The 288,358-nt window shown below is 35.7% G+C and overlaps 1 protein-coding gene across 1 annotated transcript; it reads left to right on the top strand.

Annotated features, from left to right (window-relative positions):
* Nucleotides 1-97,064: 97,064 nt before the first annotated feature.
* Nucleotides 97,065-272,417, top strand: FAT4 (FAT atypical cadherin 4). Its single transcript, XM_043568869.1, has 17 exons — nucleotides 97,065-103,076; nucleotides 173,529-173,660; nucleotides 187,866-188,127; nucleotides 189,658-190,008; nucleotides 196,561-197,483; nucleotides 198,558-198,732; nucleotides 218,097-218,277; nucleotides 229,322-229,572; nucleotides 231,552-235,901; nucleotides 246,911-247,015; nucleotides 251,154-251,461; nucleotides 255,723-255,808; nucleotides 256,681-256,860; nucleotides 259,786-259,910; nucleotides 261,773-261,990; nucleotides 266,312-266,573; nucleotides 269,359-272,417. The coding sequence occupies exons 1-17, from the start codon at nucleotides 97,902-97,904 to the stop codon at nucleotides 271,221-271,223; spliced, it is 14,949 nt and encodes a 4,982-aa protein (XP_043424804.1). The 5' UTR covers nucleotides 97,065-97,901; the 3' UTR covers nucleotides 271,224-272,417.
* The last annotated feature ends 15,941 nt before the right edge of the window (nucleotides 272,418-288,358 follow it).

The raw sequence follows: 288,358 nt of genomic DNA, 5'->3' as shown, positions 1-288,358 counted from the left end.
TGAGACACATTTCCAATTGCTATTTATTTACTTAATGCCTATTTGCAACAAGTAGTTTCTGAAAAACTATTGTCACTTTCACATTTAGTAACAGAGTGTCCTAGTTATCTATTTTTTTTGTAATAAATCACCTCAAATGTAGAAGTATACAGAGCAATTTATTATTGTCTTTCAAGTTTGGAGGGTTGGCTGGGCTCAGCTGGCTGGTGCTCACAGGAAGGTCGCTCATGGCCTTACATGCAGGTGGAGGGTGTGGCTGGAGCTCTTTGAAGGTTGTGGTTCACTAAACATCTAAGTTGTCTTCTTCACTCAAATATCTAGATCAGAGCTGGGATAGCTGGAAGAATTGAGGGCTGGCCGGGTATTCTCTTTCTAAGTGACATCTCCAGATAGCCAACATGATCTTCTTCATGGCATGACAGTTTCAGAATGGTAAGGATTATTCCATGTCATCAGCTAAACTCTCCCAAAGGGAGTGTTCTAAGAAACCGAGGCAGAAGATTCACGGTTTCTTGTGTCTTGGCCTCGAAAATCACACAGTATCATTTTCCCCCTATTGTTTTGGTTAAAAACAAAAATGTTACATAGTCAACCCAGACCTAAGTTAGTAGGGGAGAGCACACAAGGGAATACACACCAGAAAAGTATGGCCCATCTCTGAAGATTAGCTGCTATATAGAATATGAATAAAACTAAAATCTGACCCTTAAGATCTATGAAGAAACTCAAAATATCTTAATTACTTTCATAACGCCCAATTTGGCTCATTTAAAAGAAACATTACTTATTCCTATTTGGTCAATGAAAAATTGTGCAAAAGAAAATGAGGTGATTCACTGAAAGCAAGGAAGAACTCAGTTTCAAATCCTATCTGAAGGATTTAGTTGGACTCCATTTAAAAAAATAAATGGTGCATTTTTTAAACTTTTAAATTTAAAAAGTTGGCTAAATAATAATTTTAATTTAGTTAATGTGTTGATGTGTCTACACACACTGTTTATTTTACAAGAATGCTTTAGGTTTACTTTAGTGATCATGAACTTTATCTCACTGTTAGAGTAGGCAGCTGCTAAGTTCAATCATGTGTTACTTAGCACAACAAAAGATAGATATGTTAACACAGATCTTCTCTTCCCAGGATTTCTGGACTAACAACTGACTTTCTTAGAAAAAACTAAACTCACTTCAGATTAAATTGTTTTTCTCTGTTGATCAGATGAGACAAAAATGCAAGACTGCCAAACAATGGGACAATCCCTCCGAGTTGGCTATTCTCTTTTCTAAAATGAGAAAACAATGTTTTCACATAATCAAAATGTGTTGAACAGAAAATGTTGACTGGCTCACTAGACACATTAATCATTGTGAAGTAAGAATATCAACTTAAAGTTTGGAGTACCAGATTAAATGGTAGAATTAGTCCTTTAAAAATCTTCCCCATCAGGAAATCAAAAGTTATCAAAGAGACTTAAATGATAAGCAAGTCAACCTCAATTCATATGTTAGTTATAAAAGGTAGAAAATTTGGAGATTGGAGGGTGCCTGGGTGGATCAGTTAAGCGTCTGACTTCAGCTCAGGTCATGATCTTGTGGTTCCTGAGTTTGATCCCCCCATCAGGCTCTGTGCTGACAGCTCAGAGCCTGGAGCCTGCTTCAGATTCTAGGTCCATTCCTCACTCTCTGCCCCTTCCTTGCTCACATGATCTCTCTCTCTCTCTCTCTCTCTCTCTCTCTCAAAAATAAATAAACATTAAAAATATTCAAAAACAATAAACATTAAAAAAGTTTAAAAAAGAAAAAAAAAGAAAAGTTGGAGATTGGAGACTGTATCTACATCCTCTTGATCCTTGGATATGGACTGTTATGGTAGGGAGTGATGAGCCCTACAACTGAACACCATGGAAGTCCACCAAGAAAAATGGAAAAATTCAGTCATTATGTTCCCTGGATATTTGCTTGATGTAGTGGCTTGCCTCAAAGATTAAAAGGGAAAATACTATGAGATTTTATGGCATCATAGAACTCTATTTGCCTGATTCAAATCCAGAAGGTTTTTAATTTTTTTTCAATTTTAATTTTTTAACGTTTATTTATCTTTGAGAGAGATGTAGAAACAGAGCATGAATGGGGAAGGGGCAGAAAGAGAGGGAGACACAGAATTTGAAGCAGGCTTCAGGTTCTGAGCTGTCAGCATAGAGCCTGATGCAGGGCTCAAGCTCAGGAACTTGAGATCATGACCTGAGCCAAAGTTGGATGCTCAACCGACTGAGCCACCCAGGTGCTCCTCAAATCCAGAAGGCTTAATTTAACTTTTCTAAGTTTTAATTTATGTTTTCATTAAATGGAGATAGAAACAATACTAGTTAATGGCATAGAGTATCTAAAAGACCTTCATGCAGTGACTAGAAGAGAATTTATACTATATAATTGGTTGCAGTGGTTTTAGGAGTAATTAGTTAGTTCTGAAAAAGACTGTGTTCCTAAAAAATATCTATTTTAAAAACCTATGTGTTGAAGATCCATCAAACACCCTCTAATGTAGACCAGAGGAAACAAATTCATTTTTAAAAAGTTTTTTTTTAATCTATCTAGTATTTATTGCATGATTTCTTTGTGCCGAGCAGTGTGCTCAGTAAATTAAACAAACTCCCTTCTCTTTCGGAACTTCCCATTCCATCAGGAACAAGACAATAAGTAACCAACATATCAGTTATAAATGCCTAAATGCTATGAAGTACATAGATTTCCCTGAAAGAATAATAGAAGGAAGTCATTTTTACTAAGATTGATCAAGGAAGATCAAAGGTGATATTTCACTTTTGTCCAGTTATTTGACAGTTCTTTAACAATAGTTAATCAAAATGGAAGCTTTATGAGAGCACAACCTATATTTTTCAAATGCTCTAACAAGAGAAATAGCACATTTTAAGAAGCAAACAATGTCAAGGTAGGTGGAATGTGGAAAGAGGGAACATGATATGAGACTGAGCAAGTTAAGATGAGGGAGACAATTTAGGGTCCTGTATGCCAATATTAGAAATTCAGATTTCCTCTAAATGAAAACAAGAAGCCATTGAGGGGCCCCTGGGTGGCTCTGTCGATTAACCATCTAACTCAATCTCCACTCAGGTCATGATCTCATAGCTCGTGAGACTGAGCCTCATGTCAGGCTCTGTGCTGAGTGTGCTGAGCTTGCTTGGGATTCTCTCTCTCCCTCTCTCTCTGCCCCTCCCTCGCTCTCTCTCTCAAAACTAAAAAATAAACTTTATTTATTTATTTATTTATTTATTTATTTATTTATTTTTTTAACGTTTCATTTTCTTGAAGCTATTTTTTTTTAATGTTTATTTTTATTTTTGACAGAGAGAGAGGGAGGGAGAGAGCAGAGCATGAGCAGGGGAGGGGCAGAGAGAGAGGGAGACACAGAATCCGAAGCAGGCTCCAGGCTCTGAGCTGTCAGCACAGAGCCCGATGCGGGGCTTGCACTCACACTGTGAGATCATGACCTGAGCTGAGGTCCGACGCTCAACCAACTGAGCCACCCAGGTGCCCCAAATGTTTATTTTTGAGATAGAGACAGAGCACGAGTTGGAGAGGAGCAGAGAGAAAGGGAGACACAGAATCTGAAGCAGGATCCAGGCTCTGAGTTGTCAGCAGAGCCCCATGTGGGGATTGAACTCACAAGTTGTGAGGTCATGACCTGAGCCCAAGCCAGGTGTTTAACCAACTGAACCACCCAGGCACCCCTAAATAAATAAACTTAAAAAAAAAAGAAGCCATTGAGAAATTGTACTAGGATGCCATATGGTCCAATTTATTATTTTTTTTTAAATATTATTCCATAATTGTTTGGAATGGAGTTGAATGAAAGTGATAGAGGAAGAATGTAGAGACACGAAGAGGTTACCAGGGGCATGTGGGGAAAGACAGAAAGAAGGGTGCAGATGTGAGATATACTTTGGAGGGAGAATTGACAGAACTTAATGGATTGTGTATGGGGATCAAAGTTAAAACAAATAAAAAAGAATTTTTAGATTTTGGAACTGATTGAATGGTAGCACCATTTGCTAAAATACAGTAGATGAGACTTTAAGGGTAAAAGCAGAAATTTAGCTTTTGAATTTTAATATCAAGACTCTAGCTGATATCCAAGGAAATTTTCAAGTGTATAATTATCTGATTCTGGGCTACAGATATAAATTTGGGAACCATCAAAGTACAGATGGTCGGTCTCTAAAACCAAGAATTAAGAGAAGGAATATGGAGGCAGAGAAGAGACCTAGTACTGATCTTGAGGGACCACTGGAGAAAGGAAAGTGCTCAAAGAGAGGCCAGAGTTGGGGGAAAAAAAACAAAACAAAAAAAAACCTAGGAGAAAATGGTATTATTGGAAGTGAGAGAGAACAGTGTTCCAGAAGGAGCGTGGAGTGACCCTGCCAAATTCTGTCAGGAGATCAAGAAATATGAGGGCAGAAAGAGAAACAAACCACTGAATTTGGCAACAGGCAAATCAGTGGTGATGTGTTCAAGTCATAGAGGACTCCAGAGGACTCCCATGTGGTTTAGGCTCATTTTAGTGATCCAATTAAAAACACAATTGAGTTAACAATAATACCTGATTAAAAATCTTGAAGTGTATTTATATAAAAATATTAAAGGATGTCCAATTCATAATCTAAAATGAAAGTTCTTATAATCCCATTTTCTCTCTGTTTGTACTCTCTCACACATCGAACTTTCTCACATCCTCAAAATCTTTGCCTAGGCTGCTCACTTGCAGATCCTCTCTGTCTTGGTTCTTTTTTTACTTTAATAGATAAAATTAACAATTTCTGGGTTTTTGTTGGCTTTTTTGTTGTTGTTTGGTTTCATTATGTTCTCTATTCTTTTGAAGGAATAAAACTTTACTTTCTCTTTTCTTTGATTTCTATTCCCATTTTCAGCAGTTAAGATGGCCTGGGAAATATTCCAACAAATAACACTACTATAGTCTTTTCAACTCTTTCTTTGATCTATCTTTTCATGCTTACATTTTCTACTTTCTGTCACCAAAGCTTGGAACATAGGCTGGCAAGAACAGACTTTCTCTTAGGGAAAAATGGGTGGGTAGTAGAGTGAAGAGCCAAAGGTGGAAAGACAAAATTCACATTAGTATATATGAGGAAAAGCTCTGGATTTGTGTAATAAGTTCATACATATAATCCCTTTTCACATAACCATCATGGAGATTTACCACTCTCAGGTGACCCAGCTAACACGAAGCATCAAAGTCAAACTTGCTCCAAAGAGCCAACCTGTTGCCAAATTCAAGGGGAGAGGAGAGACATATGATCTTTCCTTATAACTCACTCCAATATAGTACAAATAATACCTTATTACAAGAACACTTGTACAGTTAATGGCCGTAAGCCTGAGCGAAGCCGTAAGTTATTTAACAAGAAACACAACAGCAGTGTGGCAAGCGATTTGTTGTTAGGAAATATAGCATAAAAGTAAAAGGAGTATATTTAGAGGGTGTTGCTTTGACTCAAAAATTAGAAATACAGCATTTGAAATATATTTGAAAACTAAAAGCATCCTGGGATTCAGTTTTGGTTTTAGGTGTGTGTTCAAGAATGCAGAAATTCTCAGAGCAATGAAAAGCTACATTCACTTGGAATGTGGTCCGCCACCATAAAAATGAAATTTACCCATAGGACTCTATACCACTAACCACTGGATACCAACTAACAATCAAAAATAGTATCATATTCAAAGTTATCAAGTAGAGTAAGCTGTGGGTGGTATCATATATCCCATTTTGACACATCATTAGAAATAACATACCCTCTAAGCCAAAGACCTAAAATGTTATAGTTTGACTGTTTTTTTCATTTCACAGAGAAGGAAGCTAAGACATTTTAAAGATCAGTGACTTGAGTAAGAAAGCAAATTTGTAAACAGGAACAATGTTTAAAATATTCAGTATTTAAAATGATTAATGAAAAAGAAGACGAGAGAGAAACTTATTGATTATTGCATCCTTATAAATGGGAAGGATGAGAACTGAGAAGTATGGGAGGTCTGGATTTATGATCTTCTACACAAATGTTAATTACATTTTTGTAGTTAACAAGCTAACTCATTAATAATGTTCCCATATATGTAATAACTTTTGTTATAAGATCCTTCCTAAGTGTCTACTATTTTATTATCCTAGAGGAGTCTGAAAAATGAGAATCTTAATTTTATATCTATAAATCTCCTCATGATTAGAGTTTTGAAGTTCCTTCTATCCTGATTTTCTTCAGAAGTTTTAATTTTTGTTTAATGTTTATTTATTTTTGAGAGAGAGAGTACGAGCAGGGGAGGGGCAGAGAGAGAGGAAGACACAGAATCCAAAGCAGGGTCCAGGCTCTGAGCTATCAGCATAGAGCCCAATGCGGGGCTCAAACTCATGAACTCCAAAATCATGACTCGAATCAAAGTTAGACACCTAACTGACTGAGCCACCCAGGCGCCCCAGAAGTTTTAAAAAGCAAAATGACTCTAACATCGACAGAGTTATGGATTTTGTACATTGTAATTGTGAGTTTATTCATTTAACTCAGTGAACTTTTTATGATTTTTAGCCTATCTTTTTCATGTACAAGAAAGATAGAGACAGAGGCTTGACAACAAAAAGAGCTATTTTAGGAAATAAATTGCAATGTCATCTGAAGCTCTATAGTTCTTGTATTCTTAACAAAAATTTGTGGAAAGGAGAATACCCAGGAAAAAATGGCTGATAATTAAAAGAAAAAAAATAGAAGCGTTCCAGGAGTAATCCAGATATTGGATTTAACAATTTGACTAAAACCATGTTCCAGCAAGAATGTGGAACTAAAACTATCCCATTGCTGGTATGACCATAAAAATAATGTATGTGCTACTTTGTCTTTTTTCTCTCCTAGAGTTAAAGTACATCCATCTTATGAGTTAGCGATTTTATTTCTGAGCATATATCAATGAAAAATGATGAAATATGTTTACAAAAGGATATGTATATAAAGGTGGTCAATTATAACAGACAGCCTGAAAGTTCATCAACAAAATAATGGATAAAAATTGAGGTATATCTATACAATGGAAGAGTATACAGCAATTACAAAGAATGAACTACTGACGAATACAATAGCTACTCTTGTGTGTATGTGTGTGTGTGTTCATGAGTGTATGTGTGTGTGTATGTACATGTGTGTTTGTGTGTATAAAATCAAGGTGAAAACCTAAGATCATAGTATTTCATGCACCATTATGTATTTTATCGTTCAATAAAAAATACAATAGCACAATGTCCTGTGAAATTAACTTATGCAGCAATAAAATAAATGGCAATAACATCAAAAAGGACAAGAGACAATGCATGAAATTAAATCATGTCAGATGTCTTACATTTTACGGAGAATGGTGAAAATATTTACATAAGGTAGATGTAAAAGAATAATATAAAAGAATAATATAAAAGAATAATATAAAAATTGATTATTAAAAGACTAATTCAAGGGAAATAATAGACTAAAAATACTGATTAATCCAAAATAAGTCAAGACAGGTGAAATAAAGAAACAAGGAACAAAGTGAAAACAAATTGTAAGGTGAAAGACGTGAATTATTACGTTATTATATTGAATGTAAAGGAACTAAACAATCCAATTAATATTGAATACTTTCAAATGAGTAGAAAATGAAAAATTAAAACTGAGATATAAACACATAACAGGAAAACTACTCATGGCAAAAATAGAATATTATTATCATCATTACAAAGTGGAAGACTAGGGCATTATTTTAGTGGTTTAGCAGGATAAGTTAAACAGTATTCTCTTAGACAACAAACACATAATTAAAACAAGAAGACATTAGAGTTTTCCTTCCAAAGGATCATTGAAGTGGAAATCAAATTAAAGTGCTGTAAAATGGTAAGTGTAGCTAGGCATCACTTATAGTTTCATTTCTTAAAATACTTTTAAATACCAGCTTCAGCTTTCACAATTATTTCCACTGGCGTAAATTTTGCAATATTGTTTTCTCAAGAATTAAATCTTATTAGGAATACAAAAAACATTACCCTCCACCCCATTCCATATGTCTCTCTTGGATGGATATTACATTCATCGTAAATTGTTTTGACATCGCAAATGGAGCAGGGCTCCATCCCTTGGCTATAGGGTAAGGTCTACCCTGAAGAGGATTATTCTTAATGTCAAGCAACTGATGTCAGATGTTATGATAGGATATTGAAACATCCAATTCAGGTTTTATCCACGTCGTGAAGGGACCTTCTTTCTCTTCCTGAGACTGTTTCTCTTGTCTCTAGACTTTGAGGAAATGGCTAGGTTCTAAATGTCTGCTAAGACTTTTTACTATTCAAGGGTAACTAGCTGAGCAGAAGGGTGAGCTGAGCAGAATGGCATTTTATAGGAGAAGCCAAGTTTATGGAGCCCCTAGGTGGCTCAGTCGGTTGAGCATCGAACTTTGGCTCAGGTCGTGATCTTGCAGTCCATGAGTTCTAGCCCAGTGTGGGGCTCTGTACTGACAGCATGGAGCCTATAGCCTGCTTTGATTCTGTGTCTCCCTTTCTCTCTGCCCCTCCCCTGCTTGTGCTCTCTCTCTCTCCAAAATAAATAAACACTAAAAAAAGAAAAAGTTTAAGGTCATAAAGCTTTATATTTAAGCGAATAATCTAATTATATGTTGTTTTCTATGTTCATTTTTTGGGTAGGTAACCCTACTACCCATTAGTCTTGTATCATTTATGTCTCTGATCGTACTGGAGGGAAGCACTAGGGTGGCGGTAGCCACATGGAGGCTAGGCTTTGACAATTAAGAGCTGGACCTAGAAGTTTCAGATTACTCTCCTGACATGAAAATTCTCTACTCATCACCAACCACCAAGGAAGAGGATGTAATTTCATGTAGAAGTATACTCTTTCGCTTTCTGGGTTTTTTTGGTTATTGTTATTGCTTCCACAATAGAAAAAAGAGATTCTAATTAAAGAGTTACTCTTTGATGAATGATTCCATTTAGCCCAAGTTGAAAATCATATTCTTGAAGGAAATAACTCTCTTCCCCTGAGTCATCGAATGATCTATAAAATTGTCATTAATATAAGAAAACAGAGAATCAAAAACAAGATATGGGGTATCTGAGAGCATTAAGATTTGGTTTCTAACACATCCAGGAAACAGCAGGCACTGATGTCGAATGGAAGAAAGCAGGCTATGTAAACTGATTGAATTGTAATGTGACCAGGACTGACATCCATGCTGTGTGAAAGTTAGTGTTATATGTTGTAACATTCACTTAGCTTTTGCTGAGGTGAGTGGAAATAATTTCACCATAAAAATTAAACATTCCTGAAGTGCATAGGTGGCTCAGTCGGTGAAGAGGTCAGGATCTCCTGGTTCATAAGATAGAGCTCTGCATTGGGGTCTTTGCTGACATTGCAGAATCTGCTTGGGATTCTTTTCCTCTCCTTCTCTCTGCCCCTTCTCCACTCTCATTCTCACACAAAATAAATAAATAAAATTAAAAAAAAATAGACGTGCTCTATGATCACACTTTCATGCCAAAAAAATCTGTGTACTCTGTAAAATCCAAAAGATAAATTTACTGACCACATGTGTCTTTCTCTACTCCTTTTCCCCCTAAATAAACAGATATAGTTTATCGAGAGTGCTTTTGTTGCCATATACAAAAATGTGTCAGCTACAAAAGTTAAGTGTATTTTACGATTTCATAAATGCAAGATTTTACTCAAAATACACTTTAAATTATGTGAAATCATTTATTTTCAAAATGAAGAGTATAAGGTCATTATAAGGATAAGGGGATGACTTCTAGAATAAGAGATAGGTTCCCATAAAACATTATAATACTTCATTTTAAAATAAGGGACCTAAGATCTAAATAAGCTGCATGATTTGTGAAAGATCAGAAACTAAATAAACTGTAACATACATCTTCCAAGTCCCAAACCTGTGTTTTTTTAAAACAAATAGTATATTGTGTTAATATGGAAAATCATTGTATCAGAATGATGTCAAAAATAAGCTAAGTCCTGGGGTGCCTGGGTGGCTCAGTTGGTTACGTGTCCAACTTCAACTCAGGTCATGATCTTGTGGTTCGTGAGTTCGAGCCCCGTGTCGGGCTCTGTGCTGACAGCTCAGAGCCTGGAACCTGCTTCAGATTCTGTGTCTCCCTCTCTCTCTATCCCTCCCCTCTCCCCCATCTTTCTCTTTTTCAAAAAATAAATAAACGTTAAAAAATGTTTTTAAAAACATGCTAAGTCCCTGGACAATTCCTGTCTATTCCTCCTCATGGTCCTTAAAGCCTACCTATTCCTCCTAAATATGCTCAGGCCTGCCTATAATATCTCTCAGTAATCCTTCCTACACTCCCAACTGATTTCATCCCAGTTTGCTTTAGCCCATTCTTCCTTTCCCCAAATCTGGACTTTAAATCCTAAATGTATTTGTCTTTAATCTCCTTTTTAGATGATTTTCTCGTGACACACCTGTTGGCATTTTGATGTCATCGTTCTCCCACGTTTCTTTGACCCACAGCCTAACTCTAGCAATGTCGGCTGTCTTGGTTTCGAACTCTGGAGTTCGAACTACTAAGCCCCGTGAACTCCTAATAAACCTCCAAATCTTGGAATAAGAATGTTAATGATAGCTGCAAGTGACTGTTTAATGATTTAACATGGTTCCATGCTACCTTGATAAGGCAGGAATTTCTTTTCGATAACTTGTCTTCCACTTCAGTGGGCTCTCTTCTGTGTTTTTTGCTGTTTTATCCTCAGTTTTTAGAACAGGCCCTCGCACAGAGTAAGTATTTAACAAGAAATTAGTTGATGTAAATCTTCAGATGTTATTACCTTCACTTTGCACTTACGAGTCATAGAGAAGTAACATAACTCGCAGTATTTGGACTACAAAGCTGTGCTCTCCAGATCATTTATGGAGCAGCTACTACATCCTTCCAGAGATGTCCTTCTAGTTCTAGAGACTAGCATACAATGGGGAATGAGACAAAGGTTTTGTCCTGTGGACTTGCATAAGGCAGATCAATTTGTCATGTGTTAAACCAGGGATAGACAATAACAGAATAAAGGATGTGTCATTATAAATAGGGTGGCCAGGGAAGTGATAGACTTGGTAGTATATATCTGTCCCTAAAATGCCCAATTGGCAGTGATTGGCAACCCATGTCAACCATTTAATAACTTTTAAACATTTTTTGTAACTGAGTCCAAAATATAAGGATTTAGTTTAAGTGCTTCATCCTACCTTAAGGCATATGCTAAAATAACTTGATTTCAGTTAATCTCATGGACAAAAATCTACATGTACATGAATAAAAGTTAGAAGTAGTGATTATGGAAATTTATCAAAAAATACTATTCATGTTTTCAAAGGATTGATTTATACAGCATTTTAATTTAAATTAGCGGTGAGTTCGCAACAATTATATACGTGTAGGAATCACTATGTTGTGAAAGGAAAGTAGTAACTTTTCACATATTTAGTTTGCATGATAAAAAATTACCTACTAAGAGTAAGCTTCGCAAAATGATGGGTAATTAACATAAAAGTAATGACCGTACCGTTAAAAAAGACTTCGAAAGATCAGTTATCTTTTTGTTGTGAAAGTCTGAAAGATTTAGTCACGTGTTTGAAGTGATAGTTAATCAGTTGGGATCATTAAAAAGAGAGTTTCCTCTCTTTTATTACAGGGTCCTACAACTTGGGTAGTTCAATGCCAACTGTATCAATTAGCAGAAAATTTTAGAGAGATATAATGCAAATTACTGCAAAAAGTTAAGGAAGATGCACCTCTAATGGCTTTTGTTTTTCCTGTTGCTGTTGTGCTGTGAACACTTTGTACTTTTTATTTTTGGTTGAATGATTATAAGAAATCCTATTTCTTCCTTTGTTCAAGGACATAATGTTCAGGTGGTGCTTGCTTTAGATTCACATCCTTTCTTCCTCCCTCACATTGTTCAAATTCAATTCAGCATCTTTTCATGCTTAAGCAGCCTACTTATCAAAATAGTTCAGTGCTTTACTGAAAAAATGCTAATGCACATTACTCATGATGAAAAAATATTTTTATTGTTTTTAGGAATCACACTGATCTTTGAAAAAATAGGATTCTAGTTTTTACTAAAAAAAATAGGAATTAAAATGAAGTTAGACCATAATCTTGGGTTTTACGATGTTTCCATGGACATTTTATTATGTTTACATGTGAATTTTCCCAAACAAAAATATTGTTTTTGTTTTGTGAAACTAACATATACAAACGCAGAAAAACCTTCACTTATTTATGGGTCAGATATTATTTATGAAAATGTATAGAATCTCCTAGGGTGGTTGTTAAATGAATACTAAAACAAAATCAAACCAAACCCAGTGTTTCTCTGGCAGAGTATTTACACACTTTGTGGAGCATTTCCCTTCCAACTACTTTTACTGAAAGCTCAGGGATCCATTTTCCATCTCTGAGCGGAGTCAGCTCTGTGCTGTGCCAGCGGGTAGACAGAGGAGGGGTTCAGATGGGATGGCTGAACAAGCAGCCTCTGCCCCTTCCCCTGCTTCCATCTCTGAGTGTCACATGTCAGCGTCTTGAACAAATAATGCACCATTGTGCACACTCACAAAGCTGATGGTCTGGCCTTGTGAAGTGGCAGGGCATTAGAGCCTAGGATATTGTGATCACACACACCAGCACCCTATTCAGTGCTTCTCTGATGAGCTTCAGGGAGGGCACCGGGAACACAGGTCAAAACCCCTCCTGAAGGTGCAGGCTTGAGTTTGTGTTGTTGCTTTCTTTGCTGTTTGGCATAGTAATACAAAGTATTTAAGATCATGGAAGGCAGCTAATAAACATCTTTCTATAATTACTTTGATTTAAACAATTTTCCACGTTTGTAATTTAACAAGCACTATCTTTAGGATTGATCCTAACTAACTGCTTTCTTCATTCTACTTTTTTATATAGCTCAGTGTTTCACACACACTCCCCACCAAATGGATAGCTGGAGGACTGCAACGTCTATCCCTTTAAGAGTGCAATGTTAGCTGTTGATAATCTAGCAAACAGACCTTATCAATTTGACCTAAAAGTATCTGTAACTATATGATGGGAACTCCTGCCGACTGACTCTATGGTTTTAGAAGCATGTGCTACAATAATTTCTTTTGTTTTCAGAAGCTCATGCAAAATTTGATATTCACAGCTGCTAGGCATCAACTTGGTTGAGAAACAATCTCACCACAAAAAAAACACAAAAGTGACTGATTCCAGATTATTGCCAGATCATGCATTGTAGTGCTGGAGAGGATTCAAGCTTAAGTGCTACAAAAGTAGCTATGACCCAGGTGGGCTCTAAGGTTTCAGCAAACCAAGCCAGACTCCTGTCTGCTGATGCCGCTTGATAGCATCTAGGAATTTCTGGTAGTCGAATAAGTATGGTAGCTATAATTTTTTTTTTTTCTTTTCAGAATGACTATGCTGAAACAGACAACTGATAGAGGAATTACAAGATTGAAACTAATACATGTTTGCTTGCTAAGAAACTCAATCAATATTCCTGTTCACAACATAAATAAGATCGAGACTGTGCATTACAACATGAAACCTATATAATAAGCATGGTTTTTATAAACTGATCTGGAATAAGTTAGAAAGCCATATATAAAAGGGACCTGGATACAATGCAAGACCATTTTTTAATGTAACTTTTTACCATAACTTTAGTGGCATCCCTTTATTTTTTTAGTGTTTATTTATTTTTGAGAGAGAGAGCATGAGCAGGAAAGGAGCAGACTCCACATTGAAGTGGACTCCGCACTGTCAGTGCAAAACCCGACATAGGGTTCGAACCCATGAACCATGAGATCATGACCTGAGCCGAAGTCGGACACTCAACTGACTGAGGCCCCCAGGAGCCCCTAATGCATCCCTTTAAGTATCACTCTTTCAATATTAGTAAAACTTTTGAAAAAGGAACAATTATATGAGACATATAATCCTAGCCACATAAAAAGATGAAAAGTCATGATAAACAAGAAAAAGGAAGAAGAAAGTATTTACTGCACTCTTGTAGTCTAGTAGGAATTCTTGTGAATAATTTTTCAAGAATTAGGTTAGTGTTGAGGACTGCTCATCTCTGTCCACCTGTATGTATATGTGATATGTGTGTTGTACTAAAGATTTATTGTTATAAAATACATTAAACATGCTTAAAATAATCAATAGAACTTAAAACATCACATCTTTTGAAATGTTTAAATAACCATGAATTTAAATGAAAACATTGCTGAAAAGATTTCTGCATACATATGGCTTTGCTTTTGTTCAATATGTGCCCTGTGCTCTTAAGGGAAGAGATCTGCAGCTCCCTTCTCTGTCCTTCTTTTGTTACACAGAGATTTCCATGCCATTATCATTACCATTTCCACACACGTATGGACATTACTTACATGCTTTCCTTGTGCTTTCACTCCACACCCCCATTCTAGACATGCCTGGTGCTAATTATATACCAATATTAGCTGATACCTGTGCACCTTCACCTCTCCAAGCAAGTTTTCCACTTTAGCTAAATGAGTATTTTCTAATTATGCAGACTTTCTTCAACTATCTACCTACCAGATACAAGTACAGTAAGAATATGCAGAATAAGAATTATTCACAAACCTCACTGAATCTAGACTCCCAAACTTTACTATTCTGGGAGCCCCTTGCTTTAAAGGCAAAGTAATTTTTTTTTTTTCCAAGAGTAAAAAAAATTTTTTTTTATATGGTTGGATTTAGAGGAACAAAGAATCAGGAGCCTAAATTGCTTCGGCTGAGCCGAAATTAGCCACTTAACTGACTGAGCCACCCAGTTGTTTATCTCTCTAGAATTTTTCCTGTCTTTATCTGTTAGTTACTCTTCTATTATTTCTTGTATTTTTCTTTCATTCAATATTCATGTTAAAATTTCTAATTATCTTACCCAAGAATTTCAGTAGGAGAATTACTATTTTATTTACATGTGTGCCCAATACTATACCTGTTTCCTTGAGGAACAAATTGTCCCATAATTTATTACACCTTCAGTTATCTAGTACTTTTGTTAGGGAAAAATCGGTTATATGATGGCCAACAGGACTGATAAGGGAATTTCAGTCCCTGCCTGAAGACTTCCCTTCTGGGTTCTTATTCCCACCCTGCTTGCCTCAGGCGCCAAATTTACTACTATGAGGAATGCGAAAGTATCAGCCTATAAATTGTCCCCTCTGTTGATACTCTGGACTCAGATCTCTGGGTCCCACCAGTATAAAATATACCTCCTTCTTTCCAGGATTTCTCAGTGTCGCTTGGTTCTTCAGCTGGGTGATCCAGACCAGTTTCTGTAACATTTGGTTCCCTGACCTGGAAACCCAACCGCACTGGCCCATTGTTGCCACTGGTTTGGGAAAATGGTGAGATGGTGAGGGAACAAGGAATCACAATGGAGAAGGTGCGCCCTGCCTGGATTTTGGCAGTCTCCTGCTTGGTCACCTTGGGCCAGCCCTGCTCCGCCGTTTTCCCACCAGACTCGGAGGAGACTTGGCAATGGAAGATTTGGACATGACATCAGATATCGGTAAGGCCTGGGAAATAATTCTGTCCTGTCCTGCCCACCCGTAGTGGTGGAAGGGTGACCTGATCACTCCCTGGAGACCTCAGTGGTCCCACTGACAGGAAATCTGTTACGGTGCCCCATCAGCCTACCTGTAGTGGTGGAAGGGGGACCTGATCACTCCCCGGAGACCTTAGTGGTCTCATCTGTAGACATTCTGTGGGAGGGAATGTAATAACTTCTGATGTGTATGTGAGTGTGAATGTGCAACTCGGTCTGGCTTGCCTGTCGAGTTCAATTCTGTGGCTCCATGGGCGGGCACCCTTAAGGTCCCCAAAAGCTCACAGAGTCTCAGTGGGCCCGACTGCGATTCCATGGTGAATGACATACAGTCTATGGTGGCATCAGAATAGTTTCCAATTGTAAGGCACAAAGCTGAGACCACTACAGCTAAGCGTCACCTAAATTCCTTCAGGACATGGCCGGACAGGCATCTGACTGGTCTCTTTAGAGGGGGCACCCCATCCCTCTGTCTGTCTTTGCCACTCCGCCTCACAGGAACATTATGGAGTCGGGACAAAGCAAAGAAGGGGTTTTTGGGAGACTATGGAATTAAGATAACCCCTGGCAAGTTAAGGACCCTATGTGAGTTAGAATGACCCACTTTTGGTGTAGGAGGGCTCTCAGAGGCAACCTTAGATGTTCCAATGGTCCGCTGCATCTGGTATGTTGTCGCCAGAGACCCAGGTTACCCTGATCAGTTCCTGTATAAGTCCCAACCTCCACAAATTCTCACCGGTGAACTGGAGGAAGAACCAATATTTCCCTGCTGTATGAACCTCCCAGTTCCTGGTACTCTGCCACCTCTGGTCTTGGCAGATTCTCGGGGCTTGGTAGATTCTCTCTCCCCTGGACCAGTGGCCAGATTGCGCCCTCCACACCAGGTGCAGGTGCTCTCCAAATGCTGGTCCACAGCCACCGGTACCAAGAGGCTCTCCTCTTGGGGTATTTGAGCAGGGGCAAAGAAGGCCATGAATATGCCCAGTCCAAGGGGAATCCCCCAGGGATTATTATGAGAAACTATGCGAGGCTTACACACTGCTTGACCACGAGGCAAAAGAGAGCCACAACAAAAGGATGGGGAAGTTCCAGCCCCCCAAAAGGGGGAGGCCCAAAACCTCCTAGCAAAAAAAACAATGTGCCTGATGCAAAGAGAAAAGACATTAAAGCAGGAATAGATTCAGATTGAGGGGGACCAGGCTCACTTCTTCTTGGCCCCCATGAGCCCACAGTCAAAATAAAAGTAGGGGGCCAAACTATGACTTTTATGTGAATTCGGAGGCCACTGGTATGGCATGAATTCCTCTACCTACCTGAGTGCCCTATCCCTCTACTTGGCCCAAATATACTCTCAAAGCTGGGGGCCCAAATAACCTTTGAGCCAAGGGGGTGCACCAATCTCTGATCAGATCCAAATGGAGGCTATTCTGTCCCCAGGCCCAACCAAGCAGCCTGCCCCAATTCAGGACTGCCTTCCCCACTGTATGGGCTGAGGACAACCCGCCCCTCCCCAGACTTGCCCACAACCTGTCATTGTAAAGTTAATCCCAGGGGTTCAACCGCAGGCAGAAATGCCCCCTCCCACAAGAGGCAAGGGCAAGCATCCAAGAAATCAGGCATTCTTGTTGAATGCCAGTCACCCTGTAACACCCTGCTCTTGCCAGTCAGGAAGCCAGGAGGACAGTACCAACCAATTCAAGCCTGGCACTCAGTGGTCCTGAACCCGTACACCCTCCTCAGCTAGAACCTCAGCTAGGTTGATGGGGGGCTTACTTCTTTTGGATTCCAAGTGATAAAGTTGATGTATCACTGTGCATCCTTGAGGGTCCCTTCCAGCAAATTTTGGCTGGCCACAGACTGTTTCACTGTGGAATCTCTTTGTGCATGAGAAGAAACTTTCCTGCCTCTCCAACTCTCAGCTAGCACAATACCAGGGGCTCCTCTGTAAGAATCCACTGGTCACTCTTAAAGCAGTGCAAATGCTGAACCCTGCAACTTTCCTACCTTCTGAGGAAGGGAAACCAGATCATGACTGTTATAAGGTGACTGATAAAGCATTTGCAAGTTGCCCAGATCTGTGTGACCAGTCTGGACAGAACTTAGACCTCACCTTGTTCAGTGATGGTAGCAGTTTCATCACAGAGGGCATTTGAAAGGCAGGGTATGTAGTGACATGCCTTAATCTGAGCCCTCACCATTCGCAAGGACAAGCAAGCCAACCGACTCCCAGTACACCTTTGCTACTGTACAAGTATATGGGGGCAATCTACAAAGAGAGGGACCTCACCACAGCAGGGAAGAAAGCTCCTCGAGGCTGTCTGGCTTACAATCCTACAGCATGAGAAAATCGTCTAGCTGACAAAGCAGCCAAGATAGCAGCTAATAAAGGGGTGCTGGGCATGATGATTAGGGCTGGAGTCACAGTGCTGGTCACAGCCGTATTCATCCTCCTGCGAGTATGCAGACTAAGACTGAGTACAGAAAACTCCAGGCCCAGATGGCCCCAGGCATTGAAGATCCCGTGCATCCAGAAAGAGGCACCAACACTACAATGGAAGGAGCCCCTGCCCACGGTGCTTGAAGCTGACTTGATGAGGATGACCTTGGTAACTCCCACCTGCCCTCCAAGGTGCTCTACATGCTCAAGAATGTCCGGGTACTGGGCCATTTCAAGAAGCTGCTCTTCCTGGAGCTCTGCCGACACATGGTCTTCCAGCAGCTCAGCCAGGTTGACTGTCTTCTGGCCAGGCCAGCCAGATGCCAGTATCTGTGTGGTGCAGGATGGGCTGCTGGAGCTCTCTCTGCCAGGATCTGAGGGGAAGAAATGTGTGGTGAAGGAAGTGGTCCTTGGGAACAGTGTCAACAGCCTCCTGAGTATCTTGGACATCATCACCGGCCACCAGCACCCCCAGGAGCACTGTGTCTGCCTGGGTGGCCCAAGACTCCACAGTGCTGCAGCTGCCAGTGGAGGCCTTCTCGACCATGTTCACCAAGTACCCCGAGAGCTTGGTACGGGTGGTGAAGATCATCATGGTGAGGCTGCAGTGAGACCATCAGCCATGAGATCCAGCCCCTGGGCTTCTTCCCTGGCCCTGGCCTCCTGGGCCACACCAGCCCCGTGTGTGGCTCCAAGTGGGTGGTCAGCGCCTCAGCTATCGAGGAGCCAAGGGAGACTCTTGGCCAACAACCTGACCTCACTGGGGCCCCACTACCTGGACCTGCAGGGGAACCAGTGACCACTCCCTCCTGAACCACCAGGTCTTGCCCCATCGTGCCAAAACTGGCACCATCATCACCCGCCAAGGAGACCAGGTTGTAAGCCTGCACTTTGTGCTGTGGGGCTGCCTGCACGTCTATATCCCCTCTCACCAGGGGACTTGTTCAAGATCAAAGACTGGAAAAAGACCCTCTCAAACCACAGTGGACAGGGCCTCATACAGGTCTCATTCCATGGGTCCACCACTCCAGAGTCAAGAGGGCCAAGCCTGAGGAGCCCCAGACTTGGAAGGCTGACCCAAGTCGGATCTTTAGCCCTGCTCCAGCCACACCCTGGAAGCAGGCTGGTCTACACATGGCAGAAGCTTAAGGAATTGCCAGTCTGATAAAATAAATAGACTGTCTTTACTCATTGTCATCAGGTTGGCAGAGGCTGCCCCAGAAAGCTGGGGAAATAGTGAGAGGTTCCTGTTAACACTCACCTTCCTCTTATGGATACGACATTTTGTTGGTATTGATTTCCTCCAATCTGGGCCCCCTTTGTAAGTGTGGGGCACTTTAAGTGGAAGACTCTGGGGGGTTTAAAAGCATAAATGTGTTGTAACCTCTTTTGGTCTGCTAGTTTGCTTGCCAGTAAGGAGGCTGCCAGGGCCATTTTGGGGAAGGGTTTACACTTATATGTGTGCCTCAGGAAAAGGAGCTTAAATAATTCTCACGATAAAAGTTGATGCTTAGAATAACCTTCAGCCTTAAGGCCTAGGCTAAATGAGCAGTGTTACTACCCGTTCGCCTGGGGCAGGAATAGCCATGGGGAAAAGACTGGCCTAGGAGACATAGGCTCTTCTGTGGGACTAACAACTGGCTGACTCCCTAGTGTGCTTACAGAGCCAAATAAGTTCCCTGGCAGGAGTTGCCCTCTAGAACAGATGGGCACTTGAACTCGTCACGGCCCAGAAAGGGGGCACCTGCATCTTCCTTGAAAAATGCTGTTGTTACTTTGTAAACCAGTCAGGAATAGTCACAACCAAAGTCAGGGAACTAAGAAAAATAACCAGCCCATAACAAATGAAGATGATGCCCTCTAATACAGAGTAGGTCTGTTTAAAGGAGCATCAAAGGGGGGAATGTTAGGGAAAAATCTGTTATATGATTGCCACAGGACTGATAAGGGAATTTCAGTCCCTGCCTGAAGACTTCCCTTCTGGGTTCTTGTTCCCACCCTGCTTGCCTCAGGCGCCCAATTACCACTAATGAGGAATGCAGAAGTAACAGACTATAAATTGTCCCCTCTGTTGATACTCTGGGCTCAAATCTCTGGGCCCCACCAGTGTAAAATACACCTCCTTCTTTCCAAGATCTCCCAGTGCCACTTGGTTCTTCTGCTGGGTGATCCAGACCAGTTTCCATAACACTTTCTTATTCTATTAAGTATTATACCTCACAAATGCATTTGATTTGTTCAGCAACTCAACTTATTCTTGATCCAAATCATGAAATTACTCATATAGTTTTTACTTCTATTTCCTTGTGATTTATTTCCAACAGTTATAATCTTTGGCTCCTATCATCCTATATTGCTATTTCCTCCCTGTGTAACTGTCATCTATGTTCTCATCTTCCTTTGAAATGAGGCGACTATTTGACTCTGATCATCTGCATATATGGTCACATTTTTCAAGTTAACATTTTGGACTATCCTTGTTACATATGTTGTGTTTTAAGAAAATAGACAAGCAAAATGTACATGAACATTCCCCATGGCTTATGTACTGATGTTATTGGACAGAGAGTCAGTTCTGAACTCAGGTTCGGCTCTTAGAAGCTCGAAAATGAGTACTTGAGACACAAGCAATGGTGGGAAAGGAAGTTTGCTTTATTCAGGAAACCAGCGACCCGGGAAGGTGGTGGACTAATCTTCCAAAGACCATCTTCCCCTTCCAGGCGAAGCCAGAGGGTTTTAAAGGGGAAAATAGGGGCGAGGGGGAGAAGGCTTATGTGCAGGAGAAGCTGGTGCCCAGACAGTTCGTGGAATGTCAACATAACCCTGAACAGACTTGCTGGCATCAGCAGCAGCTGTTTTCCAATGTAGTCAGGACTTATCTTATGTGAAAGTCTGGTCCTTCGTTCCTCAAAGCTAGTGGTCTGCAAATCTCAAGGAAAGGAGGTGAATTCAGCTAAAGATCAAGGGGCTTAGGCCAGCAAGGAAGGAGTGAATAAGCTTGAAGAAGTTAACTCTTAAGACTGGTTGGAGTGTAATTACACTGAGGAGAATGCTCTTGTCCATCAAAGACCTTTCTTTGGTGGGTAGCACATAATTTAGAAGCATTGTTGTAGTCTCTTATCTTAGAAATTCCTTAAAATTGTTTATAAGAAAGACAGGATGATCTAAGGTATATACTGCTATAATAACCTAGAAATCATGTCGAATGTTAGGACCTGTATCCTTCTGAGAACGATAATAAAATTCACTAAAATGTATTAGTATGTTTCTAAAGCATAGCTAATTGATACAAGTCAAGTTTGGGATAAAGTAACCACTTATTGAATTATTAGAAATTATTGTATAGTATATACACATTTACTTTTAATTAAACACATTTTATTAACTCCTCCTGTCTTCCAGATGCTACACAAAGCTCTGAAGTTCAACGGGTAAGCAGGACAGATGAGGTCTCTGTCCTCATGACACTTCAGTTGGCGAGCTTAAGCTAAAATATTGTGATTGGTCTAATTCATAAGCTAAAATGTTGTGATTAATTTGCGAACTACAGCTCACATTCCAAGTACAACCTGTTAACTGGTTTTTGGTAAATAACTAAATTGTTGAAACACAGCCATGCCCATATTATCTCTGACAGTTTATGTGCTACAGTGGCAGAGCTGACTACTTGGGATAGAAATCTTTTGACCCACGAAGCTGAAAATGGTTGCTTTCTAGTCCTTACAGAAAAAGCTTGCTGACATCCAGTCTATGTGTTCATATCAGTAATTGAATAACAGTAACTGCTTGTTTTAGTCAGCTGTTTAAAATACCATCTGCACGGGGGAGCTGGGGTGGCTTAGTCGGTTGAGGGTTCAACTTCGGCTCAGATCATGATCTCGAGGTTCATGAGTTTGAGCTCTGCGTCGGGCTCTGTGCTGACAGCTCAGAGCCTGGAGGCTGCTTCGGATTCTGTGTCCCCCTCTCTCTCCACCCCACCCCTTCTTATGCTCTCTCTCTGTCTTTCAAAAATGAATAAACATTAAAAAATTTTTTAAAAAATAAAACAAAATACAATCTGCATGTGTGAAAGCAAAAGGAATTCACAGGTTTTGTTAACTGAAATTTTGTTAATTGAACCAGTTTGTTCAAGAGCCTTTATTCAATGCAATTATTGCTGCATTAAATTGCTTGTAATTCTCTCCCAAATACACCACCATGTCATCAATCCTACATAAATCTGTGATATATCTTCACCAATTTTATAATTCTTCCATTCAGGTACAGACACAAACCATTACTGACATGATAACTCCTACCTATTATAATCATTGTACAATTTTCTCCATGATATCCATAAGTAGAGCATTCCTATGAAACCTTTTATTAGCCAAATGGCTTAAAGCAAAGAAGGAATTACCATTAATTTACATGGAAAATATTTTGAGTGTTCCCAGATCCCAAAAATAACCTATCAGGCTTTTCTGATACCTTAAGATACATCCTGCTAATGGTGGCACAAATCACTTGAGATAAAGCACAGACACAGGGCAAAGCAATGGCGGCTTGAAGCTGGGATACTGAGTAGTTCTTAGGGAAGGAGCTTGGTGGCGCCACTCTTGCTGGTCCAGGTTTGTGCTGCCTCTCTATAATAGCTCACTGCAAAACAAATGCTGAGTTCTTATTTTCGCTTCTTACCATTTTTCATAAAAGTAAAAATCTTCTAGATTTGTCTTAGTTAGCAAAAACAGGTACTACATAAGTGGTGTAACTCAAACTTTTGAAAAATGGGGCATATCTGTATTAAGTGTGCTAGAGAAATATTCAATAAGGTTAGTGTATCAGTAGAACACCTTAGAAGGATTCATTTCTCTTAAAACTCACAATGGTGGGGTGCCTGGGTGGTTCAGTTAAGTGCCCAACACTTGGTTTCGACTTAGGTCATGATCTCAGGGGTTTGTGAGTTTGAGCCCCGAATGGGGCTCCATGCTGACCTTGTGTAATGAATAAATACTTAACAAAAATAAATAAATAAATAAACTCCCAATGGCTTTGAGGTGTCTTACCTATAAAGATAAAAAAAATACTTGAGGATGTATTCAAATACTTTTGGTTGAATACATTTGCTCATGTTAATTGGACCCTATAGATTCTAGTTGTAAAATATGATTGTCAGGAAATAGCCCTTTTATGAACTACACTCAAAATCTCCTCACATTCCCAGGAAGTCTATCAAGTAAAGTAAATTCTTCTTCCTTCTCCTAGTAATTAGCTATTTGCATAGCACTGATAAAACCTCCCGGGTGTTCCATCAACTTCCTATTCAATTTTAAAGTAACGTTTTTTGATAAAAAGTATACAAGGAAAAATAAATCCCCCCTTTGTTTTCAAATGAATGTACATGTCTAGCATTATTTAATCTTATTTCCTATCGGTATGCAATTGACAAAAAACTTCATGGAACTAAAATAATTATACTTTCATAATCATTAAGTAGTAAGTGAAAAATCCGTGCCTGAAAAATAATAGGTCTACAGTTGACCCTCTGTTCTTTCAAAGAAAAATATCTGGTGATATATTTTTGAATTATGTTTACTAACAAAAATAAATTAGCTTTTCACAAATATTTTAGAATAACTTAATATGGTTATATTTATTTCTTTCATCACTTAGAGTACTGCTATTAATTGTATTACTTAAGGGTCTATGTGCTCTCTGTGCAGAAGATAGTGTATAAGAATGCTATTTAATTATACTGGGCTATAAAGGCATAGCAATTGATATAGGGGGATAGCAAAAAAAACAAAAATGTAGGTCTCATGGACTGATTTCTAGGCTGACTTCTAGGTTCTTAACCAGTGTTGTTTCATGTGATGAAGACAATTTTATCTGTCATACACCTTCACTCTGACATTTTAAGAATGAGAGAAATTTAGAGAATTGAGATTCAGAAAGAATAAATAACAATATTTTTGGTTAGCGAATGGCACAGCTAATGTTACAACTTGTCTAATTCTAAAAGCCATATTCTTTTTTCCATAGCATGGTGTTACTCTAATTAAAAATTTTCAAATGGGGTGCCTGGGCGGCTCAGTCGGTTAAGCGTCCAACTTCAGCTCAGGTCATGATCTCACAATTCATGAGTTCAAGCCCTGTGTAGGTCTCTGTGCTGACAGCTCAGAGCCTGGAGCCTGTTTCAGATTCTGTCTTTCTCTCTCTCTGCCCCCCACCCCTCATGCTCTGTCTGTCTCTCTGTCTCTCTCAAGAATAAAAAAATATTGGGGCGCCTGGATGGCTCTGTCGGTTAAGCAGCCAACTTCGGCTCAGGTCATGATCTCGCGGTCCGTGAGTTCAAGCCCCGCGTCGGGCTCTGTGCTTACCGCTCAGAGCCTGGAGCCTGTTTCAGATTCTGTGTCTCCCTCTCTCTGACCCTCCCCCGTTCATGCTCTGTCTCTCTCTGTCTCAAAAATAAACGTTAAAAAAATTATTAAAAAAAAAGAATAAAAAATATTATTATTGTTATTATTATTTTTTTTAATTTCAAATGAGTGGGGCATCTCGGTGGCTCAGTTAGTTAAGTGTCCGTTTCTTGATTTTGACTCAGGTCATGATCTCACGGCTTATGGAATCGAGCCCCATGTGGGTCTCTGTGATAACAGTGCAGAGCCTGCTTGGGATATACTCTCTCTCTCTCCCTCTCTCTCTCTCTCTCTTTCTCTCTGCCCCTCCCCGCACTGTCTCTTTCTCTCTCTTTTAAAATAAATAAATTGTTACGGAAACTGGTCTGTATCACCCAGCAGAAGAACCAAGTGGCACTTGGGGATCTTGGAAAGCACTGGTGGGCTCAGAGAATATCATTCTCCAGAGGTTTGAGTTCTGAGCATAAGGAGAGGGGACAATTTATGATCTGTTACTCACGCATTTCTCATTAGTAGTAACTTGATGGAGCAGCAAGCCGGGTGGGAATAAGAGCCCAGAAGGTGAATCTTCAGACAGGGACTGGAATTACCCTGTCAGTCCTGTTGGCCATCTTATAACAGATTTTTCCCTACCAAATTAAACTTCAAGAAATGTTTAAAAACATTTCAAATGAGCAAGTATCAGTCTACTTGTATTATATGAAAAATAAATTTGGGTGCATATATCTGAGTCAGTATATAGACCATGTTCATGCAAAGGGTGGACAGCTACCTCATAAGTGTATTTGCAGGTACATCTTCCTCTCTGAATGATGGGACAAGTGAAATAGCACATTTTCAAGGCTCCCGCCAATTATGAAATTCTATAGTTTCTCAAAAAATCAAGTTTGAAAGTTGACATTCAATAATTCAAGAAGTATAATATTGGAATTTTGATTAAAACTACAAACTCTTTCTTTGGACAAGTGTGTATTGATAAAATTTTCATAATAAAGAAAATATTCTCTTTACCAATATGTGTTATATTTGAAATTTGAAATTAGATCCTAGCATACATTCTCACTAGAAAGAATGATAAATTAGTATGGATTTAGATATTGTATGTATGTTATCAATTCCAATGTTAAGTTACCACAATCCAAAATTTATTTTTTAATTATAGTCTGACTTTTGCATTTAGAGGACACTTAGAAATCCATTTGTGATGTCAGTTTTTTTATTCTGTGATTTTCAGTAAAGAATGATGTTATAAATACTAAAGCAGAATATAAGAAAGGGTAATGTATAAAACATTCTTTCTTTTAAAAATTATTATAATGATTTCAAGTTATTTTATATTGAAAAACACTTTTTAAAGTATTGAGAATAAAGTTGTTTTAATAAAATGTTGCTCAATTTCAACAAATGGATAGTTACAAAAATTATAGATATTTTACAAAATAAAAGTTCTGGCTGTCGATATCCACATAATCAAGAGTTGGTAAATGCAGTTTGTCTTTGATACATGGTATTTGATATAATGTTAAAAAATATCATTACTTTCTCATATATTAGACTTTTAAAAAGACTACCACAGCCTTAAGTAATTATATCAAATACAATTTGTGTTTTCAGGGTATGAACATGTTTTCATACAGCAATATTATCTATACAAAGTAAGGATTGAATAAGTGTTTAATGAATGAATGAGAATGTAACAGGACAGAATGGGGGGGGGGGAGAATAAGATGGAACTGCCCAGAGAAATTAATACAAACTACAAGAAAGGGACAAAAATGCAATTGAGGGCAATAGATTTGTCTTTGTCTTGCTAGTACAATGCTACATTACATATATCACCCATTCCTCTGTCCTTTGAAAATCATGGAGTGAGCCACACACAGAGAAAGCATAAGATAAGTAAGACAAGATAAGATTAGATAAGATGAGATATGATGATGGCCGTTTGGAGAGGAAATCAGCCATGGGTCTTTGCATGTTCTCATTGGATAGTCTAAGAATTCAAAACTCTGATAGCTCTTCACCTGAGCAGTTTCTCAAGGTTGTGACTGAAGTGAGCAACCCTGAGAGATGAGTTAGCATCTCTCTCTGGACAGGGAGCAAGCTTTTTCTTGCTATAAAATCAGCAAATCCCCAAGTCAAGTGACCCTCTGCTGTAATACAATCTACTACATGTGCAGGCATCTTTGAGATCTGGAAGCCATAGGTGAACAGGCATAAATATGAAGCTCTGGCTACTGTTTTAGTTGTGAGTAATCAAGTCCTTTGTCTCCGACCTAGGAGTTTTGTGTTTTCTGTCAGCGTCTATAAAACAGTAATAGGCTAATTTTCTAGTAAGTAGAGAAAAATCTCAGACAGGGCATGGCTCTAAACAATGGCATCACTATCAAAATTGTAAGTGTGTGCATGTGCGTGTGCATGTATATATACAGATGTAATGCATAATTTTATAGATATAACTTCACATAGATTCACACACACACGTACATCTATATTCCATATCTACTTTTCTGTTTGGTAGTCCTTACAACATACTGTTCATAGCATACAATCTTGGGCCATTTTTTAAAATTCTCTGTCCCCTAGTTTCCTCAACTATACTTTGAGCATAGCATTGGTAGAGAACTCACAAGACTGTTATAAGAATTAACTGGTGTAATGAACATAACATTCTTAGGATAATGTTTGGCACTCAATAACTTTAGCCATTCTACTTTACCTTTGATTTCTATTAGTGTCTTTTATGACACTATGATTTTACAAATGATTTTACAAAGACATTTCACTGAAAGTAGGTTTCTGATGCTTCTATAACCACCGAGGAACACAGAATGTGGGGCAAATACATGCCATATGAGAAGTAACATCTATATTTACATATAACATGTATACTTAAATATAAATGAAGTGATTCGATTTTTAAATGAAATTTCACATTTTGCTTTGAAAGTATGGAAAATCTTTTCTTTTTAATATTTCAAGTAGGCTGACTGCACAAAAGATAATACAAGTTTTCTTCTCTTTCTAAAATTGATAGCTTTTGAAATTATTCAGACATACTACTTCAAGGCTTCGAGTTATGAAATATATCGAAAAGGCAACAGTGGCCTCTAGTGACGCAGACACTAAAATAACGGGATGGAAATCAAAGCCATTCAAAGGAAAATAAATTTAAATGATTTACTGAAATGTTTCATCTAATTGATGAAGGATTAATACAGTTCACAGAAAGTCCTCTCCCTCCAAAAACGCCTCTGTACACGCTGATAAAGCGGCATACAAACTTTCTAACTGGAATAGAAACTGGCCTCTTCACTTCTACTGTTTATAAGGTATTGTAGATTCATAGGCAAATCATACATAATCACAGGAATACTAATTTATTTATCAAACACATTTGAAAAGCAGTGATTTAAAACTTGCTTGTAATTATTAGTATCACACTAGGATTTGGAAACTCACCTAAACTCCAATCTGTTATACTTGTTCAAAAAAAGAACGATGTCCTGGAGATCCAATCATTAACTAAATTAAATGTTTAAATAGATTTTAGAATAAAAAAAAATTGTTATGATTTTATCATAGGTGTTTATACATACATGCATTATGCATGTATACAAATAAGAATCAAATGTTTACATACTGTATACTGTATAAGTATTGACATATATCATATGTATACATAACCCCACATGGATACAACGATTTCATGATCTCTATAAATTGTCTTGTGACAGTTAGAAAAAAACTTCCAGGTTTTTGAAGAATTATCCTATAAAATAGCTGAAGTCAACATCCAGTCCTTCAGCTGGAGAGTTTCTAAATGAAAAAAATAAATCAAACCTTATAGAAGAGAATAAATATTTGACGTATACCTACTCAATAACTACCAAAACAATAATTAGATTAAACAATAAATCAGTATTATAAATTAATTTTTTTTATTATCTTTTCCTAAATTGAATTTCCATTCATTGTTTCAAAAACCAATTCTTCCATTTTGTTGGTTAATTCTTCACTTTCTGTCTTCATATATTTCTATTTGTGGTTGTATCCAATATTAATTAAAATTCTCATGAATAGGTCATTTCATGTTTTTAACTTTTATGAATGTTTTTGTCTTTAAACCTTCTATTTTCTTCCCTCATCCCTATACTGAGTTAGCAAATCAAAGTTCTTATTCTTAGCTATCAGATACGTGAATTCTGACTTTCAAACATTTAATCCAATTGTTTTGTGGCCTTAATTTATCAAAAAATTTGAAGCAAGATGGGAATCTGTTTAATCTTCAGAATTAAAAACAAAAAAAAGTCTAATTTACTATTTGGAGAGGGAAATCAATTCTTACCTAAGAAGGAAATTGGACTTTTTAACTTAAAGAAATCAAAACTGCCAATGCAGTAATGAAAAGCTAAATAATTTTCTATGAATAAGTACAAATAACCATCACAGAATGTTACCCTAAAAAGTAATATGAATTACTAGACAGGAACTCTATGAAATTCAAGGTTAAAGTTGAAGGATACTGTAATCTTTGAATAGTCAGAGAAATTTTTATGGAATAGAAAGGATTTCTGGAGATATAACAATCATCATATAGCTTTAAAAAAAAAAAGGCAATATAAGCAAAGTGATTAGTACTAACTGGGAGACGGACTCTGAACCCAGACTGTCTGATTTTGAGTCATTGCTCTAGCAGGTGATAGTTTTGTTATCTTACCTCTTTTGCCTCACATTTTCCATGTGTAAAACGAGGGTAGAAATAATGGGGATTAGAAGAGTTCGTAAAAGAATCAGCCTACAAAAATATTAGCTATGATTATCAATAAGATTATGAGAAAAAGATCAAAAGGAACATGTATCTACAATTTCTTAGAAAATAATTAGACTAAACAATAAATTAGGCTCATTAATATTTTGCACTTTCCTTTTATGTGTTCCAAATTTTTCCACTCACGTTTTTTTCAAAAAGTAACTCTTCCATTTTTTGTCACTCTTCATCTTTTAAAACAGCAAAGTGAAATTGACTGAATTTGCCCTCTAGCCAGATCTAAGAGGTTTATTACATAGCCTGAATTTCATTTTGATAATTAATATAATAGACATTTATTGGACACATTCTAAGGGCCCTTACCAGGCTAGGAGCTAAATAGGTAAATAAAAGATTAAATGGAATATGAAATCCAGTGGATTTCAATCACCTAGAATGCTTGAACATACAGACTGCTGAGCACCAACCCCAGAATTTCTGCTTCAAGAAGTGAGGGAAGGGGACCCATGACCTTATTTTATATCACTAGCAGGTTCTTGTGTAATGTTGATTTTGCTGTTCTTAGGAAGACACTTTGAGAACAACTGATTAAGTGCATTATACTGTTGGGGCTTAGGAAGGATGCTGTAAACTGGACCCTAACTCAGATTTGGAGGAGAAGTTAGGGAAGAATCCCCAAAGGACTGGTACCTGAATACTGAATCTTCAAGAATGGTGAACAAAGCCAGGTGAAAACTAGGCTAATTTTACTATTGCAGGAGCCCTGTTGTTAGCTAAACTTTAATAGCCTACTAATCCGGACCAAACCAAGCCTTCCACTGAGCTGGGAATTTTATTTACTTAAGAAGAGTAGCATTTACACTTTTCTGACAGCAGTAGTTTCAATAAGGTAAAAGAATGCCTGATAGACATAAATAGAAATCTGACCTCATAAGATTTAACTAAGCTGGGGTAATTTTGTTCTCAAAGAAAACTTAATACTTAACTTTTTCTGAGACTTATAGTCCCAAAGGGGCTAAAAGAAAGGACTAAACAAGATACTTAAATAGAAATTTGACCTTAAAAGAGGATGCTTTTATGTCTCTTAACAATGATTTATTCTGTTTCCTTAAACAAAGACAATGGTCAACACAGTATTATTAAGTCAATCATTTTTCCATATGTTTGAGCAATACAATGAGTAGTATGTGTACAAGTCATCAAGGCAAAATAGATAGGAGCAATATAAAAGCAAATGTAAAGATACCTAACGGCCAGGAATAACAAAGAAAAGAATCAAGATTGACAAAGTTATTTAGTAAATTTCTTAGAAATCTGTTCCTGGAACAGAGCTCCTAAACCATTAAATTCCTATGATGAGAACAGAAAGCTGTCTTTTGTTATGTTAATGACTGACTTTGGGCTGCCCTTAAGGAGAGGAAGCTGATTGCCGAGAACCAACCTGTGATTAGAGGGTTAGAACTTTTAGTTCCACCCCTGGGATTGGGTAGCCGGGCTGGAGTTGTATCCATGGTCAATGGCCAATGATCTAGTCAATCATACCTTTGTAATGAAGCATCCATTCGAACACAGAAGAATGAGGTTTTAAGAGCTTCCAGGTTGGTGAACATGTGAAAATTTGGTGAGAAGAGTGCACTTAGAGAGGGCATGGAAACCTTTCCCCATACCTTGCCCTATGCATTTCTTCAATCTGGCTATTTCTTAGATATGTCTTTTATAATAAACCAGTGATCTAGTAAGTGAAATATTTCCCTGAGTTGTGTGAGCCACTCTAGCAGATTAATTAAACCCAAGGAGAGTTTTGTGGGAACCTCTGATTTACAGCCAGATGGCCAGAAGTACACAATAAAAAACTGGGCTTGACATTGGTATCTGAAGTGTGTGTGGCGGGGGTCAGGGGGCAGGCGTGGGGAGCAGACTTGTGGGACAGAACCCTTAACCTGTGGGATCTGAAACGATATCCAGGTAGTGTCAGAATTGAATTAAATTATCAGATAGCCAGCTGGGGACTGGAGGATTGCTTGGTGGTGTGGGAACCCCCTCTCTACACATCAGAATTGTGTGCAGAATCCTTACCTTATTATTCTCACTGACTTATAGTATCTAATTCTGAGTTTCAAAACGACAACTTCCCAAAGACAAACAAGCCCAGGCACTAAATTTGAACAACAGCCCAGGGGATTTTCTATATCAGAGGGAACTTGCAGTCACCCTTTACATTTGTATCCAACATTTAGTGTCTGATTTGATCAATCACAACTTTTCTAATTTCTCTCAATCATACATTTTTATTCTTAAATTACCCATAAAATTCCCTACATAATTTTTATATAAACATTCTTTTTATTAATAAAAAGATATAATTATATGGAGGATATTAAAGGGATTTTCTTTTATATATAAAAATATAAAGGGAGTATATTTTATAGTCAACATCTCAGATTTCTTAGGCAAAACTAAAATTTCTCAATTATTGGAATGGTTCTGGACAAACTACACCAAAGACAAACAAAATGAAATGTTTTGGCATGACTTGTTTATAAACCTGTACAAATGAATAATTGAATAGGGTAATGTGTGACATAAATACCCATGGTTAACATCTACTAATTAATATCTAATAATCCTCACTTTATTGGGTATTTTGAGATGCTTGATCTGCTGCATTTTTAAAAATTTTTATATAAAAATTAGTTTAAAATTTTGGAGGAAATGTCCACTGATTCATTTGAAGTATGTCTGGAATAAAAATGTTATGAAAAGAATATTCTTTAAAAAGTTAAGGCCTATATATTCCTTCTTTTAACTGAGCAAATCTAGTGTGATAGCAAAGTAACCTTCCTAAAAGATACTCTCGAGAATTCTACAGCCACTTTACAGTTTCTTCAGGTATCAACCTTTTTAAATACCTAATAACTAATCCAAAAGAATTTAGAGTAGGCAAAAATATACATATGCATACACACGTTCATAATATCGAAACATGGTCTGATTTGACTCAGTGTTTTATTAAGACACGTTTTGTCTGAAAACTTGAACAAGCAAATGTTTAGTCATTATTCATAAACTATTGTCTCAAGAATTGTTATAACCTTTTGCTCTAATCTCCAGGAAGCACATTTTTTTAATACCTAAGAAAAATAACTAACAATGATTTTTAAAAATCGTATCTGCATATGAATCCTTACCTATTAAAAAGTGAACAATCTGTTATTTTACACATAATACGAGAAAGCAAGAGGGAATATTTTGCTTCAGTTTCTCCAAGTCTGCAATTTAGACACGATATGCTAACATACAAGTTGCATTTAGTTTCTTTACAGAATATAGCAAATCAATATGTATACATAGCTTTATTTAAAAAAAAAAACTTCAGTAATTTTTTAAGGTTATTAAAATCATACTTGCTTAAAACTCCAGGGAAATATAATGCAGAATAGCATTTGTATATTTCACAGCAAACATCAAGTTTGTGGAGTTGTAACTATTGTTATTTATATAGTATCTTACTGTTTGTGCGGCTCTCTTGATTTCTAATATTTTATTCTTTGCTGTAGGCCAGCTTGATTTCTGAGAAGCTCTTCTTATTTTCCAGTATTTAACAGATATAAATACTGTTGTGGATTCTCTTCAAAATTCATGTATTCCATTATTTATCTATACACTTATTGAAAGCCTATCTTATAACACATAGTGGTAGGATAATGGAGGTTTGCATATATAAACTCTGTGCCCAAGGAACTTACTCATTGAAAAGGAAAGGTTGGGTGCCTGGGTGGCTTAGTGGGTTAAGCGTGGGACTTCGGCTCAGTCCTGATCTCGAGGTTTGTGGGTTTCAGCCCTGCATCCGGCTCTGTGCTGGCAGCTCAGAGCCTGGAGCCTGCTTCAGATTCTGTGTCTCCCTCTCTTTCTGCCCCTCCTTGCTCGCGCTCTCTCTCTCTCTCTTTCAAAAATGAATAAACATTAAAAAAAATTAAAAGGAAAGGTAAGATACATAAGTAATTTAGTACTGTAAAAGGCAAAAACTAATAAATAAATCAATAGAAGTATTGATAAAATGCTGGGAGAATTGAGAGGAGGGACAGCTAATGCCCAGATGAAAGAGTCAAGAACAGGTTCATGAAGGCCATGATAGTTCAGCCTGCCTAGGAAAACAGTAGTATTTGCATACCACCATGTAGTTGAAGAGAGAAAACTCCAGGCAAAGATAACAAATACCAGGGATGAAACTCTGAAACAATGGAAAAAAAAAAAAAAAAAAAGAGAACTACATCCATTGAGTACAGTGTGACAAAAGTTTTAGATTCACCATTAGCTGGAAAGAATACAGTTCCAGTGTTAATAGCCACAGCGCTATAAAAATGGATTCAAGTAATAGTTGAAAACACTATATATTCCTGCAGAGAAAATTTGGCCCTTTACCTATCCCTATTGCCACTACAATTACAACTCTCTGCTTTCGGGCAGTCTATCTCGGAACCATCAAGACCAACATCTTTATTCACTTTTCTCCTGTTATTGTTACAATTAACCTCATAATTTTCAAATCTGATGGGTAGGATGACCATTTAACAGAATTTGCCTGGGACAGTCCCAGTGTATGCTTTTTTATCTTGGTGTAATTATTATTGGGGCCTCTTTTAGGTTTTGATAATAAATTATAGGTCTTACTACCTATAAGGCCCTATAAATCACATTTCTGGCCTAATTTCCCAAGCCTCCCAAACTCTTAACCCTCCCTCAATACCTTCTGGTTTAACCAATGTATGTTACCTGAAAAATCATCTCAAACCTTTCTCTGAATATGCCTTTCCCCTTCTTGATCTAATTGCAACCAGGCTCTCCCTTGAGTATGTATTTCCACTAAAGTCTTTGCATGTAAGGGTTATTTTAATCCCATCCATACCTTTCCACTGGTATGGTGTTGAAGGCATCCTTCTTGGTTCTCATTGATGCCTCCAGACCCTTCTCTTTTATTCTCCCCTAAGAACAATCACCTGAGAATTTTATGATATAGGATTAGTGTAACAATGAATACAATGTCCTTTCTCTTTGTAGTCATCTACCAACTCCTGGTCCATTCTCCCTCTTTCCTTAGAGATTTAATGTTCTGTTTCCTTCTACATTCCACACTCATAATCCAGGTGGGTAATCCCTCAATGCTTGATCTCTGAGTTACTGTCTTTTGTCCACTAACGATCTTGCTCTCCCATCTCAGTCACATACACCCTTAGTTATGACCTAGATTGTGTCATTTTTAGTAGCTGGAACCTCTCCATAGCCACAATTTCAAGTATCCTAAACTTCAACCCAAACTTCAGCTCATTTTCCATGGTCTCCTGATTCCAATAATTTTTAGCCTCCCTGGGGCTTTGACAGGGCCATCTTTCCCTGTTTCTCTTCCTTTTCATGTTCTTATGTACTCCTTTCCCCAATTTAAGGCTCATGATCAGGCATTACAACCACTATCTTAGATACACCCCAAATTCATGTTCAGTTTACTCCATACCTATACCTATGGTGTATGGGATAAAGGAAACACACAAATATGCTGACCAGTCCCACTTCAAATTTATGATCACTAACTCAGATTGTTTCCTAACAACATGGTAATCAAATTAAGTTTTCCAAATAAACTTACTTTTCTGCTCCCCTAAACAAGCATTTCATATTTACTCCCCATATCTCATTTTCACCAAATGACCAAATGGTTTTGTTGAAACTATCCGAATCCTCAGAAGAGAACTACAACCATCCACTCTTCTCACCTACCCACACCCAGCCACATACACTTGCCATTTCTCTTGTTGCTGTATATTGTCTACTGATGTTCCAGTTTATAGTAAAACCTTCTCATGTAAATTCTGTTCCATTAACTCTCACCATTCAAGGACATTGATTCTGAAAATCACACTTTCTCCTACATTATGAGATTTTCCTTCTCTTTTGAATTTCTCTATAATATGTCATAATTCCTTCTATCTTTAAAAGGAGAAAACTAAACAACACAAAAACATATCCCCTTAACTTCCTTTCCCTCTTCAAATACCGCTTCAATTCTCTCATTGCTTTTCATAAAATTATTTGAAACCATTGTCTATGTTCATCATTTCCAATTCTTCACCTCCCCTTCTTCTTGAAACACTTGAGCCAGACTTTTACCATTACCTGTCTTACGTGAAAGCCTTGAGTAACCCTTCACACTGCCAATCCACCTGTCAGTTCTCACCCTTATCTTCCTTGATCTGTCAGCAGGATTAAACAGAGTTGGTCACTATCTCCTCCTTTGAAACACTTTCCTCTCTTCTTTTCCAGGACATGACCCCCTCATGAATTTCCTTTCATCTCTGGCTGTATTTATTCTCTTCAATGAATAACTTCTCTCCCTTACCTGTTAGTGTTGAAATTGTTCATGCCTCCATCTTAGGCCTCTTCTCTCTTCTATCTACACTCAACTCCTTCGCAATCTCATCCTCTTTTCTAATATAATGGCTCCCAACTCCCAACTCCCAACACTGTATCTTCTAAGTGTAATGGTGCCCTGAACTCCAGGCTCATGTATCCAATTGCTTAGTCAGTATCTTCACTTGGTTAGGTGTCTCATTTGTAACATCAAAAATTTATCTGCTGATGCCTCTCACCTTTAAGATCTACTCCTTTTTTAGCCTATCCCATTTCATTTAAAATCAACCCACTCCTTCGTGTTGCTCAGTCAACAAAATTTTAAAGTCATCTTTGACTCCTCTCTGTATTTTTCTTATTTAAAAAAATGTGTATTGTATGGATTCTAAAGTGCTAAATATTCTTCTATGTGCTGGAGCTACAACAGTGAACAAAGTAGACCAAAAATCCTGGTCTCATAGAGCATACATACTAGTTGAAAAAGTCAGACAATAAACAAAATAAAATTGCAAACTATATAGTATTTTATAATGTTACCAGTAGTATGTTGAAAAGTTAACAAGGGTGGGAGAGAAAGTGTGCTATGGGTACAATTTGAAATTTGAAATCAGATACCACGGAAATCTTCACCAAGAAGGTAACAACTTAGTAAAGACTTGAAAGATGTGAAAGATTGGAGCATGTAACTTTATAGGAAAAAGAAGTTCCAGTTGGAAGAAATACTTAGTGCAAACATTCTGAGTCAAGAGTGGGCCATATATGATCCTGAAACAGCAAGGAAGTCAGTATGACTAGAGAAGTGGGAAAATGAGGAAATGAGACTACTGAATTAGATGAGAGCCAGGTCACATAGGGTTATTGAGAATCCTTTCATTTTTATAGTAAACCATTGGAGGGTTTTGAGCCAAAGAAAGTCATTATTTGGCTTCTCTTTTAACAGAATAACTTTGGGAAAAACTTACTTTAGGACAGTGGTATAACCAGAAAGATGAATATGAAAACTACTACAATAATTTAAACTTTATATAATTCACTTTATTTAATTCTAATAACAACTCCTTGGAAAGGATATTATTTTTCAAAATCCTTGGTGAAAGAATACTCAAAATATTTAAGGATGAGTAAGTCAGAGTCTTACCAACTGTTAAGAGTCACCAGTCAATTACCTAATAGAGCCTGCCCATACAAATAAGGTGAACACCAGCCCTACTAGGCTGAATAGGGATATGTACAATGTATGAACTCCTAAACAAAAGAGGTTGGAGCTCCTATTCTATAATATTTATTAAAGTATAGTCAACTTCAGTCAATTGCATAAAATTGAGCTTCCAAAACAATTTTATAATATCTAGAAGTTTACATGCTCGTAAATGCTAAAAAAATAAATTCATATCAAAAGCAAGGCATTTAGCAAAATTACTAATTTTTTTTTTTAAGTTTAGAAAGAAAAGAAGAGCAAGCAGGGGAGGGGCAGAGGGAGAGGGAGAAAGAGAATCCCAAGTAGACTCCACCCTCAGCACAGAGCCCGATGCGGGGCTCAATCTCAGGAAATGTGAAATCATGACATGAACTGAAATCACTAGTGGAATGTTTAACTGACTGAGCCACCCAGGCGCTTCTCAAAATTACTGATATTTTTAAGCTTATTTATTTATGTTGAGAGAGAGACAGAAACAGTGTGAGTGGGGAGGAACAGAGAGAGAGTGAGAGAAGGAAAATCCCAAGCAGGCTCCACGATGTCAGCACAGAGCCCCAAGGTGGAGCTCGAACTCATGAACTGTGAGATCATGACCTGAGCTGAAACCAAGAGTTGGTCGCTTAACTGAGCCACCCAGGCACCCCTCAAAATTACTAATTTTTAAAATTCATCAGTCACTTAACAAAATTGGGGTCCTATACTAAATAATGTATTTAGTTTAATTTATTCCACTCTATGCTATTATACATTATATATAATTAATATTTGATAATTTTAATACACTACTATACACTGTGATTTTAATGATTTTAGAGGAGGATTGATTCTTTATAGGCTACAATTTCCTTGATCTAAATATCATTTCCCTAATTAGTGAAGAGAACTGATCTTGTCAGGAAAAATAGATGCATATTTCTTGTACATTTTAATTGCTTTCTTTGCAATGTTAATTGAGTTAGTACATTTTTGCATCTTAATGTTAACCAGACATTGGTGATTTGCTTGCCTCACCAGATTTAATTAATTAATTAATTAATTAATCTATTTATTTATTTACCTCACCAGACAATTTAAAGCAACACTATTTATACATATCGCTGCAAACTATAAATAGCCAAATTGCTATAAGCCAAGAATGTGAGGTCATTTTATGATACACTCAGTAGGTCCTGCTTTGTGTTTTAGTTTTTCTGGTATATTGTTTTGTTTAAAAAGTACACTGCATAGTCGTTTTCTGTGCAAATATAATTCAATACTTTTCCTTATGCCTATAAGAAAATACAAGTAAAAACAGAGATGTGTATTTTTTATAGAAATGTATTACATCATCCACCCTAATCTGAAGTATTATTTTTTCCCATTTCCCAACTTATCACAGTCATTCTTCCAGGTCAACATTTATAAAGCTAACCTAATATTTTAAATGGAAGTATAACATTTTCTGTGGACATTCTGATTATTCCTTTTTAAAAAATAATTTAATTACAGGTCTGTAATATCTTATTTGCAATTTCAAAATTAAATTTTTTTTCTAATTCAAATGGAAATACTGACCTGAAGCTGTGTGAGGTTATGTATAATCTTTATTTAACGTACTTAATTTGAATACTCATACATTTTGCTGCAGATATGTGAATGTGTTTGATTATGTGGCGCTGCCCCAGGCCCCCTAGTGGTATTAATAATATATGGGGTATGCTTAATATTATTGTTTTAAGAATACCAAAACACCAGAATTCTTAAACACATCTGGCCCCAAGGGTTTTAGTTAATGGTGTGTAGTTCTGTATAAAGAATGTTGCAATAAATATCCTCTAACCTATGCAAAAAAAGACTGGAAATTTTGTTTTTATAAACCAGATTTCTAGAAGTGAAATTACTGGATGACAGAAGATTCACTTCTTCAATTCTAAATTGCTTTCAGAAATAATGTAACTCAAAATTTTAAAAACATATGGGTTAATATGTTTCTATTTCTCATGGTTTCACCAGAAAAATATTTAGATCAACTTTGGTAACTACATAGACCACCTTAATTTCTTATGTTGAGGTATATTCCATCTATCCCTACTTTGGGGAGGATTTTGATCAAGAATGGATGCTGTGTTTTGTCAAATACTTTTTCTGCATCTATTGACAAGATCATATGATTCTTACCCTTTTTTTAATTAAAATGATGTATCATGCTGATTGATTTGGTAATATCGAGCCAGCCCTGCAGCCCAGGAATAAATTTCACTTGGTTATAGTGGATAATCCTTTAATGTACTGTTGAATTCGACTTGCCAGTATTTTGTTGAGAGTTTTTGCATCCATGTTCATTAGGGATGGTGGCCTGTGATTCTCCTTTTTAGCGGGGTCTTTGTCTGGTTTTGGAATTAAGGTAATGCTAGCCTTGTAGAATGAGTTCAGAAGTTTTCCTTCCATTTTTATTTTTTGGAAAAGTTTGAGAAGCACAGGTATTAACTCTTCTTTAAACATCTGATAAAATTCCTCTGGGAAGCCATCTGAGAGATTTTTGATCACTGATTCAATTTCTTTGCTGGTTATGGGCCTGTTCACATTTTCTATTTCTTCCTATTTCAGTTTTGGTAGTTTATGAGTCTCTAGGAATTTGTCCATTTCTTCCAGATTTCCCAGTTTGTTGGCATATAATTTTTCATAGTATTCTCTTTATAATTGTTTGTATTTCTGTGGTGTTGGTTATTATCTCCGCTCTTTCATTCATGATTCTATCTATTCGGTTTTCCTCTCTCTTTTCTTTTTTATCAGTCTGGCTAGGGGTTTATCAATTTTGTTTAGTCTTTCAAAGAACCAGCTATTACTTTTGTTGATCTGTTCTGTTGGATTTTGTTTGTTTGTTTCTGCTCTTATCTTTATTATTTCTCTTCTTATTCTGGCTTTAGGCTTTATTTGCTGTTCCTTTTCTAGCTTTTTTAGGTGTAAGGTTAGATTGTATATTTGGGATCTTTCCTGGTTCTTGAGATAGGCCTGGATTCCAATATACTTTCCCCCTGGGACTGTCTTTGCTGCTTCCCAAAGGGTTTGGACTACCATCTTTTCTTTCCTTTTCTTTTCTTTTCTTTTCTTTTCTTTTCTTTTCTTTTCTTTTCTCTTTCCTTTCTTTCCCTTCCTTTCCTTTTTAAAATTTTTTTGGTGTTTATTTATTTTTTAGAGAGAAAGAGAGAGAGAGAGAGCCTGAACAGGGGAGGGAGAGAAAGGGGGGTGGGTACAGAAGATCTGAAGCAGGCTGTCTGCTGACAGCACAGATGTGAGGCTCAAACGAATGATCATGAGATCATGACCTGAGCCAAAGTCAGATACTTAACTGACTGAGCCTCCCAGGTGTACCTGGACTATTGTGCTTTCATTTTCATTTGCTTTCATGTATTTCTTTTTTTTATTTCTTCTTTAAGTTCCTGGTTAACTCATTCATTCTTTAGTAGAATGTTCATTAACCTCCATGTATTTGAGGGATTTCCAAATTTTTTCTTGTGGTCAACTTTAAGTTTTGTAGCATTGTGATCCAAAAATATGTATGGCATGATCTCAATCTTTTTGTATGTGTTGAGGACTGAGATTTTATTTGTGACCCAGTATGTGATCTATTCTGGAAAACATTCCATGTGCACTTGAGAAGAATATTCTGCTGCTTTAGGATGAAATGTTCTGAATATATCTGTTAAGTCCATCTGGTCCAGTGTGTCGTTCAAAGCCATCCTTTCCTTGTTGATTTTCTGCTTAGATGATCTGTTCATTGCTAATGGTGGGGTGTTAAAACCCTCACTATTATTGTATTATTATCAATGAGTTTCTTTATGTTTGTTATTAATTGTTTTATATGTTTGGTTATTTCAAGTTGGGGGCATAAGTATTTATAATAGTTAGATCTTCTTAGTGGATAGACCCTTTAATTATGATACAATGCCCTACTTCATATCTTGTTACAGTGTTTGTTTTAAAATCTAGTTTGTCTGGGGGTTCCTGGGTGGCTCAGTCAGTTAGGTTTCTGACTTCAACTCAGGTCATGATCTCACATTCTGTGAGTTTGAGCCCCACGTCGGGGTCTGTGCTGACAGCTCAGAGCTTGGAGCCCGCTTTGGATTCTATGTCTCCCTCTCTCTCTGCCCCTCCCTTGTTCGTGCTCTGTCTCTCTCACTCTTAAAAATAAATAAACATAAAAAAATTAAAAAAAAAACCTAGTGTGTTGGATATAAGTATGGCCACTATGGCTTTCTTTTGATGTTCATTAGCATGATAGATAGTTCTCCATCTCCTCACTGTCAATCTGCATCTGTCTCTAGGTCTAAAATGAGTCTCTTGTAGGCAGCATATAGATGGATTTGTTTGTTCATTCATTCAGATACCCTATATCTTTTGAGTAAAGCATTTTGTCCACTTACATTCAGAGTGATTATTGAAAGATATGAAATTAGTACCATTGTGTTACCTTTAGAGTAGGTGTTGTTCTCTTGTTCTTTCTAATCTTTGTTGCTTTGTTTTTTTGGTTTTTTTTGTTTTTGTTTTTTTTTTTTCTCCACTCAAACAGTACCCTTAAAATTTCTTGCAGGACTGGTTTAGTGGTCATGAACTCCTTTAGGTTTTGTTTGTCTGGGAAACTCTTAATCTCTCCGAATGACAGCCTTGCTGGGTAAAGAATTCTTGGCTGCATATTATTCCTATTCAGCATGTTGAATATTTTATGCCACTCCCTTCTGCCCTGACAAGTTTCAGCAGACAGGTCTGCTGCTAACCTTATGTGTCTACCCTTGTATGTTAAGGACCTTTTGTACCTAGCCACTGTAAAAATTCTTTCTTTATCTTTATATTTGCAAGTTTCACTATGCTAATGTCATGGTGTTGACCTGCTTTTGTTGGTTTTCAGGGAGTTCTCTGTGCTTCTTGGACTTGAATGCCAGATTAGGGAAGATTAGGAAAGCTCTCAGCTAAAATTTATTCAAATAAACCTTCTTCCTCTTTTTCCTGCTCTTCGTTTTCTGGGTGTGCTATGATACAGATGGTTTTGCTTTATGAAATCATTGAGTTCCCAAAATCTCCCCTCGTGATCTAATAGTTTTCTTTCCCTCTTCCTTTCAGCTTCATTGTTTTCCATAATTTTGTCTTCTATATCAACTATTCTCTACTTTGTTTCCTCAATCTTCATTGTGACTGTATTCAGTTGGTTTTACATCCTAGTTAGAGCATTTAAAAAATATTTTTATAGTTTTTAAATCTTCTATCTTTGCAGCAAGCGTTTCTCTGATGTCTTCTATGCTTTTTTCAAAGCCCAGATAGTAGTCCTTTGACTGTTGTTCTAAATTCTTGTTGAGGTATATTGCTTATATCTGTTTTGAGCATGTCCCTGGCTGTAATTTCTTCTTGACCCTTCTTTTGGGGAGAATTCTTCTGTTTTTCCATTTTGTCTAAGTTTCTGTTTTTGCATATTTTAAAAGCTTGCTATGTTTGCTGCACCTGAGAGTAATGTTGTATTAAAAAAGGGTCCTACACTGTCCATAACCTGGCACTTAAGGAAGTGTTTCTAGCATATGCTGTGTGCACTCTCCTGTTAGATTTTGGCTGCTCTTTCCCACTGGTCAGTGCTCTGCAGAGCTCCTCCTTGTGTGCAGTGGGGAGTGTTTAGAACTTTAAATAGGTGTGCTTTGATTTGTTTGTTAAAATAAGTCTCACTCCTGTCACACTGTCTCCTTCCAACCATGGAGATCCTTCTGCCAGTCTGTAGATCAATTTCCTGAGTGTTCCAAGTGATCTCCACCTTAATTTCTATACTGATATTTCCCATGGTGAATCTGCTATACTAGGATTTATATTCACAAAATTTGATAAATAATCCTGATACCCAGCAGACAATTTCAAAGAGGTGACTCAGGAGGTGTAAAGCATAAAAGGTCACTTGATGTAATTATGTTACAAAGAACTTTCTTGTAATCATTTCCAACATCTAATTGTTACCTCACTTCATTTATTTTTATTTCCTGGATTACCATTCTTTTGATGCTATTGTCAGTCAACTATAAAATTAATAATAACACACATTAATCTGTTTTTCTCTTTTCCCTCATACTTATTTCAGTTTCATTGGAGATCAGTCTTCTTCCAAGTACACTTACACTTTTGATGTTCCTTTTTGCTTCCTCCATGTTTTACCTCTGTGAGCATTTTTACCTACTCTAGTTTGGAGCTAATAATCCCACATTTATTTCTTTACACTAAAATCTTCTCCCTGTTTCACGCACATCTTGCTATAGACTGTGAAGTACAATATGTGTGCTACATACTCTACTTCGTACCCCACCTTTCCTTCACTCTCTGCCTTCTCACAATGCCTGTTTTACATCTTATATATGCCAGGAGTTAGCAATGCCGGCCTTTAACAGACTCAAGAAATATGTGGTAAATGCACGAATACAAAACAATAGTGCTTTAAATTTCTATAAAAATATTTTCACAGTCATTGTACAAGACATAGCATCCAACAATAAATATAATTCTTTGATAAGGGCGGTATCATTTCAAAGAAGTTAAGCAGCTTTTAAAAGGGAATAAGGCTCAAATGTGGCAGAATCAGGAATAAAATCAAGTTTTCTGGTTTTAAATCAATATCTCTATTTCATCATGTCAATTTTAACTGATGACCCCTTATCTAATTCACTTTGATTTTTTTGTGCTGTGGCTAAAAAGTATTGTAAAAAACATAAAACCATGTTGAACACTAAATAGACTAGTCAACTGAGAGTGAACAATGAATGTGAAACGGTTAAAATTACATTATAATGTATAAATAGATAGTAGACAAATGTATGACTGTGATTATGCTTTCTCATTTTTTTTTTTACTTACAACCGTTTTCACTGGAAATCAAAAACAATGGCAGAGCCCTCCAGGGCAGAACATGATGCCTTGGGTAGTGGTCTGACCACATAGTATTCAGTGATAATGTGGACAAAAGTAGATGGATTTGATTTTTCGAAGAGAATATATTTTATTGTATGCAGCATGAAATTACAAAAAAGTATTGCTCTATTTCATGACTAATACACATTAATCATAATCACTTCTTTGAATTCATTCAAAGAGGTCAAAATCAATCCAAGGATGAAACATTTCCCTATTTCATAATATTCCTGAAAGTGTGTGAGCAGCAGATATGACTGCCTGTTTCTGCCTGTGGGAACACACTGCAGCATATTCATTAACCAGTTCTTCCTTCCTGCTTCTTGGCCAGATAAAATTTCCCCACGCTGGTTTTCTTCAGATAGCTCAGTAAGCTTTCAGCTCATGAGTAAAGCTCTCTGCACACCACCCCTTCCCACACTGTACAGAGCACGTGCCTGTGGAGCACACGTGTCAGGATTTGATCAAGAAGCTGAATATGGCTCTGCGCCTGGTTTGTATTTTATGGTCAGAAAAGACATTGGGCGAAACCATCATTCTGCAGATCTTTTACTTGTCTGGAGCATCCTGCCGCTTCTGAGAACACAGGGGTTCCAGAGAACTCTCTGGCCTTTTGAACGGACTTCCCCTGTGCTTCATCCAGACCATCATTTCTCAGTGCATTTTAAAATATATATTGCTTACTAACAATCTTTTGAAAAGGCAGAGAATTATAAAGATCCATAATCTCTTCTGTAAACCTAGCATGACCTTTTTGGAGATAAAACCTAACCTGACTAGACATGAAGTTATTCCTAATCTTTATTTATCCTATTTAGTGTGACTATGTATTCTGGTCCCTACAGAAATATTAATGTGTATGATTATGGGGTGCCATTCAAGACATAACTGGAAGTGCTATAATAGCATACAGTATGCATGTCCTATTACCTTTCCAAAATTAAAAAAACAATCAAACTGTATTTCAACACACATCTAGACCCAAGGGTTTGCAGTAAGGGAGTATGGACTTATAAATATATGCTAAGTTACATCAACGCACTAGGCTGGAAATATTCCATGTTATATTAGGTTTTCAAAACATTTTAAGGGGTACCTGGGTGGCTCAGTCAGTAGAGTGGCTGACTTCGGCTCAAGTCGTGATCTCACAGTTAGTAAGTTCAAACCCCACATCGGGCTCACTGCTGTCAGCACAGAGCCTGCTTTGGATCCTCTGTCCCTCTCTCTTTCTTCCCCTCCCTGCTCCTGCTCTCTATCTTTCTCTCTTTCTCTCTGTCTCTCAAAAGTAAAGCAAACATTTAAACGATAATAAAACATAATAAAAAATTTAAAAGCATGGCATAATCCCATTAAAAATAAGTACATTTATATTTGTGTGCATAGGATGCGTGTTTGCATGTAAGTTTATGTAAGAGATGACTAGAAGTTTATGCTATTCTAGTGTAAATTCTGATATTGTTTTATACATACAAATCAATGTCTTCACATGCAACTCCATAAATTTTCTTTGATCAGTTGGAATATATGGGGATGGGGTGCATGGGGGGAGGAGACAGTTGCATCATATTCTTTTACTATAAATGTAATTATTTCTAATCCTGCTAGTATTAGCAAAAACATATATTAAGCACTTAATATATGGGAGATATTGAAATAAGCATTTGCATAATTATTCAATATTTAAAAAAAATATTTGGAATAGGTAATATCATTTACATTTATTACATTTATTTAATTTAATATACTTTCTACTCTGAATATTTAAAAGGTGACCAAAAACTTAGCACCTAAAAAATGGCAAAGATTTCCATTTGACTACATAACATTATAAAATTTGTTAATTATTTTAGGTTTCATTAAAAAGATAATCAGTGTTTTAAATGTAATAAATTGTCTCTGTATATTCATTCAAAAAATATCCATCAATAAGACTAATAAGTGGTAATGTTCAACAACCAGCTTATAGGATGTGGGATGGGAGGACAGAAAGAAAGAAGAGCCTGATATGTTGTTTTTGTCCATTTATATAGTATATATACTCTCATCATTGTTGATTTCAAGCTACTCCAACATGACAACATGAACGTGGGGTAGCAATGAATGTATATATACACATAAGTATATATACATATATATATACATATATATATATACATATATATACATATGCATATATACATATATATATAATTGCTCTTATTTTTTTCAGTTTTTAAATTTATTTTTTTAAATTTTTTAATATATGAAATTTATTATCAAATTGGTTTCCATACAACACCCAGTGCTCATCCCAAAAGGTGCCCTCATCAATACCCATCACCAACCCTCCCCTCCCTCCCACCCCCATCAACCCTCAGTTTGTTCTCATTTTTTAAGAGTCTCTTATGCTTTGGCTCTCTCCCACTCTAACCTCTTTTTTTTTTTTCCTTCCCCTCCCCCATGAGTTTCTGATAAGTTTCTCAGGATCCACATAAAAGTGAAACATATGGTATCTGTCTTTCTCTGTATGGCTTATTTCACTTAGCATCACACTCTCCAGTTCCATTCACATTGCTACAAAGGGCCATATTTCATTCTTTCTCATTGCCACGTAATACTCCATTGTGTATATAAACCACAATTTCTTTATCCACTCATCAGTTGATGGACATTTAGGCTCTTTCCATAATTTGGCTATTGTTGAGAGTGCTGCTATAAACATTGGGGTACAAGTGCCCCTATGCATCAGCCCTCCTGTATCCCTTGGGTAAATTCTTAGCAGTGCTATTGCTGGGTCACAGGGTAGGTCTATTTTTAATTTTCTGAGGAACCTCCACACTGTTTTCCAGAGTGGCTGCACCAGTTAGCATTCCCACCAACAGTGCAAGAGGGTTCCCGTTTCTCCACATCCTCTCCAGCATCTATAGTCTCCTGTTTTGTTCATTTTGGCCACTCTGACTGGCGTGAGGTGATATCTGAGTGTGGTTTTGATTTGTATTTCCCTGATGAGGAGCGATTTGAGCATCTTTTCATGTGCCTGTTGGCTATCCGGATGTCTTCTTTACAGAAGTGTCTATTCATGTTTTCTGCCCATTTCTTCACTGGATTGTTTTTCAGGTGTGGAGTTTGCTGAGTTCTTTATAGATTTTGGATACTAGCCGTTTGTCCGATATGTCATTTGCAAATATCTTTTCCCATTCCGTTGGTTGCCTTTTAGTTTTGTTGATTGTTTTCTTTGCTGTGCAGAAGCGTTTTATCTTCATGAGGTCCCAAGTTCATTTTTGCTTTTAATTCTCTTGCCTTTGGTGTTATGTCAAGTAAGAAATTGCTACAGCTGAGGTCAGAGAGGTCTTTTCCTGCTTTCTCCTCTAGGGTTTTGATGGTTTCCTGTCTCACATTCAGGTCCTTTATCCATTTTGAGTTTATTTTTGTGAATGGCGTAAGAAAGTGGTCTAGTTTCATTCTTCTGCATGTTGCTGTCCAGTTCTCCCAGCACCATTTGTTAAAGAGACTGTCTTTTTTCCATTGGATATTCTTTCCTGCTTTGTCAAAGATTAGTTGGCCATACTTTTGTGGGTCTAGTTCTGGGGTTTCTATTCTATTCCACTGGTCTATGTGTCTGTTTTTGTGCCAATACTATGCTGTCTTGATGATTACAGCTTTGTAGTAGAGGCTAAAGTCTGGGATTGTGATGCCTCCTGCTTTGGTCTTCTTCAAAATTACTTTGGTTATTCGCGGCCTTTTGTGGTTCCATATGAATTTTAGGATCGCTTGTTCTAGCTTCAAGAAAAATACTGGTGCAGTTCTGATTGGGATTGCATTGAGTGTGTAGATAGTTTTGGGTAGTATTGACATTTTAACAATATTTATTCTTCCAATCCATGAGCATGGAATGTTTTTCTATTTCTTTATATCTTCTTCAATTTCCTTCATAAGCTTTCTATAGTTTTCAGCATACAGATCTTTTACATCTTTGGTTAGATTTATTCCTAGGTATTTTATGCTTCTTGGTGCAATTGTGAATGGGATCAGTTTCTTTATTTGTCTTTCTGTTGCTTCATTATTAGTGTATAAGAATGCAACTGATTTCTGTACATTGATTTTGTAACTTGCAATTTTGCTGAATTCATGTATCAGTTCTAGCAGACTTTTGGTGGAGTCTGTTGGATTTTCCATGTATAATATCATGTCATCTGCAAAAAGTGAAAGCATGACTTCATCTTTGCCAATTTTGATGCCTTTGATTTCCTTTTGTTGTCTGATTGCTGATGCTAGAACTTCCAACACTATGTTAAACAACAATGGTGAGAGTGGGCATCCCTGTCGTGTTCCTGATCTCAGGGAAAAAGCTCTCAGTTTTTCCCCATTGAGGATGATGTTAGCTGTGGGCTTTTCATAAATGGCTTTTATGATCTTTAAGTATGTTCCTTCTATTCCAACTTTCTCAAGGGTTTTTATTAAGAAAGGGTGCTGAATTTTGTCAAAGGCCTTTTCTGCATCGATTGACAGGATCATATGGTTCTTATCTTTTCTTTTATTAATGTGATGTATCACGTTGATTGATTTGCGAATGTTGAACTAGCCCTGCATCCCAGGAATGAATCCCACTTGATCATGGTGAGTAATTCTTTTTATATGCTGTTGAATTCGATTTGCTAGTATCTTATTGAGAATTTTTGCGTCCATATTCATCAGGGATATTGGCCTGTAGTTCTCTTTTTTTACTGGGTCTGTGTCTGGTTTAGGAATCAAAGTAATACTGACTTCATAGAATAAGTCTGGAAGTTTTCCTTCCCTTTCTATTTTTTGGAATAGCTTAAGAAGGATAGGTATTATCTCTGCTTTAAATGTCTGGTAGAATTCCCCAGGGAAGCCATCTGGTCCTGGACTCTTATTTGTTAGGATTTTGTGATAACTGATTCAATTTCTTCGCTGGTTATGGGTCTCTTCAAGCTTTCTATTGCCTCCTGATTGAGTTTTGGAAGTGTGTGGGTGCTTAGGAATTTGTCCATTTCTTCCCGGTTGTCCAGTTTGTTGGCATATAATTTTTCATAGTATTCCCAGATAACTGCTTGTATTTCTGAGGAATTAGTTGTAATAATTCCATTTTCATTCATGATTTTATCAATTTGGGTCATCTCCCTTTTCTTTTTGAGAAGCCTGGCTAGAGGTTTATCAATTTTGTTTATTTTTTCAAAAAAACAACTCTTGGTTTCATTGATCTGCTCTACCGTTTTTTAGATTCTATATTTTTATTTCTGCTCTGATCTTTATTATTTCTCTTCTTCTGCTCGGTTTGGGGTGTCTTTGCTGCTCTGCTTCTAGTTCCTTTAGGTGTGCTATTAGATTTTGTATTTGGGATTTTTCTTGTTTCTTGATATAGGCCTGGATTGCAATGTATTTTCCTCTCAGGACTTCCTTCGCTGCATCCCAAAGCATTTGGATTGTTGTATTTTCATTTTCGTTTGTTTCCATATATTTTTTAATTTCTTCTCTAATTGCCTGGTTGACCCATTCATTCTTTAGTAGGGTGTTCTTTAACCTCCATGCTTTTGGAGGTTTTCCAGCCTTTTTCCTGTGGTTGATTTCAAGCTTCATAGCATTGTGGTCCGAAAGTATGCATGGTATAATTTCAATTCTTCTATACTTATGAAGGGCTGTTTTGTGACCCAGTATGTGATCTCTCTTGGAGAATGTTCCATGTGCACTCGAGAAGAAAGTATATTCTTTTGCTTTGGGATGCAGAGTTCTAAATATATCTGTCAAGTCCATCTGATCCAATGTATCATTCAGGGCCCTTTTTTCTCTATTGACCGTGTGTCTAGATGATCTATCCATTGTTGTAAGTGGAGTGTTAAAGTCCCCTGCAATTACCACATTCTTGTCAGTAAGGTTGCTTATGTTTGTGAGTAATTGTTTTATAAATTTGGGGGCTCCCATATTCGGCGCATAGACATTTATAATTGTTAGTTCTTCTTGATGGATAGACCCTGTCATTATTATATAATGCCCTTATTCATCTCTTGTTACAACCTTTAATTTAAAGTCTAGTTTGTCTGATATAAGTATGGCTACTCCAGCTGTCTTTTGACTTCCAGTAGCATGATAAATAGTTCTCCATCCCCTCACTTTCAATGAAGGTGTCCTCAGGTCTAAAATGAGTCTCTTGCAGACAGCAAATAGATGGGTCTTGTTTTTTTTAATCTATTCTGATACTCTATGTCTTTTGGTTGGCGCAGTTAGTCCATTTACATTCAGTGTTATTATAGAAAGATATGGGATTAGAGTCATTGTGATGTCTGTAGGTTTCATGCTTGTAGTGATGCCTTGTACTTTGTCTCACAGGATCCCCCTTAGGATCTCTTGTAGGGCTGGTTTAGTGGTGACGAATTCCTTTAGTTTTTGTTTGTTTGGAAAGACCTTTATCTCTCCTTCTATTCTAAATGACAGATTTGCTGGATAAAGGTTTCTCGGCTGCATATTTTTTCTGTTAATCACATTGAAGGTTTCCTGCCATTCCTTTCTGGCCTGCCAGGTTTCAGTAGAGAGATCTGTCACAAGTCTTATCGGTTATATATACCCTTTATATGTTACAGCACGTTTATGCCTAGCTGCTTTCAGAATTTTCTCTTTATCCTTGTATTTTGCCAGTTTCACTATGATACATTGTGCAGATCGATTCAAGTTACGTCTGAAAGGAGTTCTCTGTGCCTCTTGGATTTCAATGCCTTTTTCCTTCTCCAGATCAGGGAAGTTCTCAGGTATGATTTCTTGAAGTACACCTTCAGCACCTTTCCCTCTCTCTTCCTCCTCTGGAATACCAATTATGCGTAGATTATTTCTCTTTATTGCATCACGTAGTTCTAATTTTCCCCTCATACTCCTGGATTTTTTTATCTCTCTTTTTCTCAGCTTCTTCTTTTTCCATAATTTTATCAGTTCAACTATTCTGTCCTTTGCCTCTTCAATCCGAGTTGTGGTCATCTCCATTTTATTTTGCAGCTCATTAATAGCATTTTTTAGCTCCTCCTGGTTGTTCCTTAGTCCCTTGATCTCTGTAGCAAGAGATTCTCTGCTGTCCTCTATACTGTTTTCAAGCCCAGCGATTAATTTTATGACTATTATTCTACATTCACTTTCTGTTATATTGTTTAAATCGTTTTTGATCAGTTTGTTAGCTGTCGTTATTTCCTGGAGGTTTTTTTGAGGGGAATTCTTCCGTTTTGTCATTTTGGATAGTCCCTCTAGTGGTGCGAAACTGCAGGGCACTTCCGCTGTACTGTCTGGAATAACTTGCGTTGGTGGGCGGGGCCACAGTCAGACCTGATATCTGCCCCCAGCTCACCGCTGGGCCACAGTCAGACTGGTGTGTGCCTTCTCTTCCCCTCTCCTAGGGGCAGGATTCACTGTGGGGTGGCATGGCCAGTCTGGGCTACTTGCACACTGCCAGGCTTGTGGTGCTGGGGATCTGGTGTATTAGCTGGGGTGGTTCGGCAAGGTGCAAAGGGGTGGGAGGGGCAGTCTCAGCTCGCTTATCCTTTGGTGATCCACTTCAGAAGGGGCCCTGCAGCACTGGGAGGGAGTCAGACCTGCCGCTGGAGGGATAGATCCGCAGTAGCACAGTGTTGGGTGTTTGCGTGGTGCAAGCAAGTTCCCTGAAAGGAACTGATTCCCTTTGGGAATTTGGCTGGGGGAACGGGCGAGGGAGATGGAGCTAGCAAGCGCCTTTGTTCCTGGCCACGTGAGCGCTGTTGTCGGGGGCTCAAATTCTCTCCCTCCCGTTGTCCTCCAGCCCTCCTGCTCTCCGAGCAGAGCTGTTAACTTATAACCTTCCAGATGTTAAGTCCCGCTTGCTGTCAGAACACACTCCCTCTGCCCCTCTGCTTTTGCAAGCCAGACTTGGGGGCTCTGCTTTGCTTTGCCCGTGGGCTGCTCTTCTGCCCCAGGCTCCCTCCCACCAGTCTGTGTAGTGCGCACTGCCTCTTTGCCCTTCCTACCCTCTTCTGTGGGCCTCTTGTCTATGCTTGGCTCTGGAGAATCCATTCTGCTAGTCTTCTGGCGGTTTTCTGGGTTATTTAGGCAGGTGTGGGTGGAATCTAAGTGATCTGCAGGACACGGTGAGCCCAGCGTCCTCCTATACCGTCATATTCCGAAAGGGCCTATAATTGCTCTTAAAACTCAGTGCATGCTGGCTCTGGTGACCCTTTGGAGGATAATTCAATAACCCCAAGATGATAAAGTTAATTTTAAAACAGAAATACAAATGTCTGAACTAAAATGTTTTAGATGTTTTCATTAAAGAAGAAATAAAAATATGAGTAAAACAAAGCAAACAAATACAAGCAAGATTATTCTAATTAAGTTCATTGCATTTTTAATATACAAATATAATTTTTAGACCAGAGTTTTTTGAAGACAAATAAGTAGCTATAATTATTGAATATAATTGCATCTATTTGAAAAGTCAACATAATTACCTATGTAAGTAGTTTTAAGAAGTGGGTTATTTTTTAATTTTTTAATGTTTATTTATTTTTGAGAGAGAGAGAGAGAGAGAGAGAGAGAGAGAATACACATAAGCAGGGAAGGGACAGAGAGAAGGAGACAGAGGACCTGAAGTGGACTCTGTGCTGACAGCAGAGAGCCCAATGCAATGCTGGAACCCACGATCCATGAGATCAGGGCCTGAGTCAAAGTTGGACACTCAACCAACTGAGTCACCCAGGCACCCATAAGAAGTGTGGTTTTTTTGAGGTAACACAATGCACACTGAGTCACAGTATTAAGGAGTGAGCACATGGACACCATATCATTTGAAGAGCAAGTTTCAAACCTCTGACTTCTTAGGCTATTGCTTATAAAGCTCTGAAGAATGTCGCCTAGTTTCTCCATAATGAACATTTAAAGTCCATTTAGACAGTGAATGAGAAGATTAGGGAAGAAAAGAAATGTTGACTGTCGTGTGGACTACTTAAAGATATAATTGCTTGAATCTTTAAAATGGTATAGGAAGAGTCATGAATTTTGGAATCCTGGTAAAATTTTCAAGATAATTGACATATTATTGTTAATAATATACATGGAAAATAGAATGCCTTTATCCAGAAGTCACTTATGAGGTGGCAAAATCAGTACCTAATTTCTTCTAAATAGTAATTTAGTTATAGAAATATTCATAAGGAATAACACTCATGATGATGAATTTTGTGTGTTGACTTGACTGGGCCATATATTAGGTCATTAGGTCAAACATTATTCTGGGTGTGTCTTTGAGGGTATTTCTGAATGAGGATAACATATGAATCAGTGGACTGAATAAAGCAGAATGTCCACCCTAATTTAGGTAGACCTCATCCAATGGAGAACGAAAGACTGAGTAAAAGTGAATTACTTTTGCCTGACTGTCTTAGAGCCTGACTTGGCTTTTCTTGCCTTTGCATTTAAACTGATAAATCTGGTCTTCTGGGTCTCCAGTTTGCCGATAGAAAATCTTTGGACTTGCCAGCCTGCATAACTGCCTAAGCCAATTCCTTTTAATATATATACATATAATTATACATTATATACATCTGTGCACACACACACACACACACACACATATATATATATACGCACACACACACACACACACACACAATCTGGTTCTGTTTATCTCAAGAATGTAATATATTATTTAATTCATTTCATTTGAAGAAAATCAATGCAAAAGATTAAAATGAAGATTAAATTCAAAGTCCCTACATGATTCATCCCCTACCACCCTGTTAGCTATCTGTCTCTCTTTTTTTCTCATTTGTTTCACTACAGCCGCATTGGCTTTCTTGTTCCTTGAATATGCCAGACATAATATTGCTTCAGGACCACCTCCACCAGGTATTCATGGATCCGGTATCTGATTGTCTACTAGATGCTTATAGGAGAAACTCTTTCAATATCTTCAGGTTTTTATTCAAATAGCACTTTTATACTAAGGCCCTCCCTGATTCTTCTATTTAATATTCCAAGAGACTAACCAAAAACTGATCTAATTGTAACCCCTACATTTGCTGCTTTTTTTTCTCCTCAATCTTTATCAGCATATAATATACTCTATATACTATGTGCTTACATATAAAATAAATATTAGATAGGTACATAAATTTTAGTGGAGGAGGGGCAATACACAATATTTATAGCTACCTAAACCTATTCTGTTTTCTTTATTGCTATAGGCCTAGTCATGAGAATGATGATTGACACCAAGTAGATGTTCAACAAATATTGAATAAAAGAATGACTCCTCCATGTGGCAGATGTGTGCTACATAAGAAGCTATGTACAAAATTGTATACAACAAATGACAGACATTTCAACAATATAGAAACTTAAGAACAATAATGAAGATGTTATTGTATGAAACTAATTAATGTAATCCTACACATAGTCTAAAGAAGAAATATCAAATGATTATATTAATAGATGAAGAAAAAATATTTAATAAAAGCCAACACCTTTTCATGATAACAACTCTCAGAACTAAGAATAGAAGACTTCCTCAACATGATAAGAAGAATCTACAAAAAAAAATACTCATAACTCATATCATACTTAATGGTGACAAACTTGAAGCTTTCCTGCTTCAAACAAGGAGCAAGGTAAGAATTTTTCCCTCTCACCTCTGCTTTTTAATTTCATAATGGAAGTTCCAGCCAATGCAATAAAACAAGAAAAAGAAATAAATGGCATCCTGATTGGGAAGGAAGAAATAAAATTACCTTTGCTCACAGATGACATAATAATCTAAGTAGGAAATCCAAAAGAATCAACAACAACAAAAATCTTAGAACTAATAAGTGATTATAGCAAGGTTGTAGGATACAAGGTTAATATACAAACGCCAATGGCTTCCTATATAACATTAATGAACACTGGAATTTGAAACACATTACAATTTACAATAGCCCCACAAAAATGAAATATTTTGATATAAAACTAATAAAATGTGTACAAGAACTTTGAGGAAAACTACAAAACCCTGATGACAGATATCAACGAAGAACCAAATGAATGGAGAGATAATTCCATGTGTATGAGTAGGAAGATGTAATACTTACTCTAAAGTTTATATGGAGAGGAAAAAGACCCAGAACATCCAACTCATTGTTGAAGGATAAAAACCAAGTTGAGGACTAACACTCCCCAACTAGATGATTTACTAAAAGATGATTTACTAAAAGTAATCAAGAGAGGGTGGTATAACAATAAATAAATAGACAAATTGGTCAATAGAACAGAATAAAGAATCTAGAAATACACCCATCCAAATATACTCAACTTATTTTTAACAACAAAATAAGGCAATACAATGGAACAAAGATAGTCTTTTCAAAAAATAGTGCTGAAAAAACTAGATATCCACATTGGGGGAGGGGAATGAATCTAGACACAGATCTTATACTCTTCACAAAAACTAACTCAAAATGGATCATATACCTAAAAGTAAATGCTAAATTATAAAACTCTTGCAGATAATGTAGGAGAACACCCAAATGATCTTGAGTATGGTAGTTACTTTTCAGATACAACACCAAAGTTATGGTCAATGAAAGAAATAGTTGATAAGCTATACCTTGTTAAAATGAAAAGCTTCTGTTCTGTGAGAGACAATGTCAAAAGAGTGAGAAGACAAACCACAGACTGGGAAAAAATATTTGCAAAAGACATGTTTGCTAAATGACTGTAATTAAATATAGAAATATTTTAAATCTGATAATAAGAAAATGAATACTTAATTAAAAAATGGGCCAAAGACCTGCACAGACATTTTCCCAAAGAAGATATACAGATAGTGAATAAGCATATAAAAAGATGTTCATCATCTTATCTCACTAGGAAATTACAAATTAAAACAACAATAAGATACTATTTGAATGGACAAAATCCAAAATACTGATAATACTAAATGCTGGCAAAGATAGAGAGTAACAGATACTCTCAATCATTACTGTTGGAAATATGAAATGATACATGCATTTTGGTAGACAGTTTGGCAGTTTCTTACAAAGCTTAACATATTTTTACTATGTGATTCAGCATTTGCACTTCTTGGTATAATTTGCCTAAACAATTGGAAAACTTATGTCCACCCAAAATTCTTTTCACAGCTGTTGATAGCAGTTTTATTCATAATTGCCAAAACTTAGAAGCAACCAAGAGGTCCTTCAGTAGGCAAGTGGATAAAGAAACTGTAGTATATCCAGACAATGGAATATTATTCAGCATTAAAAGAAATGAGCTATCAAACCATGGAAAGACATGAAGTATCTTAAAAACATATTACTAAGTGAAAGAAGCCAATCCGGAAAGGCTACATAGTGTATGATTCTAACTATATGGCATTCTGGAAAAGACAAAATTATGGAGACAGTAAAAAGACCTATGATTGCCAGGGGTTAGTTATGAGGGAGGGGGAGATGAATAGGCAGAACACAGGTGACCAAACTATTGTGTATGACACTCCAATGATAGATGCATGTCATTATATATTTGCCCAAGCCCATAAAGTGTATAAAACCAATAGTAAACCTTAATGCAAACTACAGACTTTGAGTGATTATGATTTATCAATGTAGGCTCATCAATTGTAACAAATATACCACTGCGGTGTGGAATGTTGATTATGAGGGAGGTTGCACTCGTATGGAGGTGGAAGGTATATCTCTGCACTTTTCTCTCAATTTTGTTGGCACCCTAAAACTGCTCTTTTTATTCATTGAGAGAGAGAGAGAGAGAGAGAGAGAGACTACTAGGAAGCCATCAACAGAAGTATCTTTATTTTAGATTCAAATAGTGACTCTGCTCTAAAAATTATTCCCTATTTGTTATTTTATTTTCATTTCTTCATTTCCCATTCCAGGAAACTAGAATTCATTCTAAGCCTCTGATACAGCCTTTTAGAATATTGATAGGAGTCTTATATGTAGAATCAATCAATTTTCTCCATACTTTTTCCAATTTTTTTAATCAATGTTGTATATAGCCTGGTAATTTAAACAGTCGATATTTATTAACTATTGATTGAGTTTATAAGACACTGATATATACAATGTGATCACTAGTTCCATTGCTTGATACTGAATTATAAGTTAATACCCACATGTATTCTATATTGTGATAGCCTTACCTTACAAACTACATTTTAAAATATTAGATTTAAAAATAAATTTTCACTAGTACAATGCAGTTATCCAAAGCTCTTATTTTTTTTAATGCTTATTTATTTTTGAGGGAGAGAGAGAGAGAGAGAAAGACAGACAGACAGACAGAGTGGGAAGGGGAAGCACAGAGAGAGATGGAGACAGACTCTGAAGTAGGCTCCAGGCTCTGAGTTGTCAGTACAGAGCCTGATGCGGGGCTTGAACCCACAAACTACGAGATCATGACCTGAGCCAAAGTCTGATGTTTAACCAACTGAGCCACCCAGGCACCACTTAGATCTTCTTATTTCTTTAAAACAACCTCCAAGGAGGTTTTTGTTTAAGTTTTCCAGGTCTCATTTCTAAAATTTTACATCACCAACTCCAAGGTTCGGTTATATGCTTTTTAAAGATAGCTCTAGTTCTAAGTGATATAATAGTCATAATAGAACACTTTGACTTATTTTATTTTAATTAAACAACTGAGAAATAACAATTTACTTTACAGGGCACTGTACCAACCCTCAGGATGCATGAATTCTAAAACTGGTTCTTCCATTTCCTAGCTGTATAGTTCAGGTGCATCATTTTACCTTCTTCTGTCTGAGGTCCTTCGTGTGTTGGATTGGAATAGGTTATTTCCAAAGTTCTTCTCAATGCTAATGCTCAGCTATTCCAGCTCAAGAGAATTGACATTTCTAGATACTAATCTTCGAACTATGTCAAAATACCATCAACCCAACATAATGATGCATATTCACTAGGTTTAATTATCCCAAAGTTCTTACAAAAGTCATTTTTTTTTGTCTTCTGTAACATTCCAGAATTAACAAATTTGGCCTAAGGCAATGTAGAAACAATGCCAGAGAAACTTTTAAAATGTTTTTTTAATGGAGCAATTTTCTTCCTTGGCTTGTCTGTTTGTCTTTATTTGTCTTGTGAAGAGTCTCACTTTTCCATTTTATTATAGACAAATCCTCTGCACTCTATTCCTGGTTTAGTATCACTACCTGCTAAATATTGCTTTTAAAATATTGGTTCATTTGGGGGTCTGAAGTTAAGTAAGAATTAGAGAACTACAAAGTGTGGTTTAAATGAAGATGGTTTGCCTTTGTCTTTAAAAATATTTTAACCTTCAAAATCTATAAATATTTTGGGTCTATAAACACATAGAAATAATCCTTTTCAGTGCAGTGAATTTTCTATAAAAATTTCTATTTCTAATAGAAAATACTGGTGTAATTGGTATAACTGAGTAGCTATAAATAGCTTCTACTAGTAACATATTTCTTATAAAAATAGATAGCAAGCTTCTTTGGGGGACATAAAGTTACTGAACACTGTGCTAAAGGAAAATAAAACAGTATGAACTCTTCTCATAAAGAAGGCATAATCTGGCTGGTTGATGTTAGCATAAAAAAAGGGAAATAATAATGCATATGAAATTACAGAACAGAAAATTATTAAGTGCTCAATGTATATCGTAGATACATAATTTTAGGCATTGAGAAAAGGACTTCTCACAGTTGTCTTGGCCTAGGTCTTTTAGAGAACAGACCCTGATTTTTAGATTATTAACCCTTTATCTGAGAGATATAAAGTCAGACTAGGATGATGGAAAAATAAGGGAAGAAAACAGAACAAGGCTCAGAAAGATGAAATGCTATATGTGTGATAAGAGATATGACAGTACTGCCTACTTCTTTAAGATAATCTCTGAGATATAGCAGGTCACTGGCAGCCATGTTTACACAATGACTGAGGGGGGATTACTCTCGGAGGGGTCCACAGGAGAGAGAAAGGGGATGGAATTTATCACATATTTCCCACCAGTGAAGGTTTACTCCACGGGGAGCCAACGCCTCACATTTCTGGCTTCCATAATGGGGTCCCTGAAAGTCTGCTCAGTTCTCAGTATCCCAAGCCCCTAGATGTCAACCCCCTCTGCAAGAAAGAGCAACTCAGATTGGATCGCATGCCAATTAAGAGGAAAAAAAAGGAAATTTATGAAATAAGTTTGAGAATAGAACAGGCTTGAAAGGTCAGGGAAAACTTGTAGGCTTTGGAATGGGTAAAATTTGGTAATTTTTAAAAAGGGGGAATGTTCTGATAGGGAAAACACTATAAACAAAGTAGGAAAGTAAAGAATTTACATGGAACATTATAAACAGACTGAGTAAGGTAGAGAAAAAATTGGGAATAAAGATACGACTCCACAGAGGGTTTGGTGAAGAGGTCAGACAGGATTGACTGTCAGGTTAAAACATTTACATTTGATTTCAGCCAAGGAAACGTTGTTCATCCGTAAGTTAATTAGGCATGTGATGGATGTGGGATATTTAGAACATCAATTTGATAGTAGTGTACAGGAGCAATTTGAGGAGTGAAAGCATGGTTGCAGAAGAACAATGAAATGGAGATGTCTTAAAAGCTACCATTTATTTATTCAAAAATTTTTTGAAATGTTTATTTTATTTTTTAGAGAGAGAGAGAGAGAGAGAGAGAGAGAGAGACAGGGAGAGAAAGCGCAAACAGGGAAGGGTTAGAGAGAGGAGACACAGGATCCGAAGCAGGCTCCAGGCTCTGAGCTGTCAGCACAGAGCCTGATGTGGCACTCGAACTCACTAACCGTGAAATCATGACCTGAGCTGAAGTTGGACGCTTAACCAACTGAGCCACCCAGGTGCCCCTTAAAACCTACCATTTATTCTATGAGTTTCATATGATAGAAACTGTTTATTATATGAGTTTCATATGATATGAGTTTCATATTCTATGAGTTTCATATTCTATGAGTTTCATATGATAGAAACTGTTTATTATATGAGTTTCATATGATAGAAACTGTTAAGCATTTTTATGCATTATATCATTTAATTCAATACAATAACAATTTTTTTTATTATTCCCTCTTAAACATAAAGAGAATGAGACTCTGAAGTAAGAAACTTGCCCAAGTCTACACAGCTAATAATAATCTCACCCTGCATTCAAACCTAAACCGACTATCAAGCTCCTATGTTAACTACTAATGCTGTCTAAAAAATTTTTATTGCACACCTTTTCAGTTTAATAAAATCCAAATATGTATAGCATAAGATTTAAATATGAAATTTCCATTGTATTATAGTTGTGCAAAAGTTCCAAATGATGAGGTCAATATAATAAACTCTCAAAAACCTTCATATTCTAAAGTGAGGTAATAGACCACCTACTCAGAACATTGTGAATTTCTTTCTGTCAGCATCAGCCTATCACCCATACCCAGCACACAGAAGAGAAGAGTAAAACTAGATTTGAAGATCTGAAGTTGATTTTCTTCTTCTTCTTCTTCTTCTTCTTCTTCTTCTTCTTAAGAGAGAGAGAGCATGAGCAAGGGAGAGGGGCAAAGGGAGAAAGAGAGAGAATCTTAAGCTGAGTGTGGAACCTGATATGGGGCTCGATCCCATGAACCTGGGATTACCACCTGAGTCAAAACCAAGAGTCAGACACTCAACCAAATGAGCCACCCAGGCGCCCCTGGAAGTTGTGTTTTGAAAAGCTCATTTGTCATGCCTTTCCCAGTACACAACCCTCTCTACTGTGGAGAGAAGGGTGGTATGCCTTTTCACCTTAGGCTAAGCCGGAGGGAGAACTTGATTTATGTGCTCTAAAAGGAGGATACATATGAAAGGAAGAATCAACAGTAGGGAAAATTACTTTGATTCAGAAAAAGGTAAAATCTAGACTAGTGGTAGACTACTAATATATTGTGATAACAGAGTCATGTGAGTTGAGCATTTGAAGAAAAATTTAATAAAAAGAAGACATTTTAAAATAGATAACAGTGAGTTTTTAATAAAATGCATGAAGGCAAAGAAGGTAAATATTTTATACTCTGGAGAATTTTTTCTAGTTTTTTTGTGATCACTTATTAAATGCTGGAACCATAGAGAATGCTATGGTCCTTATAAATGCAACTTAATACTTGTGCCACATAATCAGTTTGTAAGTTTTCCATGGTAGAAAATGTTTTCTTATTTTATAAAATTGTTTCCATTATAAGAATTTCTAAATTTTGTTTTATTGCTTTGTAATTGACATATGCATTGTGCTTAGTTAACTCTCATCCTATCCCAGCTTTCAGTTTTCCCATCTTTTCCCGTAGCTCTCCCATCGCTAAACCATCACTTTCACGTTCACTCAAACGATGCACACAGACGTACACTCAGAGCACCCACTACCTTCTAAGTCATGACAGGGTCTCGTAAATGTTTTTTGTATAACCAGACGGATGAGTAAATGAATGAATGAAGGAAGAAATGAACAATATTTTTTGTATTTAACTCTCTCCATAAGCTAAAGGCCATTCTCATTTAAATTCTTGGAACTTTGTTCATGTCCTTCTCAAGGAGGATAAGAAATATCGAAAAAATTTTATAATTTCAATCGGCATTCTCTCTGTTCCTTAATGGCTATTCTTTTTGTGGTTTTTCTTACCATAACTTCTGGACCCAACAACTATCTGATTTTACCAGATAGAGTGAGTTCTAAGAAAAACAGAAAATTCTTGGTTCCGTATTTACATATTCCTCTATGTCTCTCCCTCGCCTGAGCACTGAGTAAAAGTTGAGAAAAGGGGATTTGCTCTAGTGGCATTTTTTCAACCCTCTTTTATTCAGTATCACTTTTGCCACAACTGCCTTTGTTTTTAAATTCTTACCACAGCATCCTCATTCTTTGATGTTTCCAGATGCAATACCTTGCATCACTCTTCTTTAAGCTGGTGTGTGTGCTCATGCGTGTCTGCGCGTCCCTGGGGAGAGTCACTGCCGGGGGTGGGGGTGGAGGGTGGCATGAACCTGGAATAGAAAAGCAGAAGGATACTAGGGAAGGAAAAGGGAATATGTGCTGGTGTAAGGTTTCCAGACATTGAGCTATTCCACAATTCTGCAAATCAAATTCACTCTGTGACATTTTTCTAATTTTCAGTTGGATGATGAGCTTAATAGCCCCTCATTCCTTTCCTTCCTTTTGTAAATGATAACTAATATTAATGTTATTAACAGCATGCATGGTGCTTTTGCTTTGTGCAAGTCCTCTTCCCAGTGCTCCACATGCAGTCAGCTCTCACAACAAACCTTTGAGGCAATTGTCTTTATTACTCCCATTTTACAGATAAGAAAATTGAGGCAAGGAACATTAAGAAACTTGCGGGAGGTCACTGGAAAATGTACCGAGTGAAGCCAGAATAAAGACTTACTAACTTTGGTGATTTTGATTCTAATATTCATGCTCTTAAACTCTTCTAATACAATTTTTTTTCTACTAGACAGAACTTATGTCTACCTGGTGAAAAAAAAAAAAAGGTTTGGAGGAGAAAAACTATACAGTGAAAGGAAATGCACATCTTCTACCCTACAGAGCAACATCTCTGAGACATGAGAAAGAACCCCCTTTCCCACCCCATATGATACCAAAACAGAATTCTCCTCAATACCTGATATTCACTTTTCACGGTTCTAAACTATAAATATGATTAAAGATATAGTGCCTGTTCTGGGTTTAATTTTATAAACTTCTGGCTTTTACAAATCATCTAAAGGAAAAGATGGTATTGCAAATGGCTTTTTAGAAACAGCCCCTTTCTGGTTAAAGTCTGCCACCATGTGGCTACTTTGGAAAACATTTTTAGAAGTTCTTTTTCTTCACATATTCAGGTTTAGAAGGGAAGACAGCGCATGTTCCAATGTGCAACATACATTGTGAGCTTCCATCATTGTTAACCTAATTTAATATATGTAGAGAACCTGTTTGTGATAACATTATTACTGTGCAAAGCATGATTTATTGCTTGCTATTCAGCTTTTGAGGTAATACCTATGACTTGTCTGTGGTTTGCCAGTCGTATTTCCTGCATCCCTCATCAAGTACTGACAGTTCCTAGACAGGGATCTTTAGATTCCAACTTGCTTTCTAATGTCAACAAACTGTTATCTGTAGCATCACATGACTACTGCATGGCAGAACTGGACTTTAACTCACTTCTGTGTCACACTGGAACTAGATATATCAGGGCCTAACCTTTTTTCCTCTCCATGTCTTTAAGTTTCTAGGCATTTTTTAGTATATTAAATATACTTGTCAAATAACCAAAATATCTAAGCTTTACTTTCTTACTAGGTTGACATAAAATTAGTAGAAGTACTATTTTTAGAATGGTATAGTATTAATAGTGGGAGGACAAATATTATCATCTTATTAAGGATCAGTATTGGGGCACCTGGACGGCTCGGTAGGTTGAGCTTCCGACTTAGGCTCACGTCGTGATCTCGCGGTGTGTGAGTTGGAGCCCCACATCAGGCTTGCAGCTGTCAGCCTGTCAGCACAGAGCCGGCTTCAGATCGTCTGTCCTCCTCTCTGCCCCTCCCCATTTGCACTCTTCTAAAAAATAATAAATAAATATTTTTAAAAAGAATTAGTATCAAAGTTTTTTTTCACATTACGCTAAAACCACAACAAAGCCAATAACATAACACCCATATACCATATGAGCGTGGTATCGATAAATACATATACTATGCTTGTTCTGTGAACTTCCTACTAAAGTAAGAAATTCTTTTCAGTATGCAATTTCAATAATTTGATATAATAGAAATCTACAGTGATCTACCTTAATTAAGGATTGTTGCTAAGTGTTAAGATTTATATTTTGGACCTCAGAATAAATTTTATAAGATGACGTTGCCTATTTCTTATCCTGAGAATTATCTAACCCATGAACCACAATGGTTCCTTACATTTCATAGAATCACGTAATTGAAAATTCTATTTCTACAAGATCTAATTATATGTGCTTTGTTTTTATTTTAAAATCATTTCAATTATTGCATAATTTAGGTAAAGGAACAGTCAAAGAAAAGATAATGTACTATTTCAAATGCTTTTCCTTTTTTTCTTCTCTTCCTTCTGGGAAATTTGAGTACTTTGTTTTTTAAGTCACAACAAATAATCACCAAATTTGAGACTTTATGTTCTGATTTGATTTTTCACATTTTTAAGCCTGTGCTCTAAAACTTAATGTACAATGCTGTTATATTTGTTATACTCAGGATTTAAGTTGACTCGACACTAGAGCCATCAACTACCCTCACTTTTTTATATTAAAAGATCCATTGTTGTTGCACTTTGTTGTATTAAAAGATCCATCGTTGTAGTATTCAATTTATACTACAATCTTCTATAACTGTCTACAACCATCATGGAAAGCGATCTTGAGAGGTGCTTACATTGTATGTAAATACAAAGTATATTATTACTAGTTCTATGTTCTCCACCTGAATTGTGGAAAAATTCCGTTAGGGTTAGAAACAAACGAAAATGAAAATACAACAATCCAAACGCTTTGGGACGCAGCAAAGGCAGTCCTGAGAGGAAAATACATTGCAATCCAGGCCTATCTCAAGAAACAAGAAAAATCCCAAATACAAAATCTAACAGCACACCTAAAGGAACTAGAAGCAGAACAGCAAAGGCAGCCTAAGCCCAGCAGAAGAAGAGAAATAATAAAGATCAGAGCAGAAATAAACAATATAGAAACTAAAAAAACTGTAGAGCAGATCAATGAAACCAAGAGTTGGTTTTTTGAAAAAATAAACAAAATTGACAAACCTCTAGCCAGGCTTCTCAAAAAGAAAAGGGAGATGACCCAAATAGATAAAATCATGAATGAAAATGGAATTATTACAACCAATCCCTCAGAGATACAAACAATTATCAGGGAATACTATGAAAACTTATATGCCAACAAATTGGACAACCTGGAAGAAATGGACGAATTCCTGAACACCCACACGCTTCCAAAACTCAATCAGGAGGAAATAGAAAGCTTGAACAGACCCATAACCAGCGAAGAAATTGAATCGGTTATCAAAAATCTCCCAACAAATAAGAGTCCAGGACCAGATGGCTTCCCAGGGGAGTTCTACCAGACGTTTAAAGCAGAGATAATACCTATCCTTCTCAAGCTATTCCAAGAAATAGAAAGGGAAGGAAAACTTCCAGACTCATTCTATGAAGCCAGTATTACTTTGATTCCTAAACCAGACAGAGACCCAGTAAAAAAAGAGAACTACAGGCCAATATCCCTGATGAATATGGATGCAAAAATTCTCAATAAGATACTAGCAAATCGAATTCAACGGCATATAAAAAGAATTATTCACCATGATCAAGTGGGATTCATTCCTGGGATGCAGGGCTGGTTCAACATTCGCAAATCAATCAACGTGATACATCACATTAACAAAAAAAGAGAGAAGAACCATATGATCCTGTCAATCGATGCAGAAAAGGCCTTCGACAAAATCCAGCACCCTTTCTTAATAAAAACCCTTGAGAAAGTCGGGATAGAAGGAACATACTTAAAGATCATAAAAGCCATTTATGAAAAGCCCACAGCTAACATCATCCTCAACGGGGAAAAACTGAAAGCTTTTTCCCTGAGATCAGGAACACGACAAGGATGCCCACTCTCACCGCTGCTGTTTAACATAGTGCTGGAAGTTCTAGCATCAGCAATCAGACAACAAAAGGAAATCAAAGGCATCAAAATTGGCAAAGATGAAGTCAAGCTTTCGCTTTTTGCAGATGACATGATATTATACATGGAAAATCCGATAGACTCCACCAAAAGTCTGCTAGAACTGATACAGGAATTCAGCAAAGTTGCAGGATACAAAATCAATGTACAGAAATCAGTTGCATTCTTATACACTAACAATGAAGCAACAGAAAGACAAATAAAGAAACTGATCCCATTCACAATTGCACCAAGAAGCATAAAATACCTAGGAATAAATCTAACCAAAGATGTAAAGGATCTGTATGCTGAAAACTATAGAAAGCTTCTGAAGGAAATTGAAGAAGATTTAAAGAAATGGAAAGACATTCCCTGCTCATGGATTGGAAAAATAAATATTGTCAAAATGTCAATACTACCCAAAGCTATCTACACATTCAATGCAATCCCAATCAAAATTGCACCAGCATTCTTCTCGAAACTAGAACAAGCAATCCTAAAATTCATATGGAACCACAAAAGGCCCCGAATAGCCAAAGGAATTTTGAAGAAGAAGACCAAAGCAGGAGGCATCACAATCCCAGACTTTAGCCTCTACTACAAAGCTATCATCATCAAGACAGCATGGTATTGGCACCAAAACAGACACATAGACCAATGGAATAGAATAGAAACCCCAGAACTAGACCCACAAACGTATGGCCAACTCATCTTTGACAAAGCAGGAAAGAACATCCAATGGAAAAAAGACAGCCTCTTTAACAAATGGTGCTGGGAGAACTGGACAGCAACATGCAGAAGGTTGAAACTAGACCACTTTCTCACACCATTCACAAAAATAAACTCAAAATGGATAAAGGACCTAAATGTGAGACAGGAAACCATCAAAACCTTAGAGGAGAAAGCAGGAAAAGACCTCTATGACCTCAGCCGTAGCAATCTCTTACTCGACACATCCCCAAAGGCAAGGGAATTAAAAGCAAAAGTGAATTACTGGGACCTTATGAAGATAAAAAGCTTCTGCACAGCAAAGGAAACAACCAACAAAACTAAAAGGCAACCAACGGAATGGGAAAAGATATTTGCAAATGACATATCGGACAAAGGGCTAGTATCCAAAATCTATAAAGAGCTCACCAAACTCCACACCCGAAAAACAAATAACCCAGTGAAGAAATGGGCAGAAAACATGAATAGACACTTCTCTCAAGAAGACATCCGGATGGCCAACAGGCACATGAAAAGATGTTCAGCGTCGCTCCTTATCAGGGAAATACAAATCAAAACCACACTCAGGTATCACCTCACGCCAGTCAGAGTGGCCAAAATGAACAAATCAGGAGACTATAGATGCTGGAGAGGATGTGGAGAAACGGGAACCCTCTTGCACTGTTGGTGGGAATGCAAATTGGTGCAGCCGCTCTGGAAAGCAGTGTGGAGGTTCCTCAGAAAATTAAAAATAGACCTACCCTATGACCCAGCAATAGCACTGCTAGGAATTTATCCAAGGGATACAGGAGCACTGATGCATAGGGCCACTTGTACCCCAATGTTCATAGCAGCACTCTCAACAATAGCCAAATTATGGAAAGAGCCTAAATGTCCATCAACTGATGAATGGATAAAGAAATTGTGGTTTATATACACAATGGAATATTACATGGCAATGAGAAAAAATGAAATATGGCCTTTTGTAGCAACGTGGATGGAACTGGAGAGTGTGATGCTAAGTGAAATAAGCCATACAGAGAAAGACAGATACCATATGGTCTCACTCTTATGTGGATCCTGAGAAACTTAACAGGAACCCATGGGGGAGGGGAAGGAAAAAAAAAAAAAAAAGAGGTTAGAATGGGAGAGAGCCAAAGCATAAGAGACTGTTAAAAACTGAGAACAAACTGAGGGTTGATGGGGGGTGGGAGGGAGCAGAGGGTGGGTGATGGGTATTGAGGAGGGCACCTTTTGGGATGAGCACTGGGTGTTGTATGGAAACCAATTTGTCAATAAATTTCAGAAAAAAAAAATAAAAAAAAAAAAATATACTTTGTATTTATTCATTTGACATGTTTGCTAAATATTGACTTTCTGTTAGTATTGATAATTCTAAGTACTAGGGAGAGAACTTCATTTTGTCAAGGTTCTGATCCACATGAAATTTACATTCTAGTGGAGCAGACAGATGGCCAACAAATAAAAAAAATAACATAACTTCAGGTAGTGACAAGTGCATTAAAGAATACTAAGCCAGCACTATAGTGAGTGGCTGTTGGAAGGCAACATTAATTATAGAAATTATATAGGGATTTCTGAGTAAGGAGTACCTAGTTAGAGGCTTAAATGTAAGAAAGAGTGAGTCATACAAGAATTTGAGAGAAGAGCATTAAGCCAGAAAGAATTAGAAAGTTAAATCTTTTATGTGCACTTGTTAAAGGTGAAGATTTGGACTTCTAACTTCTGAGTTCCTGTTTCCATCAGGTATAGAAATTTGTATTTTAACAAAGAATTCCAAGTGATTCTGATAAAGATAGTCCATGTATAGTGTTGTGGAGAGCACAGAACTGAACAACATAAACTCTACTATTCTTTTTATCTCTGACATTTATTTTCAGAGGCATTTAGCAATAATATGAAGAAACCATTGAATATTCATCAAAATAATATTTATAGAATATCTACTCAATATTGCTAGGTGACTCTTGCCCTTAAGGACTTCACAGTCTAGAGATAACACAGGAGAATTAATAAGAACATGGAATAATAAGATTAATAAGATTAATCTTAATAAGATTAATAATAAGACTAATAAGATTAATAAGAATAATAAGATTAATAATCATAATAATGAATAAGAAGAAGAACACAGGAGAATTAATAAGAACATGGATTTTAGAAGCAAACAAACTTATGAGCCATATTAAGTATATAAAGGCTACTTAATCTCTCTGACTACTCTCTTGGTATTCTCACCAATAAATGAAGAAAATATCAGTATTCCATAAATCTTAAGTAAGGATTAAGTGGCATGATCTAAGTAAAGTGATCGATATACTGTCCCGCACAAAGTAAGTACAGAAATAGTATTAGGTCATTATTGAGTATTGGGTATTTGAAGATATTAAAGAATGATTTGTAATTTTGTTGGGTGTGGTGATGACATCCTGGATATGTAAAATTCAATTAGCCTTTAAGAGTTAGAGATGGGGGCGCCTGGGTGGCGCAGTCGGTTAAGCGTCCGACTTCAGCCAGGTCACGATCTCGCGGTCCGTGAGTTCGAGCCCCGCGTCAGGCTCTGGGCTGATGGCTCAGAGCCTGGAGCCTGTTTCCGATTCTGTGTCTCCCTCTCTCTCTGACCCTCCCCCGTTCATGCTCTGTCTCTCTCTGTCCCAAAAATAAATAAACGTTGAAAAAAAAAATTAAAAAAAAAAAAAAAAGAGTTAGAGATGTTGGCGTTCCTGGGGTGGCTCAGTTGGTTAAGCATCCTACTCTTGATTTCAGCTTAGGTCAAGATCTCAGGGTCATGAGATTGAGCCACGCTATCAGGGTGGAGCCTGCTTGGGATTTTCTCTCCCTTTCTCTCTGCCCTTCCACCACTCACACGTGAGTACCCTCTGTCTCTCTCAAAAATAAATAAATAAACTTTGAAAAAAAAAAAGAGCAGAGATGTTTGTGTATTGAATCTTATGGGTGAAATGATATACTTGACACTTCTACCTGACAAAACTTAACAAAATTTTTTTTGAAGAGAGATAATTTAAATAAGATTAGCAAAATTTTGATGATTTCTTAAGCTGAGCATCAGGTAATATTATCTATATTTTTGTGTATGCTTTAAAACTTCAATTAACAATTATGCAAAATGTATTCTGCAAGCTAAAATTGAATAATTCTAGCATTTACTCATTTTATGGAGAGTAAGAGCAGAAATGAAATCTCTGTAAGATTGAAGATAATGTCCAAAATTGAACTCTTTAACATTAACTTAAATTTACTAAAAATTTTATTTAAAATTTGATAATATATATACGGTTTCCTACTTTTGCTTACAAACAAAGTTCTTTGTGTTTGAGAAAAAAATTTTGATTCATTTTATTTTTTAAAATACAGATCCTGAATCTGACCTTGGAAAGAACCTGGGGACAGTAACACTCAGAAACAATGAGCATATGTACATGGAGACATTAATTTCTAAATACACTATCACATTAAAGGGATCCAGAGGTCAATGGGGAAATAGCTGATTTGGGGCATCAGCAGGGAGAGTTTAAGGTGAGCCCTGACATTCTGTGCCAGAAACTAAGAAAGCACTAAAGGAAGAATGTCAAAAGGACAAAGAACCCAGTTTAATGGGCTCCTCCTGACCAAATTTGGGACATTTTAAGCATAGAAAAGAATAGTAAGTGTATTTGGTAGTAAAATACTCTACTAATTAAATGCATATGTTCATAATGATACTTGTAGACATAGGAGAAAGTGGGGGAGGATAGGAAAGAAGAGGAGAGAAGAGGAGGGGAGGGGAGGAAAGAGAAATCTATTTTTCCACCACCTAACGGGGCTATTACAATACCTTAATATAAAAATTCTTAATTAATAATTAAGGACTAACACTTATTCTGTCTTTTGGAGAAAATGTAGCACATGTCAAGTTGGTGAAGGAAAGTGTTTCTTCTAGAAGTATTCTCAATAATAAATGTGAAAGGAGCAATAGATTTAGAAAAAAATCACTTCTACCAGCACTCAGTGAAATAATCAGTTTAGGCAAGGATCATCTATGGATGCTGAAATATTTCCAAAACATTACTTCAAATATTACATGCTAATTCAAAAGGACAATTAACTTGTTTTTATAACTAACCTTTATAAGGAGGAATCTGGTGGTCAACACCTTAACTAAGTAACCAAATTTAGCATGACTAATACTGAGAAATATCAGATATTATGTGCCTCCTACCGTGATGCGATATGATGAAACAATCTGAAATTAATGAAGCATTTAACCTATTTCCAGTGTAGGTAAAATAAAGACATAGAGAAATGGCTAACAACATCAACATGACGATAAACACATCAGAAAAATCACAAAAGACAAGTGGTCTAGTCTCTATATAGTCAGTAACTTGAGACTCCTGGTTTAGTCTAAGCATGTAAGGAGCTTGGAAGTTGCCACTTCATTGTAACAACAACAAAAAGAAGATGAACAAACTGAAAAGGCAACAACTCCGCTTAGATCCATCAGAAATTTGAGGCCATGGGACAAATAAGAGTCCTCAAAATTGGAGAGACAGAAAGGCTTGCAGATACAGAGAATCAGACCTTACCTGGGCAGACACTAAGGAGCAGAAATTTCCATGGGAGCCAGTGCCAGGATAAAAATACCTAAACTAATTGAGGAATTGCCAGAGGCTTAGTGTGGACAAGTTTGAGAGTTAAAAACTCCAGGGATTCCCCGTCATAGGGAGGTCCCCACCCACTTATGAATTTTACCTTCAGGGCTTGACCTGGTTCTCACAGTGAATACTGGAGAAAAATCTCTTTTCTATTTTGGCCGGGAGAGTGGAAAAGTAACCATTTTTTAAAATACACCAGAGCATTTGGTTCCTCTTAACAAGGCCTGCCCTCAAGATAAACTATTTTACCAGAGCCTAACCACTGTGTTTTTTTCATAGCCTAACTGAACAGGAATGAGGATACTCAACTCCAGCCCTTTCTAACTATCTGTAACAGATTTAATGGGGTTCTCCTAAAATTCATATGTTGAAGCCCTAATCTCCAATGTCATTATATTTGGAGATAAGACTTTTAGAAGGTAATTAGGTTAAATGAGGTCCTATGGGTTAGGTCCTACTATAAGCTGAATACTTGTATCCTCCCAAAATTCATACATGGAAACCTAATCCCCATTTGGGGGACTTAGAGGTAGGGCTTTTGGGAGGTGATTAGAGCATGAGGATGGAGTCCTCATCAATGAGATTAATGCCCTTATAAAAGAGGCCCCAGGGAGCTCCTTTCCACCTTCTGCCATGTGAACACACACATCTTGAACTTTCCAACCTCCAGACTGTGGGAAATAAATTTCTGTTTAGAAGCCTTCCAATCTATGGTATTTTTGTTGTAACACTCTTAACAGACTAAGATAGGTTCTAATTCCATAGGATTGTTGGTTTTATGAGTAGAAGAGGAAAGAGAGAGCTCTCTCTCCATGTGCATGCACCAAGGAACGGACATGGGAAGACAACAAAAGACAGCCATTTGCAAGATAGAAAAAGAACCCTCTGGGTGGCTGGTGGCTTAGTTGGTTAAGCAGCAGACTTTGGCTCAGGTCATGATCTCACAGCTCGTGGGTTCGAGCTCCACCTCAGGCTCTGTGCTGACAGCTCACAGCTTGGAGCCAGGAGACTGCTTCAGATTCTGTGTCTTCCTCTCTCTCTCTCTGCTACTCCCCTACTCGGGCTCTGTCTCTCTCAAAAATAAAATTAAAAAATTAAAAAAGAAAAAGAAAAAGAATTCTCACCAGGAACCAAATCAGCCTGCACTCCGATCTTGGGTTTCTCAGCCTCTAGAACTAAGAGAAATAAATTTCTGTTACTTAAGCCACCCAGTATATGGTATTTTGTTTTGGTAGCCTGAGCAGATTAAGATAGCTTTTAGTACCAAGAAGTGGGGTGCTGCTGTAACAAATACCTAATATGTGGAGGTGGCTCTGGAACAGGGTAATGAATGAAGGCTGGAAGAGTTTTGAGGCATATGCTACAAATATAGACACTGAGAGATTCCAGTAAGGGCTCAGAAAGAAAAGAGGAGAGCTGGAGAGAAAGCTTACATATTCTTATTCTATGATAACTATAATAGAATGTTGGTGACAATATGGATATAAAAGGTCATTATGAGGTGTCAGACAAAAATGAAGAACATGTTATTGGAAACTGAGGAAAGGAAAGGTGATTCTTGTTGAGTGACAAAGAACTTGGCTAATTTATGTTCTGGTTCTAGCATTTTGTAACAGGTAGAATTTGGGAGCAATGAAATTGGATATTTAGCTGAGGGCAAGTCTAAGTGTTGAAGGGGTGACTTGGTTCCTCATGACTATTTATAGTAAAATGGAAGAAGAAAGAGGGAACTTAAAAAAGAAAATGGAAGGCAAAAAGGAATGAGAACTTGAAGATTTGGAAACTTCACAGTCTACTTATATTGCAAAAAAATGAAAAAGCATGTTTTGAAGAGAACACCAAGAGTATGGCTGGACTATCACTCTGTAAAGAATGGTGTTATACCACAGAAGTACTGCCAGTTTGAACTGAAGGAGATGGAAACAGGACAAAATGAAGCAAAACTGTTAAACTTCTTAGATTTGAAAGGATCGTATGATAGGATTATTTGGGTGAGAAAGTGCTCTCTATTCTTCAAGAAGAAGGAAGAGGACCCTGAAAGAATCAGGATCACCAGGAAAGATCATCAGGAAAACCACCTTGATTTCAAAAAGCCAGATGGCCTCTACCTGAAACCTTGGTAATGGGACCACTCTACAGATACTTGGGGGTGCGAATGTCTGGAAGAAACATGGGGATGGAATTGCCTGGAGTCTTGGGGTCAGGATGGCCTGGCAGAGCTGCAGGGGCAGAACTGTCTTTTAAAGCCATGAGGATAATACTGCCATCCCAGTGGGCCGGGAGTGCAGAGCATCAAACCAAAGAGGATTACTTTCAATCCTTAATACCTAATGAAATTTGTCTTGCTAGGTGTTAAAGTTGCTTGGTACCAGTCACCCCTTTAATTCATATTTCTCCCCTTTTAAAAGATGTTTATTCATTTATTTTGAGGGAGAGAGAGCATGTGCACGGGAGGTGAAGAAAGGGGGAGAGAGAGAGAAAATCCCAAACATGTTCTGTGCTGTCAATGGAGAGTCCAGTGTAAGGTTCAAACCCATGTATCATGAGATTATGTCCTGAGCTGAAACCAAGAGTTGGGTGCTTAATGGACTGAGTCATCCAGGAGCCCCATTTTTCTCTCTTTTGGGTGGGAATGTCTACCCTGTGCCTGTCCTACTATTGTATTTTGAAAACATAGATTCAGGATAAATTATACCTCAAGTCTCAGCTATGCCTGATTTAGATGATATTTAGACTAGATGGCATGAGACATTGGAGTTTAGTCTCTGTTGTTGATGCTGGAATGAGTTAAGACTTTCCGGGCTGCTGAAATGGAATGAATATACTTTATATGTGATAAAGACATGAATTTTAGAAAGCCAGGGACAGTGTTATGAACTGAATTTTTTCCCCCCCCCCCAATTCCTATGTTGAAGCTGTAATCCCCAATGGGATTTTAGAAAGTAATTAAGGTTAAGTGGGGTCATAAGGATAGAGTCTCATCTAACAGAATTAGTGCCTTAAGAGTAAGAGTGAACTCTATATGTGTGTGTGTGTGTGTGTATGTGTGTGTGTGTGTGTACACACACCAAAAATAGGCCATGTGTAGACATAGAAGGTAGCTGTCATTAAGAGCTGACTAGGGGAGAATCTTTAGCTCAGAATTCCAAACTTCCATAAAAAAAAAAAAGATTAAAATCAGCAAAGGAACAATGTGCATAAGTGAAGTCCGGGAGAAACCAGGTACAAACTTCCATGTATCCCCTCCCGATGAAGTCAATATTGAATTCTCCCAGGAATGATGTGTGACAACATGTGTGAAATATTGTCAATTGGGGAAGCTCACCTGATCCTTGAAGTCCAAGGATTTTATTGGGAGGTAAGTCAAGCCGGCATGAAACACCTGCATAACTAACCTTAGTTAGTCTGCCGTCCCCCGGAGGGCAACCTGATAGAGCATGACCCATGACTTCAGGCATGCAAAAACAGGCTCTCACAATAAATGGCATTGTTAGCATAAACTATCTGATCAAACTGATACAGTGTGGTCCAAGACTTCAAGCATACAAAATCACTATTATCAGATAGGGTATCATAAGCTCTCAGAGGTTATCTCTCAGTAGCTGGGCAACAACCAGTCCTCCTGGAGACAAGCTTTTTTTTGGAATATGCAGGGTTTGAGCTACGTTGGCCTGCTGAGTTAACTCTTTACTGGATAGCTGTTAGGCTAGAAAGTGTTCCATCTGCTTTTATTTTTGGAAGACACTTTGTAGAATTAGTATCATTTCTTCCTTAAATATTTGACAGAATTCACCAGTGAAAACATAGGACTCTGGGGTTTTCTTTTATGGAAAGTTATTAATTATTGATTCCATTTCTTTAATAGATATAGGCCAATTTAGATTATTTCTCTGTATGAATTCTGGCAATTTGTATCTTTCAATGAGTTGGTCCATTGTATCTAGCTAATAAGTTAATGGACATAAAGTTATTTGGTATTCTTTCATTATTTTTTTGGCATTTCACAAAACCAGTAGTGATAGATAAATCCTATTTCATTTCTTATATTGGTAATTGCTTCAGCCTGGTATTTATCAATTTCATTAATTTTTTTCAGAGAAACAGCTTTTGGTTATGTTGATATTCTCTACTGTCTTTTTCTTTTCAGGTTTACTGATGTCTGTATCAAATTTTATTATTTTTCTTCTGTCTCTTTTAGTCTTCAACTGTTATTCTTTCCCTAGCTTCTTAAAGTGGAAATTTAGGTTATTGACTTTGTGTATTCTTTTCTAGTACATGAATTTAATGTTAAATTATTTGTTATATAACACAATATAAATTTTCCTCTAAGCACTGATTGTATTGAGTTCTACATATTTTGATATTATATTTTCACTAACATTCATATCAAAATATTTTATTTATTTAGGGCACAAATGAACAAGGGGCAGCAAGAGAGAGAGGGAAAAAGAGAGAGAGAATCCCATGAGGGGTAGATAGATTGGGAGGGAGAGCGAGAGCGAGAGAGAGAGAGAGAGAGAAGTGGGCTCACCCAAAGTGGGGCTGGAGTTCATGAACCATATGATCATGACCTGAGCCAACATCAGATGCTTAACCAATTGAGCCACCCAGGCACCTCATATCAAAATATTTTAAAATTTTCTTGAGACATTTCTTTGACCAATGTCTTATTTCAAAGTGTGTTGTTTAATTCCAAATATTTGACGGTTTTCTAGCAACCTTTTGGTTTTTGATTTCTCATTTAATTGCACTGTGGTCTGATAGCATATTTTGTATGACTTCTATTCTTTTAAATTTGTTAAGAGGTGCTTTATGACCAAGAGTATGGTATACTTTAGCAAATGCCATGTGAGCTTGAGGTTTTTCAACTGTCATTGGATGGAGGATTCTGTAAATGTCAATTTGATGACATTGACTGATAATGCTGTCCAGGTAAACTACGTCATTCATGTTTTTATGCTTCTGGGATCTACCAATCACTCAGAGAGGAGTGGTGAAGACACCAACCACAATATTTGTTCGTCTGTTTCCCCTTCAGTTATATTAGTTGTTGCTTCACAGAGTTTGATGCTTTGTTGTTAAGTACACGCATGTTTAAGACTGTGATATCTCCTTGGGTTGTGCTTGTCATCATCCCTACTAATTTTCCTTGTTCTGAGGTCTGCTCTTTCTGGAATAATATAGGTATTCTGGTTTTCTTATAATCAGTGTTAACATAGTATATACTTTTTCTCCATCCTTTAACTTTAATCCGAGTTTTTATATTTAGAATGGGTTTCCTGTACACAGCATACCATTTTATTCACTGTGACAACCTATGTCTCTTAATTGGCACATTTAGACCATTATCACTTAAAGTGATTACTGATATAGTTGGAGTAATATCTACCAGGTATGTAACTTTTTAATATTCCTTACATTTGTTCTTTGTTTATTTCCCCCCTCTTTTTTCTGCTTTCCCTGGATTTTATTGAATATGTTAATTATTCGAGTTTTCTCTCCTTTCTTAGCATACTGACTGTACCACTTTGAAACATGTTTAAATTTCCTTAGAGTTTGAAATATATATTTTAAATTAATCTAAGTACTTCCAAGTAATACTATACCACTCTATGTGTAACATGGGTGTTCACAGTTTCTCCCTCCTTCCCTTGTGACATTTCTGTCACTCATTTCATTATCTATACGCTATAATCACCGAATAAATTGTTAGTATTATTACTATAAACAGTTATATTTAGATCTATTAAATAAGAAAAATAAAATGTTTTATTTTCATTCATTCTTTCCTTCTCCAACATTTTTCTCTATGTAGATCTGTGTTCCTGACTTACATTATTTTCTCTCTCCTTAAAGAACTTCTTTTAATATTTCCTGCAGGGCAGGCCTGCTGGGGGTAAATTTCTTCAGTTGTGGTGTGTGTGTGTGTGTGTGTGTGTGTGTGTGTGTGTGTGGTGTATATACATAAGAGAGACTGAGAAATGGAAAGTCTTTATGCTCTTTTTAAGGATATCTTTCTGAAGAATAATTTCACTGGGTTTAGAATTCTATATGCTTCTTTCTTTCTTTCAATAATTTTAGTACTTCACTCTCCTCCTCTTGTTTATGTGATTTCTGATGTGAAGTCCATAGTAATTCTTTTTTTCCCCCCTTAATAGGTGAGTTATGTGTCCTTCTTCCCTTTGGCTTCTTTAAAGATTTGCTTCCTTTTCTTTGGTTTTCTATAGTGTGAATATATATGTAGGTATGGTTTTAGTTTGTTGATTTGTTTGCTTTGTGTTTATCCTGTGTTATTCTCTGAGATTCCTGGATCTGTAGTCTTGTGTCTGGTATTAATTTTGAAGATGTTTTGTCCATTATTACTTCAAATTATTTCTTCTATTCCATATTGTCTCTCTTCTTCTGGTATTTCTAATACATATATATTAATTTTTAGAATGTGACAAGTTCTTGGAGTTTCTGTTCTTTTTTTTTTTCTTTTTATGCTTTGCATTTAAGTTTGGGAGGTTTCTATTGATCTATCTTTAAGCTCACTGAATTCTCCTCAAATTGTGTCCATAGTGATGAGAGATTTAAAGATATTCTTCATTTGTGTTACAATGTTTTTTATTTCTGGCATTTACTTTTGAACTTTCTTAGAATTTCCACCTGTCTGTTTACTTTAATTATCTCTTCTTTAATATGGACATATTTTTCAATTTGATCACTTAGTGTGTAATTCATAGTTACCTTATATTCTCTTTCTGATAATTCCAAAATTTGTGTCATATCTGAGTCTGGTATTGATGCTTGCTTTATCTCTTTGTATTTTTTTCTTGACTTTTGGCATGCCTTGTAGTTTTGTGTTGAATGTGAGTCATCTTGTATTGGGGAATTGAAACTGAGTTAAATAGGTCTTTAGTGTGAGCATGTATGCTAATCTGGGTAGAAGCTGGGAAGTGATTAATGTCTGCTGTGGCTATAGGTGCCAGTGGCTTTAAATTCCTCTGATGTTATTATTTTTGTCCCCCTTCTTCACTTTGGGCTTTCCTAAGTACTCCCTCTTTAGGTTACCTCTACATCTTGTAGCTTTTTCAACTATATTCTGCTGTCATTATACTGGAATCTGGTGGGTGGTGATAAGATGTGAGACAGGGGAACGATCTTATCATCTTATGATTAAATCTTGATCTTTTAGTGAGCCTCTAACTCTGGGATAAGACCTTAATGGTTTTTCTATAGTTGTTTAGCATCCCCCCATCACCTTAGGTTAGACAGGAAGGCAAGAGTTTGCTGGAGTTGGAAAAATTCCCTTCCTCTATCTGGAATAAGGCTTTGGGTAAAATCTTTTCCTCTTGAAAAGCAGGCCTTTGTTATGGAGAATAATCTAGGAAGATTTCACAGTGATTTCTCTTCCCCCCTTCTAGCCAAAGTCACAAGGTCAGAGATCTTATATGTTCCCTGCAAGAACCTGGAAATAAAACCTGTGAAAATATGGAGGTCATCTAAGACTGCAGCCTCCCAGAGCTTCTTACTCTCGCACTGGTCCTCACTCAGCCGCAAGCGATTCTTCATAATTACCAGTTAAGCATCCTTATTAGTTTAAGGCTTCTGCAGCTTCTGCTACAGGTAAACAGAATTTGGATGTGGCTCTAGATTTGCCAGTCTCCAGATTTCAGGACAAGTCTCCTTGCAATCTTAGTCTCTGATGCATCCAATAAAAGTCATTGATTTTCAGTCTGTTCTCCCTTTTCTTGTAGTCACAGGACTGACAACTTACAAGCTCTTTATACATTGGAGTTTCCACTGGAATTCTGTAGCAGCAATGCATTTACTATGGTGCTCATCACTCTTCTTTTTACAAGACAGCATCTTCTCTATGAGTTTATCACATATAGAAGGTTTCCATGGAGAAAAGCTAACTGCATAGGGTCTTCTAATTTAAGTTTGTCAAACAAACGAGCGTGCACATCCCATTACTGTGAAGCATTTTAATTTCAAAAAGCTGAATATCTTTTCATATAGTACTGTAGCCTCTAGGTTTAGGAGCTGTGCTGTTTCAACTCTCCATGGATAAATAAATACTTAACAACTATGTTTATGGTTCCATCTGCATTTTGCAAATGTTCTGTACATACCTAGTTGACCTGAGTTAGGATCAACCAATTGTTGGTGAAAGACAGAAATATCAAACCCCGTCATGAACATTATCCCAGATGGGTAATTATCACTCTACATGTAAACTGAAATATGCCATTTTGATAAAGTCCATATGAATGTTATTCCAAACCACATTAAAGAAGAGCTACAAAATGGCTACACATAGATGCCAGGTAACGTCTCTGCAAAAAGAGAGTATTCCAGATAGAAGTGTCTGTAAGAAGTATGTGTGACATTTGTTTACTGCTAGAGCAAAGATGCAGTCTTCATTACAAGGCAAGCAATTTTGAGAATAGAGGGCAGCTCTATTTTTGGAGCTGTGTGTGGAGTTCTGGTTTTCATGTCCTCTGTTACGATATTCTCTTGACTGCCAGATCATTTGCACACAGAACTTGTAGACAAGCTCCAGAAAATAGTTCAAAACATGTATTTCCAACAAAGAAATTAAATGATCTGTGTCACCAATTTCATTCATCCTTAGCATCCGTTTTTTCCAGTTGACCTATGGTACACCTCATCTTGATGCCGTTAATACAGAGATGTTGGCACTGGACTATCCTGGCCTAACAGCTTGTTTGGCTGCTGGGCAGGCTTGGTTTCCACCCACTTTCTACTGCCATCCCATTTGATATGAATTACTTTTAATTAACAAAATTATTTTTAAAAAATGAACAAAGTTGAGGGAAGGACGTATTGAATTCATCAACAAATATGCAACAGGATGTTGTACTTAAGTTTTTACTTGGAGCCTAAAGACTGTGTTACAATATTGAAATTGATATTACTTCTACTCTCTGCTTTCTAGCCTGAAATAATAATACTCATAAATATTATTGTACCGTTAACTCTAAAGTGCCATGCAAACCCAGGATATTATCCCCTTCCAACGCTTTAGTACTTAAAAAACTTACAACAGAGCTTTTTTCTTTCTCAAATGTTTTAACTAGAAAAAAAATATTCCTCATTGCAAAAAGCAGAGAAAAAAGATATTCATGAGTTTAAACAATGAAATACAGCTACTTCTTTGTGAGTTTTGTTCTTATGGAATGTTGTCGGCAGACTCTAGGGTGGCCCCCATTATCCATGATCCCTGGTGTATTGTCTGATATGTTTCCCTCTAGTGTGGGTGGGACTTTTGAATTGTTTTTCATTAATAGAATGTGGCAAAGGTGACATGACGTACTTACTAGACTGGGTGTATATATTACAAATACTCTGACCCATTTTACTAGGAGATTCTCTCTTGCTGCATTTGAAACAAGCAACCATACTGTGAGCTGCCATGCGGAGGACACGTGGCAAGAAGCTGAACGTGGCCTCTGACCCCCATCTGGCAAACTAGAAGGGACTGAATTCTACCAACGATACTGTAAGTTAGAAGTTGGTCCTCTCACAGTCGAGCCTCAGATGAAATCACCACTGGCTGACACTTCAACTGTAGCTTTGTGAGACCCTAAGCTAAGCCGTGCCCAGACTCCAGATCCAGAGAAACTGTGAGGTAATACACGTGTGCTATTTTAAGCCACTAAGTTTTCAGCACTATTATTAAACAGCAGTAGATAAATAACACACTGTGTTTTATGTTCTTTTTATTTTTATTAATTTTTTTTAACATTTATTCATTTTTGAGAGGGAGAGAGACAGAGCGGGAATGGGCGAGAGGCAGCGAGAGAGGGAGACATAGAATCCGAAGCAGGGTCCAGACTCTGGTCTGTCAGCACAGAGCGCAACACAGAGTTCAAACCCACCAACCGCGAGATCAAGACCTGAGCCAAAGTCAGATGCTTAACTTACTGAGCCACCCAGGTGCCCCTCATTTAGCCTTCTTAATAGCATCAATGTGATATCTTCAGTTATGAAATTATATGATAAGTGTAAGCAACAAAAACGGATGAAAAACAAAGAGACAGATTTTACCATTTGCATGACTTAGTCTACAATAAGGTAATAATGCATCCAGCAAGAGGAAAAGGTGAAGCACAAGTTATTGAAGCAAAGATACTTATTTCAAATCATAGTGTTCTTTTAGGAAAATCCTTTAAAAAAGAAAGAAAAAATCAACACATCACAGACGTGCTGTGGATCAGAGAGTTTGGACCATCCCTTTAATATATTTGATACAAACTTATTGCTATCTATCTCCAGACTAAAAGGCAACAAAACATTTTCATAAAATATTATTCATATTTAATATATAGATTACCCAAAGAACCTGGTGATAAAACTGTAAAGTAGTATTTTGGTTGCTTGCAATATATTAATATTCAGTGACTTATTTGCTTTTACTGAAAGTGTTAACGTTAGAATTTCTTCAAATGTATTTTTTTTTATTTGGAGACAATAAAACTTTTAATTTTTCCGAATATTTGCTTATGCTTTGCTATGACTACATACATAGGCTTCTGTTCAACTTTACATGGTTTATTGTTTCCTTGGAACTAAATTTTATTAATGTTATCCTGTCTGAATCTACCTCATTGGGATTTATTCAAATTTATTTAAAAAGATATGTCATTAATATTTCATTTCACACAACCATATTATGGTGTTTGAATTTATTTACCTGTAAATATTTCAATGTATTTATTTTATATTATTTTTTCTTGTTTTGTTCCAATTTTTATGGAAATTTACTATAAATTTTGAAATTCTACTTATGAAAATATGTGGTGCTATTTTTAAATGAATGAAACTGTTCCCCATTCTATAAAAATTAGAATTATATTTTCAACTTTTCCCTTTTATAGGAAGGTTTAACAGTATTTAATTTTTATCTAGAAGCTTTTCTAATTTAATTGAAGTATATCTCATACTCTTGGTAGATGGTAATCAACTTACAGTTACCACATGAGCTGATTTCTGTTATTTTAAAAATAAAGAAGTCAGTTGTGGAACATTTAAATGACTGACACTTGACCCTATAGACAGTAGGAATCAGAGTCAAGATTAGGTCCAAAGATTGTGAGATTCTTAAAATTCACCTTTACTTAAGAGCAAAAGTTCAGAGTCTTAGCTACAACAATATCTTATTTGTGATTATTTATATCATTTTGGCTTAAAATTGTTTTATAAATATTAAACTCTCACTTTTTCTTTGTTTGCTTTTTCAGAAACCTTTCCTTAGTATAACCATATGTAAGTATTAGAACTGAGAAGTAGTTTACTTTCCATGCTTTGCTTACTTTGTATTTACTATTTCCTTGTGTCTTGTTGTGAGTTCATGGGTGGGGTGGAAAGGAAGAGGTTAATATGTTCTTCCACTCCAAAATTACTACCCACAATCAAAATCATAGCTTAGTTTCTTCTCAAAACACATGTTTGCCATTTTTAATCACAGACTCAGTGATTAAGAATGGAATGAAAAGGAGACATGACTAAGGAGCAGTTCAAATAAACAAAGAATTAAGATGTTGTGATATGTTTATAAAGACTAGAGACATCTGGAATATTCCAACTCAATAGTACAGATAATGCACTGTTTCTTTTAATAAGAGCTTTGAGTACCATAAAATATCAAAATGCTTAAGTATTACTGCATTATGCTTCTTTTGTCTTCTAGTTTATGCCAAGTTCTGAGTTTTTTCTCTATTCCAATGTGTATTGTGTTCACTACTTCTGACTCATGAGATTTGAATCTTCTTTATTAAAGAGAATCTTTGTTGTGTTTAAACAATATCATGTTAATCAAATCTTGATGAATTAGTTATGCTTGTCCTTAGTTACAACTATTCACGTAGACCACTCTTCATTCAAAAGGAAGATATGTGATGTTAAATAGGAGTAAATATTCTGATACCATAGAATTTTTCTTTTATTTTGAAAAGAAATGAAAGTGAAATAGTTATCATCACCTGTGATTGTATCAGTCAAGTCCCAGTTGTAGGAACTGTTAGGCAGTCTAGCTGTTTCAAGAAAGACATTTAAAGAATGAGTTCCTTTCAGAATTATTGTGATGGTGATAGAAACAGAAATGTCCCACCATAGGCATTATGACTTCTGCCACATGAATTAGCAAGGTGGAAAAATAGCTGGCCATGTGGAACAATTAACTTCACCAGAACACCAAAGTACATGTGATTCAGGGGTTAGGAATTAGTGGCAGCTACAAATGATATGAGTGTTGCTTCTCAATACACACAAATTAGACACTGGCATACCAGTGTGGATATGCGTCCATGGCTGTGCTGGCTGGCAAAGAAAGAGCTAAAGCAAAATGAAGATGGCTGTTGTATATGTTTACCTAACAAATTCCATGTGTATGTATTTAAATAGAGGAACACTGTATGAAGGACCATGGGTAAGACAGTATCTGAAAAAAGGCTTCTGGAAATGCATACTAAAGGTAGGTTGGACAGTTTGAATGGAAGGTGAATGTTAAGTTATAACACCCATCATAGAGTTTTGAGTTTTTGTTTTTTCTTATTTGTCATACTGTTCAATATCCTCTTCTGAGACCCCTGGGTTTATCTGTGAATACCACCCTTTACCACATTTTAGAAAACAACATTTTAGACTGTAACATTAAAACAATTTATTATTGCTTTTTGAAATTTTATTTATTTTAACTTTTAGGCATCCTACATGGGATGGAATTTAACAGAACAGACATTCGTTGGATACTATATGAATTCTAGGCATCATGCTAGATTCAGAGAAAACAAAATTATTTATTTTCCTTGGCCCTTCGGTATTATTCCAATTGATACAACATAATGAAGACACAGATGTAGAAGGAAGAGCAGAAAGAAGAAACTAGAATTAAAGTTTTATGAGCACTTATTTAGTCTCTGCTTAAAGGAAAGAATTACAAATTTAAAAGAAAGGTAGGTGTTTATAAAGAAAAACAAATAGATTAAACAACTATAGCAGTAACAACCAAAAAAAATGAGACCCTTGTTGATTAATGCAACAAACATGAATAATGTCAACAAAAGGGAAACAAATAGCTAATATTTAAAATTTAATAGCAGTGCCTGGGTGGCTCAGTTGGTTAAGCGTCCAACTTCAGTTCAGGTCCGTGGGATTGAGCCCCACGTTGGGCTCTATGCTGACGGTTCAGAGCCTGGAGCCTGCTTCAGATTCTGTGTCTCTGTCTCTGCCCCTCTCCTGCTTGCGCTCTGTCTGTCTCTCTCTCAAAAATAAATAAACATTGAAACATTTAAAAAATAATAAAATAAAATGTAATAAAATACATGTTACAGGAAAACACCCCTTTTTACCCCTTAAATGGGTCAGGATTTAAGGTGTGTTATATTCAAATGTATTTGTTTCTTGTTTGGTGGAAGGAGAATTCTGATATACTTTGGGTTTGATTATAAACTGGTACATCATTTTGGAAAGCAACTTGGCAATAAGTAATAAGTTTAGATTCTTTTAAAATTTCTTTAATTTGACTAAACATGGTAGAGGTTGTATCTATTTTACTCACCTCTGCATTCTCTATAGCTCGTGAAGTATTTGACATACAGTTATTTTTCAATAAATTTTTCTGGATGAATGAATGACAATTATCAAAGCATAAATTTTAATAGCAAAATAACCTAAAAAATCCTGAATATCAATATTAAAGGAACAACTAATAATTTCTGGCCTATTCATATGGCAAAATGTTATTCATCCAATAAAATAACATGTGTATAAAATTATTATAATGGCAAGGGAATGCTCATCAAGCAATCATATAACATAAAGTAGTCTTATAGTAGTCGACATTTCATTTTCTCAAATAATTTTTTAAATTTATTTATTTATTTTGAGAGAGAGAGAGAGAGAGAGAGCTTGAGCACAAGTGGGAGAGGGGCAGAGAGAGGGAGAGAAAGAATCCCCAGCAGGCTCCGTACTGTTAGCAACGAGCCCTACCCAGAGCTCAAACACACAAACCACGAGATCATAACCTGAGTTGGTATCAAGAGTCCCATGCTTAATGGCTGAGCCACCCAGGCACCCCACAAATCAATTTAAAATAGAAAATATGCTAATATGTTAGCTGTGGTTCAAGGTTACTTGTGTTCTTAGAATCGTCTTCCGGGGGTGCTTGGGTGGCTCAATCGGTTGAGCGTGGGACTTTGACTCAAGTCATGATCTTGTGGTTTGTGGGTTTGGGCCCTGCGTCGGGCAACGTGCTGACAGCTCAGAGCCCAGAGCCTTCTTCGGACTCTGTGTCTCCCTCTATCTCTGCCCCTCCCCAGCTCATGCTCTGTCTCTTCCTCTCTCTCAAAATTAATATATAAAAACAATTAAAAATTAAAAAAAAAAAGAATCCGCTCCTCTGAAGGGACTCTCCTAATTCTCCATTCACCTGTTAATTCAGTGTTGTTTAGTATTTTCAAAATATTTCATACGTTAAAAATCTAGGAGACCTAGAGTGATTATCATATCATTCCACTTAACATTTCTTTGGCATGACAAATATATAAATTATATATAAGTTAAAGACATCCATTCTCTTTATTATCATTATATTCTAGCATGAAATTCAATGCCAGATTCATTTAAGTATTGATACAATGTTTTGATTATTGCCCATATTCATATATTTTTAGTTTGAGATAAATTGATATTTATACCTGTGAAGGTAAAATATGACCAACACTTGATATATTATATATTTCAACAGAAGGGTAAATTGTCACAAGCAGTTGTTGGACTGAGCAGTTTCTCCAAATTATGGTATGTAATTACTAGTTTGTGGCAAATGCCACAATATTGAGAAACCTAGTCTCACATTTAGTATAAGCAATTTCCATTCCAGCGGGTTTGCTCACAAACTCACATGTACTATATTATGAAGGATTTTAAAGCTAACCCTTCATTTTGTTTCTCCCATAAGTGTGATGTTAAAAAATATGATTTTAGTTTCCATCATGTAGTTTCAGATTTATTTACATACACAGTGGTTCCACATAATCTTTGGAAATTGAACACTGGCCAGAATTTAAAAAAATGATGAATAAACATATATATTATATATGTGTGTGTGTGTGCGCACACGTGTGTGTAAATTAATGACATACAGATAATGGAAAAAGAAACCTAAGTACCAAATAATACGGGCCAAAAAAGTTTTATAAAAGACTAAAGAGGATAAATGTTTAGGAAAAAAATAACTTTTGTCTTTACCCTGTGTTGCCTAGAGACAATTACTGCCTATTTCTTTACAGAAATTGGCAGCAACAGCCTAGGCATCAGGGTCCTCATGAAATAAGTACAGATTGACCACTTGCCTGTAGGCACTGAATATCCTCTCCTCTCTCTAAAAATCCACAGTGCTGTGGATTGTAGTTTAGGGAGATTGTCTCTTCCCAATCATACTACACCTCACAGCTTAAAATTCAAGACTACAAAAGGTCAGAAGGTAAAAAGAAAAAAGTGCAGTTGATATAAAACAGACATAGAAATTTTGAATCATATTTAAAATATTGACTATATATACATATATATATATATACATACACATACGTACACACACACATATGTATAAAAAAAGATTACAAATGGGAACAATCAACAGCTGTCATCTAGTAGAGTTTTCAGTGCAATTCTAATGTTCCATGCTCTAAAACAGTGGTCAGCAAATGAGAGCCTGCAGGGCAAATTGGGCCTGCCTCTTGTTTTTGTAAATAAAGTTTTATTGGAACACAGCCATACCCAATACTTTCTATATTATCTACAGCTGCTTTTACATTACAAGGGCAAGGTTAATAAGTGGTGTGACAGAAACTGTCTGGCCCTCAACACCTGAAATATTAACTATCTTGCCTTTAGAAAACTTTTGCCAACCCCTGCTCTTAACTCACAGACTGTTGTCTGGCTTTTGATGCCTTCTTGGCACACATTACACATTGCCAGCACAGTCAACACCCACCAGAGCAAGAGCTCCTAAGCAGAAATAACTAAACTATAAGAAAAGTAGTATCTCAGAGAAAGTCAAACTGGACAATGGGTCATAATAAGGAGAGAATTTTGACAGATGGAGCAAGAATCTAAAATAAGTATGTTAAAGATAGAAAGTTGATTGATGGATAGTAGATATTGTCAATATAAGACAAGAATAAAAATGTATTTAAAATGAAGTCAACATATTAGGTATGAAAAAGTATGAGTTGATATAAAGAGAACAAAAGGTTAATCAATGGTAGATTAGATGGATATATTTGAACAGTGAATTAGTGAGTTGGAACATCAAATTAAGGAATTTCCCAGAAGACAGCAAGAAAAGCTAAAGATAACAGGCTTACAGATAAGTACCAAAAAATAAGATTTCCCAAAGGAGGAAAAAAAAACTGGAAAGAGAAAAATATTTCAAAACATAAAGGAGTTTTTTTTTAATTCTAGTAATATGCCAGGCTATTATTTACCACTAAAAACTACTAAAATTATCAAATTTTAAAACACTGACATTATAGGATAGTCAGGAATTACCATATACAGTTTAGAAAAAGATGAAAACCCACAGAGCTAATTTCAAAATTAAAGTAGCTCTTGTAGTGAGGACATTTGCAAAAATTTATAAATACAAATTTTGACTTTTAAGGTATGGTAGGGTGTGAAAACTAAGAAAAAGCTCAGACTTCTCTGAGAGGGTGGAGACTAATTGATAACCTCTCCTATTAAAGATATAGGCCCCAAATCACAAGTTCTCGGTTAAGATAACCGTATATATACCTAGTCATCCTGCTTTCTCCAAAACACTGAAAATAAAGTTACCTTGGCACTGATTAGACTAGCAATGGAGAAAGGGCAACCCATCCCTAAGAAGTTGAAGCCACAAGGCAGCTCTCAAAATCATGTTAGTGAGGTAGTGTAGTACAAAAACCAACAAACCAACCAACCAAACAAACCAACAAACCAACAAAACAAAGCTCAACTTGTGAATTAACCATGTTTCTTTGTTCCAAGATACACTTTTTCTTTGAGGAGGGGGTTCTCATTTAACATGCAGCAGTCAGGATATGTATTTTATTTGCTAAAGGCCCAGCAGCAATTGTGACTTAATTATCATTGACTGTACATGAACATCAAATATGCAGTATGTTGGGAAAAAATAAAATAAAATACAGGGTGATGAAGCACTTTTCCAATAAATACTATACCACTTTGAGCTGGATTTTCAATGTGAAAAAAAATCTTAAGTGTACTTTGTCCAATTTATCTGGCTTATAGCTTCCTTTTTATACATACAAAAGAACGACACATAACAACAATCTAAATTAGTTTAAAAGAAGTCTTTAAATAAAAATCTAGTTATGAGAAAGATTTTTTTTGTGGTTTACTCGGCAACATTACTTAGTGATTTATAAAATACTATTGCTTTTTATTGTTTTTAATGTTTTATTCTTTGTACCTTAGCTTCAGTGAAAACACTAGTGGTTGCAGACTATGTAACCTACATGTACCTAACTGACGCATAATAAGATCTTCACAGAAGAACACCCATCCTAAGGCTCATAGAACATCACAAATAATTTGCTAATTAAAATTAACAGTTAAGTTTTAAACTTAACTAGTTAAACAAAGAAACAATTTACTATGAACAAAAACTACCAATAACAATGGAAGGCAGAAACAGATGATTACATATTTCTGATATTAGAATTGTCAGACACACATTCAAAACAATATCAAAACTATGTTTAACCTGTTTAAATAAATAGAAAACAAGCTGGAAAATATCTGTGGGATATAGTTGACTACAAAACACAGTAGGATATGAAGGTATGAGAATTCAGTAATTACACTGAAAAATAAATGGATGAGTTTAGAAGTAGGTTAGACACAGCTGAAAAGAGAATTAGTGAACTAGAAGACAAGTCAGAAAAATTTTTCAGAATTAAGCATAGAGAAAATGAAAGAAAAATATTGAAGTGATATTACAAGACATAGAAGATATGAGAATTACTCATATATATCTAATTAGAGTTAAAGGAGGAAAAGCAAGGTGGAAGAGTAGTATCTGCAAATATAATGGCAGAAATAATGCAAGTTCCCAGAAATGATGAAAGAATAATTTATATCATGAAGACTTCAATTTCTAAGCAGAATTACAAATCACCTTTACATCTATACATATACCAAAATAAAATGCAAAATATCAAAAATAAAGAGGCATTTTAACAGTAGTCTGTGTAAAGTATCTCTGACGCAAGAGATAAAAGAAAATTAGAACTAGATTGACATCGAAATGAAAGTCAAACTTTTGTGTAACTAAACTGTGCTGATATATATGAATAATAATGATTTTGAGAAAAAAAGATTCATGTGAAATGAACTATCAATATGAAGTATTAGAAATACTCTTTATTGTTTTATTCATATTTGCACTAAAATGGCATATGACAAAAAGTCTATGTCAAAGTGACTCTAAAATAATTTTGAATTTTGAATTTTGAATTTTATTTTTAAAGAAAAAATCTTTCAGGAACAGGGACACTACAAAGTATTTCTACCAGCAGCTGTTATTGTAAAGGAAATTCAAAAAAATATATATTTCAAGCAGAAATGCAAGTAATTCAGGATAGAATGCTTGTGTTAGAAGACGGATTGAAAAGCAAAAAAAAAAAGCTGTGAAATACATTATTGACTTTTTAAAAGCAAAAATTAAAAACAAAAATATGTGCAAGCTTAAAATAAAATAAAGAATTAAAAAACAACACCAAATCAAGATGTAAGTTGGAAAGTAAATGAATGTATATAAAATGTATTGTTCAAGAAGAAGCCTCTTTTTTTCCTTAAGGTATTAAATTATTATAAACTTTGAGAAGAACACATTTTGTAATTTCTAGAGATAAAACTAAAATGGCCCAAACAGAGCATATTTCATCTAAAGGAGTAGGAGAAAGTGAAAGAAATATCTAACAAATTAAAGCAGGTAAGAAACATAGAAATAAACAAAACCGTAAAACTAGAGAAAAAAAAAAGCAAAACACAAAATAAGAAGATAGAAATATGAGAGCAATTGCATTAAGTATAACTAGTCAAAAAGCTCCAGTTAAGAGACAATAAGTAGAATGTTGTTTTAAAAAACAATGAATGCATTTTCAAAAATAATGCTGTGTCAAAAGACATTTTTAAAACATTAGAGTACAGAATAGGAGGTGAAAGAATAGAAAATAATTTACCATGATAATACCAAAGAATACTGGTTACCTGTGCATATATTAGACAAAACTTGACTTTAAAGGAAAGTACATTATTTGGAATAAAGAGAGTCACATCTTAATTAGAAAACATTTAATTGATGAAAAACGTATAAAAATTATATAAAATTTCTAAAATGCTATATAATATGATATATATCTATAAGTTATGCATATTTATATAATGTCTTGAAATACAAAATAAGAATGCCTGTGTAACCATAAAGAGATTTAAATCAGCAATCATAAAGCAGATTTAATATGCCTTTTTTAGTATCAATACATGAAACCAAAAGAAAATCAGTAATGGTAAATAAGATTTGAATAGCATAATTAATAAACTAAATGGTTGTGGATAGAACCTTGCACCCAAGAACCATAGAATTCACAATCTTTTCTGAGTGTTATCAGCTTATTTGAAGTTTTGAGACAGGATGAAATTACCAAGGAATTGAGAACGTAAGAAAGAGAAGGGAACAGTTTGTTTCTTCAATTCTGGGGTGCTAACTAGTAAAATATCTGAGTCTGAAAAGTAGTGGTCCATGAGGCAGAAATGGAGTTCTGGAAGGCAGATGAGAAAAGTTAATAAGGGAGAAAGAGGTGCCATTCAGCTGCTACCCTGATATGAAACATTTCAGTAGATTGCTTTGGAGTAGGTTAAGAAAAGATGGGAGGAGAGAAACTAAAGATTTCTATCACAGTCTATTGTCTTTGAATATAACACAGTGACTAAATAATAACAAACGAATATAGATTCTGTGTACCACAGAAGATGGTGAAAAGCAGCAGTGTTTGCTGAAGGAGAGACCTCTTGATTAGTTTTCACATATTTTTAAATTATAAATAATTTATAAATATAATTTATATATACTTATATAATTTATAAATTATAAATAATAAATAATCTTGTGCTACAGAGGAAGCCATAAAATAAATTACTGAATATTTAAAGGTGAAAGATAATGAAATCACTACACATAATATTTTATAATTAAACTTTTTTTGTGTGGAGTAAGGCTAATCTAGTACTTTGAGGAAGTTTATAGCTTTAACTATTTTTACTAGGAAATAAAAATATCTAAAATACTGAATTAAATATTTAGTGCAAAAAGTTGGAAGACAACAGAGCCAAACAAAGAAATGAGTGAGAAATAACATAGGTAAGGACAAAAATTCTATCCACTTGTTTCAATGTATCAAGAACCTGTTTATGAGACCCAGTGTTAAACCTATCCCAGATTAATGTTAAATTCGCAACAGTACCCACATATCTGAAATTCAGCCTATCTGCAAAAATTATAGTCTAGTAGATTCAATTCCACAGCTAAAAGTTAACCAGTCTCTAACTCCTCACATTTCTGAAAGTTTGCCATCTCTGACGGCCATGCTTCCCCAAACCTAAGATCAGTTCTCTTCTTTGCTCAGAAATACTGTGTCCTATAAACACAGCTCTTTCTTGTTTAGCAAGCAATCAGCTGTTCATTTCAGGTATGGAGTCGAGACCTCTTCCTTTGACATTATATATCCCAAAGACATTCATTTCCATATGGGGACAATTACAAGGGTATTCATTGCATACTAATTTGTGATGTCAGGGAGTTGGAAGCAAACTGGATGTCTACAACTGTGTAAGTAGATATGGGTTAAGAATAATGGATACATTCTTTACAGTAAAAGGCAAAAGTCAGAAACAATACTCTAGATGTACACATAGCAACACGTATAAGTCTTTAAAACATAGTGCTTGGTAAAGAAAAAAAACCCAAAAAGATAATAAATAGGATGAGACACATACACAATATAACCCAAATCATTTATTTCAGTTAAAAATACAGGAAAACTATATAATACGTATTTCACAAAAACATGGAAACAAAAAGATACACGTTCCACTCATGAGAATGCTTGCCTCTGAGTCCTGTAATGGTAGTGAAAAATGATAAGGAGATGAGAGTAAGGTAGAATAGAGTAAAATAAAGTGAGCCAAGTATAGTTGGAGAGTAAAGGGAAGGAAGCAAAAGGGATAGGAAGGGAGAGGAGGGGAGAACAGAAAACCTAGAGGAGAGACAGGAAGAGAGCAGAGGGAATTGGAAGGGAAGAGAAAAGAAAGGAGAGGAGCAGAAGGAAGAAAGGGAAAGAAAGGGAAAGAGGAAAATAGGAAGAGAAGAGCGAGGGAGAGAGGGGAGAAGAGGGAAGAAAATGAAGTAGGAAGGAGAATCCTTTTCTGGACAGGGTATGATTAACCTTAGCTTCTTCAACTGGGGTCTAAAACATGAAGAAACAAATAACTTCAGACACTTAAAGAAGTAATGATGGCAAATGTGTACAGATCAGAGTAACAAATTTTTACAAAGCTATTTTTTTAATGTTTATTCTTTTTTTTTTTTTTTTTTTTAGAGAGAGAAAGAGAGACAGAATGAGAGCAAGAGAGGGGCAGAAAGAGAGGAAGACACAGAATCCAAAGCAGGCTCCAGGCTCTGAGCTGTCAGCACAGAGCCCAATGCGGGGCTCGAACCATGAACTGTGAGATCATGACCTGAGCTGAAGTCAGATGCTTAATCGACTGAACCACCCAGGTGCCCCTTAAGCTATTTGTTTTAATGTACAGTCCAAAGCTCAAATGAGCTGTATTCTCTAGTTTTTTTCATGCCTGGACATAAACATGCAATTTCCCCTACAGTCTATTAAAAGTAATGAACATATACCCGAGTGACTCCGTTGGTTAAGTGTCTGACTTCAGCTCAGGTCATGTTCTCACAGTTTGTGAGTTCAAGCCCCACATAGGATTTTCTACTCTCAGCGTGGAGAGATCCTGTTTCAGATCCTCTGTTCCCCTCTCTCTGCCCCTTCCCTGCTCTCTCTCTCTCTCTCTTTGTCTCAAAAATAAATAAACATTTTTAAAAAATTGATAAATATTTTCTCTCTTAGGAGCATCTATTTTCATCTTTCTTGAAAGCTTTCATTAAGTAATCCTTTTCTTAAAATAATTAAGCTTTTGGTGGAACAGCAGAGATAAAGTAAACTTTGTTTTTTTAGGCATATCATCTCTATATGTCTTTATTTTCTTTTACTTAACTTTTAGGGGGGAATCCTTACATTTTATCACAATTTTGAAAATCACATTTTATTGTATTATCACAATTTTGAAACCCAAGAGAAAAAATAAAATATAATAAAGGTTTCATCCCTTGTCTTTTTGTAAAACCTTTCTTTACATCATAAATTATGTATACATAGATTGTAATTTTATGCATAGTGTTTGTCTATAAATGAATGTGTTACTTGAAAGTAACTATCATGGAAAGCTATTCAAATATCCCTACCATAGTATAAATCATTTTTGATAATCCTCTTTCAAAATTGCTCAAAAAGTTATTTTATGTACTGAATATATACACATTTTGTGTATTACTTAATTTTACCATATCTCATTTTTTAAAAATTCAAACAATATATATTATACAAAATTAACACCTCATCCCACAAAATGGATGATTTTCACCTGTTCTCCCAAATCAAATCCATTTATAAATGATACAAATTTAATACTACAGAGATGGAATATGAAGATTACTCCCCAGGTTTTCTAAACAAACAAGGAAACAAACAAAAGTACCTGATCTCTTACAACAAATATCTAAATGTTTCCATTCATGCCTATCTGAGTTACTGAACTGTGCACGAGCAAAAACAACAACAAATAAAACCCCCTCATATTATTTAAAATCATACATCATTGCCATGGTTTGTCAAATGTTTTGGTTTCACAAAGAAAAAAAAGAGACAATGAAATAGGCTCTTAACTATAGAGAACAAACAGATGGTTACCAGAAGGCAGATGACTGAGGGACAGATGAAATAGGTGAAGGGGATTAAGAGTACACTTATCATGATGAACACTGAGTAATGTACAGAACTGTTGAAGCATTTTATTGTATACCTGAAACTAATATAACATAATATAACTAATATAATATAACTAATATAACTAATACTTAAACTTAAAAAAAGGATAAAAAAGTTTTAGTTCCACTGCAGTTAATTTACAAATGTTTGTTGGCTAAATTACACCAAAATAATGTTATTAAGATTGTAACTTGTCGGCAGAGGTATGAGTTTGAGAAAAGACTTAAAAATGTCTCTCTTTCAAAATAAAAGCTTTCCGGGGTACTTGGGTTGCTCAGTCAGTTAAGTATCTGACTCTTGACTCTTAGTTTCAGCTCAGGTCATGATTTCATGGTTTGTGAGAAGGAGCCCAGTGTCTGGCTTTATGCTGACAGCACAAAGCCTTCTTGAAATTCTCTCACTTCCTCTCTCTGCCCCTTAAGCGCCTGCACACATGTGTGCGCTCTCTCTCTCTCTCTCTCTCTCTCTCTCTCTCAAGATAAATAAACTTAAAAAGTAAAGTAAAATAAAATAAAATAAAATAAAACCTTCCAATGTTTTAAAAAGTTTTTAAAAGTTTTCAAGTCCTAAAAACACAGAAATGTTGAAATTTAACTTTGTTTCCAATTCACTCGTTATATACTCTGTATATGCCATTATACATATATGTATATGCAAAAGTGAATGTTCTAACCTAAACAAAGGAATTGCTCAAAGCATTGTTAGTATTCAGATTTCCATTAGTCTTACAGTTTTCTTCTGTCTACATCAGAAGACCTGAATTTTCTGTCTGCTCTATTGCTCTTAACCTTATTTTTCCCCTTAAATAAGGAAAGGCATTAGGAGATTCCTAAAGGTCTTTTTTTCTTTGCCACTATCCCTAGGCAAGAAGGAGGAATTAGCCTTGTAACCAGATCTCTCTAGCCTCTGCATTTAATTTTCAGCAAGAAACCAGGAGACTAAGGATGTCAGGCTGACAGAGAACAGCAGAGGGCAGTATTTACTCATAGCTGAATCATGTCAGGGCTCAGAAAAGTTTTAAATTTGGTGGGGTCACTGTGGCAGAAATGTATGACATATGCCCTATATTTGCATTCCTTGGCTTAAATTCGTATTTTTTATATGGTTTCCCTTAAAGGGGAAAGAATACTCACCTGATGAACAGTCACTTTTCTTTTTTAATGAAGCAATTCATGCCACTACAAAAATTAGCCACAGTAGATAGCACAGGAATTAATTGGAGTGCAGTACGTGGCACATGGGCATTCTTAAAGTTTGATTTCATTCTATTTATTTCTATTTTTCTCATATCTATCCTTTCCCCAGACAAAAAGAAAAAAAAACACGAAAGGAAACAAAACTTCATCAGGATTCCTTTGGTTACAAAATGTCAAGGGGGAAATACTCCAACAGAGATCAAAATTCCAAACTTTGCAACAGGAAAAGATCTCCATCTTTCCAAAGGGCTATCATTGTTATTGTTGAAACTGCAAGGTTTAGCTACTGGCACCTGGGATCCATTTGGGAAGGGAAACAAAACAAACACTGAGTTCCCTTGGCTTTTCCTATAGGAAGTCCAAAGTGCCATTGGTACTAAGGCCTTGATGCCCCTCGTCACCTGGAAGGGAGGGGAGGGGGCCAGTGGGTGCAGGGTTAGGGTCTGGCTAGCCCTGGACTTCAGGGAGTTCGTTCTGTAGACAGAGGAAAAACGGGGACGACTTGGTTTGGCTTCTGTAGGGTCACGTTGCACAGCAGCTCTCTCCCCTCCCATCGAAAGAGAGGAGGCAGGAAATGGTTAAAGCAAATCTGCACTGTGCATTCCCAGACAGGCTTTGCTTAATCCTTCCTCCCCGCTCTAACAGACCCTCACCCCCCGCCTTTCTTTTATTTCTCTCGACCCCCTTACCCCTGAGTTATTACTAGCATAACAACCTAACGGTCTTCCCTCAGACCCCGCCACTAAAGTTATTTATCTGCAAACCTGACCCCACCCCCATCTATCCTGCGGCAGCTTTTTGCTGTTATTGCTCTGACGCCGGCCAAGATTTGACCAAAAAGAAAGGAAGAAAAAAAAAGGAAAAAAAAAAATCATCCCCCTTCTCAGCGCCTCCGACTCGCCGGGCTCCCACCCCCGACCGCCTACAGTCCTCCGGGAGGCTGGAGTGATTAGCATCCTGAGAAGCCAGTCGGAGGCCCAAAGAGCCGGCGAGCGCTCGCGGTAGGAGTGCCAGGCGGGGCTGCCTGAGCTCCGGCCCAATGGGGCTGGGGTGAGGGAGGGGCAGTAGGTGACAGGACCCGGAGCTAGGGGGAGTCAGGGCGAACTAAAGTGCGGGGATCAATGAGCGGCGAGCAAAGTTTCGGAGTGCTGCTCCAGCTCGCGGTCTGCCCTCCCCCTCTGTTTGTGTTTCAGCGACGGTCGCTGCGTGCGTGTGTGTGTGTGTGTGTGTGTGTGTGCGCGCGCGGTTGTGTGCGCGCAGCGGGGAAGAGGCGGGGAGAGCGTGAGGGACCAGCCGGAGGTGGCGAGCGGCTCGCTGAGCTCCAGCTCCACAGCGGTTCCACCTTCATCCCGGGCGGGCGAGAAGGAGAGCGCTGACAGGCGCCGTCCGGAGCTGCCACGGGCGCCGCCACAGCCCAGCGCCGACTTCCCCGCCTCCACCGCCAGCGGTGAAGGAGAAAGAGGGACCAGCCACCCCCCTCCCCCCCCCCCGCCCCAAACAAAAAGGCTCGTGGATTACAAAGTGAAACTGACACGGGACAATAAAAGCAAAGATAACGCGGGCAGGGTCGAGGCGCGCTAGAGTGGGCGTCTGACCCGGGCCGCCGGAGAACCGATCCCCCTGGCATGGTGAGGGGAGGGGACCCGGGGGCCGCGCGCTGCTCCTGCCCGACCCCTGCGAGGCCCAGAAGAAAGGGGGACGAACCTGCACTCGATTTGGATGTACAAATAATGAGTCGGCAGGCACCTCGGCAGAGGTAAAAAAAAAAAAATGGTGGGGAGCAGTGGATGTTGCCTGCGCGCGACCACCGGCTCGAAGCCGCAGCAGGGGCGGCGGCGGCGGCGGCTGGAGGCGAAGGGACGGAGCTGAGCGCTCCCGGGTACCGGAGCCCTAGCTCCAACGCCAGCGCTCCGAACGCAATCTCCGGCTGCAGGAGCGCCGACGCCGGCGCCGGGGCTCGCAGCGGCCACTTGTGCAGCCCTGTTGGAGGGGCCTTGCAGCCCTGCTGTTGAGGAGTGGGGACTCGAGGAAACCCTTCGTCTCCAGCTTTGGGGAAAGGAATTCGATAATCTCCTGGTGCCCCACCGCCCCCTCCCCCGTGCGCAATTGTTCTTTCCACACGTCGCTACCGCTACCGACGTTTGTTCTTCCTTGCCTCTTCGGTTTCGTCGCCCCGGGTAAGTTCTAAAGTTTCTGAAGACAATTGTTTGCAATGATTCCTCATATACCTTGAATACAAGCAACCTCTCCCGATCCACGTCCATACCCGGGCGAAAACGCTCAGACTGTCTGGATTCTAACACAAAGTGAAAGGCGGGGAAGAATGTAGGGGGGTTGAGAAACTTTTCTGGGAATTCATCAGCGCACTGGAGTGTCCCGCGGAATGCCTGGACGCTTTTTCGTCAGGGCATCTCTCTCGTCCTACAAGTCCAGATGGCTACCTGGAGCCTTTCTCTGACGCGATTTGCTCTTGCTGGGCTGGAGGGTCTTTGAAATAGAGCTCGCAGAGCTATCGGCCTCAGTATTTGCTGGGGCTACCTAATCCCTGCTCTTATTCTTTTCGCTTCGTTTCTTCCTTCTCTTCATCACACCGTTCCAGGGAGCCAGGACCATGGACTTGGCAGCAGACGGGGCTCCTGGACGCCCGTGGCTCCAGCTGCCCACTCTGTCGGTATTTCAGCTCCTCCGGGTCTTTTGGCTGCTCTCACAGCTCCCTGGGCCGGCCCGGGTCAGCGGGGCCGAGCAGCGCCAGGTGTTCCAAGTGCTGGAGGAGCAGCCTCCCGGCACGCTGGTGGGCACCATCCAGACGCGCCCCGGCTTCACCTACCGGCTCAGCGAAAGCCACGCCCTGTTTGCCATAAACAGTAGCACCGGGGCCCTCTACACCACCGCCACCATCGACCGCGAGAGCTTGCCCAGCGACGTGATCAACCTGGTGGTCCTTTCCAGCTCTCCCACCTACCCCACCGAAGTGCGAGTGCTGGTGCGGGACCTCAACGACAACGCCCCCGTCTTCCCCGACCCCTCCATCGTGGTCACTTTCAAGGAGGACAGTAGCAGCGGGCGCCAAGTCATCTTGGATACGGCCACCGACTCGGACATCGGCTCCAACGGTGTGGACCATCGCTCTTACCGCATCATCCAGGGCAACGAGGCGGGGCGCTTCCGCCTGGACATCACCCTGAACCCGAGCGGCGAGGGTGCGTTTCTGCATCTCGTGTCCAAGGGCGGGCTGGACCGCGAGGTCACACCGCAGTACCAGCTATTGGTGGAAGTGGAGGACAAGGGCGAGCCGAAGCGACGGGGCTACCTCCAGGTAAACGTGACTGTGCAAGACATAAATGACAACCCCCCAGTTTTTGGCAGTTCCCACTACCAGGCGGGGGTGCCTGAGGACGCGGCCGTGGGCTCCAGCGTCCTCCAGGTGGCGGCGGCGGACGCGGACGAGGGCACCAATGCGGACATCCGCTATCGGCTGCAGGACGAGGGAACTCCCTTCCAAATGGACCCCGAAACGGGGCTTATCACGGTGCGGGAGCCCCTGGACTTTGAGGCCAGGCGCCAGTACTCGCTTACCGTGCAAGCTATGGACCGAGGCGTGCCTTCCCTCACTGGGCGTGCCGAGGCGCTCATTCAGCTGCTGGATGTCAACGACAATGACCCGGTGGTGAAATTCCGCTACTTCCCCGCCACCTCGCGCTACGCCTCGGTAGATGAGAACGCTCAAGTGGGCACTGTGGTGGCTCTGCTCACCGTGACGGACGCAGACTCGCCCGCGGCCAACGGGAACATTTCCGTGCAGATTCTAGGGGGCAATGAGCAGCGCCACTTTGAGGTGCAGAGCAGCAAAGTGCCGAACCTGAGCCTCATCAAAGTGGCCAGCGCCCTAGACCGAGAGCGCATTCCGTCTTACAACCTGACAGTTTCGGTCTCAGATAACTACGGGGCGCCCCCTGGCGCAGCGGTCCAGGCGCGTTCTTCTGTGGCAAGCCTGGTGATTTTCGTAAATGACATCAATGACCACCCTCCTGTCTTTGCGCAGCAGGTGTACAGAGTGAACCTGAGCGAGGAGGCGCCCCCGGGAAGCTATGTGAGTGGAGTATCTGCCACTGATGGCGACTCTGGTCTCAATGCTAATCTTCGTTACAGCATCGTCTCTGGCAATGGACTAGGTTGGTTCCATATCAGTGAACATAGTGGCCTGGTGACCACTGGGGTTGCTGGGGGCTTGGACCGTGAACTCGCTTCCCAGATTGTACTGAATATCAGTGCTCGGGACCAGGGGGTTCACCCCAAGTTTTCCTATGCCCAACTTGTAGTGACTCTCCTGGATGTGAATGATGAAAAGCCAGTATTTAGCCAGCCAGAAGGGTATGATGTGTCTGTGGTTGAGAATGCCCCAACAGGGACAGAGCTACTGGTGCTCAGGGCAACTGATAGGGACCTGGGTGACAACGGGACAGTGCGCTTCTCCCTGCAAGAGGCCGAGACTGACCAGAGATCCTTCCGCCTGGATCCTGTGTCTGGGAGGTTGAGCACTGTCGCCTCCTTGGACAGAGAGGAGCAAGCTTTCTACTCCCTATTGGTCCTGGCCACGGATCTGGGCTCCCCTCCCCAGTCCTCAATGGCTCGAATAAACGTGAGTCTCCTGGATATGAATGACAACAGCCCTGTGTTTTACCCAGTCCAGTACTTTGCTCATATCCAGGAGAATGAGCCTGGAGGAAGTTACATCACTACAGTGTCTGCCACTGACCCAGACTTGGGTCTCAATGGAACTGTCAAATATAGTATATCAGCCGGGGACAGGTCTCGGTTTCAAGTCAATGCTCAGAGTGGGGTTATTTCTACAAGAATGGCCCTAGACAGAGAAGAAAAAACAGCTTACCAGTTGCAAATAGTGGCTACTGATGGTGGCAATTTGCAGTCTCCCAACCAGGCAATAGTAACCATCACTGTACTGGACACTCAAGACAACCCGCCTGTATTCAGCCAGGCTGCCTACAGCTTCGTGGTCTTTGAGAATGTGGCTCTGGGATATCATGTGGGTAGTGTGTCTGCATCTACCATGGATCTCAATGCCAACATCAGTTATCTCATTACTACTGGGGATCAGAAAGGTATGTTTGCTATCAACCAGGTCACTGGGCAGCTTACCACAGCAAGTGTGATTGACAGAGAAGAGCAATCCTTTTATCAGCTGAAAGTAGTGGCCAGTGGGGGCACAGTGACTGGAGACACTATGGTTAATATAACAGTTAAGGATTTGAATGACAACTCTCCCCATTTCCTCCAGGCAGTAGAGAGTGTAAACGTGGTGGAGAATTGGCAGGCAGGTCACAGCATTTTCCAAGCCAAAGCCGTGGACCCTGATGAAGGTGTCAATGGCATGGTACTCTATAGCCTGAAGCAGAACCCCAAGAACCTGTTTACTATCAATGAAAAGAATGGTAATATTAGTCTGCTAGGTCCCCTGGATGTTCATGCTGGTTCCTACCAAATAGAGATCGTGGCATCTGATATGGGTGTCCCACAGCTCTCCTCTAGTTTCATCTTAACGGTTTATGTTCATGATGTAAATGACAACCCACCCGTGTTTGACCAACTCTCTTATGAGGTCACCCTTTCTGAGTCAGAACCTGTGAATTCTCGATTCTTTAAAGTACAAGCTTTTGATAAGGATTCAGGAGCGAATGGTGAAATTGCCTACAGCATTGCTGAAGGAAATACAGGGGATGCTTTTGGCATATTCCCAGATGGTCAATTGTATATAAAGAGTGAACTGGACCGTGAACTTCAAGACAGATATGTTTTACTGGTTGTTGCTTCTGACAGAGCAGTGGAACCCCTTAGTGCTACTGTGAATGTTACTGTAATTTTAGAAGATGTAAATGATAACAGACCTCTTTTTAACAGTACGAATTACACATTTTACTTTGAAGAGGAACAGAGAGCCGGGTCATTTGTGGGCAAAGTAAATGCTATAGATAAAGACTTTGGGCCAAATGGAGAAGTAAGGTATTCTTTTGAAATGGTGCAGCCAGATTTTGAGTTGCATGCTATTAGTGGGGAAATTACTAATACTCGTCAGTTTGACAGGGAGTCTCTCATGAGACAGAGAGGGACTGCAGTGTTCAGCTTTACAGTCATTGCAACAGATCAGGGGCTCCCTCAGCCTCTCAAGGATCAGGCTACAGTACATGTTTACATGAAGGATATAAATGATAATGCTCCCAAGTTTTTAAAAGACTTTTACCAAGCTACAATATCAGAGTCAGCAGCCAACCTGACACAAGTTTTAAGAGTATCTGCCTCAGACGTTGATGAAGGTAATAATGGACTTATTCATTACTCTGTAATGAAAGGAAATGAAGAAAGACAATTTGCTATAGACAGTACCTCTGGTCAGGTGACGCTAATTGGCAAATTAGACTATGAAGCAACACCTGCCTATTCCCTTGTAATTCAAGCAGTGGATTCAGGTGCAATCTCCCTCAATTCAACCTGTACCTTAAATATTGATATTTTAGATGAAAATGACAATACCCCTTCTTTCCCTAAATCAACGCTGTTTGTTGATGTTTTGGAAAACATGAGAATTGGTGAACTCGTGTCTTCTGTTACTGCAACTGACTCAGATTCAGGTGACAATGCTGATTTACATTATAGTATTACTGGAACTAACAACCACGGAACTTTTAGCATAAGCCCAAACACTGGCAGTATTTTTCTTGCCAAAAAATTGGACTTTGAAACACAGTCTTTGTACAAATTAAATATAACAGCAAAAGACCAAGGAAGGCCTCCTCGTTCATCTACAATGTCAGTAGTTATACATGTGAGGGACTTTAATGACAATCCTCCTAGCTTTCCTCCTGGGGATATTTTCAAGTCTATTGTTGAGAACATTCCCATTGGAACGTCTGTCATTTCAGTGACTGCACATGACCCTGATGCAGACATTAATGGGCAACTATCCTATACGATCATTCAACAGATGCCCAGGGGCAACCACTTTGGCATAGATGAAGTCAAAGGCACTATATATACCAATGCTGAAATAGATCGGGAATTTGCTAATCTCTTTGAGTTAACTGTAAAAGCCAATGATCAAGCTGTGCCTATAGAAACTAGACGGTATGCTTTGAAAAACGTGACCATTTTGGTCACAGACCTCAATGACAACGTTCCAATGTTTATATCACAAAATGCCCTTGCTGCAGACCCTTCAGCTGTGATTGGTTCTGTCCTGACAACAATAATGGCTGCGGACCCAGATGAAGGGGCTAATGGAGAAGTGGAGTATGAGATCATCAATGGGGACACAGACACCTTCATTGTGGATCGTTACAGTGGAGACTTGAGAGTGGCTTCAGCACTGGTGCCTTCACAGCTGATCTATAACCTCATAGTTTCAGCAACAGACCTTGGCCCTGAAAGGAGGAAATCAACCACTGAATTGACCATCATTCTTCAAGGCCTTGATGGACCTGTTTTTACTCAACCCAAATATATAACTATTTTGAAGGAAGGTGAGCCCATTGGTACCAATGTAATATCAATAGAAGCAGCTAGCCCTAGAGGATCTGAAGCCCCAGTGGAGTATTATATTGTTTCAGTTCGTTGTGAAGAAAAAACTGTTGGACGTCTCTTTACTATTGGACGACAAACTGGCATAATTCAGACTGCAGCCATTCTGGACCGGGAGCAAGGAGCATGTCTTTACCTGGTGGATGTTTATGCCATAGAAAAGTCAACTGCTTTTCCCAGAACACAGAGAGCAGAGGTAATGATTTTGTAGTCATTTATGAACTATTTATTGATGTGCTTTTTAGAAAGATTGTTCTCTTTCTGTTTGCTTTCTACAATTATTTACCTTCAATGTTTACTGTTAATAATACTGGCAGGAGCATATAAAGTGTTCTGTTACAAAAACTAACAAGAATCACATAAAATTTAGCTTTAATCTTGGTCAAAACCAAACAGTGAACAGTTTTTATCTTATACTTTACCTCATTGCAATCATATGTATAAGGCCAAGGAGAAATCTAGCCATTTCATAAGTGCAAAACAAAGAAACAAACAAACAAACAAAAAAACAGAAAACATGTATCTAAATTAAATCAGTGCACTAATTAGACACCTCTCAGTAAGGAAGTCTAGTAGAGAATGGGCAATTTCAGGCTTAAATTTCTATTCCAAACTGAAGAAGTTTGGTAGAAATCAGCATTATAAGCATAGTTTTTTGGGAGGGGTGTAACGCAAACACAGTACAGACTGGCAGTTTACATCAGGACAGTATTAACTTTCACATCCTCAGCAGTCTTGGCAGCTTCTTTATAGACAGTGACTAATTTTAATGTGCTGAGCCAAGTTTGGGGAGATTCCTGATTTCATCTGCTTTTACACTGGAGGCACTATGTTCTGACTTAGGGTAATCCTTTCTCTTCCCTCTTGAATGAAAGCGTGTAATGTACTGTGAATTATCAGAGATTAGAAGGTGCTTCTTGATACAAATATGTGTTCAGCACTATGCTATAGGCACATGTTGTTCTGTCTGCTGATGGGTAAGAAGTTAGGGTCTCTGGCATATGCCAAGAGAATTCGAAGCCTGGTCTTCCCTGGGGTGTATTTTAGGCTACTACCTCTATGTATTACTGATTTGTATTTTAATTAAATTACTTCCAAAGTTGTTTTGATAATCAACTAGAAATCACACAGCTATCCTCTGGAAAGCTCTTGTTCGCTGTTTTCTAAGTTTCTTCTTTTCCTCCACTCCCCTCAAAGACATTCTAGTGTCACTCAGCCAAAAACACAAAATATCAAGTGTGGTTTGTGATACTTGGCAGTAACCCAGACACAATATACTAGTAAAATTGAGGCTTACGTATTTGTTTTCTTGCTTTCTTTCTTGGGGGGCGGGGAAGAGGTGAGGGGTTTTCTTCATTTAAAATGTTCTTTTATTATTACTATCTTTTTAATCCCTTGTGATTTTTTTTGTAATAGCTAGCTGTATCTATTCTGCACATAGAGCAGCATCTTCATGTCCTAGAGGATATTAGAGATATAATTAGAGATATAATTCTTAATAGAGATATAATTCTTAGAGATATAATTCTAAGTGCAATTCAGTTTTATCTTACATACATAGCCCTGAAGGGACTTGTAACCCAAATGTCCTCTTTTACCTAATTAGCTTTTTAAAGATCTTAACACATGGCTTATATGGTGAACTATTTGATGTAACTTAGCCCATGATTTACATGTAATTTTATATTAATTTCAGGTCATCCCTCACATTAACTGACCCTCTATTTCCACCTTCCTTCTCAGGGATTATTTACTAGGTAAGGAGATTTAAGTAGTTTGAAAACTGAAATATTTATTCAAGATGGGCAATTAAGTCATTTTAGACTTTAGATGAATTTATTAAACTGTAAAACAAATTATGTTACTGGCTGTTGTTGTTTGGTTCAATGCATTACAGTTTATTAGAACAACATGGAGAATGAGACTAAATGCTCACTGGTATCATTAGATTTATTTTGTCTTGTTATTTATTCATTAAATATGCAAAGAATGACTTAGCTTAAGTTTATTAAATACTACTGTCTCTGCAATAGGTATGAGAATTAAAAAGTAATAATTATAAGTCATTTTGCTAGTAATAGGGAATAGTATGTCTGTTACTTTTTTAATATCAAATAACACCAATATAAAAAGTTGTTCATATTAACTGCACCCTATTTATTTAAAAATCTGAGGTAACTCATTATGGTGATTTTTTAGAAGAAAAAAAAAAACTTTCAGGGTATTTTCTGTGAACTAAAGTGCTGAAATTGTAAACCAAGTTTGAGTTTCCAAAGCCCCAACCACTCCTATAATTAAAAGCAAATGTGTTTCTCCAAAGAATATTGAAAGCAGTAGTTGGAAGCTAGAGTTTCATATTATTGTTGGTTGTATCATTCAAGTATATATAATAAAGTTCTTTTTCCCTTCTGCTCAATTAATTTACCATGATTGTGCAGAAATAAGTTATAAGTTACCTCTGGTTGTCAGAGATGATTTTTCAGTTGTTCTCAAGTGCAAACTTTGCTCTAATACATTAAAAAAAAAAAAAGATTCATGTGCACTGATAGGAGCCTGGGTTGCTTACTCAGGTTTCTGGCTAGAGTCATGGCTGATCACATTCCATTGGCAAGCAGAGGGTCAGTGGGTAAAAGAGAAATGATTTAATCTGCATTCTTTTTTTTAATCTCTGACACTTGTGGAGAGAGGCAGGGGACTCTGGCTCTGATCTTGTTCATTCCAGATTTCTGTCCAGTTGTAAACCTTCACTTACTCTACTTTTCACATCTAAAACTTTGATATAAATAGGAGTCTTTAAAGACTGGCTTCTGAGTCGCAGATACAAGGCTTATTATACTTTTGGGTCTTAGTATTCTTAGAAAATCTTGATTATGTTAGAACAACTGATATAAAGGTTGTATTGTTTTTCTAGGTTCAACAAAAAAATAGGGATGTAGTACTTCAATGAACATTTCTTTTTAAATACATATTGTATGGAAACATAGAACTTAGGGACTTGGTTGGACCTCAACGATGTCAGAGGTTTTGTTTCATTGATCTTTATTATCTCAGAGTGTAGTATATACCTGAGGTCTAATAGGTGCTCAGTACATGGTTGTTAAATGAGATTATAGAAGAATTAAGACCAGAATATGTTTTCTTTTGCCTCAAGAATAACTTGACAGAGAGAAGCTGGGGAAATGGAGGAAGTTAGTAAACTCGATCTTGACAATGAATTGAACTGAGAACGTAAGGACGTGCCAATCATCTCTGTTCTACTAGCGTATTGAGCATTGTCAGAACACTCAAAGAGGAAAGGGAAACTTAGGTGGGTGGTGTCACATGGAATAAGGGTTTAAATGGAAGGAGAGACTGTGTATGTGTCCAGCTCAAAGTTATCAAATTTGTTAGTCTCAAGACCCCTTTCTGCTCTTAGTAATTGTCAAGGACTTCATAGGGCTTTTGTTTAGGTGTGTCTTATCTACTGATCTTTGCCATTTTGAACATTAAGACTGAGAAAGTTTTTTAATATTTATTAGTTTGTTTAAAAATCATGTTAAACACATAGTCTTATTTTATTGAAAATGTTTCCGCAAACTTACAAGATAATGGAAAAAGAGACATTATTTTTTTTTGTTTTACATTTTCAGAAATCCCTTTAATGTCTGGCTTAAGAGAACACAGCTGGATTCTCAAATCTTCTCATTCATTCCATTGTATTACATTGTTCTGATTAAAGTATATGAAAAGAACCCATCTCACTCAGGTCTATGAAGTTGGATAAGGGAGACATACGTTATTTTCAGATGATTGTCAATTTTCTTTTGATACTACACCAGAAGTCCACAAGTGGCAGCTTCCTAAAACTTACTTACAGCATGGAATTTCAAACCCTCTTAGTGAACTTTTCATACTTTGTTGCATAAAAATACCTGTCTGACCTTGCATTTTGAATGGATCTTTTTTTTACCTATGTATGACTTAGAAATATCAGGAATTGATCATTTGGAAAATATTGGTATAACCGGTAAGAATCTTATCAAGAAGATCTTTGAATATGGACTCTCAACATCCTGACAATGCTTAGAAGTTTTTCAGCATTTGAATTTTTACTTGAAAGCTCAAATTTTCTTTATCAGCAACTTATATTCTTGTTTTCCATGAGGTGTTGGGTTCCCTTCGTTCATCTGCTAATGAACAAATGTCTGCCACACATATCCAGGTCTAAAAATGTATAGTTTCCCTGTCATTTGTTCTCTTAAGTAAAACCTGTATTCCATATATAAAGCAGCTCGCTTAGCTTGCAGTGCATCATACACCTGCTTTTCTTTGAGACAACTCCAGTACTGAGGTACAGATTCATGATTCTTTGTGCACATTCTACTATTTGTCATACAAAATGTTGAAAACATGGAGTTTTGAGGGACTAGATTTAATACATTTAATAATTTTGATACTTCTTCAAAAATTTTTCTTCGGTTTCTAGGTGAAACTGGCACTGCATTTTTTCTGTCAGTGCCTCGCAGTGAAGAATACAATCGCTGCTGGAATACTCTAGAGCTACTGCTTTAATTTGCGCCAAGGCACCAGCGGTTTTGCCCATCGTTGCTTTTGCATCTCTAGTATACATGTCAATACAGAGAAAAAGGCGAGCACTGGTTGGCATTATTACAAAGACAGTTTTGACTTCCCAGGCCTCTCTAATGGGTTTCTGGTATGCCTTAAGCCCCATTTGCACCAAGGGAGAACCATTGGCCTAGGTAATGAGATTTTTACATTTCCATTTAACAAAGACCACCAGAAATAGTCTATTAAGAGCGTGTTTAGGATATTAGGTGAACGGATTATGACATTACCAATTAGAAATGAGTTTCAGCAATTGGATACTTAATTAATTTATTTTTTATTTAATTTATTTATTATTGGATAAATTAATTTTATTTTCACAATGAACACCATCGAGATTTCTAAGAGGAATGATGGGACATATGTAAGATTAGTGCTGAAGACCCAAGTTTAGAAATGATTGTCTTCAGGTCACAGGGGTGGCTCTGTTGGTTAAGTGTGTGACTTGATTTTGGCTCAGGTCATGATCTTCCGGTTTGTGAGATCCAGCCCCACGTCAGGCTCCTGCTGATAGTGAGAACCCTGCTTGGGATTCTCTCTCTCTCCTTCTGTAGAGACAGCACTGCCCCAGTTCACGATCTCTCTCTCTCTCACTGTCTCTCAAAGTAAATAAATAAGCTTAAAAAATAAAAAAAGAAATGGTTGTCTTCTAGAGGCTTTAGAAACAGAGTTAGTGACCCTTAGATTAAATATCTATATATCTTGTGTATCATCCCTTACAGGGAAAATGTAAGCAACAGAACTGGGTAAATAATAATATTAAAGTAATAACAATAGTAACAATTATAATAACATGCATTGAGTATTGCTATGTTTAGTCATTGTGCTAAGTGCTTTGAGAATGTATTATTTGAGCCTCGTAACACTGGTAATATCATTCCCACTTCACAGCTGTAGAAACAGTCTCAGAAAAGTTAAATAATTTGCTTTAATTCAGATAGATAGAAAGGAAAATCACATCCGGACTTGCTAAGTCCATTATTTGTACGCACACCTACTATTCTGTAAAGCCAGGGCAATCTGTGGGTTTAGTTAAAAGAAGGGTGCTTTACTCTGTAGATTTGAGTGTATATATATATATATATATATATATATATATATACACACACACTGTATATACTGTATATACACTGTATATATACACTGTATATACTGTATATTTGAGTATATATATATATATACATATATATATATATAATGTTTTAGTAATCTTGTTTTCATGCCCTTATTTATTGTTAAACAGTTTTTGAAAAGTAGTAGTATATATTGTCTGAACTAAGGGAAACCTGGTTTTCGCCTGCTTTAGTCATGGCCATCAGCAGACTCTGTACATCGTTATGGGTCAGTTAGTGGTGGTAGCAAGCCCAAATCGGGACATATGGAGGTGCCTCTGGAGCAGGCAGGAAGGGTCAGAACAGGAGAGGGGACCTGGAGACAAATGAAGGGCACAGGTGTTGCTAGTGCCTCTCCTAATACACAGTACTGTACAGTTTGGAAGTAGTTGCTGTGATTTACTAAGGTGGAGAATCCGTTTTTGGATTAACAGATGACAAATCTTACACTCCACAGAATATGATGATGTTGGAATGGATGGACTGTGAGGCTTCTATTAAAAGGAAGAAAACATTTTATTGCTTTTCTGCCTTTGATCTCCAGAGTGTTCTTTTAAAAAAACAACCTGTGATTTTTTCGATTTTATTTTTTTCTTATTGATATGTTTTTAAACAAGATATTGTAATTAAATTTTCAAGACATGGGCAAATGTGTATTACAAACAGGAGTACTGATGGCCAATTAAGCTCATGCTCCATATTTATACATGGCTTCAGGAAGCTTGATTTGGTCTCTCTGTTTTGGTAATAGATTTCCATAGACATAATTTATCTTCTGATTAATTTATAATGTCTTTTTTTGTGCCTTTATTAAAACCCTAATCATTTTAATTCCTTTTTGTTCCAATAGATTTTGAGACGACTTGTCTAAGAATATTTTGGAAAAGTATTTATGTACTTAGCGTTTTGTGGAATCGATTTTTCATTGTATTGTCTACAGCTTGCACTTTGTCATCATTACAATGAAAAACTACCTAGGAGCCTCATTAGCTGTGAGGGACTGTTGAATTAGTGACTGTAAAGGATTCCACAGGCCCCAAGGTGGGTCCCCTATTCCAAGAATTAATAAATCTAAAGTTGAGCTTTTTATAATAACCGTGAAAGTAGGTAGTATTTAGAATTAGGAGCTTGTGAGTAGATATAGATATAGGCAAATGATTTGGGCCAAGATGAGTTTAAAAGTCCCTTAAAGTGTCCTCGATATAAACTATGGTAAATACCTTCTAATGCTTTCAGGCTTTAAGCAGTCTGTGACACCAGTGGTCTGTTTTAGTAGATTAAATAAGGAGAGAGTATAAGGAATGGAGACAAATGAAAAAATTCTATTAGACAAATATTCTTTATGAAGTACACACATGTAATATATTATATATTACCATATATAATATATGTGAGTATGTATGCAACCATTATGCAAAGACTGTTGGATTTTCCCTTGTGTTAAGATCCTGAGACAAAATGGACAGTAAAGTCATAAGGAAGAAATATAATCTAATTGGCCGATAATAAATATGTGGTAATCAAGAATTGACTATAGGCACACAGTCTTTTTCAATTTCCAGACAGATATCCATATTTAAGAAACAATCAGTGAGTAAAAATTAGACTTTAAGGAACAATTAAAGAACACTAATCGAGGAACATTTACAAACCCTGTTTGACAACTGGCAGTTGGGAACCAATGGGGTTATTACTGATTATTTGTTTCAGATTATTTGATATTTTTCTGAAATGTTTTGTCATTTATAGATTTTAACATATGTAAAGTGCTTACATTATGTCAGACAGTGGTAAGCACTGGGCATTGTCTTGCCTTCACAATACTGTTGGAGACTCATATGACAACGTCTCATCACTTGACAAATGACAATTCTGAGGCTAGTGGAGGTTAAGTTTATGTATCTGGTTTACACTGGAAGCAGGATTTGAGCCCAGCAGTCTGACTCCTCAGCACTGACGAACACTATGTATTGTTAGAGTGGTTGATACTTTCTGTAGTCTCATCTGCATATAATATTTACTGTGTAAAAAGCTGTTTTTGTATTTTGATATTTCTTCATACCAGTGGCTGAAGAAATACAGGGTAAATTTAAATTTAAGTAATGATCTAGTGGTAGGATTACTTTAGCTCCCTATTAATCTTTATTTCAGTTAGGCTTGAACAAATGGACCTATAATCTGTACGTTCTTCATTTTGATTTCCCATTCTTCCAGTTACTGCCTCATTTATTATTTTCTTCCCTTTTCAGCAAAATTTCAAAAAGTTGCCTATACCTGCCTTCTCTCTTCTTACTATCTCTAAATTCACCTCATCAGGCTTCCCTGCTGCCACTCCAATGAAAATTGTTCTTACCAAGGCCACCATGATAGCCACATTTCTACATCCAATAGTCAGTTCCCAGTGCTTATTGTATACATACTTCTAAATAATCATACTGTGGATTTTTAATCCTATTTCTTTGACCAATTTCTTCTCAATTTTCTTTACCAGCTTCTCTCTATGTTCTTAAATTCTAAATGTTGTAATATCCCTGGAATCAGTTCTTGAAACTCTTCTCATTTCAATGTACACTTATTTCCTTGAGGATCTCAGTCTTATGGTTTCAAATAACATATATACATTGATGACTCCAAAATTTTGTTTCTACCTTATGTATTTCTCCTGAATCCCATTTTTTACATAACCAACTACTTATTCATCATGTTTGATTGGGTTCTTATTAGCTATTTTAAATTAAGATTTCCAAATCTGACCTCCTGATATCTTCCCAGTAAAAGTCTGCTTTACTCTTAGCCATCTCCTTCTCAATTAATGGCAATTGCAATCTTCTAATTGTTCAGGCCAAAAATCTTGGAATCATCTTTGACTCCTCACCACCTTACATACCATCTGTTTAACTAATCTTGGATCTTTTAAAAATATGTCCAGAAACTGGATCATTTCTCAGCACTTCTACCATTTACTACCTTGGTCTAAGACCCTATCATCCTTTTATTAGATTATTGAAGACATTTTCTCATTAATTTCCAAAATCCTTTCCTACTATTCTCTTCCCTTGCTTATCTGCTTTACCCACACTGGTGTCTTGTTATTCCCAGGACTTTCTAGGTACACATCTGCCTTGGAGCCTTTGCTCCTGGCCCTTCCTTCCACATAGAACATTCTTTCCTCTAGATATCTGTTCGGATAATTTCCTCTCATTTGGATAATTTCCTCTCTTCCAGTATTTGCTTATATCTCACATAACTGAGAATTAATCTTCCTTTACTAACATCACTGTAGCCACCTCCTCATCCTGCCTTCTCCACTGTAGTTTTTCACATTCTTCCCCTATAGGATTTACCCTCACCACTTCTTCTTATCTCCCAAATGCTAAATGTTGGAATGCCCCTGGAATCAGTTCTTGAAATGTTTCCCTTTCTAATCTATACTATTCCAATGAGAAATCAATCCATCTCATTACTTTCAATTATCTATCTATCTATCTATCTATCTATCTATCCATCCATCCATCCATATATCTATCTACATGCTTAAGTGTGTGTGTGATATAAGTTACCGATCTATAATTTTGATTATGTCTTTTTCCCACTAGAATGAAGTTCCACAAGGACAGGTATATTTATCTGCTATGTTTACTGATGTACCTCAAGAGACTAAAAAATTACTTGGAACATAGTAGGCACATAATAAGTTTTTGTAGAATGAATGAATGAATGAATGAATACATGAATGAGTGAATGAATGAATGAATTAAATGAGCTTCCTACTTCTGTCCTTGACACTTTAATTGAGTGTAGCAGTTAGAATGATCCTTCAAATGTAGATCAGGGGTGTTTGGGTGGCTCAGTCAGTTGAGCATCTGACTCCTGATTTTGGTTTAGGTCATGATCTCACTGTTCATGAGATCAGATTCCCACTTGGGACTCTCTATCTCCCTCTTTCTGCCCCTCTCCCACTCATGCATTCCATGCTTTCTCTCTAAATAAATAAATAAATAAATAAATAAATAAACAAACAAACCAACAAACTTTAAAAAATAAAAAAAAATAAGTTGCAGGTCAGATTATTTCACTCATTTGCTCAAAAGCCCATGACTTTCCATTTCACTCATAATGAAAGTCAAATCCTTACAGTAATTCATAAGGCCCTATGTGACTAGCTCTTGTTGTTTACTTTTCTGGCTTTTTTTTTCTCCTGGCTGTTCTTACTGAGCTTGCTCAGCAACCACAGTGAGGGCTCCAGGCCCCAGCCTCCGGTGCTCCAGCCTCAGTGCTAGCTGTGCCCTCTGCTTGGACTGTTTGCCTTGAATTTATCTCACATCTTTTCTCAAAGTCACCTTGCAAAGTTCTCCTTCCCTCAACCTTCCTTTTTCTGTTTTCTTCTTTTTGTTTCTCCTTAGACTCTATCATCACCCACCATAACACATATGTTACTTCTTTATTTTGTTTATGACATGTCTTCTCTCCAAAATATATATTCCATACGGGGGAAAATTTTTATCTGTTTATTACTGTTGAATTCCCAGCACCTACAATAGGGCTGGCCCTATTCAGACATTCAGTAAATCTTTGATAAACTCAGGAATTACTGTTGAACACATGGCTAATAGGCTGCTTAAATGCCAGGAGCTCAAGTCAGAGATGCATGCTGGAGTAAAGGAGTCATTTTTCATATCTCAAGCCAAGCTATGGAGCTTCTTCTGAAATTAGTGAAGCTAGCTAATTGGCATGGATTGATTTTCCTGGATACAATGACAGAGGCTGTAAAACTAGACTGGCCAAAAAAAAAAAAAAAGAAACCTTGTAACCCAAAGTCCAGAAATCATTAGTGTCTGAAGTACAGTGAGATCACTAACTCTTATTTTATAGATATTTTGATGAAGTGGAACATTCTAAAATATATATTGCAACATAGCTACGCTATGAGCAGGTCTTCTCATTTTCTTGGAACTTACCTAGTTTTGCTTTAGAGAGCAAATCTTAACTTGCCGTAAATTATGTAGCTCTTGAGCAGAAGGATGAATACATAGACTGTTTTTTTTTTTATTAGTACTTTCAATATTAGTAAATGTAGGTATTGCCATTCTTTTTTTTTTTTCAAATTTACTGTCCTTGATCAACATTTCACATCAATAATGTTAGTAAATCTGATTAATAAAATACAGCAGAGAATATGTTGCTTAGTAATTCATCGTGACTGAGGTATAGTGGGCAGAATGTATGCTTTTGATTTGGAAAAATCTCAATTCAAAGGTTGTCACAGCTACTCTCATGTTCCTCCTGTATAAAATTTGAATGACAATACCCATTTCATAGCTTAATGCAAGGGGAAAAAAAGAAGTACTCAGTAAAATCTGTAAATTCCTCCTCTTTTTTTCCAAAATACAGATATGCACAGAACTATTAACATTAAAGAATACTTTCTATTCTAAAGTGTTGTGGAGCACTATCCCCCTTTCCCCTTGACTTCCCTAACAAGTCTGTAAGGAGGTAAGTCAGGTGTTCTCTTCATTTTAAAGACAAGGCACAGAGAATTTTATGATTTTGCTGTGGTCACAAATCTAGACCGCATCTGGGTCTTTCTGACCTTTGGTCGATGTGCTTGACATGAAACCACATTGTCCAATCTGTGGTTAAATTAATGCTATTTATCCATGCGCCATTTTATTGTTTTTGACATAATTCAATAATAGTTATAGTCCCTTAAATGGAGCAATTTATTAATCCAGAAACTTTGTTTAGAAGCTTAGATGCTTATGAGACATTGTCCATATCATTTTGAAGCCTTGTCTTTGATTTACATGGGGCATTTTCATCTCTCTCCAGTTTTCAGTAATGGTAGTGACATATCAACTAACACAAAATTGTGTGTTTATTCATGAACTTATTTTGAAAATATTTTTTGTCAACTACTTGATGCAGTTCTCTTAATGGAAGTCCAATTGTCTTCATCAAACAAAGATAGAATTATCTTTTCTTCAAAATTACCTTGATTTTTACAAACACAAAACTTCTGGCAATTTCTTAAGTGAGAGTTATCTAATTCATAGTTAAAACATTTCCCTGAAAAGAAAACTGTTCTGTTACTTAACTGAAAATTTCAAAATAAGCGTATACCCAGAGACAATGGCCTTCCCTCTTGCTTGGGGTAGTGTTCTATAGCATATAACTCTTTGAGCTTTAGTCAAAATAATTAGAGTTTACATTTATATACGCATTCACTTCATTCTACAGAGGACATGAAACGGATTACAATAAAAGAAAAATAATTTAATGAATCTCTAGGAAGTAAAAATAAGCGATCGCTAAAGAATCCTGGAGTATATGATTAGTGTACAGAAATGTATGGCTTAGGTAGCCCACTGAGTTTATGTTTGCTTTCTAAAGGCCAAATCAAAGAAATGAGATGAAGTATGTAAGTCATAGTGTTGTAAGACTAAACAAACACATACATGCACAAGTGTTAACAAAAAAATATATAGTTTAAACTAACAAACAAAATGTATATAGATTTTTCTAAACCTCAGGACCTAAGGGGAATTTGTCTCACAGATTCTTAAAAAGAGATCTTATTTTCTTTGTCAGTGGTACTCTCACTAGTACAATGACAGATTTTCAACATCTCTTTATTGCAATGTCTTTCACTGTGGGTTTATGGCAAATTGTAAAAGTGTGATCTTGACAAATTATTTATGTCTGGGTCAGAAGAGATTCCCTATTGGTAAAGTGCTTATGTTTGGCTTTATTTCATGTGGTAGGTTAATATTTTATAGTCAAACAAAGAGCATTCCTGTTGGGGTTTTCACATTAACATATCTGCAGCACATCACAGGGAAATCCTGACTTACAGGGGTTTTCAGTATAGTTTTAGCTTAATGTATCAGGAGACTTGTATTTTTAAAGGCATAATTGGTAAATTTAAGGCAATTCTTTAAAACACTTGGCACATATCTAGCAATCTGTGCCTTAGATCATTTCTAAGGAACAGATTCAGTTACTAAATGTTATTTGAATTGACTGTATTGCTATATTGTAGCATTTCTCATTAGCAAGAGCCTATGTCCTTTAATTGCTGCAAAGAGTTAATTCATAGGCTAGTTTTTAAGATGCTACCTTACATTCTTCACTAAGAAGATTAAAGTACTATTTCATGTGTATGACTAAGTAGGGCACAACTGCTCGTCTTATAATGGCAACTTAGTATTTTATTACTTTGCATAATAAAATAGGGAAAGTTATTTGTTTATCCACTGAGGTTGTAATTAATTACAAGTAGGTTAAATACAATGAATCCTTAGTATTTGAAGTCTGAGCCTGGCAGATTTAGAACACCACTTGACCTCTGACTTGCTGGAAAATGAAGGAAGTAGGAGTAAAAATTTTCTTTATAGGACAAGATGGTTTGGGATGGGAGGGACAACATAAGCTTGCCAAAAATTTGGGTCAAACTGAACACAGATGGCTGGAGCTGATAGAGGTGTCTATGATTGTAATTTCTTCTCAGCACTTTTTTTTTTGTGGGTATCAGTGTGTTTGTACTGAGATGAAGAATATTTTGTTGCTCAGCAACTAAGAGAAAATACATTCAAAGAATCCATTTTTGTTTTAAAAAATGATGTGGTAAATATAATATAGTGGAGCAGCATTGCTATTGAACAGTATTTCCAGGAGATCTTCTGGGAGACAAGTGTTTGTTACACATTATCTAAATTTAAATAAATCACATTGTACATTTTACTTCTTAGCTTGTCTCTACCTTCTACCTCACATAGTATTTGAAAGAAACGGCCTAAGTAAATGTATTATATTAGTAAACAGTGTAAGTTTTAATCACAAGGCAAACATTTGAAGAAGTAAAACTATGATTTAAATTTTATTTTCGTAACTTAAGTTTTTCTAAATTTATTTTTCTTCTAATTTGATTAAAGAATTTAACATGTACTTTCTGAGGGAGTCCCGTGTTATTCTTAATATTGAGTGCAGTTGTGCATGCATGGTTAAACACAAAAATAAACATAAATTTAGGAGTCAGAATAATTTTGATCAAATCTTGGCTTTACCCTTTCATGCTGTGTGACCTTGAAGCAGACGCTAAACTTCTCTGAGTTACAGCGTCTTCATCTGTTAAAGGAATGGAGTTCTAACCACTTTACTTATTAAGGGTTGGGACAAAAATATCCAGTACACATAGCAGTGCAGACTTTCCTAAGACTTTGGTTTACTTTTATTGATGCTGCGTTCAGTTGCTCCTTGTGTGGTCCAGAAGGCAATGATTAAAAAAAAAAAATGTAAACAGCTACTGGTATGTAAATAGCTACTGTTTATAGGAGAATTGTGATGACATTTCTAATGATACCATGCAGACAGGAAACAAAACCAAACTTATATGTTCTATTTCCTACTTTTAGGAAAATTATTAAAGGAAGCACATTAAAAATTACCTCTGTGGTAATTTTCTTCATTATAATATATCAGGTTGAAAAATAATTTTTAAGTAACAATGATTACTGAGCTGAAATATATAACTAAGGAAATAAAGATTATTAACTATGACAGGGAAGTGACATAGTTTTCAAAATCTCAAGTTTGCCTATGATTTAAGTAAATTGCAGGATTCTTCTTAAAGTTTTAATGTAATACAGAGCCAGATGAGCATTATCCAATTTATACACTGTGTTCTGATAAGAGTTTCAAATATTAAAGTCATTTTCTCAATATTTGGAGCATCTCAAAACAACTTTCTGACACAGATTCACAAAAAAGGACACTGATGCTTTGATACCTATTTCACAGAGCTGCTTAGAGAGATAAAATGAGTAAATGTACACAGGATACTCCCCCAAAGTATTAGGTCACCTTTTCATTTACATAGATGGTAATTTTGTCTTTGATCAGGCAAGATATCAAAGATATCTCAAAGATGTAACATTGAGAACTGCATAAATGATACCTCATCTTTTTCTTCCTGCCTTCAAATGAGAACAAATTTGAGAGCTTTCTTGCAGTTTTTCCCAGTAGAGAATTCAACCTGCTTAGGATTTCCAGTTTTCTTCTAAGATGAAAGATAGACATAGGATGAAGAGATATTAGTCTTTTTCCTGGCCATTTGCCCAAATGTCTATGTTCACCTTGCTAAGTCTTGTTTCTGCACGTTGCCGCTTAGGCGATAACCAAGGACTTCTAAATTAGGACATTGTTATGATTTTTTAAAATTTGTATTGAAATTCCAATTAGTAAACATACAGTATAATATTAGTTTCAGGTTTACAATATAGTGATTCAACACTTTCATTCAACACTGGGTGCTCATCACAACAAGTGCACCCCTTAGTCCCTGTCACCTGTTTCACCCATTCCCCCCCCCCCACCTCCTCTCTGGCAATCATAAGTTTGTTTTTTTTTGGTTATGACCTTGTTCTTATTTTTTATTTTAAACAATGTATTTGCCTTTGTATTGCCTTCCCATTCTCAACTTCCATTCCAGTATTCAATAGGCCAGGCATACTGTTCAGTACTAGAGATTGACATTTGCATTTTCCAGATGCACACTTTCAAGAGACAACAGCATGGTAGGAAGACAAAGGTCACCTAAACCATTATCTGAAAACATAAAGGCTGCTATGATGAAAAAAGTTTTACCAGTTAATTGTAGCATCTGCTTTTACACAATTGAGATTATTTATCCTACGTAAGCATTCAGTGACTGGCTTTCTAAGGCTGTCTGCATAATTTGAACTACTTGAAGTAAAATTATTTTCATGGTCCATATTCTGAGAAAACGTCTATAAATCCCTATGTAAGTGAACGGAGTTTGATTTAAGGTATGCCCACTATTGGCCTCATCCCAGTGATACTGTAGTGTAGCTGATGTAAGGCTGCTTCTCAGTCCTCATGTGTGCTCCTTCCTTACAGCAGGACACAGGTCCATTGTGTGCTGCTCTCATCTCTGCCCATAAGATCCATCTTTGCCCTAAATGCCTCGGCACATGACGACATTTGATGACATATTTGTACATCTTGCTCAGCAACTATGTTCATTCATCTGTCTTCAACATTATTTCCATCTCTGCTAATAGCTATTAAACAATAACACCATGGTTATTAAATAATAATTATTAAACAATAATAGCAACTGTGCCTTAAACAATATGAACTATTTCTTGAGAACTGATGGCTACCTATGCTTTTTAATTCAAATCTCAAAATAATTCTATGAAACAGATGCTGCTATTAGCATTTTACAGATGAGAAAACTTAGGCTTAGGAAGGACAAATTTGATCACTTTGAGTCATACAATTAGAAAGAAAAAGAGCAGGGACTGGAACCCAGGCATGAACTGCAGAACTCATCCGAGCCAATAGCACAATTCAGCTGAAGTTGTTAACAAATTTATCAGTTTGGGAACCTTTAAAAAAAGTCATTAATATTTTCATTGTAATGGCATATTATTTGTAAATTACATACATACATATGTATATAATTGCATAGATGCTTTTTAAGCTAACACTTTAAGTCTTTTTTTTTGGAATGAGTCATAAATCTAAAAAATTGTCCAAATGTTGATGCAGGACTTTAAGCAAATAACCTGGAAAATATTTTTTTTAAATATCACTGGTGTCACTGACTCATACAAAATATGGGAATGTACAAAAAGAGCATTTTCTTCAACATGGTTTTTCAGAGCGTTTATTTTTTCTACTTGGAAATATTCAACTGAAGCAAAGTTTAAACTTTTTAAAATACTTAATTTTCACACAGTGATATCTTGTAGTTTGATGACTTTTCAAAACTTAATGCACACCAGAATCCCTTATGTAGATAATTATTTGAAATGTAGATTGTTTTTCATAAGATTCAAGAGAGATCCTTGGAACCTGTCATTTTAACAAGTCCCGCAAGTGATTCTGATGCAAATGGCCACAGACCTCATTATAAGATACCGTTATTCTTTACTAGGTTAGGTTTTATACAAGCAGTTACATTAATTAGATCTAATAGTAAATGATGTATTACAGACTTTACTGACTTATCTGAGGAAGACCTCTTAGTTTTCATATTATAGTCCAATGGTTATACATTTGCTATCAGTGTGGAGTCTTAAAGTGTTTCCTATTTCTGAAGTTTTCTGAGAAGTGAAATCATGGGAACTATAGAAATGTCCAGGTATGAGAAAATTGATTAATCATTAATAGAACTATTAAAAAAAATAGGATCCATCATATACTCAAATAAGATCCATCATTCCGTCAAGATCTTTTTAAAGTTTCGACTTATATGTTGTGTAATGTTTTTAAATTTGTGTATATTCACCCTTATCTAAAAAGCATTTCTATTCACAAATAAGAATTTTTACCTGCAGCAACCAAGATACAATCAGTAGCTATACATGTCACATTCTATACATAACAGAGTAAGAGAACAGTTGAAAAAATTGTAATTTAGCTTAATTGAAACACGTGCCTAGCCATCTGGAACACTTCTGCATAATATAGAGACATTTGGCATTTTAAATAAAGGATTTTGAATTAAACCAGAAATCTTTTGTGTCTTCCAAAGACATTGATTTATTGAGACTATGTGTGGCTTTCCCTCATATATAAAAGATTAATGATTTCCTAAATGTCCTTTCATTCTTTCATTTTATAAAATGAATACATAAAGTTAAGCAAAATGAAATCTTTGAGGTTCTGTGAACAAAGGTGACAGGAAATATTCCGAAGTATTTTGTCTAAAAAGTTCATCAAATGGTAACAAAGTATAATTTTTTTGAAGTAAATAATGATCTTGGCATTATTAAACTGTGGTTGAATGAATGAATGGAGTAAAGACATGATTATCTTAATATTACATATGAGTGTTTTATATGAAGCACATTAAATAGTACTATAAAATCATTCTAACTTATCATCTATAAACTTCTAAATTTTCAACATGGTAATTGATGTTGATAAAGCACCATGTAGATGGTACCAATATGAAATACTGTATAAAAAGATGTTTTTGAGACTAAAATTTTTATTAAACTCAATTCTAAATCTTATAGTTCAAGTATTAAACAAATAGCTTTTATTTTATAAAATATGAAATTGAAATTGCTGTTGTTATGGTAGCTTTTGGTATTCTAATTTGAATATTATTTTTAATTTTTATTGAGATCCTGTAACTGAAGTTACATATTTATTATTTACAGTTAAAATAAGAATCCGAGTTCCTTCTTCAGTGGACAATTTAATATAAGATGTTCGTGTGGGGTGGTTACCAAAGAGACGGATTTTTGTTGTTTCTTGTTCAGGACACACACAAATCTTCATAATCAAGTAAATTAAATGTTTTTTTGTATATTTACATGTATACAGGGTTGGGCAAAGCATTATACCAACAAAAATAGGAAAACAAATTTTAGGACCATGAGGGAAAACCTGAAAACTCACTGGAACATGAATAAATTTAATCAATTAGCTCTTTATTGACTGGTCAGAACTGTTTCACTTACAGACATTTATTTTTCTGAATTAAAAAAACACATAAAAACGTCTAATTTTGTGTACATAAGCCTGTCTTACAGTGTCTGAAATTACTAATAACTAATTTATCCTACAAAAGAGATTCATTAAGGTTGCCAATAAGTATAATTGTAGTGATTTGAAATTTTATAGTTACTTGATTTATCATTCTAAAACAAGGTTATGTGAGAATTCCTGAGTTATCTCTTTCACTATGTGTTTGCATGAGGAATACATTGACTTAGAAAAATTAATAACTAAATTATTTTTAAAGTAAATAATTAAAATATACTTTTATAGTTTTTTGTTTTTTACCTAATGTAAATGTATTCTAAGGGTAGACTTCTAATCAAAATAATATTTGCCAATTTATTAAATTATTATATGATATATTTTACTTAATTTTATAGTGTATGTTGAATTTCATATTTAAAAAACAAACTAAAAATAGAATTTTTAAAATTGAGAGCTTGAGATATATGTATTTAAAAGAGTATTTTTTTAACATGACTTTTTATTTAATGTGCAAAAGGTTTCTCCTAGTTTGTTTTTATATTTAAAAATTCAGATATTTATATTTTTACTTTTTAGGGCTCCTTTTATATTCCTGACTGCTCAGTCTGCTCAGTCTCACTGTTTAGATTATCATTACTGAATGATGGCCATATTCTTTGGATTTCTACTTTCTGTACCAGGCAGCACATTTCAATCTGTATTATAAATCATCTTAATACACTTGCAAAATATTTCTTTTCTTAAGAAATTTATTTAGGCTGCCACTACAAAGAACAAGGTCAGTGGCCAAGATTTGTTAGTCAAATTGTTTCATAACTGTTTTATATATAGTTTAATAGCTATATTGTTATGTTTCATAACATATATGTATACATATACATATATATCCATTAATCTGAAAAATATTGGTGAGTTCTATGTTCATAGTTCATATTATAAACCAAATAATCATGTGTTTGCCATTGCATTTTATTTTAATTTAGCCTTCTGAGTTAAAAAGATAATTTTTAAAGATTTTTCTCTCTTATTTTCTTATTTACTATGAATATACTTTTAAATATTAAAAATTCCTAAAATAGTGTATTTGTCACAATTTAATGTGATTATGGCTAGTACTTAAATATTTTGTAAATGTCATCGTAAGCATATAATTTTATTCTTTATAATAAAAACAATTGGTTCAAGAGAGAAAATGTTATATTACTCCTAGCTAAGAAAATTAAAATGAAATAAAAAATTCCACTGTGTAAAACTTTGTTCATTCATTTCACTGCTTTTTTAATTTCTTAGTTATTATATTAAATCAGAGTTTTGAAAGAGAGAATGTTTCACCCATGTACAATTATTTTGAATAAATAACTAAAGCAAATAAATCAATGCTATATCATTTCAAAACTGTTATCCATTGGGTTATAATAAACTACATTGGCTAATATTAATTGTAGGAGTGTTTTAGTTCCTAGATAGTAAATGTTCTGGTGCATTTTAACTAATTTCGTGTAGAAGCTATTTAAGCTTTTAAAGGAATCGATTATTTTGCAGGTTTAAAAATAAATTTTAATGTTAACTTATTTTTGAGAGAGAGTGACAGAGCATGAGCGAGAGAGGGACAGAGAGAGAGGGAGACACAGAACCCAAAACAAGCTCCAGGCTCTGAGCTGTCATCACAGAGTACGAGGTGGGACTGGAACTCAAGAGCCTTGAGATCATGACTTGAGCTGAAGTCAGACACTTAACCGACTGAGCCACCCAGGTACCCCTCATTTTGCAGTTTTAAATCCAATCCAGTGAGTCCTTTGAAAAACACCTGTGGTTCTTGTATTAAGGGCTCTATATTTTTCTGTAAAAGCTAAGGTATATATTTAAATTCTCTACATTTACTCTTCTGCATACTGATAGTTTACTGTCCTTCAGTCAGTATAGATATTTCAGAAACAAGTCAGTATTTAATTCCAGGAATGTTGCACTATATCTTCATTGGTTTAAAAACAATGATGAACGAAGCAGCTTCAGTTCATGGGACTGGTTGCTTTTCAGCTTCAGGGCTGGAATCCACAGCCACAGGACCAGACTCCTCCCACTTTTACACCAGTACGTGTTACCATGCACTTGCTGTCCTAACGGACCCCCTAAATCAAACAAGAACTTGTACCTAATTTAGAATTCCATTTGGTTAAAAAATGATGAAACTTTAATTTTATTTCTTAATATAGTATGAATAGCAGTTCTTAATGATTTTATTTACCTCAGACTTCTGAACATATTTAAAAAAAAAATCTGAGTTTGCATAGCGACTACCTAGTATAGGAAGACCTTCACTGCTTAAGAATTAAATTAAAAAAAGAAATACTGGCCCTTCTTTGATAGAAAATTTGAGAAGCCACACTCTAGAAAAAAAAAAAAAGAATGTAGCAAAAGCTTTGTGAGAGTAGACAAAGTCAATCAGTTAACATTATTAGGTATGTTAATTTGAAAGTGCTTCCTGATGAGAAGTTTGATCTTGGACTTATGTGAATTGCTAAATATAGGGGGGAGGGAGAAAACACCAGGCATCTTCCAAAGGCAACTTCAACCCAAGATTGTGTAAAATGAGTATCAAGAACAGTTTGTGAGCTGGTCACAAGACCATGTTGTGTTTTCATAGATGAACTGATACAGATTTGGGTTTTGATGGGAGCTGCAGGATGTGAGCTGGAGATGTGCATTAGGACAGAGAGATTTTCTTGATCTATTAAGCAATTACATATATTTTTAAATTGCAGGGACCTCTCATAACTCAATTAGTACAATGAAAAAAGTTCCTCATGTCTCACATTTAGGTCTTTATTCTTTTTGAGTTTATTTTTGTGCATGGTGTAAAAAAGTGATTATTCTTTTGCGTGTAACTATCCAGTTTTCCTAACACCATTTATTGAAAAGACTATCTTTTCCCCATTGTATATTCTTGGTTCCTCTGTCACAGATTAGTTGACTATATATCAGTGAGTTTATTTCTGGGCTTTTGTTCTTGTTCCATTGATCTATGTCTTTTTTTATGCCGGTACCAGAGTATTTTAATTATACTACAGCTTTGTAGTATATACTGAAATCTGGGATTGTTATGCCTCCAGATTTGTTCTTCTTTTTCAAAATTGCTTTGGCTATCCGAGGTCTTTTGTAGTTCCATGCAGATTTTAAGATTGTTTGTTCTAGTTCTTTGAAAAATATTGTTGGTATTTTGATAAGGATTGCGTTGAATCTGTAGATTGTTTTGGGTAATATGGACATTTTAACAAATTAGCATGGTATATCTTTCCATTTGAATTCATATATATGTGGAATCTAAACAAACGAACAAACAAAAATGGATTCTTAAATGCAAAGAATAAACTGGCTCCTGAGTGGGGATGTGGGTGAAATAGGTGAAGGGATTAAGAGGTATGAACTTCTAGTTATAAGATAGTCACAAAGGTGAAAAGTACAGCATTGGGAATATAAGCAGTAATATTGTAATAATGTACGGTGACAGATGGTGACAACACTTCTCATGGTGAACATTAGGTAATATGTGGAATTGTTGAATCGATACGTTGTACACCTGAAACTAATATAACACTGTATGTCAATTATAATTCAGTAAAAGAAAATTCCTGGTGGATGATGAGCCAGGGCTGTAACTTTTACCAGAGCATATCCAAGAGATATTGAGTATGGATTTTGAACAGCACATTTTCAGTGTCTATTGTGGTGCCTGGCACATTAATGATCAACAAAAGTTGAAAAAAATGAATTCATTGAAATGAATTGTATTAATAACCTGGTTTAGCTTCTTTGGTGCTATCATAGCTGTTGCTTTCAGATGATTTTACCTCCTTTAGGAGGTACCTTTATGATTAGGTCATATTTGAATTGCTAAAAGAAACAAACATCATGATCTAATCAATGTCCTAGAGTTGCCGCTCTTGTACACATTATGGGTGATTGAAAAGTTTGTGAGCTTGTTGAACAAGGTGAATGTCCAGATGTCTCCTGGAGGAAACAGTGAATGGAGCAGGTCATTGTCCTGCCTAATCACACTGTGTATTGTTTAAATTGGAGTAAGCAGTGAAAAGAAACTGTAAAAGAGGAATATTGGACAGTGAAGGTGCTAACTCTGCCTTTTCTGTGTTTTTGACTTGGAGATTCTGAGTTTGAAGTGATATCAGTAAACTTCAGGTTTCTTCTACTATTAACCTTCTGCTTAAGACAAAGAGAAATGTCTAAGGATCTCTTAAGAACCACTGGAAAAGAAAGGGAAAAGGGGTACTAATAATATATAATATTTTAGGGGCCGCTGGGTGGCCCAGTTGGTTGAGCATCCAACTTCAGCTGAGGTTATGATCTCGTGGTTCGTGAGTTCAAGCCCCGTGTCAGGCTAGCTGATGTCAACTTGTCAGCAAAGAGCTTGCTTGGGATCCTCTGCCCGCCTCTCTCTGCCCCTCCCACATAAATATGTGCTCTCTCATAAACAAACAAACAAATAAATAAAAATTTCCTTTTAGTAAATGATTTTCCTTTAATTTTTCCTCTGGCATTTTTTTTCATATTGTTATTATACAGATTTAAATATAGCTAATCTTAGAGACTGCCTTTAATATCACAAAAATGATACTTAAATTATGTGTTATTTTTCCTTCACTTTCCTATTAGTAGCAGAAGCATAATTAAAAAAGAAAACGTCTTGGGGCGCCTGGGTGGCGCAGTCGGTTAAGCGTCCGACTTCAGCCAGGTCACGATCTCGCGGTCCGTGAGTTCGAGCCCCGCGTCAGGCTCTGGGCTGATGGCTCAAAGCCTGGAGCCTGTTTCCGATTCTGTGTCTCCCTCTCTCTCTGCCCCTCCCCCATTCATGCTCTGCCTCTCTCTGTCCCAAAATAAAATAAACGTTGAAAAAAAAAAGTCTTATCTCTCAAACCTATAGCAATTGTATAGATTTTTTTAGTAGCACTTAATGATTTTTCTTTCTCCTAAATATTGTCCGGCATGCATTATTAATGAACTTTGATTTGCCTTTGCACATTGGAATTTCTTATTGGCTTGTAATTAAATTAGAGTACACCCAGTTCCAGAGGGTTGTAGTTTACATATATATCTTGTATTTATATTTTATAGTTGGTAGTATATATATATATATATATATATATGTTATGTATATAAATTATATATATATATAACATTTTTATTTCAAGTATATCTATACATAATAATATAATATAGTATAAATAGTGCTTTAAATGTTAACAGGCAGATTTTCCCAGCTGGCCAGCCAGAGCACAATATTTATTATCACAGTTAGGCTGAGCTGCCCTTATCCACATAGGATCAATCTTTTGGAGAAGGCAATGAAAGTTTTCTTATTTAATTTGCTTTCAACTAGACTTTTTTTTTTAAATTTTAAGTAATGCTCTTAGTAGGTCATTAGACTTTGAGAGTTATTCACTTTGTTAGCCCAAACACTAAAACTTTGTGTCTTTTAACTCTGATTAGTGACACTTTAATAAAGTCATTTGAAGTTCAGTGGACTGAATTTTCCAACTTTTCTGATGTTTCTATGGTCACGGAAAAGCAACCTGTATTGAAGCTTGTGTACAATCTTTTAAATGCAAATCTTGGAAAACTGTGTAATTTTGTGTATCTGACTCCAGTGCTGACTGCAAAATGTGAGGGATTAGAATAAAAACAGCGGCAGTGTTCCTTCTTTCTTGTTTTTCAAGTTGGGGTACAGTAAGTGGTGGGAAATAAAAAAGGTGTCACTTGGCTAAACTTGAGGAGAAAAAATTTGTGGATAAAGTTCTAAGGCTATCCATATATATATTTATATATATTTTGATAAACCAATAGGACAAGACCTCATATTCTTCCACATGATTAGATAAGGGCAATGCAAAGCTATCGAATATAAATTTTCTTAGAGATAGATCCCTGAATGATTTTTTTTTAAAGTAAAGGAAAAATATATCCATTGGCTATAATTAAATCATGCATGGTGAACTCACTTTGGAGGAATTAATGCATTTTGTATTGGATTGTGGACTTGAGTGAACATTTACAACACGTGAGAATGGAGAGGATGAAAAATTATGGTTGTCTTTTAGTTCACAAGAAGCCAAGAAGGCAGGTCATTGACTTGATTTTCATGGGAAGACCGACTCTAGCCTGCTCGCATATTCAGGGGCCGAACAACCTGGTATTGACAGCCACAGTTTGGGAGGGGAACATGCAGTAGCATTGTGCCATGGTTTGTTGAGAAAAAACAAGGGAAGATTTAAAACAAAGCTGTGAATAGAAACAGTAGTCCTTGTGTCTTGAAGCTGACTGACTTTTCTCTGTAATGCTTCGTGAAAGTGTTACCCTTCTCTAAATAAGGTCTAGACTATGTGCTAAGAAAAATGTTTACGTTATAATCCAGTGTCTCTCAGGAGTGTAAGCACTTACATACACTCTTTAAAGAAATAAGGTGGGAGCAATTAATTTGCAAATACCATAAAAAAGCATGAGCCTGAGATGTAGGCTCAGTGCTAGTCAAAACGTATATAAACATATTAATACTAAGAGGTCCATTTTTCCAAATCAAATGAATTAGTAGCATTGAATTTTTTTTGTATTTCTAAATCTCAAATTAATAAATTTAAATATTTGTGTTATGTATTCAATAATATAGGAAATATAGCTCATCATTTAACTAGTGACAGTGACTTTTACAAGGTATTTTTTTTATATTTAATTACTTGATCCATGGATATTTTATATGAATTAATTTTATGGAAACTCAACAGAAATGTTAGGGTATGGGCAGAATCTAATACCAATGACATTCATTCATTCACAAGGAACTTAATAAATGCTTGTGTTTAACAAGTGAGAACAACAATAAATTATGACAAGGTAAAGGAGAAACTAGTGACTAACAGTGAATGTAAAGCTTTTTTGCATTTTTAATGAGTAATAAAGTGTATTGTGCAATGATGAAAATTAATATTTATTTGTAACGAAGCAGTCTTCTGAAAGTGAATAAAAGGGCAAAGGCTTTCTTTGAATTGATATTTTATGAAAATAACTAATAAAAATACTTTAATTTCCTATAGCTTTAATTAACAGAAATGAATCGTAAATACATATTACCAATTATGCATGTAATACATAGTTTATGTCATGTACATTTATAATACACATAATATATATTATCTCACTCTACATATATTTCAATTATATTACTTATTTTATATGTAGAGATAAAAACACATAGGTAGAAAGACCAGCCCAGTAGTAGTAGTAACTAAAAATGATACAACAAAAATAAAAGAAGAAAGGTAAATAAATACAGTAGAGTAACATTTAAAGATATTTTTGGAAATAAAAGCAAATTTTAATTATACTTCCAGTGGAAAAATAGTCAGTTCTCCACAACTACTCTCTTTTAACAGGAACGCTTCATTTTGTTGATATTTAAAAAGGTGACTCACTGCTAACATGTAACCAAAAACATTCATTTTGGAAAAGAAAAATTAATGTGCAGGTTTGGATGTACATTTGATATATAATTTGAACATATTTGTAAAATCTATAACATTAATAGATAATAAATAACTACTAATGGGAATTTGTAAGAATTCTCGCTTTGTTATATTTTCATTGGGGTTTGAATCCACTATTTGCCACATTAAAATAATAATCAAATTTATTTATTTATTTATTTATTTATTTATTTATTTATTTAAAAATATACTTATTTATTTATTTTGAGAGAAATTTTAAGTGGATGAGGAGCAGAGAGGGAGAGAGAGAATCCCACGAAGACTCTGCACTATCAGCAGGAAGCCCCACTTAGGGCTCGATCTTACAAACCTTGAGATCATGACTGGAGCCTAAATCAAGAGTCAGACACTTAACCAACTGAGCGACCCAGCATCCTGATAATCAAATTTATTTTTAAAAATTAATATAGCTTACTTAAAATGTTAATATATATTTCTTAACATTTTGAAAAGCCCTAAGACTTTATACTCATTAGACCTGAGAGATGCATGACAGAAAATTAATTGACTTTCGGATTTGGATATATAACCAATTCACTTAGCCCTTTTAAATGGGAGATACCAGTTGCTAAGAGTTAACAATTTTATCATAATAATCATACTAATACATAAAAACCTTTGCATCTACTACTTGGGAGTTTTAGAATTGACAAGAATTACAACACAATGATATAAAAAGAGCTAGAAAGATAATACATTTTGGAGTCAGGGGGCTCAGGGTTCAAATTTTGCATCACTTAGCCCCTGAACTAGCTCTGTGATACTGAGAAACTTATTAAATATTTCTGGCCCTGTTTTTTTGGATCCTAAAATAATTATGTCAGTACCTACCTTATTCAGTTACTGTGCATCCTAACTAGTTAATACAGCAGCGCATCTAATATAGTAGTTTCCTTATTGTAAGGAACATGCTTAAGGAGATAATTGTTTATCACATAAACTTGAGCATATCCTTTGATATTATAAGATGGTCCAATAAAAAGAACTTCAAAGGCCAAAGAACATCACAACAAAATATCAGAGTGCTCACATCTATAATAGAATGGAACATTATGTCTGGGTGTACACTTTGGAAAGCTGAGGTATTCTTCCTGTCCTCATTTGTGCTATTCATCATTGTATCTCCTGCGTTGAATCAAATGTCTGACAGCTGAAGTTTAATCAATAATTATTTCTCGATAAAGTGAATAAACACCACAGGATTAGATTGGGTGAAAATTAATTAATGTGAAAATTGTACTTAACCTACATTGCACACTAGAGAGGCTTTTTAACTCTATGAATACATAAAGTAATAATCCTGGAGAACACATATAAGTAATCCAAGCAAATATTAAAACCTGGAACCATATAGTGCTAGCTACCTGGATAATCTCAGCAAAAAATGATGTTGACAATGCTATATTTTACTTATGATTGAAACAAGGCATTTCTTTCCCTAAGACAGGGTGCTAAGTTTATTATAAAATTAAGGATAGCTTATATTAAAATTATCATATTGGAGAGAAAATTGTAGACATATCTTATGATGCTGAGGAATATGGAAGAATCTGGAAATTCTGTGTAGATAATTCTTGGAAAACTATAGTTATTTTCCAAAATGCCAGCCACATCTGGGAAGAAGACTAAAACTAAAATAGAGACACCTGAGTGGCTCAGTCGGTTGAGCTTCTGACTCTTGATCTTAGCTCAGGTCTTGATCTTTGGGTCATGAGTTCCAGCCCAGCAGTGAGCTCCATGCTGGGTGTGGAGCCTACTTAAAAATAACAAATAAATAAATAAATAAGAAATAATCTATGTGCTAGGAATATTGTATATAGTTTTGGTTGTTGCAATTGAGAATGAAAGTAAAAAGACATAAATTATCCAGAGAGGTTTAGAAAAGCATAATAAAAATTTTAAAAATTAGGGCTCCCAAGTATAAGGGAGAAAATGAAGAAGGCATTTTTTGTTGAAACTTATAAAGTAATATAAAATATTGCTGAAACTGGCATATTTTCAGAATTTCCCAGTATATTAAAGATAATGGCTAACATTTGTAGCTTGAAAGAGATGTATTTGGGAAAATAATGTAATATCCAGTGTTCTATTATACATATTATATTAACACATGTGTTACGGATTGAATTATACCAATATCACAAGAGATGAAGTGGGTTGAAAGTTTGCAAGACATTTAAATTAATTTGTGAATGCTTTTCACACCCTTCCACAGATGGCCCTGGGCTTCCATAGTCTGAGAGGGAATATTGGATCTAATGCATTGACATTTTTGCATTTCAGGTTAAAGGTCATACCTAGAAAGATTTACAGGGACTTATTGTTTGTTATTTGACTTATTATTATTATTTGTTATTTGACACAGGCAAATAACACATGTAGATTTATATATGTAATAGATACCATGGCATGATTTAATGTAATGCCTACTTTTAAACTTTTAAATATACCAGTAGTACATTTTTAAATATAGTAATGAATTTATTTATAATATTGTCATTTTGCTTGACACTCAGATGTCACAAACTAGTTTCAAATTATGTAAAGATGCACAAAGCCTTATTGAAATAAAAAAAAAATAACTGTGATTAACTTTTACAAAGGTGAAGGACAATAAAAACTGATTAAAATTTGGTTTAATACAATTCAGAGTGATTTCATAGGCCCCTAACCTCAGTGAGAAATTTCAGACATGCATATCGAATTTACAATTTTGATTCTATTAAATTTATTTTGTAACTGTGGTCAGGTTTTCATGTGTGGATCCATTACTTTCAATTAAATTTGGATTCAGTAAATTTCTCTCCAGTAAAGCTTGGTTATTTAGTACTTCACAAAAATGCACGTTTCACATAATGACTGAATAATTTATATTGATTTCTCTTGGGTAGGACAGCTTCTTGAAGGAACACAAAGGTACAGTAAATTTTGATTCCAGCAATTCATGCACTTTACAGACAGTTGAATGTGGAAGTAACTTGATTGTGTTTATCTTTGGTCACAGTCAGTGTTTTCTTTCTTTATTCCAAACAAGTAGAGAGATTTGAAACTTTCTCTCTACTTGGGCCATGTAAATTCAAAGAAATTGAGAAAAATCATGCATTTGGGGGCTTTCCCTATATTTGCTGTAATTTTATCACTATTTTCCAAGTACAAAAGTCAAACCTCATCCTACTTTATTTAGATGATCTTCCAAAGCCCTGTTCCTTAACGTTGATTATTTTTTTAAAAAATCAGTTTCAATTACTTAGTTTTTTGAATGCCACAGAAAGAATCCAGTTGGGTCTTTGTAAGGAGTGAAAGACTAGGAAGGAAGTATGAGTTGTATAGCCAGTGTTTCAAGTTAGTAGTTTTTGCTTTTGTTTACTGTGCTTCGCATTCAGCCCAAATGTCCCTATCTGTAACAGCTTTGGAGAAGCACCTTTGTCCCCAGGGCTGGCCTCCAGGAAGGCTTGGATCCTTGCAAGTTTGGAGAAATGGGTACTGGCTGTCATCCATAGGAAAACAGAACTAGTTTATAGAACTCCTGCTGATTTCCTTGAAAGTTCTTGCCCCTCCTGCACTGCAGTAAGCCATTTAATGTTACTAGGGACAGACACTAGGCAGAAAGATTTCTGAGGTATCTATTCATTTTTCCCAGTCAGGCAGTCCATTAAATTTGAAGAAGAATGCCTGACACTTTAAAGCAGGGTGGTTCATCCTATTTCCCATTCTGGCAATTGGTCATGAAAAGTCTTTTAAATTATTATTTTCACTATCAGATTAGAGGCATGGGGATGGTGACTGAGGTTTCTCAGTAGAAGGTTACTGATTCCTGGCCTTGCACCACTCAGCCCTCAACCAGAGCCAGCACTTAGTGGACTTGCATATGGTCATATGATGCACTTGACTGGTCAGATTGGACTAAAGTTTGTTTTTTTGTTCTTGTAGTTCTGTTTTATTTCATCTTTATTTAATGAACTTACATTCAAAGGCAATGAATCATATGAATTTCTAATTTTAGGACTAAAGTATTTATGAACATAAGCTTGGTGCAGCCAGTTTGGAATTAAAATATAAAGACAAACACAAGAGCCTTTGCTGATACAGTGATGACTTGGAAGCATTTGACAAATTTCATATTCATGTTGATTTTGGTCAATGCACTTTTTTTTAAATTTAGTTTTACAATTTTAATTCCAGCAGTATTAGTCATAAATGAATGAGCAAAACAGAGTTTCACATTTTTGAGAAACCATGAATAACATGATACCTTTTCTTTTGTTTTCCTCTGCTGTCTTATAAGAAACTATTTTTTATGATCATATTATTTGTATCAGCTTGTCTGCAATACTATGAATCATATCATTTCTCTTTTTTTTATCAGAATAAATTCAATTTCATTGTATACACAAGAGTTCCTGTTCATACCACAGCTTTTTGGCTGTTTCAGATGGTAAATTTATTGGCCTGATGTATGGAACTAAACTACGTACAAAGTTAGGAAATAAATGCATAATGAGCTAGGGAGCAGAATTTTGTTAAAACTTTTCAAAATTGTCAATGAACATTACAGATATTTCTACAAGTCTCCTCCTGATCATGACCTGTGACTAAGTTTTTGTATTCACAATTCTTCCTACCATGAGATAAGCTTCATTCTGAGAAAAATGAATTCTTCAGAATTCCCCCACTTCCTACAGAATTCTAGACTCTTCCTAACTCAGGTTGAACTTGCTTATGAGGGATTCCCTACTTGAGGCACAGGACTTGGTGAAGTGATTCAAGTCACTTCAGAAAGAGAGATACCCCCTACTGAAGCATTTGATACTGAAATTTCAACAGACAAGTAGATATATTAAGCTTTTAGCTTCATTATAGTTTAACTCTTATTTTCTTTAACAAACACATTTTTATTTTATTTTTTTTAATTTTTTAACTTTTTTTTTTAATTTATTTTTGACACAGGGAGACAGAGCATGAACAGGGGAGGGTCAGAGAGAGGGAGACACAGAATCTGAAACAAGCTCCAGGCTCTGAGCTGTCAGCACAGAGCCCGACGCGGGGCTCGAACTCACGGACCGCAAGATCATGACCTGAGCCGAAGTCGGCCGCTTAACCGCTTAACCAGGCGCCCCAACAAACACATTTTTATAAAGTAATTGAGGTTGTTGCAAATCATTGTTATTTTAATTTTTATGATTTTTGCAACATATAAAATAGATATTGTGAATATTAAGACATTGAAGTGAAGTGCTTAAATACAGTATAATTCTAAGTGATTATACGAAGGGCAATTAAAATATTCTGGAAGGTTTTTGGTCACCTAATATAGTGATTTTTCAAACGAGGGTTGAAGAGGCCTCAAGGGCCAGGGGAAACTGTCACCAGTATTTCTCCCCCTTTTCAATATTTCAAGCAGAGTAGTTCCAAGTTTAACTATTTTAAATGTGTTTTTTCCACCTAACATTTACTTTTAATATAACAATTAATTTTTCAAGACTAAAAAAAAAGTTTGAGTAGAATAGGTAATTACTAAGTTTTTTCTTTTTTTCTTTTTCATTTTTTTTTTTTTTGAAAACCTACCAGACATGTAGATTGCCAACAGATTTGGGAAATGTCTCCTATGCTTGACTATTCCTCTTAGTTATTTTTAATTGCTACTTTTTGAGCCTGTCAATATTTTCAAGTACACTGTACATGTTAGAGTAAGGATTATTATTTTTATGTTTGTTTCTTTACTCTGAGAGACCTGGGGGAGGGTCAGAGAGAGGAGAGACAGAATCCCAAGCAGGTTCGGCACCATTATCACAGAGCCCAATGTAGGGCTTGAACTCACTAACTGTGAGACTATGACCTGAGCAGAGATCAAGAGTTGGACGCTTAAAATACTGTGCCACCCAGGCACCCCTGGAATATGGATATTTTCTTTAATGCTTATTTATTTATTTTTAAGACAGAGAGAGAGACCACAAGTGGAGGAAGGGGCAGAGAGAGAGGGAGACACAGAATCTGAAGCAGGCTCCAGGCCCCAAGATGTCAGCTTGGAGCCCAATGCAGGGCTCGAACCAATGAACTGGGAGATCATGACCTGAGATGTAGTCAGATGCTTAACTGACTGAGCCACCCAGGTGCCCCTAGAGTAAGGGTATTTTTATAGTGGGACTTTGAGGTTCCTGATTTCAAAGTGTGGTTCTTCAGACCGCTTCCCCATCTGGGTAACTGATGATAGGGACACTTTCCTCAATGAATGCTGCCAGTCTTCTCCTTTGCAAGTTCAACACATAAAAGTTGTCCTTTGATGAAATGAAACAGTGGCTTTCCTATGCTTCTCCAGCACACTACAGTCTTGGCCTTAGAGGGACAAAAATCTAGCATCAACTGTATAGGCCACAAGACTATACTAAATTCTATTGGATGCAGTGGTAATATTAGAAAATGATGAATTTCCACATTCCTCTGTCCCCAGCAGAGCACTTTGCATGTAATAGGCCCTTGATGAATGTTTCTAATTATAATTCTTCTTCTTCTGTATGGTAATGTTAAAATATAACTCTACTCTAACTTGAAGATGTTTTCAAATCTTTCTGAAATTTTAGAAGATACAAAAGGTGCATTCTTAACAACTAATAAAGATTTTAAATGACCCAAACCAGATCTTATTTTTCAAGAAATGTTCAGCTACATAGGAAGTTTGGCATTCAGTTAGAAAGACTTCTTTATTCAAGCAGTTTTACAATAATTTGAAAATGAAAACCAGCCAGTATTTAGTGATGATAGTCGACACAAATTTCACCAAAACATTACTTCATCACAAACAAAGGAACTATTCATTGCCTGTTGGGCATCATCTCAACATCTGTCCACTATTGACTTGTCCATTTTTATATTGTTTAAGAATATGATGTAAATTAAAATTTTCATTGTTTTCTTTTTACTTTAAAATTGTCTTTTGACCCACTGGAGTTGGCCCAAAGTGAGATAAATATTTTTTTAAAGTAAACAATTTTCATAATATGTTTACTATTCTATGTCAATCTATTAGTTTGTCTAAGACTTGAAACTATCTTTAAAAACATATATTAATATTTATATTTAGAATAAAATAGTGCTGTAGCAAAGCTTGTGGTCACATAGATTTGGAAGGACATGGGTCAAATTATATATATATCTAAGCAAAAAGTCTCAGTAATGGTATTGTGTTATTAAACAGGTCTGCTGGTTTGTGATATGACTTACTTACACACTTTTAAATCAACATTTGGTACAAATTTTTATTCTTAAAGTAAAATATTCAATGGCTAAAAAATCCCAAGTGAACACAAAGTAAAATATGCTTTGGTTGAATGCTGTGGTATGTGAGAATTTGCAAAGTCATCATTATAGAATTGATCTAAAGGTCTCTGAAATGTTATATAATCAACCATCCTTTCTGCAGACTGAACTAGATTTTAATCATCATGGAAAGATAGATATATATGCTGTTATTAAACACATATTTCCAAAGTGAGCATAATTTATAAAGTACAAAGTAAATATTGAAAATATGCTACATCAAAAAAATAGAAGGTTATGTCTATTTCAAAACAAAGGTCAGAAACGACATTGCATTTTACAATATTTTAGAAAAATTCTACAAACCACTAAGGTGGTTCTGAAAGATTTTGCCCAGTTTTTTCATAGATTACCTAGCAAAAAAATAAATTAAAGTCTCAAATCAGGTGTTGCTAAAATTAATGGAAACTTTTTCTTCATAAAGGATTTTTTAAATTTAGTGAACATTTCTATTTGTAAACTTCAATGTATATTTTATTTGCTTTCCATAGAGTTTCTGATCCAAATGCAGAGAAAAAAAATAACTAAGATACTTTCGGGTAGCATGTAGATAGACTCAACTTTCAAAATTCTACACATAGACTCTTTTTATTATGGCCATCTATCAGTGAATTTTTGATTATGTCTTTGCTGGTAGAATGTTGAACAAATGATCCCTCCCTTTTCTTATCCACCATATGTAAATAGTGTATGTTAAGTAAGAACAGAGAGTCTCAGGCCAATTTAAACAGTGATGAAGTTTACCCTTCTTAGTCCCAAGAAGCCAGTTCAGGAAGAGAAATTTAAACTACAGTTGAGAGGGTCATAAGCTCTAACTGGGATAAATGTCAAGCCTCAAATCTAACAGAAAAATAGAAATTAAAGAATGATTAGTAGATGGTCGAGTAGTGAACTAGCCATGAAGACTTCAATGAAAGAAGTTGAACTATTGAATATGAGGGAAAATAAATCCACAGTTTAGTTTTTAACTTGATCAGAATCTTGGATCAAACTTGGTATCCTAAAAGAACTGTTCGAAGAAGTATTCTTAGAATTGTTTCTGAGACTTTGTAATTTTTTGGGGTTCAAGAATGTTGGAGAAAAATCATAATAGTTTAGCGCTGTAAATTTATATCATGGTGGCCTTTCCCATGACCCACATATTTTTGCATTCGGATATGCATATAAAGAAATTTAGTATAGTCTCTACTTACTAATAATTTTGATACTTTGCTTTTCTAAAAAAATTCTTGCATATTATTAATGGTTTATATTTTTAGCCCATTTAGTTTTAGAGGACTTTCATATGCTATATCAGTACTGACAAGAGAGTTAAAGACCTTTTCAGAAAAACGTTTATTTCCAAGCAAATGATTTATTAATACATGTATTAATTTTCTTTAAACCTAAAACATACTTAATTCTCTACAATAAAATTAAATAGGTTCTAAGATATCTATTAGAGTTGACTAGCTATAACAGAATATTGAAAGGGTACTCCTAGTAAATCAATAGCCTCTACATATATTAATATAACAAAATATAACAAAAATAAATTATTTTATTAATCTATCCATTAAAGGATAAAGTCCTGATCTGATTCCAAATACATTTAGGTAAATGGAAAGAAAAAAAAATGATCCTAGTGTTGTAGTGATATGATGGAAAAATGATCAGAGATGTGGTTTGAATCTCAACTCTTTTTACAGTTTTCTGTTCTTGTCAAGTTACTTAACTTGTGTGAAGTTTGATTTTCTTATCTGTGAAATGGGGAAAATACCTACGTTTAGGGTTTTATAAATATTAAAGAATGTAGTTTGTGTATTGCACATGTAACAATGCCTTGTATGTTATTACAGGTAAAGTATCTTACATCTTTATCTCATTTGTTTCTGGTGATGTGGAGATGGTGGTTCAGTCTTTTTGTTTTGTTCTCCATTCATCAATGGACCCAAGTGAATTGAGATGGGTGGTGTTTTGTGGGGAGAGAAAATTTTGTGATAATAATGGTAATGATGATGAAAGTGATTTTTAGGATCCTTTCTTTTCTTTTTTCTTTTCTTTTCTTTTTTCTTTTCTTTTCTTTTCTTTTCTTTTCTTTTCTTTTCTTTTCCTTTCCTTTCCTTTCCTTTCCTTTCCTTTTCTTTTCTTTTCTTTCCTTTTCTTTTCTTTTTTCTTTTCTTTTTTTTTTCTTTTCAACAGATCATCCTGCTCCAGGGCCATTGCCAATTTGCCCAACACTGACATATAGAAGCACAAATAGTCTCTTCCTCCCCCTCCCCCTAATATGTTTGTGTTAGAAGATTTTCTCTATCACAGCTGCATCCCTTGATTGACATAATAATATCCTGTGAGTTGCAGCCCTGCTGTTTGGATCATGTTTTGTTTTCTGTCAGCAGTGTATCACAAGTATTTTCCTCAGTGGGCTAAACAGACCCCGAGTGGGAGGGCGATAAAAGCAGCCTCGTCTTCAGGCATCACTTTGAATGATTTCAAAGAGAAAAGAAGCAGCTGTGACAGTGTTCACACGAGCCACTCAGGGTGGTCTTATCTTTGTAGTCTAACAATAATAGTACACCCTGGCTTGCATTCCTCAGCTCAAGCAAAGTCGCCGAAGAGTCATACATTTTTATTCCTTGACATGTCTTAAAATTGGATCTGTGATAAAGGGAATGACATCTTTACCTCCCTGGGTAATTTGTCTTCAAAGTAAATGTGGAGAAGTGCTGTTTGTGGATTTATTGCATGTCTGAATCAATATTTATTTTATACAGATACTTGAACTAATATGTAACAGATTGGTGTTTATATATGCAATCTGGAGGGGTTTTTTTTATTTGATGAAGGAAATATGAAAAGAAGTCTTCCATTCATGCAGGAGATTATTATACTAATAATATTCTACCCTAAAATTGTAGGTCTAACTTTTTGCCATTTTATAACTCACAAGCCATATTTCCATATTTGGAAATGTCCTATAAGAGAATTATTTTCAAAAATGACTATATAATACAAGTGAAAAGACCAGATGAATAGTTGAGTTAGAGAATGTTTTGTACAATGCACATAGAAATGAAAGTCATTCATCAATAGATAGATGATGGGACATTGCATTAAACCTCCAGTAGTTCTATGTTGAATAGTCATGAATCTAAAACTATGGAAATTAAATCCCCTGAGGGTGTCACTATGTCTTTGCATTTCTTCTCTTTTATAATCTCACCATCACCCCTACCCCAATATGTCCCATTGCCCACTATCATACAGAGCGCCTGGCAGTAATGATGAATGAATAAAATAAAGAGTGAATATATCCTATGTGTTATATAAAATGCAATAAGAAGCTACATTCAAGTAGATAGAATAATTGATCATCAGCAAGTTCAATTGTAAAAGTCTGTGTTTCTAAGCATCTGTAAATAAAAAGAAACATTAAAACTTCTCAGGTGTCACAAGTGATCTTAGAGTAAAATGCTTGACTTATTTCTAGTGGATAAATGTCTGGATAAGAGACTCTTGATTCCAGTTTTTATGATGAATTTAGGCCAGTATGCAGTCTCTCCATCTGTAATAAACACTGTTACTTGCTTACTTAAATTGATGCAGATTCTTTAGAGTAAAAAAGACCTATAAAACAAGATCCAGGATATATTTATATTTTAACCCAGACATTTAAATAATAATAACAAAAGAGATGAGTCAAATGTAATTTTAATAGAAATTATTTTACTACTATGCCCACTAGTATTAACTGAACAAAATATATTCAGTATTCCGTCTATATTTGGTAGTATTAGATTTTCACACAAAGACACAGGAAATTTTATTTTACTGGTCATTCTTGTGGATTTTACTCCTTTCACCAAGGGGAAACAAAATATTTTCTCTCCTCACTGCAGCTCAGATTTAAAGTGTAACAACTAGGGCATAAATTGTTGAACACTGCTGGCATGTGCTCTAAGGATGTTTGAATCAAGGGCTTTTATCAAGGGCTCAGACCTTCTTCCTAGGGGGCTGTCATTTGCCATAGACACTCTTTTGCATTGTGGGGAACAGCCTCTGAGAACCTCTCAACGTTGTCAAATCCTATAGATGAATGAACTGGGCCATATATCCCTTCCCCTTCACTTATGAAAGGAATAGCTAACTAATTCATAGAGCTAGAAGATTATTTCCTTTTGCCCTTTGGTATTAGTTTCTTTTGTAGTTATTTAATCTTTAAATACATACATCCAACTGGAGTTCCTTTAAGGAAGCCAGCAAGGGGCAGGGGTGGGGAGAGCACTATTATTATGACTGTATAGTTAGAAAAAAAAAAACTAAATGGAATTTCAGTGATGGATATTAGCCATTTTTTTTCTTTAAAAGAATCATGTTTAATTTTAAGTCTCTATTTTTGAAATAATTGGGACTTATTATGAACAAATTTCCTGTTATGTTGTGAGATGAAATGATTTTTTATTACCATTTATGTCCACACTTTCAGTCTTTTGTGAGGATTTGGTATGGGGCAATATATTTAGAAGCCAAAAATTATATCTGTTAGAAGAAAGAATGAAACTGGAAGTGGAAAGTACAGCCATTTACATTGTACTTTCTTTAGAACCCACATTCTAGGTGTAAATTATAGAATCTTGTTTGCTAGATGAAGCATGATTGAGTATTTTACCATGGCTGATTTAGAAAGTAGTTAACTGTGCATGAGTCATAATTACCATTGTTGATTTGCCTTTATTAAATTTATGATCAGGCTTAGTAGCTAAGTGTTCAACAAATGAAAGAAGCAGCAGCACAAACAGCTACGTAGCATTTGCCAGGTTTTGCCCTAGCATGTTGACGCAATATAGGTGCATATTTAATGTCCCTAACTGTCCTCTGAGGTAGGGACCGCTACTCTCTCCATGAGAAAAGTGTCATTGATAGGTGGAGGTAATTCACCCAAGGTCATTAAGGCCAAATGAAAAAATCTTCCTACTGTAGGGAATTAGGTTATTTGTTAAATATCTTTGATTTGGGGGCTCTTATTGTTTTCCTAGTAAGTGAGTTAACTATATGTGCATGCTAAACTGGCTGTACATGCTGAACGTGACAATATATCCCTCAAATACACTATGCTCATCCATCTTTGCCAAATGGGATATTGTTAGACAATACACTGCTTATATATTCAAATGCAAATAATTTATTTCATGGTGGCTTTCATACTGCCATTCAATAAATTGACTAATGATTAGTAGGATAAGATTTATCATTCTTGAAAACATAATTATTGAGAAGATCATTATTTATAATCCTATTACTGTCTAATTTTCCTTTAAACCAAAAACATATACCTTCTTCTTGGTATGAGTTTAGTAACCCAAAAGAAAATAGAAGCTTCGAAGAGAAAACTGAAATAGTGGAAAGGAACCACCAGAGGAAAATCATACATGCATATAATTTAACACTGAGGCAATACTGCAATACTGGCATTTAGTATGAATGCCCTTATGCTTTGCCTGTTTTTGTGTGTGTTTTGTTTTTAGTTTTTATTTTATTTATGTGTTTAGTTTTTTGCCTGTTTATCTTTCTTTTACTTACAGGCTATAGTCTGGATCTCTGGATAGAAATAATTCCAAAGTTTACCCTCCTTAACCTTACTCTAGAAACACTACTTACTGACTCTCCACTGGAGTCCACTCACCAGTATTCCCTAGATAGATGGTTCTTGGAAAACAGTAACCCAAGTTGAAGTATCTTAACCTCCTCTCTTTTCCCCCTCCGGTCATTAGCTTTCCCTCAGTTTCTTCACTCTAACTCAGCTCATCTTTTATTCTCTGTTAACCCATTGACATTCTGAAGCACCCATGTTCCTCCACAGTGTTGCTTCCTCACACATTTGTAGTGCTAACATTCCCGCCACCCTGGGAATTATTCCCTCCTTCCTCTTTCCAAAAACGGTAAAGAGGTCTGGAGTCATAATGTCTGGATTCACATCCTGTGTTTATAGTTTACTGGCTTTGTGAGTTAACTTAGCAAGTCAGTTAATTTCATTAAGCTTCCATTTCTTCTTCATGGATAACAATGTTCCCCACTTAGGCTTGTAGGGAAGATAAAATTATGTAATAATGCAAAGTTCTTAGCAGAGAGCCGGGTGCTGGATTTCATATTAGCTATTATTATTATTATTATTGCTCCCACAGTACAACCCCACTGTTAAGTCATATTTCTTACATAATTAAATAATTCAGGAACTATTTAATCAAGCCTATTATGTCCCAGGACCCAAGTAAACAGGTACTGTCCTCAAGGAGCTCACAGTCTGGTAGGGGAAGCTGAACAGATCAGGGATAATTGTAATGTACCTATACTATTTCCATTTAACTTCAATATGTATGCACTTAATTGTAGCTGTCCCCTTGAATTTTCTTATAAAATTTAACGTACCTTTAGGGAGGAGGATGGATTACAGACATAATATGGGAAGCATAGACATCTTTACTTCATTAAAGTTTTAATTGACTAAAGTAAAAATCATAAACATATAAAATATGGTTTTACTTAATTCTGGGATAAATATTTATGGACATGAGTACACTAATGCATATTGTTTCAAGTACTCTTTGTTAAATTCAGTGTCAAATTGCTAGTTACTTTATGGCTAAATATTGCATTTTTTCCCTGTGGGGCAAAGTTCAATTTAATTAGCTTCCATGAATATGTATTAGATCTTAATTCTCTCAGAGAGGTACTGTGATAGATGTTGGAACGAATTCAAATGTAAAAAAAAAGTGTCTCTGTTCTTTGGGATTTGGGTCAATTATTAGCTAAGCATATAAAGCAGTTATACATATGAAGCGGTTCAGTCTAACATGTACAAGGAAAGAAACCTAACAAGTTGCAATGGGAATAAAGCAAATGTGACCCATCAGGTGGTGGCAGTCTGGAAGGAATCATGAGGGAGATGGCATTTGACATGGTAAACAAAAGATGATGCATTTCTGATAGTGATGGAAGCAGGGACCCACATGCCTGTGAGAGGTTCGGGAAATAGCGTCATTCTATTTGTTTTAAATCTAGGATGGTGTGCAGGCAGTAATGCTGACAGGTGAGCTCACAAATGTTCATTTGAAACTTGCTACCTTGAACAGGGACTATGTTAGATGATAAAAGAAGACATAAATTTGCCCGAATAGGGAGGGCAGGCAGCCAAACAATTTATTTTAAAGTTGTGATATTTGCAGGGGCCCCTGGGTAGCTCAGTCGGTTGAGCGTCCGACTTCAGCTCGGGTCATGATCTCACACTCCGTGGGTTCCAGCCCCGCGTCGGGCTCTGTGCTGATGGGTCAGAGCCTGGAGCCTGCTTCGGATTCTGTGACCCCCCCCCCCCCGCCTCTCCCCATTGCAAACTTTGAGATATTGTGAACCACATAGAGAAGAGGCTACTCACTCGGTTGGTAGAACAGGATCTGACAAGGACGTCACATCTAACCTGAGTTTTGAGACATAGAAGAGGGAAATGAAGTAGGGGAGATGTCATAGGAAGCAAGAAAAGTGATCATTTTCTCCCCTGTAATTACTGCCAATGCTCCATCCATCTATGTCCTACATTAGTCAGAAGCTCCATCCATTTCTCCTCATGTGCAAGTCTCAGACTCATGGTCATGGGCTTTAGTTGCCCATGAAACACAGTGGGAGAAAAGGATTATTGGTTCAAATCAAACTTCAGCTGCCTGGGTGGCATGTTGCCCGGTTTATTTGAAATTTTACATTCTGTCTTATTCCTGACTAACCATGGGTGAACTTTGGGATCAGACTTTCTCACTGAAGGACATTTGCAGTTTTCTGATACCAAGCTGTTACGAAATTCCCCTCTCTCTTTGGTTCAAGAGAATAAAATAGAAGCACATATCTAAACACTTTTGTAATATTCACATTCAACTATAATTTCTTGCTTGTTCTTGTTTTAGAGTTATGTGCTAGGAGTGGGATCCTAAAGTTACACTTCAGTTTTAGGGTCATCATATCACTTTATATAATTAAATTGAAACTCGCTTCTTCTTTGGTTACTTCTCTGAGGGTTTTCATTTATAATCTCTTTCTCCTTCTCCCTCTATCCTCTTCTTTCTTAATCTTCCTCTTGCTAGAGATTAAATGGACTTTCAAAGATATTTCCTTGGGCTTCTCGTCTTCTCTCTCTTTTCTCCTTAGCAATCCCCATAGTATCAACTGTCACATTTATGGTGACCACTTTTTATCTCTTTCACTTTACATCAAGAGCATCACATTCTGACTATTTGCTGGAAATTTCTACCTGGAAATTCAACCCTCAACCTTCATCAAGTTTACTCTGTATGTTGAGAAAAACAATTGTTAGAAAGTATTTCAATACATTACGATGAGTATATGACAGAAAAACTGGGCACTTTACAAATGTGCTGGTGGGTCACTAAAGGAATCACTATAGAAATGATATTTACACTGCGGCTTGAAGGATCACTTGAAATTAATTAGGCAAAATTCAATGGTCAGGAGGCAGTGTTCCAAGAAGAAAGAATAGCATGCCTAAATGCCCTGAGGTGGGAAAGTATACAACTCTGAGAAACTGGAAAATGAGGAGTCTACCAAGCTGGCACATGGAGTGCTGAAAGGAAAGAAGTGGCAAGTGAGTAGGAAGAGTGAGTCTGGGTAGGAGTGTGAAGACGTCCAGAATCAGGTTAAAAGCTTGGTATTCCTCATGCCGAATGGAGAAGCCATTGAAGAGTTTTCATCAAATTCTTGATTTGACCATACTTGTGTTTGATAAAAAGACTTCTAGCTGAATGGAGCCAGACTAGTTAGAGGTTGGGGCCATGACAGACTTTAGTGGTTGAACATAGAGAACATGGGGTCCTTGATTAGGAGGTGGCAGTGAGGTTAGAGATACAGGCATTGATTTGAGATGTGTTGATGAGGTGGTGCTGAGTGGTTGGTTCTTAGTGATGAATTGGACGTACATGTGGAAGATGATGAAAGTGGCAAGATGATAGGTTTCGGCCTTGAACACAGCTAAATGAATGGTGAGTTAGGGAGCACTGGAGGACAGACAATAACAGGAAGGCGATGAATGTAATCTGTTAAATGTGAGGTTATTCTGAGACATCCAGTGGCAATATCAAGCACGTGGAGGATATTTGCATCTGGAGTTCCACATGAGCAGTCTAGGTTAAAATTTAAATCTGGAGTTTAGTATTCGTAAAAGGAACCATGAGAGCAGATGTGTCATCCGAAGGAGAGTGGGCTCTCTTTTGATGCTAAACAACATCACGGCAAACTCAAAACTTCAACTTTATGCTTTGAATCCTTGTTCCTCTTTCTTGTTCCATATGTGTAAACCATTGTTGAGTCTTACCAGTTTGGGTCTCTATCTATTTTATTTCTTGTTCATACTGCCATTTCTATTTCTAGTGGTCTAATTAGGTTCTTGTTATTTATCACCAGAACTATTACATATTTAAAGGTAGCAAGACTGGTTGTCAGGAGATTAACAGACTATTACAGTAAACTAGGAAAATTATGACTGTTATTTGAACAAGGGTATCAGCTATGGGGAAAGAGGAAAATGGATGGATTAAGATATATAGGATATGGAAAGAGGGAATGGAAAATGAATATTTAATTAAAACTAGTAGCTGGGGACAGGACATTATAAATACCTCCACATATGTGCATGCTAGAACATTTTTCCCTTTCATTTTTTACATAATGAATATGCATCAAAGGATATCAATGTATTTTATCCCACCCCTCTACAAAGCCTTATCTAGCAATAATAATTCAGGTAAAATTGATTTGGAATAAATTTTAATATAGCTTGCAATAAGTATTTTACAGACACTTTTTTCCAAATATTTCGTATATATTAAGTCATTTAATATTTATAAAAATTCTATGGAACACATATTATTACATCTAACAAATAAGGAAATTGAAGAACAGAAATGTTGTGGTGTATGTATCCCTAGATCATAAGTTTTCAACAAAAACAGATTTGAGTCTAGATGTTCTGTTTCCAGAGACTATATTTGTATCCAGGAAAATAGGGGATTGCATACATTTTAAGCACTTATTAATGTGTGGAGAACAATGGGGTATATGAGAAATGCATGACTTAGCATTTAAATGCACATGATATTTAAAATATCCATTAAATATCCATTAAAATACATGTAATATTTAAAAACTCATAGGAACAGAAAGCAGAAAAGTGGTGCCGGGGGACCACTGGTAATGGGGGAAGTAGGAAAAAATTGGTGAAATAGTACAAACTCTCAACTGTGAGATGAATAAGGTCTGAGGATCTAATGTAAAACATGGTGACTATAGTTGGTAACATGGTATTGTACAACTGAAATTTGCTAAGAGAGTAGAACATAAATGTTCTCACCAAAAAAAGAAAGAAAGAGAAAAATAAATATGTGAGGTGATAGACGTGTTAATTAACTAGATGGGGAGACTCCTTTCACAGCGTACACATATATCAAATTCCACAATGTATACTTTGAACATATCTTAAAATTTTATATGTTTATTATACCTCAGTAAAACTGAAATAAAAACCCATACATACACAAATCAATACATACTCACAGCTTAAATAACAGGTTGGGGTATAAAAGAACATACTCTAATTAGTTTTGAGCCACATATGATAGAAAGTTAAGAAGCTATTTAGTTGTTCATGCGGCACTTGGGTGGCTCGGTCAGTTAATCGTCTGCTTCTTGATAAGCACCCAGGTCATGATCTCAAGGTTTGGTTTGTGAGTTCAAGCTCTGCACCAGGCTCTTCACTAACAGTGTGGAACCTTCTTGGGATTCTCTCTCCCTCTCTCTCTCTCCCCTCCTCCATGTGCACGTGCACTCTTTCTCTCAAAATAAATAAATAAACATTTTTTAAATAAAAAAAGAAGTTATCCGGTTGTTCAAAGTGAATTGAGTTCAATGAGAGTTGGTTGAAATTTAAGAGTGACCCTTATCATTTATACTCAGATATACACAACATTCACCTTTCCTTAAGTAGCATGTAAACTAGTATATGCAAAAATCGGTTCGGTGATTTTGCCAGCATATCTACCATAGTTTTAAAATAAGAGTAAAGGGTGCGTGTGGGCATGCGTGTGTGTGTTTGTAAATCCCACCCTGTCTTAGGTAGGTAGATACTATGAACAAAAGGGAAAAAGGCAATTTCCTACCTGATGGTGTGGAACTCTCTAAATATGCCAGTCCAGTTCTTTTTCTATTCTGTTTTAGGTTTTATGAGACTTTCTAAATAGTCAATTTAGTATTTGTTACTAGTTTGGAAATTATTTTTCTGAAGCCAGTATGAAGTGTTAAGTATTTATAGACAGAAACTTTGGCAAAGAATACAGAGAATCTTGAAATGGCCTTTCACTGTGGCAGATGAGCTTGTGCAGATTCAAGTGCAAATCCAGATTTGTAGAGAGTGGTGTGGGTTTGTGGAAATAACGTGTATGATTGAGAAAGCTGGTTTTTCCAGTGTGACTTAGTGATTATTAAATAGTTGTGTGTTTTATAGGAATTGCTTGGAGGGAAGCTCCATAGCATTTTGTAGTAAACAATTTATGCAGCTGAAATATGAAAAAGACAAAGAAAAGCAAACTAAAAAGACGTTTTAGAGTAGAATGGGAATTGAGCCAATAAGCCTGACTGGTAGAGTCTTTGGAGGGAAGCCAGGAAGTCTGTGATATTTCTCTAGTTAGGATATATATATATATATATATATATATATATATGGTATTGGATAAAAAATGTTAACTCTTTCCATTGAATTGGAGACTTTCCTGATTCTGAAACTCAAAACTGAATGCAAATTAAGGTTTTTTTGAGTATGATTAAAAAAATACCAGTGCATACATGACACTTGGCAATGCCTTAGACCTCTCTAAAATGTCAAGATAGGAAAATATCCAAACACCCCCCCTTTTTTTTTTTGAGAAAAAGAGAAAGTTGGATTCTAGCCAAATGCCTGCTGAGGAATTCATATGAGAATTTCTGGAAAGTGTACTTTTTAAGGTAATCATGTTCTCCATGCTTGCATGGCCCCAAATGTTACTTGAGTGAATTTAAAGTCTCATCAATTTGTGCCTTGTTGTTGTACATCCTTTAGACTTCAGTGGCCAAGTTTCACTTTGGCGAGGTGACAAAAAAAATATATTGTGTTTGGCACTACACAATCTTAGAGACTTTGAGAATAAATATGCCAGAAGAGAGTTATATTTTTTAGCTTGAGTTATATTGTTCATGTATGATATGTATGTCTCCTTATGTTAGACAAATCTGTATCACCCTTTTGCTTTCCCATTAAAATAAATTGACACCAGATACCTGATATGCAGATGCAATGGTTGGAGGGCAGAAGTCAGATATGATTTCAGGTAAATAATGTAAAATCAGCAGAACTCTCATCTGAACTGAAAGTTTTAAATCCTATCAACATAGCTTTTAAGGGAGAGGGGACAACTGTCGATAGTCAGAAATGGCCAAGAAGAAAACTGCCTTTCCAGCAACAATTTGGAAGATTACTATCACTCTCCTTTGTATTAATTAATTCGTTCTATTGTTTAATATAGATGGTACAGATGTGCCCATAGCATTGGGTTTTTAAAAATTCTGATAAATTATACATAACATAAAATTTACCATGTAACCATTTTTAAGTGCTTAGGTCTTTTGCCACCATTCACTTCCAGAAGTGTTCATCTTCCCACACTGAAACTCTGTACCCATGGAACACAAACTCTCCATTTCCCCCAACCTCTAGCTCCTGACATCCACCATTCTGATTTCTGTCTCTATGAATTTGATTACTCTAGGTGTCTTACATAAACAGAATCGTACAGGAGCACTTAGGTGGCTCAGTTGGTTAAGCATCTGACTTTGGCTCAGGTCATGATCTTGTGGTTCAGGAGTTCCATCCCTGCCTCGGGCTCTGTGCTGATAGCTCAGAGCCTGGAACCTGCTTCAGATTCTGTGTCTCCCTCTCTCTCTCTTCCTCTCCTCCGCTCATGCTCTGTGTCTCTCAAAAATAAGTAAACATTGAAAAACATTAAAAAAAATAAACAGAATTGTACAATTTTTGTCTTTAGTGACTGGATTCTTTCACTTAACATAATGTCTTTAAAGTTCATGTGTATGAAAGCTGTGTAAGAATTTCCTTTCTTTTTAAGGGTAATACTTCACTGTATGCATATATACATTTTATTTATCTATTCATTTGTCCAATGGACACTTGAGTTGCTTCCATCTTTTACTGTTGTGTGCATTATATTATATGATCCTGAAAAAGGGGGGCTGAAAAGGTAAGACTAAATAAGGTGAATAGTGTATTTCTTTTGGGAAGATCATCTCTAGGGAGAGATGGAAGATAATTGGACAAATATATAAGTTGGAAAATTTTGATAGTGAAATATTTTATGAATAAAACTAAACATAGTGATGCAATGGGGCATGATGGAGGTACATGGAGAATACCATTTGGATAGGGCCATTTAGGAAATGCCTCTCTGAGGATGAGGCATCTGAAATGACAACCATTCAACTGTCTGCTCCAGGAGGGTGAGGACCATGTTTTCCATGTTGGCTAGTATATCTGCAGTGCCTAGCCCAGAGCCTGGCACTTGATAGGCATTCACTAAATATCTGTTGAATGTAAGGAGTGAAGTGGAAACAGGTCTTTACCATGTGAAGGAGCTCCCTCCACCTCCCATATCTCATCTGCCCCACATATCCTTTTCCACACCTCTCCAGGTAGGCTACGGAGAGTGATTGGTCAGGATGTGACAGAGGGAAGACAAATAAATACTGTATTAAGGGGGGAAAAAAGAATGATGGCTTAACAAAAGTGATATAGTGATGACGCTGATATCAAAATATAGTGTGATGATGCTTTATAAGTGCAAGTCATTTTAAAAATAATTCAATAGAAATCATTTTATTTCGTCTTTAGAACTACCTGAGGCAGTAGGACGAGTTGATGAGTTTGAGATACTTAGATTATGCAGCTAGTGAAGGGAGGAGCTGACGTTTAAAAAGGGAAACAGGGCTTCTCAAACAGTCCTCATCCTACATATATGACACAATGATTCATGATTAATCGTGTTGTTAGGTTGAGTCTGGAGATTTTATAAGATGCAAATCACATTCATTTACATAATAGTAAGTAGATTGACTTCAAAGTGTTTTGATATATGCTTGTATGCTTACAGTGGTCCAGTGAGAAAGACAACATTTTCATATTTGTGTTTATAGGCACAGAAAGAGAAGTTGAAAAAAGTTGTCTTGATCAATGTCATGTACTATAGCAGGTGGAAAACTCAAGCATTTCATATAGGAATTTATGTTCTTGTGGATTTCTTTATGTGGTCAAAATATTTCTTAAAAAGTTCTAAACCTAATATCTTTATTTTTAAAAATAATATATGTTGTTTTTTCCTTTTTATGAAATGTTAGCTTTTTATTGGAACCAGATTTAGAAAATACACAAAAGAAAAAACAAAAATGATCATCATTAATAATCTGGTATGAATAATTGAACTTCTTTTTTCTTAAAAAATTATGTATGAAATGTGTTACTAAATTTGGGTAGAAGCTTGAAAATGACTGGATTTAAATCTATTATTTAGTTTTATTATAATAAAATGATATTTTTTTAATTTTATTTTTTATTTTTTAAAATTTACATCCAAATTAGTTAGCATATAGTGAAACAATGATTTCGGGAGTAGATTCTTTAATGCCCCTTACCCATTTAGCCCATCCCCCCTCCCACAACCCCTCCAGCAACCGTCAGTTTGTTCTCCATATTTATGAGTCTCTTCTGTTTTGTGCCCCCCCTCCGTTTTTATATTATTTTTGTTTCCCTTCCTTTATGTTCATCTGTTTTGTATCTTAAAGTTCTCATATGAGTGAAGTCATATGATTTTTGTCTTTCTCTGACTGACTAATTTCACCTAGCATGATACTCTCCAGTTCCATCCACATAGTTGCAAATGGCAAGATTTCATTCTTTTTGATTGCCAAGTAATACTCCATTGTGTGTGTGTGTGTGTGTGTGTGTGTGTGTGTATATATATATATATATATATATATATATATACATATATACACACCACATTTTCTTTATCTATTCATCCGTTGATGGACATTTGGACTCTTTCCATACTTGGCTATTGTTGATAGTGCTGCTATAAACATGGGGGTGCATATGTCCCTTCAAAATAGCACACCTATATCAATTGGATTAATGCCTAGTAGTGCAATTGCTGGGTCACAGGGTAGTTCTAGTTTTAGGTTTTTGAGGAACCTCCATACTGTTTTCCAAAGTGGCTGCACCAGCTTGCATTCCCATGAAATGATGATAATTTAATGAATGTTTGAATCAGAATTGCCATGGATGCAGTTTCACATATATGAAGCAAATCAGCATAAGAATATTTCCCTTTACTTTACTTTTTATCTTGATTTTATCTTTTTTTATGTTTATTTATTTAGTTTTGAGAAAGAGCAAGCATGAGCAGGGAAGTGGCAGAGAGAAAGGGAGTCAGAATCCCAAGCAGGCTCCACACTGTCAGCACAGCCCAACGTGGGGCTCGATCCCACGAACCTTGAGATCACAACCTCAGTCGATATCAAGAGTTGGAGCTTAACTGACTGAGCCACCCAGGCGTCCCTATCTTGATTTTATCTTAATTGTTCTAACAAAAATATGTTTTTTTCAAAAAAGAGGTGTAGAGGTAAGAATAAGGTCATAAGTTAAAAAAAAGTTTGACATTTATTATTCTGTGCCTAAAAAATGTTCCTTCTGATAAATGAGGCTTTATTTCTGTAACTAGAATCTATAGGTGTGTATGTTGAATATATGTGTTCTGTTGCTTACAAAAACACTTCAGCAATACACAATTCAGTAATACTAGTATTAATATCAGTCCTCTTTTCGTGAGCACTTTGTGCCATACAGTATTCCATGTACTTTACACCCTTTATCTCATTTAATCACCACAACAACTCTGTGAACAAGGTATTTTTATTATTATCAAGGTTACTAATGAAGAAACAGGGACACATGCAGGTTAAATCATTTTCTAATGTCATGCAGGTGAAAATGACAAAGCCAGGATTTATTTTTTTAATTAAACCATTTTTAATGTTTATTTATTATTGAGAGAGAGAGAGTGCAAGCAGGTGGGGGGCCAAGAGAGACAGAGACATAGAATCTGAAGCAGGATCCAGGCTCCGAGCTGTCAGCTCAGAGCTTAATGTGGAGCTCAAATTCATGAATTGTGAAATCATGACCTTGGGCGAAGTTGGTCACTTAACCTACTGAGCCACCCAGGTGTCCCCTTTAAAAACTTTTTTTTAATGTTTATTTATTTTTGAGATACAGAGCGTGAGCGAGACAATGCCAGGATTTAAACCCACCAATAGGAGTATTGTACATATCTCTTCTTCTAGAAATTAATTGAGAGCAGGAAACAACCCTTGTTTAACATCTAATTTCAAACAGCATCTAGATGAAAATATAACAAATGTGTTAGAAAATAATGGGGACTGTATACATTCAGTTTTAGACTATTTCCACTTATAATAAATTAGAATAAATGGCATGTTTGTTATAGGGTGAAATGTTAGGGAAAAACCTCCATCCTAGTCACAGACCTCTACTAACCCTGAAATTTGGGATATCTTTTTAACTCTTTGGCTACAGATTCTTTATTCACAGGAATCAGAGGAGGTGATCTCTAAATTCTTTGCCAATTGTAAAATTTTGTTGTCACCTTTCATGTTATCACTTGATGGTTTGTGAGTTGTAAAGAGTAGTCATGGCTTCAGTTTTCTCCCCATGTTTTTCTTGCATCCTACTTATGAAAGTAAAACTGGGCATAATGAAAAAAAATGTAAATCTTTAGTCACATTTTGTTATCTTTGAAGTTCTTGTAGCATTCCAGGAGTTTGGTGACAATCTCCTGTTTTTAAAGCAATGAAACCTCAGTGTAAATCTGTAACTTGACAATATTCCATAATAGATTACCAAAATTAGTCTATGGAAGAACTCACAAAAGTAGGTGCTATCTATAAGGATCTTTCTTGGCTTCAAGATAATTTATATGATATAAACATCATGTCCTTATTCTTTAGACTTACTGATTTCAGAAGTCCTCTTGCCTATTTTTAAGAGCTCTAGCAAGATATAATTCATATACCATAAAGATCACCCTTTTAAAGGGTACAATTGAGTGGGTTTTAGTATATTCACAGAACTGTCCATATTGTTCCTTATTTTTTCTTGTTTGTCAAGAGCATCTATCACAGAAAGTGTGCGGTGCTGGCATTCTATCAATATTTGCTGAATAAACCACTTAATGACTACAGGGGTATAGCAGAAAGAGCCAGATAATCCTATCTAAACCCAGATGAAATCACTTGTAAAAACACAAGGAATGATCATGTATTAAGATGTAGATCCCCAGAAGCATGCCAATAAATGATTAAAAGGACTTGTTTACTTGTAATATTAGCACCTAGAAAAACAATGTAGTCTTTGTCAAGGATGACATTTGTCCATTATACATCTTGAGTACTTTTATGAAGGACTTAAATTCATGGACACATCTTGGCATCTTCAGAGCAAAATGAATTAACATTTTGGATTTTTTATAAAGTAGATTATTCCTTGAGGAAGACAGCATCATAACATTGAGTGGCAATGTCTGAAATTTTCCCATGGGCCTTAGTGATTTAGCAACTCATAAAACTGATGAGAAGAAAATTTGATCATTATTTTAGGTTCCTTCTTGGTGATTCTAAATTGAAACTATAGCAAAAATGTTTTCCCTGGCAATCTCTTTTGTCTTAAAATTTAGTGGTATAACACATTTAGCAAAGCAACTAATTATTGCTCACGCATAAGCTTGGTTGAGGTAGTTATTACTACAGAGATGACAAAAAAACTGAAGATTTTATTTAGTATCCTTTTTCACCTGTAGTTCCAATGAGCGTTGTGTATGTGTTCATTTCACTGAATGACCATTCTTTATATACTTGCTCTGGCCTTGGCAACCTACTTAGGTGCCCTAATGAGTGGGGTTCCCTGAGGTGTAGGCCTGGAAATGTGTATTTTGAAAGCTCTGTCTGATGAGTCTAATTTATAATCCTAGTTAAAAACCACTGCACTCAAAGTAAGTAAGATCTTTTAGGTTTCTGCTTTGGGTTTAGTAGTTTTCATTATCCAGTAGCTGTCTTTTATAACTTGGCTCAAAAGATTTTCTTGACTTTTGATGCTGTCCATAAAAGCATTTTAAGGAAGTGTTTAATTCCTACTTTTAACTGCTCAAAAAATGTTATAAAAAAGTTTTTTTGTTTTTTTTAAGTTTATTTATTTATTTTTGAGAGAGACAGAGAGAAGTGCAGTCAGGGAGGGGCAGAGACAGAGGGGGACGGAGAATCCAAAGCAGACTCTGTGCTGATAGCACAGAGCCCGATGTGGGGCTCAAACCCACAAACTGTGAGATCATGACCTGAGCTGAAAGTCAGACTCTTAAATGACTGAGTCACTCAGACGCCCCTAAAAAAAATTTTAATGTGTGATAATTGTCTAAGCTTTTCACTTTAGTAAGTAATTATTTAGATTTATAATCATCTGAGCAAAACTATTATTATGATTACCTTATATTTTGCCTGACATCATGTAAAAATTTATTATTGTTATTATTATTATTATTATTGCATTTGGGAGCCCCATTAAATATATGAGGAAGCTGAGGCTTAGAAAAGGTGACAAGTGTTGGGATAATGGTGCCAAGACTAGATAGGACCCAGGTAATGTACAGGTGATTGTGCCAAATATCACAGTGACGTGAAGAACTTATTTTCAGCAAAACAACACCTGTCATAATCCGTTATTGCTATTAATTTGAATTCTATTGGATATGCATTTAATTTGCCAATTTTATTGGCCTCTCATTTGTCCAAGAACTGTACATTTACAAAGTTTTTGTTTGTTTGTTTGTTTGTTTTCTTATTTTTACCAAGTTTGTACCTTTACATATTTAAGTATGTATTGTTTCCACTCCAGGCTATGTTGCTCTTTCCTACCCTTATGTTTTCTTACCTTACTACCAATATTATTTCTGAAAGTAGACCCAAACAAATTAATTTTGGTTTTGCTAAGATTTGCTTAAATAGAAGCCTCTAAAAATTCTTAAATATGTTATTTATGAGTAGTGATGAATACATACTTGAGTGGTAATTTATTCTTCTGTTACATAGTTTTGAGTAATCGTGCACATTCGAAAAGACGAGTTATTAACCCAATTAAACTTTTTAAATTTCGGGTTTTTATAGATAACTTGCTTTTCCAGAGCACTGGATTTCAAAGAATTAAAAAGTTACTCTAATCGTGAATAAACAGACTAAAAAATGTTGGCAAGCCTTCACAAACCAGAGCAAACTTAGGACATTTTAGTTGATCTTCATATTACCTTAGCAAATAAAAAATAAGTTAGATGTTTTAAAGTAGAGAAAACCTTGTTCATTTATTCATACAACTACTCTATTAGGCAAGTAAGTGTAAATTATATGAAACCTAAAAGAATATTGCAGGCATACACTGGGTTGGAAGAGCTTATCAATGCCTGCACAGCAAGACACTTCTGTACCAAACACAATTAAAAAAAATCATAAACATGAGAATAAGCTGTTGTCAGATAAGAAGTATACAAGCTCTACCCCACACTAATAGACCATTACTGGTTGCATGTATTGTATTGAATTGGACATATAGAGGAATAGATTTAGGAATAGTCTCATAAAATCTAAACTCTTCGCAGAAAAACGTAATTTTGAGAGCCCAATATAAAGGCTAGGTTTCAAAATGTCATTAGAAAGTAAAGGATAGGAGGAGCACCTGGGTGGCTCAGTCAGTTGAGCACCCTACTTCGGCTCAGGTTATGATCTCACAGTTCCTGAGTTTGGACCCCCACGTCGGGCCCTGTGCCTTTTAGCTCAAAGCCTGGAGCCTGCTTCGGATTCTGTGTCTCCCTCTCTCTCTGCCCCTCCCCCGCTCATTCTTTCTCTCTTTCTCTTTCTCTCCAAAATAAATAAGCATTTAAAACAATTTTTAAAAATAAATAAAAGAAAGGGATAGGAGGTCAGAAATTATGGTTGGTGTTGTTTGCTGTTGTACATCTACCACTTAGAACGGTACATAGTAGGCCCTAAATAAGTCTTCATTGGATAAATTAATGAAATATAATTACAGTTGTTGCTCAGAAAGGTAACAATACCTGACATCAGCCATTTTTAATATAAAAATAAGCTGTCATTTAATATTATCTGCTGAGATGGGTAGTGGGTCAGAAACATTTTTCTGTATCACAGATGAATCATAATACTAATTCAAATTTCATAAACAATTTCAGATTAGGTCCCAAACTGGACCATCATTAATTGAACCATTATTTTTAACAAAATAATATTTTGTGATATTATCAATTCTTGCCTCTAGGAATCTTATACGTATTTTCTAATTTTCAGTTTTGCAAATTTATTTTCTTGTATGACTAAATACATATGTATTGCCATTCCTGCTCGCCAAAATATGTAGTGGAATTTCTCAATAAAATATGAGCATGTCCTCTAAATTTAACAACATTCAAAGCACTATCCAAAAAACTAAGAAAATTTCTATGCTCCGTATTTACCATTGTAATGTAACTTAAATTACTTTCTTAATTGCTATTATCAAACCTTTAAATGTAGGAAGCAAACTGAACAGAAAAGATTACGTTTTTCTAAGGGATAGTTTCATTGGCTATGGAATTATATCCTCTATTATAAGATGCTTATCAAAATGGCTTGATTTTTGAACTCCATTGGTTGTATTGAGAGTTTATTCTCATTCTGTACCAAAAAAAAAAAAATCTTATGAATAAGGAATGTATCTACCAAAATCGTCACCAAAAATCTTGGATTAAATGAAGTATAAAAAATGTTTAGAAGCTCATTATAATTTCTTTGCATTTGCAGTTATTTGGAAGCATAATGCTTGTGCCTTAGTTTTGACAAAGAATACACTTTTTGAAAATAGGGAACAATATTTCTTTTATTTGCATGATTAAAAACATGTTGTTAGAGAGAATAGAATATATTAATATGCTAAACTAACTTTTGAAAAACAAAGTGATAGATTGTAGAGCTCTAAAAGAAATGTTGATATTTTCTTTTTTCAACGTTTATTTATTTTTGGGACAGAGAGAGACAGAGCATGAACGGGGGAGGGGCAGAGAGAGAGGGAGACACAGAATCGGAACCAGGCTCCAGGCTCCGAGCCATCAGCCCAGAGCCTGACGCGGGGCTCGAACTCACGGACCGCGAGATCGTGACCTGGCTGAAGTCGGACACTTAACCGACTGCGCCACCCAGGCGCCCCATAGAAATGTTGATATTTTCTAGTAAATAAGTTAGATGTATTTAATCTTTCTCTTTAAATTTTGAACTTATTTCATATATTAGATAACCAAATTTCTAACTTGTAATTCCCATGTTTTTATGGAATTTATTCTTAGGGAAGTTAGGTGATGAAGATGGTTATTAAAATATATAAATGGAAGAGATCTACTTTGGCTGAAACACTACTGAGACAGTTTAAAGTAACAGTTAAAAAATTAAATAATTTAAGTAAACAATTTAAACAATTTGAGTAAACAATTTAAAGTAACACTATTAACCTGCAAAATCCAGGTCATTTTTGTCACAATAGTCTATATTGAGGTTTTGTAAGAAAATACTTTTGAAAAGAAGGACCTATATGATGTAATATACAGATGTTTTTGGTAGTTTAAGGGGGATTTTATGCGAAAATTTGCACAATGCTTTTTCACATATAATACATAGAATATTAAAAATGATTGCTCACACACACACTCTCTCTCCAAATAAATAAATAAACTTAAAAACAAACTAGTCTCTGATTAACTGAGCAAATAATAACAGATTCTAATATATAAATGCAATCACTAGAGGAAAGGGCTAGATTTCATGTAACTTTTATTAACATAAGTAGATTGTGAGAATTCTATTAGTCTAAACAAGAGAAATGCAATGTTTCTTTTGTCTTCCTTATTTTCACAGTTCTGAAATGCTTGCAATTCTGTACCAACAGGTTTCCGTGAATCCTCTACTCAGATATAGTTTAATTTTTGAGTACTTACCAGGTATTTAAAAAATGCAATTAGTCTTTTTTTTTAAGGTTTCAAGTTTTTATTTAAATTTCAAGCTGTAATCATCAAGACAGTATGGTACTGGCACAAAACAGACACATAGATCAACGGAACAGAATAGAAAACCCAGAAATGGACTCACAACTATGTGGTCGACTAATCTTTGACAAAGTGATTAGGTTTTTAAATAATAGTGCAGAGAAAAGTAATTAGTGGTAGGAGATCACACAAAATATTTTTCTTCCTTCCTCCCTTCCTTCCTTCCTTCCTCCCTTCCTTGCTTCTTTCCTTCCTTTCTTTCCAGTGAAGAGAATATACTTTGGTTTGAAAAATAAACTCAAAACATTCATTGATGCCATCCTATTCAGTGTTGTATTGTCATGAATTGAGAAGGAGTGAGAGTGTACTAACAAAATAATCAAACGTATTTCATGGAGATAGTTGTAGTCAGTTTGTATTCGTAATTGGCATGTCTTTTTCATTACCCTTGAGTCTTATATCTTGCATAAGTAAACAGACATTTTCTTGTATTTTGCATGATTTTTCTTTCTATTGGAAGAATACGTTTCTGTAGCAACTTAAAGATTTCTTGAAAGTGAAATATTTTTTAAAGCTTACTAAGCTCCTTCTGATATTGCTATTTTGCTAAAAATCTTTGGGAACTTGGCTTTGACAATGAAAAATAGAAGACAAATAGCCTTCCGTACTGAAACATCTTTTTCATTTGTCATTTATTTTTTTCTTGACATTTAATAAGTTTTCCTTCTAATTAGTTATTATTTTGATAATATTGTAAGGAGATAATTCTTAGACTTTCATTACTTGATATTATTGTAATAATAGCCAATATACTCATTGCAGAAGCATATTTTGTTGTTACATACACACAAATGAAGAGAATGGTGCTTTATAAGCAAAATTAAGAGCAGAGGACATGAGCAGGGAGGGGCGATGGGCTAAATGGGTAAGGGGCATTAAAGAATCTACTCCTGAAATCATTGTTTCACTATATGCTAACTAATTTGGATGTAAATTTTAAAAAATAAAAAATAAAATTTAAAAAAATATCATTTTATTATAATAAAACTAAATAATAGATTTAAATCCAGTCATTTTCAAGCTTCTACCCAAATTTAGTAACACATTTCATACATAATTTTTTAAGAAAAAAGAAGTTCAATTATTCATACCAGATTATTAATGATGAGCATGACAACTGCACTCCTTAATCCTCATCACCTGTTTAATCCCTCTACCCCCTCCCCTTTGGTAACCATCCATTTGTTCTCTATAATTAAGAGTCTGTTTCTTGATTTCTCTCTCTCTCTCTTTTCCCCCTATGATCATTTGCTTTGTTTCTTAAATTCCATATATGAGTGAAATCATATGGTATTTGTCTTTCTCTGACTGACTTATTTCATTTAGCATTATACTCTTCAGCTCCACCCATGCATCGCATATGGCAAGATTTCATTCTTTTTTATAACCAAATAATATTCCATTATTTATATATACTAGAGTATATATTCCGTTCTGAATTCCATTCAGAATTGTGATGCCTCCAGCTTGGCTTTTCTTTTTCAAGATTGCTTGGCTATTTGGGTCTTTTGTGGTTTCATACAATTTTAAGATTGTTTGTTCTAGTTCTGTAAAAGTTGCTGTTGGTATTTTCATAGGGAATGCATTAAATGTGTAGATTGCTTTGGGTAGTATAGACATTTTAACAATATTTGTTCTTCCAATCCATGAACGTGGGCCGTTTTTCCATTTCTTTGTGTTATCCTCAATTTCTTTCATCAGTGTATTATAGTTTTTGAAGTATGGGTCTTTTACCTCTTTGGTTAGGTATATTCTGAGGTATCTTATTATTTTGGGTGCACTTGTAAATGGGATTTTTTTAAATTTCTTTTTCTACTGCTTCATTATTGGTGTATAGAAATGCAGTGGATTTTTGTACATTGATTTTGTATCCTGTAACTTGGCTGAATTCGTTTATCACTTCTAGCAATTTTTGGGTGGAGTCTTTCAGGTTTTCTATATATAGTATCATATCATCTGCAAATAGTGAACCTTTTACTTTTTCCTTAACTGATTTGGATCCCATTTATTTATTTTTGTTGTCTGAGTGCTGTGGCTAGGACTTCTAGTATTATGTTGAATAAAAGTGAAGAGAGTACACATCCTTGTCTTATTCCTGACCTTTGGAGAAAAGCCCCCCCGCTTTTTCCCATTAAAGATGATTTTGGCTGTGGGGTTTTCATATATAGCCTTTATTATGTTGAAGCATGTTCCCTCCAAATCAACTTTGTTGAGGGTTTTTATCATGGATCGATATTGTACTTTGTCAAATGCTTTTTCTGAATGTGTTGAAATGATCATATGGTTCTTATCCTTTCTCTTATTGATGCGATGTATCATGTTGATGGATTTGAAAATATTGAACCACACTTGCAGGCCAGGAATAAATCTCATTTGATTGTGGTGATTTTTTTAATGTATTGTTGGATTTTGTTGAGGAGTTTTGCATCTATGTTCATTAGGGATATTGGCCTGTGATTCTCTTTTTTTAGCAGTGTCTTTATCTGGTTTTGATGTCAGGGTAATGAGCCTATTGGCTTTTAAGCCATTGAATAAACATATATTAAGTGCCTCCTGTATGACACATACTGTGGTGGAAACTAAACACTCCATCGAAACTTAGAAGAGAAGTGGTCTTTCTTCTGAGTTTATTGAAATAGGATTTTTAAATATAATTAAAGCACAGTGCACTGTAAACTTTTTTTTATTTTGACAGTGAGTTCAATATCTTCAGAAAACATGTGTCACATTTCCTATCAAACAGAAACTATATTCATCCCTATTTTTGATGAGCTAATGCTGCTTCAAATAAATTAAACTTGTTATTGTGTTGAAGTAAAAAGAACACAAAACTCTAAAATGAGATTTTAATCTTATACTTTGAAATAGCTGTTTAAAATCTGTAAGGAAGTATAACAAATATACTCAAAAGCAACTAAAATAAAATAGATTGGCTATAAGTCCAAACTTTATGTCATTTATGTCAAGTAATAGAAATTTCTTCCAGGGTGAAGAGTAATGTGCAAAGGCGAAATGGCACAGAGGGATTATTTTGGCATTGCAGTAATTCCATTCAAAAAAAAAGTGTAGTCAAGTCTCCTGTGGGTACTAGAAAGACACTAAAGATGGAGTGTATATATTCATGGGGGTTGCATTCTGGTATTGTAATTCTACTATTATGTTCTCTATAGTATTTCCATTTTCTGATAATTTTCTACTCTTAAGAAAGGCATTCTGATTGACTCAGCCCAGTCATAATTTTCTCCTCTTGGTTCAGGTATTCCTACCTTTTCCTCCAATCCTTGGTTTGGTTGGGAGGTGGGGGAGACTTGAAGGTCACATCTTGTTTTGAGTTGCCCTTCTAAAATTGTTTTCAATGTCTATTTATTTTTGAGAGAGAGAGAAAGAGCACAAGCAGGGGAGGGGCAGAGAGAGAGGGAGACACAGAATCCAATGCAGGCTCCAGGCTCTGAGCTGTCAGCACAGAGCCTGATGCGGGGCTCAAACCTGTGAGGTGTGAAATCATGACCTGAGCTGAAGTCAGATGCTTAACCGACTGAGCTACACAGGCACCCCTAAGTTGCCCTTCTAAAAGATGAGGGTATGGCATGTGAAGTGAGAATGAGAAGTTTTACAGGATAAGAAAAATTATTAATAGGTTCGTATCAATAAAAATTATCTCATAATATAAGGTATATCACAGTTATTAGTGTATATAATCTATTTTTTCTTTTTTTGCCTTTTAAGCAGTAATCCATTATTTATAACATGAAGATTAAATAAAATATTCAATTAATAAATACATTGGGCTTTTTCATGTTTATTTATTTTGAGAATGAGAGAGATAGAACACGTACATGCTCAGGTTGGGGAGAGGCAGAGAGAGAGAGAGGGAGAGAGAATATCAAGTAGGCTCTGTGCTGTTAGTGCAGAGCCTGACATCACTCAGGGCTTGATCTCACAGACCACAAGATCATGACCTGAGCCCAAATCAAGAGTTGGATGCATAACCAACTGAGCCACCCAGGCGCTCCAATAAATTCATGGTTTTGACTTAGGTATGTGTTAACTTTTGACACAATAATGCTGCATAATAAGAAGCCACAAAATCTCAAAGGCTTACAGCAATACACATTTATTCTTGTGCACCTGAAGGTTGGCTACAGTTGGGCTGATCTAGGCTGGGCTCAGCTGGGAAGCTCTGCTTCAGACTCTCCAAGTCTCTCAGCGGAGACTTCTCAACCCAATGTATGTTGTTTTCCTTCTGGTACTCATGGACTAGCAGGGACATATTGTTTTCTAGTGACCATGACAGAGGTACAAGAGAGCAAACATGTTTCAAATTTTAAATATGCCATTGACCAAAACAATTGATCATCGTGGATGATCTCAAAACCAAGAGGCAGGGAGAGAAAGCCCACCTTTAATGGAAGGGACTGTGAAGTCGCATATAGGGAGGGGTGAAGAATCAGGATCAGTGATTCAATCTACCATGGCTTGTATCATTAATATAAATCAAACTACTTTTCTGTTTGTCAGCAGTCTGAACAGATGTGATTTATATTTTATAAGATCTGATATCTATCTACTGGGGAAAAAAAACAAAAGTTAAGAAAAAAACGGTGGAATATTTTTATTTGTTTTATATGACATTTCCCTTTCGATGTATGTCTACCACATTCAGAGTCACATCTATTGAAAAGTGTACTACAGGATGCTTTTGCAGGGTGTTTGTTTTGAAGGATAGTATAAAAATTTCCATAAGTTTCATATGCAACCGCACATATTTTAACTTGATCTTTTATTCTGCATTTACTTTGGGGCGTTCTTAAGAATCTGTTAAAATTCTGAAATTATGCGGTATTGATTTCAGGAAAAGTTGAAGTGGTTACACATGATTGCCTCTGCCTTAAAAGAAATCCTTATTTGGTTCTAATTTGAACAATATTGAAAGCACAACAAAACTAGCTTTCTATTATGTCACCACACATTTATAGAGTTATGGAAAGCATTTTGTTTCAAGAATGGAGTTAACTATGTCTTGTCCGCACTTCTAGCCATTCTTGTCATTTCTGGCTACTCTCCAAGCCTGCCTGTTACTCATACAGATTTCTTTCCTAGTTAGAAATGCATTGAAATCCCAGGAACATATGCTGCTGACTGCTAGAAGAGTTTTAGCGATGAGAGATTAATGTAATTGCTTTTGTTTGAGAAATAGAATCGGTCACAGTTACATACATGTAGCTTATATGAGAAATATGCTTTGTTTTAAAACTCATTATGTTTATTTTTACTTCGCTTTTAAAAGTAAACTAAAAAGAATCTAAAATGTGCATGCTTCCTTCTTTCCTCATATTCCAGAAAACATGGAATAGAAACAGTACTAATTTGTGTGAAATAAACACACAAGTATCTAAATATACACATAATTTAAATTTAAGGGGTAAAGTTTAAAACGACAAAATATTTGCTGGCCTACAATTCCAAAAAGAAGAGTCTTTTAATTCCCACATTAAGTGTCATTTCCTCAAATATTGTCGTTACATCACGTTTGTTTTACTAAAGTGTTTTCTGTAAAACAACATAGTAAAACAGTATTTAGTATGTATTAGGTAACATGATGGTTTTTATCTTCTAGTAAATGCAATAGTTTTTTCAATTTTTTGTCATTCTAAAGAGAAACTATACATAAATACATAGATTTACTTTCTGATGGTTTCTGAAACTTCAGTAGAGTTTGGGGCTGCAACAGACCTGTGTCCTCAAGAGTTTGTGGTTCACTTGTACATGCTGGGGGGGGTGGCTTTGCCAGGTTTCCCTAAAAGGTCACACCTAGCCCCTGCCAGTCTTTCATGGCAGGGAATCATAGGTCTTTTCTCCAAACTTTGATTTCTCCCTTTTCCTTGCAGATTTCAGTTTCCAAAGTTCAGAAATACCATCAAGATGAGAGAGTATGCTATTGTTACAGCTCCCACAGACTGTTTTGAATTTGGTCGATTATGCGTTATAAATAAATAACTACCTAAAAACATTGTTCACAGAATATGATTAGACCTTGCATACCTACATAGTCCAAACATTACATTCCGGACATTTAGGACTTTTAAATGTAAACTGTTCTTTGCTAGGGCCTTCTCATAACTAAAATATGAGTCAGTTGCAAACCATAATAGAGTTTGGCTCTGCAACATGATGAAGTGTTCTGCATGTAGTGAGACATTTTCACCCAGGCTCATGGCTGCAGAATTCCCAGTGGTCACCCCAAAATAGGGAAAGAAATGAAAAATCAAACTGAAGGAACTAAACAAACCTGGCACCATCCTTTCATGGCAATACAGCTTTTTATTGTTGTTAAGAAATGAAAGTACTTAGAGTTTAACCCCATGAGTGATAGTTACAAGTGCATGTTGAGTTTTCTCTTTCCTGATTACTGAATTTTGCTCTGAACTTGAAATTTTAAGTAGGTATAGATAGGGGCATCTGGGTAGCTCAGTTGGTTAATCTGTCTGACTCTTAATTTCAGCTCAGGTCATGATCTCATGGTTCATGGGGGCAGCTCCCAGGTTAGGCCCTGCACTGATAGTGCAAAGTCATCTTGGGATTCTCTCTCTGTCCCTCCCTGGTTCGTGCATGTGCGCGGGCACACAAAATAAATAGATTTAAAAAAATAAAAAGGCGTAGGTATATGTTCTATCAAATGAAATTATGTGGTTAGTTCAGCAAGAAAATGAATGTAGAATGTCAAACTTTCTGCTGCAATTTAATTAGAACTTCTGCTATATAATCTCAGCATAGACTTTGTCATAAATTTACTAAATAAAACTTTGCTATTGGAAGCCTGTGCAGCATGCAAAATGTGTCAATCCCATTGAATTAAATGAATCATGTAGTATTTGGTTTCAACTGAAGACAGAACATGTGAAACTATTGCCAAACATTTAAAATACATATTTGATTATTGACTTGAGCCAGGTTTTGATGTTTTTATCCTGATGTTTTTCCTCTAATGAATGCTGTGCTCAAGTCCCATGTTTGATATCAAGTCCCAGAGTATTCCTTTCCACACACCACCCTGATGCGGTGACAGCAAGTTGTCCCTCAGCACCGAGCCTGTCACTGCACTGAGAGCAAACTCCTACTCCACACACAGCCTCATCTCAGGCAGGAAAGGTGGAGTTTTCCTTTTCAGGGTCAAAGGAAGTGACAGGCCAAGCGTGATGGCTGTACTGGTCGTGGTGTGGATTTCAGCTTGGTTAATTTGCTTTCAACTTCAACTCCTCACTTGAGCCTACAGAAAATTAAGTGGTAGATCTCAGCATCTTGTTTCACTCTGATGAAATAAAAATTGTTTGGAGTGTAAGATTAGACTTCTTTCCCCAGTGAATTTAGGTAGCACCTACATAATATAAACTAGGACATCATTTAGTAAAGTGTTATTTGAGTGACATTATAATAACCTATTAAGGGGAATGCACATTTGTTTTTTTTTAATTTTTTTTCAACGTTTTTATTTATTTTTGGGACAGAGAGAGACAGAGCATGAACGGGGGAGGGGCAGAGAGAGAGGGAGACACAGAATCAGAAACAGGCTCCAGGCTCTGAGCCATCAGCCCAGAGCCTGATGCGGGGCTCGAACTCACGGACCGCGAGATCGTGACCTGGCTGAAGTCGGACGCTTAACTGACTGCGCCACCCAGGCGCCCCTAGGGAATGCACATTTGCATGAGCTTTTAGTTACTCTTTCATGGTTACTTATGACTTGTGTGGCGTTCAGTGTAACATTTCTAAAGTAGTGATGAACATTGATTAAATTTTACATTCCAGCCTCCCAGCTGGGAGATTTTCTGAACAAAACATACATAAGATGTCTGTCTGAGGCTCTTTTAATTTTATCACCCTGAATGTGAAGGTAGTGAATTATCATGCCATAGGATTTCATATCATAAAATTTACACATAATGGCATGACAGTCATACAAGAACTAGGAAATCAATTGGGGGATGCTTAGGTGGCTCAGTTGGTTAAGCCTCCGACTTCGGCTCAGGTCATGATCTCATGGTGTGTGTGTTCAAGCCCCGTGTCAGGTTCTGTGCTGACAGCTCAGAGTCTGGAGCCTGCTTCGGATCCTTTGTCTCCCTCTCTCTCTGCCCCTCCCCTGCTCATACTCTGTTTCTTTCTCTCAAAAATGAATAAACATTAAAAAAAATGTTAATGAACAAGGAAATCAATAGGATTGGATTGGTTCCAAAAATCACTGTGATAGAAGACAACTTTGATCAATACACTTTCATATGCCAGTAGTATACCTATTTCATTAAATATGCTGAACTTAGTACTCTAATAAAAATGTAAAAATAACTTAGATAATTGTTACGCATGGATAAGGTGTAAGAATGGAAAATGAGCAAGATAATTCTTGCTCCCAAAAGCTCAGTTTAAAAGGCACTAATCTGAGCAATATAAATGATCTTTGGTAACATGAAGAGATTTTTCAATGACCGATTTCTTTAATACACACATTTATTAAAGAAATCAGAGCAACAAAGTACGATTATTAAAATAATATTTTTTGGCAGAACTGTTAATTAAAAGGTGTATTGAAATGCAGTCTTTATGGTATTATCATAATATCTTTGGAAGTCTTATATGTGAACTCTAAGTATTATTTTTGGTGCAATGCTTTGTCAGGGTTTATGCTATCTAGGTAACAGTATTACTTGAGGAGTTTAATTTTGGGGTGTCAGTCCCACACAGATTAAAAGACAATAATGTAAATATGTTGTCACTAAAAAACAACTAATCAAGTACTATTTTCCTTGATACATCTTCTTTTACTATTTTATAGTTTAGATTGTAGTCATTTCTGGAAATGAATATTTATGACTGCATCTTTTAAGAAAAAGAAATTCTTTGTAGACATTTTAACAACAGTAACTTTTGCTGATATCTATAGAGAATTTAGCTAGTTTCTTTACTTGTAATATATACCCACCATCTTTCTTCTTAATGATCAATAGTTTCAGTGGCATTGATAAAACAAACCTTCCCAGAATATTTTCCCTTAATTAATAACAAAAAGATTGTTTTTCATTCTTATTTACTAAGAACCATTTTATGTAGGTTGAAGGAAGGTTTTGAATTAAAAAAATGTTTTATGTTTTCATCCTGATTCATTAATAACCACTTTATTTAGTTTGCAAGAGGTTATGAATTGAAGAAAAAAATTTTAATTGTTGTTGATATAGTGACCTCAGTGAAATTATTGATTTAACTGGAGAATCAGTTCATAAAGGACCTTGCTATTTTAATCAATTCCTTAGCCTTGACCGTAACATATTATCTTCATAATATCATTTTCAATCAGTGAAATGCCATGTTTTGTAGTTATATCCCCACATATGTAATGATTTGATAATTGATATTGCTAATTAATGATTGCTCATTGATTATGTAGTTGTATTCTGATTTATTCACTTAAAAACTTAAAAATGAATCCCCAAGATATAATATTATTCTTGCTGCACTGTAGAATAAAATCATAGCCTGCATTCTACAGAAAAAAAAATCAGAGGAAAGCATTGTACTCATTTCATAGCAGCTCTTTACACAGTAAGGTGGTTTTTTTGTTTGTTTTTAAGTGCCTATTTATTCAGCAAGCTGAATTATCAAGGACTCTTCCTTTAGCATAAAGAAGTTTGGTGACAATACTTAAAGCCATATTTTTATATAACTTTTAACTTTATTGAGCTACCAAAAGGCAGGCTATTTTTAAATTAACTGGTCATTAGCCCCCTTGATCTCAGTCATGTTTTTGTTTCTGAATATAATCATCCATTTACCAGGGTTTCACTCCTAGGGATCAGGTGTCTCAACCAAGAAAGTCACTATTCTGAAGGACTTTAAATGGTTGAACAGAGGTGGTGTCAGAAGACAATACCTATGGTTCAACCATTAGCTGCAGCTGATGTTTTGTTATGAAGAAGTCAACCACAAAGTTACAACTGGCCTTGTAATTGTAGCAGGTGAAACCACATATGTTTCTGAAACACCAGCTATCTAAGCACAAAGGTCAGCATTTGATAGGCAGGCATAAAATATGCAAGTGCCTTATCTTCCTGGTGTAATGTTTCTTTAATCATTAAGGATAAATTTTCACAAACTTTCAGAATACATACCTTGAACATACCGCCTGGACTTAAATTATCGAAGCTGTTATAAGTTTTTGTTTTATTTTTATTTTAAATATAGTTACTTGTGAAGGGAATTTTCTGAGTTCAAAATGTGGTCTTATTTTATTTTATTTTATTTTATTTTATTTTACTTTATTTATTATTTTACTTTATTTTCCTTCATTTTATTTTTGCAAAATGAATATTTAATGCAATTATTTTGATTGTTTCAGGTTTAAACAAATGTAAGGATAAATGTAAACACTAAAGGGGAAAATACTAGCTTCTGTACAGGAGTTCTTGGTTTGTCTTTTAAGAGAATGGAATGTATTTTTTAACATACACATGTTTTTGGGGTGCCTGGGTGGCTCAGATGGTTAAGCGACCAACTCTTTTTTTTATTTAAAATTTTTTTTTAATGTTGATTTATTTTTGAAATAGAGAGACAGAGAGTGAGTGGGGGAGGGACAGAGAGAGAGGGAGACACAGAATCCGAAGCAGGCTTCAGGCTCCGAGCTGTCAGCACAAAGCCTGATGTGGGGCTCAAACCCGTGAGCAGCAAGATCATGACCTGAGCCAAAGTTGGACACTTAACTGACTGAGCCACCCAGGCGCTCCAAGTGACCAGCTCTTGATTTCAGCTCAGGTCCTGATCTCACAGTTCATGAGATTAAGCCCTGGCTGGAGCTCTGCAGTGACAGCTCAGAGCCTGCTTGGGATTCTCTCTATCACTCTATCTCTCTGTCCCTCTCTGTCTGTGTTCTCTCTCTCAAAACAAAACAATAAACTTTGGGGAAAAAAGATATAAGCATGTTTTTTAGCTTAGGAAAATATTTTAAAATCTCAGAATTTTAAAATAAAATTAAACCACTAATAGTCACTGTCTACTATTAAAGTGATCTAGTTTGCACAGAAAGAAGTTTTTAAAAATTATAAAGTCTTCAATCTTGTTTCCCAATATCTTCTGTAAACTTTTAATTTTTGATTCCTGTGTTTTGTATAATAACATTTCAAAACAAATTTTATTGAATCTTAGTCCAAAGAAGGCAAGACTCTTAGGTTGGTGGCAGACCCAAGAGTGAGCCAAGCACATGTTAGAGTTTGGAGTCATCAGAAGGATGGTAACTGCCAAGGGCAAGATGGCAGACAGCTCAAAGAATTATCCTAGGTGCGGGAGATAAACCTTTTGGAATCAAGATACCAACAGTGTGTTTTCCCAGGGATAACTGTAAATGTTTCTATTTGTACATATTTCTATTATCAAACTCTACTTCTTCCCTGCAAGAGATGTGATCTGTCTTGTTTTCTTCTGTATTTCTAGTGACTAACTTATGTCTGTTATGTGATAGATTTTAAAATATAGAATGGATGAATACTGGAATCAGTGACAGTCTCATAGGCAAGCAGGGTTCATAGTCCTGAAATTCTTGGTTGGTAGAAACATGCTACAGGGGATCAGGAAAAGTGAACGGATTGCAGGAAAAGACTTACCTGAGCTAAGGAGTTCATACCTCTCTTTCTACATAAATCATTACCGCAGGCTATTGAGAGAGCTTAGAAAAAACCATGCCAAAAGCTTTTTAGGAATATCTAAGGTATTGTGGAATAGCAAAGAGATACTGGACAATTAAGAGAAATATCCATATTTCCACCCCCCAGCCTGAGAAAGAAATATGGAGGTCTTACCTTTTTGGTTGGCAAGCTGACACTGATTTTAGGAAAAACGATAGCCTGACTTATTAAATGGGTGCTATGTGATATCCAAAAAATAACTATTGCATATATCAGAATACAATGATGAAATGTTCTAGATCTGTTTTTATAACTGGCTGATTATAGATATATTCAGAAACGTTTAATTTTGAACTCATTAATATTGAACTAAATTTATTCTTTCTAGTAAAATGGGGAAGGTCTTTCTTTACCTGAAATGATGGAGTTGGACAAAATTTCATAGAGCATGCATGACAAAGACTTCTAGAGCTGTATATAGGGATCAGTAGTACAGTCTTATTTCTTCTTAAAATTTGACAGAGATAAATTTGTTGGCTGACCCAAGATTATATGGCTAGTTAGTTCATATGTAAGTGATTCAGATTCCAGATATAAATAATATGCACATTTATGAAAATGTATTTGTATAGCTGTGACATACTTTTCAAATATGATTCATTGTGTTTATTGAACATACACACCTACACATGAGAGAGACAGGTTTGTCTAACAGTAGAGAAAACTTATGTGCTAGCTCTGTGTCATTGGGTAATTATTTAACCTCTTTAACTCTAATTTCTCTAATGAGAAGATAGTAGTATTTTCCTCAAAGGCTCTTTCGAAGATTTTTAAAAATGTGTGTGTGTGTGTGTGTGTGTGTACATGTATAATCTAAAACTATGTCTTGCACATATGTTAGTTATTTTGTAATAACTATTAAAATATACAAAGGTGTTCAATTTATGCACTCACCATTTATAATGAGTGTAATGAGTAAGGTACCTTTCTGGAACACCCAACATGCTTCTAGTGCATGGTACTGTTTCCTGATGCATCTTTGATGTCATATTTAATTGGTGCCAATATGGATTATCCTCACTCTCAGTTTAGTGTTCTTCCCTAAACACACACACACACACACTCATATACACTTACATAAACATACACTCATATATGCACATTCTCACACAAATATACTTAGAAAACTCTCTCTCTCCTTCTCTTTCTCTCCCTCTCTCTCTCTCTCTCACACACACATGCACAATCATATGCAAGGTTGGAATCTTGGTTTACAATTAGATTCAGTCATAAAATTATAGATGAAAGACAATTTAGAATTGAAAAAATTTCTATTAAGCTAAAAAGTCAGAGTTAAGTTATGAGGTATTTTGGTTAGTTATCTCTTATTCTTCATTTATTTTCCTACAGTATTTTGAGTACAGTGCACACATATAATGTGAAGATAATTATTAATTTCTAAAGAACATTGATGATTATGTTTTTGGATGACCATTGGGTCATTTATTCTTAAATTCACATTTTCAGGCTTTTGAAATACGTATATGCATATGTATGTCAAAGCTCTTCCTACATGAAAACTTTGTACATATTCAATATGTTTCAGAGATGAACAGTAACTTGTATTTTTTGAATTTGGCTTTTAGGACCTGAAATTCTGATTTATTAAGTCATTTTCTCAAAGTCTCTCCCTAGCTCTACAGAACTCTGAGGTCTGTGGTCACAACTTGAAAACCAAGAATAACTTTTTCAAAAATATTTTTAAGCTTGATTTATTTATTTTGAGAGAGAGAGAGAGAGAGAGAGCGAGAGCACATTGCATCAGGGGAGGGGCAGAGAGGGGGAGAGAGAGAATCCTAAGCAGGCTCCACGGTGCTGGTGTGGAGCTGGATGCAGGACTCAAACTCATGAACTGTGAGATCATGACCTGAGCTGAAACCGTGAGTTGTTTGCTTAACCAACTGAGCCACCCAGGTGCCCCGAGATTAATTTCTTATTAACCACTTCCCTCTGGCCTAAGCATTTTGCTGGCCTCATTGAAGTCTAGTCATCATAAAGTGCTCGAAGACATATATATAATATTATCTCAGTTTTAAGATGAAGAGACTGAGACCCAGATAAATTAAGCACTCAGGTTTATCCAACTAACTAATAAGTTGGGGAGCCAGAATCTGAATTTCAGTTTTTCTAATTTGAAAATCCAGGTTATTTACAAATGTGCAAGGCAGTTGGACCTTGGCTGCAGTTGTACATACTGTGGACATTTTCTTTAAAGGAAGTGGTACAGAGAATGATGTGAGCCCAAACTAGAAGTGCCACATTTCTAACCACTGAGACTGACTGTTTCAACAATACCCTGGACTAATTTGAGTCATTTGTTATGATCAAAACTCTCCTATTAAAAGGTGCAACTAGAGGCATAATAATTCTCTAGTACTTAATTTTTATATTGTTTCTTGGGGAGGGAGTTATTTTTATCATTTGCTCATCCATTTATTCATCTAGCTCTGCTCTATTTCCCATCCATTCCTTTTCGGAGAATAAGGACAGTCTCCCTCTACCCCATCTCTACCTCTTCCCAGAAAAAAAAAATCAAAATTCTTTTGCTCTCTTCTCTTTCTTCATATTCATCTCCATCACTCTTAGATCTGATGGAGTTTTTACCGTGGAACTATAAAAGATGACATTTCATCCCATGAGAAAAATGTCTTGGTTATATCCGAGCTAAATGGATGGATGGATTTTTCTCCATGACTTAATTTTGTGACCCAACTGGGGAAACTTGCAGTTTTATTAGCAGCTGTCTTCCCTTACTTATCAGATATTCAGCTTTTAGCACCTAGCTCAAAAGAGAAAACACATGGTTTGAAGCTATTATTTAGACTTCACAAGTCTTTGCTTCTAAACAATTTTTTCCTAGAGAGGGAAACAAATAACTCTGACTAGGATCTTTCAAACAAAGCTGTTAATATTTGCCATCTACATAAACACGACATCAGAAAGGAATGATTATTTAGCTTCAGTCACATTAAAAAGTGCTGGCAGTAGTGGGAAGGGAGAGAAAAGAAGATGAGTGTATTTTTCTTCCCCACAGGTTGGGAGTTGATTTTAAAGGGGAAAGTGCTGAGGGTTTCTTAAAACAAAATGTGAACTTCTTTGTTTCCCCCAGACATTGCCAATATATAAACATTTCAGGAAGAAATTCTACATCTCATTTGTGTCAGGCGACATTTCATGGTTGAATGGCAGACGGTCCAAAGTCTGGGCAGTTCTTCAGTGGTGCACAAATCGGGATTAAATCAGCAGTTGATCAGTGGGCCTTTTCTAGTATAAACTCCAAGGCAACCCTTTGAAATGAGTTTCACTTGGATTTTATATTTTTTTATAAGGATTTCATAGCTTTCTCTAGGGTATTTTCATTGTTTGGATGTTCTGTATAAAAATTCTGTTCTTTTTGGAAGGACTACCTAGCTAGTGGGCTCTTAGTATACATTTTAATTAGCACCTTGCAGACATGTGGGGCTTTCATGCGCTATTTATTTCTCTCCTTGTAGGTTGAAATAACGCTTCAAGATATTAATGATAATCCACCAGTATTTCCAACAGACATGCTGGACCTTACTGTGGAGGAGAACATCGGAGATGGCTCTAAGATCATGCAACTGACAGCCATGGATGCTGATGAGGTAACTCAGAGCCTGAATTCATTTTGAAATCTAGTATCCCAGTGGCCTATCAAGTTTCTACCATATATTGACCACTTTTTAAAAAAGTTTTTTTTAATGTTTATTTATTTTTGAGAGAGAGAGACAGAGCATGAGCAGAGGAGGGGCAGAGAGCTGTCAGCACAGAGCCCAACACGGGGCTCGAACTCACGACCTGTGAGATCATGACCTGAGCCGAAGACGGATACTTAACCGACTGAGCCACCCAGGCGCCCCTATTGACCATTTTTAATACCTAATAATTAAGGTTAAGCATCGTGTACTCTTTTTCAAAGAATATTAATTGTTGATATGTGATATAAGAAAGATTAATTGTTGATATGTGATATAAAATTACCAGGAGGTAATTTTCCTTTCATCAGTAATTCATTTTTCAGTTAGTTGCTGGTTGCACTTTAGATTTCTTAGCCAAATTATTTTAATTTCACAAATAGTAAAAATATCAAACAGCCATATTTTTTATGCCTTTATCATTCCAATTTGCTATCCTAGCAGCTAAGGATTGAACTTTTATTTGTATTTGGCAAAAAGCTGATTATTTAAAATTAAAATATTTTAAAAACACTATTATGTAGTGTTTTACTTAATTTGCATATATCTATAAAACAAAATATACGATTTAACAATAGCCTTATACATTTTAAAGACATTATCTAGGCAAGCTAACGATTTTTCAAATCTGTTAGTAAACAGAAATTTCTTATCTAGTAGTAAATGTAAAATTTGGGAACACAATTTAGATTACTGTCTTCTATATTTATATTTCAAGTTTAGCTAGTTAATTTCCAAGCTCCAAATGGCATAACAACTTATAAAATTTGTAATTTATCTTTTTCCTGTGAAAAAAGCCCATTGCTTCCTCTCTCCTTCTTGCTAGGTAAAGAAATTGATTAATGTGATGGTGTTGTGGAAAGAGAGATAACCTTCCCAGACACCAGTATCACCTTTCACCTTGAGCTAACCCCAACACAAACCAGAGGACTCAATTTTTTTTGCCCTCAATTAAACTTCAGAAATATCTTCAAACTTGATTTTTGATCTAAGAGTAAGATCTCCATAAATTTATTTCTTTAACTTTAAAAGGTTAATAAATAAAAAACAGACTAATTTAACAGCTAATACAGAAATGTAATGATGTAGTTTTTTTTATAAATTTTGCCAAAATCTAAGGAAAAGTAAGCAAAAAAACCCATAAATATTTAGATAATTGTAGTTTTCTATTTAAAAAGATTTGGTGTTTTAAGTTCAGTATATTCTACTCAATTTTATAAAATGTTAAACAACAAAAACTCAACAAGTAAAATTAGAATTAAATTGGCTTCATTCAATGATTCATGAATCAGGCAGGGTCTCATCTAGCAAGAGAAAGGAACTCCAACAAGCTGTAGAAAAGAAAAAGTTTTTAAAGGCTGAATGGGGTGGAAAAAGGAAATTCTTAGCAATGGATGCGTTGTTTTGAGCAAGGTCACCTTCCTAAAGGGAACAGAGGGATCTATTGCTCCTATTACCTCACCAGTGCTGACTAGGTAATTCCATTTGGACTTGGTAAAAGTTACATTTCTAGGGAAGTTGAAACTGCAGTTAGATTAAGTATTACAGTCTCAGTTCATTGCCATGAGATTTAGCATAAGCAACTCCATTTTGGGACAGCTGTCTCCTTTCTACCAATTCCTTTCTTTTGATTTGACTCTCAGTTAACTGCAAAATATGATCAAAATTTAAGGCATCAGCACCACTCACAGATCCCACTCAGTTGTTCCTACAGCTTTTGTCAATCCTTTGTGTGGCATTCATAGGTCATGACACTTTTTTTTTTTTTTGCTTAATCTCTGTGAAGCCCATGACTTCAGGTTATAATTTTAAGTTGTTCATTCTCTTCATTCCTTTTCTGATGTTCCAGTCTTACTTAGAGAGATCATTTGCTTGGTTACTAGCAGTGCCAAACATGCATTTAAAAATCTTCAGAGAATACAATGTGCCAGGGAGATTACTATGATTATTACATGCAAGATAATTTCTAATGTTTAGAAATTACTTCATAGCTTGGTCCCCAAAACCAAGCCAATCAAAATTAAATAAGTAAAAGAAAGACCCTGCTGAAGGAGTCACCTTTCTAAGAGGCAAGTGTCTTGCTCAGTGATTTTATGTAACTGAGTTTCCATTTCTCCAAAAGTGTGCAGCAGATGATATTAACCACAGCACAGACTTTGCTCAGCTAAAAAACATTCAAGGGACCAACTTTGTTCAGAGAGTCTAAGGACTTTTGTTGGGCAGCTATTGTCTTTGCATACTGTATAGTACTTTCAAGAGTCAAGGAAAGGTTTCTAATCACAGCCTCATTTATATTTGCTCCCAACCAAGGAAGTATGGCCCTGCAAAGAGAAGTGAATCCTGAATCATTAATTCTTTCTGGTAATTCCTTTCCAGCTCAACAGTATAAATCTAGGGGAACCGACCAGTGAAGTGTCTTTGTGGATAGTTAGGAACACAGTTAGATAACCTAAGAGTCATTGCCTGGCTATGCACCAGGTACTTAGGCATTCATAGGTCCAAGGAGAATGATAACCACCATAGAGAAAAGACAGATATTATAGGGGCATAAACCATTCTTGATAAGGTGACACTGTTAATGGACAATAATGGATACAGAGGAGCTTTTAATGACAAATCCAGCAGCCTAAGAGGCAAAGTCTCCCTTCCTTAGCAATGGCCTGGGAAATACTGATGATGGCATTATTTTTCTAGGCTAATGTCAGATTAAATGAAAGAAAGAAAAAAAGAGAGAGTTTTATGTTTAGTTGGAATGTGAAGTCTTGATCTGGCATCTTGGGAAGAAGCCATCTACCTTGATGTTGGCTATTTCTCTTCCTAGTCAATTTGACTTTGGAGGTCTCCTGCATTTGTGCAAGACCAGTTGTCAAGTGGAGTTTTCTTTAATGTGAGTTATTTTTCTGCAAGTCCCTGGAGTGTGGTTGCCATCTGGGTAGTGAGAAGGACCTGATACAGTCTTTCCCAAGGAGTTTGAAGGGAAGTCTCATTTCTTAACAAGTTTAAATCAGAGGATGAGAGAGAATTGGTAAATTGTAGCCAGATATTTGAGGAAGCTACAATGCAGGATCTAGTATTTACATGTGTATAACAAAACCTCAAACACAATTAACAGTCTAGAATCTAATCCAATAGAATCTAGAATCCAGTAACTACAAAAATGCAAACATACTTTTCTTTCTACAGTTACTCCCATTTTTAAAAGATAATTGCAGTAAAACTAATTTGTTTGCATATTTACATAAGTGCATTATTTATGATTATTTACATAAGTGCAACCAAAATAGCGGTTGCCCCTATAAGCTATTCTTTTTAAAATTTATTTATTTATTTTGAGAGAGAGAGAGAGTTCACACAGGTTGGGGAGGGGCAGAGAGAGAGACAGAGAGAGAAATAATCCCAAGCAGGTCAACGCAGAGCCCAATGCAGGGCTCAAACTCACAAACCATGAGATCATGACCCAAGCCAATATCAAGAGTCAGATGCTTAACCAACTGAGCCACACAGGTGCTCTGACCATATAAGATCTTTTTTAAGATTAATTTGCTGAAACCTTGGAAGCAAGGTACAAAGACAATTTTCCAAGGGGATATCTTGACTCCATAAAGTCAACCTAGTTCCTTAAAACTGATCATATCTGAATGTACACACATCTCTCTCAAATATGACATTCTAGTAAAAGCCTTGACTAGACTATTTCCAATTATGACTATTTCCAATTATGTCCTGTTAAAAGAGAATGGATCATCATTGAATTTATGCAAACAAATAACAATACTGCATGAAACAATTATATTGCCAGAAAAATAGCTTCTGAATTCTGGAGAGATCAGGTAGAGAGAAAAAGCAGACGTTTCATCTTTAGTTACAAAGGTATACTTTACCAATCTGCTCTAGGCCATAGTAAAAAAGAAAAGCAAAATAAGAAAAGAAAAGAAAAGAAAAAAAGTTTTCTTATATCTATTAAAACAAAACACTAAAGAACTGGCAATGTTTTAAACAAAAGTCATGAAGAATTATGATCATTCTCCTTAGTTCATTTAGTTCCATGTAATTAATACTTGTTCTAATTGAATCCAGTTTTTTTTTCATTAGCTCTGGAAATTCTTGCCCATTTTTTTTAATTTTAAATTTATCAGAAATCAGTATTTTAGAATACTTTCCACAAGTCTTCTTAAAAATTAAACACTTTTGCCAAAGCATCAGAATGAAATAACTGTCTATAAATCACAAAAGACTTAAAAATGGCTGTGATTAAAATCTGGTGAGAGGTCACTACAATGTAATTCACAAAGAAATATGCTTATTTCTATGTGTAAAATATTAAATGTAATTTTAATATAATAACTAGCATTATGACTGAAAACATTCCAAGACATATTATGTTTCCAGGAATTTTATATTATTTCTGGAACACTTATATATCTATACAAATATAGCATTAAAAATTCTTTAGTATTATTTCTTATTTGACAATAATTTAATATATCAATTAAACTTAAATACTTTAATATCTTTTTATAAAGAGAGAGATCATATCTTTTGAGATATTTCAGGGACCCTCTTGAAAATCCCAAAGTAATTCAAGGTCAAAAAGACTTTGTTTAGAATTTTATTTCGGGGAAGTTTGTAAAAAAATATCAAAAAGGTTTTAAGATACTTGGGCAATTAAGACTATATGTCACTATGAAATAATATTCAGTTATTTATTTAACCAGTGACAATTGAAGACTTCATAAGCAAATATAGAAGTCTTCATGGTTCTGAGAAAAATTTAATCCTTTTAATATTGAGAGTCCTAGGTTTCAGTAACCAAAAACTTGATAAAAACAACATGGGAAATTATTTTGACAGAACATAGAATTCTTGTTTTTTTTAGGCATGTTACTTTGAACAGTAAGGAAAATTCTTTTTATAATCACTTATCAAGAATAGACCACTGGACCAAGAAAATTTTGTCTTTTTAACAGACAGGAAACAAAATTCTTTTTTTTAAAGTTTATTTATTTTGAGAGACAGATACAGCACAAGTGGGGGATGGGGCAGAGAGAGAGGGAGATAGAGAATCCTAAGCAGTCTCCTCACTCTCAGTGAGCCCAACAGGGAGCTTGAACTCATGAAACTGTGAGATCATGACCTGAGCTGAAACCAAGAATTAGATGCTTAACGAACTGAGTCACCCAGGCGCCCCCAGAAAATAAAATTCTAATTTTGCACCAGCTTACTTTTGTTATTAGAACTCAGTTGCTTAACTAAATTCATTCCAATCTTAACCAGTGTTGATCACACATGAAATTCCTTTCCCTTGTTTTTAGTAGTTTTAGTTACATATATTAGAATTTATAATGGTTAGAAGCCTTTGATTTCTAATGGAAACTAAGAAGTAAGCAATTATAAACTGTCTTTTACATTAGCATTCTATGGATTGGCAGATTTACACTTTTTATAATTTCTAGAAACATGTACTTCCTCATAGAAAATTTCTCAACACAGCATAAACATGTTCACTAATAGACCTAATTATCTTTAGTTTCTCTGTAAAAGGAAGCTGAAAGTGGATAAGCTCATGTTCAATAACTAATGTTTTAGTATTTTGCCTTATTTAGAAATGATCTGGATATTCAACGAATATAACTTGACTCATCATTTAACTTAACCAAGTAAAACTTTAAGGTTTCAAGTTACCAAAAAGATTTGAGGAAACTAAAAAAATTACCTAAAAGTTTTTATGCTACTTATATCTATTTTATTTACCGTTTCTTAACAATTACATTTAGATTACTGATGAAAATTTCATCATGACAAGTTATTTTTATTGCTGACAAATTTTATAAGGCAGATAACATGACCTTATTTGATTAATAAATCCAAGTAAAATAAAATTTGCATGACTGTATTATATTCAATGTTGAAAAGTCTAAGGACATGTATATTTTAATTAACCAACAAACTTGAATTAGCTTTATTACTGAATATTTTCCTATATCACATGGATTTGAAAAGCATTTGAGTCAGTTTTCATTGTATTTTTGAATTTTTTATGAATATTAAATTTGTATAAGCACATATTTGCTTAAGTCAAATAAATATAGCTTTGTTCACAAACTAATTTTAATAATACTATCTGGAGGTAAAGGTGGTGGAATTCTCTACTCCCAGATGGTATTATTAAAATTAAGTTTAATATATATTATACATATATACTCACATAAATATAGAAAAAAGACACATTATAGCTTCTATATACTTAAAATTTCCCATTAGTTCAAAATCTAAATGACCTTCTCCCCCTTTTTTATTCTGATAAGAATTACCTCCCCAAAGTTTATACATTAGCACTTACATGTCAAAGGCACAGTGAAAATGAGAGTTTAAGATAAATAGGGGATTCTTTGGGATGGGTAAAAAAGAGTAAGTGAACCTTCAACTGTCTCTAGAGCTGCATTTTTAGTTCTGCAAAGATTTGTAAGATAAGGACAGTTGCTCTCAATTCTTCAAAGAATTGGATTGCAACTTAAATGACATCATAGGTTGATTTACCCATAAATTCTTTTACAAGGGCTTTAGAAGGGTTTTCTTTCCTTCTGGATTCATAGTTTTATTTTAGTGTAGGGGAGAAGGCCTAAAAAAAATTCTTTCAGGCCCTACAATTTGGCCAATTTCTGACCACAGAACTACTTTGTAGTTTTTAGCTGGAACAGACAGTAAATATTTCTGGCAGTATTGAATAACCCCTGGGAATGAAGAGGCATCCCCGAAGAGGATGCATAAGATATTTTGTTTTCCTCCTTATACTGGGCACTACAGACAGAGATCTGGGAGAGCTGACTCTGGCAAGAATTCTTACCCTTAGCTGGCTTCCGCCAGTTTTTCCAGGATCCATCTGTAGCATTTTACCAGAATTTGGCAAGGTTTTTCATTATTTTAATTTAGGTTTTCCCTTGGCTGTTTAAGAGAAAAACAGCAGTTTACCAGAAAATCCCTCAGAGTTCCATCAACTTTGGGAGATCCCCATTAGCAAAGAGCCCTCCTTCAAGAGTAGACATGTGGTGTCTTTAGGGTCATTAACTTGGCATACTTTTGCTTTTGCTTAAGGGAATTCAGACACAGGATTACTAGAATGAGTACTCAAATAAAGGAGAATAGAGGGAAGCAGTGAGACTTACATCAACCTTATTTTTTGTTGTTGTTGCTTTGTTTTGTTTTTAGGTACCTTTTGTATCTTGAATTTTTCATTAACCTTTTGCAGCAAATCTTCTAATGAAGCTATTTTGGAATTTGGAGACTTTTGGAGGTTTTTTGTATGCCAATTAAATAGGTATTCCATTCTGTTTCTTTGATTTGGGAGTCTTAGCTTTTAAATACACTTCTTAAATGATCTTACCTAATTGGAACATTCCTCATAATGGCCACTGTAATTCTAGGTTATAATTACTTTGAGGGCTGGCAGCAGTTTGGCGGGACCCTAGCTGCAAAGGGGGTTTAACCCACATTTTTTTGTCCAGCCATATCTAGCTGGCTAATTGGGTGTGACCCACTTATCTGCCCCACCATATCTTGGGGCTCCCAGGGTGACAGATACCAAGCCAAGTTCTCAGAACACAAAACAAGCTTAAGAAGATTTTGCTATTTTTGTAGATGGTTATTTCTTCCAGGATCATAGTTCTTAGACATAGAATAAACAGGTGTGCCAGAAAGTAGCAGAAACTCTTTAGATTTTAGACATCCCACTTTATTATAATTACTTTTTTCAGCTAAGCTTTTGGGTCTCTCGGAGCCAAACTAATACCTAAAAGGGATGTGGCTCTGGGTTGGTGACTGTGCAGTGTTTCACAGTGTACCTCATTGCATGGAAATTTGCTTGAGATTAGCAGATGGCTTAGTGTCCTTCTAACTCATTCCATGACCAACTTATTCTAACAGACGAGTCTTTGATTTAGGTGGTAAGCATATACAATAGCTTTTAAGTGCTTGACCCATGCCCACCAATTTTTGCAGTTTTTTGGCCTCTGAGATCCCTGTTAACAATAACTTTTATCTACACAAAACAAGACAAACATGTGCCTCCTAACATGCCAGCAGCAATCAGATGTTACTGCAGACTGGCCAAGAGAAGGCCAGGAAATTATTAGCAAATGTATTGTTTTAGGCAAGGTCACCTTCCTGAGGGGAGCAGAAAGGGTCTATTGGGTGGATTATCTCACTAGCCCTGACCAGGTAATTCCATGTTGACTGGTTAAAAGTTAAATTCCTCAAGTTGTTGAAACTGCAAATAGATTAAGTATTAAGTCTTGGTTTGTTAACATAGGGCTTAGCACAAGGGACTCTGTTTTGGACCTGCTATATACTTTTTAACAATTAAGAATTTTTCTTTCCTCATTCCAGCTACCTTAAAAGTTATGTGACTATATTATTATTTATAGCTATGATATATCAGCTATTATTTAGTAAATACTTCATTTTCTTAAAACTCTTCATTGATAATATATATTTGGCTAGCTCAATTCATAAAATTTGATTAACTTTTATTTAGAAAAGTAGTAAACCTATGATCCAGCAATTACACTAGTAGCTATTTACCCAAAGAATAGAAAAAGAATAATTCAAAGGGATACATGCCCCCCAATGTTTATAGCAGCATTATCAACAACAGTCAAATTATGGAAAGACCCCAAATGTCTATCAACTGATGAATGGACAAAGAAGATGTGTGTGTGTGTGTGTACATACATACACAATGGAATATTACCCAGCCATAAAAAGAATGAAACCTTGCCATTTGCAATGACATAGGTAGAGCAGGAGAGTATTATACTAAGCAAAATAAGTCAGTCAGAGAAAGACAAACAACATATGATTTCAGTTATATGTGGAATTAAGAAACAAACAAAAAATAATCATAGGGAAAAACAAGAGGAAGGAAAACCAAGAAACAGACTCTTAACTATACAGAACAAACTGATGGCTACCAGAGGGGAGGTCGGTGGGAGGATGGGTTAAACAGGTGATGGGAATTTAGGAGGCACGTATTGTGATAAGCACTGGGTATTCTGTGGAAGTGTTGAACCACTGAATTGTACACCTGAAACTAATATTACACCGTATGTTAACTAACTGGAATTTAAATAAAAACCAAAAAAGAAAAAAAATATATGTGAAGAATCAAACAAAATAAAAAAGAAAAGGAAAAAAAAATTTAAAAAAAAGCACCCGTGGGGTGCCTGTTGTCTCAGTAGGTTAAATGTCAGACCTCGGCTCAGGTCATGATCTCATGGTTCGTGGGTTTGAGCTCTGCGTCTTGCTATGTCTCCCCCTCTCTCCCTCACTCGCACTCTGTCTCTCTCTCTCAAAAGTGAATAAACATTAATAAATTTTTTAAAGACAATTCACATTAAATAATTGTAACTGTAATGACTCTTATTGGTTATTCTTTCAATAGGAATGAGATAAACAAACTTCCTATATTTTAAGTGGTTTATTCAAAGAGTGAAGCAATAATCATGTTAATTATGATAAAAAATATTCTAATGGGATATGCTATTCTCTTAAAAACTGATTATTTGAAAGAGACAACAATACTATGATGTTCATAGTATTATAATTTTATATGCCCCTCTGTTTTTTCAAGTTATGACAAATAAGGTTTACTACAAATAAAGTGCTGCCTGCCTGTTTATTTTTCTCCATCTAGCTTTGCTGTGTGTGCACGTGCATGCATACTTGCCTTCAAGTTTATCTTTTGAGATGTTTATATTTACAATGAGATCTGAGGAAAGCTGGGAAGGTCCTTATGTCTTTAGGTATTTATATCAAAATTATTTTAATGCACTTTGTTTTATTTCTATTGAGCTTATTTTTTAAGTAAAAAAAAATGTAAGTAACTGTGTAGGTGTTATCACTTAGACATCCTAGTATTAAAAGCTACTGAAATGTAAAATGATGATATCTAGGATAAGTAAGAAGTGCATTTGGGGTGAGACAAGGTGTGGAGTTAAATGGACAGGAAAGTGTAAGGTTGTACAGAAAAGGGAAATGGAGGTTGAGTTTTATGCCTGAAGGCATAAAAATCACCAAGTACTTTGTAATCAAATCTCTTGATGGGGGGGGGGGGGGAAAGGCAGGAGAAGATGGGAGGGAGGAAGGAGGCTTACCTACAACTTTAAAAGAAAGGAAGATATTTCTGTAAAACTGCTTTTGGACTATTATGTTTTTAAGGATTAAGCTCATGAGGTTGCTTTCCTTCTTGAATATGTTTTTTCTTAAAAAATTTTAGGAGCCTTTAAATGATTGCTGACTCTGTCAACTCATGACATGAGGAATCAACATTTCTTTGGCCCTGTGCCAGCTGGAATGGCTACCTCAGCTTTCTATGGCATTCAGAATCTGGTTGTTTCCTTTTTTGAGTGGCTTGCAAAAAATTAATATTAATGCTTTTAGATAAACCTTCATTCTATTTTCTACTCTATCCTCAGCTTTTTACCTCTTAGTTGAATTTGAAAAAAAAAAATATATATATATATATTTGAAGTGTTTTCTCTCACCAAATCATGGCTGTTTTTTTCTTCCTCTAGTATGAATAGAATTCAATATTGAATGCAAGGAATTTCTTTTAGCTAGCTTTGCAGTCAGCATTAAATTGTTGCACAATTATCCAGTGGATTGGTTTTAAAAGATCAATAGAATTATTTAAAACACTAATATTATGTAAGTTATTAGCAAACTATGTGTCAATAAATTATTATTTATACACAATTCCTTAATGACTAAATCAAACATCTAAGTATTAGTATGTTAGAGAAACTCTAGTCGGGCACTGGAGAATAATGCCTGGGTAAAGGAATCAGTTTTAGGAAGCAACATGTACATGTTGAACTTAATTTAAATATCATTTGAAACATATGTTGGACCAAGATACACATCTTTCAGAAGCCCATGACTTTGTCAGTCTCTTGTTTCCTTTTATAAACAGAATTATTATGCTTGTAATGGGCCAGGATACTCAAGCTTTGTTTCAGAGTACCATACTTGTTTTTGAAAATACTACTTAAGGTTGTAAAATGCATTTGCAATTTATAGCTATTTACTTTTAGAATTCCTTCCACGTGCTTTTGTCTCTGTGGTTCCTCAGGAGAGTAGCATGTTTTCAACCAGCATTATTTCCACTGCACAGCAACTGAAATACGATATTTGTTTCTTGTGGTATTGCTGATACTGCATATTTTAGATATTAAATAAATAGACTTTTCAAAAGACCTAATTAAGTCATTACTCTTGGCCAGACATTTTCAGACATTCACTAGAGCTATTAATTCACTGCATCAGCTGATTTTGAATATAAAAAGATTGTTGTATCAACATATTTTGATGCCTTTGTTTCTGTTCATAAGAATTATTTTAACTTTAGGAGTATTAATTATGACTGTCACTATATAGACAGGACATATCTAAATTTCAAACCATTTGTGTAATAGCTTTAAGTTTTTTTTTTCTTTGCTTTCCCCTAATTTCCAAACACTTACCATTTTAATAGGTAAGAATTGAATGTAGCTGTTTTCATACCTGGATTGCTTTACTAGAATAATGGAACTCTTAGTGAAACAGAATAAATAGTACAGAATGTGGTCAGATTAGAAGTCTAAAATTCTTATTTGAATGTTTTTGTTAAACCATATAATTATAATAAATACGTTAGATACTCCATGTACACCTGAATATACAAGATACATGTGGTTTTGTGTTAAACTCAGCTATTCCGTTACCAAATTAAAACGTGCTTTGAGGCATTCACTTTACTAAATTTTAAGATTGGCTTGAAGAATGCAGTAGAAAAATATAGCCAATCCCACTGAACATGTATTTTGAAAGAGTATTTTTGTCTTTGGCTTATAGAAATCATACCCTTAGGTGTTTGGTAATGAAGGATAAAACACATCTAATCTGTGGAGGAAAAGATGTATGGAAACCGTGGGTGCTGTGGTCTCCCAGCATGCCAGACTTCTAGTCTACAAATCCTAAATTTCAGGTTTTCCCGATATCCTTCTTGGGAGTTCTTATCCCGGATATTTTGATAAATAAATTTCTAGAGCTTAGTAATTGTAAAAAAGATATTTATTTTATTTAAGTATATTTAAGTAAAAAAGTAATTGTTTGAAGTCAACAATTCCGACATTATAAGTCAGTGTCAACACTTAACATATACGTATTATAGGAAATGAGAAAACATATTTATTCCCTGCAATATATAGCAACTCAGTTGTATTTTCATTTAAAGTATTCATTTACAGGAATCTCAGTCATCAAATGAACTTAATCCATTATATAAAAACAGGAATAAAGATAACAGCTATCACTGTTATATGCTTTCTGAAGGATCATTCTAGGTATTTTACATGTATTAACTCATTTAATGTTCACAGTAGCCCTATGTGGCAGGTAATGTTATTATTCTGATTGTCCAAGTAAAGAAACATCGGCTCATTGGGGCTAAGTATAAGGACCAAGGTGGAGCAGAGATTCAACCCCAAAAACATCAAATCTCATCCAGTGCAGTATATAATAGTCAATGTAGTATTTTAATTATAAGATAATTAAGAAATGTCTAAATCAAACTGCTTATAATTTCAACATTGTACTGTCAAGTTTATATTTAATATATGTTTGAAAATACTGTATTACCAAATATGTTTTGAAATAATATATGTAGAATATATTTTAAAATACTAGGAGGTCGGCATTCCCCATCATCAAGTCCACATGGGTTCTTTAATTTTAATTCTTCTAAACTCCTTTATTTTTGACTTTGCTAATATCTAATCTTTCTTGAAACCTGCCCTTTAAACTCCGTGAGTGCCCATCAAGTGATGCGCTTAGGGCAGTGTTTAGCACTTAGGGAACACTGAATGAATGTACCGTTTTTCTCAACCCTTTCATGTCCCCTACTTTCTAGTTTAGATTTCATGTTTTGAAGGTCACAGCTCAAAGGTCTAAGAGAACACAAGAAATCACCTGCTCTCATTTTACAGAACATGGACTTGGAACTTCAAACCATATAGATTGTAGAAGGTTTCACCTTGAGGAAATGAAGCCCCAGTCCTTTGGACCCAAACTCTCCTCACTCTTTCCCTTCTCTGGCCTCTTCCCACTCTAGTCCCTCCTACATTATCAACAGCCTTGAAAGATTGCTTCCAATTAAGCCAAGATTAGTGTTTTCTTGGCCATAAAATTCAAACCAATTTGTGTTGCAGTTGAGATTCTCCAAAATATACCCATAACCAAACCAAGAGTTTGGTTTGACCTTCTTCTATTCTTCATTTAAACTCTTTCCTCTAACAAACTGTTTAACAATGAGTAAGCCAAACACATCATTTTCCTTTCTTCTGCACTTTTGCTTAAACTCAAATATTCCCTTAGACTTTGCTTTACAAAAAAAAAAAAAAAAAAAAAGAAAAGAAAAGAAAGAAAGAAGGAAGCCATTCTACAAACCCCAGTTCAGTCCATACACATTCTCCATTATTATCTTCCTTAAAGAAATCAATTTGGTTCTTACAGTGGTTATTTAAAGCCTCCCCCATTTAGTGCTTGCCTCATTTAATTACCTTCTCATACTGAATCAGAATGATCATGAGCTCAGAGTCAGGCACAGTTGGATTTGAAATCCATGCTAACTGATGCAGTGTGACTCTGTAAGTTACCTATCATCTCAGAACCCACTGTCTTCATTTGTGAAATGGCACTTCATGGAGTCGTGAACTGAAGTGAGATAATGCATACATAATGCTGTCACAGTGCCTGGCACAGAGCAAGCCTATAGCAAATCCTCTGGTCATGCGATTAGTAGTAGTGTCATTTGTATTTTCTGTCATTTGTATTTTTCTATGTGTATATTTTATGAGTTAAAAGATATATATCTTATACTGATGGCTGATATTTTCTGTTATTTAATGGATAGGTGTTGAAAGACTATGTAATATACTACTTTGGGTGGTTATCTTTTGAAATCTTTTAATATCTTATAAAGGAAAGCCCAAAGCCTCACTTTGTCAAAGACATATTCAACACAGAGAATGGTGCTCTTACTTTTCTACTTCTAACACGTTCAGATATGGGTCTTTTTCTTAGGGTGCGAATGCTCTGGTCACGTACACTATCATTAGTGGAGCTGATGACAGTTTCCGCATTGACCCCGAATCTGGAGATCTGATAGCAACCAAGCGGTTGGACAGGGAACGCCGTTCCAAATATTCTTTGCTGGTTCGGGCAGATGATGGCCTTCAGTCCTCAGATATGAGAATTAACATCACTGTCAGTGATGTGAATGACCACACACCCAAGTTCTCCAGACCTGTGTACTCTTTTGACATCCCCGAAGACACAACCCCAGGTAAGCGGCACACCCTTAAGTGTATTTTGCCAACGTCACTTTTGACTAAAATTATGGGATATGTAATGACTGCTCTTAAGTAACTAGTTTTTATTGTATACTACTAGGTATAAAAATATATGTGCTAGATATTTTAGTCTTTTAATTAACCTTTTTTGATATAGTTCCCAAGTGAATTCCTAGACTTTGGAGAACAAATGAAGTTAGCAATTCATCTAATTACTAATTACAAATATTTCTGTTTCTGAAAGTATTTGTGATGTGTTGTTAATTTTCTGTCAATGACCGTTTTGGTACTATTTTTCCACTTTATACTCTGTGATATTTTACATCCCACTTAAACATTTTATGTGTTAATATTTCTAAATGCTGACCTCTAAGAAACTGGTCATTTAATATATTGTACTTTGCTACCCCTGCATCCATTCTGAATTAATGTACTTTAGAAATGCATTTGCAGGACAGGACTGCATCTTTATTTTTAACATATTTTAAATTGATTACAAAAATTAAATGGATACTGTAAAAGTGCCTAATATACTTATAGTGTTATGTGTACAAAGCACAAAGAAAAACACATGAAAACCTGTCAATACTGCCTCTAACACTTAAAACCTGTGTGACCCAGGGAAAGTTAATTCATATCTCTTAGCCTTAATTTCAAGTTCCATAAAATGGAAATAATAATTCCTGTTGGAATTAGAGTAAAGGTTAATTTGGAGAATATATCATAGTGTGCTAACACGGGGCTTGGGAAATCGCAGGTACTCAATAAGTGTTAGTGGAATCTCAATCCTGAATTGTCGCCTTGCCTCTTTGAACATATTATGTTGTGATTGTTGAGTTTGAGTACTAAATATCCATATTTTCAGTGTGTGTACGCTTCATTTCAATTATTGGAAATTCTTATCTAAAATTGAAATTTTATTCTAAATTACATTTGGAATGATTTTGCGTAATAAGGCATATGTTACAGAAACTCATTTGACAAAGAAATTAAATATTTATAGACTACTTCTCACTGCAGTTTACCCTTCCCTCCCAACATGAGATGTGCATGTCCTTCATGAAATTACCATCACGTTTATTTCTGCCTTAATTACAGCAATGACCACATGAGCTATCAAGTGATATCCCCTGAGCATAAGTCTGAATTATTGCTTGGGACCCACACCTTTCTGATACTAGCAATGGGCCCCAATAGAAGTCATTGCAGTCACCAATATGTTCATGAATTGTTAGTGCCAAGCAGAAAAATAATGTCAGAAGTAGTATTATTTCTCCAGAACATTTACACTGCAACATAGAATTTCCTGCGTATTTAATATGCTATATATTTCATTAATATTTGGGAAGGTTGGTATCAGCATTAATGTAGAAATCTGCAGAATGTTGAGTTCACTCTATTTTCATAGTGATTCTCTGGTTAAAATGTTTTACTGTAATAATAAAATTTGTTGGTGTCTGCATATAGTCTCTGAATAATACCTTATCTCATTAATTTTAGACCATTAATTTATTTCTTGATAGGTTCATTGGTAGCAGCTATTTTAGCTACAGATGATGACTCTGGTGTGAATGGAGAAATTACATATATTGTGAATGAAGATGATGAAGATGGCATATTTTTCCTGAATCCAGTTACTGGAGTCTTTAATTTGACTCGAGCATTAGATTATGAAGCACAGCAATATTATATCCTCACTGTTCGAGCTGAAGATGGTGGGGGACAATTTACTACCATTAGGGTGTATTTTAATGTACTAGATGTAAATGATAACCCACCCATTTTCAGCTTAAATTCATATAGCACATCTTTAATGGAGAATCTACCTCTAGGATCTACTGTTCTTGTGTTTAATGTTACCGACGCAGATGATGGTATGTACTTTATTTTATACACTTAAAATTTTACTAGATATGACCTCAGATTTATATTATATTTATTTACTGTGTTCAGCTGTCACAATTTTTTAAATATAGGTCCAAAAAGGAATAGATTTATGATTTAATTATAGAGGATTAAAAATCTGAGTACTTTATAAGTTAAATTCTTGTAACAGTTACACAGCATGCATTGTTATCATTTCAAAAACTTTGTCTTCTGGGGCACCTGGGTGGCTTGGTTGGTTAAGCATCCGACTTAGGCTCAGGTCATGATCTGGAAGTTTGTGAGTTCGAACTCCACGTTGGGCTCTGTGCTGACAGCTCGGAGCTTGGAGCCTGCTTCGGATTCTGTGTTTCCTTCTCTCTCTGCCCCTCCCTTGCTCACGCTCTGTCTCTCTCTCTCTCACTCTCAAAAATAAATAAACATGAAAAAAAAAAACCTCTTTATCTTCCTTTTTTACAGTATTGTAGTTTAATAATGTAGAAGTCATAAAACAATTGTTTACTAGGCTTCTGTCAGATTAGTAAAAATATTTGTCTACATTTATAACTTTAACATATAAAGGATAAAATTTGGAAGCAAAAGGAAAACCAACATTTAAAAAAAATACTTAAGAATGCATAATTAGTTATATATTTCCAACAGAAAGCTTCTAATAATATTTTAGCAAGTTTTCATGCTTTGACTGAAAAGATGATTCAGATCTCTTTAACTTATGCTATATAATCAAGTTGAGATTTCACCTTAACTCTAGACTTTACATGTGTTTAATTTTATTTATTGCAAAATCATTTGGCAAACTTTCTTTTAAAATATAACTCTCCTGGCCTTTATTCTAAAACCTGTTTTGTAAATACACATATTATATAATATAGCACTAGAGATAACATTGTGCATATTATCAGTCTTTAACTGATATGTTTGGAAAGTTAATACCTTGTTTCCCCTTTTATTGGATGAGTTAGATGTCCTATCTCTTGAGAAAACAAGGGACAGAACTTTCAAGAGGAAATAGGTCTCGCGCCTGAGGATATGCCTAACAACATAGGCATATCAACCTTAATTTAGAATTTCCTGGTTCTTACTGACTTGGATGATTAATGTAATTTTGGAATACCATTGTATCTCAACATTCTCCTCTATACTTAGTTTCCTTTCAGAATTGTCTAGAAGTGTCACTGAGAAAGATATGACAGGCAAAAAGCACATTATTTTATATATGTTTCAATTCACAAAATTGGAAATACTTTCTTTAGAGTTCATTAAGTGCATTTTGAAGTTTTCCCCTTTTATATACAAGCACAGTTAATATTGGTTGCAGGTATATATCTAAAAAAGAAGTATCTGTAATTCTAGTACTACTACTATAGCTAATAATAACCAATATTTGTGGCATATTTACCATATAACTATATATATGGTATTGGCCTAAGAACATTGCTCACTCTATTTCATTTACACTAGCCCAGCTCTGTGATTGGCTCCAACTGGCATTTATATACAATTGAGCTTATTCCTAATTTTGGAAGTTGATGTCTGTATTATAACTTTCATTAGTTTACCTGCTGTCTGCATATCAATATCTTATTTGTCCTTATGACTGGTCCTGGCTTTTCTGTAGTGAAGAATTTTTTTGCTATGTTTCTTTGTGATTTATTTATTATGCACTAGAGAGTGACTGTTGCTTCACAGGACTGTGTGTTCCTCTGGATTAAATTTTATTTTTCCTCATACCTTCAAATACAGAGAACTGAACAATAGCAAATAAGAAACTTTCTTTGTGAAAGCCTGTTGGAATATTCCTAAAGCAATATATTACTCACAGCCATATATTAACCATTGACTTCAACTTACTCTTCATGCATTTCTTTTCCTTTAATTGTGTTGAGTAAAAGTTTCAAGCTACATTTTTCCATTGTTTTAGTTTTGAATGTTTTTATCACTGTAATTTCCTGTACTTTGGCCTAAAATATAGGACATGGTTCCTATTCTTTCTGAATTTCAAGGATAATGATAAGACTGAACCAGGGTAACCTTCTTTGTTTAAAATTACCAACTCAATCACACTAAATAGTTCTCAAAGTATTTCACAGGCAGTATTATTTAGACATTTTTTAAAAAAATAACAAATTCGGGGTACCTGGGTGACTCAGTTAAGCATCTGAATTTAGCTCAGGTTATGGTCTTGCTGTTTGTGAGTTCAAGCCCACCTGAGGCTCCATGCTGAGCGTGGAGCCTTCTTGGGATTCTCTCTCTCCCTCTGTCTCTCTCCTTGCCTCTCCTCCACTTGTTCTCTCTCTCTTCCCAAAATAAATAAACTTTAAACTAAACTAAACTAAACTAAACTAAAACAAAACAAAATAAAATAAAATAAAATAAAATAAAATACAAAACAAATTCATCTAAATCTGTGATCAAAAGGTTCCTGATGGGAGAGTATTGTCATTTGAGGAAATTTTATATAAAAATAAAGTTAATATTTTCTGATTCTCCAGAGTTTAACCTAAAATTTTAGGTTACAGAAATATTTAGTAAAAATAGGTCAAATATTTTACTATTTTTACAATACAAATAGGATATGTATTAATCTCAAGGCTTCCCTGTGTATAGTTTAAAAAGTATTATATTGAGGCAAAATGTTATAAACCGAACTTAATGCAAATAAAGTGGCTTTCGTAGTTATTATGTTATTCTAGAAATAAATGCATATGATTTTCAAAATATTGGGAGTCATAGACTGTTTTGAGAATAGAGCAATGGTAATTATTACTGAATAAGTTCACCTGTATATGCTTGGTACAATTGCAAGCATTCAAATTAAAGAAGTTTCATATTCCATTGACTTGATGACCTTTTTCGAAATCACTTCATAAAGCTGAATACTATCTGAAACAGTTCTGTGCCTTACAGCTGTATGATAAGTTGACAAATGGTAGTTCATTGTAGCCTAATTAAATCATGTTTAGGGATTGTGAATAAATACACACATTTCATCACAGAACTATATACCTATGTTACGTGCTATATTTCCTGGAACTAAATAATTCTCGAGACTGAAAAAAAGAAAAACAGAAACAAAGACTCAATACAACCACACATGCACAATAAAACTGCCAGAAAGAATCATGCGCCTAAACCACTTTCAGAACATTGAACACAAATGGCTAGAAATATGAACAGTTTTAAGTTTAAAGACCTGGTGGGCTATAAAATCCCACTAAACTCAAGTCCCATTGCTTATGGGTAAATTACAGAATTTTAAAATAATGTATGTACTGTTTCGTGATTTGAGTATTTGATGCAAAGGACAGAGAGAGACAAATGATGTGAGCTCTGTATTTTTTTTAGGAAACTACAAATCGTTAGGGAGAATTTTGAGCTTCTCTCTATCCACATCTATTTTCTAGCTGTAGAGCACATGCCCAGAGTCATTTAGAATTGTCAGAAAGGAAAAGTCCTTTTCTTTATAGTAAGGTAATATATGGGTGGCTCTTGTGGCCTGTAATTGCAACGGGAAGGATTCATGAAGTTCCTGAGATGAGAGCTGTTTTTCAGATAGTGGTGCAGTATTTTGTGCAAAGGTTGTTGTATTTTTATGTTTATTTTCTCAAAGATGATTGTTATCATGAGTTCCTCTTAATGTTATTATCTAATATCAATATTGGTCATTATGAACCTGAATATAAAATCAAATTTTTCTTTTTTTGTAATTCTTGTTAAAGTTTAATACTTACTACTTACCCCACCCAACTGCCTCACCATACTTTTTTTCCTTTAAAAAAAGAGGCTGTTCTGCTGTTTACAAGGAGGCTATATAGTCTTGGTATCATATTCTCTTTTTGCCTCTGAAATGTAGTTGTTTACTCAAGGAAGTGGCAAACATGGTGGACCAGAGTGTTCAGATCCTTGATTTAATTGCTTGAATTCCAATTGATTTATGTAGAAATGCTAGGCCATCACTTTGTAGCCATGTGTAATTTTGTCAGTTTTTCTAATTTCTTTTGATCTTGGGCATGAAAGATTTTATATGCTTTCACAGAGCTAAATTTTATATCTCTGCTTGTTGGTATTATTTTATCCAGATGTTTTCATAACTTTTTCTCAGTAATAGTTGTGTCTGAATTTGTGCCTCAAAGAATAGGAATTCAATATTTACTGATGGGTTTAGCCATAAAAAATGCAGAAAATTTCCTTAGTAAAAAATGACTTACAAGTATATTAAAAATATATAATATACATCTTTTAAATTAAATGTCTTTTTAGGGATATATAGGTGTATATACTTTCTGAAATAAGAAATATATAAAATATTATATATATAAAATCTCTATATATTGAACCAATTGATGGAAAATTTTTTGCACCAGTTGATGGAACTTTTTCTTCCCCCATCCTTTGAATTTTAAGTCAAAGGTTGAAGTAGACTGTTGACCTTGTTCAATCCAGATCTTAAAATTCTCTTTATCTCCTCCTGGTAAATTGACCTTTGACTCCCATTAGCTTTATTTATTCATATTTTTCCGCATCTTCAGAGTCCTAATTATTCTGAACTTTACACTGGTTGTTCACTTCTGAATAGTTTTAAATAAACTATAAATATTAAAAGCCACAACTCACAATGAGGAGGAAAATCTACCTTTTCAAAGATCTATTCAGTCCTGGAGATTTTTATGAACAAGTCAGTGTCTGAAAGTTATTTTCATAAAAATTTCTTTTCTATATCAACATATAGACAAAGGACATTAGATAGAGACTATAAAATCACAGGGAAAGAGTAATTCTAACATGTTTTTTTTTTTTTAAAAGAGCAGGCAATCCTTAGCTGGTAGAAAAGAAAATACCATTACTCAACTAAAACTTGCCTTCCCAAGGAATATGACAAGTTTCAAAAAACGGTAAACGGTAACAAGTAGGGGCGCCTGGGTGGCTCAATCGGTTAAGGGTCTGACCTTGGCTCAGGTCATGATCTCATGGTTTGCGAGTTCAAGTCCCACATTGGGCTCTGTGCTGACAGCTCAGAGCCTGGATCCTGCTTTAGATTCTGTGTCTCTTTCTCTCTCTGCCCCTCCCCTGCTCAGACTCTGTCTCTGTCTCTCAAAAATAAATAAACATTGAAAAAAAGTTTAAAAAAAAAAGCGCTAACTCAAGTAGTAATAGGCTTCTAAGAAAGAGTATTTTTCAAGAAAAAAAGAAAAGAAAAGAGTGATCAAATTGCTTTAGAAGACTCTTGGGACAGACTAGATATTATTTCTGACACCTGAATAGTTTGTTGTTTGTTTTTTGTTTTTTGGTTTTTTTTTTAAAGTAATCTCTAAACCCAACATGGGGCTTGAACCAACCCTGAGATTAAGAGTCACATGCTCTAGTGACTGAGCCAGCCAAGCACCCCTGATGCCTAAACAGTTTAAATTAACTTCAGAAAAATAGGAACTATTTGTCAGCAGTTAACACAACTCAACAGATTTTCCCTAGCATAAAATCCGAGAGTATAAAATCCTTGTTGAGAATGAATTATCTAGATACATGAAATGTTTCTTAACAATACTTAGAATATCCTACAGTGTCCCAACATCTTTAGGAAGAGATATAAAAATGTGCATAGCATTATGCGCAAGTGAAGAAAACATAAATCTGGGGCAAGAAATCTGATTTCTTTTTGTTTTCACTGCTTCTCTGTTATTTACTTTCAAATTATTTACTGAAAACAATTGGCTGATCCGTTCCCCACATCATTTTTGTGAGAATATTCTCTGCAGTCATTTTCTGAAATAGGAAATTATATATTATTTTTTATAATTAAGAAGTGACACATGTTGTAAGAAAAATATATAAAATAGTATCTAAATATAGCCCAATAATATAGTGTGAGCATTTATATTTGCAGCCTTTTATGTGTAACTTTACTGCTAACATTTCCTTCAAAGAATACTTTTAAAACACATTAAGTGTACATAATAAAATCCGAGAGAGAATTATTTTCACAAAGGGCATGAGCCAGATGCTTAATAAGAATTAAAAAGTATTTATTGGTTCTGACAAGAAATGTAAAAGTAGGCTTAAAACGTGACTAATGCCATACATCAGAAAATTTTATTACCCTTCTCTGAAAATTGGTGTCAACCTCAATAAATTACTGAAGTTCTAAATGTTTGGCTAATAGTATAGACTGTGGCACTGTTAATGTTGAACCCTCAGGAACCATTTGATAGAAATAAGAAAGTATATAGAAAAATATTCGCTCTCTGGCATATTTTTCTCCTTTCTAATTTTGTAATTTAACATTTCAACATCGTAGTAAGTTGCAGGCATTATATAGATCATTTGTTCACCAGATTGTAAACATCTTTTTCAGAACAAAAGTTAACAGACAAGGAATTATGTGTATGCATTACTTACAAAACAACTAACTGTGGCTAATTCATCCAAAGTTGTGTTTGGGGCATCATATATCAAATAGGCAAAGTTTTATGCCAGAATGTTTGGTACAACTTGGTCTGTAATCAGCACACATTCAAGAAAATTTAATGTTTTCCCTTCCATTTCAGGCATCAACTCCCAATTGGCTTATAGCATTGCTTCAGGTGATAGCCTCGGTCAGTTTACAGTGGACAAGAATGGTGTACTGAAAGTCCTTAAAAGTTTGGATCGGGAAAGTCAGTCCTTCTACAACCTGGTTGTTCAAGCACATGACCTGCCACAACTTCCAGCCTCCAGATTCACAAGCACTGCCCATGTCTCCATTATTTTGTTGGATGTAAATGATAACCCACCAACATTTCTTTCCCCTAAATTGACATACATTCCAGAAAACACACCTATTGATACTATTGTTTTCAAAGCTCAAGCAACTGACCCAGACAGTGGCCCAAACAGCTATATTGAATACACCCTGCTGAACCCTTTGGGAAACAAGTTCAGTATTGGGACCATTGATGGTGAAGTGAGGCTCACTGGAGAACTGGATAGAGAAGAGGTTTCTAATTACACTCTAACAGTGGTGGCTACAGACAAAGGTCAACCAGCTCTCTCTTCATCTACAGAAGTTGTAGTTATGGTGCTTGATATCAATGACAACAACCCTGTTTTTGTGCAGGCCTTGTATAAAGTGGAGATTAATGAGAACACACTTACTGGAACAGATATAATACAAGTATACGCAGCAGATGGAGATGAAGGTACAAATGGACAGGTTCGCTATGGCATTGTTGATGGTAATGCCAATCAGGAATTTCGCATCGACTCTGTCACAGGTGCCATCACTGTGGCTAAGCCTTTGGATAGAGAAAAAACTCCTACTTACTCACTAACTGTTCAGGCAACAGATCGGGGAAGTAACCCCAGAACTGACACCTGCACTGTCAGCATTGTTCTACTGGATATTAATGATTTTGTTCCCATGTTTGAGCTATCTCCATATTCTGTGAATGTCCCTGAGAATTTAGGGACACTGCCCAGAACAATTCTTCAGGTCAGTGTATTTAAATAAAATAAATGCTATGTTCACCATAAGACATCTAATTTAAAAGTCAACACTCGGGGCACCTGGGTGGCTCAGTCAGGTGAGTGTCTGGCTTGAGCTCAGGTTGTGATCTCGTGGTTCATGGGTTTGAGCCCCACGTAGGGCTCTGTACGGTACAGCACAGCTGTTTTGGGTTCTGTGTCTCCCTCTCTGTCTGCTCCTCCCCTGCTTGTGCCCTGTCTCTCTCTCAAAAATAAATAAACATGAAAACTTTTTCAAAAATAAATAAATGTCAACCCTTTCCTACAGTGTTCATGCTTCACCCACTCTCTTCCTCATTGTCTCCATAAATGCTTACCTGCAGATACAGGAAATCTCGAAAAGGAAAGATTTATGAAAACTATACCCAAGAACTTACTGATTTCCTCCTCATAGATTAAAATATCGCATTACAATTATGTTCTTTTGTGGATACTCATGTTGCACACTTTTATGTATTTGTGTATTTTGACTTGTTTCACTATAACAGTAATATCTAAACATAGTGAGAAAATAAAATGATGTAAATGTTTGAAAACTTGGTTACAAAAATTCTACTCGCTCGCCTCCTTACCTAGATGGAACTTTTGTTAAAAATTTTTGTGAAGCTTTCCAAAGATACTATAAGTTGATTTTATATATAGTTTTACACAAATAATACATACTACTCTGTACCATTTTTACTTTTTACTCGAAACTTAAAGATGTGTCTCAGGAACCTTTTAATATTGGTACATATGACTTTATCTCATTTTATTTAAATTTATTTATTTATTTTGAGAGAGAAAGTGTGTGAGCAGGGGAGGGGCAGAGACAGAGGAAATGGGAGAATCCCAAGCAGGCTCCAAGCTGTCAGCGGGGAGCCTGATGAAGGGCCCAATCCCACTACTGTGAGATCATGACCTGAGCCAAAATCAAGAGTCAGACGATTAACTGACTACCCAGATGCCTCTACCTCATTATTTTTAATGATACATTTTATTTTGTGGTGGACATTGTGTTAGATTTATTCACATTCCTGGCATGTATTATTCTCTCCTACAGGTGGTGGCAAGAGATGATGATCAAGGTCCTAATAGCAAACTCTCATATGTTCTATTTGGTGGTAATGAAGACAATGCTTTTACTCTCTCGGCTAGCGGAGAACTTCGAGTAACACAGAGTTTGGACCGCGAGACAAAGGAACACTTTGTCTTGATGATCACAGCTACAGATTCAGGTACGCCTTGTCTGGTTATGAAGAATTTCTTCACAATATAAATAAATAAAAGTATATTCGTCTACCATGAAATTAAACATTTATTGAAGAATTTATGAATTCTTGGCACTCCAATTGTATCTATATAATTTATAGCAGATATATCACTTTGTGAAATTTGTGTATAAATATCTAAGTGATAAAGGCTTGAGTACAATACAAACAGGGCTCTATTCCTGTAAGACCAAATGTTTCCCTGCCCACTTAGCCATCACTTTTGAGGGTAATTTGATACTCTACCAATTAAGCCATGAGGCATTTCAAGCACTTTCAGCTTTAAAACATTCAATGGTTCTAACTGGTCATAGTGGGTAATAAAGTGGGTCCAGAGTTCTTCATTAGTCGTCTAGGTTTTGTAAGTAGCCATAATAGGCATTTGATGAAGCCCCACAGAGCTCCAAAAGGAGTATCAGTGAGAACGTGGCATCCTCACTGAGTTAGCAGCATAGTGGACTACCATAGAAATAATGAAAAACAGTATACGCTAAGATTTAATGTCTGTAAGCAGTAATTGTGTAAAGTTGTATAGCAGGTGGTACAAAATACAATCTATTAAAAAATAATATTACTATTTACCACCATTTTGTTTTGCATATATTGACTCTCTAAATACTGAGACTTCTAATTCAAAATTGAAATAATTAAAAATTTGTCAAAGGAATGTTATGCCTTGAAGAAAGTATGTATTGCTTAAATATTTGTTGAATAAATGATTGAATGAATGAATTGATCGTTGAATTCCAGAGGCATTAATGAATCATGAAACATTGCCTTATGTGACATTCATTTATACAAATAGCCACACAACTTATTGTTTAAGGATTAAAGAATTTGATAATGTTGACATAGTTTCTAAAATTTTGTTGAAATCGCTTGAAGCCAAAAAGATTTGTTGGAACCTCAAAGGACTAAAATTATATCTATATCTACGTATATAATTTTATATTCATGAATACAGTATATATTCATGTAGATTTGTGGATACTGATACAGAAGAACAATTTTGAGTTTACAACAGTCCTCGTTTTACTGTTGTTGAAAGGTTTTTGATGAACATGGCATTAAGTTTTTGTTATATATGACCAATTTTGGAGTATACAATATATTGTTTCCGGTCACCACTTCTCATAAAAGAGCAGGGGATTTTGAGATTACAGGTCATGATCGATTTATATTCGGTATTCAGATGATAGTGCCAATGATTATTAATTCAGGTGGCTCTTATATATTATTTGCATTTACTCTTGGGATTGTCATTATCTGAGACTATTGCCTACAGAGAAAACCACAGTCTCTGCCTTTTTGAAAATATGTGTGAATGACCATGTTATATTTTTGCAAACTATAAAATCCTGAGGAATAATGAACAGAATATGGTGTGGTAACCATGTAAAGTTTAAACCAAGTTTACCTGAAACATGTTTTATTATGTGCATAGTCAGTAATGTGCTTCATGGTCAGTAGGCACAAAGGGTAAGCATTCTTATGTAAGAAATACAGTCACTACTACATTGCTCATATCAATCCAGTATTTCAATAGTCACTTGGATAGAAGAGAGAAAAAAATTGAGTAGACACTGGTAGTCAGATATTTACAACCAAGGTTTTATTACTAAAACACCCCAGTCTTAGCTTCCTTCTCCAGTTAGTACTGGAAATGTGTGGTCAGTTCTATGCATGCGTGAAAACATAGCCTTTGTAAAAGTGAAGTGGGGAAGGAGAAACCAGGACCAGAAATCTAGCTGGCTAAGGCATCAGTCACTATAAAACCTGTGCACAGAATGTGTGTCACAGAGAAGTCATCCCTGGGTGGGAAGCAGGATGTGATTGCAAGAGTTAGGTTGCAGCGCAGGGTGATCTGGGATGAGCAGGCACAGCCCACAAGTTCTCCATCAGAGGATTTGTACTTTGGAATATTCTAAGTCAAAAATCATGGTAGAGAAAGAATGTAACCATGTAGACAAGAGTGCTTGTTTTCAACCAGGGGATTCTGGGAATTTAAATTATTTTTGTATGTCTATGTAGTCAAGAGTTGGGGGATATTGTGAAGAGGAAGGAAATATATATTTATATATATGTATATATATATATATATACATATATATATATCTCCATATCTATATCTATATCTATATCCATCTGTGTCATGCAGTATAACAGGTTTTACAGACATTAACCCATTTTTATACATCACTTTTCTTTATCATCTCAAAACCTTGCATGTTATTTTGATTTTACTTACAGTAAACCCAAACTCAGTGTGGTTAAATAATTTGCTCAGGATCACACAGCTATGTGGCAGAGTATGATTCAGAACTTAGCATAGCTTACTTGCAAGTTCAGAGTATACTGAATTTTTAGTGTGTAAGCAAAGTCAAATTTGAAAAGAATAATATTGATTGCCAAAATTATTTTATTTGCAAACCAAAACTTAGTATTAATCTGTATAATAAAATGATAAAAACTTTCATTTTGAATCTGGTTTGAATTCTGGTTCTGTCATAATTTTCTTTGTGATTCAGGCAAGGTGTACTATCTCTCTCAATTTCAGTATCTTCTTCAGTACAATTGGGATAATAATAACTAGAAAGTAGTTTATTATAAGGTTTAATTGATACAACCTATGTTAAATTGCTAAATATGCCTATAACATAGTGTATATAATGATTTTAATAAGAATTGTACTTCATACACTTTAAATACTGTAAAATTCTTAGAAATATTTGCCCTGTCCCTTACTACATAAGTATTATTATTAAAAGATGTATAGATGTATTGGTTTCATAAACATTTTTTAAAAATTGTAGTTCACATTAAGTTTCATTTTATACTTCACTACTTTAGAAATGTTTAGTTTGTAGCAGATATTTCTTTTCAACTTCCAAAGAATGTATTTTATAGTAAATGTTTCACTATTCAAGAAGACCACAGATTTTTAAAACTATAGTTCAACCAAAATACAGTTAAAGAGGATTTTGTGGACTGACCAGCAAAGTTAACCATCACTTGTAGTGCTATTTCTCCAACAAAATGACAATATGGAAGGGACATTTCATTTGGGGAAAAAAAACAAAAACAAAAACAAAGACAAAAAATAAAAAAACAAAAAAACAAAAACCTTGAAATTATAGAGCTAAAAGTGTTTTCTTCTAATAGACATGGGTGAATGAGCCTGTTAGGAGTAACTTTCACGAGGAGGAGATTCAATAAAACATTGATCTACATGTGCAGACTATGCAAGAACCAAGCCCTGGTTCCAGCGAGTCAAACTGATGCCATCAGCCTTGAGTCAGAGGAAAATTGGGGATCTAAAATTCTTTTTTTTTTTTTTTTTAATTTTTTTTTCAACGTTTATTTATTTTTGGGACAGAGAGAGACAGAGCATGAACCGGGGAGGGGCAGAGAGAGAGGGAGACACAGAATCGGAAACAGGCTCCAGGCTCTGAGCCATCAGCCCAGAGCCCGAGGCAGGGCTCGAACTCCCGGACCGCGAGATCGTGACCTGGCTGAAGTCGGACGCTTAACTGACTGCGCCACCCAGGCGCCCCTAAAATTCTTAATATCAGGACAAATAATAGAAGTATAACTCTAATTTCTAGAAAGGATTATTGGCACTACATGAGAAATGGAAAGACCATGTCTGTATTGATTCTGCCAAATATTGAGATAGGAGTATTGATAAGTTATGGAAATTCAGATTATCAGTAAAATTAAGGTATTTGGAAGTTTGTCATTTAGTGCCTTAAATATGGTGTTAGAGAGCATGATGGGAGATGTAAATGAGATTCAGCATTTTGGCAGCCTGGAAATTAGAGAATTTCTTTAAAAAAATTTTTTTTTATGTTTATTTAGTTTTAAGAATGAGAGAGACGGAGCGTGAGCAGGCAAGGGGCAGAGAGAGAGGGAGACACAGAATCCAAGGCAGGCTCCAAGCTCCGAGCTATCAACACAGAGCCCGATGTGGTACTTGAGCTCACAGAACTGAGATCATGACCTGAGCTGAAGTTGGACACCTAACCAACTGAGCTACCCAGGCGCCCTGAGGATTTCTTAAACTTTGTCCGAAAGCACAGATTTTGATGAGAGTGTTTTTTTTTTTTTTTTTGAGTTGCCCTGATATGAGCTCATGTGTCTGAGGCCCCTAGACAAAAAGTACTTAGTTAGGTATCTGAAGATCACTTAATATGGATCATGTAGGAAACAATCAGAAGTTGTGTGGGAAGTTGGACTGAATTATTTTAAAGTCATTAAAACTCATATGTGACAATGATTTTATATGCCATTAATTTGCATACTTTGGGTATCACAAATAAACCATTTTTGTGAGAGAACATGAGTTTGAGGTATCAGGCTTAAGAATCTGCCGTTTAATCTTGTATTCCCACCATGAAGTTTCTGACACAAGATTTAAAATACAGATTCACTTCTTTGATTTAAAAGTCAAATTGGTAGGTGACATGAGAAAACTCAGAAAAATATGGCAGCTTTAGATCCCAGATGCCATGTTATTCTCAAATTTGCCATGTTCTAAGGACCAGGAAATATCAAAGCATTCTAAACAAGAAAAAAGTTTGACAGTTTTATTCTAGCCCACAAATTACTTTCCCATTGCTTTTTAAAAATTCTTACCTGTGGCAGCCCAGAGATAGGTTAACTTTGGCAATATGGCAATATTTGAATCAGCTGTTTTTGTTTTTGTTTTTATCAGCAAACCTTTAAATCTTTGAATATTTTTGGGAGAGAAAATACTAGCATTGCATTCTCATTTTATTTTTATTTACTGACTGCATGAGTATAAAGTAGCACATCTGGAAACTCTCTACTCCTGTCTACTACTTAAAATGAGCTACAACTGCACTATCACGTGTGTGTGGGGCTGAATGTTACATTGCTAAATAACAAAACCAGAACAGAGTAATATAATTCGACCTCATTTTTTTCCTATAGGCTTAAATTATTAAATGGTAATGTAATGGGTTGAAAGTATAACTCAACTCAGAATAATATTGTTTATAATTAAAAATATAAATATTCCCCTTAATTCTGTATTCCTGTTATTTTTTCTAGAAATAGAAATAGTTTGTACCAAGTACCAATTCCTAGGAGGCTAAAGCTTCAGCTTGGCACAGTAATGCAGGTACTACAGAGAACCCATCACTATGTGGCTGCTTTTAAGAGGGGCATTGGCTATAAGGCAGTCAATGCCCTTCACAAGATTTAGCATTCTCTTCCCAAGTAGCCTTCCTTATGAGAGTCTTCCTTACCATTGTCTTATATATGCAATAAATAAAATAATATGAGTTTAATGTAGTAAGTTGCAGTGAATTATCAGGGAGCCCAAAGCAATAACTTAGAAAATTAATTCAGAGAATTCAGTTACAAAATGGAAGTATATCCTGAGGTAAATACATAGCTTTGTAGTTAAACTGAAGTTCAAATCTCACCTCTACCATTTCTTAGCCACATAACCTTGGTTAAGTTACCCTCATGTTCATATTGATAAAATGAATATACCAATTTCTACATGAAAAGCTTACTGGCAGAAATAAATATGAGAATGATTTACTTTTAGGTTTAATATTAGTCAGCTTGTTTGCTGAACATCTCAAGCTCAGTAAGCCCAGATAAAATTTTTTGACTCCCTACCCTCCATAAATTTCTCTTTGTCCACAATTTCCCAATTGCTGTTATCCTTCTTCGTTCCCTTTTCTCTGTATCCCCACATTCAACAACTGCATTGGCAGGTAGATTTCTTCCTTAAAAAGATATTGAAAAATATCCTGAATTTTTCCACTTTTCTTAATTCCCACTACCAACACCTTGGTCTAAGCCAAGACTAATATAATAGCTCCCTAACTGCCTAACTCTTCTCCCCAAAGTACATTCTTCAAGCATCTCGTGAACTTTGAAACTATAAATTAGATCATCATGCCCTATCGCTTGCTTAAAAACCCTCCAGTGGTTTCTGAGAATAAAGCCTGAACTTCTCACCATGACACATAGCATTCAGTGACCTGGCCTCTGTCCGCCTCTCTGACTTGGTCTTTCCCCACCCACTGCCACCTTTATCAGGCACCTGCCCTCCCGAACTGGGCAGGCTCAGCCACTGTCACCTCCAGCTCTGCATTCAGTGTCATCATGTTGATGGGTTGACATCAGCCAGTGTGGAAACATTTGACACACAGAAACCAGTAAATGTCACCAATCAGGTGACTTGCTTCTGGAGGGTAGTTGCTGTCACTTTTATTGCAAATTGACAATGTCAGATAATTTGGCCTTTAAAAATTGCCAGCCTTCTTCTGCATTTGCCCCTGTTTTCAGGTACTTCACTCTGTCTGAAGTGTTCTACCCTGTAGCTGGCTTTTTCTTTTTTCTTTTCTTTTTTTTTAAGGCCAGACACATTCATGTTTTAGTTATTCTGCCATTATATCTAGGTGAGATGTCAACTTCTCATAAAAGACTTATCTTTTTTTTTCTTTTTTTTTTTAATGTTTACTTATTTTTGAGAGAAAGAAAGAGAGAGAGAGACAAAGTGCACGCAGGAGAGGGGTAGAGAGAGAGAGGGAGACACGGAATCCGAAGCAGGTTCCAGGCTCTGAACTGTCAGCACAAAGCCCAACGTGGGGCTCGAACTCACAAACCGTGAGATTTTGACATGAGCCAAAGTCGGACACCTAACTGACTGAGCCACCCAGGCGCCCCTCAGAAAGGACTTATCTGACCACCAATCTAATGTAATCCCCTCTCTCCAGTTTTACTATCACTTTGCCTTGTTGTGATTTTGTCTTAAAACCAATTATTATCTGAAAATCTAATATCATACATGAGTGTGTGGAGTAATCAAACTCTATCAATAGATATCCTTCCAATAGAATGTAAACTTCCTAAGTCTTGTGCCAAATGAATTGCCAGAGGGGCACCTGTGTGGCTCAGTAGGTTAAGCATCTGACTCTTGGTTTTGGCTCAGGTCATGATCTCATAGTTTTGTGAGTTTGAGCCCCATGTCAGGCTCTGGGCCGACAGCGCAAAGCCTGCTTGGGATTCTCTCTCTGCTCCTCCCCCACTCGTGCTGTCTCTGTCTTGCTCAAAATAAATGAATAAACTTAAAAAAAATGAATTGCCAGAAACACCCAGAACAGAACCTGTGACATAACAGGTGCTTACTAAACATTTGTTAAATGATAAAATGATTTAATGGGTAAAAAATCATGATAATCAATCATCACCATCTTGTTATTTTAATATGCAACTGTTATTTCATATTTTATTTACCAGACTTTTAGTTTATTGTTGTATATTTATCACTTGCAGATTTTTCAAAGGTCCTACCAAAAGGAAAAGCACCAATCTTTGTAAACTCATGGCTGAAATTCCAGAAGTTTTTCTACATTGGTTGTGGTCATTCAAATTGACCTATGCTTTGAAAAAACAGCACAAGTGTTTAAGGCTCTGGAGTGTTTAGTGTGATGTGATAAATTGCAGTCATATGTAAGGACCCAGTGAAGCATTTTATGGCTTTAATTCAGTTTCAGATACTTAAATACTGTTTGAGCTATGTTCTCATGACTTTCCCTTGAACCTTCTGGATCTCATTCAATTCTGTTATCTATTAGATGTTTCTAGGTAGGTCTTGTTCTACTCTGTGCTGTGCCCCCTACCTTTTCTTAATTTAATTCACTAATTCGAAATCTGCATAAGAAGAAATTATGTGCATTTGAAGTGTTACCATTTAGCAATTCTTTAATACATGGGCTTCCCAAAACAAAACAAAAAAAAAGTGTGAGCCTTCCATATCACTCAAATACCCAGCACCTTTTTAGCTATAGAAATATGTCACATGTATGGTATTTAGCCTCACATGGCTTAATAATAAGGGCCTATGACTCTTCATATAAACGTAATACGAAAACTTTCACTTGTTTTGACTTTTGTCATGGGAATTTTGGTGTTTAGATAAACCGTTCCAATAGATATACATTTATACAAGTAATTTTTTCAGGTTTGATATATATATGTATATACATACATTCTTTTAATGCAAGATTATTTTCTGCCCTCACCAGAAATTTTAGAATCTGTGAGCCATTACTGTCTGCCACTACTCTTTCAGGGAACTGAATTAGTGTGTGAAAAAACATTAAAACAAGGTGATATGACAATAGAGGGATGTTTGTTGTATTTCAGTGTGTAATATGGAAGGATTTTGAAAGAGAACTATATATGAAACACTTTCAAATTAGAAAAATTTGACGTAAAATAATAATTTTATAGCCAGAGGACTTCTTGGAGATGAACCAGACCATTTTCTTTATATTTGAGATAAGAAAAATGAGGCCTGGAATAATTAGGCAGTTTGCCAGAGCTTGAAGAATGAGACTGACAGAGTCAAGAACAATATCAAGGATTTCTGCCTGTCAACTGAGTTCTTGCTCATGTATACTGTATTTATGAATTAGGATCTGCTGACTCTCTGAATAACACAGATTTCCAAAAATGCAATTTTAATAAAGCTTTTTTTCTTATATGTTGTTCATTGTACTCTAATGAATAAGACATTTAACTGTTATTTTTATTTTTCCAAATACATTGAATCAAGTTCAAAATATTTTTAAGTGAAGCCAAATTAATTAGAATCAGTAATTTCAATATTGATCTTTTGAAAATAGGCTTAAATTTAGCCATTGTTCGAGCTAAATTGCTAGGTAGGAGAAGATACAAAAAAATTCATTAGAATTTCCAGGTAGAAGATGAGAATATTATCAATGATCCCAGCCAGCTGTCATTTTGCATTTATTAAAATCAAACCATGAAGCTAATTTTTTAAGGTATTTATTTGTGTTTGTGTGTGTGTGTGTGTGTGTGTGTGTGAGAGAGAGAGAGAGAGAGAGAGAGAGAGAGACAGAGAGAGAGCGCATGAATGGGGAAGGGGCAGAGAGAGAGGGAGACACAGAATGTGAAGCAGGCTCCAGGTTCTGAACTGTCAGCACAGAGCCCGGCACAAGGCCAAACTCACAAGCCACGAGATCATGACCTGAGCCAAGGTTGGATGCTTAACTGACTGAGCCACCCAAGCACCCCCATGAAGCTAATTTAATAGACCTTATACGTAAATTCTGATTACAGTCAATGAGATTCTTCTGCTTCTATAGGCTATATTAATGTGTAACAAGCATCTTGATATTGTGTTGTTATGAAGTTAAATAAAGCAGGTTAAGTGGCACAGAGTGAGGAACTGGAGGATAGTATAGTCAAGAAAGTGAAATGTGGAAATCCAGGGAAACAGTGTTGCTGGCAGATGAAACAGCCCTGAGGCAAGGATGGAGTTGACCACACCCAGAGAACTGCAAGAGGTGCTGGATGGCTGGACAAGGGTGAAAAAAAAGACAGTCTTGGAGGATGGAGGAAGCAGAAGCTAGATCACACAAATGTTTTAGGGCAGGGTAAAGAATTTTAATTTTGTTCAAAGAGGTGAAGCCTTGTTAGGGTTTTGGACAGAGAGTGCCGAGAGATTTTGGAAAGATCTGGTTTCATGGAGAAGTGGTGGTAAAGAGCAAGAGCAGAAATAGAGATGGTGGTTAAAAGACCATGACAGCAATCCCTGAAGGAGATAATAGTATTTGGCATAAGGTGACGGTGTGGACGTAACGAGCTAAATATCTTATCCATTTTGAAGATAGAGCTAGTGGGACTCGATGATCGAATAGGAGACGTAGGAAGTTAGGAAAACAGATAAATCAAACAGGAGTCCTAGAATATTTGCCTTAGAAATTTGGAGACAGGAGGATAGAAGAATTTTAAGATAAATTATCAAGAACTAATTTTTGGATATGGTATATTTTAGATATGAGATATCCAGTGGAGATGTCAGGGAGATATATATAAAAGTTTAGTTCTTAGAGAAGACATTGGGGTAGATACAACGTGAAAAAGTCATAAACTTTCCATTCCGTGAATTCTGAGGGCTTGTATGTGCCAGAATTTGTACTATATCATCTCATTTAATCTCATAATGGCACTGTAAATTAGACACTATTATTCCAATTTTATGAATTAAAAGAAAAAAAATAAAACTAAACATTCAAGAAGATAAGCAACTTGGCTTAGCATGCAGCTGTTTTTCAGTGAAAATGGGATTTAAAACTGGTAACCCTGTCAGGGAAAACATTTCTAAACCATTACTCACTGCTTCCACATATTAGCTTGTCTACTGTGATATGTTTTGCATAGACCACATTTATAAGAATTTCCTTTCTTTGGATTCAATGTTATTTTTACATTTAAAAAAAACCCTTAAAAACCAAGTGGTTTTTAGCCATTAAAACAGCTTGCAAAATAAGAATATTCATAAATTTGAAATCAAAGGATTGATATTCTTCTTAAATCAGGAAATGCATGTCCAAGGGTTTTAGAAAGTGTAAAACGAGTATTAGATATTTTTCTAGTATACAATATGTGTGATACACACATATGTACACATACAATGAATCGGTTGTGCTATGTGTGTATGTTGGCATTGAATTTGGAGGTGGGAAATTAATCAGTTCACAAATACGTTATTCTTTATCTGTTCTTGGTCTAATATACAAAGGGATATAGAGATATTCTGTGTATAGATTAGACTAAAAAGTTTAGTTATGAAGCATCTATGTGTCAGCATAACTAATAGGTCTGAGGGGAAAAGTTCAGTTATTAGCATTTCTAATTAAGGACATTTATCATATGACTGAAAGAAGGCCTAAACTTCATTCTTATGCAGGGATAGAAAATTACTTTTTAATGGAGGGGAAACATGATGCTTTTGCAAAAGTTGATTCTAAAAGCTAAAAGGGCTGATAACTATGCTTTATTTTCTTGGAGAAGATATGATGACATTTGAATGAATGCTATCTGTCATATTGTTTAAGCTGAGACAGTCATTGCATTACAAATGGCTCTATAATCAAAAGAGAGGTCAGAAATGTGGAATATGACATTTTACATTGGAAGATGGTTGTTTTTTAAATGTTCCAGAAAGATGGCATTTTGTCAGCATTATTTGTGGGAAAATGTTGACGAAGAGCTTGCCTTGTGTATTATGATGAACATTTTTAATAATGAAAATTGCTTGAAAGCTTTCCACAAGGCACCAGTGGTTCCGTAAGTCAGATAGAGCCAGGATTATCTTCAATTACAAAAAAAAATAATTGTATTTAACTTGTTGTATATTTGCGTCTAAGGCAGTCTTGGTTATTTCCATCAGAGTTGCTGAAAGAAATTTTTTCCACAAGTTACTGATCTCATAAGCTTTTGTTCAGCAATTCATGAATCAAACAGTATCCAAACTAGTAGACAGAAAGAACCTTCACAGAGCTGTACAAGGCAAGAGATTTGTGTAGACCAGATAAGCCCTCTACAGCCCTGAACACACCTGATCTTGTCTTATCTCAGAAGCTAAGCAGGGTCTGGCCTGGTTAGTACTTCAACAGGAAGAGCGAGGACATTATACAGGGCATTTGCTGATTGGTTAAAGTGAGGTTACTTTCCTTATAGGCATAAGGAAGACTTGGAGTGAGCTAAGGTAATTTGTGCTGAAGAGGCAAGTACTGGTTGGTTAACCTTTGTTTCTGGAGAACTGAGCCAGACACTTAATTAAGTTCTGGTTTGCTGATGTGACACTTAACATGAATGAGTCCATCTTGGGCCAAATATGCTTACTTTAACAAAATACTTGTCCTAGGATGAGAATTTTATTTCCAAAGTTGATAACAATTGTTTTACTTCCTCTTATTTCTAGTAAGACTTTGTACCATGTATGTTAGTGACATTATATTATTATAAATTATTTATTTAAATACTTTTTTTTTAAACCAGGTACTCTTTAGTAGGAAAAATTCTTCCTACATAGAATTTCATTTGTATATTCACTAGATATAAATACAAAAACAAATGATTTAGCTTCTAAAATTGTTAAGTAAAAGCTAGAATTGTCATTATGTTGCATAGAATTAAAATTTAATAAAATAATTTCAGTTAGATTTTATTTATTCATGTAAGCTATAAATACGAGTGGACAAAGGACCCAACTTTGAAATGGATACAAACTATTTGCAATATTAAGGAAAATATTTATATGACTTAAAAAATAAACATTAAATGTCGTAAAAACTGACCTCACTGTGAGAATTTTTTTTTACTTTTTCAAAAAGTCTTTTCATTTTATCCTGATAAAGCATAATCATTTTGTAGTGTGTTTTGATCATTATTTCATAAATATATAATTAGATATTTTAACTAAGTAGGCAGGAGGCAAGTTGTGTTTAGCATTTGAGGTAGCCTTTAATGTTTCAGAGTTTCAACATGTATTGAGGATTTTCTTTTAAAGTCCTCTAAAAAGTATTCCTCTAGACATGCTTTTTGTGCGGGATAAAATATTTTGTTAACATTATATATTACTTTATAAAAATTTTAAATTGTGGCTATATATATATATAACATAATTACCATTTTAATTATTTTAAGTGCACAATTCAGTAGCATTAAGTACATTCATATAGTTGTGTGACTTTTCAGTGTCATTTTCATAACATTATTAAATAGTTTACCTTTTTTACTTATCACTTCTGTTTAGTAAAAGAATTTATCAAGGAAATATGGTGTTTTTGGTAAAGATTCCTACAGCAATAATTTAAAAATCAAGTGTTATCTAAGAGTATATATACCTAATTTATATAAATATATTTGTCAAACTAATTAGCAATAATAAATTACATTATAAATGTTATTTTTAAAATACACAGTTTCTGTTCGTATTCGAAAGGTTCCATACTTATTTGCTTTATACATTTGCTGAATTCAAATTTAAATCTAACCACACAAGGTCTAATGTTAATATAGAACGGCTGAAATTTCAGTAGATTTTCAGCAGACGGCTTACTGTGAGAAAAATGTGTTTACTTCTTGGGAAAGGAAAAAAAGAAGCTAATACTTTACTACAACAAACACACATCCAGAGGACCTATTCACCAAATGTTTGATGTCAAGAATGAAATCGGCTTTGTTGCAAAGCAACAGATTTTAGTTAAGCAAAAATTTTATTTCTGCAGAATAGTTTTTTATGTTTCATGAAAGTATGTTTAATTTATAAGGGTTAACATAAAAAATGTAATCTGCCTGCAGTTTGAACTTTAATTACTCATTTAGACTCATTTATTACACTTACTAAAAATGTATTTTCTGATAGAGCAGTTGCTTAAAACTTTTTTCTTTTTAAATCTCATTTTAAATTAACTTGAACTTTATGTTGATATATTTGAGCATATTAAGCCACCAGTGTTAAAAGCCAATATCCACTTAATCATTTTCCAAATTCAAAAATATAAAATATGACCCACACAGAGCATGAAACTACCATAGTATAATGGATTATCAGAAGATTAAGTTGTAAACAGTCTCTGTGTGTGTGATTTATTTTCACACCCTTTTAAAAATGCTTTTCAGAATCATATGCATTGTTTGATATTTGCTCTAAAAATTTCAGAAGGTTTCTACCAATTTACTCATGTTTATTTTTACACTTATATATATATGTATATATATATACATGTATACAGATGAATGTATACAATACATAAAATTATACAAAATGAAATTTGAAGTTCTTCTTATCTTCCAACTTATAAGTATATTTCAAATGTCCACCGCACCTCCTCGCCTCTATAATTATAAATTTCTGAGGCCTTGACCTTTTATTTTATTTGTACCTTCAACCCTTTTCATTGGCTCACTGTCATCTGTCAGGAGTCTGTGTCACTACATCCTGACTCTTCTTTCTGATTGTGTCTCTTTTTCATAAATCAATCCAAGATGAAATTGAACAATCTTGCTTTATTATGCCACTGCCTATATAATTCATCATTAGCAGACCTATTCAAACTAAACATTGGTCCCTAGTATTCTGATTCTTCTCCTGGGATTCAGTATTAATTGGGACCCTCTGTTTTTTAAGTAGGAGACTACCTCCAAAACGTTGACCTTTGTCTGCAGTTTTCTTCTCTGACCCCAGCCTTAGGCTAAGGCCTGTATTCCCAGATGTATATTTCTAGAAGTATTCTGTTCTTTGAACTTTCAGCCAGTCACTAGACCAGATTTCCATATACAGAATCAGAGGAGGGGCGCCTGGGTGGCGCAGTCGGTTAAGCGTTGGACTTCAGCCAGGTCACGATCTCGCGGTCCGGGAGTTCGAGCCCCGCATCAGGCTCTGGGCTGATGGCTCGGAGCCTGGAGCCTGGTTCCGATTCTGTGTCTCCCTCTCTCTCTGCCCCTCCCCCGTTCATGCTCTGTCTCTCTCTGTCCCAAAAATAAATAAAAAAAAAACGTTGAAAAAAAATTAAAAAAAAATAATAAAGAATCAGAGGAAAAGACTGCAGAATGAGAACAAAGTCTAATGGTATGCATTATGGGTTGACATAAAGATGAATTAAATAAAATTACTCCTGCTCTCTATTAGCTTATAACTTAACAGAGGATATGACAGAGTACATTGATAGTAATAATAATACAGAGTAAAACATCTATAGTAAGAATGGCATTGAGTTCAAAATTGGCTCTCTCTTTCCACTATGGCTGAATATAAATAAATTGCTTAAATTCTTTGAGTCTCAAATTCTTTATCAAAAAAAAAATAATACCTATTTTATGGAATCTGTATATTAAATGAGTAATACGTATATAAATATATATATATTTACATGATCTCAAGTAAGTGTTCAACAATATGTATATACAAATATATATGTATATATACATTTATATTTCAATTTATAGATAAAAATATGGGCTACATTTACACAGAATAATTAATATTTCAGTTTTTCGCATACTAATATTGAGGCTTTTTGGTAACTTGCAAGCAGAGACAACAGATAGTCGCATGTGTCAGCCTAGAGCCAACAGAGAGGTGTGGACTAAATATAAAGTAACAGTAGGCATTGTGCTGCACTTCACAAGGGACATAACAAAAACTGTTAGGACACAGGAACATAAGGATCCTAGACCACTTCCTCACATAGTTAAGAGGGAGAGAGTTTAAAGACAACCAAACACAGAAAAGCAACGATGGAAACATGGCTTCATCATTCAATTAGCAGATGAGAGGAAGTGCTAAAATTTATGTGGGCCATCAACTAGGCCATCATCTGATGTAGGCCATCATCTGAGACCAGTGATGTAGAAATAAGATTTATGTGAAATCAGGGGTGTTCCATTTTTCTCCTTTGATTTCACTTTCCTGACTAAAGTTCAGAGGCAGTGACTTCCAGAGCTCACGCTATTAGTGGACAAGGATGAGATGGGATCTGGTTGCTTGGCGGTTAGGTCCCATTCCCAAGAATAAAAATAAAACATATTGGAAGCAGAATTCAAATTTAGGGTTAATTAAATCTCAGTAAAAGACTTAGAAATTTAGAACAATGTGTTTGTAAGGTTTCCTTATAAAATTGAAAAAAGTAGATAAGACCTGCATGCACATCCTTTGGGGCAACAAGAAGGGGAGGCCACTGGACAATTGTGGTTCATTCTGACAATTCTTGAAGAAAATAGGAAAAGAACCCTAAGTGCTTATAAACTGGGCTGTGGCAGCTACTAAGAGAAGCAAAGGGGGCCCTTTGCTTGAGAAGAGCTCCCATGTGGATATGGGATCACCTATGGGGCTACTTCTCAAGCTGGGACCATCTTGTTGTCACTGGTGTGCTTTTAAAATCTTTTGGAAAATTAGGTATTCTCTGGTATGAAGACACTGAGATTGAACTTGCTGAATATTTTCCTGGGTAAACAATGTTTTTCTCTTTTTGCTTACTAATTCAGAAAACACATCAGCAACCATATTTATGTAGTTTAGAGACAAAGAAAGAAATCACATGTTCCTGACCAAATGAGTTAGTCATCATTTTATGTGGTTTTCCATATATGTGTCATCAGACACTTTAGAATACCAAGGATAAAACCTTTGCTTGGCAGTTACTGGGATACTTCTTAACAAGTTTAAGTATTGTTGATTAGAGAGCAATGGGCATACCAGAAATATTTAGGTCTTCTTTAAACTCTCACTGTAAAGTACCAAATTTTTTATCTTTAAATTTCCAATCAACATGTCCTTCACAAAGTTATGAAAGGTTTGAGAGCTAAGTGTCTCATTTTGTTACACTACAAGGGAATCATTAAGAAGAAAGGATGACTCAAAATATTTTCCTGAATAATATTATCATAGAGCTGAGTCAAAAGTTTCACTGGAGAATAAAAATCCTGAGAACTATAAAATTGAAATCTTTAATATTAAGAAAATGGACCTTCCAAATGTAAAGTTTTCATTTTTCTTGTGTCTAAAGCAAGTACAAGAACAAGGAATACATTTTAACTATATACCAGTCACTATCCTTAGCATGTTACATTTCCCTCAGTACCTCTTTGGGGTATGTTCTATGCTTATTATTCCCATTTTACAGAAAAGGAAACTGAGATTTAGTGAGTAGAGTTCAATGTCAGTAAACTATATAAAAGAGCCCTCCATATCCTCCTATCCTTTGCTTCTAGGGACTTGATTTAGTTATTCCCTCTCTCAATACATCCTAGTGTGCACACTGTCCTTCCCATGGCATCCTCTTTTGCCCACATGAAAACACAGTTATCCTTTACTTACCTTTTTTTTTTAAATGTAACTAGTGGAAGAGATACCAACATGATGCAGATAATTAACTTCCATTTCACCAAATTGTACATAATTAAACATATATAAGAGATTTAGTCCAAACATTGATCATCAATGATACCCCTGAAGGTATTTAGTTAGCTTTAACATGACCCTTATGAGAAATTGAAAGTCTCTGACAGGAGTGTTGTCTCCAAATGCCCCACAAACTTCAACTGGCAAATAACTAGGGTCTATCACCTATGGACTTGGGGATTTTCTCCAACTTGTGTCTTATGTTGTTCTCTGGGCCCAGCTTGTTCAGAGTCCCAGCACATCTCACTGAGTGGTACCCATTCAGTCGCTAGCAACACCTTTCAGCTTTTTGCCAGTGGCAAACAGCTTCACATCCAAGTCCCATGGATTAAATTCCAGCTCTCTCACTATGTCTATGGCCTTGAAAAATCATTTAATCCAATTATCAGCTTTTTTAAACATATATTGGGGATAGCAGGGGTACTAACTGATGAGGATTACACAATGTAGTCTATGTAAACTTCTTAAACCAGTACTTGCCTACCTAAGGATATGATCATTATTAATATGTTGAGTGAGATCTTTAAAGTCTTATTTTGATGTGCTTCTCCAGTGTTTATAATACTTCCAAATCTATTTTGTGTATGAAATATTTGTGACATCATTTTACCATTATTAGCATCAAGTGACTAGTGAAAAGGCAATTATACTCTTTTAGTAAGTTTATAGTTAATTATACTTGTAAGCAATAGTAAAGACTAATTTTTGTTTCCTTTAATACAAAATCAAACATCTAAAAGGTAAGACTCTGGGGTGCCTGGGTGGCTCAGTCAGTTAAGTGTCCAACTTCAGCTCAGGTCATGAACTTGCGATTTGTGGGTTTGAGCCCTGCGTCAGACTTTGCTGACAGCTCAGAGCCTGGAGCCTGCTTTGGATTCTGTGTCTCCCTCTCTGCCCCTCCCTGACTCATGCTCTGTCTCTCTGTCAAAAATAAATAAAAATTAAAAAAAATAAAAGGTAAGACTTTGGGAGTCATGAATTTAAAAATATGTTAATGGAAATGGAATGTTTAATATAAAATACTTTACTGAAAAAGATATATTTGGCAATAATTATCACCATGTAGCCTAAATTTAATGGCATAGATTTATGGGAGCAGTCATGTTTCATCACAGGGCCTAGCTCAACTGGTCATACGCATTTTCATCTCATGTAGAATTCAAGCTTCCTTGAATAGAGCACAGATATAACATCACTAAATCCATTGCATTCCATAATTTTCTAGTCTGTTTGTTCTAGTCTGATTTTGGTTCCTATATATTTGAGCATAAAAGCTCATTGGTTATAGGCCATCAGTAGTTATAATCTAAGAACATAGAACAGGTTTAAATAGTAGTAAAGGAAATATCAGCAAATCACAGGATTACTAGAAAAAAAAATACTGGAAGGTTGTGAATCTCAACGCCATTCTGTAAGGAGTAAAAGGGAACACCGTAGACATTTTAGAGAAATGAATGAGTGAATGGATGGCTTTTATTAAGAAGCGTTGAGTGCTAGAAATAAGTAGAATTTAAATTTCATATAAGGGTGAATAATTTTATGGAAAGTTTTAATATCTTAAACAGAAAAAGAGAGTATTCAGGGCTTTATTTTATTTTAGATAAATACAGTTAAACAGATCTCTATTGTTTCTATTTAGACAGATTAAAGTTTGAAAACTGATTTTGAACATGCATCTAAAGACAGTTGATTTGACTTTTAGTTTTGGGACAACCCACAGAATGTAACCAAATATGGCTTCTGACCTTCACCACAAAGAGTCTGTTAAAGAGACTGTTAAAGAGTACTGTTAAAGAGTCTGTTAAAGAGTACTCTGTTAAAGAGTACTCCGTGTAGTACGGACAGTGTATGCCAAGGTTTTCTTCAATGTTGGCTTTTCATTATATGCTGATAACAGAGCTGGAACAGGAAATAAAAAAAAGTAATTGTTTCACATTTATATTAAATATTAAATAAATGTAACAAAAATAATTCCAAGTCAGCTCATCCACATAATGTTATTTCCACCAAGTGGAAGATCGTGGTTTTGAGATATAACTTGAAGCTTTATTTTTTTTTCCTTTACAAACAAATATTAGTTGAGAATAGGGAATTTAAAGACCCAGAAACCCAAATTTTTGATATTAACATTGATAGTCACAGCTAGGAATTTAGTTTTCATGCTTTGTCAGTTGGCCAGATATTCAATGCCCATGGGTATTCTCCAAATTTGGAGTGAGCTATTTTAATGCAATTTCAGAGAAACCAGCAGTGCCTCTTTTGTGGTGTTTAAATGATTTTGTTGTGTTTTTCACTGCCGAATCAGCACCTTTCAAATAGAATAAGAGGTTGACATACTCTTTTTGTTCAATATCATCAGAAAAGATTTGAAATACCAGTTTATAAATGAAAATACTCGTCTTGTAACAAAATAAAAAAAACACTCAATCACTTGTAGCATTTAGAAATTTCACTTTGAGATGTTTTCTAAATTGTCTCCGGTAGTGTTATCTGTAACTAATTAATGTTAAATTTGCTGTTATCTTTGTTATTTATAAACATTAAAAACTTGATTTTCTTCTCCTTCTAGGATCCCCTGCCCTGACTGGAACTGGAACAATCAATGTCATCGTAGATGACGTCAATGACAATGTCCCTACTTTTGCCAGTAAAATGTATTTCACAACAATTCCTGAAGATGCACCCACTGGAACAGATGTTTTATTGGTAAATGCCTCAGATGCTGATGCCTCAACAAATGCAGTTATCAGGTCAGTCATTTTCCTTTGTAAACTTTGATTATTTTTTCATTAAACATTAGTCTTTGGACTAACTGAATATAATGCTTAATTTTGCTAGAAATTCTGTAACATTAACCCATAGCCTTATTATGTCTATGTACTGTTGAATAACTAACTATGGCTAAAATGAGGATTTAAACAATGATTTTACTTGTCATTCTAAAATTTTAATTACTTAGTTTTATTTATATTTTTATCTATCTCATGAATTTGTAGTCCATGTAGTTCATTTACAGGGCTGGGTTCACAGGGAGATTCTTCTGCTTCATGTGATTGACTGGTATCACTTAATGGTATTTACCTGGTAACTGGGCAGTCTTGAAGGTTCAAGATGTCTTCACTCAACGTCTGGTACTTCGGCAAGGATGATTGGAAGGTTGGGCTCTGCTAGCTCCCTGTCTCTGATCTTGTGGTCTCAGGGCTTCACAATATGGTTCTTTGGCAGGTAGCTGAAATGGGCTACATGGTAGCTCTGGGGTCCAAGAACCTCAGGTGAAATCTGCCAGTGCTCTTAAGGAAAAGTCCTAGAAGTGGTGTAGCATCACTTCCATAATACTTTGTCAAAGCAGCCATGACCTGCCTATATTCACTGGGAGGAGAAATGCACCTCACCACTTGAAGAGGAATATCAAAGAATTTTGGCCATTTTTAACCCAGCCACTAGCCTCAATAAGAATATTTGTGTTTTCAAAGTTTAAAAACTTTCTGTTAATCTACTGAAACCCATTTAAAATGGAGAAAACAATATGGTACCTTTTCCAGAGACGATGTGAAAATGGTTGTGTTGTGACATTTGGTGGATCGAGTTGTGTGTCACCTTCTTCACTTCTTCCTATTATCAACAGTAAGAAATGAAGATTTCTAAGTTTTCCAGAGAAGACTCTCAAAGACATAAATATTTCTTACCCACACAACATCCCTAATCTCTGTAGGCTTATGTTAGGTAAATTAGAGTAGGTCAGATGGCTGTGTAATGGGTCAGAAAAGAGAATCTGAGTGTTCTGTAGTTATCAGTAAAAGGTGGCCTGTGAATGTTGATCCTGTGATGATTTGGTTAGTGATTTATTTTGTTTGTTACTAATTTCCTATTTATAAAATCACTTTGGGAAACTGCTATTAAGTAGTCTCTTCCTGCTGGCAGAGGTGACTGAGGTATATAGAAGACCTCAAGCTATTTTCATTTAATAAACATGCATTGAGTTTTTAGTATGGGTAACAAGACAAAGTTTCCACTTTCTTTGAGCCGGCATGCTTTGTGAGGTAGATAGGCAATTTAATATGAAATAAAGAAGATTACTTAATATGGTGAATGCAGCCTTGAAAATAAAATAGGCTTATATAACAAGAGAGTGACAAGGGACTTTTAGGTATGGTTAATATGGGTGACTTCTTTATGGAAGTGACCTTTAGGCTGAAGAACTGGGCTGTGGAATGTAAGTAAGCATGGTGCATTTAACTAGGAAGTTTGGCGAGTGTGGACCAGAGTGAGAACAGGCTCAGAGAGGTAGGCAGGGGCCAAATCATGTAGTCCATACAAGGGCTCCTAGGTCATAGTAAGAAATTGAGATATTAATTAATTAATTTATTTATTTATTTATTGAAATTCTTAAAATCATTTATGTGATAAACTATTGGAGTATTTCAAACAGGGGCCAAAATAAACTGATCTGTTTGGATTGGGTTAGAGGCAGGACTGTAGAAAGAAGCTATTAGAAGAGAAACCAGTGAGACCATTCAGGTGTTAATTAATATACTGATTCAAACAAAAGGTGGAGTGTCCTTGTACTAAGGTGGAAAAATGAAAATTGAATGAATGTATTTGGAAAAACATTTGAGATTGTAAGTGGAACTAAAAGAAAGAGAGAAATCAGAATGGCCATCTACTAAGTTTTTGGCTTGAACACCTGGGCAGATGGTGGTACCATTCTGGGTAGCACTGGAGGAGAAACAGGCATGGGGGAAACCAGGAGTTCTTACTTGAATCCAATTTTAAGTGACTACTAGTCATTCACATGGGGATATCAGTTGGGACATTAAAACTACGAGTGTGAAGCTTAGGTTTGCATCAGGGCTGTAGATACAGATTTGAGAATCATCAATGCTCACAGCACATGTAAAACCAAGGCACTGAATAAGAACACTTTAGGAGAGAGAATAGAGAAATAAAAGGGGGGCAGGAATGAGTCTTCTGGAATTCTCCTAACAGTTGATAAGCACGTTTAGAAGGAAGAGTCGCCTAGGGAGCTAAGCAGTTCTGACCAGAGATATACAGAAGGAAATCCAGAAGAGAATGGACACTGACATGCACTATAAGAGGAAAGGCTATGCATGAACTTCTTTCAGAAGCTGGTAACTACTTCCAGGCAAAGAGCTGAATTCTAAGAGGCTTATACAGTCAAATCATTAAGGATGGAGAAAACTTCTGCCCAAGGTCATAGTTATATGCTTTTGGCTCACTGTGCTTAGTACCACTTGGAGAAAGGCAGGTACAACCTAACTACTTCCTGGCATGAACCTCAAAAAGGCAGTAAATACAACCTCCTTCAATTGTCCTACACCAAAGCATAGGAATAATGGAATCTGTACCCTAAGAACTAAGTCTTTAGCTTTGTGGTAAGAGCACAGCCTTGAGAATGAAGCTGTGTAGAATGGAATCCTGACTCTCCTTTTAATTGTGGGGCAGTTTATTGAACATTTCTGGGCATCAGTTTTTTTCTTATCAACGTAATAGGTATACTACATAATAAAAGTGAATTTATGGAATTGTTGTGAGGACAAATAAAATACTTTAACAGTTCTAAGTGAACTGCTTAGAATAATGTTAAAACAAAAATTACTCAATATCCATCAACCCATACTGTCCCAATTATGCAAAGCACTTTTCCCTTTTCTTGCCATCTGTTAGTGCTCAGTAAGTTTGTGACAATTTTGGAAGAGATGTCCTATCCATTGTAGTGTTATAGTCTAATAAATATTTATCTGCCATGCCAAGGAGTCCTTCTCTAAAGATAAAATATAGAGTATGACAAATCAGTAGCATAACTATTCCCATCTGAGATGTTTCAATTGCTGCAACAATTGTGAAGCTGTGTGCTTACAAAATCAATGAGTGCTAGAATAAAATGCTATGATGGTACGCTATTTTCTTCTAGCGTATGTCCAAGTTTCACTGCTACATGTGATCTTACGTTTGTGGGCAATGGTGATCAATGGAAAGTTGGTCTAGGAAATCCTGTCAATATTTCCAGAGTGTTTTACACAGTTGTATTGGTAGCTTTGAAATGATTGTTTTGATTTTTGGTTGTTTGGTTGACTGGTTGAATATTTTTCCTCCTTTAATATGAAAGAATTAACTTTATACTTTTACATGCCCTGAAATCTATAAAATGCATATGCAAAAATCTTTAAATGACTACATTGACTGTCATAAGTCAGATAATATAAAAATTGAAGCTATTTTTATTTTGTAAAATTATTAAATTCACTTTTAAATTAACTTAGGACAGACAATTATTACAGCTTAAATTTAAAATACTTTCATAGGTAAAATAAGTAGTGATGCCAACCTAAACCTTTTTTACTCTGGCTTCATATCTTCTTAATGGAATATAATACACTTTTATATTAGGTGTTAATTGCTCCTTGCTATGCATAGAATCTGGGGCAAACCCATTCTCCTGGTTAACAGAGCTATTTTATATTAATTTTATGTTGCTTATTTAAATATTACAGTGTAAGTCATTTACCCAACTACTTGTGGGCTCTCTAATAGCACAACCTGTTATGTGTCATATATTGTTACTTTTCCCTTATAGTCTACCATAATCTTACACACAGCAATCGCACAACCAATACTTATTTATATTTTTCTTTCTACCCATTTGATAAAACTATAGATTTGTATGGATGGTGAGTTATACCCTTCATTTCACTTTTAATATTTCCCCTCTAGTAAACTAGACTGCATTAATTCCTAGTCTTTGTCTGGTTTACATATTTGCTTCCCAGACAGACACTCATTCCAAAGTTAGCTTTTAAGGAAATGTATCCCTTTTTATCCCAACTGGACCAAATCTCCATGTTAGCAGTGGGGAAACTTACAAAATTGTATTGACAGGGTCAACATTCAAAGGCGAGTCCCGGGGCGCCTGGGTGGCGCAGTTGGTTAAGCGTCCGACTTCAGCCAGGTCATGATCTTGCGGTCCGTGAGTTCGAGCCCCATGTCAGGCTCTGGGCTGATGGCTCAGAGCTTGGAGCCTGTTTCCGATTCTGTGTCTTCCTCTCTCTCTGCCCCTCCCCCGTTCATGCTCTGTCTCTCTCTGTCCCAAACATAAATAAACGTTGAAAAAAAAAAAAAAAATTCAAAGGCGAGTCCCTTACTCTGTGCTCTTAATGCCATCCCATTTAACTTCCTCCACATCTTTAATTTAACAGTTTTTGCATTTCTCTCTTAAATCTTCAAATCATCCCTCTTCCCTAAATCATGTATTTATCCCTATAGAAACCCTCAGAATATCTGGTATTGAATGCTAGTTTTTTTATTTACCTACCATGACTTAGAAAAGTCATGTTTGTGTCTCTAAGGCTCAGTGTATCCATCAGTAAAAGTGGAGATAAGAATTGTTATTTTATAATTTGTGAGAGTTAAATATATATTGATCACCTACTATGTGCCAAGTAGTATATATGTAATCAGTTAATATGCATAAATGTCTCTCATACAATTATCAGGACTCAAAACTCGTTAAATTAATATTTTTTCTTGTTAATCTTCTTATATCTATTTTATTCCTAATATAGTCTTCCTTTCACAACATCTGCACCATAGTCGTGACTGACACCTAAATAAATGCATTGAATGAATGATTCCAGTATTCTTAGAACTGCTATTTGCACTCACTTTTTTTTTATATCACACTTTTGACCCAGACTGGGTCATTATCTCACAGTTTTCTCCAGCCATTTTTTCCCAAAAATCTTCCAACTGTTTTTTCTCCTCCATTGATCTATGAAAAAATAATCTATCCAAAGATTCTGCTGAAATTTACCAAGTTCAGTGACTTTTTCTGAGTCTTTATTTTCCTTTACCTTTTGCAATATTTGCACCACAGATCATCCTTTCTTTTTAACCTTTTTTTTTCTCGTCAGTGTCTATGGAAATGTTATCTCTTATTTCTCGCTCTGCATCTCTGACCACACTTTCTAATTTACCTTCTAATCTCCTCTTTCTCTCTTTGCAAAGTAATTTAGATATTCCCCATAATATTTTTCTCAGTCCTTTTTTTTTTTCTTTTTTTGGTGTGTGTGTGAGAGCGAAAGTGCGAGAGAGCAAGAAAATTGAGAGAGCGTGAGCTAGAGAGAGAAGGAGAGGGAGAATATTTCATTTTCACAGCTGCAACCACCCAGAAAACTATGCAGAAGCCTCTAAATCTGTGGTATTGATTCCGACTCCATCCCAGAGATCCCCTTCCTGTATTTCTAACTCTGTAGGTGACATCTCTACCTGGAGGATCTGCTGGCAGCAGGGGCACAACATATCAGAAGCTCCTAACTTTCCTGTTTCTCATCTTGGCATTCTGCTTTCTCTTAATGGTGTTGTCTTGCTTTTTTCATCGATGTTGGATAGCCAGGGGTCACCCTCTCCCCCTATACTCAGTCAGTGGACAAGTTCTCATGTTTCTTCCTTACTAAGGCCTCTGGCACCCATTCTCTTCTGTGCATTTTTCCTGCCAAGATTCTAGTTCAATCCACAATTACATCATGCCTGGACTATTATAATAAAAATTAACTTTCTTCCCTGACTCTGGTTTCTAATCTCTATACTACCCTGTACCATATAATTTTGAAGCCCTCACTATGTCCTGGGCACTTTAAGTTCCAAGGAGTTAGGACCTCCAGCCACCACAAGGAGAACAGTTCAGTATAGGAGATAATTTTGTAATCTTGAAATTATAGTACTTTGCAACAAGTATAGTTTAAGCACAGAATGGGTGGAAAGAATAGCATACTCGATGCTGTTCGAAGAAATCAGTAGAAGCTTCAAGTACTTGATGATTTCTGGAAAGACTGAGAAGTAGCTTATCACAAAATAAGGGACGACAGACCTTCTAGGCAAAGACAACAACAGGCACAAAGGCAAAGGGCTCTGCACAAACATGGTATCAGAGAAGCAAAGCGGTTCCGTATGGTCAGTGTGGATTAGGAATGGGCCTTGTATATCATATGAAAAAAGTCACACACCTTTCTGTGTCTAATGGGAGAAACAACTGAAGTGTTTGAGCTGGGCAATCACACGACTAGTTTACGTTTTATGATGATTGATCTCTCAGTACTGTAGGAAGTAGTCTGGTTGAACCAAAGCCTGAGTCAGTGAATGAAAGAGCAACGGCAGTAATATGAACCAGCTTGGGCGTTCAGTGGCTCCGCTTTAACAGTGATACTCCCTTCCTCAAAATCCTTCAACTTCCAGTTTGCCTGTGGCATAATGCCCAGGCTCCATATTCCAGTCACTCCATAAATGGCCCCAGCGCCTTCCCGAGCTTATTCTGCACAAACCTTCAACATATAGCCAAACTTTCAGCCTCATTGGATCACTTTCTGCCCCTGGGAAAAGGATCTGTGCTTTCCCAAGCTTTATGGCTTTGTTCGAGTTCTTCTGTATCCTAGATCCAGGTTCTGCAAATGGCAATCTATAGGCTAAACCTGCATTTGTAAGTAAAGTTGTATTGGGATATAGCCATGCCCATTCATGTATGTATTGTCTGCGGCTGCTTTTGTCCTAAAACAGCAAGCTGAGTATTGCAACAGAGCTTTTATGGCCTGCAGAGGCATATTGACTAGCAATGGCCTTTTAAGGAAAAAAAAATTGCTGACTCCTGACCTAGACCACCTTTCTCCCTTTTCACCACTATTGCAAGATGGGTAGCTCCTTTAAAGCTCAGCTTAACTTTAGCCTTCTTCACAGAAAGCTTTCCTTTAATCACTCCAGTCAAAAGTGGTCTCTTTGTCTTTCGGATAACTAGAGCAATACTTCTACTTGAATATACTGCCTTGTTTTGTATTTCTCTCTTTCTTCCATTCAGGATGTAAGCTTGAGGACAGGATTTTCACCTACTTCTCCAAGTGTCTATCAATTAGTCCACCTATCCATTTGACTAAATATGTAGATGGAATATAATAGATTATGATAGGCTATTATATCATAATTGAATATGTGTATATGCTCTGTTATGTGTGTAAAACTAGACTTTTAATTCTCTTCATGTACCAATTACAATACCAAGTGCATTTCATATGAAATTACATTTAATGCTCCAAAGTACTAAGTGAAAGGAACGTATATGTGATCAACACTTTATAAATGAAGAGAAAAGGCTTAGAAAGAAGGAATTTTATGAATTGAAGTGTTAGAAGTGAGGTAAAAATTCATGTCCAAGTGAATTGTGTTTCAAAGTGCACACAATTTAATACAGAAACTGAATTATTGTATTCTCGCAACATACAGCACAGTGCTTTATGCTCCTAGTAGATGTCAGGAAGAGGCAAAAAAAAAAAAAATTAAAAAATCAAATTGTGATATTTCAGCTTTAAAAGTGCAAAAGTGATTTAGATTTTAGGTAGCAATGATGTCAGTCTATGCCCATAATTTGAAACAGTAATTTCTTATTCTTGAATCTGCAAATAAATATTTGTTGATTTGCACCGAGCCAAATCAATGGAAACCAATTCTACATTGACACACACCTTGAGCACTAGTTCCTTTTAGTCTTAGCAAGCAGGTGCAGCATTTCTTGCCTTCACTCCAGCTGAGTTTTACCTTCTTTATACTGTAGTATGGTAGAACAAGTGGGTGTTGAGTCCTAAAGACTAGATTTTCAAATTCAAAGTCTAGATTGACCTGTTGTAGATAGTGTGCTTTGTTGTGCAAGTGTATTAGTCTCTCTTAGATTCAGATTCATTATCTATAAAAAATCCAAAACAAAACCGAAATGTCAGGATTGTTTTGAACCTAAACGAGAGCATATATAAAGTGCCTTGTAGCCTGTGCTCAGTACACAATAAGGACACAGTAAGATGCTGCAGAGCTTTAAACCCCAGCATAGATGTTCAGGTGTGAAAGGACAGCACAAAACCCAATGTGATAAAGTTAATATCCATAAAAGAAATTTTGGACCGAGAAGGAGGAAAGATCTTCATGAAGGGATGAGAACTAAACCAGGATTCAAGTGATAGAGGAAAGGCAAACCTGGGCATATTATCTTGAACGTCTATCCACTTATAGAGCCACTTGTGTCCCTTCTATATGTGTGTGTTTTTTAACTTACAAGTATATATCAGATAAAACTGATAATGTAGATATTATGAGGCATTTACAGAATACTTCGTATGTAAAATAGACTTTTTGGAGGGCTCCTGGGTGGCTCAGTAAGTTAAGCATCCAACTTCAACTCGGGTCATGATCTCACAGGTCACTCATCGAGCCCTGTGCTGACAGATCAGAGCCTGGAGCCTGCTTTGGATTCTGTGTCCCCTCTCTTCTCTGCCCCTCCCAATCTCTGTCTCTTTCTCTCTCTCTCAAAAATAAATAAACATTAAAAAATTTAAATAGACTTTTGATACACTTCAGAATTAGGTAAAGTCTAGAAAAAAATCACATACTAGTGTGACAGTTTATTTTTTAATGTTTAAAAATAGTAAAGATATTAATTACTTTTAAATAGAGAGGCTCCTGGGTGGCTCAGTCAGTTGAGCATTCGACTTCAAATTGTTTTTTTTCAGCGTTTTTTTTTTATTTATTTTTGGGACAGAGAGAGACAGAGCATGAACGGGGGAGGGGCAGAGAGAGAGGGAGACACAGAATCGGAAACAGGCTCCAGGCTCCGAGCCATCAGCCCAGAGCCTGACGTGGGGCTCGAACTCACGGACCGCGAGATGGTGACCTGGCTGAAGTCGGACGCTTAACCGACTGCGCCACCCAGGCGCCCTAAGCATTCGACTTCAGCTCAGGTCATGGAATCGTGGTTTGTGAGTTCAAGTCCCGCGTCGTGCTCTGTGCTGACAAATAGCTCAGAGCCTAGAGCCTACTTCAGAACTCACATCATTTGCCTTTCAACATGTTGCTCTTCCTAATACATCACAGTCTTGTCATAGACAAATATCCAAATCTAAATTTGCATGCATTTTTCATCATTTTAACTTTATTTGTATTTGTGAATAATTGAGGTAATATTTAATCAATCCCTGAACTTTGCTGTCATAAAGCTGTAAAAAAGTTTGTGGTGCTATGAATTACGAATTGCTCTTTTTCCCTGTTTGATAGTTTCTACATCTACTGATAGACACAAGGTTTCTCAGAATAAGATGACACAATTCTCATAATTCAGGTTCTTACAGAATTTATTGAAAGGGTAAAATAATTTGATTATTTCATAAGTCCTGATTTTATAACTTTAAGAATTCATTTATAAACCTGTGATATTTTTATTTTGATAAAGGAAATAGATATCTACTGTATAAAGGCAGTAATTATACTTTATAAAGAGTCACTTCTGGTCCAGGAAATGCTATTCTCATTTACTGCTGATCCTGGCATGTGAGTATGCCAAAATGTATTGAAAGTCTGAGTGATATCAAGTACTTTGTAAATACTGAAGTCATTTCTCAGCCAAACGGCCCCTGTACCTTTTTTTTTTTTCTATTTTGTTATCATTTGATAGGACTTCTACTTTTTAAAAATATCAGCTCCCGAGTAGTTCATTATTTCTCTAAAAAAGATAAAATTGCTGAATGTTAGTTTTAAATTGTGAGCTTAATAGGTGGAATGCCCTCGGGGCGCCTGGGTGGCGCAGTCGGTTAAGCGTCCGACTTCAGCCAGGTCAGGATCTTGCGGTCCGTGAGTTCGAGCCCCGCGTCGGGCTCTGGGCTGATGGCTCAGAGCCTGGAGCCTGTTTCCGATTCTGTGTCTCCCTCTCTCTCTGCCCCTCCCCTGCTCATGCTCTGTCTCTCTCTGTCCCAAAAATAAATAAACGTTGAAAAAAAAATTAAAAAAAAAAATAGGAGGAATGCCCATTCCACTTACTGCAATGTAGGCCTTTTTCTACTGTTAGATATACTTGCTGTTGCTTTGTTTTCATGGGCACAAACCAAACTATAGAAACATGCATTTAATTCTAACAAGGCCATTTCTTTGTTAGTCTAAAGGAGAAGACTTTTAAAGACATCCATTTCCTTGCCACCCTCCAACTCTAAAAACAATGGACCATAGCCAGTTTCTGAACCTTCAAGCTTAGCTACTTCTTTTCTAGTTGATCTCTGAGGAATATGCAGATAGCTTTCTCTTCATAAAGAAGAGAGAAGGTGTTCTCAGAGGAAACTCCCGCCTATTAACCAATCTGGTTAGCATCAGAATATCCATGAAAATGTCATACCTCTCCTGACAACAAGAAAGAAAAGCATAGCCATATGAGGAATGACAAATGAGAGAATTAGTAAGCAGGAATGTCTCTGTATAAATAATCAGTTCTTTAGTTGTTCTGGGTAGGCGGTGGATGTCAAATACAGTGTTTTTTGTCTTTAAAAAATAAGATCTTCAACTGATCTTCTCTGGTTTACTATGGTACACAGCAGAAAAGTAATTTTTAGATTCATTTAACAGATGTTCATTTGTGATCCTGGCCACTAACCGCAATATTAGAGTGAGGCCCTGATTTATGCCTTCAGGTTCACTTATTTATAACACAATAGTCTTCTGGGTATATTTTGGGGACTTGCATGATCCAAAAAATCCAGATATCTTGTGAGGACCTGCTTGAGCTCACTGGACATCTCACAGTAAAGATTGTCAATGTGATACATAAAATTTGAAATATTTATCTTCTAGCCATATTCTTTAATTGTTGTGTGATTGTACTTCTAATGATTTGTTTTTACATTTCTGCCTCAGTTTTTGAATTGTAGTGAATAGATGCTGCAGTATGAACACCAGAAAAAATATGCCCATCTCTGTTCTCTTTAGTTATAGAATCATTGGTGGAAATTCTCAGTTCACCATCAACCCATCCACAGGACAAATCATCACAAGTGCATTGTTAGACAGGGAAACAAAAGAGAATTACACTTTAGTTGTGGTCTCCAGTGATGCTGGATCCCCGGAGCCTCTTTCCAGTTCTGCCAGTGTGCTTGTCACTGTGACTGATGTCAATGACAACCCACCAAGATTTCAACATCACCCATATGTCACACACATCCCGTCTCCTACTCCTCCAGGTAATCAAGCCAACTCTGAGGTGTCATGGATAAATGCAATCTATACATTGGACCTTTTCTATAAATATATTTTTGTTACTTTTATATGAATATTTCTGATACAGCTTAGCTTCATAGATCCTCTAAATTCAACTTGTTTTGACTAACGAAACTGAAGGAATGTTGAATCTTCATAAATGATTTTTTTTAAAATTTTAGACCAATTGTGTTTAAGATTTTATAGTTGCTACATGTTTCCTCGTACTGTTTCTTAATATAATTTGAATATTTTCAAATGATTAAAATAGTCACTTCATAGTCAAGAAGGGTTCTGCCCAGAGATGTATGTAATTTGTTTGTAAATTCCATGAGAGGAGAGACGTTGTTTCTTTTTCTTTCTTTCTCCCTTTCTTTCTTCCTTTCTTTTTGCCATATGCTATTTCCTGAAACATCTGAGAGGTAGAAAGCATTCAACTATATTTGTGGGTAGAAAATAAAGATTTTATTTTAATCCTTCATAGGTAGGTTTTCAAAAATATTTAATGAGTGAATAATTCTAATGAATTATTATTATTAATATTTTATTCCAGTTGTGATGGATGAAGATTTTCTGTTAGTAAGTTTATGAAGACATTAGTGACCACTTTCATATGACACTATAGGCATTTATCTTCCTTCATTTAAATTTACTTTGGTTTCATTTGCTTGTTTGTAAAAAATGGCAAGCTCTCTAAAAAACTGCACAAATAATCTGCCATTTGTAATCTTTGAGATGTGTTTCCAAACAGGAAAATATACAAATATAGGCCCAAATTAATTTGATCTGCTTTGCTTTAAAATACTTTTAATTAGAAGAAAAAGCAAATGGATCCAGGATCTCTTCTCTCAGTGGTGTTTGATCTCCTATTCACTTGAGAATGTCAAATTGATACCAATTCAAAGTATAAAATGCATAAATTTCTGTGCCAATCTTTTATCAAAAGGAAATGTCAATATCAAAGTCATATATCCCTGATGAAGGCCTGTAGCTGAAATGATGCCGGCAGGCATGATTCTAATTACATCCAATGTGTGGTGATGCAATATAGCATCCCCTATAAAAAGGGAGTATGTAATGCTTAAGCATCTTTTCCTCATTAGACTTATTGTAATTAATAAGAATCACTGGCCTTAATAAAAGACTTTTTGCTTTTGTCACAAACTTTACTGTAGGGTATGAATACAGGTTTGGAAAAGGTTTTTTGAATGAGTACATCAAAAACATGTCCTTATGGCAGTTTTCCTGCGTATTTCTGCTACAATCTGTTTCATTGGCATTCATCCCAAGCACTAACTTTTGGAATCCAAATTGACTCCATTCTTCCTCAGTTCTTATTTCATACTACTTTATAATTGTTCTACTTGATTTATGAATATATGTATTCATATATGTATATATATTTTGTCTCCATGTGATAATAGATCACAGATAAAAGCATTTTGCCAAAAAATGGTGAATTAAAGAATCACAGTAATTTTAAAAAATGTATTAAAAATATTGTTGACTTGATTACATGTATGGTAATTCAAAGATACTTTAAGACCTAAGAGAGCAATTATCTTTTTTCATTGGGCAGAAACGTAGCTCTTAGCAGAACTCACATAGTATCATGTTTGTTGAAAGTTGTCTTATGTACAATTTTTCTCCTAGGAACTATAATTCTGAATGATTAGCCATTGCTCTTCACTGTACTTTTCTCAAAGGCATACTGGAAAGTATTAAATCTAGTAGACCATATGGGTTTTAGTTAGAAAATGGCAGGTCAGCCCCTAAAGACTACCATTAAGTAGATTTGACTTGGGAACTTCAGAGATAATATAGGAGTTACTGTTCTTCCCAGTAATCATGAGAAAATTAAGTTATACTAGGGAGCAATATAATACTTTGTATACATTAATCCACTATCAAATGTTTTGTTTGGGTTCCATGTGATTATAACTGTACGCTCCATCTTTTATAGGTTCCTTCGTCTTTGCGGTTACAGTCACAGATGCTGATATTGGACCCAATTCTGAGCTGCATTATTCTCTTTCGGGCAGAAACTCTGAAAAATTTCACATTGACCCACTGAGGGGAGCTATTATGGCAGCTGGACCACTAAACGGGGCTTCAGAAGTGACATTTTCTGTACATGTAAAAGACGGTGGCTCATTTCCAAAGACAGATTCTACCACAGTGACTGTTAGGTTTGTGAACAAGGCAGATTTCCCTAAAGTCAGAGCCAAGGAACAGACTTTCATGTTCCCTGAAAACCAGCCAGTCGGCACTCTTGTCACCACCGTTACTGGGTCCTCCTTGAGAGGAGAACCTTTGTCCTATTATATTGCAAGTGGGAATCTCGGCAGTACATTCCAAATCGATCAGTTAACAGGGCAAGTGTCCATTAGTCAACCTCTAGATTTTGAAAAGATACAAAAATATGTTATATGGATAGAGGCCAGAGATGGAGGCTTCCCTCCTCTATCCTCTTATGAGAAACTTGACTTAACAGTATTAGATGTCAATGATAACTCCCCAGTTTTTAAGGAAGATCCATTTGTATCTGAAATATTGGAAAACCTCTCCCCTCGAAAAATTCTTACTGTTTCAGCAATGGATAAGGATAGTGGACCCAATGGACAGTTAGATTATGAAATCGTTAATGGCAACAAAGAACATAGTTTCACTATTAATCACGCCACTGGCGAAATTAGAAGCATTCGGTCGTTAGACAGGGAAAAAATATCGCAGTATGTGCTCACCATAAAGTCCTCGGACAAAGGCTCCCCTTCTCAGAGTACCTCAGTAAAAGTCATCATTAACATTTTAGATGAAAATGACAATGCCCCAAGGTTCTCTCAAATATTTAGTGCCTATGTTCCTGAAAATTCCCCTTTAGGATACACAGTTACACGTGTCACAACTTCTGACGAAGACATTGGTGTAAATGCAATCAGTAGATATTCCATAACGGACACAAGTCTTCCATTTACAATTAATCCCAGCACAGGGGATATTGTAATTAGCAGACCTTTAAATAGAGAAGATACGGACCGTTACAGAATCCGAGTTTCCGCACATGATTCTGGGTGGACTGTAAGTACCGATGTCACAATATTTGTGACAGATGTCAATGACAATGCTCCAAGATTTAGCAGACCCTCTTACTATTTAGATTGTCCTGAACTTACTGAAATTGGCTCCAAAGTGACTCAGGTATCTGCAACAGATCCTGATGAGGGATCAAATGGGCAAGTTTTTTATTTTATAAAATCTCAGTCAGAGTATTTCAGGATTAACGCCACCACAGGAGAGATTTTCAATAAACAGGTCTTAAAATACCAAAATGTCAGTGGCACCAGTAATGTGAACATCAACAGACACAGTTTTATAGTGACATCTTCAGATCGAGGTAATCCTTCATTACTCAGTGAGACAACAGTCACCATCAACACAGTGGACAGTAATGACAATGCACCACAGTTTCTTAAAGGTAAATATTTTACTCCAGTCACCAAAAATGTTAAAGTCGGTACGAAGTTAATCAAAGTTACAGCAGTAGATGATAGAGATTTTGGACTGAATTCTGAAGTGGAGTATCTGATTTCTAATGAAAATCATTTCGGAAAATTCAAGTTGGACAACAGTACAGGGTGGATTTCAGTAGCATCTTCCCTGATCTCTGACTTAAATCAAAACTTTGTGATTACTGTCACCGCGAGAGATAAAGGAAACCCTCCGCTTTCATCCCAAGCAACTGTTCAAATAATTGTCACTGAGGAAAACTACCATACGCCCGAATTCTCTCAAAGTCACATGACTGCAACCATCCCTGAAAGCCATAGTATCGGGGCCATTGTCAGAACCGTTTCTGCAAGAGACAGAGATGCAGCGATGAATGGCTTAATTAGGTACAGTATTTCTTCAGGAAACGAAGAAGGCATTTTTGCAATCAATTCCTCCACAGGTATATTAACACTAGCCAAAGCTCTTGATTATGAACTGTGCCAGAAACATGAGATGACTATTACTGCAACAGATGGAGGATGGGTTGCAAGAACTGGTTACTGCAGCGTGACTGTAAATGTGATCGATGTGAATGACAATTCTCCGGTATTCTTCCCTGATGAATATTTTCCTACTGTTTTGGAAAATGCCCCAAGTGGAACAACAGTCATCCACCTAAATGCTACAGATGCTGATTCCGGAACCAATGCTGTCATTGCATACACTGTCCAGTCATCTGACAGTGACCTCTTTGTCATTGACCCTAACACAGGAGTCATCACCACTCAAGGCTTCTTGGATTTTGAAACCAAGCAGAGCTACCATCTTACTGTGAAAGCCTTCAATGTCCCTGATGAAGAAAGGTGCAGTTTTGCCACTGTTAATATACAATTAAAAGGGACAAATGAGTACGTGCCTCGCTTTGTTTCCAAACTTTACTATTTTGAAATCTCAGAAGCAGCTCCCAAAGGCACAATTGTTGGAGAAGTGTTTGCCAGCGACCGTGATCTGGGCACTGATGGGGAGGTACACTATTTGATTTTTGGTAACAGTAGGAAGAAGGGTTTCCAGATCAATAAGAAGACTGGGCAGATTTATGTTTCTGGCCTTCTCGATAGGGAAAAAGAAGAGAGGGTATCTTTGAAGGTACTGGCCAAGAATTCTGGCAGCATTAGAGGTGCCGATATAGACGAGGTCACTGTAAACATCACTGTACTTGATGCCAATGACCCACCCATTTTTAGTTTAAACATCTACAGTGTTCAGATCAGTGAAGGGGTCCCAACTGGAACCCATGTGACATTTGTCAGTGCCTTTGACTCAGACTCTGTCCCCAGCTGGAGCAGGTTTTCTTACTTCATTGGATCAGGGAACGAAAATGGTGCCTTTTCCATTAATCCACAGACGGGACAGATCACTGTCACAGCAGAACTAGACAGAGAAACCCTACCTGTCTATAATCTCACGGTGTTGGCTATTGATTCAGGGACCCCCTCCGCTACAGGAAGTGCCTCCCTGTTAGTTACCCTAGAAGATATAAATGATAATGGACCTATGTTGACCATCAGTGAAGGTGAAGTTATGGAAAACAAACGCCCAGGAACTCTGGTGATGACCCTTCAGTCCACTGATCCTGATCTCCCTCCAAATCAAGGCCCTTTTACCTATTACTTGCTGAGCACAGGTCCTGCCACCAATTATTTTAGTCTGAACACTGCTGGAGTTCTGAGCACAACCAGAGAGATTGACAGAGAACAGATTGCAGACTTCTACCTGTCTGTGATTACTAGGGATTCTGGTGTTCCTCAAATGTCTTCCACAGGAACCGTGCATATCACAGTTATAGACCAAAATGACAATCCTTCACAGTCTCGGACTGTGGAGATATTTGTTAATTATTATGGCAATTTATTTCCTGGCGGGATATTAGGCTCTGTGAAGCCGCAGGATCCGGATGTGTTAGATACCTTCCACTGCTCCCTTACTTCAGGAGTTACAAGCCTGTTCAGTATTCCAAGGGGTACTTGTGATCTGAATTCACAGCCAAGGTCAACAGACGGCACATTTGATCTCACTGTCCTTAGCAGTGATGGAGTTCACAGCACAGTCACGAGCAATATCCGAGTTTTCTTTGCTGGATTTTCTAATGCTACTGTGGATAACAGCATCCTACTGCGTCTCAGCATTCCAACAGTAAAGGACTTCTTGACTAACCACTACCTTCATTTTCTACGCATTGCCAGTTCCCAACTGACAGGCTTAGGGACTGCTGTGCAACTTTATGGTGCATACGAGGAGAACAATAGAACGTTTCTTTTAGCAGCTGTGAAACGAAACAATAATCAGTATGTGAATCCCAGTGGTGTAGCCACCTTCTTTGAAAGCATCAAAGAGATCCTTCTCCGGCAGAGTGGAGTGAAGGTAGAATCTGTGGATCATGACTCATGTGTTCACGGCCCATGTCAGAATGGAGGCAGCTGTATAAGAAGACTGGCTGTGAGCTCTGTATTAAAGAGCCACGAGAGTCTCCCAGTCATCATTGTGGCAAACGAACCTCTGCGGCCTTTCTTATGCAAGTGTCTGCCAGGTTATGCTGGTAGCTGGTGTGAAATAGATATAGATGAATGCCTTCCATCCCCTTGCCACAATGGTGGGACCTGTCACAATTTAGTGGGAGGATTTTCCTGCAGCTGCCCAGATGGCTTCACTGGCAGGGCCTGTGAGAGAGATGTCAATGAGTGCCTGCCTGGTCCCTGCAAGAACGGTGCTGTCTGCCAAAATGTTCCAGGAAGCTTCAACTGTGTTTGCAAAACTGGATACACAGGTATGACAATGTTTGGCTTTTTCACTAAGGCTTTAGTCATGTCAAGTATAGTAGAAAGCAGTGTGTTTTGTCATTTTTAAATGGTTTTCCATAATCATAGCAAATGCTTTAAGTACTTACTATTGGCCTACACTGTTCTCAGGACTTTACCTGTATTTATTTTACTTACTTTTCACAAGAGACCCATGAGGTTGGGATAAATATTTTCCAGTTTATACAGATAGCGAAGCTGAAGGAGAGAGAAGGTAAGTCAGTTTTCTAAGATGACCCAGATTTGTCATAGAGTCAGGTGGTAAGCCTACACAGTTATTTCCAGAGTTTAGGCTCTCAATCTGCTAAATGTCTTGTACAAGAGCAAAAACCATATAATGTCTTCAAATAAGAGTGTTCTCAAGTCTAAGGCATAAGGCCTGGACCATTTGATGTCCTAAATATGTCAACAATGGTTGTTGATTCTTTTATTTTATCGTCATCGTTTTTTTTGGTGTATCTTCATCATTTTTATGATTTTTTAAAATCATTATCATTATTACTGAAATTTGATCCATATTTGAGGGCAGCAAGAGAAATGTGTTAAGATTGAAATTAAAATGCCATGTATTTCTACTAGTCAGGTAGAAGGCATAATACCTGACTTCTCTGGAAAATCACAACAGAACTGAACCACAATTTACCTTGACATTTTAGAAGCATAATAAAACATACAGCAGCAAATATGTTTCACTAGTCTTTGGCATTTTAACAGGGTATGATGTACAAATATACATATATCTCTATAAGTTTCTGTCTCTAATTAGCTAGCTAGCTATCATCTATCATCTATCTACTAACTGATCAGTGGTTGGTTCACCTTCAATGTGTGTAAATACTATACTTTTAATAAGTCTGAGGAGAGAAAAATTCTCTGCTGTCATTTGCACACTATACATTGTTAGTCCATATATATTACATTGGGTTGCTTTGCAGGGTTTATAAACACAATTTAAAGTACCAGCGAAATAGATAAAACCAGGACATAGTTTTTTTTTTTTTTAATTTGGTAAATATCTTGCAGAATAATATTCAAAAGAAGTTTTTATAAGAAAATACATTTAGATATTGTGTTTTCAAATAGGTGCCATCATGTATATACTAATGGTTTTATATTTGAAGAATTGAATTGCTTGATAGTGACATAAAGCAAGTGTGAATGAGTCAAGGTTTAACATACAAGCTTTGCCTATTAACAAAATAATATCCTTGAAGTATAGATGAAGAAAAGGTGCAACAATAATGTGTAATGAAAACAATCAGGAATTTGATAGTATTTGATTTAACTATAGCTTTTGGAAAGTCATTTAACCTTGCTGACCTTCAATTTCTCCATCTGCAAAATGAGATTAATCGTATTTACTTATCTTTCAGGCTTGTGGTAATGAATAAAGATAATGCTTGTAAAATGCTCACCAGAGTGTCCACCATTCAATAACTAGTAATGTAAATTAGTTGTATTAGTAGTGGTGTTATAGAGGGGCAGCACAGAATTTCTAAAAAGACGGAAGCCTCAATGCACAAGTTGTGAATCCTACTACAGTTGTATTCTTAGCATCGTGAGTAATTTGGCTCCATCTAAGTTATCAGTTCAGAATTTCTAGAAAATCTTCCTCAATCTTTCCTACTCCAACCCCAAAAATTACTTCCTCTGTTGAAAATTCAACAATAAGGATTATTTTTGTCCATTTTAGTATAATATGCTCATTCACATTTAGATTTAAAATGAGTTTATACTTAGTCCTAAAATGAAAAATGTGTGAAGGCATTTGGTAGTAGATGGGAAACAGGGAAAGTACCGTGGGTATGAGCAAAAGCACCATATGCTGATTGCAGCATAAATGTTGCTTCATGATTGGGCATAGAACTAATTCTTTAACATTAATTCTTTCTTTCTTCATTACATTAGATTTAAAAGTACATTGCCTACTTTTCTAAATGTAGTAGTTGAAACTTTTAGGAAAACCTTTCTTTTCATTATGAAATATGCATATCATTTATTAGGTGGCTATTTAAAGCACTGCTTTAGGGGAGCTTGGGTGGTTCAGTTGATTAACCATCCCACTCTTGATCTTGGCTCAGGTCATGATCTCTCAGTTCATTAGTTCAAGCCCTGCATTGGGCTCTCCGCTGATAGCACAGAGCCTGGCTGGGATTCTGTCTCTCCCTCTCTGTCCCTTCCCAGCTTGTGCTCTCTCTTACTCTCTCAATATAGATAAATAAACTTAAAAAAAAAAAAAGCACTTCTTAAAGTCTTTGCATCATAGACATTATTATTCACTTAGTTATTCATTTAGTTCTCAAAATTCAATGAAACTGTATTATCACTATTATTATTCTTATTTTAAGGGCAAAAAATATTGGAATATTGGGTCTCAGATAGGTTAAAAGAGATTAAATAACTTGCCTCTTGCATGGCACACAAGATGGTCTAAATGAGTCTTGACTATAAACTTGACTTCTTTCCACTTTTTTTTATTTATGTGATTCTTCATCACATACTTTTTTATATGTATACAATTTTTATATTTTTTCTTATATGTGATTTCTATATGTAATTCTTCATCACACATTTGTTTGTATTTGCTATAGAGTATTATGGCAAGTCCATATCTTTTGAGAACTTTTTGTACGTTTTTCTACTGGATCCTCACAAAAAGCATATGAGATAGTGTATTGGAGTGAGATTGGTCAAGAACTGAAATTACTCCCAGACTTCTAGGTAGGAAGGTACTTAGTACTTGGAAATGGCTTACAATATCGTTAAACTGCCTAAGAATGAAGGTCAGGAAAATTCACCACCAACTTCAGCAATAAGAACGTTGCAGATACTGCAAGAAACCACAACTGATCATCTTGTCTACCTGCAGTCTGCAAAGAGTCACAAAACAGCCCCTGCTTTGCTTTCACTCTTCAGATATCATTCAACTCACCCCCTGGCAGAATCTAAACCTGAGCCCTGCTGGACAGGAGTCTAGAAAAGAGAGTTTTGTGACTCCCAGGCCCTGTACTTCAGAAGGATAGGAATGATGCTGAGTGTCAAGAGATAATATCTGGCATAGAAAGATACTATTATTACTCCTATTTTATGTTGTAGAAAACTTAGCCTACACTCAGGTGACTCTAGAGCCAAAGCTTCCAAAGATTAGATGATAACCTCTGTCTGTTAGGAAAGTTATTTGAAGTTACAAAAATAGTTTGCAATTACTATGTAATTTTACATACTGTCCCTCTTCGTAGCTCATTTTAGTCTTCATTTGCATACTTGGAGATAATCCAACTGATCAAGAATGATGTAAAAAAACAAAGTCGAATGATTAATATGGATCTTTAATTTTTTGAATTCATGTAATTCATTGTTTTAAATTCTACATGCACAGTCCATCCAGTAAAACTAGCAGATCATTCAAGTCTGATAGTTTTAGTTTTGTTTTGTTTTATAGGAAACATAGTGACAAATTGTTATTCCATACACTAAATGAAGAATGTATTGTTCAAATGTCTGTATCTGTTTAATTCTTTGTAAAGGTAATGCCTGAAAGATCATTTTCAGTTACTCCTTCCAGGGAGTCTTTACCAGCTAACCTGACTTAAGGAAGATGGAGTAAATCCATCAAAACATCTTAAAGAGCTAATCAGCCATAAGACAAGACTGATACTTAAGCATATGTGTACCTCATAGAATGAATTTTTAAAAATATTTATTGCAGTCAGCTTTAGTTTTGTTAATATTAATTAAGTACTAATGCTTTAGTAAAGCTTTCTCCAAAGCCTGTGTATATCAATATCAGATCATGAGAACTATTTCCAATCACCTATATTTTTTATTTATTACTGTTTTGTAATTTAATCTGTATTTCTTTAATGGTTTTAATTTTTTTAATATTTATTTATTTTTGAGAGAGAGACAGAGTGTGAGCAGGGGAGGAGCAGAGAGATTAGGGAGACACAAAATCTGAAGCAGGCTCCAGGCCCCCAGCTGTCTGCACAGAGCCCAACGTGGGGCTTGAACTCATGAACCGTGAGATCATGACCTGAGCCAAAGTAGGATGCTTAACCAACTGAGCCACCCAGGCATCCCCCCTTTAACGGTTTTTAAAGTCTGTGGCATTACAAATTGAAACTGTGAGATTTTCTTAAACTTTATGTTTAAAATAATCCTTAGATATTTCCCCATCTCTCTCTCTCTCTCTCTCTCTCTCTCTCTCTCTCTCTCTCACACACACACACACACACACACACAACCACTGCATATTTCATATGAAGTTAGAAACTGTGCTGAAGATTGAAAGAGTGAGTGGTTTCTGCACTGACACAAACCAAGAGACTTTATCCTAAGAATCCTACAGGGGGTGGTTAAGTGTTAGCTGAACAAGGATTTTGTGTGAACGTCCTCTAGAGGTATAAGTATAAAAATGAAAATTATGGAACAAACACAATAAAAAGATATGAAGGGATGTAGTGATTACCACATTGCCACCAGTATAGTCCTGATATATATGTATATACCATATATATATTTTAAATTTTATTTTCCAGTTGGTTATCATAGCATCACATAATACATATGAAATAAGGATTTTTTTAAATGAATGAGTGATTTAGAGGGAATGAATTTGCTTGTATAACTTGTCTTTCTGATCTCTTTTTCCTAATTACTAGAAAAATGACCAAAAGGAAATTGAAAAAAAAAATAGTGAGACTTCATATTCAGTAACAATCACTTCATGTTTCATTATTAAAAAACTGTTCTATAATTTAATTTTTATGTCACTAAGTGAAACTTTGATTCACTATAATACAGGTTATTCGACAGAATGAATCAATAGTACAGGACATGTGAAAAATTAATTTCTAGATTTTCGCAAGGTTTAACAATACCAGAAATTACATCATTGTTGATATATACCTCAGTAAATCAAAAGAGAATATCTTTCATATATTCATACCTCAGAAGTTCATAACATGCCTCAGTTCCTCCTCCAGAGGAAATTAACAACTACAAATCCAGTATTTCTTTTCCTATACAAATGAAAGTTTCTCGCATTTAAGAAGACTAATTAGAAAGCACAATTAGAGTCAGTAACCACTTATCATTTGTCTTCCTGCTCTAGGCTTCCACTGTTTGTAGCACAATGTTGCATTAAGTCATTCACATATAGGAATGGATGGTGTTATAAAATGCAGCAGGTAGATGGAGCTTATTCCCAAATCTGGGTCTCTCTTAACAGAATTAGTTCATAGCCCCTTTAACCTTTCCCATCCACTTTCACACATCTGGATGCATTTTAGGTGTGGTATTTGGAGTCGTGCCAGGGTGTATTACCATATGGAGAAGTTTTCCTATGCTCTCAAGTAAGTCCTGATATTTCAGAGGATGAGATATGTCCATTCATCACTTTTATGACATTTGACAGTATAAATAGGAATTTTTTTCCAGACATATATAAAGTTATAAACAGGTTGTGCATAGTAATTTTACTGAAAAACTTGGCAAACATTTGCTTTCATGAAGATGGGAGTTGTAACTGAGTCATTCTTTCAAAATCACAACAGTCATACATGGATGTTGTCAATGATCATGTGACAAGAAAACCATAGAACATAAACAAAATGTAGCGAATAGATAGGAAATGAAAATTTCTGGAAGATACGGAAGAGTGGCTCATTTCTTGTTTTGATTACTTTACTTTAAAATATGATTTGCAACTTATAAAAGCATTAATAAGAGGTTTCCAGAAGCTTAAATGCTTCTTATTTCTGCAGAAAACAAACATGTATTTGTAAACTTGTCATGGATATTATGAATGTGATTATACATCATCATCTTGTAGCCTCATTGAAATTGTATTTGTACATGTTTTAAAATACAAAAATAAAATATTTTTCCCCTTTGCCTTTCTTTCTAGCAGCTCTTAAACATGATATTTTTGCTTTCTCTTGATGTAATAAAACAAAATACTATTTGATTAGGATATTTAGATGAGCTATCTTCATAGTTTTTTTCACAATAATAGGAAACATTTAATAGTGTGAATAAAAGCTACTTTCTGCAAAAATAGTAAAAAAGCTTATAAGCATAAATATTCAGAATAAATAACATATATATCATAGAATTAGATTTATTTATTTTTTTAATTTTTAATTTACTTTATTTATTTTTTAAATTTAAATCTAAATTAGTTAGCATATAATGCAACAATGATTTCAGGAGTAGATTCCTTAGTGCCCCTTATCCATTTAGCCCATTCCCCCTCCCACACCCCCTCCAGCAACCCTCAGTTTGTTCTCCATATTTATGAGTCTCTTCTGTTTTGTCCCCCTCCCTGTTTTCATATTATTTTTGTTTCCCTTCCCTTATGTTCATCTGTTTTGTCTCTTAAATATCAGTGTTTTTGTTTTGTCTCTTCATATCAGTGAAGTCATATGATTTTTGTCTTTCTCTGACTAATTTTACTTAGCAAAATACCCTCCAGTTCCATCCACGTAGTTGCAAATGGCAAGATTTCATTCTTTTTGATTGCCAAGTAATACTCCATTGTATATATATACCACCTCTTCTTCATCCATTCATCCATTGATGGACATTTGGGCTCTTTCCATACTTTGGGTATTGTTGATAGTGCTGTTATAAACACAGGGGTGCATGTGTCCCTTCGAAACAGCACCCCTGTATCCCTTGGATAAATGCCTAGTAGTGCAATTTCTGGGTCGTAGGGTAGTTCTATTTTTAGTTTTTTGAGGAACCTCCATACTGTTTTCCAGAGTGGCTGCACCAGCTTGCATTCCTGTAGAATTATATTTATTAATAGTATAATCAATTTAGATATAAAATGGACTTTAATAGTTTCACATAGTCTCCTTTCTACCTATGTACAAATACAAGAGGTTCAAAAATAATATTCGTTGTGATATAATATATTACATACAGTGTAAGATATTAAAGTGAAGCCTACATGGACTGTCAGATATCAGAAATCATATTCTCATAGCTGGACAAATTAGCAGATGAGAATAAGTGTGCTGCTCCACATAATCAACACTGAAATGTTCCGTTGGAATGAATGAAACTTGAATATGCATCCTTGTTGAAAAGACCATAGGTGATCACAGAACAGTCAGTTTATGAATTCATCATAACTTCTGCCCCAAACGTGAAGATACATGCTAAATCTATTTTTTAAGTTTAAACTATAATCTTGGAAAGTCTGTAGATACACTGGCCTCCAATTATGCATTATCTTCAGCATTCCTATTCTCCAGGTGCTAAGAGCTTATACTTCTTGAAGCACACATCCTTCTATCTATGATAAATAATTTATATCAGCACAATTAATTGATGGATGTCAAAGGACTTAGACCAGTTTAAGATTGTAAACAACTGCTGTCACAACTAACGTATCTTAATAGAACAAGGCCTTTTGAGTTCCAGATCTTTGAGTCTGAGATCCTTTTCTTTGTGCAAGCCTTATCAGTATACTTCAAAGCCTCAAGGCTATGGCAAATATTGTTAATAGACTTGCAGCTTTAATTAAGTTAATGACCCAAGATTTAGCTTTATATGGATTCTCCAACACATCAGATTATTTTCTATGTTAGAGTAATTCAAACTGCTGCATTCTCTAATAAACATTATGCCATTAACACGAGTATTTAAGTAGATAGATGTTTACAGAACTTGCTGCTGACTTCTAACTGGATAATAGAGCATGAACTTTCCAAACCTAAGAAATTTGCAACTGAAGGCTTTCTTTTGATTCTACGTAAAATTATGACATCTTTCTTCATTACACAAGTCTTTTTAATAATAATTTAAATTTCAACATTGAGTTTTTTAAACTATGTCTTTGTATCTAGTATGGCAACTTCTTTTAAATTCACTAAGTATTAAAAAAAAACCTCATTAAATGGAGTACTCAAACTCAATTTTTGAATGGTAAATAACTTACATACTGTAATACCAACATTTAAGACTATTTTTCTCAAACTCAACAATAAATCCATTTATTTAACCCCTACCAAAGTCACTTTTCACATTTTTAAAAATATTTATCTACTAGGGAAAAGTAAGAAAATAAAGCTCTGGTTTCAATTAAAACGTAAAATGAAAGACTGAATTTTTCTCTTACAACTGTCTATTTAAATTGTTGTATACTCAAAGAATCAGAATCCATTGAGAATTTATTTTAACTTTTAAAAGAAATTCATTCTCAAACTAATATTTTCTTAGTTTGTAGTTTCTTCTGCAATTTCCATAGTTGCTATATGTTTTAATACATGAGTAAGTCTACCTAATTTGTTTTTTTTTTCCATTTTTAATTTTGGACTAAAATAGCCTATAGTATATATTTAAATTAAATGCAGATGTCTATATTAAATTCTAATTTTGTGAGGGGTAAATAAGATAGCTAATTTATATAAATTACAAAAAAACCAAAAAAACAAAAAAACCCACCTGATTTTCTTTTGTTGTTGTTGTTTACACCACAAGTTTAAAAGGTAGTCTTTCCCAACAGGATTCTAAAGAGGATGTATTTGAGATTTATAGTATCAATGACTTGGGCTTTTATACACAGATATTTTTCTTGGAGGAAATTTAAGTCCAAATATTTGAGTATCGTTCATGCCCGTGCTCCCTAAATTGGTTACTCTTTGCTCCCCGTTTCCAGTCATCAAAAAGTAAAGCTGTAATTTTGGAACCCACTAACTTTTCACAATATAAGTGTTCTACTGACTGCATTTGTCCAGTATGTTAATCTATGTACACATGACCCTTAAACAATACACTTTTGAACTGTGCAGGGTCCACCTCGCATGTATATATATATTTTTTTTTTGATAAATATAGTACAGTATTATAAACGTATTTTCTCCTTCCTTTTCATTTTCTTAATAACATTTTATTTTCTCAAGGTTACTTTATTATAAAAATACAGTATATTAATACATATATAAAACGTGTTAATTGACTATGTTATTGGCAAGGCTTCTGATCGACAGCAGGCTGTTAGTAATTAACTCTTGGGGGAGTCAAAAGTTATATGTGGATTTTCAACTGAGGGGGGGGTCGGCTTCCTTAAAAACCCTGTATTGTTCAAGAACAACTGTACTCAATACATGCTACTTTTAACATAATTCTAAAAGAAATTTTCAAAAGGAAAAAAAAAAGAAAATGAAACCTTATTTAGTCCCATAGCACATGTGAAAATTATGTTCTTATAGTGGAGAAAAATACAAGTAGTGGATATGACTTTCCTGATAGCAAATAAATAATTAAAAGTACAGCCCATAGGCCTTATTTATTGGGCAATACTAATATTTTATTAAAGAAAATTCACTTGTCTAGAATGGTCTGTCCGAAATCCAATTGGAAAACGCCACAGGAAAGAGTTCTATGACATAGCATCTCTCTTATGATATTGTACAGGCTTATAATAAAGTTCTTCTGCCTGTTTCTCAAATGTAACTAATTGCTATAATGCTTAAAACCAATTTCTGTGCCTCTAGATTGGTAACTTGGTTATTTTCATTATTTCCCTTTAGAATGGAAAGGTATTCTAAAATTGTTACTGTTTTACCTTTTAAGGAGGTTCCCAATTTCATTTATAAAGAAAAAATGTTGTTTATGACCCTATGATGTAGAGAAACATGTTTAGTTAGCAATGTCATACATTCTGACTCATGCTTATAATTTTAACTGGAACAATTGTGGCTACATAATCAAGCCACAAAAACAGAACTAAATTAAACAAAATTTTGACTATGTTTTAAGCATAGTAATCATGATAAAATGGATTATCTATGCTCATAGAAACATTTCTAGTTCTTATACTAGGAAGTAGAAAATAATTTTCTGCAAAAAAACTCTATTTAATTAAGTAACTAAACCCTCATATCATTAAGTGGAAATTAACAAAGAACTCTATACCATCTTACTGTTTCTGGGAATTGGAAAACTAGAAGCTATTCTAACAAATAAGTCATTACAGTATTTTAAAATTATAGAAAAGTGACATTAGAACAACCAAAAACATAAACTCTAAATTTGGCCTACCAAGTGGTAAAGTATTCACCCATAGCTTTGCAAAACCTAGATATGGGAACAGACCTACATTGGTCTTGTGCCATAGTTTTGCAATTTCTTAGGGAAAATATTAGACTTCAAGAGCCTCTTCTTTTTCATCTGTGAAATATAAAAGTTTCCTATTGTTTGGATTAATCTCCCCCATTAAAATGGAAATGCCTTGTTCTGACACTTACCTGCTTTTTTTTTTTTTTGACTGCCATATCCCCATCTTAGAAAATGGCCAGTAATAGTTAATATTAATGGATTTAAGATCTATGAGGAGTTCTTGGATACTGAATGATGTGCTGGTTGTGTATGAATGTTTTAGAAAAAAGACAAGGTATCCATAACTTGTAGTCAAGAGTAAATCTTAAGTATTTGAAATATATGATGTGTTTCTGGATTTCTTATTCTGTTTTACAACAGAAATTTTTAAGTGAAGGGATATTTCGGAGAGGGAAAATATTTTAGTTTGACAAATAAGCTAAACGAAATTGATTCTTACCTTTAAAAAAATCTGAGTCAAGGGAATCTCTACAGTGAGAATTATACTATAGAACTTTCAAATCTCATTATAAAATTGAAAAAAGAAGCAACACTGACAAGAGAAAATAAGTTCAGTGAAAACATTTAAATATGTTCACATTTGTGATTTTCCTGAAAACAGTAGTTCCTTCCAAGATGATTATACAAATTATTTCCCAACTATTTTAATGCACATCTTTACGCTGAGACAAGTAAATAGGATTTTGAACTCTGAGGTATTCCAATTTTCTCATGGCAAGTAAAATGTTCTTATATTTCTTTTCTCCAAGATATGATCTCTCAGAACAGATTTTTACATATGGTGATGCAGTAATGGTATCAATATTTTTGCATAAGATTTTTTTAAAATGAATTTGATACTTTTCAGGGAAACTGTGTGAATCTTCAGTCAATTACTGTGAATGTAACCCCTGTTTTAATGGAGGTTCCTGCCAAAGTGGTGTGGAGTCATACTATTGCCATTGTCCATTTGGTGAGTTCAGCTTATTTATTGATATAAAATATCAATCTATTTTGGCATACAGTTTAGCAATTTTATTTTATTGTGGCCATGAGTGATTAAGAAAATATTCGTTGTTTTACACAGGAGGTTTTAGCAAAATGAAGGTACAAAGGTTTGATACTTTTTTAAAAAGTTAATTATGGAATGCCCTTGAATATATTGCTTTGATTATTACTAGAAAAGCAATTGATGCAAGATAATTGAATTTGATGTTGTCTCCTCAGGACATTTCCCTTCAATATTTATGGATGACTTCTTTTTAGCCTGGAACATATCAAAGAAAAAATCTTTTAAAGCACTCTATGACGTCACTCCCTACTTAAAATCTTTAAGGATAATTAATCGAATTGGTTTTTGTTTTGTTTTGCTTTTTTTTTTACATTAATTAATCCACTTCTAATAGAAGGATTTAATAACTAGACATGCAATTTTCATGACAGGCTTTTTGTAGATACTACCAAATAACTAATCAAAATTCAGACTAATAATGTCTTTTTTGAAAAAGAAAGTTGTTACAATTTTTTTTTAACACATTAGTATCTATTGACCATACTGGAATGAACTAAAAGATTTCTTTCAGATCTCACTCAAATGTTATCCAGCACTGAGACCACCAAGGACTATGAAAACAGCTTTGGAGCAAGCTTTTATTTTAACCTGGGTTGTTTCAGTGCTTTGTGATTATTCCATTTATTTAAGAAATACCTTACCCCACAATATAGTATTCATCCCCAGATGTCCTACAGTAATTAAAGACCCTAATCTCTCTCCATAAACAAGAGAAGAGAAAGATATTTTGTAGTCTTTTGAGCATATCATTGTGCTGTATGGACTCTGAAAAGTGAATCTCAACATATATTGGAGAATAGAATTTAAACCAGAATCTGAGATTTCTAGTAAAAGTAAAATGTAGTGTTAATTCATTTTCAAATAACTCCATGACTCTATCTAGTTTTATCTTCGCAAAGCACAACATCAGTAGAATGATAAAGGAAAACAGAATATAAGTATCTAATTGTGAGCCATGCATTTAGCAGTGGTTCTGAGGTCCAGAAATTGAAGACTTTCTCTAAAGTCAAAAAAATAAAAATGAAACAAAACTACCCCAAGATGATATAGTAACTAGAACACAATATTATTTTCAGTTCAGTGACATTTACAGGATCCCTGCTTTTTAATTTTTTTTTTTTGAGATTCTCACCAACAATGCCTCTGAAGCAGTGAAAAGTAGATTAAGGTCAAAATAACCACAACTTTAGATCTTCTAAAAACTTCTTTCAGTAATCTCTTATAATCCTAAAGGGTGCTGCTTTCTATAGATAACCACAAGCAGGTTTCATGGTTTAACTTGTATTTGGAATGAAAGATAAGGGGATTGGAATGCAAAGTGGAAAACATGAATTTTCAAGTGACTGAAGAAAGGTTTTTACATTTTTAGAGATTGCATTGCATTTCAGTTGCAAATATGAAGATTTAAGATAATTGATACCAAATAGAAACAAGTCTTTGCTACAGTGTAGCTGATACAACAATCGTTGCCTATTGGGCAAAAGTGTTTGGGGTCCAAATGGACCTTGCCTTCACCCTACCTGAGTTCCCCAGGGAAAGTGGACTAGCACAACAGTGTAAATTGGAGGCAGATCACATACAGTTGGCAGGAGATTTCTCCCACTGTTTCTTCCAGTGTCAAACAAACAAACAAACAAACATTATGTAAACTTTGACATTGTCAGTTGGCAATAGAAGATTTATAAAAGAAAAGAAAACAGAAAACCTTAAAACAATAATACATGACTGGAGACCAGAGAGAATTAAAGGATAAAGTATTTTCCTTTTCAAATTGAATGTGGGTGAACCATACAAATACAAATGACAGATGGAATGCCTCAAACAAATAGCTGGAGGTAGTTACACATGCATCCTATAAAACAACATCCTAACTGTAATTTTGAAATTGGGAAAAAATTTTGCACTGTTTACTTTCTCATCAGTGAAGGATGTGTTGTTTGGATTTTTAAAATTTTTTCAGATTTTTATTTTTTTGGATTTTGTTTTAGAAAAGCGTAAAGTGCTTACGATTTTCTAAAGGAAGCCTGCATAATTATAACTTCCTATGTATGTATATATATGTATAACTATCCACACACAAAATATTCCTTATTAGAGTAATTTTAATAATTTCACCTGATCTTTATGTAGATTTCTTTCACAGCATTTCATTTGGAGGGCTGTGTTAAAATCTTCATTAAATTTTATTTTATTTTAAAAACAAGATGGGGCGCCTGGGTGGCGCAGTCGGTTAAGCGTCCGACTTCAGCCAGGTCACGATCTCGCGGTCCGTGAGTTCGAGCCCCGCGTCAGGCTCTGGGCTGATGGCTCAGAGCCTGGAGCCTGTTTCCGATTCTCTGTCTGCCCCTCCCCCATTCATGCTCTGTCTCTCTCTGTCCCAAAAATAAATAAACGTTGAAAAAAAAAAAAAACACAAGAATGTACCTTTCTCTAAGAAAAATATTCCATAAACAAATATTTTCATGAATCAATTTGTATCTAGTGCCTATCTGAATAAAAATGTAGGACATCTGTCCAGTATGTATACTCTTTTTGCATAAATCAATTTTTAAGCACGTGTTCATTTCATATTTTTAATTAGAAGAGGCCTAAGAGAACACACAGCACAATTTTCTTAGTCAATAGTCTGTTTCATTTCTATGCTCCATCTCTGCTTCTTCTTTTAACTTTCATTACTCTTCCTGTATATATAAGCAAGCTATACGTAATATAGTAGATGAACATTTAATATAAATAAAATTTTAAAATGTGTGTATATATGTTATATATACACATTATTAATTATATAATAATATATGATATATATCATATACTTATGATATATAAATAAATGTATGAAATATTGACAATAGATATAATTTCTATTATATGTTTGCTTTTTCCTTCATGCGGCTAATGTTTAGAAATAACTCATATGCATATTTCCTACATATTTATGATTAGTATCTCAGCCTTGACAGAGAAGGAAAAGATAAACAACACAGGCTTTTACAGCAACTTCTAGGCCATTTTAATTTAAAGAACATTTGGATATAAAATGTGATGTAGTCAAAACAACTAGACAATCAGTAGATCTGGCCTCAAATTCTGGCTCTGTCTCCCATGGTTTTGTGACCTCAGGCGAGTTTTAAATATTCTGTAAAATGATGGCATTAGTTTCTTCTAGCTTAACAATTCCCTGACTAAATTTAACGCATTTACAAGAGATATACAGCCAAAATTAAGGAATGGAACCTTTGCCAGTTAATAAGAATCATGATGTATTGGCATGGGTTAATTTTCCAATCATTTGCTACAGTCTACTAATATTTGTGGGAAAAGAATTTTGGCGTAGCACTGTAACATCAATAAAACTCATTTTTCAAGTTTGAAAAAGAACCAGCACAAACAAGTGGGGATACTGGATTTCAGAAAAAAAAAAAAAAAGCAGAAAGCTATTTTAAAGTAGCCTGTTGTAAATCATACCCAAAGAAGGTATAAAGCAAGACAGAGATTAAAAAACTTAAGACAGTTATTTCCTTTCCTAAAAGCAGTGGTTCCCTAATCTAGTGGCTCTCGAAAATACCATGAGTATAGTGATTAATTCTTTTTGAAGGTCAAAATAAAATTTACCATCAATTGAATTAAAATTGTTTTTAAGAATTAAGTATTGTAAGGGAAGTATCTCAGTTGAAAATTACAGCATATTAGAACTTTTAAAATGGTGACAAACTAATTTTGAAAGTTTTCCAGGGAAGAAATAACTCCAGACATACTCCATTCCACTAATTCTAATTTTTAGAAATGGGACCTACTTAGGTATGGGTTTTAGTTGGCCAAAGAGAAGCAAGTACAGTAGTTCATCATCTCTCATATGCCTTAAAGATCATTGATTTGTTCTATTTCAATTTAATTTAGACAATATTCTTTGGAGAATAATACAAAATAAGGCTGGTAAACCCTGATTCATTATTGCAACATAAAAATATTTTAACCAAAATCATTTACTAAAACTTCACTGGAATTTGATGTGTCAATTTGTCAATTTTTTCATCTACAGGTGTCTTTGGAAAGCACTGTGAGTTGAACAGTTATGGATTTGAGGAGCTGTCATACATGGAATTTCCCAGCTTGGACCCCAATAACAACTATATTTATGTCAAATTTGCAACTATTAAAAGTCATGCTTTACTGCTTTACAATTATGACAACCAGACAGGGGACCGGGCTGAGTTTTTGGCCCTTGAAATTGCTGAGGAAAGATTAAGATTCTCTTATAATTTAGGCAGTGGTACATATAAACTCACCACTATGAAGAAAGTGTCAGATGGACATTTTCACACTGTGATTGCCCGGAGAGCAGGAATGGTAAGACATTTCATTTTATGTTAAAACTTGTTTTATTGTTGTACATCCAGTCAATCAAGCCTTCAAGTTAAAGCATGAATTAAGGTTCACATTTAACCAGTTTTGGTATGAACTATAGCCACAAGTAGGTAATAATCTTTCTTTTGCTCATGACAGCTATGCCTGTCACAAAAAACAACTTGTCTCAAAAATAATAAAAGGAAGCAAAGTAAATAAAACATCCTAGTGCATAAATATTCCATTTTATACATTTCCTATATATGTTTAAGGCCATGTCAGAACTGTACTTAAAATGGCTACTTTTGTAAGTATCCTTGTCCTAACTGAAGAAACAATTTAAAAACAAATGAAAAAAACTTTTCTGTAAATAAATTACTGATAAAAGATGATGCTAACACATATTCCAAAACAGTCGTGAGTAGTCCTTACTGCACTTAGCTCCTCAATATGCTGTCATCTGTGAGGTCTATCACATGAGACTGCAATAAAATGAAGTTCTGTTTGCTGACTAGCAGAAGTATTTTTAGAATTATAAACTCAGTAATATTCAAGATTTCCATATTATATTCCACTTAATTAAATGGCTCTCATGTTACAGTAAGATGGTATGTATTTATTTAGTACTTGTGTTCATTAAACAAGTATTTTTTTCTTTAAAAAGGAAAATGCATGATGTATTTTACCTGTAAGTGTTTGAAACCATTTGATACAGAGCAATACATCTAGAATGGAAAGACACACACACACACACACACACACACACATATATATTTACTTACTTACCAACTATCTCTTCATGGTTCCCCCACCCCCATTTTCAACAACTATCAAGGGTTTTTGAAAAAGTAAATGCTAACAAAAACTATTTTAAAATATTTTTGGATTTTATCATCAAACTTCTAAAATGATAACTACTCTTTAAAATTTACATTCTACCCTACATAGAAATAGAGTTAAAGGTTGAAGTCATGTATTAAAATAAACATTTGGGGCACCTGGGTGACTCAGTAGATTAAGCATCCGACTTCATCTCAGGTCATGATCTCGTAGTTCATAAGTTGGAGCCCCTCTGCTGTCAGTGGGGAGCCCACTTTGGATCCTGTATTCCCTCTCTCTCTCTGCCCCTTCCCTGCTTAGGCACTCTCTCTCAAAAATAAATAAATATTTAAAATAAAAATTAGCCAAAAGAACAAAATAAATGCTCTGAAATCATTTTTTAAATAAAGAAATGTGATCTAAATGATTATAGTTTTATGTCTCAGCTCTGTGACAATATAGAAAAATATAAAAAATACAGTGAGTTATATAGTTTTGAAACTGATCAAATGAATCATATATTTGTCTGACAATAGAAATTTTTGGGCACTAAATTTTGGGACCACTTTATATTGTTGGACTACATATAAGCAATTTATAGAAAGAACATAGAAAATATTACTGCTATTTTTTCTGTGATCCACAGTTTTAAAAGAAAAACTTTTGTGCCCTTCCTAATTACAAATTTCATAAAGGCATAAGACAGGAGGAATCTTATTTTATTGATTTTTTTCTGACAAATATAAATAACAAACAATCTTTATCAAAGGATCAGATTCCCCATTTGTTTTTAGCAGTACTTTAAATCCATGTGGGATTTTTTGGGGTTTTGTTTTGTTTGTTTTGTGTGTGTGTGTGTGTGTGTGTGTGTGTGTGTGTTTAATGGCATCAGATACAATGGCTTTTCTCTCCTCCACTCTAATATAACTTAGAAAAGAAGATTTTAAACAATTTTTTAAATACAGAAACACAAAGGACAAAAAAAAAAGAATGATGATGGATATAAAGATGACCAGATGATTTTATCAACATCATCAAGGTTAGATGTTCAGATATTCATGAGGACATCCATTGTGTTACATTCAGGGTCTTACAAGGCTAGTAGTTGTAGTTTATTAAAATATAAGTGAGGAAACAATAAAAGTATTAGTGAAATTTTATGAACCATTTAAATTATATATTATATTACTTTATATATTGTCTTCCATTTTCTTATGAACTTGGTATTAATATTCTGTAACTATAACTCTATTGTAACATATATTAATTTATAAAATGTTTACTTAAAAAATTACCCCCAATATTCTGAAAATGAGACCAAAACGAGAATAACATTTAGTAACAGTAACTTATTTTTTTTTAATGTTTATTTATTTATTTTTGAGAGAGAGCATAAGGGGGGAGGGGCAGAGAGAGAGGGAGACACAGAATCTGAAGCAGAAAATCTGAAGCAGGCTCCAGGGTCTGAGTTGTCAGTGAGGAGTCCAGCCTGGGCCTTGAACCCACAAACCACCAGATCATGTCCTGAGCCAAAGTCCGAAGCTTAACCGACTGAGCCACCCAGGTGCCCCTAGTAACAGTAATTTAAAACATTGATATTCTAAAAATAATTTTTTAAAGAAATCTACTTGAAAATACTCATTTGGAGACTGTATTTGATAATAATTCAAGATGGGTTGTGTTTTGAAAAGGGGTTGGGCAGAAAATCAAAATGTGGTCTATAAATGGGAATAATATCTCCACATTTTGGTATTATTGCAAGGATTAATATAAATTATATCTAAAATTTTATATATTGTTATATATTTTACATATAGTTTCCTTTATAAAAATCTATATATTTTATATATTTTTAAATATTTGATATTAAATAGGTGCTTGTTGAATGTTAGTCATCCTGAGTTTTCAAAAACATGGCTCCATACATCCATTTGAGGTTAGAAAAAATGTTTTAATCTCAATAAATTTTAATTATGAGTAGTGCCTAAAAAATCATACTGAGTTCAGTGAATTCTAATAGGTGTATAACAAGCAAATCTTGGCAATAATAATTTTTTAGGTTAGTAATAAGTTAGTATGCACCTTCCTGCCTGAGCTTTTTTAAACCAGCCTAATACCAAACTAGTATTCTCAGAGGAAGACCTTTAGGAGAATACAAATTTAGAAAAGTCCAATATTCCTGATTATCCATTTACTCTGGCATTATTGAAACAGACAGAATTAGAACAAGCATATGGAGTCTGGTATCGATATTGTATATTGGGGCTTACATTAGCCACAATGATTTCCTAATAATGACAGCATCCTAATGGGGCATAGCAGGTGGGAGATAACTATATTGCTAAGATATTGTCAACAGCCACTTATGTAGAATAGGTGATTTTATCTGATGACTTCCAAGGCCCCTTTAAATTTTATGACCATTTAATTCTACCTAAATTTAGAACTTGGGAGTAAGAGGGAAAGCAAAAAAAAAAAAAAAAAAAAAAAAAAAAAAGAGGTACTATGTGTATGCCAAAAGTGATAGAAAAAAAAAATTCTTTCAGTTCATTTGTAGTATGTGGCTATCAAGTTTTAAATAATACCAAATGTGGAAAAAAATACTTTGTCATTAGTACTTCAGTCAGAGGAAAAAAGTATCTTCCTATTTTAGAAAATACCCAAAAGAAGGCCCCTACTGGATTTTGAATCTGTCATTTTCTACAGTTCAAAGGGATTTTGTTAGAAACTGGCAAAATCATTAACTTCTCAGCTTTGAATCACTGAATAGACAGGATACAAACATGTCAATTTACAGCAGTACTGGTAGAAAAATTCAACAGTACGAGAAAGCACATTTAACTCTGACGATTAAATTGCATAGGGTGTTGTTCAAATAAAACTTCCCCTCAGACGTTCTGTATCATGAAGCTTTTAGAAAATCAGAAAATTATGTTAAGATTTATCAAAATATTATGCCACTATCTAAAGTGTTTTTTTTTCCTAGTTGAGTCATTCATAAATATCTATGTGATATTCTCTAGTTGAAAATATCAACTAGATGAGAGAGAATCCCAAGCAGGTCTGCACCGTCAGCATGGAGTCCGATACGGGGCTCAAACTCACAAACTGTGAGATCGTGACCTGACCAGAATCAAGAGCTGGACTGTCAATTCACTGAGCCACCCAGGTGCCCTATGAGTTTTTCACTTATACACAAGGGGCCTGGTGAAGATTTTTCAAAGTACTTCCCACTTCTTATAATGTCACAGTTTTAGACATGTAAAAGAAATATGTGCCCCAAATTTGATATTATAGGTGTATTATGTCATAATATACTAAGCCAAAATGTTATCACAACTTCAAAATCATGTCCACATAGAAACAAGTACTGGGCAGTGTTGGCCGAAAAGGACAATAGGCACAGCAGAACCCAGGATGAATGTTTCCTTCTCCTACTTTATAGGCAGCTTCCTTAACTGTGGACTCTTGTTCTGAGAACCAAGAACCAGGGTATTGCACTGTCAGTAATGTGGCAGTTTCAGATGACTGGTAAGTGAAATTATTCGTTTGATCTTATTATTACTTGACCTTAAAAAGGAAATTCTGCATTTAAAAATAATTTTATTATGCTAAGTGTTATAAGAGTTTACAATATTTTATGCTCTCCAAAGGAATTTTTACTCTGTAAATAAAAAATTAATAATGAGTATAAAAATATGTAAAAATGGTGTGACACGAGATGGGAGAGATGAGGACAAATAGAGGAAGGAAAGACTAACATGGCCTGTACTCTTTGAGTAGATCATGAAATTGTTGCCTATGACCTGGGTCCTGCAAGGCTAGACTAATCCCAGTCTTTACCTCCTTTGGAAGTTGTATACCACAATTATCCACAGATACTTTTCAGTGGCACCTCAGGAAGAGACACAGAATTATGCCATCTAAAACCTAAGTGATGTTAACAGAAATAACAACAGAGAAAAATAAATATTGACATATCATCTATGATATTAATTAACATATTGGCATTATTATCATCTTGTGGGGAAGAAAAATGTATAATCTAACATTAATATTATCTAACATTAATTAATCTAACATTAATATAATCACTATTTCTGCTGCACTTTATCTTCTCTCTGATGTTATGCTGCTTCTTGCTAATTCAGCATTGTTTTATACATCCCATTTGGCTAACTGAAAATGTCACTTCCATAAGTTTTATTATTTTTCATGCCTTGAAAACCTAATAATCCTGTAGAAATCTGTAAGGGAATATGCATCAATAGGTAATATTTTCCATTCAAATTTACCACACTATAACACATGCCAGAAAGTTATAGTCACTCTTTTTAAAGCTAAACATTCTACTGAAATCTATCATGTTGGAGCTAATATACTTTCTTTGCTTTCTCATGTAGGACTCTTGACGTTCAGCCAAATCGAGTCACAGTTGGAGGTATCAGATCCCTAGATCCGATCCTTCAGAGGAGAGGACACGTGGAAAGCCATGATTTTGTTGGGTGCATAATGGAGTTTGCAGTCAATGGAAGGCCTCTGGAACCCAGCCAAGCTCTGGCAGCACAAGGCATCCTAGATCAGTATGACAATTTTATTTCTTATTATTTTAAATAAAAACGAACAAAATGCATGGTAATTGAGCATCCAAAGCTGAAATTATTGTGACCACAGTTCTAAAAGTATCAAATGTTTTACATTGTTTTGAATTTTAAATATTCATTTCATTTAATTTCTTATTTAATTTAATTACCACCAGCTAACTTTTACAGTTAACACAGAAATTATTTGAATTAATTAACGTATTAAATTTAAATATTTACTGTTTGGTATAAAATGTGATATTTACTTAGAAATTAACTCTTATTTTCTGGAGTGTAAGAAAAATATACGTATGCTTTTACGCCTATATACGCTTCAAAACAGTTGTGAAGATTATAATGACAAGTACATGAATCACATAGAAAAGTATCTGCCACATAATGATGTATAAATGTTAGTAATAATGTACACAAAAAAACATTTGATATTAAATAGCTTTACATACAAACATATATTTTCAAAATATACCTTAGTACACCTTTAACAGGCAATAATTTGATTAATTGTAAAACATTTTATTTTCCTATGTGCTTATTGGTTAAGGTTCCCTGCAATGATTTTGGAATTGTGAAAATAACACACTTTATTTTAAAAATAAATCTTATTCATAATGAAAATTGGAAAATTCAGAAAAATATAAAGTATCCTATGCACCACCCAGAGACAAACACTTTTAACCTCATTGTGAGGTTCATGATTGCCTGCTGTTCCATCATATGAATGTGCCCTATTTTAACTATTATTATACACTTTACTTGTTTCTAATTTTATTAATACATTAAAAGCCCTGTGGTTAATACTATTCTTAATATTTTTAGTCTATTTTAACTTTTACAACCATTTTATGAGATAGATAATATTAATTTCTGAGCTACTCAGTGTTTTAAAAACGTTCTCAAAGTCAACAAGCTGGTGAGTAGCAAAGCTAAGTCTTGAACTAGGCACTTGGACTGAGGTTAGTTACAAATAAATGAACAAGGCAGATTCTTGCTCTGGAGGAGTTCATTGTCTTCAAATTCGTGATTACTAATCTCTAATGTGGCCATGATTTTGCGTGGCAACATATTCTATTCCCCAGTTTAATCATTTGCTCACTTTTCTCAATGACTTTCCAGCCTCCCCTTTTCACAGACCCCAAATATCACTCCTGTACCATCTTCCCCAGGTAATGAATTTGCTTCCTACCTTGCTTGGAAAATGGAAGCAATCAAAAGAAAACTTCCAAAAGCTTATTCCTCTACATTTGCCCATGCACGTGTGCATCCCATGGTCTACATTGCATCCTATTACTATGAACGAACTGCTCCTATTCCCATAAAGACCACCCCCTTTTTATGTAAAAGGCTCAGTCCCCTGCAATGTTCTAAAAACAATAGTCCAGCTGTCTCCTTGGCATGTCTTTCCTCATTTAAATCCATGCTGCTATTTCTCCCATTTTATTTTTGTAAAAACTTTATTAATCCCATTTTACTCTCTAATTACCATCCTCTCTCTTTTTGAAAAATTGTTCTTTGTCAAAGTGATCAATAACCTTTGTGTTGCTAAAATCAATGGTCAGTTCTCATCTTCTTTGAATTCCAATGTTCATTACTTCCTTTCCCTAAAAATACCTCTATCAGCATATGGTACAATCCTGGTTTTCTTTTTCTCATCTGGTTGACCCCTTCTCTTTTGTATATATATTCATTCTTTAAATCATGTTTTATAGCCCTTGGTTTTAAGTACTAACTTTAAAACTGGTGACTCTTAAATGGTTATCTTCAACTTGGCCTTTCTTCTGCACTTCAGACCCTTCTATCCAATGGACTACCCAATATCCTATGTGTCTTTCTAACAAATATCTCACACTTAAGTTTAAAACTGAATTCGTGGCCTTCTTTCCCGATTCCTTCTAAATCTATTTCTTCCACAGTTCTCTCTGTCTTAAATAATGATAAGTCAATCAGCCAAAACTGTTCAGCCAAAACTTTTAGACTTACCTTTGATTCTTCTCTTTCTGACATACTTCACATCCAATCTACCAACAACCAGAATGACATTTAAAAACAGATGTTCGTCCTAACCCTGACTTACAAGGCCTTCATGATCTAGCCTCTTTCTCCATTTTCTCACTGTATTTACATATGCTTCTTTTTCTTGTTCACTCTGCTCCAACCATACTGGGCCCCTCGGTGTTCCTCAAACATATTAGGTACAATTTAACTTTCTTACTTGCTGTTTCCTCTGTCTGGAGTGATCTTCTACCAAATATTCTTCATTCTCTCAATTTGTTTAGGTCTTTACAAAAATATGTCCTTCCTTTGCTGATGAATCTACCCTCCATCCTAAAAAAAAATCTCTCGATACCCTTTGTCTATCTTAATTTTCCAAAGAACTTTCTTTGTTCTAACATATTACATATTTACCTAATTTTTGTTTTGTTTTGTTTTGTTTTTTGACTGCCTCCTACACAAGGAAAAATAAATACTCCATGACATGTGGATTTTTCAACACTTTGCCCCCATGCTTAGAATAGTATGCTTGTAATTGGCATATGGTAGACATTTAATAGACATCAGTTGATGAGTTGTCTGGAGGAGATTTATAAGCAAATAAATATGGGGGCCTTAGATTACATTAACCAAAGATGTCCTACTCAAATAAGAATTAATTTAAAAAATAAATTATCACCTCTTTTTCTGCATTGTGTAAGATGTTATTTGGTTTAATTTTCTCCTTTTTGAATGAGGCAAGCCCTGTGTTACAGCTCCTAGTTTGACTAGATGCCCCAAATATAGTTGTAACTTGAGTTTCTAAGAAGTGAGTGCATGAAACTAAGCAAGTTAATAAAAGCTTATATCTAGTTTTAACAAATCCCCCACACTTTATTTTATGCCTTATGAGTCTTTATTATTATTTCATTTTAGATGTCCCAGACTAGAAGGTGCTTGTACTCACAGCCCCTGCCAACATGGTGGCACATGTACGGATTACTGGTCATGGCAGCAGTGTCATTGCAAAGAAGGACTAACTGGGAAATACTGTGAAAAATGTATGTAAGCTTTTTTCTCTTTCACTGGAAATTATAGTAATCATGAAAAGTGTAAATATATGCACTTAAATATGTAATTATATTCAAAGAAATTTTCTCATTCTAAATGTTGAAAATAATAAATGGGTAACAATTAGAAACTATAGTGACATTTTACATTTATTTTTTTAACCTGAGGAAGAGTGATATTCTTTCAGAATTATTTACTAAGTTGTTAATTTCCATTTTATGAATTTATGAATTTAGCAAAGCTAATTTATAGGAATGCTATACAAATACAAGGCCAAGGACTATATTCAGGTTTGGGTCTAATATTGTCTGCCTTTAAGGAATATTTCTCCAGTAAATATTTTGTATGTGGTAGAAAAATGTAAATAATAAATGACTAAACACTGAGTTCAAACCATCATACAATGGCAGTATAATCTATTACAATTAAAGGTGATATTTGCATTTTAATTTACAATTATTAGAATTGGTTTTGAGTCTTACTTTTTAAATCTTTGTATAATTATTTGTTTTTTAAACCCTACTACTATTTTTTAATAAGACGTTAGAGGCGCTCAAGCCATCATTAGAACATGGCATTCTCTAATTTCAAGCTGTACATCCCACTAACTAACCCTAATGGAGTTTCTTCTAGAAAATTTGCCTTATTTTCAAGTATATGGTTAATACTCAGATCATTGCAGTTATTTGACCACTTCCCAAGGAGTCCTAATTATATTATAAGAATGAATATAAATTCATGATCACATTAAGGATATACTGTAGTCAAAAAGTTCTTACTAGCAGAAGATATAATCATATTGAATTAGTTAGGATAACATCAAAGCAACAAAAAAATATGTTGTCAGATAGTTTTTTTCATTAAGTAATGAGTATTTATAAGTAGGAATCCAGTTATGCCTGGAACATGAAATGAGTCATCGGCTTGAGAGATGTCTGAGGTTCTTTTTTTTTAATTGAGATATAATGCACATACTATAAAATTTAGCTCTATAAAGTATACTATTCAGTGTTGAAACCCTTTTGAGCTCATTTGCTTTATGTCTTTTCTTTAGCTATATTAACTGTTATGATAACAAACTTCTAAAGTTCAGTAGTGTGAACATTTTACCAAATTATGATAAATTATAATTATACATTACAGTTACTATTCAACATGATTATATGATGATTGCTAATAATAAAATTAATACAAATTAAGTATTTGTTCACTTCTTTGTCCAAATTTCTAACATGCTAGAGACTTATGATTACAAATCATTCAACTCTGAACACATTTATAAATTTTGGAAATAAAGTAACACTTATTATAAACACATTTGCAACTTCATGTTTTTAACAGGTGGTATCTCTATAAGTATTCATGATTTATATGCTATACCAAATATTTTTTTTAAATTTTTTTAATGTTTATTTATTTTTGAGACAATGAGAGAGAGAGTGAAAGCAGCAGAGGGGCAGACAGAGGAAGACACAGAATCTGAAGTGGGCTCCAGACTCTGAGCTGTCAGCCCAGAGCCAGTCGCAGGGCTCATACTCACGAACTATGAGATCATGACCTGAGCCAAAGTCGGACCCTTAACCAACTGAGCCACTCAGGCGCCCCTGCTATACCAAATATTTTATTGAATATTACCCAAATGATTGATTCTGATTTTGATTTAAGCATTTGAAATTACCTTTTACAGTAATTCAGAAATGGAATTTTTTTTTTCCCAAGAGGAGGATTGGGGAATATGGATTCCAAAAACCTGATATTTTATTGCCCTTTTTTATAATTTTTGTCACTTATAAAAACTTCTTCAGAAGCCAAATGGATGCATTCATTTTTCCCTTTCTTCGTTGCCTTTCAGCTATTACTCCTGACACTGCGTTATCATTAGAAGGCAAAGGGCGCTTGGATTACCACATGAGTCAGAATGAGAAGCGGGAATATTTGTTAAGACAGAGCATACGAGGTGCCATGTTGGAGCCTTTTGGTGTGAACAGTCTGGAAATAAAATTCAGAACAAGAAGCGAGAATGGCATTTTAATCCATATCCAAGAAAGCAGCAATTACACTACTGTGAAGGTAAGATAAAAGCTAATGGTGACTTCATTTGATTAGACCGCCTGCTGTGTCATGATTTAAATCACTTCGCCCATAATTTCTGTCCTTTTCTTTACAACCCATTAGAGTTCCGACTAATACCGGGCACTATTCCAATATCATCTATCTTAACTATTCCCCAGGCATTGGCCTGAGTAACAAAGATCTGAATGGTTTGCTTTCTAAACACTTTTGTCTTGGTTTAGAGTAAAGACCACTGCTAGGTAGGCCAGCATAGAAAGAATTTGTTGCAATCTATTTTGTCAAATAAAAATTTATATTGCTTTTCTTTCTCTACTTTTAAACAAAGTAAAACAAAAAGATAATGTGCTTTTGAAGTGAAAAAAAAAAGTTCCAGAAATTATTCCAAACACTGATATGTTTACATTAATTGGTGGGACAAGAATAAGAAAAAAACATTTTTAAGTTATCTGGCTTTATTCTGGAGCATATAGTCAATTAACTATCTAGGTAAACCCTGTGAAATTAAGTATCTTTGGAATTGTTGTAAGTTAAATTCCCCCTGACTTCCCCAAATAATTTCTAAAAACATTGTTTTTAAACATTCTGTTTTATGAGAACAATGCATTGATTTATCATTAGGCTTTTACATAATATTTTAAACTATAAATGATATGCTAACCCAGTGAATAATTTCCCAGGATATGCATTTTCCTTCAGCTTTTAGCTTCTTAATTCTAAGACTATTATATTAGTCTGCTTTCTTTCCCACAAATAAGACTTCACCTTTTAAATCATCAGTTTCTTTTGACTGATTTTGATTAATATCATTTTGATATTATAATTCCACTCATAATTTTTACATGAATTTTGGTAAATTCTGAAGAAAATAAACTCAGACATCCTGTATTCTCTTCACCTATAAATTAATATTTTGAACATTACTAAAAGCTTAGTTCATGAAGAAAAAAAGCAATATGCATAGAGAATTACTCCATTTAACTCACATATAATATTTAAAAATAAAACCGACATTCACCTCTGAACTTCAGCCTTTTTATTCTTAAAATTTCTCTCCATCCAAGTCAACTCTGGTTGTTATGCTGCATGCACATATCTTTAGGAAGTAGTACAAAAAATATTTTTAAAAATCTTAGTCCTCACAGTCCAGTCATTCCCAACTGTGGATGATTTTACCCTCTCTTCCCCCAAGGAGACATTTGACAATGTCTGGAGGCATTTTTTTATTGTCACAATGGGGAGGGGGTGCTACCAGCATCTAGTAAGTAGAGATCAGATATGTCACTAAATACCCTACATTGCACAACACAGCACCCCAAAACAAAGAAGGAATCTGGTCCAAAATGTCAATAGTGCCGAAGTTGAACAACTCCGCTCTAATCTAGTACAAAAGAACATCTTCCCGTTATAAGTTTACCTCCATATTCAACCAAGGAGCCCAGTTCAAAATTAATAAAGCTACTGCAAAACAAAGCATCTATGTCATTATATTATGATTTTATTTGGTGTTTATAATTTGTATTGGAAAGTGTATCAGAACCAAAGAAAGTGGAAGTACAGAAAGAAGTAAAGCTTCACAGTCTACAAGAAACACTTTTTGTATGCGTTGAGAGGCTTTGACATTGAGGTCTGTGCATTATCTGTTAAGCTGCTTCCAAGTCCTCGTGCCATTTAAATGACATATGAAATATTTCTGTACATTATCTCTTTAAGCCAAGAGATACAAAATACAATGTGGTTGAAGAAATCAGAGAGAGGATATTTTTTTTTCCTTAAGGAAGAAGCTGAATGTCAGGATCCATTTTTGTCACCATAAAATCTTGCATTTCCAACAGGACGGCAGCATTCAACTTCTCCAGATATTCTTACATTGGTAGCAAGCACTTAGAAAGAGATTTTTTTCCTGAAGGAAAAGTAAATGCTAATGAATAAAAATAATGACTAATGCAGACCAAAATGCACATTTCTTTTCTATGAATATTTTGAAAAGCAGCTTTTCAGAGATTAAGGGGGTTGGCAGGTAAAGTAAGTAGATTAAAAAACCAGTGAATAAAGAGAACAAAATAGACGGAAAGAGAATGGCTATTGTAAGTAAGCAGGCAAATTATTCGGATGACAGGAATACGATCTACTTGCACAGGCTAGGAAGGTAGTCAGAAAGAACTGTTTCTTTTCATTTAGTTTATCGGTGAGTAAGGCCCCTGGTTTTTTTCCTTCTTTCTTTTGGCTCAATTTCTGACAGTTTCTTTCTGACAGTTCCTTCCTTCCTTCCTTCCTTCCTTCCTTCCTTCCTTCCTTTATTTCTTCCTTTCTTTCTTTTGTTCTTCATTCTCTGCATCAATCCATCTTTCTTCTCTCTCTCACACACACACAAAGGAATCAAGATGATCATTTTGAACATAGAAAAGAGAGTTGGGTAAATGAGATTTCCAATGGTTTGGGGGGAGTGTCAAGAGTGAGTAGCAATAGCAATGTGAAGAGAGAGGAGAATATGTAGAATAGATAGAGTCTGTTCAGATAAAAAAGGCATTAGGTAGAGAGAATATTAGATTGAAAAACAGAAGGAAGCATACTCATGTCTAACTGTGCTGATGGTATATTTAAAGTGTTCTGCCAACCTCCCTTCTTTTATGGCATTTTGTGTATCTCCATATTTAGAGTTCTGTAATAATGTAAGATTACGGACTCTATTTCTGTTCCAAATCAATCCTGTTTTCTTGATGTGTAGTTTTTTGTTTGTTTGTTTGTTTGTTTGTTTGTGTTTATTTTTAAGTGGGGCTAAATGTATTGTACAGAGTTGGGATGAGGGATTCGGAGGTGTAGATCAAAAATAAATAAATAAATAAATAAATAAATAAATAAATCTATGGATAAATAAAACCAAGCAAAAATGAACATAAAAAGTGAGCATGATGTTTTGAAGTTAGGAAGGATGCAAGAGCTGAGTAGAGTATTAGTGGGGACAAGCAGAACATCAGGAATGTTACAATGGGCACTTAGGTTCTCGTTCACCCTACTCTATGGTGTATTCTAAAGACTCTCATCAGATTTGGTCAAATAGAAGGATGCCAGGGTTTGATCAGGTAGGAGGGAAACACAGTGCCGGGAGAGGGCTCTTCTCACGGCTTCTTTCCAAAAGGACTCTAGGTATCACCAATGACGGGCTGCTATTTTCAACGTGTGTTTCATGAGACATTGCTCACTTGATGAAATGTTATTGTCATTTAACCACAACTCTCTTTTCTTTTCCCATCTGAATTTGGTACTGAATTATATTACCATCTAGAGAGACTCTTTAAATAAAATCTTACAGTATGAGTAACGTATGTAAATGTGTTAGGCATATTTTCCACAGAGTAAAAATGAACTGACTTTTAGTTCTACCAGATGTGTTTGTTGCATGTAGAAATAGCATGTGATCCGGGTGACAAAATCACTGATCCATCCATTCATTCCTGTCATTTGATACACAGTGCCACTTCATCCCCCAGCCCAGGCACCAGCTCTGTCTGGCAGCATGATGGGATTATGCTCTCTGAACCAAATGTTCATGTTGCCTCATAAATTATTTCATTTTCTAAAGTGTCTCCTCAGAATACTGGAAACTTGGTAGCTGGAAACTGGAGTAGGAGCATCCTGTTACCCAATGTTCTACTGGGCAAAGTCAAAGAAACCAAATATCCCTTAGATAAATTGTAAAAGGCAGTCTAAGTGAAGACTTTCCCAGACACCTCATTATTAAGAATTCACTCATAATTTTCATCTGAATAAATGATATAAACAATAGGCATGTTTTCTTCTAAAATTCCAGTGCATAATAGATAACATATAAAAGAATTTCTTTTTGTCTATTTTTCCAACTATGTTTCATTTTTGCCTAAGCATTGATGCTTCTTTTTTTGCAAGTAGTTTTAACATTTTTTGATCACTGTGGACCATTTACTAAACTGATTGATTCTCTATACTTGCCGTTGTGATTAAATTATAAGTAATTACAAAAAGGTATATTTTACTTATCTTGAAATGGGTTTTCACTCCATTATTATCTCAGCTGTGTTCCAGAAAATAATTTTAGGCATCTTAAAAAATTAGGTATAAATATAATAACAACTTGAAAACTATTAAAACTATTAAATATGAAGGTATATGTTACCTAAATTTGTAGGGGAAGTATGGGTAAGTATACTCTGATATAGCCAGACTCTTCAGCTAGCCTGTTAGCTTTCAGTTGATCAATATTGTAAGTTTCATTTCGTTTCTATTCTATTTTTACTCAAGCACATCATAGCTTAATTGTACATTATTTTAATACATTTTACAGATTAAAAATGGCAAAGTACATTTTACATCAGATGCAGGAATTGCTGGGAAAGTGGAGAGAAATATTCCTGAAGTTTATGTTGCAGATGGCCACTGGCATACTTTTCTAATCGGAAAAAATGGAACAGCCACAGTACTGTCCATCGACAGAATATATAACAGAGATATCATCCACCCTACACAGGATTTTGGTGGCCTCGATGTACTCACTATATCTCTTGGAGGAATTCCACCCAATCAAGCTCATCGAGATTCCCACACAGGTAAAAACTGCTTGCGTTGAGCAAAGGAAAGGTAAAATTATTCCTATAAAAGTAGTTGGACTTCTGATAATATCCATTATGACTATTCTAAGTCTCTCATAACTATCTTTAAGAAGTCTATAATAGGGGCACCTGGGTGGCTCAGTCGGTTAAGTGTCCGACTTCGGCTCAGGTCATGATCTCGCAGTTTGTGGGTTCAAGCCCCATGTCAGGCTCTATGCTGACAGCTCACAGCCTGGAGCCTGTATTCAGATTCTGTGTCTCCCTCTCTCTCTGTCCCTCCCATGCTCACTCTCTCCTTCGCTCTCTCTTTCTCTCAAAAATAAATAAAACAAACAAAAAAAAAGTCTATAATAAACTATTGGTCATCACTTAGTTTATTTTAGTCATTTACATTTGTTCTACCAAGTTCATAATTCATCCCATGGTTCTTCCCTTGTCCACCAAACATTTATTTATCCATTCATTCATGTGTCCATTCACATGGCAGATATTACTGAGCCCTGTACTTGGCATTGGGAGTACAATGGTGGGCTAAATAAATAGCTACTCTCCTCATACAAAACATGGCCAAGTAAGGAAGGCAACATTGATCAAACCATTATACAACTAGATGTATTATTTTAAAATATGAAAAAGGATGTGAAGAAGGAATATAGAATTCTAAGAGATTTCCAAAAAATGAGAAAGGGAAATTTCCATGGGAAATTGACTATTGGTACTTAAAATGAACTGTGAAGATGAAGATGGGAGAGTATGAAAGATTAATTTACATTGATAGGAACTTAACAAAAAGTAGATAAAAATCATAGAACATGACCTATTAGCACATTGGAGACTGATGTCATCAGGTAATGAAGGAAGTTGAAGAATGAAGCAGGGCCTCCTAGACCATGTTGCATTTTTGGGTTTACTCTCAGGACAGTGGGAAGTCAATAAAAAATTTATGTTAGGAGTGTCAAGACTAGACAGGTAGCGATATTAAAGATCTTCCAGGTTACAACATGGAGAATGCATTGGTGGAGACAAGAGTGGGCTTGCATAAATTAGCTGGGATGATACTGCAGTGATCTAGGCAAGGTATTATGTGAGTTCTGACTAGTGTGGTGGCAGAGGAGTTTAGACGGAAGTAAATGGGGAAGAAATTTTTTTTAGGAATTAGAGTAAATCAAACTGTTGATGATCGTGGTGAAATTCAAGACGGTTTCTGACCTGTCAACTAAAAAAAGGGCAGCACCAATGAAAGAGGAAACTGCAGAGCAGTGGAGAGAGAAGCCTGTCTATGGGAAATATCAAAATGGTGGTTTGGGACACCTGGCGTTTGCACCACCTTTGAGAAAGACTTTTGGATAGATGGGCTATAATCAGGAATGGACACCAGCTGGAAATACATGTTAAGAGTTAGCAGAGTCAAGCAAGTAACTGATGTACTGGTCATGGATGTGATAACCTAACATGAAGGGGTAGATTAAAAAGAAAGCCTGGAGCCTTAGCTTGAGCAACTCTAGGAGTCAGTGGTTGATGAGAGGAAAATGAAACATGAAAGAGACTAAGTCATAGAAAAACAATCTGTAGAGTAGGAACAAAAGTAGATGTTACAGAACCTTATGGAAAAAGTGTATCAGGGATGGAAATGTCACTAAGGTGGAAGGATATATCAAATACGAAGATAATTGGAAAATGCAGGGGAGGGTGATGGACTTAAGGCACAAAAGTATAAGTTCAGGTCACAAGTTGTTCTTATATACTTAGCTTATTTTAGAATATGGATGATAATTCATTTGGATGTTTTAAGAAACAAGCCGAAGTAGATCATACTCTTTTGTTAGTATCAAAATCAATTCTTGGGCTCTGGGACAGGGGCATTAGCAATATTAACACACTCAAGTTCAACAAAGAGTTTCTCAACCTTAAGAAATAATAATAATTACTACCCTCTAAAGAGCCATTTAAGATATGTTTTCCTAACTCTGCCTGTCCCACCTCATGAAGCGTTCATGCCACAGTTATACTCTATAGCCGCCCTCTAGATGACCGCAAACCATTGTAATACCTAAGATTTTCCCTTTGCTCTTCAAGAACTTATGTTCAACTCCTTGGGAGCAGTATCACCTCCATTGAGAATGCATGATCTAATGATTACAACTATTAGCCTAGGGGCACCTGGGCGGCTCAGTGGGTTAAACAACTGACTCTTGATTTTGGCTCAGGTCATGATCTCAGGGTCATGGGATCGAGCTCCATGTCAGGCTCTGCATTGGGCATGGAGCCTATTTGGGATTCTCTCTCTCTCTCTGCCTCTGCCCCTCCTCTGCTTGCACTGTCTTTCTTTCCCTTTAAAAATATTTTTTAATTTTAAAAAATTGAGAAAAAAGCTATTAACTTATTTTTTGTTCTTTATAAGTTTTTTAAATACATTTTATTTCTATGTATGCAATTCTTGATATATATATACTATAAAAATAAGACAAATAGATAATCAAATTAATAAAAGAGGGAGTAAAAGAAAATCTAGCCTGTCTGAGTCATTTATAAATTTTCAGAAAGAGCAGTATCTGAGCAATTCTCTTCATACTTTTGTCATGGGAATCTTATATATCTTACTAAGTTATGTCATAAGACACGCAGAGTTATTGACTTTGGACTGGCTGATGGCTCTGAGACTGTGGTTTCTTAGCTCTTGTGATGTGATTGGGAGGCTTCTTTTTACCACAGCTCAATGGTGCAGTGTTTTAAATGCAGCATTTTCTCTAAAATTCCTTACTGCTCCTTCTCCCCCCTACAGGTTTTGATGGCTGCATTGCCTCTATGCTGTATGGTGGAGAAAGTCTTCCTTTCAGTGGGAAGCATAGCTTGGCCTCCATCTCTAAGACGGACCCCTCAGTGAAGATTGGCTGTCGTGGCCCGAACATCTGTGCCAGCAACCCCTGCTGGGGCGACTTACTGTGCATTAATCAGTGGTATGCCTACAAGTGCGTTCCCCCTGGAGATTGTGCCTCCCACCCATGCCAGAATGGGGGCAGCTGCGAGCCGGGCCTGCACTCTGGCTTCACATGTAGTTGCCCAGAGTCCCACACAGGGAGGACCTGTGAGACGGTGGTGGCTTGTCTTGGGGTCCTCTGTCCTCAGGGGAGAGTGTGCAAAGCTGGAAGCCCTGGAGGGCATGTCTGTGTTCTGAGTCAGGGTCCCGAAGAGATCTCCCTGCCTCTGTGGGCTGTGCCTGCCATCGTGGGCAGCTGTGCGACAGTCCTGGCCCTCCTGGTCCTGAGCCTGATTCTGTGTAACCAGTGCAGGGGGAAGAAGACAAAAGACCCTAAAGAGGAGAAGAAACCGAAGGAGAAGAAGAAGAAGGGAAGCGAGAACGTTGCTTTTGATGACCCAGACAATATCCCCCCCTACGGGGACGATATGACTGTGAGGAAGCAGCCCGAGGGGAACCCTAAGCCAGATATCATTGAGCGGGAAAACCCCTACCTCATCTACGATGAGACTGATATTCCCCACAGCTCAGAAACCATCCCCAGCGCCCCTTTGGCTTCGCCGGAGCAAGAGATAGAGCATTACGACATCGACAACGCCAGCAGCATCGCCCCTTCAGACGCGGACATCATCCAACACTACAAGCAGTTCCGCAGCCACACACCTAAATTTTCTATCCAGAGGCATAGTCCCCTAGGCTTTGCGAGGCAATCCCCCATGCCCTTAGGAGCAAGCAGTTTGACTTACCAACCTTCATACGGTCAGGGTTTGAGAACCAGCTCCCTGAGCCATTCAGCTTGCCCAACCCCCAACCCCCTGTCTCGACACAGCCCAGCCCCTTTCTCAAAGTCCTCTACTTTCTATAGGAACAGTCCCGCCAGGGAATTGCATCTTCCTATAAGAGATGGAAATACTTTGGAAATGCATGCTGATACCTGCCAACCTGGCATTTTCAACTATGCCACAAGGCTGGGAAGGAGAAGTAAGAGTCCTCAGGCCATGACCTCTCACGGTTCTAGACCAGGGAGTCGCTTAAAGCAGCCAATTGGGCAGATTCCTTTGGAATCTTCCCCTCCGGTAGGACTCTCGATTGAAGAGGTGGAGAGGCTAAACACCCCTCGCCCTAGAAACCCAAGTATCTGCAGTGCAGATCACGGAAGGTCTTCTTCAGAAGAGGATTGCAGAAGGCCATTGTCCAGAACAAGGAACCCAGCAGATGGCATTCCAGCTCCAGAATCTTCTTCTGATAGTGACTCACATGAGTCTTTCACTTGCTCAGAGATGGAGTATGACAGGGAAAAGCCAATGGTATATACTTCCAGGATGCCCAAATTATCTCAAGTCAATGAATCTGATGCAGATGACGAAGATAATTATGGAGCCAGACTGAAGCCTAGAAGATACCATGGCCGAAGGGCTGAGGGAGGACCTGGGGGCACACAGGCAGCAGCACCAGGGGTTGCTGACAACACACTGCCCTTGAAACTTGGGCAGCAAGCAGGGAATTTCAACTGGGACAACCTTTTGAACTGGGGCCCTGGCTTTGGCCATTATGTAGATGTTTTTAAAGATTTGGCATCTCTCCCAGAAAAAGCAGCAGCAAACGAAGAAGGCAAGAATGGGACAGCTAAGCCCGTCCCCAAAGATGGGGAATCAGAGCAGTATGTGTGAACTTTATGTACTGGCATTGGAAAAACAGAAAAACAAGGAACACTCAAACCGTTATAAGGTTGCCGACGAAGGGGTATTCCATTTGCGAAAGAGGCCAGTATGGACTGGTGTTGGAGGGAAACTTTAAAAAATAATAACCACAATGCTGCTGAAACAGACTCCAAACAAGTCTTTAATTTAAATATGCTTGGTTGAATTTCTTTTCCTGCATGCATCGTATTTTGTAACTAGTCATGTGGCATGCAGCGTTCGGAAAGTTTTTTTCTTATTTACCAATGTTTGATTTGTGATTTTTGAAATGAATACCGTTGCCATTGCAGAAATGAATTTGTGCTTTCACAGTGGGGTATGTGTATTGTTTCCATTGTGTTATCATCCTTATGTTTTGCATTGCAAGATCCTTGGGGTTTAACCAATCCTTGTAAAGTGTAGAAAGAGCCTTCCTCTTCTTGAATGAAAGACTAAGTATTAACACTTTCCAGAGCTGTAGATTCCATATTTGATGTTGCTCAGAAATGTCTGATATTTGAGTAGGTTTTACATGACAGTGGGTACTAAAATGAAGTCATTTTGTTCAGCACTTTAGAAGTTTCTTACAAAATTGTGTTAAAACTTGCGAATCTCTCTCTCTCTCTTGCTCTCTCTCTCTCTCTCTCTTTTTGTGAACAATTATGGTCATCTGACTTTCATCAGGCTTCCAATAGGAACAAAATGACTGCTTATTATCCTTAGAACACTGCTCCCTTCCTACCGTGGAATGATGTTCTCAGCAGCGCTTCTCAGAGACACTTTTAGAAGTTATTTATTGAACAATGTTCTATGCTTTTAAAATTTTAAAGAATCGACCTAAAGAAAGCCTATGATTGGACTTTTCAGCCATTTGAAGTTTACCCCAAGTACCCAGTTTTTATAATTTATATAAAGTCAAATTTCAACTCTTCTTTCTTTCTGTCATTTTGTAGATCATTTTTTAATACAGTGTAAAAACTTTTTTTTACACCTAAGCTGTGTTTTTGATACTGATATTTTCCTATGCTGAAAAGTTTTCTTACTTTCAGGGAAGGTAAGAAAATACTTTTTTTACATTTGTTACTTATGTAACGTTCATATTTTTCACATTTTGATATTTGTAACATACTGTATGCTTTCTACTTGTAAATGCCAACAATAGAATTAAAATATTTATTTAAAATACTTTGCATTCACAGTGTATTTTCATCTTTCTTTACTCTTTTACTCCCAACCTGAATAATCTCTACTTGTCAACAGGGGTATTGCAAGTTGAACTACAAACGAGAAGCATCATTTTCTTTTAAAAAACCTGAGTATGGATAATTGCCAGAGCAGATATTTTAAGGTCATGTTAGTACATTCCTACCTGTCAGAGTTCTTGAAATTCCCTGGAGCCTAATGAGTCTAGACGAGGTTGGGTCTTTGGGGATTAAGTTTGTTATGAACCTGGTTTAAGCCTTCAGGCAATAAATGTTTGGACATCCCCAGCAGAGTATGCTCACTCAAGGCTAGCTTTAGACCAGGCTTAGAGTTTTAGGAACAGCAATGAATTAAAGCTAATTATGGAAAAATGTCTGGCTCTCATTTTCTCCAAGGACCCTGCCCCAAATTTTCTAGGTCGGATGGTGGGTCAGAAAAATGACACTGATATCTCTGCTACACATACCTGTGTTTAATTTATTGATCACTCTGCTGCATAAATTCTAAACACATTTTTACATGTTATCCTGGCCAAGACAAACCTCTACTTTTAAGTAGTCACCAAGAGTGAAACAATTCAGAAGGGACTAGTCCAGAACAAGATTCATTTGTGTACAAAGAGTTGCATCTGAAATAATTGGATTTCTGCAAATTGCCTCACAATCTCAGAACTTTTTGCTATTAAATATCTGCGCCATAGCGAATATTTGTTCAGAATATTATCCGCTAACGTTGGCTGTGCTGTATTGAAAATTTTAGCAATATGTAAAAGTTTTTAGTGCATGAAATACGTAAACGATTTAGTAAGTACAGTATTTTTAAATTAATACCAACAGATTGAGATACATGCCAGAATTATTTTGTCATTTAATAATGACGAGATTATTTTTTTGTTTCAGAATAGGAAATAAAATGTGGGTTTAATCGAAATTATAACATTCCTACAGTGTAGTTTAGAGACTGAGTGTAAGACACTAATCTAATTTTCTTTCTTTTTTTTTTTTTTTGTCACCTGTGATGAGCCAACATGTTTTAGTATCTTTTTATGAATTTTAGTATTATGAACCAACTATGTGCCAAATATGGGAATATGCTGATTGCTTTGAGTAACTCAAAACAGAATACTTTTCTTTTCTCAAGAAACTCTGAAGCAGCTTAAGATGTCCTCAAGGATATAAATGCTGTAATTGAGAACAGAGCTAAAAGCAAAAATGATAACCATCATTATAGCTAAGGGTTAAGGCCTCCGAACATGATGCCAAGATACTGTATTCTAATTCTCTAAGAGTTCTTTGTGAGATAGAGAATTATTATTCCTTTGATTAATCAATCCCAATTTTGGAATAAGATAAGATTTTTATAAGAAAACTTCTAGTCTTTGGTTCCGCTTAAAAATCTTTTCCACTGAAGCAAGAACAATACTTGGAGCAAAACAAATCAGAAATGAATGGAATGAACGTCTCACTTGAAATAGAGTTTAATACTTACTTTACTGAACTACAGAAGTGACAGAACATGCACTGTGGTGAATGTGGGGAGGGATTATAGGCAAACTGACAAGGTAAACACCCTCTAAAATTAACGGTGAGTAGTGAGCTGCACGTTCACGTGTAAAAATCATGACCTCAGAATTTTATTCAGCCCCTGCAATAGTTTATTGAATGGCCTGGAATACAGTCTTTGTTTTTGGGTCTCTTCCTGCAACTGTGTTGTGGAGAACAGCACTTTCTTTCAGTGCTGAAATGCACACTGAAAATGCCTCCATGAGCACCATGTCAGGAAAAGCACGTGACCGCGCAAGACCCATGGGTTTAGAGTGGCAACACGGCCCAGGTCTCTGATCACTTAGCTCTTGCTGTTGCTGTTGTTTTCAAGGCTGTTTCTGGAAATTTCTAAATTGGCTAATATCATCAATAGTTTATCAGATCAATTAAAATCAATTTAAGGAAATGAAAGATCAAAAGGGCCTGGAGCACTTCTGTCTTACATGTCATTGTCACAATGTTTACCAACATCAAGGCTGATGAGAAATATAACTGGCCTAAACCACTGAAAGTTATGCCCCTTTTAAATATTTTATTTATAATGGAAAATAAAATATATCATTACGTAATTTTAACATTCCATCTAAGAATAAAGCACTATTTTCACTAAAATGCTTTTATTATTTTTTTGAATTCAACATTATAGTAAAATTAATCTGCAATAAGTGAAAATGACTTCAAAATTTTGAATTGGCAATGCAGCAATCCACTTTTTCCCTATTTTATGTTATAGATTTAATTAAAAAATTTTTTTAATGTTTATTTAGTTTTGAGAGATGGAGAGAGATAGAACCTGTGTGGGGAAGGGGCAGAGAGAGAGGGAGACACAGAATCTGAAGCAGGCTCCAGGCTCTGAGCTGTCAGCACAGAGCCTAACGTGGGGCTGGAACCCACGAACCGTGAGATCATGACCTGAGCCAAAGTCAGATGCTTAACCGACTGAGCCACCCAGGTGCCCCTGTTATAGATTTAATTTTAAAAGGACTAACGTTTCAAGATGACTGAATTTACATTCCCCTAGGAAAAACAAGACTAGAGATAAAATATATTTTAGCATATATGTATTAGAGCTTTCAGTCTGAAATAAAAAGTCTAAATTAATTTAGTAAATACTCCTTAAAGATACTTTGTGTGAAATGTCACATCATTAATATATATGGTAACTACTACTGAGCCAAGCCAGTAGTTTTAACAGTTTATCAGTCCAAAAGGTATACACCAGTGTTATACATGAGTTCAATATTTTCATTTATTTTTTAATTAAAAATTTTTAAGGTTATTTATTTATTTTGCGAAAGAGAGAGAGAGAGAGTACGGAGGGGCAGAGAGAGAGACAGAGACTCCTAAGCAGCCTCTGCAGCTGTCAATGAAGAGACTGATGCAGGGCTCAAACTCACAAACCATGAGCTTATGACCCAAGCCCAAATCAAGAGTCAGACACCTTTGGGGCTCCCGGGCAGCTCAATCGGTTAAGTGTCCGACTTCAGCTCAGGTCATGATCTCGTTGTCTGTGGGTTCGAGCCCTGTATCGGTCTCTGTGCTGAGCTCAGAAACTGGAGCCTGCTTCAGATTCTATATCTTCCTCTCTCTCTGACCCTCCCCCTCTGGCATTCTGTCTCTAAAAAATAACTACACATTAAAAAAGAAATTAAAAAAAAAGAGGCAGATGCTTAACAGAGTGAGCACCCCTAAAATTTTCATTCATTGTTAATGAGGGAAAAGGCATTAGGTTCCAATAAATTTTGGTGTGTATGAATAAATACCAGTAATTCTCTCCTAACATAATCTATGTATCTATGATAATCATTGCAAATAAATATATTCTGGCCTAAAGACCATGAAGTACAATATTCTCCCTCAACAGAGAAATTAAGTGAGATATAAAAGGTCAGGGTCCTGGGAAAATCTATTTAATCACAAGTAGTAATTAGTGCCCTTTGCATGCCAGGCACTCCTCTAAATCATGGGATAAAATAGTGAAGACAACAGACAAAGCACCTTCCTCTATGGAACTTACATTCTAGTAAAGGAGAGAGACAATACATAAATGCAGCAATAATTATAGACTGTGGGATCTAGTGAAAACAAGTGCTAGAAGGTCAACTGAAGCAGGCAAAGGGCTAGATACTGACTTGGGAATGTGTAGGCTATTTTAGTCGGGTTGATCAAGGAAAACCTTTCTGGAAAGATGACGTTTGAGCAGAAAGCTGAATGAGGCAGAAGAGCAAGTCATGGGTTCTCATGGATATTGCTGCTGCAGGTAGGGGCAATGGCATGGGGAAGCCCAGAATAGGAGAACATTCCATGTTAGAGGAGCAGCCAGAGAGTCAAGGGCCAGATGTTTGTCTACACATCAGCAAAGGCTGCACCACAAAAATCTTAGGGATGAACAGTCAAAAATAAGAATAATAATTCAAAACAGTCCCAGAAAGTTTACCCAGAGAGGTTACCATTGAACCAAATCTTCGTATATGTGCATTATCTTGCAAAATAAGAGCCTCTCTAAATGCAAAGTAGATCCTGAGAAAGTGTGTATGACCTCATTCTGCACTGGTGCCTAAGATCCAGAAGACAAAAGGAGAGACATGTATAACTGAGATAAATGTCTATGCTAACATTGATTGATTCATGCTATTCTCAGGGATGAAGCCAAATGTGTAGACATATCCACAGGAAGTGTGTTAAGATGTCTGAAAATAAGGCAGTCTGCTTCCTTATTGCTGAGACTTTAACATATCCAAAGTATGAGATATCTACTGATTAGAATTCCAGAAAATTTAATTTTAAAAACTGACTTCTATTTTTGTGAAGTGGCTCATTTGCAAGAAAAATTTTTCAAATAAAACAAGACTTATATTGGTGGGGAGTGTGATGGCAAATAAAATATCTCTAAGACACAGTGATAAATCTGTGTCTGAATTCAAGTTAACTAAGGCTTGTCCAAATGTCTCGTACTGAGTCTTTGTTGTAAGTGAAGTTAGCCTTCATCTTTGCAACACTAATACAACTTTTTTCAAATTCAAGTGAAGTGTGATGCACTAGGATTAAGACTTAAAGTCATACTTTTGCCATTTACCATAAAAACTCTTGGATGAAGTCTTTTCATGTAGTGTGCAGTGTGCATATGCAGACTCATAATTACATTAGGATTCATGTAGGCGATTCTGACCAATGTGTAACTCACATCATATAGGTAAGCTAAGGACTCTTTGCCCATAATAATGGAATATGCTGAGTAATGACAGACTCTTCATACCCTCATGCAGTGTGTGATATGTTCAAGATAGATACACTGAAATCATTTGTGAGAGAATCTCCATATCTGAAGAACTGTAATTAAAACAAAAAGACGGGGCGCCTGGGTGGCGTAGTCGGTTAAGCGTCCGACTTCAGCCAGGTCACGATCTCGCGGTCCAGGAGTTCGAGCCCGGCGTCAGGCTCTGGGCTGATGGCTCAGAGCCTGAAGCCTGTTTCCGATTCTGTGTCTCCCTCTCTCTCTGCCCCTCCCCCGTTCATGCTCTGTCTCTCTCTGTCCCAAAAATAAATAAACGTTGAAAAAAAAAATTTAAAAAAAAAGACCCCCAGAATATTTAAAAGCACAGTTAAAAAAATGCACGCATAAAGGCAGATAATTTCCAGGTGGCCCATTTTGGATACTTCTGGTTTTATCAGTTCATGAATCAATGTACCAAACCCTCAAATCAGGTTGCAAAGTATAAAGTACAGTCATCCTGGTATTCTGGCAGAAAGTTAGGATCTTAATCTGTGTGCCATTTTAGCCCAAATAAAATAACCAACAATGCACTAAGTTCTCTGGCAATGTCGCTGAGTTCCAGATTTCAAATTGAAACCATATTGTGTATGGTGCAGACGTTGCTTAAAATAAGATTCCATTTTGCTCAAGCGATCTGTTCACTCGGGTGACCCTTCTCTTCCATTATTCACACGGTCTTGGGTCAGAGCGCCGCCAAAAACAGAGTTTTATCGATATACCTGACTTTGAAGTCTAAAGTGATACATCTAGGGAAATATCTCTTTAGAAATGCAATATGAATAAGGCAATGAGTGCAGCATAACCTACTCCAGAAATGGGTTAATTCTTCTACAGCTGTAAGTAAAAAGGAAACAAAGCTATCATGTACTGAAACGGGTAATTCTAGTCGGAAAGTCACATGATGAAATGGACTCTTCATGGGAACCTGATACATTTGGGAAATAAATTTGGATAAATAGAAAATGGAAAACAAAAACAAAAACAAAAGAAAACAAAACAACAACAACAACAAAAAAAACACAACAAAACAAAACAAAAACTCACCTGCCCTCTTTTGCTTTGGAAAACTGCCATCAAGAAACTTTGGCTGTCAGTCATGTGCTATATAACAGGAAACCATTAATGTCTTAAAAATATTTCTTCTAACCCGTGCAAAAAGCTTACGATAGCAGATGCTGCATACAGGGATACCTGGATCTGGAGGTGAATCAAAACCAGAAGTTTTTATTCTTTTAAGTTTTTAGACAGTGAGTACGTAATAATGCCCTCTGATAGAGGGTGGTTCGGGCTGTCAGTATTATAGCATAGAAAAAAAGTACATTTGCATTTGAAATCTTCTTAATTTATACAGCTTCAGATCAGAACAGAATGAGTCCAAGAAATGCTCAACAGATTTTAAAGTGGCAAAATCAATTATCTATAATTTATAGGCAGCTTTCTGTACAAATTAAGGCCCAATCCCTGGCCATTCTGCATTTAATGCACTTATAAATAGATATTTGTGGAACATCAAATTGAAAGCATAACTACTCCCTGGAAATTAGCCTGTGAGTCTTGGTGATGCATGCAGTTTTTAATTTGCTCAGCTCTGTGCATCCAGCACTGGGAAGAACTAAGCAAACGAGGTGATTTTTGTCTTCAAGAAACTTGCATCTGGTGACTAGACTGTCCCTTTTCCAAAATACTTAAAAATCTGCATAGCTCTGCTTTCAGAGAATAATGTCAATATTTTCAAAGAAATTTCTATTTGTACTCATGTATGTTCCACATGCAGTCTCTTGGATATCCAATATAATCAATAACTTCTTGAACTTTGACAATCTATTGCATCTTCAAAAGTAACAAAATAATATGGTTAGTGACTTTTAAAGAAAATTTTAGGCAAGTTACCAATATTTTTCAGCAATTCCTACATTGCCTATTTAGGTTAGACTTAGTTGATATACTTGGTATTTGAAAGCTATTGCCCTGAACTAATATCAACTTTGTTCTTTCATCTATGTATTTTGAAGCTAGTTGATTTGTTTTTAGAACTGTACTTTTTCACAAACTTTGGTGTCATCCTCAGTAAAAAATATGTGAGGCTATCCACATGCAGCATGTTTTTCTGTTTGTGGTAAATAGGACTGAAGTATAATTTGGGTAAAATTACTGAATAAATTACCTCTGACAAGTTGTCAAGCTATCTCAAAGTTCCTTTGCTTTCCAATTCCGATCCTTTCAATTTTCCATTTTAATTTTTCTGGCCCCTTTCAAATTGTCATAGGATTCATTTATGGCTATGTTTGTAGAAAGAAGGCAGTCAAAACTGTGAGGAAAAAGAGTAATCAAATGATTCATGTTTTTCTTGACTTTTTTTTTAAACCGTATTATTTTTTTCTAAGTAATCTGAAAAGACTGCATAAAATAACTCTATGTGCCCTGCTTTTTCTGTAAATTTTCTCTAGAGCATTCATTATTTCATATGATATAGTTCAAGGTTTTCATTGGAGCAAATTTCATATCCCCTAAAAGGTGCTGCATTTAATAACTAGCAAAAATTTTTTATAGACTCAATTATCATATGAGATGATCAAAAAATAGCATTTAATTTTGTCAGAGCATAAATGTTGCCATTATCATTAATGTTACAAAACAAATGAAATAAATCTTAAATATTGAATTCTACCACAAATACATTTTAGAGTAATAACTGATTGCTACAGTTTGAAAGTATTCATTAGAGAATTTGGTTTCATTTTATGGCCCTAGAAATCTTAGCTATATTTTGTTAATGAGGAGCAAAGGCCAATAACAAAGTCTTATTATTCTTAATAATAGTCTTATTAATAATTAACAAGATTAATAATCAATTAATAAAATTAATAATAATTCTTATTAATAATACTCTGTAACAAAGACAACACACAGAATAATGAATGGGGTGTCCCAGAGCAACCTGAAGTAAGAAACATTTTGCCTCTATTATCAAACATTGAAAAAGAAAAGTCAAAGTGTTTAAAATGTTGTCTCTTACAATGTTTCCTAGTAAAACTTTTGGGAGAATTGAGAATTTTGAGGCAAATTCAAAGACAATTACAAAACTACTAACTTAGTGTTCATTAACCTAAGATTACCACTTTAATAATTCCTCTAATATAAAAATTGTTACAAAAATCAAGATTATGAGCAAGATTAGTTTAAAAAGGAAGTAAAAGTAGTAAACCTAACAATCTAAATATGATATCTTATGACTACAACTCTTTGATAGCACATGCAGACACAAATTTATACATACTTAAATGAAGCAAATTGTGACTTTTTCAAAATTGAGTCCTTTTGAGTATTTTTGACAATTTGATATCACTGAGACTTGAGGAAATATTCTAATAAATACAGATTTAAAGAGAATGACTTTGCAGTTAGCATGCTGAATGTCCTTTTAGTTCCAAAAGGCTATGATGTGACTAGGAAGTTACTGATGGGTTGGTTAAAGAAGGCCTCTCTAGAGTGACCATTGAAGCAGTGACTTACCTCTCACAGAGGCAGACATAGGAACAAAGCCCTCGCCATCAGCCTAGTCCCATGTCTGGGAGCTGAAAAGGGCCAGGGTCTGTGCATTGTGGCAAGGGACCAAGAGGGGCTCCAAAGAAGGAAAGAAGAGAAGCCACATTCAATACCACAAAGGCTTGTGGTGATGCTCATGGGTCTCCTCTCTAAGCTATTTTATAATTTTTAATGTTTTTATTACTTATTTTTCAGAGAGGGAGAGAGAGAGACAGAGAGAGAGAGATAGAGACAGACAGACAGAGACAGAGACAGAGACAGAGACAGAGAATGAGAGGGGGAGGGGCAGAAATAGAGGGAGACACAGAATCCAAAGCAGGCTCCAGGCTCCCAGCTGTCAGCACAGAGCCCAATGCAGCCTTCAAACTCAGAAACTGTGAGACCTGAGCCGAACTCTGACACTTAACCGACTGAGCCACCCAGGTACCCCCTCTCTAAGCTATGTTAAATGTTGGCAAAACAGACCATTTAATCCCAGCTTTAACTTTAGTTGCTCAAAATAACATTTTTTTTTAACATTGGAAGATACAGGGAAGGTTTTGATAACACAGATTTATGGTATTAGGCTTACAAGAAACGTGACAAGCAGGGAATTCAAGAATCAGCTATTGACATATATCTTTTTTGAGGAATGAGCACTGGGAACCCTCAATGAAAGCATGTTTCTTCCACACACTCACTGAATATTCATTGAGTGCTTTATTCACATAAGTGACAGCACTATCAAACCTCACAGCCTTAATGAAAACTTACTATCCAACGCTCGATTCCCATTGCAAAATTTCTAACAGACATGAAATTAAAGCATACCTAATAAATTGTATTTAATATCAATTTGCTTTGTAACTTAGTTTGTTTAACAGTTGAGATGAATCTCTTCCCAGATAATTGCAATAGATGCACCAATGTGATAGTTATATAAGTAACACTCTCACACAATTTATCCTTCGATGTTTCTCTACTATGCAATTGTAAGCCATTACTCTTCAATCTGTCATATTACAGTCATTACTACCATCATTTGTGACCCTGCCTTTTATATTCAGCATCATTTTGAATCCTTTGGTTTAAAGTGGTGAACTAATGTCTTCCTGCTTCAAACCAGGCTGGCTTGTCAGCTCTTTTTATTTCTCGGAAGCCCATGGCCAAGCCGGCGTTTGATGCTTGCCCTCCGTGCTGGCAATCCACCCGTTTCATCAGGGCTCATTACAGCTGTCTAGGCCTTGCTGTCATCCATTCTCTACACAACTTTAATGCAGTGAAATTGTGCCATGGTAAACACATTTTCATTTTTCATAATTGTGCTACATAATTAAATCGTCACGGACTACAAAAGAATCTTCTTTTCATTCTGATTTTCAGACTCCAGTGAACTTCCTTCCTTCAACATTAGGAACTTATTAGACTCAAGGTAGATATTGACAAAAAGGTTGGAAAATAGTGATCATAATTCTACCTATGTTTATTTTATTTTGTTTGTTGCTGTTTTTTGTTTACTATGTGTTGGCTTGTGCTGGTCATAGCAGAGCCTGGAGCATATGAGGAAGTCACAAAACAGTGTCCTAGTCCTAGGGACAATTTGATTTATAGATAAGATACACTTCTGTCAAAAAAAATATATTTGGCAGTAAGATTTAGTCCTTTGAAATTAGCTATTATTCTTCCCAAATTTAGTTAAAAATACTGAGGATCAAATAGGGTAAATGAGCCCTAATTGCCACAGGTAGATAAGGTCCTAGGACTTGAACTGAACTTGAACTGGATTTCAAAGCTCACTCTGCTCCTCCTACTCCCTAATATGTATATAAGCCTTTCCAGCTTTCAAAGAGTCTTCAAATGAGTTAGCTAATTTGAATGTTATATCACACCTGTGGGGTTGACTAAGAATGATTGTTGCATTTTATTGAGAGGAAAATGGAGACAAAGAGACAAAGAGACAAAGTCACAGTTAATAACTGGTTGAGTTAGTGTTTTTCTAAATAGACTTATTAGCCCCATTTGGAATGTTTTCTTCCAGTTTATTATGATGCAGAAAGGGTGAAATGCCAGAGTATCATCTTTGGCATTAAACTATAGTCATCTGAGAAACATTGAGCCAGGAATTGCCATGTTAAAAATAATGATGAAATTTGCATCTGGCAGTAGTTAATGTTACTGGAAATTAGGAACCAATATTAAAAAAGCAATAAAGAGGGGCGCCTGGGTGGCGCAGTCGGTTAAGCGTCCGACTTCAGACAGGTCACGATCTCGCAGTCCGTGAGTTCGAGCCCCGCGTCAGGCTCTGGGCTGATGGCTCAGAGCCTGGAGCCTGTTTCCAATTCTGTGTCTCCCTCTCTCTCTGCCCCTCCCCCGTTCATGCTCTGTCTCTCTCTGTCCCAAAAATAAATAAATGTTGAAAAAAAAAAGCAATAAAGAAAATATGACATCAACAAGCTAAAAATAAAGAGTAATGTATATAGAAGTTCATTAAAATGTGCTAAGCAACTTAATGTACATTATTTCATTTAATTAATTGATTTCATTTGTCTCACAACGACCATAATTTTATTACCTGACTTGTACATGCAGAAATTGAGGGCTAGGTGTTGTACAAAGTCATATAACTGATGGAGAGTAAAACTGGAATTTAAGCCCGGGCTCCTCTGAGTTACAAGTCAACTTTACTACTAAATATGCCAATAAATTGCACATTAGTCAAAGCTCACTCTTAGTTAGTAAACCTTAACTTTTGCCTACGGTTCTTAACATGGTGTGCCCTTGCCATGTTTTCCTACAACATGGCTTATACATCTGTCTCTCTTCCTTCATGTCTTTTTGCTTGTGATGCTGATCCTGAAACGATGTGCTTCTGCTATTACTTCTTCTTTGTTATTCCTCTATGTGTATGAGGATGATAGTAATTTCTACTATGGTGTGAAGAGCAAATGGATTCATTTACACAAAGTGCTTAGAACATTAAGTGTCTACACATAATCAGAAGTCCATCAATAAAGGGGATGAAGCAGATCATTTTTCTTCAAACTTTGAGTAAGCAGCCATAATGATTTTAATACTGAGGCTGGTGTTTTCGTTGTCATACTAGTAGAATCTGATCTGGCCTCTAGTCAAGTGAATAGAAAAAATACCAAACTAATCGTTTAATATTCTTGGTATGAAAGTATAAGGTCTTTACTCCACAGAAGGGGCAAACAAATTTGAAACACCTTTCTAATAATATCATTATGAGCCTCCAAGGACAGGATTCTCTGTAGACAACCTTAGGGGTTTGTAATCTAGAATACAAAATTGGCAACTATGGTATATCACTGTCACTACTCTTCATTAGACTTGAGGTAATGAATTCATATTTATTTATTTATTTATTTATTTATTTATTTATTTATTTAATTTTAGAGTGAGAGAGAGAGAGGGCATGCCAGCGGGGGACAGGGGTAGAGGGAGGGAGAGAGAGAATCTTAAGCAGACTCCACGCTCAGCATGGAGCCCGAAGTGGGGGTGGATTCCACGACCCTGAGATCATGACCTGAACCAAAATCAAGAGCCTGACCTCAACAGACTGAGCCATCTAGATGCCCCTAGTTCAAAGTTTTAAATATTTCTTGTCAAAAGTATATTCTCATCAGAAAGCCATTGTGGGTACATTGTTTTACCTTCCTAAATCAAAAATTTCTTTTACAATGAAATGAGTTGGTTTTTCCTTGCAGTTTGCAGCCAGGAAAGTTGCAGTCGAGGCATAAATGAGACGCCAGTTCAGTTAACGTAATGATTTCTAGAGCAGCCAATTTAGTATCTTTCTCAAATATCGGAGTTATAAATCATCATACGGTCTCTGGGTGAATCATTGCTCTTGTGAAAGGGAACTGTGCATATATAAGATTATTGCTCATCAATTATTATTGTGAAATAATAGCATACTTTTAAAGCATCAAGTGAAATAACTCAGAAAAAGAAAGACAAATATTGCATGATCTAATTTACATGTGGGATTGAAAAAAAAAATAAACTCATAGACACAGAGAAGAGTGGTATTTGCCAGAGGCTGGGGCCAGGGGGTGGGAGAAATGAGCGAAGGGGGTCAAAATTCACAAACTTCCAGTTATAAGGTAAATAGGTCCTGGGGATATAATTTACAGTATGGAGACTATGGCTATAGATACTGTGTATATTTGAAAGTTGCTAAGAAAGTAGATCTTAAAAGTTCTCAACTCAAGGAAACAAATTTGTAAATATGTGAAGTGATGGATGTTAACTAAACTTATTGTGGTAATCATTTCACAATATATACATGTATCAAACCATTATGTTGTACAACTGAAACTCATGCAATTTTATATGTCCATTATATCTGATAAAAATTGGGGTGGAAAAGAAATAATATAATACCTATGTACAACAAACAAAAACCTACAAATGAATCTTCTCTGAAATGCGAAGTCCCAAATAGTTTATAAGGCTTTTTCTAAACAGTAAAAAATATAAAATAATGAATCACTCATAAATTTATAGTGCTTCATCTTTCTCTTGAGGTATTTTATGTGAACATGCTCATCACTTTAAAATTTAGCTTTTAATTTTACCTTTAAAACTTAAGAATGCTGATTTTGCATAAATGTTGCCATAAGAATACAATATAAAAACAAGGTCGTGGCATGCTGAAAGACAGAAATGTCTTCCTGAAGTTCTTTACAATAATTTGGTAAATAACAATGCCTTAGAAAAGTTAATTTTCATTTTCTAACATGATTTTCCTCTTACAACATTCCAGATTTTACAAATAAGTTCTAAGGAATAGAAATGTGCTGAAGAAAGATAAGGAGCATTTTCAGGCAAGTCACAAAAAGAAAATTAATAAGAGTTAAACATTTTTCATACTTTGTTTAAAAGTACTTATTTTGACTTAGTTCCCACTTAAGTAATGTTAAATTACAGAATGAAACCCACATTAGTAACTCTTCTTCATTAGACACATTATACAAGGTTGCTGAGATCAAATACTAAAATAGCATTAGCTCCCTACTATTGTTTATAAAATTTTCTTCCTGTTTCTGGGGCTTACATGAATTACATTATATAGTCTCCTTCCTCTCAAAGAACAAAGGATATTCTAGTGAAAATACTGAGGCCTAGAAACAAACAAACAAACAAAACTTTATTTATTATAGAGCATACTTATTTAGGGAACTGGGTTGCTCTGAAATCCTGGGTGTCCTTATGCCCAATGTCTGCTAATTTAAAAAGTCACCATAGACTAACATCAGTAGAAGTTGGGTTCTAAATACAAAGCAGCATTTATCTTCTGTAATTTCTATAATGCTATTAAAATGTTGTGCCAGAGTTCTCATTCCTCTCTCCCTTATTTGGTTATGTGTAAACTTGTGTTGATTTATTTTGTTCTCTTTTCCTCCTGCATACAGTTTAGTCCATTGGTGTTTCACTGTCACTTCCAACGACATCTAAGAAGCCCACCAATGGAGAAGAAGGAAAACACTTGATTCAAGTGATATTTGAAGAACACGTTAACAAAAAATGCCAGAGCTCCTCCTGCTGAAGCTCTGTCTTGGGTGAGCCTAACAGTACAGGAGGTGTAGGGAGGCTGGAGGTGTGCTCTTTGGATCCCACCTACTGAATCCCTACTGTACCCAACACAGCTTCTTAAGCGATGGGGTTTGGGGGCAAACCTTCAACTTGAACTTGGCTCCCATGTCACATCTTCTTTTAAAAATTACATTTCCAGGGGTGCCTGGGTGGCTCAGTCGGTTAAGCATCTGACTCGTGGTTTTGGCTCAAGTCATGACCTCACGGTTCCATGAGTTCGAACCCTGCATCAGACTCCATGCTCATGTGTGGAGCCTGCTTGCGATTCTCTCTCTTTCCCTCTCTCTCTCCACCCCCACCCTCTCTCCCAAAAAAATAAACTTAAAAAAATTACATTTCCACTATTGTTCAAGTTTTCTGAGTGACAGTGTCTTCAATCCCCCCCACCAGTGATTGAAAAGTTTCATTAAATGCAATATAGGAAACTACATATGTAGAGTATAAAGCAAAATGCAAAAATGTTCAGGACTGCCTCAGTGGTACTTTTTTTCTAGCACTCCACCCTTGCATGTGTGCATTCTTTCTTCTAAATCTCTCTGAAGACTAGACAAATAATTTCTTAATGGAAGAGAGAATAATGTAAGAAATCTAATTGGAATATGTTTTAAAGTAATGAATGGCACTTTCTGTTTTGATTTTTTTTTTAAAGAATAGAGACTAATACAAAAATGTACCATACAATTCTTAGTAAATTCTACCTTTCAGTTTGCATAACATGTGGTCCTGAAAGGAGAAGATATTTTGAGGTGTAGTTACTGTATTTTCCTTCCTTTCTGCTTTTGACTAGAGAATAGAGATGATTGAGGTCTAGGATCCTGAGACAAGAAACAAAGTAGATGGAGATAGGATATAATATGGCAAACAAGACTTACTGGGATGTTAAAATGATTTTGCTGTATATGATGTGATATCAGTTAAAACACTAATACATTTTATTCTTCTTCTTGTGAGTTTACAGAGTCAGAAAACATTTCTCTCAGGCATTGGGAGTTAGCTTCTGGGGTCATATTCTGACTTAAGAAACAATCAGTCCAACCCCAGCTCTTTGGCTTGATTGCTTTGGGTGATGAATAGGTAAGCACTATGGATGACTTCATAGTTGGAGCGCTATCTTTAGGCTCTAACATTGCTTTGGTATTTAGCAAACTGTGAGCTGTTCCAAAACTATTGCCAGTATTTCTAAAGGAGCCCACTCTCAGGGTTAAAATATGGGTTTAATGTAAAGATTTCTTATCACTGTCTCTTTTTGTGCAATAATGGCCAGCCATATTATTGACCTTACTTCCAAGACTTTCCATCCCATTGATACATGATACATAAATTTATTTATGTATTTATCAATGTATTTATCCATGTTACTGATTAAAATTTCAGAATAGAATGTGAACTGATTCTCTTTATAATCTTTTGATACAGCCATGTGAGTCTTAGATCAGACCTATAAGCAGAAGAATAGTCTAATAAAAATACATATCCTTTCATGAAGATATTTGAGTGATAATGTCAGGATGTTCTGACTTTTAGCCAGATTAAAAAATATGTAAATATGTTGCAGCATATTTTATAATTAGTTGTAAGAGTTTCTCATTTTCCTGTCATGTGGACTCACAGTCTTTCAGCAAGTCTTAAGAACTTGGTTTTGGGACTGTTTTATAAATTTATAAATCAGTTTTATAAGTTGATTTTAGAAAAATAATTATGGGATTGATAGAATTAGCAACAAAATTCTTGCTGCGTCTTCTTGCAGGGACTACCCCGGTAGGAAGATTTTATTTTTTAATCTCACTGGCATCAGGCTTTGCCATGTAAATTCCTTTTGCCGATTAAAGGTGAATGTGTAATACGTGATCCCTCTGAGCAAGCGTTTTTTGCTTTTTTAAATTTTTTTTATGTTTATTTATTTTTGAGAGACAGAGAGAGAGTGTGAGCAGGGGAGGCGCAGAGAGAGAGGGAGACAGATTTCG

This window comes from Prionailurus bengalensis, chromosome B1, assembly GCF_016509475.1.
Source record: "Prionailurus bengalensis isolate Pbe53 chromosome B1, Fcat_Pben_1.1_paternal_pri, whole genome shotgun sequence".
NCBI classification, from domain to species: Eukaryota; Metazoa; Chordata; class Mammalia; order Carnivora; family Felidae; genus Prionailurus; species Prionailurus bengalensis.
Note: the sequence above shows the minus strand (reverse complement) of the source record. Positions and strands in the feature narration are given on the sequence as shown.

Excerpts from the sequence above, each read along its gene's own strand:
- FAT4 (XM_043568869.1), top strand. The coding sequence starts at position 97,902 with ATGGACTTGGCAGCAGACGGGGCTCCTGGACGCCCGTGGCTCCAGCTG. Across the intron at positions 247,016-251,153 it reads CTATTGCCATTGTCCATTTG|GTGTCTTTGGAAAGCACTGT; the intron begins GTGAGTTCAGCT and ends TTTCATCTACAG. Across the intron at positions 261,991-266,311 it reads GCAATTACACTACTGTGAAG|ATTAAAAATGGCAAAGTACA; the intron begins GTAAGATAAAAG and ends TACATTTTACAG.